Genomic DNA, 288,358 nt, shown 5'->3' with positions numbered 1-288,358 from the left:
TTGAAGTAATATGTGTAGCCTGTTACAGAATCACTCCTCATCCATATCTTTATCCCGCGCTTCACTGGCTTCATAGAAAGGTATTGTTTCAAGGCTGACATTCCTTTGAACTTTACCATAGACTCGTCAATGCTTTGTGCTGTACTTTCCAACCTCGCTTCCTGAAAAGTGTTTTTCAGACAAGCGACTATTGGCTCTACTTAGTAAAGCTTACCAGCTGTCTCTGGTTTCTCAGGGAAATTGAAGTACAGTTTAGGAAGTAACACTTTGCCCCTATCTCTGGAAATTGCTCTGTTTATAGCAACATTTCCCATTGAAGCATTGTGTGACCAATAGTCTGAAATTGAGGGCACTCTGTTGTACCACGTTACAAGCATAACACCAAGAACCAACCTAATTTCTCCAGGATCTGTGCTCTGAACTATTGTTTTCTTAATCATTTTTGATCTCTGGTTCGTACACTGAGAGATAAATACAAAAAGACTTGGAGGAAATATTTTCTCAAAGACGTCTAGTTCTGAAGCACTCCTATCCAATTTTGCTGATACAACTGGAATTACCATGTTTGGCATAGTCTTTCGAGGTCTGAACATTGCATCTACCTTTGACCACAACACTACATTGTTAGTTGAACCTCCGACGTACGGAACCTCATTGTTGTCTTGGTCACTGTCATCAGAATCACTCGTGTTAGAAGCACTGCTATCATGTGATTTAGAACTGCAAGAGAAGTCAGGATCATCAACACAGTCATCATTGTCTTCATCAAGCCACTGCAAGATACGTTTATCCATATCGGAAGCCATCCTAGGTTAAGTCCTGCATCAGTGTTACTGAAATAACAAAGAATATAAAAACTATTAGAGTGTGTTACCTTTATATTGAGAACTGGCGGGACAACGATGTCCCAAGAAAAAGAACTACTGGGACATAAACATCCCAAGTCACAATAACACTATTTCTGGTTTTTTCATACGATAAACTTTCACAGTCATGCGAATTATAAATCAATACAACATAAAAGGGTGTAGATAATACTTATACATGACACTCACGTTTTATTAGCTCTATTTCAACGATTTTCTTCAAGAAACGATGCAAATATCACCACGAACATGTGATTTATTCACAACTGTGCCGCCATGACAGTTTCACAAGTGCTACCAACAGTCCAGACACGAGGAGGGAAGTTTAAAAGACTGTAATGTGCAAATTCATTGTTAAATTGGGACGCCTTTTTCCCAACAGTCTACTTGGAGCTTCTTGTGGCACATATATGTCCCGTTAGGTTTGAAAGGGTTAATACATTGCTCATCGATCGCAGTTCATCGAAAGCGATGGGCTCATAATTTCTATATTACAAGAGTAAAAGTATTATTAGAAATGCTTTACTGAATGTGCAGTCTTTCCAGTTTCATATAATTTCTGGGAGCAGTGAGCATATTTGCGTAGGTATGTAATGCCTATTATACTCAACAGTTCGTCATATGATTTCTTGGTGAAAAAAATGCTGACTAAAGACATAGTTTTGTGGTCTCAGATCCCCTGCGAAAATCCTGGAACCATGCCCATGTGTTCGCTACGCCAGTTAAAATTACATTTAGGCCTCACACCGGACTATTACGTGCATTTTTCCGTTATAAGTATGATAAACTCTGAGCCTCTGGATCTCGGCAACGGATAACGAAATCGAAAAAGTTTTCATGTTTCCACCACAAAGCCAAAAATTGAAACGTTTGGTACCCGAAGTCGCGGTTTTTGGGGTGTATCTTGATAACCGTAACAGATTTTTGAAAACGGAAAATCGCTTTTCTAGATACTAAAAACTTTACAGGTAAAATTTGAACAATTGATTGTGGTTAGTTACTTAGATAATTGCTGCTCACGGTGCAAAAACAGCTTAAAACCAGGTTTTTGCGGTTTTCTGCAATAGTGTTTTAGGATCTCTGTAACGGATAATGAAATCGAAAAAAGTATCGAAGTTTCCCTGGAACATCATCTTAAGAAGAAATGGTAAAAATTTCGATGATCTGCCATGAATAGAAATTGTAGAAGCGACCTTCTGGTACCCAAAACTCGGGGGCTTTCTCATGAACTACCCATGAACGAATGACTCTTTTATAAGCCTCGTAAGCTCCACCCGAGACCACACCTAATGTAAAAGAACCAACCGATTTGCTCAATGCACGGACCGATGAAATGAATGTGCCGGTCGACTGTGTGACGATGCTAGTACATCTACATCTATATCTACATCTGCGTCTACATCTACATACATGCCCTACAACCCATTGTACCGTCTCCCGGAAAGCCTTCTTAAAAACCAAAAAACCGTAGTAAAATGTTACGATAACCGCAATTGAATTGTGTCAAAAACGAACAAACTATTAGTGTTTATGTATGTAAATGTGCTATCAATGATGAAATATTATTTTTAAACGATAAAAACTCTCTACCTTTACATGTTTTGTATATAAGAATATTAATAATAAAAATATTTCTGTGTAACAAACACTAACAACGACAAGGACTATGAGTATTTCATGTCATGGAATTTCCATATAATTGTGTGACAAAGACTTGGTGAATAAAATTATCGCTCTGTTCCCAGCTTGATCCTACTGGACGGTTTGTAAAAGGTTGCTTCTGAACGCACTATTTTGTTAGTTGTATGTAAGTGTTTTCAGAATATAAGTACAAAAAGCATTTGTCCTTGTAATCTCATTTCACAGCTCTCCCTCCGCATGAATATAATAAAGGGGAAATAATTAAGCATCGCTAGAATTCAAGTTTTATCATTGGCCATCTGCCATTCTTTTGTCGTAATGGCGCATTAGCAGCCATTACGTGAAATAAATCACATGATATTCGGACTTCGCTCACTGAAAAGTTTCAGACTTGCTTATGATTAAATTGCTGACTGGTGAAAATCTTGTTTTTACTGCCGTAAATATCATTCAAATCATAATTAACAGTACAGAATGTTAGTGTTCAACAAAGAATTTACGTAACATTAAGAATAATAATGCAGCTACGTAGGTGATTATTCAAACCACAATTAACAGTATAGAATGTTAGTGCTCAACAAAGAATTTACGTAACATTGAGAATAATAATGCAGCCACATAGGTGATTATATCGTTTCCCTTTCTGCGACAATATTTATTCATCGGGCATTAACTACGACAGTTTTAAACAAACCACGCGTCTTTCTGAGCTGCAGTAGATGTGTGTGTTGACAAAATAAGCAAATTGTTACAACCCAACCTAATACCTCTACTCGCAGAATTATTTGCCTCCCGTAGCAACATTGATGATTGTTAGCGTGCTAGTATATTTTAGCTGCTACTACGAGTGTGCGATATATACGCGACGTCACGACTAATAGATATTTTCATTCACGATTCCAAACATAACAAACCGATACATGAAAAAAAAAGGGGGGGGGGCGGAGAGATGGAAAGAGTAAGACGATATACCACATATGATGCATGGCGGAGGCTGCTTTGTGCAGCTGCTAGACATTCCCTTTCCAGCTCCATTTGCAAACGGAGTGAGGCAAATTCGACTGTGTGTGTCTCCGTGCGAGCCCTAATTTCTCTCCTCTTATCTTCGTGGTCCTTATGCAAAATGTTCGTTGGCGGCAGTAGAATCATTCTGAAAACAGCTTCAAACGCCGCTTCTCTAAATTTCCCCAAAAAGGAAGGTCATCTTTCCTCCAGGGATTCCCACTTAGTTCACGAAGCATCTCCGTTATACTTGCGTGTTGTTCGAACCTACCGGTAACAAACCTATCAGTCCGCCTCTCAATTGTTTCGATATCGTCCTTCAATCTGGATTGTTGGGAATCCTACACACTCGAGCAGCACTCAAAAATGGGCCGCACTAATGTTCTGCATGCGGTATCCTTTATAGATGAGCTGCATTTTCCTAAATTCTCCCAGTGAACCAAACCCTACCATTTGCCTTCCCTACTACAGCCATTACATGCTTGTTCCATTTCAAATCGCTTTGCAAATGTAAACTCTGTTATATTTAATAGACTTGACTGTGTCAAGCAGCACATCACTACTGCTCTGCTCGAATACTGCAGCATCGTTTCTCCTACTCATCTGCGTTAACTTATATCTACTCCTTTTTAGAGAAATTTTCCTTTCATCACACCAAATAGTAATTCCGTGTAAGTAATTTTGTATTCTTCTGCAGGCACTTAATAATGACATTTTCCCATACACTACAGTATCATTAGCAAACAGTTGCAGACAGCTGCCCATCTTATCCGTCAGATCAATGATGTATGTAGAGGACAAGGGGGGTCCTGTCGCAATCCTGGAGCACTCCTGATGTTACGCTTGCCCTAATGCCTTCCAGAACAACGTGCTGGGTTCTATTACTTACGAAATCCTCGAGCCACTCACTTATATGAGAACCTATTCCATACGCTCGGATCTTCGTTAAGAGTCATCAATGGGGTACTGTGTCAAACGCTTTCCCCTGTCGGAGGTTCGAGTCCTCCCTCGGTCATGGGGGTGTGCCTTGTCCTTAGCTTAAGTTAGTTTCAGGGTACAGGGTACTTATAAATGGTGGAAAAATCGAAATTTTTTTATTACTTTATTAAATTCTATAGTCTTTTCTGATTACATTTATATATACATTATAGGCCAGCAAAATCCAAAAATGACCTATATATACAAAATTTTAAAGTTATGGCCATGTATACCACCACACTCCCATTATTTCTATTACAGAAACTAGTATTATTCTGAAAAGACCTATGAACTTTCTGATTCCAGCGATTATACGTATGATACATTGTATATGTTGGTAACAATGCAAGTTTCTAGTGTCTGTAAATGATTATCTTTGCTAGTATTTACTTTTGTTTCGCTGAAGCAGTTTGTTCACGTGTTACTGAATGTTTGTTGCCCAAGTGCTACATATATTTGTGGAAGTACATATCCTTTAGTGTGCAATAAATGCGAACTATGCCACGCATCAAGAAATTCATTAAAGGGAAATTCCGTGGTAGCCAGTTAACAAACAAAGCAAGCCACACTGTTGAAAGTAACCTATGTATCAGTTCTTCAGTGAAGGAACTCCCTCATGGCACCCCTCCTGGTGATTCAAATTTTTGTGTTAACAATGACCCTGTTTGTAGTGGATTTGTTGTCGTTGATGTGGGCATCTTCTTTGACAAAGGAAGTGGCGAAATGTAAACAATGTGATGGTGTAGGCTGTCTGGAAATAACTGAACAACAAAGCAGCAGGAAGGGTTTAGCGTCAAAATTAGTTGTTCTGTGTAGATCCTGCATTAAATCTACCTCTAAAATGACATCGAACATTGTGTGTAATTCATATGATGTGAATTTGAAGTTAGTGTATGCAACGCGTGCAATAGGAAAAGGAAAAAAGGCTGCTCAAACGTTTTGTGGTTTGATGGACCTTCCTCCTCTTCCCAGTAGGTTCAGCAAGCACACAAACATATTTTTAGGTACCTTGACGGTTGTGTCTAAAGCATCTATGAAACGTGCAATAGAAGAAACTGTAAATATTAGTGGAACCCGGGACATTGCTGCTGCACTTGATGGGAAATAGAAACGTCGAGGACATTGTTCCTTGAATGGTGGCGTAAGTGCTACTTCTCTGGAGAATGGAAAAGTTGTTGATGTTGAGTGCTTATTTAAGTAATGCCACACCTGCCATGGTAACACTGAAGGACATGTTGAACATCAGTGTTCTAAGAATTATGATGGTTACAGTGGAGAGGTGTGGAGTATGATGGAGCTCTAAAAATATTTCATAGGTCGGTGCCCGTTTATATCGTTAGGTATACGAAGTACCTAGGCGATGGGGACTCTAAAGATTTCAATAAAATTAATTAGTTCAATGTTTATGGTGATACCTTGGTAACACAATGGGAGTGTTGTGGAAATGTGCAAAAGAGGATGGGCGCTAGATTGAGGAAGCTACGAAGAGCAATGAAAGGAAAGTTGCTGTCTGATGGAAAATCTCTCTCTGGCCGAGGCAGACTGACAGAAACTGAAACAGACCTTCTTCAGAGTTATTATGGACTGGACATAAGACGAACTGCACCTCTGAATGATGTTACAATAATGAGAAAAGCTATATGGGACACCTACTTTCATAAGTTGTCCACAGATGACCAGCCTGTTCACGGACTTTGCCCTAAAGGAGCAGATTCTTGGTGTGGTTACCAAAAATCAAAAGAAAGTGGTAAAATAATAAGCATTCTCTTCCTAAGCCTTTTATGAATAAATAAAGCCAATTTTTAGAGACCTTACTGACCCTGTTTTGATTAGTAAAAGTCTTCATGGGGGCACTCAGAATACAAATGAAAGTTTCAACCATTGCATATCGAAAAGATTACCCAAGGATGTTTTTGTAGGACTAAACACATTAAAAGTTGGTGCACTAGAGCCGGCCGATGTGGCCGAGCGGTTCTAGGCGCTTCAGTCTGGAACCGTGCGACCGCTACAGTGGCAGGTTAGAATCCTGCCTCGGGCATGGATGTGTGTGATGTCCTTAGGTTAGTTAGGTTTAATTAGTTCTAAGTTCTAGGGGACTGATGACCACAGATGTTAAGTCCCATAGTGCTCAGACCCATTTGAACCATTTGGTGCACTAGATGCGGTGATATGTTTTAACGGTGGATTGATAGAAAGGTTGGAAGTCCTGAGAAACTTAGGCATAAAATGTGGCTCTAATATGGAAGATCAATTGCTTGCGTGTGGCAGACAATGGGTGCACGAAGATGAAAGTTGTATTTTTCAGAATTGAGGTACAAATATTTCTTAAGGTTTATAAAACAGTATTCTAATTTTTTTTTCTGTAACTTGTAATAGTCCATACTTATGTAGTAGACTTAAGCTTTATTGCAGAATCAACTAAATTATAGAAAAAAATGCATGCAGAAGGGTTCATGGAAGGCGGTAGGACACAACGAGATGGGTCAGGTTGCACCATCTAGACCACCCCCCGAGAGGATCGATACCTCATCTGAATGGCATTGCAGGACAGATCTGCATCCTCCTCGCTGTCACAACAGTGGAACGGTGTGACAAATCACACGCTATCGGGGGTGCCAGTCTGTTGCCGTTTATTACTGAATGGGTTACATGCACATCGTCCACTTCTCTGCCTACCTTTGATGAATATACAGAAACATGCTAGACGGCAGTGATGTGTGGAACGACGTCGCTGAGGACAGGAATGGCATCAGGTAGTGTTTTTGGACGAATCCAGGTTCTGTTTGTTCGAAAATGTTGGCTGCATTTTGATTCACCACAGACATTCATGTAAGACAGACAGCACCAGCTCAGGCCTTATGGTGTAGGGTGGTGTTGGGTACAACCAAAAATCACAGGTGGTGCGTGTCCAGAGCACTATTACCAGTGTGACCTACGTGAATGATATACTGCAACCGGCATCCATATCCTTCTGTACAACACCCTATACGCCATATTCATCAAGACAGTGCCTTACCACTCGTGCCATCTTGGTGTTACAGGGAGTCAGCCTTTTGCCCTGGCCCGCCAGATCACCAGACCTGTCGAAAATGTGTGGGATGGAGAAACAATGGGTGCAGTGCTGTCGCCTAACGCCAACCACCACGGACGAACTTTGGAAACATGTGAATGCGGCAGGATTCCATTTGTGCGTTATACACATCGATGCCAGCACACATGGAACAAGTTATCAGAGCCCATGGTGGACCCTGTGCCCACTAGGTAACAGGACACATGCCGAACTGTGGTGACTGAAATGCTAATCGTTTCTGCAGAACATACTAATGTACGTCTCCTGTGAGTATGAACATTCTACCTCTAGTCGTTCAAGGTGTTCTGTTTTTTTCTAAACATGAGTGTATTTCTATGTCATTTGTGCGGGATTCTGTCCAAAGCTCATACAGTGACAGGCCTATGTCTGTATGATCCTTCTGCGTGAGTGATGTTTGTAAACGCGAAATTTTAAACTTTATCTTTCCTTCTGCCACTGTCCTCATTTGCCACACCAGACCGGTCGACGAGTGAGTGGACAGAAAAACCCTTTGACCAGCTTAGTGAATTTTACGTAGGACCAGAGTTTCCTCGGGTTCTCGGCAAGACTTTTTGTTAACTACATATATATGAATGATGGTAGAAGTATGCTAGTATCCAAAAATGAAAAGAGGACATTTTGCTTTATCATAGTGTCAGAAGGATTACTAAGCAAGTTACAGCTTAATCATAAGACATTTGGCATACAACAATGCCCGAAACATAACGTTACAAAAGTGCTGATAGCTAAGTTACACATTTGTAAACAAATAATACAACTGGGGAATTTCTACCCCAACAGTTCCACATGCTGCGCAGTGACATGGCATGTTCTCTATGAGATAGTTAAAAAGCACTCTTGGCAGTCGATGCCATTCCTCAGCAAGAGTGGGATCTAGGGATGGAATAGTCCTCGATGGACGCTGATGGGATGCATCGCAGCCTCCTAATTCATCCCAGTCATGATCTAGGATTCAGATCTGGGGACCTCGCTGCCAGTCCATCTGCTATATCTTCCTTCACCTTAAAGAAATTCATCCACCACAGAGTTAGATTTGGACAGATATTATCATCCATTAAGAAGAAATCTGGACAAGCCACACCTCTGCAAAGGAGATCACATGATAGCAGTACCTCATCTGTGTACCTTTGAGTGTTTACAGTATTCCTCCAAATACCTACGAAGATACCGCCATTCAACACGATGCCTCCCCACACCATGACGCCATCGCTGACAAACCAGTCTCTTCACACGATGTTCCTGGTTTTGTACTGGCTACCAGGTACTGTTCAGAGTAATGTGCGACGTGTAACATTTTGCCAACTGAAGCAGTATCCATCTGTGAAGAGCACATTTGATGTTGGCGACTCCACACTACACGGGCCCGTCTTTGTGCTGGAGAGAGTGGGATATATACGACCGGATGTCGGCAAACACCTCTGCTGTTCCAGCAACTTCTGATGCAGGTGCAAGCTCCGCAGCCAACCGTTTTGTTAGTGTGCTCCAATTTCGTCGGGCATTTCCTGCCAGATATCAGTCCTGCTGTGGGGTCGACCTCGTACTGGCCTACGAAGAACAGCTCTTGTGTCTAAAATGACACTTAGTGGCACATCTAAGGATTCTGACACTTCTGTCTTTGTCTGGCCTGCTTTCAGGCTTCCTAATATTCTAACGCGCAAAATAGGGCCCAAATGGCGCCTTTGTGGCATTACGCTGTCAACTTCACCAAGCGACTGCAGTCTGCTCACTATGAAGGGACAAACAAGACTGAGACAGGAGTGGTCTCATGTGTTTCCTTTTGGTTCCTCCATTCACAGCACGGAGTACGCCTTTGCTATACAGAGCAAACAATTAGGGTTCGTAGGTAAGTGTTTATGGTGTTGTGTGATTGTTCACATTTTCTCTTCTCATTTCCGTGATTATGCTTAACTTTTAGACATTAGTATACTTGCATACTTCACGTATCTATATTTTTGTAGATTCACGAATTTCTACTAATTATTGTGTGTTGAATTTCTGAATTCTTTTTTGAACTGAGAGTGCAACAATCTGCTTCCTCAGCATTTTTCTAAATTTGTTACTAAACCATGGTGGACCTTATATAAGAAAAGTTAAGACATCTGCTGCGATCGGGCACTGAAATAAACCAATAGCGACTAGTGAGAGTTTGTGCCATACTGGGCCTCGAATGCGGATTTTCCGCTTTATACTTATTTTTTTGTATCTTATATACTTATATATATATTTCATACACCTTATAATATATTGATAGATTTCTTTTCATTTGTTGAAGGAGTTTTCTTTTGTAACGTGTGATCGCTGATAGGTACTTCCCAATAGAAGTAGGAAAATTGGAAATTTCCAGTAAATTCCAATAGGACCAAACTGCTGAGGTCATCGGTCCCTAGGCTTACTCACTAGTTAATCTAACTTACGCTAAAGACAACACACTCACGGCCGTGCCCGAGGAACGACTCGAACTTCCGACGGGAGGAGCCGCGCGAACCGTGACAAGGCGCCTTGGACCGCTTGGCTACCCAACGTGTCGTAGTCTCACTGGAACTACTGCCGAGCTATGCTGTCTACTATTGGATGACACTCGTTGAGTAATTTATTGTGCAACAGCCTTCATTTCATTAAATTCAGAATCACTAATGCATGTTGTTGTTGTTGTGGTCTTCAGTCCTGAGACTGGTTTGATGCAGCTCTCCATGCTACTCTATCCTGTGCAAGCTTCTTCATCTCCCAGTACCTACTGCAACCTACATCCTTCTGAATCTGCTTAGTGTATTCATCTCTTGGTCTCCCTTTACGATTTTTACCCTCCACGCTGCCCTCCAATGCTAAATTTGTGATCCCTTGATGCCTCAAAACATGTCCTACCAACCGATCCCTTCTTCTAGTCAAGTTGTGCCACAAACTTCTCTTCTCCCCAATCCTATTCAATACCTCCTCATTAGTTACGTGATCTACCCACCTTATCTTCAGCATTCTTCTGTAGCACCACATTTCGAAAGCTTCTATTCCCTTCTTGTCCAAACTGGTTATCGTCCATGTTTCACTTCCATACATGGCTACACTCCATACAAATACTTTCAGAAACGACTTCCTGACACTTAAATCTATACTCGATGTTAACAAGTTTCTCTTCTTCAGAAACGATTTCCTTGCCATTGCCAGTCTACATTTTACATCCTCTCTACTTCGACCATCATCAGTTATTTTACTCCCTAAATAGCAAAACTCCTTTACTACTTTAAGTGTCTCATTTCCTAATCTAATCCCCTCAGCATCACCCGATTTAATTTGACTACATTCCATTATCCTCGTTTTGCTTTTGTTGATGTTCATCTTATATCCTCCTTTCAAGACACTGTCCATTCCGTTCAACTGCTCCTCCAAGTTCTTTGTGTCTCTGACAGAATTACAATGTCATCGGCGAACCTCAAAGTTTTTACTTCTTCTCCATGAATTTTAATACCTACTCCGAATTTTTCTTTTGTTTCCTTTACTGCTTGCTCAATATACAGATTGAATAACATCGGGGAGAGGCTACAACCCTGTCTCACTCCTTTCCCAACCACTGCTTCCCTTTCACGCCCCTCGACTCTTATAACTGCCATCTGGTTTCTGTACAAATTGTAAATAGCCTTTCGCTCCCTGTATTTTACCCCTGCCACCTTCAGAATTTGAAAGAGAGTATTCCAGTTAACGTTGTCAAAAGCTTTCTCTAAGTCTACAAATGCTAGAAACGTAGGTTTGCCTTTCCTTAATCTTTCTTCTAAGATAAGTCGTAAGGTTAGTATTGCCTCACGTGTTCCAACATTTCTACGGAATCCAAACTGATCTTCCCCGAGGACCGCTTCTACCAGTTTTTCCATTCGTCTGTAAAGAATTCGCGTTAGTATTTTGCAGCTGTGACTTATTAAACTGATAGTTCGGTAATTTTCACATCTGTCAACACCTGCTTTCTTTGGGATTGGAATTATTATATTCTTCTTGAAGTCTGTGGGTATTTCGCCTGTCTCATACATCTTGCTCACCAGACGGTAGAGTTTTGTCATGACTGGCTCTCCCAAGGCCATCAGTAGTTCTAATGGAATGTTGTCTACTCCCGGGGCCTTGTTTCGACTCAGGTCTTTCAGTGCTCTGTCAAACTCTTCACGCAGTATCTTATCTCCCATTGCATCTTCATCTACATCCTCTTACATTTCCATAATATTGTCCTCAAGTACATCGCCCTTGTATAAACCCTCTATATACTCCTTCCACCTTTCTGCCTTCCCTTCTTTGCTTAGAACTGGGTTGCCATCTGAGCTCTTGATATTCATACAAGTGGTTCTCTTCTCTCCAAAGGTCTCTTTAATTTTCCTGTAGTCAGTATCTATTTTACCCCTAGTGAGACAAACCTCTACATCCTTACATTTGACCTCTAGCCATCCCTGCTTAGCCATTTTGCACTTCATGTCGATCTCATTTTTGAGACGTTTGTATTCCTTTTTATCTGCTTCATTTACTGCATTTTTATATTTTCTCCTTTCATCAATTAAATTCAATATTTCTTCTGTTACCCAAGGATTTCTATTAGCCCTCGTCTTTTTACCTACTTGATCCACTGCTGCCTTCACTACTTCATTCCTCAGAGCTACCCATTCTTCTTCTACTGTATTTCTTTCCCCCATTCCTGTCAATTGTCCCCTTATGCTCTCCCTGAAACTCTGTACAACCTCTGGTTCTTTCAGTTTATCCAGGTCCCATCTCCTTAAATTCCCTCCTTTTTGCAGTTTCTTCAGTTTCAATCTGCAGGTAATAACCAATAGATTGTGGTCAGAATCCACATCTGCCCCTGGAAATGTCTTACAGTTTAAAACCTGGTTCCTAAATCTCTGTCTTACCATTATATAATCTATCTGATACCTTTTAGTATCTCCAGGATTCTTCCAGGTATACAACCTTCTTTTATGATTCTTGAACCAAGTGTTAGCTATGATTAAGTTATGCTCTGTGCAAAATTCTACAAGGCGGCTTCCTCTTTCATTTTTTCCCCCCAATCCATATTCACCTACTATGTTTCCTTCTCTCCCTTTTCCTACTGACGAATTCCAGTCGCCCATGACTATTAAATTTTCGTCTCCCTTCACTACCTGAATAATTTCTTTTATCTCGTCATACATTTCATCAATTTCTTCATCATCTGCAGAGCTAGTTGGCATATAAACTTGTACTACTGTAGTAGGCATGGGCTTTGTGTCTATCTTGGCCACAATAATGCGTTCACTATGCTGTTTGTAGTAGCTAACCCGCACTCCTATTTTTTTATTCATTATTAAACCTACTCCTGCATTACCCCTATTTGATTTTGTATTTATAACCCTGTAATCACCTGACCAAAAGTCTTGTTCCTCCTGCCACCGAACTTCACTAATTCCCACTATATCTAAATTTAACCTATCCATTTCCCTTTTTAAATTTTCTAACCTACCTGCCCGATTAAGGGATCTGACATTCCACGCTCCGATCCGTAGAAAGCCAGTTTTCTTTCTCCTGATAACGACGTCCTCTTGAGTAGTCCCCGCCCGGAGATCCGAATGGGGGACTATTTTACCTCCGGAATATTTTACCCAAGAGGACGCCATCATCATTTAATCATACAGTAAAGCTGCATGTCCTCGGGAAAAATTACGGCTGTAGTTTCCCCTTGCTTTCAGCCGTTCGCAGTACCAGCACAGCAAGGCCGTTTTGGTTAGTTGCAAGGCCAGATCAGTCAATCATCCAGACTGTTGCACCTGAAACTACTGAAAAGGCTGCTGCCCCTCTTCAGGAACCACATGTTTGTCTGGCCTCTCAACAGATACCCCTCCGTTGTGGTTGCACCTACGGTACGGCCATCTGTATCGCTGAGGCACGCAAGCCTCCCCACCAACGGCAAGGTCCATGGTTCATGGGGGGTGGGGGGGGGGGGCAGTAATGCATATAAGCGCCTTATTTGAGCATGCCCTGCCACGAACCTCAGCTAATCTTTAGGGCGCGAGTGTGTTGTCGTAGTTAATGAAGTTATGTCTTAAATTTTTATAGTCTGTAAACAGTGGCTCATGAAGGTGGTTTAATTAGAATTTTGTGCTTAGTGAGATGTAAAAGCATTGTACACTCCTGGAAATTGAAATAAGAACACCGTGAATTCATTGTCCCAGGAAGGGGAAACTTTACTGACACATTCCTGGGGTCAGATACATCACATGATCACACTGACAGAACCACAGGCACATAGACACTGGCAACAGAGCATGCACAATGTCGGCACTAGTACAGTGTATATCCACCTTTCGCAGCAATGCAGGCTGCTATTCTCCCATGGAGACGATCGTAGAGATGCTGGATGTAGTCTTGTGGAACGGCTTGCCATGCCATTTCCACCTGGCGCCTCAGTTGGACCAGCGTTCGTGCTGGACGTGCAGACCGCGTGAGACGACGCTTCATCCAGTCCCAAACATGCTCAATGGGGGACAGATCCGGAGATCTTGCTGGCCAGGGTAGTTGACTTACACCTTCTAGAGCACGTTGGGTGGCACGGGATACATGCGGACGTGCATTGTCCTGTTGGAACAGCAAGTTCCCTTGCCGGTCTAGGAATGGTAGAACGATGGGTTCGATGACGGTTTGGATGTACCGTGCACTATTCAGTGTCCCCTCGACGATCACCAGTGGTGTACGGCCAGTGTAGGAGATCGCTCCCCACACCATGATGCCGGGTGTGGTCCGTCAACTGCACATACGGTTCACGTCCACGCTGTCACGGCATGCTACCAGTGTTAAAGACTGCGATGGAGCTCCGTATGCCACGGCAAACTGGCTGACACTGACGGCGGCGGTGCACAAATGCTGCGCAGCTAGCGCCATTCGACGGCCAACACCGCGGTTCCTGGTGTGTCCGCTGTGCCGTGCGTGTGATCATTGCTTGTACAGCCCTCTCGCAGTGTCCGGAGCAAGTATGGTGGGTCTGACACACCGGTGTCAATGTGTTCTTTTTTCCATTTCCAGGAGTGTATTTCATAAACGAATGAACCCTGAAAATGAAAGTGAGAGATTCGAAAAATATCCTACCTGCGATGAAATATCACACAAGAGAATGAGCCACATTCAAATCTCTATTAAAATCTCATTAATTGTAATCATGGAGGATCTTCTTATCAGTATTTCTGATGTTGAAAATGGCATTGAAAATTAGACTGACAATTCCATAAAGGAGGAGTCAATTTCGATCGTAACTGCGTTCCGGCACCTCCCGGGAAATGTTTCTGCCGAATTGTCATATCTTCCAGAAGTAATTTCCCTTGATTGCACAAAATTCACGTTTAGCCAGTTGTAGCAATATGTGGCAATATGGTGAGACAACTGCAATTGTCATCTTCTCTTTAGAAAGTGTAACGCCAGACACTCGATTATGGAGTGCAGCTTAATTAGTTTGTGAATCGTTCTCCTTTGCATAGTATAGGCAAGCTGCTGTACAGCGGATCCAACGGAAGAGGGAAAAGGTCGTTCTTGTGAGTCGGTGCGACTCCCTTCATTCGCTTTCTCGAAGTATTGTTGACAAGTTGGCTTCGAAGTGTATTGCAATTGTAGAGGAATCAAGTTCCCCGTTGCAGCTTTATTAATGCAATCAACAATAGCTACACGCAGCACTTTGTGGCGCATTGTTTGGTTTCAAAGAACGCCACATACTGCACCGTGAGCACTGCGTTATGCCTCAGCGATCGATTTCAGAGTAACATTGTCGTCTGCATCATGAGAGGGAATCGAAGAGTATGTTACAGTATTTTATAGTGCTAGAAGGAAAAGTAACCTGCGCAAGGAAGGTTGGTGAGTTAGTTTAGTAAAGGTATTATCTTTCTTTAACAACAAGGGAGCGCTTCTGCCAAGTCCACACTTTCAGAAACGAATTGAGGCTAATCATGTAAACTTTAGTAAGCTACAACCGGAAACAACGATCATTTGAATTTATCTTGGCCAGCGTGCCATGGCGGGGGTCAGCCACTCCTGTTTTAAATAGTAAACAATTCGTCACAAGTCGTCGGCTGACCCCATTGCTAAGTAATTCGGACTTCGGGGTAGAAAGATGTGTACCTTTAACATGGGAAGGTGATAGACTAGCCAGATTTACATACTCTGAAGAGTTGTCCAGTAGCCCTTTTTCTTTTGTAGAAACATCCACTTGCTACATACATCATCTGTTATTCTCGGTTCAGTTTCGGGTGACGAAAGCTATTGTAAATTGTGGGTTTATAGGTTTAACAATATTGATCAGAATCACTCTGCAGTTGTCGACAATTATCTGACATCAGACTGTACACTGTATGGCTACCAGTATTTCTCTTCTCGAAACTACTCACAAGAAATTTAGTGTTTTCTGAGCCAAACCGGTTGATAAATATTATAAAATGTATAACTTCTTATTATTAGCAACTCGGGTACGATTTTTGGTCAATGAGAGCGCAATAAAGCTATCGACCACTGGTGTTAGGAAGAAACTTACTGAGTGTTCTCTTTCCTGCTACGAAAAAGGTTCTGTTAATTGTTCTTGCTTTGCCTGCAACTACAAACACAACTGGAAGATGCTTCAGTACTCTATGAAGAGTAAAACTGTTGCTGTGTTCTACAATGAGTGAAAACAGGTTAAATGTGAGTTGCATATAGTAAGAGATCACAGAAAAAAAGTGATTGATAAATATGATTTTGCTGACTTATTCACTGACAAGTTAGGCAACAGCCTTCTAACAGGATCAGGCGTAATATTACATTTTGTGTAGTTTTATCACAGATTTGATTTCTCATGGTTAGCTTTTTCGCATCGTGTCTTGTTAGGAAAATAGTTATCTTATTATTTCGAACTGTAACGTGTAAGTTTTCATTTGCTATGATTAAAACTGCATTTTTTGTGAATGTGAAGAGATGTATTTTTGTAAACAGACTTTTTAAAAGTGTATGAGCATTTCTAAATTTTTCAGGGAGGTTTATCAAAGGCTTTTCATTAAGAATTTTCACATTCAGTATCAATTTAATATTACTGATACATGAATAAAAGTATCTTTTCTATTATTTTACTGCGTTACTTCGTAACTTGTTGGTCGTTTTGTTGGATGTAATATGTCTGATTTAACGATATAATTTTAGATCATCAACTTCGAAAATTTTTCATATCCATAGTATTTTAAAAATACAAAAAGGTTTACTTCAGAGGTAGTCACGAAATCATGCTTAATTTTTCAAGTATCGAGATAATCTACCTAAAACAAATATCGAGTGATTAATCACTCGACATTATATATTATAATATGTTATTCTACAAGTAAAACTAAAGAAAAAAGTTCATACAAACATAGGTCCACAAATGTTTAGTTACCGAGTTATGGCTAATAAAAAATTTTGCGCGAAATTTAGCAACTTCGATAAGATGAAGCCATCACAAAACTGTATGAGGTTAAAGTAAAGCACGATTTCCATTTATTTTGTTGTTATTGATCCGATGAATCTAATAAAACATGTCCCAGACGTGTATCTGCACTTGCACAATGATTTGAGAACTTCAGCAGGTATAACATTTCCTGCCGACGTCAAATATTGCTTTCCTGCAGTTTTCAATTCTTTCCTCCGATTTTTCTCCCGTAATTTTTCGTTTCGCTTTCTTTTTCTGGATCAGTCCTGTGTATCACATTTCTTCCTTCCCCTTCCACTGAATTTTGTTGTTTCATTACCAGGCTTCTGTTGAATTATATCTATTTCTTCAATCCTTAAGATCTTTTAACTGTCTACCGTGTAGCTATATTCCCTCCGTCATTACTTTCATCACTACTTTCGTCATCATTTGGAACATATTCATCAGAATCTTCAAATACATCTTCATCAGAACTTGAAATCGCGTCTGCCAATACTGACGAACATGCATTTTCTTCTGTACTGGTACTGGGATGACCTTAAAGAAAATAACAATGAAATAAATTTAATAGGCGGTTGATAATATTTTAGATTGGCATTAAGTAGTGATACCAGTCAATTTATGGTCTTGTGTGGGAAAAATTAGGGATAAATGCTCCTGATACCAGTTTATTTTGGTAAACTTATCTTTAACGCAAAGTGACGACTTTAGTGGAGATATTTCAGGTGCAGTTTGTTCCTCAAGCTCTTCCTTGTCGCCTCTGTGAAACATGATGTTTGTGCTCACCAAGGCTGTCTAGACTCCTCACTAACAATGTGCCAAATGGTTACGGGAATTGTTAAAGAAGCAACTCTTATTGTTAATTATTCCTGCAAGATTTAAGTCCAATGTCACAGCACAGTTTCAGTTGTTGAAACTATCTGTCAGCAAAAAGGCCATTGTCAACATTGGCCCTTCTTAAAACAAAGGTAAAATAAGAGGGAGAGCCAATGTGCTGACTGGAAACTTGATACAACACTTTGGGGCTTACATCTTAAAACCCCAGTATCTCATCCTATGTGGCTTAGACATTGGCCGTTTTGGCATTATGAAGAGCACGTGAAACCAATGAAACCAATTTTGGCAGATATTGACATTGGCCCTTTTAGAACCAGGCCACAGGATTTTACATATCTGCTGCCGTGAAACACAGTAGTTTTCGATCACAAAGCCTGTTTCAACATTTGTCTGGTACCTCCTCTAGACTTGACGTTATTTCCTAATTTGTGTTGTTTACATCATAAATTTACAGAACGCCATTATTTGGTAAATTAAAGACTGGCAGCACACTGTGTTTTATCATTGTAACTCCTCACAGAACTTTATATTTACTACTGGAAAAAAATACAAATAGCCAATTACACAGAATCTTGGATTTGCAAATAACCTTGTTAATTTTTTTTTAAAGTTTGAAAAAAGTCGTGAAGAACTTAATTGCTACTGGTCTATACAAACAATTCTTTTTTTTATTTTTACAAGAAATTTGTATTCCTTCTTACTAGATTTTAGCTATGTTGAGTGGATGTAAACCTGATTGGAAATGCTACATAAGAGTATTACAGAGTACAATACAAATAATATAAATAAATCTATCTGTCACCACATAGCAAAACAATAGGGTATTTGAGCTTTAGAGCCTAGATTTGAATTGAATATTATGCTGAGGACTTCTTTCTTATTGGGCATTCCTTATCTGGACAAGATATGATAAAACAATTACCCCAAATATAATACCTCCGTATGTCCCCTCCAACCAACATACCACATTGCGGCACATGCTCACATAATGGCACACTACACAAGAAATTCCAAACAACAATGTGACGAAAGGCATATGAGTACAGCAAACACGCATGGGCTTCCTACGTCATCGTTGGTGTGCATGCGCAGCGATGCCTGTTTTCTGGTGCTCTCTGGCAACTGCTCAGAAGAAACTATTTCTAACAGGCCACAGGAAAATTTTGCGAGTGGTGGTTTAAGAAGCGTTGCTTTCAAAGTAAATTTACATTCACGGAAGACGAATTATGCTACGTCTGAGAATATGTGATGAATTTGTGTTTGATATATCGTAAAGGCTAAAACACGCAAAGTATATGGCTAGATCACGTAACTAATGAGGAGGTACTGAATAGCATTGGGGAGAAGAGGAATTTGTGGCACAACTTGACTAGAAGAAGGGATAGGTTGACGGGACATGTTCTGAGGCATCAAGGGATCACCAATTTGGTACTGGAGGGCAGAGTGGACGGTAAAAATCGTAGAGAGAGACCTAGAGATGAATACACTAAGCAGATTCAGAAGAATGTAGGTTGCAGTAGTTATTTGGAGATGAAGAAGCTTGCACAGAATAGCATTGATGATGCTATTGACTGACTGCATCACGTTTTCTGTGCTATGACTGACTGACAAAAGCACACTACAATCTCGATTTCAATGCTTCGGAAACGAAAGTGCCACGTTTTGTAGAATTCGTATTTATACTTTCGTAATACAAAGATATGCAGCATACATGTTACTGCGCATCAAAGATCTTTCCAAAAGCTTTGTTTTTTGCCGGGTTTATTTCCTAAAGTGCTGTGAAGATCTATGCTGGTGTATAAAACCTTTAGCATTCAAAGGATTGAAAAGTTTCCAAGGGAAAGTATATTGTCACATACTGTAACATGGGAAAATTGTATTTTCACCTGGGAAAAGTAGGATTAAACTGATTTTCACCCAGGAAAAGTGTATTTTCACCCGGGAAAATGTGTATTTTCATCCGAGAAAAAATGTATTTATAACCGAGAAATTGTGAAAACTAGCAGAATTTTTTCCCTTGCTCACGTACACACGCTGTTTTTATTGCTGGTGGGGGGAGGGGGTTGTGCGGTTGAAGAGATGCTTTCCGACGCCTAAAATTTTAGAAATTAAGCACTGCCATAAAATATATGATTATATTGAATCTATGGCTACCTGACAAAAAATATAATTCTGAGAACAATGTAGACATCATAAAGAGGATATTTTGATTGGACTGTAGGCCGATTAAAATTACTTGATAGTTGACACTTCACTGGTTATCAAAGTGTTCGACATCACATCCGAACTATTTGCCGTTGCCAAAGTGCTACTACAACTTGTCAAATCAAGTTTCTTTGTCGATGTGTTTGGATCTTGAATGATGGGTATGCAATTTTTATTTTGTGTTTTATCAACATGATAACCACACCACAAACAACTCGCATAAAGTACGATGCTAATGCTAATAAAATACAGATATATTTCATAGAGCACTAACAGAACACAGTGGACACTTCAGCACAAGACATGATTTCAGCTTCTCGAATAGAGTTACCATTACCACAGAGATCATCTTAAATTAGATAAGTTTGGCATGACATTGTATGAAACCAAATTTTTGAAGCTTGCAATTCATCATTACGATTGGGTCACCACACATACAAATATAATTACTTTAGGCCTATTACTAGATCTGCGTCGTTTACCGGTCACAACTTGGCAGACTCCATCAAGATTACATACATAAGTACGTGTTATCTGCATTTTTTTCGTATATATAAAGAAAAATAATCAGAAGATAAAACAGTATTATTTTGCCCATTCACTTTGGTCACTATTGAAGAATTCTCCATAGGAGTATAGTAGGTACGGTACTTTTTCGAGTCCTGTGCAATATTCCTTTTGAATGGTCCTGGTGGCAGGGACTGAACTTTTGTGGGCAGTGATTTGAACATTTTTAAAGCAACCATTGGAAAACTATGTTATGTTCCAGGCTGGTTGACACTATAACGGTGGAGCTACTGACGTTCCTAAAACGACGGAAAGGGGTCATTTTGACCCCACATAAAATATTTTCATATTTGACTTAAACAAGTATTTCTTTTAGTGTTTGTTAATCCATACTTTATTCCTAGTAATCACACCAATTATCTGCAGTTATAAATGATAATTACTAACGTATTTGAACAACAATGTATCATTCAAATTTATTGTTGCTACAGATAACAAGTTTCTTAAGTACAGATTTTAAATTATTAGCTATTCATACAACCTTCTAGATACATTTAGCGTATTTGGTCCATTTTACTCTCACATGTGTTTTGCAAACAGCTCTTTATTACTTTTCACTCAAGTCATTTGAAGCTGCTAGATACACTTAGCAAAGGTGATTTCTGTTTTACGTGCACGTTTTCCTCACACAGCTTTGTGGCACATCACACAGTTTTCGCTGGTCTTGATGCTTTTCAAGAGGCATCTCTCCTCATTCTAGGTGATTTGAGCCCCACATCCTCTTCCTTTGCCTGACCTTTTTTTTTTTTTTTTTTTTTTTTTTTTTTTTTTTTTTTTTTTTTTGCTGCCTTGAGTTCATTTGCCAGTTGAAGTATGAACTTCTTCCTTTCCATTTTCTTGTTCGTTAATATGTTATATACCTATACATTTATTGCCGCCATGTCCAGTATGTTGCAGAAGACATGCTTTGGCCATCTCCTGCATGAAACTTTGTTACATTGTAGAGCATTACGGTTTCAAGTTTTTTCTTTTGTTCCTTGCTTATTGCTACTTTAGCATGCAGTGTTCTCAGAAGAATGACATTTTTATTCTTCTTTCATTGGTATGTAGTTAAGATGCAGTCTGTGTTGCCACTATTATGCAGTATTGTGGTGGAGTGCATTTCAGCATTTGGCTTCCTTACTTCACCTGGGATTTAATGGAAGATCTTGTTCATTGTACCAACTAATGAAGTTTTCTTTTCTTTGGGTTTTTTAGCAAGCTGAAGAGACGTAAAGAAGTTGTCTGTGGTCACATTTCTTCTTTGATTTACAAATGGCTCCATGAGACGCAGAACAACTTACTCTCCAAATGGTGGTTTCTCTCTATGTGTGTCCTCTTTGCTGAGGTATGGGAAAGCATTACACATATACTTTGTCATTACATCAACAGCCAACCAGAATTTGAGACCATATTTGTCTGGTTTATTGGACATGAATTGAATACAACTGCATATTTCTTTGCTTGGTAACAGTTGCTCAACAGTGGTTATATTTCCTCCAGGGCGGTAAGCGGGAACACTGTTTTAAATGAACTTTCCCCAAATTTCAGATACAAAAACGAATTTGTTGGCTGCCAGGTGTTCAGCCCAGGTTGATTTTTCATCAAAACAGAGAAATCTGAGAAGCTCCAGAAATCTGTCCCTTGACATAATGTCCCTGATAAAAGCAGTCTCCCAAGAGTGCGACCAGAGATCATCCACAGACATACCATTTGTGTAAAATACACCGCAAACATACATGGTGGCTATCAGTTTCCCCAGTTCCTCAAGTGACACAGTCCAATCATTGTTTTTTAGTACTTTTCAAGCATATGATCCTGTTTATTTCTTCATGAGACAGCATTGCTTCATCAAAAATAAGACAGAAGGCACTGATGACAGAGCTGTCTATTTTTTGGCAAGCACAAGCAGTAGGACCTCCTCTCTCTTTCAGAACATACATAGCTGACCACCTTCCAGAAGATGAATAATTTCCAATCTCCCACATGGTTCCATCCCTTGCAATCATCTTTGTAGGCGCTTCCAGCTGTACCTGCTGTGGTCAAAGAGGTGATGATTCACGTATATCAGTATCTGAATCCTCTTCCACTAATCGTCCGTCGTTCACAATGTTTTCACTTTCACTTGTGTCAGGTACATAATCATCATCAAATTAGGAATTCTCTAAGATATGTAACACTTCTTCATCAGAAAGTCCACGCTGACAATACATGTTCGGGAACACGTTTCACGGAGGAAGACTGCCTGAGTCATACAACATAAGATATGGCAGACTGGAATGTACACATGCCAAATTGCAACAATGAGGAACAGCTGCTCTGTGTTACTGTTCACTGTTGCCACTGTATTGTATAATTTACTTATATTCAGAAGAGAAATTACAGTGGGGTCAAATTGACACCTTCCGCCATTCTATGTATACTGAATGAAATGTCAAAGAAAATTGAAATATCTTTAAATACTAAACATCTTCAGGAAGAGGAGAACAAATTTGAAAAAGTCATTTAATTTCGCTAATGAAGTAAATAAATTGGATATGGCAATGAATGAAAAACGTATGACAGGGGTCATTTTGACCCTTTCCTCCATGCTCGAGTTATCTCAGTGTTGTGGCAGTGTAGTGAAATGTTAACGTATAACCCTGACATGTGAAAGGTCATAGGTTTGGAACTGTCAGATATAGTGAAACTTTTTTTTTATTTCTCAATTTAATCTACAGAGTTCCGTCATCATTTTTATTCAGTTAATTGGTTTAGACTTTTTTTTATTTCTAATACTTTGCTGCATCATTTTCATCACTGTATTGACATTTTCATTTCCTGTCTGCCATACTTTAGTCGTGGGTCACGTAAAATCAACTGTCGACAGAACATCTTGCATTTCCAAAATATTTTATGGCAGCCACTTCCAACAATACTCCACATTACACATTATAACAGCATTTGTGAAGTGGCCAGTGGTGTTTCTACGTTACCTATAACTGAGCAGTAGCCGCCCCAGATGTGGTAACACTGTAGCAGTAAGTGACAGATGTCAACTATCAAGCAATTTTCATCAGACTATAGTTGTCATTATACCCATAGTTGGTTTACTATAAATTAATTAAAGAGGTGCTTTATAAATTCTGTGTCCTTTTTTGGCCATGTGTAATGCACGCTAGTCATCACAGTGCTTTCATGAGCCATCCATTCACCAATTTCAAAAAGGTTCACTAGTCTGCAAAAATGCATATCAATTTCAAATGGCACAAATAATCAATTGAGAAATCAAGTAATTTTGTTAAAATTATAAAATGCCAAACTAGGAGTGTGGGAGAACTCGTCAGTGAGGATCTTGCAGAGTTAGTACAAACTTGCGTATTTTGTTGTGCATTTTTTGACTGGCCTGTTCTTGGTCATTTATTGTGAGTGAACTCAAGTGATGAAACGTTGTAGAAACATTTTGAACATGGCTTAAAAATGCCACTTTTATTTTTTTCCAAATCAAAATTATTTTGATTTTGAAGTAAACTGTACACTTTTATGTTATACATTGTCCTACAGGTTGTGCATGCGCAGGGCCATTATGTAGTTTCCAAATAAGGTGACTTGAAAATCGATGATAAATTTTGTGGTAGTCGCGTTTAAATGAGCACCTTCAACGTGGGATTCAAAATGGCAGATTGTGGAGCTCATACTATACAGTGCTCTAGTCAGGGCCAGTGTGTCAGGGAGAGAGTGTTTCATCTGCTGGATCTGCATGATGTTTCCTTTTGTGACAGTAGTTGCTAATTTGAGTGCAAGACTCAAATGGCTATCTGTGACAGAACTTTAATTATCATGGGAGACTGTGGCTCTGCTTGATTCGCATTGTAGAAAACTGAACTCTTGTGTGAACATTAGACAGTTATTTGCTTCATCCATTCTATTTTAATGAGTTTTCATGTGCTGCTCATGTTCAAAAACTGTGTGGCGAGGAGAGTCACTTTTAGGTTTTAGGCCAGCTAAACTAACTTTGATAAGTGTGGTTGATGTTTAATAGAGAAAGAATTTGTGGAATTATGAAAGAATATATATATGGGCACAGCTAGTTCAAGAACATTTTTCCACACAAGTGACTTATGATTTGCTGCCCTATCTAAATAAAATAATTCACAGGCCCGTTGTGTTGCATGGTGAATAAAATATTAAGAAAGAACTGAATAGACTAAAATGAAATATATCCAACCATCCCGCCACTAACTGTGTCAAATGCTTTATTGAGGCCCAGGAAAACACTGGTTGGAAGAGTCTTTTTACTTTACTCAACATTCCTTGCTTAAATTCGCTACAGGGACCATATTATCAGTGATCCCTTCTCTGTGGTAACTGTGCTTGAAGAGTTTGGGCCTATTTGTAACCATAAAATACAACATATACTTGTAGCAACATTCGACTGCAAAAATCAATACAGATATATAAAATTAAATACAAAGAGCACTACATGTGTATAATGTCTTCGTCATTCTTCTTGTCATTCTTTATGTTGTGCTGTGCACTGACAGTGTTAATGTGTGCATTTCGTACTGTATAGTCAATGATGATAGTAAAGTGGTACATTTCATGGTATCAGTATAAGCATCTTAATCTTCCTACTCAATGACATGGATCTACCCACACTGGTGACCATATGTATGAATGCATACATTTATAAAAAGAGTGAAGATCAGAAATTATCAGTTTTATTTGTTGCAAAAACAAACATATGGCTGTATACAATTTTTACAGGAGGACATTACAACTTGAAATATAAATGCATACCTAAATACAGCCTCAGAAAACACACTGTGCTACGTTCGTGCCATGAGTACGGAAATCTTGGACCGACATAGATTATTGGGTCCTTTTGCCTGTATCGGTGGTGCTTGTAGTGGACTGGGTAGTGACACAAACAATATGGAACAATACAAGTATGAAGCTACAGATGAACGTGACTACAGCCCTCCTCCCATTTGTGTACAAGAATTTGTGGATTCAAAGTGGTACAGTTCTGTGTTATTTTCCATGGATCTTACAGACTTCCATCTGACAGAGGAAAGATATGTGCTTCTGCACTACTTTTTTGGGTTACGAGCTTGTTTCTGCCCCTTTGTGGAACCTGGGCAACTGGATCACACACAAAGATATCTGGGTAATCTACCATGTGACAACCAATTAAAGGGGTTATGCTTGAAGATACCCTCAAATCAATTCAGTGTCATACAGACACATTTCCAGCAATGTACTCACTGTGTAGTGAGTGGTAATTAAACTTGCACATTTCCTGCCGGAACAACCACAAACTTGGTCCACCATTGTAGACTTTGTGTTTTCAGCTCACAGCATTCTTGGTGATACAACAAAATATTTCATATTACTGCAAAACATGGGAGAGCATGCTTCTATCAGCAGAGATGTAATTCTGTCACTGCTGCCTGTTGCAAATTTGAAATAGATTAGGCAGCCTTGTTGCAAAGCTTATGCATATCATCTGAACAACAAATCTGCCAGGCAACTTTCTAACTTTCCACCTTAGTGGAAATGAAACTGAAACCAGACAATACATTACAGCCCGTATGGGTTAGTAAATTGCCTCCTGTTAATCATATGTCCTTGATATCAAATTAAAGACTCATGCAGGGACTTAAACTTCAAACTGGTGACTGTCTTTTCGCATTACATGATGGTTCTTGATACCTAGCAGCCACTGGCACTTCGCCATTTTACATTTCAATACTGTGTGCAGTAACAGAACAGGGCTGGATGTGCCTGAAGATTCACACTTCTCCCAACACAGGTCGATGCCTCCTAGCTACAGAGATGAAATGTGATCAGCTGACAGTAAGAGCCAGCCAGCACTGCACACTACTCAGGAGTCCAGCAACAGCTGATAGAGTGCGCATTGGTGCTGTTCCACATGCGTTGTGGCACACCAACATCAAAGTGCACCTCCCTGTGAGAGCCCCCAAATCCCACTCATGATATTCATTATGTGTCAGGTGTTACAAAATTGCAAAATTATGCTAAGACTCTAGGCACATGAATCAAACTAATTGGCTTCACGCATCTTACCACAGTGGCTGTTTCTAATGAATCTACATAACTGCTGACCAACATTTTCTAGATGACTCAGGTTCCAAGATAAGCAGAATCCTCAGCAAAGGTGTCAGTCTTCGTACTTCATGACCCTTGCCACAGCTCAATGCTGTGAATGGTTCAGTTATAACAATGTACGGTTCCACTGTCCACACTGTTGACTTAGGTGAGGGCAAAATGTTTCATGGCATCATACAATGTAAGCTTTCACGGCCGGTATTGTCTTCACATAAAACTTCCGGGCTGATAGGCCGTGGTCGAAGTATAAAACTCTCTCCTGACGTTTCGTCTCCGACTGCGGGAGACATCCTCGGAGGTAAAGCGGCGAACTGCGAAGAGAACTCGAGGAAGCGCTGATTATAAAGGCAGTACAGAGGGCACCACTGTCGATCACGTGGCGCCAGCTATGAGATTGTCTCTGGTAATGCCAACATTCTCGATTGAAAGTAATCGATCGTCACGCTTGCGGTGCAACGCTGACATCCAAATTTTATCCAGTTTAACACCTTCGTCTTTCCTGTTAAAATTATTACGATGTTTGTCAATCTCGATAGCCTCTCTATACATGCGTGCATAATAATGCGAGATTTTTTATATGACGCTCGTCTCGCCGAGTTTTATTTCATGATCACCTTCCTGGTAAACATGTTCCGCTACGGCCAATTTATCCGTATGACCCAGGTGGCAATTCCTCTTACGTTCAACAAGACGGGTGTTCACACTTCTCTTTGTGGTACCGATGTAAACCTGTCCACAACTACAAGGAATTTTATATACCCCCGATGTAGCCAAAGGGTGTCGTGCATCTTTTGCCGACCTTAAAAATTCTTTTATTTTCCTGGAGGGTCTGAAAATAGTTTCCGCCCCATACTTACCTAAAACTTTCCCAATGCGATCTGTGACCTTACTAATGAACGGAAGAAAAACTTTGCCCTTGGACGACTGTTGTTCGTCATTACTCCTGATTCTCTGCCTAGAGCGAAGTGCTCGTTCTATATCCTTGCTAGAATAGCCATTCTTCACGAAAGTTGACCGTAGATGTTCAATCTCATCTTTTAAATAAACAGGTTCACAAAGTTTGTACGCCCTGTCTACCAAAGTTTTCATTACACCTCTTTTTTGTCTAGGGTGGTGGTTTGAATCTTTGTGTAGATAACGATCAGTATGTGTGGGCTTTCTATACACCTTATGGCCCCACGTTCCGTCCCGTCGTTTAATCGCAGACACATCCAGGAAGTTCAATTGCCCATTCCTTTCCGTCTCCATAGTGAATTGGATTTTCGGATTAATGCTGTTTAAATGTGTCAAGAAGGCATCCAACTCCTCTGCTCCGTGTGTCCATACTACGAACGTGTCATCGACATAGCGATACCATCTGGCTGGTCTCTTACTGGCAGTCTGCAACGCCCGTTGTTCAAAAGTCTCCATAAATAAGTTAGCCACAGCAGGACTGAGAGGACTGCCCATAGCCACCCCGTCAATCTGTTCATAAAAGTTATTACGGTATTGTATTGAAAGTAGGTTGTGGTTGAGGCAGTGTCGGAATAATGCCACAATATCAGTAGCAAAAATATCTGCTATGCATAAGATAGCTTCATTTACCGGAATCATGGTAAATAAGGACACAACGTCAAAACTGACGAGGATATCATCCGGGCCCACGCTCGTTTCCTTTAACTTGTCAATAAAATGAGCTGAATTTTTAATATGACTGTCCATCCTACCAACATAAGGCTGCAGCATTGAGGCAAGGTGTCTAGCTAACTCGTGTGTTGGTCCGCCTATAGCGCTGACAATCGGCCTCAACGGAATCCCAGGTTTAAGAACTTTGGGTAAGCCATAAAGTCAAGGTGGGTACGCTTCTGTTTTACAAAGCAGCTTCTTATCGTCAGATCCAAATGAAGACGCTTTCACCAGTCGATTTGTCATTCTTAAAATCTTCATAGTCGGATCTTTCTGGAGTTTTTTGTAATTGGAGGGAACCAAAATATCATTGATTTTTCCATGATAGTCCTCACTGTTCAGTATGACGGTGGCATTACGCTTATCTGCATTAAGAACAATAATGTTTTTATCTCCATTTATATCCCTCAGCGCCTTCCTCTGAGCCTGCGACAAATTACTTTTAGGTGGCTTACATGTACGTAAAATCCTAGCCGTTTCCATCCTAATTACGTCAGCGAACTGCTGCAGAAGCCGACGGATACCGGTCTCAATATTTGCTACAGTATCCTCTGCAGGTACGTTTCAGGGCAGCACAGCAAAATTGCCTCCTTTCACTAGTACAGAAATTTCAACTTTTGACAAATCTTTATCAGACAGGTTAATAGCAGTTCGAGAATTGTCCTCAACTGAACCTCCCGAAATGTTGTTCTGTGAGTTATTTAACTTCTTCTTCTGCCTATTTGCTGATATTTCTCCACTATCTTCCATAGTTTTGAATGTTAGACCGTCACTCTTATTCCAATCACCACACTGCATAGTGTTACTAAGAAACAAGTGGAGATGAAAAAGCTTACTGCTGGTTACCGCCAGTGTTCGCCGCGTCTGATGAATCCTCTCACCTAGCATTGCAGACTCCATACGGTTGTAAATACGATGTGCCTGGGCCGAGCGAAACATCCTCTTCACCTTCAGAAATTTCGGAACCGTCGAAGTGTCCCTGCAGCGTAACAGGAAGGTGAGGGTACACAGTTGTTGTGCTTTCTTCTTGCGCATTCCTTCAAATGGTCGAACCGATGCTGACATATCCTCCCCGTAAAGGCGTTTGATCATACAATGTAAGCTTTCACGACCGGTATTTTCTTCACATAAAACTTCCGGGCAGATAGGCCGTGTTTCATGGCATTTTATGGCAGCAGACATTAAAGCCCTCTGTTAGGGGCAGACTTTGTGTCATTATCACCTGTGCTCTGATTTCAGATAGGGATTACTTTTCAATAAATTAATCAGGGATTGCTTTTACGGTACAGTCGCCATACCTACAATGCTGGTTATTCCATGTGAAGCAGAGTCCTTAATGCACATAGTACACAAACTTCAACAGTTGCATTCCTTGCTAAATGAACACCTGACTGCAACAAATCAGTGTTACCTGGTCATCAAAAAAGAACGTCTGTCGGTACAGAAAAAGAAATCTTTGTTACACGAGACTTTGCTTGATCAGCTGAGGCAAAATATCACCTACCATTGTTGAAGATCCCCTCAGTTAACAGTGTTAACCATTGATCATCTCACAATTCTGATCTCACAGGCAAATGCAAACCATGGGGAGCCTACAGAAGAGAGTACAAAACATCAAAGATAATCCCACAAATGGTAAGAAATACAAATACTTGGACATATTGCCGGCCGGAGTGGCCGTGCGGTTCTAGGCGCTACAGTCTGGAACCGAGCGACTGCTATGGTCGCAGGTTCGAATCCTGCCTCGGGCATGGATGTGTGTGATGTCCTTAGGTTAGTTAGGTTTAATTAGTTCTAATTATAGGCGACTGATGACCTCAGAAGTTAAGTCGCATAGTGCTCAGAGCCATTTGACTTGGACATATTGCTTACCTAAACTTTATTGATCTTGGACACAGTGGGTACTAAATGCAACAATAACATACACCATTTGTGCAGAGAAGCTGTACACACCATCCAAAATGGCATTGATAATCACCAACTCTTCTTCACAAGAACATTCTTCCGGGATTAACAGGGCACTGACAGGTCAGCAACATGCACTTAGTGACAGGAATTTCCACACGTTTTATTTTTGCATCTCAACTCCACATCCACCACAGCATTAAGGGAGATAGTATGCACAGGACAGATGTTACCAAAGCACCACGCATCTTTCACAAAGCATTGTGGCTAACCCCTGATAAATTACAGGTAGCAAAAAGTGTCATGGATGAATTACTAAAAAGAACATTGCATGTCCTTCAAACAGTGTATGGGCATCCCTAATACGTTTAGTCCCCAAGAAGGATGGTATGTTTTGAATGTGTGGAGATTACAGAGCTCTCAAAACATGGACTGTACCCAACATGTATCCAGTACTGAATATACAGGACTTCTCTCATTCATTGGCAGCTGCCTCAGTTTTTAGTGTAATACACTGCAAAGCAGAATTCTTCTACCTATGGCTAAAGAGGACATTCCAGAGATGGTTACAATTACAACCTTTGGGTTGTTCTAGTTTTTGTATGTGCTGTTTGGCCATGCAGGCCTGGCAGTACTTTTTTGCTTATATTCAGGGCAAGCTTCCATTCTGTTTCCCTTACCTGCATGAGATATCAATTTTTTCATCTTTGCCTCAACAACATGAGGAGCACCTCGAGATGGGGAGCCTCTTTCACATACTGACTAAATTTAGACTTTGTGGTGCACAAGAACCAATGTCAATTACATCTACATCTACATCCATACTCCGTAAGCCACGTGATGGTGTGTGGCAGAGGGTACTTTGAGTACCTCTATCGGTTCTCCCTTCTATTCCAGTCTCATATTGTTCATGGAAAGAAAGATTATCGGTATGCCTCTGTGTGGGCTCTAATTTCTCTGATTTTATCCTCATGGTCTCTTCGCGAGATATACGTAGGAGGGAGCAATATACTGCTTGACTCCTCGGTGAAGGTATGTTCTCAAAACTTCAACAAAAGCCCATAACGAACTACTGAGTGTCTCTCTTGCAGAGTCTTCCACTGGAGTTTATCTATCATCTCCATAATGCTTTTGCGATTACTAAATGATCCTGTAATGAAGCACGCTGCTCTCCGTTGGATCTTCTCTATCTCTTCTATCAACCCTATCTGGTACGGATCCCACACCGGTGAGCAGTATTCAAGCAGTGGGCGAACTAGTGTATTGTAACCTGCTTCCTTTGTTTTTGGATTGCATTTCCTTAGGATTCTTCCAGTGAATCTCAGTCTGGCATCTGCTTTACCGACGATCAACTTTACATGGTCATTCCATTTTAAATCACTCCTAATGCCTACTCCTAGATAATTTATGGAATTAACTGCTTCCAGTTGCTGACCTGCTATATTGTAGCTAAATGATAAAAGATCTTTTTTCTACTTATTCGCAGCACATTACACTTGTCTACATTGAGATTCAATTGCCATTCCCTGCACCATGTGTCAATTTGTTGCAGATCCTCCTGCATTTCAGTACAGCATTCCATTGTTACAACCTCTTGATATACTGTGGCATCATCCGCAAAAAGCTTCAGTGAACTTCCGATGTTATCCATAACGTCATTTATGTATATTGCGAATAGCAACAGTCCTACGACGCTCCCCTGCGGCACACCTGAAATCACTCTTACTTCGGAAGACTTCTCTCCATTGAGAATGACATGGTGCGTTCTGTTATCTAGGAACTCTTGAATCCAATCACATAATTGGTCTGATAGTCCATATGCTCTTACTTTGTTCATTGAACGACTGTGGGGAACTGTATCAAACGCCTTGTGGAAGTCAAGAAAAAAAGCATCTACCTGGGAACCTGTGTCTATGGCCCTGTGTGTCTCGTGGACAAATAGCACAAGCTGGGTTTCACACGAACGTCTTTTTTGGAACCCATGCTGGTTCCTACAGAGTAGATTTCTAGTCTCCAGAAAAGTCATTATACTCGAACATAATACGTGTTCCAAAATTTTACAACTGATCGACATTAGAGATATAGGTCTATAGTTCTGCACATCTGTTCGACGTCCCTTCTTGAAAACGGGATGACCTGTGCCCTTTTCCAATCCTTTGGAATGCTACGCTCTTGCCCGCATCTCGTGGTCGTGCGGTAGCGTTCTCGCTTCCCACGCCCGGGTTCCCGGGTTCGATTCCCGGCGGGGTCAGGGATTTTCTCTGCCTCGTGATGGCTGGGTGTTGTGTGATGTCCTTAGGTTAGTTAGGCTTAAGTAGTTCTAAGTTCTAGGGGACTGATGACCATAGCTGTTAAGTCCCATAGTGCTCAGAGCCATTTGAACCATTTTTGAGCTACGCTCTTCTAGAGACCTACGGCACACCGCTGCAAGAAGGGGAGCAAGTTCCTTCGCGTACTCTGTGTAAAATCTAACTGGTATCCCGTCAGGTCTAGCGGCCTTTCCTCTTTTGAGCGACTTTAATTGTTTTTCTATCCCTCTGTCATCTATTTCGATGTCTACCATGTTGTCATCTGTGTGACAGTCTAGAGAAGGAACTACAGTGCAGTCTTCCTCTGTGAAACAGCTTTGGAAAAAGACAATTAGTATTTCGGCCTTTAGTCTGTCATCCTCTGTTTCAGTGCCGTTTTGGTCACAGAGTGTCTGGAAATTTTGTTTTGATCCACCTACCGCTTTGACATAAGACCAGAATTTCTTAGGATTTTCTGCCAAGTCAATACATAGAACTTTACATTCTAATTCATTGAACGGCTCTCGCATAGCCCTCCTCACACAACATTTTGCTTCACGTAATTTTTGTTTCCCTGCAAGGCTTTGGCTATGTTTATGTTACACTAGCAGGCAGTGATACTTTTGGGACATTCTTTGTCACAGGCCAGGATCAGACCAAAAGAAGAGAGACCAAAACTAATAAAACTGATACCTAGGCCTACCACATTCCAGGAACTCAGGTTGTTGGGGATGACAAAATTTTACAGCGATGTATCCCACAAGCTTCTAGAATCCAGGTACCAATAACCTATGCTCTGACTGGCCACTTACTGTTTTTACTGACCATCATCCCTTAGTTCATTTAATACATAAACCAAATCGGAACAGTTTTCCCCATCATTTCAGATACGGGACACAATTTATGACCAACAACTAGCACATAAGCAGGGTGGAAAACATGGTCACCGATTACCTTTCACACATTCACATACTTAGTGAACTGATTGATTTCAGGGAATTACCTACAGAACAGAAACAAGACCAGAAATGAATGGCACTCTAGGAAGACGCCAGAACAAGTATGAAGTTGGAACACATTCAGATTCCAAACACTTAACTTCCACCTGTGATGTGATACCTCGCAGGGCAGGCCACACCTTTTGGTTCAGATAAAATTCTGCAGACCCATCTCTGAAAGTTTGCATAAACTGTCACACCCTGCTGCTTATACCACCACAAAACTAGTAACTGAGCACTTTGTCTGGATGGACATAGTTGGCCTGTTACCTGAATGAAATGGATTCTAATTAATTTTATCTGCATTTAACAGGATGACACAATAGGTGGAAGCTGTATCCTTAAGGGATGTGTCAGTCGAGTCTGTGGCATTTCCTTTTGTTAATATGTGGAATGCTCATTTCGTGTGGCTGTTGTCAGGAACAGCTGACCAGGGGCATCAGTTTGAATCACATCTCTTCACTGAACTGTGTACATTATATGGTGTGTAACCTTTTCACACTACAACATACCACCCACAAAACAATGGTTGGTGGAAATGTGGCACCACACCCTGATGGCTGCTTTGATGCGCATTATTTGCAATAGACCAAAGCATTACCATGGATTCTACTGGGAATCTGTACCACCTACAATGAAGATATGAAATCTTCCCTAGCTGAAATAATGTATGGTATACGTTTGACACTCCCATCAAACTTCCTCTTGCCATCCACCTACAGCAGCCCCATTGTTACTGTTACTGGCTGACAAGACCAGACAATGTATAGCTCACATCCATATGTCTTCCTCAAGCCCACAGTTTACAGTGGCTTTTCATCCATAAAGCATTGAGAGACTGAAAGAATGTGATGCTCAACGACAACACGATTCGAACAGCCCTTCAACAACACTATTCAGGCCTTCACAAGATACTCTCCTGCAGGGACCAAACATTCACTATCCTACTTCATGGCAAACTAACAGCATTTTTGTACAGTGCCACAAGCCAGTTTGGATACTGTGGGACCAGGAAGATTAGGAAAATTTGCCACCACTACCAGAGGATTCTACATCTGCATCCATTTCAACCAATGGGGTCATCATTCCATCAGTTCTTCTTTCTCAGAAAAATTAGATGATGTAACACCATCACTGAGTAATCTTCCTAGTCTCACTATGGCCGACCACTCCACCCCCCTCCTCCTTTTCCTGCAACATTATCTTCAGGATTAGTGACACCTTCACATTATCCTACCTCCTGTGCTCCACACTGGAGCATGAGCACGGCAGGAGTGAGATGGGGAGGGGGGGAGTGTCTGCGACTGCACCAACTGCCAATATCAATACAGACATATAAACTCAAATACTAAGAGCACTATAAATGTGTAATTTCGTTGACATATTGTGCCATGTACTTAAGGTGTAGATGTGTGTGTTCATATTGTATAATTATTTATGCTAATAAAGCAGTATATTCTGTGGTATCAGTTGAAGCACCTTATTCTGACCAAAGATGTATCCACACAGTTATGAGTCGATTCTCTGACTAAATGCAGCACAAAATATTTGGATAAAGCACTTAGAACAATACTGCGTGAATTATTTTTGCTACCACACTTCCTGACCACGTGAGTCTTTCAGTCTCTAGCTGGTAAATTGAAATCTGCTCCTAATACTATAGCATTTTCAGTAAATCCGCATATGGCTTTCTCCAAGTTTTCCCTGGAATGAAATGTCTGGCACTACAGCTCCTCAAACAGGAAGGTTTATAAACCTCCTGGTCAACCTTAAACACTTATCTACAGCTGCCAGCCGAAGTGGCCGTGCGGTTAAAGGCGCTGCAGTCTGGAACCGCAAGACTGCTACGGTCGCAGGTTCAAATCCTGCCTCGGGCATGGATGTTTGTGATGTCCTTAGGTTAGTTAGGTTTAACTAGTTCTAAGTTCTAGGGGACTAATGACCTCAGCAGTTGAGTCCCATAGTGCTCAGAGCCATTTGAACAATTTTTTGAACTTATCTACAGCTAGATTATTTCAAATTGGGAATCTGTGCTAATCTCTCTAGATATTATTGTATTATTTAGAGCAATGAACAGCCAGCTTTCCCTTCCAATATTATGTGGGTATTACTGCAGGGTGACAATTAATGAACTATATGAAAAAAAAAGAACCATAAATTAGTTACAAATGGTGGCGTGCACCACCTTATTCGCTACGGTCACAGGTTCGAATCCTGCCTCGGGCATGGATGTTTGTGATGTCCTTAGGTTAGTTAGGTTTAACTGGTTCTAAGTTCTAGGGGACTAATGACCTCAGCAGTTGAGTCCCATAGTGCTCAGAGCCATTTGAACCATTTGAACCACCTTATTCAACATGTAAGCATCACTACAGATATTCAAATTTAGGTTATGACATGTTTGATATTCCTGACATCCTTGGTGATGGTGTGGCACAGATGAATGGCGAAATTCTGCATGACCCGATGAAGTGTTGGGACACCAACGCTGTCAATGACCTCCTGAATGTCTGTTTCTAGCTCAGCAATGGTTTTGAGGTTCTTGCTGTACATCTTGTTTTTAACAAAGCTCCACAAAAAGGAGTTGCATGCATTCAGATCCGGTAAATATGGTGCCAGTGGAAGCTGATGCCAGTGGCCTCTGGGTACCCCAGAACTAGAGTACGGTCCCCAAAGTGCTCCTCCAGGACATCAAACACTCTCCTGCTTCTATGGGGTCGAGCTAAATCTTGCATGAACCACATCTTGTTGAAATCAGGGCCACTTTGGATAATGGGGATGAAATCATCTTCCAAAACCTTCATGTACTATTCAGTAGTCACCATGCCATCAACGAATATTGCACCTATTATTCTGTGACTGGACATTGCACACCACACAGTCACCCTTTGAGGGTGTAGAGACTTCTCTATCCAAATGCGGATTCTCAGTCCCCCGAATGTGCCAATTTTGTTTACTGATGAACCCATCCAAATGAAAGTGGGCTTTGTTGCTAAACCAAACTATGCATACTTACAGGGTGAAAAGTATTTAAATTGACAAACTCTGGGAGGTTGTAGGGGACATCAAAACAAATATTTTTCCCTAACATCATTTTTTCCTATGAAATGTATTTAAACCGATAGAGGAAGATTTCTCTGGCAGCAAATTAATTAAACCAACAAACACTTTTCCATTTTTTTATGACCAAGAGACAACACATTAACACAACCCAATTTGAATTACAATAGATTTTCAATAATGCCTCCACTGACACGTAAACAAAGGTTACACAGTCAGATCATGTTCTGTCTGGCACGGGCAAAAACCCCAGGAGTATCCTGAATTGTTCCTGCTGCTGCTACTACTATCTGGGCTACCAGATCCTCTTCTGATGCAACAGGAGTTGCGTAAATAAGGTTGTGCATCTCTCCCCACACAAAAAAGTCCAGAGGGACATATCTGGGGATCGAGCAGGCCATGATACAGGACCACCTCTGCCAATCCCTGTTTCTGGGAACCGTCAGTCCAGGAATCGACACACACAACTACTGAAATGTGCTGGGGCCCGTCATGTTGGAACCACATGCATTGTCTTGTAGGGAGCATGATGTCTTCCAGCAATTCTGGCAATGCTCTGGTGAGAAAATTGTAATAGTTCCTGCCATTTAATGGCCTAGGTAGCAGATACGGCCCAATTAAACAGTCTCCAACAACACCAACCCACACATTAATGAAAAACTGCCCTTGATGATCGCTAGTAACTGTGGTATATGGGTTATCCTCACTCTAAACATGTGAATTGTGCTTGTTGAAGACTCCATCACGTCCGAACATTGCTTCATCGGTAAACAACACAGAGAATGGAAATGTAGGATGCATTTCACACTGTTCCAGGTACCACTGCAAAAACTGTGCTCTGAGTGGATAATCAACTTGTTCCAGGTTGTAGACATGCTGTAAGTGAAATGGATGTAACAATTGCTCTCGAAGGACTGTTCTTACATTCGTCTGATTTGTCCCTATGTTACGTGCAATTGCACGAGTGCTGATTGAAGGATCCCACTCCACATGCTGAAAGACAGCTTCCTCAAATTGCAGCCTTCTTACCGTGCAACGGTACAGTGTTCCCGCTTATTCATCTTCTGGAAGGTGGTCAGCTGTGAATGTTCTGAAAGAGAGAGGAGGTCCCACTGCTTATGCTTGCCAACAAATAGCCAGCTCTGTCATCAGTGCCTTCTGTCTTATTTTTGGTGAAGCAATGCTGTCTCATGAAGAAATAAACAGAATCATATGCTCGAAAAGTACTAAAAAACATGATTGGACTGTGTGACTTGAGGAACTTGGGAAACTGATAGCCACCATGTATGTTTGCGGTGTATTGTACACAAATGGTATGTCTGTGGATGATCTCTGGTCGCACTCTTGGGAGACTGCTTTTATCAGGGACATTATGTCAAGGGACAGATTTCTGGAGCTTCTCAGATTTCTCTGTTTTGATGAAAAATCAACCTGGGCTGAACACCTGGCAGCCAACAAATTCGTTTTTGTATCTGAAATTTGGGGAAAGTTCATTTAAAACAGTGTTCCCGCTTACCGCCCTGGAGGAAATATAACCACTGTTGAGCAACTGTTACCAAGCAAAGAAATATGCAGTTGTACTCAATTCACATCCAATAACACCGACAAATATGGTCTCAAATTCTGGTTGGCTGTTGATGTAACGACAAAGTATGTGTGTAATGCTTTCCCATACCTCAGCAAAGAGGACACACATAGAGAGAAACCACCATTTGGAGAGTAAGTTGTTCTGCGTCTCACGGAGCCATTTGTAAATCAAAAAAGAAATGTGACCATAGACAACTTCTTTACGTCTCTTCAGCTTGCTAAAAAACCCAAAGAAAAGAAAACTTCATTAGTTGGTACAATGAACGAGATCTTCCATGAAATCCCTGATGAAGTAAGGAAGCCAAATGCTGAAATGCACTCCACCATAATACAGACGTTGGTACACATTATTTATTTATTTAGACATCCGTGGACATTTTAAAATGTTTGGATGTTGTCAGTTGCATACATTCATATATTTATACAGTTTGTTGTTACATGTAGTTAAACGTTGTGACATATAAGTTATTTACAATCATTTTTGCTCCTTATCAAAATCTTGTGAAACAAAAGCTATTTACAATGATTTTGTACTAAGGAATTCACTTATAGTGTAAAAGCAGTGTTCCTGAAAAACAATTTAAGATTTTTCCTAAAGCGGTACATGTTATCTGCTTCTTTTATTTTCTGCGGCAGGTTATTATACAGTTTTACACCTTCATACAAGAAGCTATTTTGAGTCTTATGTTTATTCTTCCTGTCTAGGTGAAGACAGTGACTTGTTCTTGTACTATAGTTATGAAAACTGCTATTTGTGCTATAATTTTCTATATTTTTCTTGATGTACACTATGGTTTGGAATATAAATTCACAAGGAACAGTTAGAATTTCTAACATTGTGAAAAGTTCTCAGCAGTGGGCCCGCTTACTGCTTTTTGTTATAATTCTTACTGCTCTCTTTTGCATTTTAAATACTGTTTGTAAATTTTGAGCACTGTTTCCCCAGAAAATAATACCATAACTGATTACTGAATGAACATAACTAAAGTATACAGTTCTCAAACATTCATTACTGCATGCGGATACAAGGACTCTAAGTGCATAACATGTTGTGGATATCTTTTTCAAGAGTTTCATAGCATGTTCATTCCACTTCATTTGGCTGTCAATGTGCAACCCTAAGAATTTTGTAATGGGTACATCATCTAGTTTTAAATTTAAGGGACTCCGTTTTCTGTTCATTCTAAAGCATATTGTATATGTTTTCTTTACGTTGAGAGTGACTTTGTTTTCCTGAGACCATTTGTGAACATCCCTGAGCACTTCAGTAGAATTTTCCAACATTTGTTCTGGTGTCTTACTGGTGATTACTATGTTGCTGTCATCCGCAAACAATATCTTCTCTCCATGGCTGATATGTTGCGGGAAGTCATTTATATACACCAGAAATAATACAGGGCCTAGTACACTTCCTTGAAGGGACCCCAATATTGATATATTGTGGATCAGATATATGTTTCTCAATGTACTGTGATCCACTGGAGACATGTGTGATCGCTACTGACTGTACTCTGTTTTCTAGATATGAACGAAACCATTTGAGAACCACTCCGCTTACTCCTAGTGCCTCTAATTTATGCGACAGCTTCTGGTGGTCAACTGTATCAAATGCCTTAGACAGGTCTAGGTAAAGGTCAGTTACATAGCTGTTCTCATCTAGTGCTTCTAAAACTGTTTTTGTGAATTGTGCTATGGCAGATTCTGTACCTCTACCAGGCCTGAAACGATGCTGGTCATTGCAGAGGAGGTTGAATTTACTTAGATAGCTCAAAAGCCTGTTTTTCATTATTGTTTCAATCACTTTGGAAAAGCATGACAATAGGGTTATTGGTCTGTAGTTCTCAACATTTTCTACGTCACCTTTCTTGTGAACTGGTAAAATTTTGGCAAGCTTCAGATAGTCAGGGAAGCAACCAGTTTTGAAGGATTCATTTATGATTTCTGTTAGTGGAGCTTTGATACCGTTTAAGCATTTTTTTCAGCACACACATTAGGATTTCATCTAAACCTGCTGAGTTTTTGTTCTTTAATTACCTTACAACATTGCATACTTCCTCCTCAGTAGTTGGAAGCAATACCATTGAGTTTGCTATATGCTTCTTTATCGGCTGATTAGCACCTTTCGGAAAAATTTTCTGTAACTTCGTTGCAATGCTGCTAAAGTAGGTATTCACATAATTTGCTAATTCTTTCAGGTTACTTTCTAAATTTTCCTTGTTCCTGATTTGTGTGTTTGTACCTCTCTGCTTCACAGTTCCTGTTTCTTGTTTCACTACAATGCATGTAGCTTTACTTTTATTATTGGCTAAATTTATTAACCTATCGTTGGCTGATTTTTTTGCAGTGTTGCGTACCATCCTGTAGATCCTTTTGTAGTTTTTGTAGTAGTGCAAAAAAATTGGATCACTATTGTCCTTTTTAATGGAGTTTAGGTATTTACAAGTTTGAGCACTTTTTCTAATTCCTTTAGTAATCCATTTATTGTTGGTGGGTGTTCCAATGGGAATTAATGCTTTGGGGAATGTTTCTTCAAATTTTAATTTAAACTCAGACATAAAATTGGAGAACTTGCTATTCACTTTAGTTTCTATGTATACTCCTTCCCAACTTTCATGTGCTAACTTTAAGGAAACTCTTGCAAAGCTGATGGAGAGTAGACGCTTTTATATACATGCACTTTTGATTCTTTTTTTACACAAGCTTTTACTTTTATAATCTGACATAGATGGTCAGACAGTCCCAGATTTTTGACAAGTACATCACAGTGTTCTCTGCCTACATCTGTAGCTACATGGCCAATGGTAGATGATGAATGTGTGGTTATTCTTGTTGCACAGTTGACTAGTGATGATAGACCAAAACTATGTAGGATATTCATAAATGTGTTACTGGTGTCATCTGTTTTATTTGTATTTATGTTAAAGTCCCCGCACAAAAGGATATTATGTTTCAGAGTCAACGCTAGTTCAAGGCTTTGTATAAGTTTTGAAAAGAATATCTCTAAATTACCACTGGGAGAACGATATACACTTAATATAGTTAGTTTCTTGGGCATGTTTATAGCAACTATCTCTATTGCTGACACTTCAAAGTCTTTGTCTACACTTAGCATGTTAATATCATTTCTGACTTTAAATTCAATGCCGTTCTTAATATAAATACATGATCCTCCACCTTTCATTGTGTTTCTGCAATAAGAACATGCTTGGACATATGAGGGTAAATTAATATATAAGATTTCACTTTCTTTACACCAGTGCTCTGTAATACAGATAACAGTGCTGTCTAAGATTTTTAACTCGACTTCCAGCTGTTGCACTTTATTTTTTACGCACTGAATATTTTGGTGGAGTACTGTTAGACATTTAATATTACTTATCTTGGTGGCTTCTTTTTCGTCATATCTGCAATTAAAAAATCCTTCAGATGGGAAGGAGGTGTCCTTTTCCGTCTACTTGCTGCCCCATCGATGGTTGTTTCCCTGTCTGCTGCTGCTCCTACTATTGCTGGGATTTCTGCTGTTACTGCTGTGTGTGATGCTGCTGTTGATGGTGATGCTGTTGTTGGCATTTTGGCTTCGATTATTGTTTGTACTGCTGCATTTTGTGTAACTGCTATTGGTTGTGTTTGTTCTGCTGCTTTTTTTGTTGCTGGTATCATCTGTGATGAGATGGCTTCTCCATTTTGAGTTGATACAATAATTGGCATGATGTTGTTTTTTGTGTACATCATCTCAGCCATCTCATTTATTCTAAAACCTGTGAACTTTCTCCCATAAATATTTAAATTCATACCATGCCTGGTGAAGTGTTTCTTTTCCAAGAACTTCACATCTAGGAAGTTTGTGTTTCTGTATGCTTTGCATATTTTGCGAAATTGCCTGTTGGCCTCAATAATTTTCTGGTTGACACATGATGTTTCTATTAGGTCATATCTATGTGGTATTCGAGTCACTATTACACTTTCATTTTTCACTGTATCTAGGGTTTTCCGGAGGTCACCGACGGCACTTTTTATTTCATTGCAATAAACATTGTTTGCACCACCAATTACAACTAAAACCCGATTTTCTTGTGTAGTATTATCACGCTGTATGTTCCTTATAACTTCGTTCATAGGGGCCCCAGGTTTTACGTAGCTGGTAGCTATAAGATTGTGTTCGTTTTGCATGATTTTTGCGAGATCGCGACCATGACTGTCTGAGTAAACAACTAACTTGGATTTCCTAAGATATGTATTTCTGCCATTACTGCCTTTTGAGGCAATGCTATTTCTATATTTTCATGTATCAGCAGCGTCTGTTAGATGGCAATCAATATCATATAAAGTCTTCCTTGTTTGCTTTTACACCGTCTAGAATAGCGAAATTGTTCTGTAGTTTTTTAGACCTAGGCCTACTGTAAGTACTTTCTGATTCACAGTTTTGTTTTCAAGAGGATTCCTCAAACTTACTTTAGATTTTCCAGAACTTCTACGTATTTTCTAGCTGCATTTATATCACAATAAAGCTCTTGTAACACATTTAGTTCAATTCCGGTACTACACATTTCCGTTGCTACTTGGAGACCGTTACACAGTTGACCACAATTGCACGAGATTTTATCAGAGTTTAATTTCACAAAACAACTTGAGTGGTACCATTAATGTGTCACTGAGCATGCTCTAATACCTTTTTACACTATAATATCACATGAACAACACTTTACTGATGATAATAACTCAAAATTTACGGAGCAATTTACCACAGTTCGTATATACGCCGCCATCTTGAATTTCTCTTGTTGATAAACCCGCTGTGCAGCTCATCCATTGTGGTGCGCTACATAGTACGCACCAACCATATCAGTGTACTCACTCCACATGTATCGCTCAATTAGTAAACAGAGACAATGCACTACTACACTGGTGGACAGCAGTTGCCTACAACTGAAGAGCGTAATATGCCCTCTAACACCTGAAGATTGTAATATGGCCTCTAACAACTGAAGAGCGTAATACGGCCTCCACAGGTTTACATAATCCTCATAGGAAAAAATGACATTAGGGAAAAATATTTGTTTTGATGTCCCCTACAGCCTCCCAGAGCTTGTCAGTTTAAATACTTTTCACTCTGTATGCTAATTCCCATCATGCCCTGCGGCCAACCATGCACTTTGAATGTCCCAATGCAAACTGTTCGGAAGTTATGATGATTTTATTTCATATAATTCAATAACTGTCACCCTGTACCTATTATAAACAAGTCTGTTTCTGGGACCTTCCAATGAATGCTCTTGCAGTTAACTTACACTAATAGATTAACATTTTATTTTTACAACTGGCTATGACAAATGCTACCTTCTCTATTTAATAAGGCTGATATTCTCTCCTCTGTGAAATCTGTATGTAATTTTTTTGGGTATATGTAGAAGTTTCTTAATACTAAAAGAACCTACATCCTCAATGCCATATATAGTCTGCTACCGGTACTCTACAACCTGATTTATGCATATAGTGCACTATTCTGGGAAACATTTGACAATATTCTGCATGATAGTAAAGGTTAAAAAATTCACATCATAACTCACCCAAGTTCTTCCCCCCCTTTTCCCCCATCCATTCACCTACCGGAAAAGATACTGAGTGGACAGTGGCCTCTTTTCTCATATGCTTGCTATTTCCCTGATGGGCTCTATGACCTGCCTAATGGAAGCTCCCAGTGACCAGAACACTCATCTTTAACCTTTCAAGGAGATTGGGCTCTGTCCTACAAGATGAGGAACCTGTCCCATTCCAGCTGAAATGTATGCTCTGAAATGTTCAATACTTCAACAGTTTCTAGTAAGGAGTAAGTGAACAGGCTTGAGGACAGTACCATTGTTAGTCCTCTGGCCAGAGATTCACGACCCTGCCACTGTTTGCTATTCACCTTAGGTACGTGTAGTGGCCAGGTCAATTGATTGGTAGACATTATGACATCAATGGCCCAGAGGAACTAAAACTTTCACCACAGATCCACATGCTCACAGCTGCAGCAGCCTGAAGTCTGCAGACAATGGCCTTCACAGCTTCTGTTTCCAGACAGTAGTCTGTTCCCCCTGTATGCCAGCATGATACAAAGTCCCTACCCACCTTTTTCTGTACTCAACTATACAAAAAGAAATATATTAATAATCCCAGAAGTCTCTAGATACTGTATTTGTACCGCTGCAACGTTGCTACAGGTATCACTCACTTGTTAAGGAATGGATTACTAATCTTACTTCCATGATCATAAAAAAAATTGCTCAAATAAAACAGAAAGATGTAGAAACACAAAAATCTCCAATCTTTATAGCAATGTACAAAAGGCAGGTATTGAGTCCTTAAAGGGTCAGTTCTTGTTCCAATTCCCTTCATTTTTTATATGAATGGCTTAGCAGAAAAGATAACTATCAAGGCTACAGTACTTTTTTTTCAGATATTACAAAGACCCTAATTAGATTGTGTGTTGAAGATAGACCTCAGTAAACAGCTGCAGTTGTAATACAAAATTTAACACAGTGGTTGAGAATAAAAAGCTTATAATAAATTCTGAAAATCAAATGACAGTCAGTTCCTAGCTGCAAAGAAACTCTATACAGGGCTGGTTCGAGAACATTTTTCCACAGAAACAGCTTTTAATTTGGCGCAGCCTCCCCCTTTTCATTGGTACACTACTTTCACCCATGTGTTTTGACTAGTAATTGTGACCACACCAAATACAAATCTTTTCAGGTATTCCACTCAGCCTGGCACCACAAGTGGCTACTACTAATTGTACATATTCTGTCGGAATCTTACAGTTGTGGTACCTCTGGCGTCCCTCCCAACTTGGTACTTCAAGTTTCAGCTTGTGTCGCTTGGACTTAAACCGGCTCTGACTGCAATCCGTAACACTAAGTTTTAGCTCTGATGAAAAATCTGTCTCCTTGAAGAGAGAAAATTTTAGGTACATATAATCTGAAAAACTTGAAATGTGAGATGCACCTTAATAATCTAAATACATTGTCATATGCTGTGAGAGTCCACATGCAATATACCACCTATGCATTGAGCACAATACACACTGGCAGTACTCAGACGCCACTAACGCACGGAATTATCTTTTGAGGAAATGCAATTATTAGCAAAAAACATTTGGACTGCAGAAAAACAGTCAGAGTAACATAACAGGCTGAGTTCAGAGACTCATGTACACTGATACTTAACAGACTCACATAATTTTCCCTGCTTGTTTTATGTGTACATGAAGCATTAATCTTCACAAAGATCTTCTTCCGGAAGAAAATATGAGAATAATTGTGATTACACCCTTATGATATTAGGAAAATGCATAACCTAGATGTCAGTACAGTAAATACAGAAATTGGCAAAGAATTAAAATTATTACCATTATGCTATATAATCACATGCTATCCCATTTGAAAAATGTACCAAATTTATATTTGTATAAAATGGAACTGGAACAGTACTTGCTTGATTACTGCTTCTGTTCTGCTCCTAAGTTTTTGGAACACCATAAAAGTTAGTATAATTGGCAACTCATTCTCAACTGTACTTACTGTTTTCAGTCATCTTATTTGTTTTTACACTATATCACAAATACGCAATATGTATTAAATTAATATTTCTAATCCTTAGTAGTATAATCTGTATTTACTGCCTCAAAACTGACTTGTCCTATACCATATGTGCAAACTATGTACTAAATTAATATTTACAGGACCAATGATGAAATACAAATACTGTTGTAATGGTTGCTAACTGAAACTGAGTCAGACAACTCTGGCGCTTCTCACCCTGATACTACACTGCAAAGCCATCTTATGCAGTAGTAACAGCCAAAAAACACACAAACACTTATAAGAATATTAATAAACACTACTCAGCACAAACACAGTTACTCTTCACTTCTTAATAGAAGCAGGTGAGAATATATACAGCTGCCTGCTGTCAGCTAGTCGCTGGTCTACAAGTGACAACTACTACACAATAGGATACAAACTTTACAAACCTTGTACGAACAGTCATTTCACAAAATATTATTTGACAAATATTCCACTTGTACTGACACAAGCTCTGATAAGTTGGATTTTGGAAACAATACTTTAAGGTTATGTAGGTTTTAGATGCTTATTCTGACTTTATGCTAGATCTGCACAAGGATAAAAAAAGTGTATTGGTTTGTGCTGGAACTGTGTATTTTATGTTACCATACTACTTCCAAACTTTGTGATTATTATGACATTTTCATTAATTATATTAATCAAGAGTATGGATTTGGCACATTAAGGGCTAACATCTCCGCATGAGAGTTATTACTCAACATGCCAAAGATCTCACAAGATGAAAGCTAATGTGCTAATAAAAATGCCCTGCTCTAAAGTAGGTTGGATGCTGAGAAGAAAAAGAAATATGTAATATAATATATTAATACATAATATTCAAATTTTATTGGAGGTAAAATATTAATATTACAATACATAGTGTGTTCACATTTTATTAGAGCAAAACATTACAAATACTCGCTTTTTTTAATATAGTTACATGTATCTTATTTTTCCTGCTTTTATTGTAGTGTGCTCATAACTTATGGCGTTTCAACATATGAGGAAAAAATATATTGAGCTTATGAACTCATGCATCATGTTTTAGTAGTCGACAGCCAGGACCAAAGCTTCAGTGTAGTTAAAAATATTCTCACTTCACACTCAATATCTGTATGCATAAGAAAATTACAAGATGTTTCATTTTAGAACACAGGCACCGATGCATCAAACCACTAGGCTGGGAAGATGTTTTCTTTTGTTGTTCAGTACTATTGAAAATAAAAGAATCCAAGAGGAGCTGTTGAAGCTTGATTCTGCTAAATAACAAAACATCAGAGACAATTGCAAAGTTTGGTCTACACACTTTAAGACAACTACAAATTCCATTAGGCTAGATAAATTAGTTGCTTTTTGTGGAGACAATACCATTACCAACTTTGGAGGGCTTCATCGATGTGGCCAGCTGAATGTGTTTCACCAAATTAAAGAAAAACTAGGAAAAAATGTAGAAGGAATTTTGTCAACATTGAAATAATCATAACGAAAATATGTGATTCTGTTTCAATGTACACAATAAAGACAGAGAAGCTGAAAGAGTTTTGCTTATATGTTGATGTCAATATCAGATTCTTGTCTTACTCAAAAACAAGATAGCTGTCATTAATGCCCATTTTTGAGAGAATTCTTAAGCCTTGCATTACATTAAAAACAATTTTTTATGATGAAGACAGGTCACCTAAAATACTTTCATATAATTTTAGTAGTCTGATAAGTGAAATTTCCTTCATGTTTCTAGAGCCAAACTACCCTCTGTTTGAGAAAAATATAAAACGTGTGGAGAAGAATAAAGTCTTGATAATTGAAAGAAGAAATATATTAATCGACACTCATAGAAGTCTAAATGAAAGGAAAACTGCCACATTTATTGATTTGTAAGCTAAGATTTTATTTATTTATTCATTTATTTATTTAGTGCCCATATTATCACATTCATGATGTTGGACTTGTCACAGTAGAGAACAGTATAAAATATTACGTATTTACATCATGCACAACACATCTTTATAACAAAAACATTATTCTGCTTATGTACATACAGATAGAAGAAAAGCTTGCAAAACGCCTTGGTTGATTTTATTAAAACTATTAAATACCAGTACTTAAGTTAACTAGGCATAGTAACATACAGCACAAAAGCTAGGTGCATAATTACATAGATACATGGATGAAAGAAGTTTGGTTTTATCTAGGTATGGTTGATAATTATGAATTTTTGTGTAGAGAATTTTGAAGTAGATCTACAGATTTGAGCAAAATTCCAGGTATTCGTTAATGCTGTAGAAGCTGTTGTTTATTAGTAGATTTTTTAGTTCTTTTTTGAATGTATTACTGTTTGGTATTTTTTGTATGCTATCTGGCAATGCACTGTACAGAATTTTTGGTTTGTAATCAGCACTGTCCTGATATATTGATTTTCTGTGCACATCTCTATGATAGTCATCCCTGTTCCTTGTTTGATAATGGTGGATCTCACTATTCAAGGGTGAAACTTGATGATTTTTAATGAAGCATATGCTTTCAAATATAAATATAGATGGTAAAGTCATGAGTTTTAATTCCTTAAAGATACGTCTTCATGGTGCTCTGTAAGCAACATCACTTATTAATCTTAAAGCTCTCTTTTGAAGCTTAAAGACTCGTTTGCAAAAGAGGTATTTCCCCAGAAAACTATTCCATACTTCAGTAGACTATGCATGTATGCGTAATAAGCACTTAACACTGTTTCAGTATTGCTGCAATCTTAAAGCACTCTTAATATGTAACAGTGCTTGCTTAATTTTTTGTTAAGCATTTCTACATGTTTTTCCCATCTTAGATCCTCATCCACCCATAATCCTAAAAATTTTATGTGATTTTTTTTGCTGAATTTGGCTATTTGATAATGTGAATTTTACATTGGTCCTATTTTTGTTCCTTATATGGTTGAAATTCATCCATACAGTTTTCTTGTCATTAAAAACTAGAAAGTTATCTTTAAACCATTTTTCTGCCACTACTGCTGTTTTGTCGACTTTTTGCTGCATCTCATAATGAAGCTAGTATCATCAGCAAATAATATGGTATCAGCTGTTGAAAACTGTTGGGTTAGGTCATTAATAAAAATCAAGAATAACAATGGTCCCAATACCAAGCCATGGGGCACCCCATAATTAACTTTTTTTTTATATTCAGAATGTTACACATTTCCATCCTGAGTAATTTGTACTCTTTGTTTCCTTTCAATTAAATATGACTTGAACCACTCGTAGGAAATACCATGGACACCATGATTATACAGTTTTAAGAGTAGTAGATTATGATTTATAAGATCAAATGATTTGGAAAGGTCCAAAAACAACCCACAGATCAGTTCCTTGTCCTCAATAGCTTTGTAAACAAGTTTTATGAAACTGAAGAGAGCTGTTTGTGTATATTTGCCTTTTCTGAAACCATTCTGTCCATTTACAAGAATTTTGTTTTTGTTTAGGAAGTCTATCAATCTGTCATACATTATTCTTTCAATTATTTTCGAAAATACAGATAATAATGATAGAGGTCTGAAATTTTTAATGTCAACCTTGTCACCACTTTTATAAACTGGTATTACTGTTGACTGCTTAATTTTACTTGCAAACACACCAGTTTCAAAGGCGTCACTGTTTATGTCCACATGTTGAGAGACAACATTATCAGTACTATATTTAATAATTTTGTCAGGGATACCATTAAATCTGCAGGTGATGAATTTGAACAAATTAAAGAATGAGAACCCAACCAAGAAATAATTTGATTTCAAAATTTGAGGAAGAGACAATGGCTTCTGTACCATAGCATTTAATTACTTAGGGAAAAATGGCCTATTTCTTTTATAAATATCAAGTACTTGATTGGATGCTCCTGTCTGAAACCCTTAACATAATCTCCCCCACACTCAATACAAGTCTTCCAGCGCTTACAAAGTGCATAAATTCCTATAGAAAAAAATTCTTTTGGTAGTCCGCACAACCACTCATGCACCGCGTGGTGTACCTCTTCATCAGAATGGAACTTTCTTCCTCCCATTGCCTCTTTGAGTGGCCCAAACATATGGAAATCACTTGTGGCAAGGTCTGCTGAGTATGGTGGTTGAGGAAGACACTCAAAATGCAGATCTGTGATTGTTGCAACTGTTGTACGGGCAGTGTGGGGCCTTGCATTGACATGTTGCAAAAGGACATCTGCTGACAGCAGTCCACATCGCTTTGATTTGATTGCAGGCCGCAGATGATTTTTTAGGAGATCTGTGTATGATGCACTGGTGACAGTGGTCCCTCTAGGCATGTAATGCTCCAAAATGATGCCTTTTTTGTCCCAAAAGAGAGTCAGCATAACCTTCGCTGCTGATGGTTCTGTTTGAAACTTCTTTGGTTTTGGTGATGAGGAATGGCACCATTCCTTGCTTCCTCCCTTCATTTCTGGTTGGTGGAAGTGAACCCAGGTTTCGTCCCCAGTAACGATTTTTACAAGGAAGCCATCACCTTCTCGTTCAAAGTGCCGAAGAAGTTCTTCACAAGCATCAACACATCGTTCTCTCATTTCAGGAGTCAGCTGACGTGGCACCCATCTTGCAGACACTTTGTGAAACTGGAGCACATCATGCACAATGTGGTGTGCTGACCCATGACTAATCTGTAAACATGCTGCAATGTCATTCAATGTCACCTGGCGGTTTTCTTTCACTATGGTTTCAACTGCAGCAATGTTCTGTGGAGTCACAACTTGTTGTGCTTGACCTGGACAAGGGACATCTTCCACTGAAGTCACACCATTTGCAAACTTCGTACTACATTTGTAGACTTGCTGCGGTGACAAACATGCATCCCCGTACTGAACCTTCATTCATCAGTGAATTTAAATAGGTTTCACACCTGCACCACGCAAAAACCGAATAACATAACGCTGTTCCTCCCTGGTGCAAGTCGCAAGTGGGGCGGCCATCTTTATACTGATACTGTGACAGTATGTGTGCATCTGCACTATGCAGCCATCTACAGGCCATTCTGCTTACTGTTTGTAGCACACTTACCAACTTACAGGATAATGGCGTGAAATTTTCATTTGTTATTACAAATTTAAGGTTTAAATTTGACTCACCCTCGTACAAGCTGAATTGCACTGAGTTTTATAAATATGTGAAAGGGAAAGAAGACTTCCAGAAAATGATGAAATCTTCTGAAAAGTATGGTGTACCAACTACTTCTGCCACAACAAGTTCCATGTAATTGTGTTCTAAACAAAAAGAAATTATACTAAATAAATTCTTACTTCATTTCTACACTGCCATTGTAGAGTGTCCCTACGAGTTCCGTGCTAGATATGGCAACCCTAACTCCTCTTCCTTCCCCTTCAACCCTTCTGTTAGGAGAAGGAGGCACTGGCTACGAAAGCTTGCATATGTAATACCTTTCATATGTGTGTTCTCCTGCTGCTGCTTGGTGAGTAAATTTTTCATCCATCCTATTAGATCATGTTTTCAAAAATTGATTACTTCTGTTAACAGTGTATTTATTGTAACATTTATTTATTGTAACATTTATTTCTAAATGACCTCTTGCCTTGTTCATTTAAAATAGTCTTACTTGCATTTCAATACTGGGAGCATTATTTTTTGGGTTTGTTATCCATCTACACTATGTGAATAAAAGTATCCGGACACCCCCAGAAACAGACATTTTTCATATTAGGTGCACTGTGCTGCCACCTACTGCCAAGTACTCCTTATCAGTGATCCCAGTAGTCATTAAACATCGTGAGAGAGCAGAATGGGGCACTCTGCGGAACTCACGAACTTCAAACGTGGTCAGGTGATAGGGTGTCACTTGTGACATACATCTGTGTGTGAGATTTCCACACTCCTAAACATCTCTAGGTCCACTGTTTCTGATGTGATAGTGAAGTGGAAACGTGAAGGGCCACATACAGCACAAAAGTGTACAGGCTGACCTCATCTGTTGGCTGAAAGAGACCGCCGACTGCAAGTACTATGACAGGCGGGAGGTGAGAAAACTTGGATTTCGTGGTCTAGCGGCTGCTCATAGCTGGTAAATGCCAAATAACACCTCGCTTGGTGTAAGGAGTATAAACATTGAATGATTGAACAGTGGAAAAATATTGTGTGGAGTGACAAATCATGGTACATAATGTGGCGATCCTGGCGATCCGATGGCAAGGTGTGAGTATGGCGAAATCCCGGTGAACATCATCTGCCAGCGTGTGTAGTGCCAACAGTAAAATTCGGAGGCAGTGGTGTTAAGTTGTGGTTGCATTTTTCTTGGAGGGGGCTTGCAGGCCTACATTGATGTTTTAAGCACCTTGTTGCTTCCCACTGTTGAAAAGCAATTTGGGAATGGCAATTGCATCTTTCAACACGATCAATCACCTGTTCATAATGCATGGCCTGTGGTGGAGTGGTTACACTAAAATAACATACCTGTAATGGACTTGCTCGTACAGAGCCCTGACCTGAATCCTATAGAGCACCTTTGGGATGTTTTGGAACACTGACTTCATGCCAGGCATCACCGACCGACACCAGTACCTCTCCTCAGTGCAGCACTCCATGAAGAATGGGCTGCCATTCCCCAAGAAACCTTCCAGCACCTGTTTGAACATATGCCTGTGAGAGTGGAAGCTGTCATCAGGGCTAAGAGTGGGCCAACACTATATTGAATTCCAGCATTACCGATGGAGGTCACCACGAACTTGTAAGTCATTTTCAGCCAGGTGACTGGGTGCTTTTGATCACATAGTGCATCTGTCTGGTTGTTAAAAACCCTTTTTCTCAGGAACGGAGAGATGTATCAAGTTGAAATTTATGTCAGATACTGATTATGAAGTCTATGGTCCCTTGGCAATATAAAAAAATTGAAGCTTCTTAATCAGTGCAATCAAAAGATACCACCATCTGTGCCACATATTTTAATAGTAGCAAACTCACTCATCGAAACCAATAGTGTACTACCAGTTAGCCTAGAATTTGGGAGAAAGGAGGGTTTCACAGCACAACAAAAGGAAAAAAATCCAAAAACTGTAAATCTATAATAATATCAGACCAAAAATTTTTTTGTCATTTCTTATCTGACTGTCTGTTCATCTGTCTGTTATGATCCCTTTTTCTGATTAATGAGTTGACATATCAAGTTGAAATTCACATCAAACATGAAAGCCTATGGGGTAAAAAGGAAAAGCTAAATCAATGTAGTTAAAAGATATGGCCATTTATGTCACATTTTTTTTATACACACTCTCACTTTGAAACCTATAGGGTACTACCAGTTGACCTACAATCATGAAATTTGGCAAAAAGGAAGTGTTCACAGTGCAACAAAAGGAAAAAACGATCTGAAAATTGTAAATTTGTAATTATATCATAGTTTTTTGTATCTAACTGCTTATCTGTCATCTGTATGTTAAGATATTAAGACCACTTTTTCTCAGAAATGGGTAGACATATCAGGTTGAAATTTATGTCACATACCAATGTCTATAGGCCCTTGATGGTGTAATAAATGTAAGCTTCTAAATCAGTGAAACCAAAACCTATGACCATTTAGGTCACACATTTTGATCCTCAAAAATTCACTCATCGAAACTTACAGGTTACTAGTATCATGAAATTTGGTAAAAAGTGAGGTCTCACAATTCAAGTAAAGGAAAAAATCCAAAAACTGTTAATTTGTAATCATATCACACACAAACAAATTCCTTTCATCACTTATTATTCAATGTCAAACTTTAAATTGAAACAGTCAGTAGTTTTCCATTCAAGCTGACTGGATTGCATTGTAAAAGTCAAATGTTAGACCAGGAATGACTTTATTGTTTATATGACATCATGTGGAATTTATCCATAATCAGATGTCCAGGAGTGATTATGTCATATAGATAGTCTGAGCCATATCTACGTGCAGTAATTGCTCCTGGATATCTTATGATGGATAAATTCCATAATGCATCGTATGCGCAATAAAGCCATTCCTTGCCTAATTTTGGACTTTTGCCATTGTGATCCAGTCAGCTGGAATGCAAAGCTGCTGATTATTGTAACAATGGGTGCCTGCCTCCTGTAGGAGTTTATGTTACACTTATGTTACTGGAATTAAAACATTCTTGAAACACTTAAGATCTCTGGGACTGATATCTTGCCAGTATCAACGCTGATAAAACATACATAATTAAGTTTGTTTGGAATTCTCAGTGCACAAGTCCTGCTCGCACCCTGAAAATTTTTTTCAAAATGTGTTTTATGTGTGAGTGTACTGCGGTCAAAAATTGGTTATGAAATGGTAGTATCATCATACATAAATTCATTTCTTAATGCAAGTTTAGTAGATTAAATAGTCATCTGCAAAGAGCTTGAGATGAAAAACAATATTGTCCCTCAAGTGATTAATTCTGCTGTTATGTTTGAGTTTATATGATGTGAAATGGTTATAAGTTTCATTTCTTATTATTTCAATATCAAAAGAACTTTATGAAATTTGGTGACTTTGTCTGAAAATGCAAGGACACTATGTGGTTAAAAAAGTCCCTTTCCAGCCCAGTGATGCCATATGGCATCATCATATTTAACTTTTTCCCAAGGCCAAACTATTTGTCCAAAGATTATAAACAAGTGTGCAGGGCTTTCTAAAGTTCATTGTTCTTAGGTTGGCTACCGTGAATTCGCTAAAACAGAGAGCACCAGGCTACAGTGCCTTGACGAAAGTATTGTTGCATGGTGTCTACAGTACAGTGCACCCAGCTGGACTTCCAAAATAGTATATCAAGGTAAAGGAAGCAAACTAATATAAAAGTTGCACTAATAAATTATGGTTGACAGTGTATATTAACTAGTAAACACTTTGAAAATAATGCTAGTTACGGTAATTTTCTGCTTGGAAGTCACAAACGTGTGATTCCATTTGGCATCATTGGGCATTTGTTATGTTACAAAATGTAGTACATGCAATAACTTCGACTTAAGTTTACCATAATGTGTAACTCTAATATTTTAAAGTTTCTTTTGAAGTTTTATTATACTATCTAATATTAGTATGTTAAAATTTTTATTGATATAATTTACCAGTTTTTTTGCTGCTTTAGTAAAAAATTCCTGGTTTGTTTACCAGATGATTCGCAATCATAAATCATTATCAGAAGAAGAAATATTGTTGCTTCTCAAAGGTGATTTATCTGATTTGGACCTTGATATGTCTGATGTGGAGGAAGAGGTTGAAAATGCTCAGCATCAGGACTCTACTACAGTGGATATACAGTTTCTTCAAGGAATGGACCTTGATATGGTTGAAATTCTGGACCGTCAAGACAATGATGAAGATGATGTTCCCTTAGCTTCAAGATTACTTGCTGAGCCAAACCTTGTACCAAGTCATTCAGCTCAGAAAATTCAGTGTGATACACACCGGGGTCTTCGGTGGAGAATGAAGGACATTGAAGAAGTGGACACATCATGTAATGCAGTTTTTTCTGACCCTCCAGGAGATGAACTGACACCTCTGCAGTATTTAAAAATAATCTGTAGTGATGACATTATCCAGAACCTAGTCGAGCAATCTAATCTATACTGCACACAGAAAACATGTGCATCTTTAGATACAAATGTTCGTGAAATAAAAAAGTATATAGGGATAAACATCCTAGCAGGTGTTGTGAAAATGCCTAGTTACAGAATGTACTGGGCAGAGGCTACAAGATTTTCTCCAATAGCTGACTCAATGCCTAGAAATAGGTTTGATAAGCTAAGAAATTATTTACATGTGAATGACAACACTAAAATGAAACAAAGAGAGGACCCTGATTATGACAGGCTGTTCAAGGTGAGACGATTTGTTGACAAAATCAAACAAGGTTTTTCAATTATTGAACCTGAGGAATATCATTCAGTGGATGAATTAATCATTCCTTTCAAAGGTCATTCATCCCTGAAACAGTATGTAAAAAGCAAACCACACAAGTGGGGTATAAAAGTTTTTGCCCGTGCTGGTTCTAGTGGAATTGTGTACGATTTTGAAATATACCGAGGGAAAGGAACTGTGCATAATGATACTGGTCTTGGTATAAGTGGTGATATTGTGATAAGGCTTCTGGAAGGACTGCCAAAATATACAGACAATTGGTTCACCTCTTACAATCGTATTTCTGCCCTGAAAAACTATGGCATTTTGGCTGTTGGAACTGTTAGACCCACAAGACCTCAAGGCTGCAATCTAAAAGCAGACAGTGAGCTGAAAAAGCAGGGACAAGACTCATACGATTATCGAACTGAAACAGAAAGGAACATCATAGCGCTGAAGTGGTATGATAACAAGTCTGTCGTTCTTGCACCATCATACAAAGGAGTAAGTCCAGTAGAACCAGTGAAATGTTGGTCAGTGGGAGAATGAAAATATATTGATGTTCCAAGGCCAGACATTGATAGAGAATATAACCATTCGATGGGAGGAGTTGATCTGCATGACATGCTGGTTGCTTTGTATAGGAGTAATATTGGTGTGAAGAGATTTTATCTAAGGATCGTATTCCACCTCCTTGATATGTGTGTTGTGAATGCGTGGCTCCTATACCGCCGACATTGCAGACAAAGAGGAATTACCAAACACATGTCTCTGTTGATTTTTCGGTCTGATGTAGCTCATGGACTACTAAAAGCAGGAGACATTTTGGTAAGAAGACGAGGACAGCCATCAGATGACAGTCCATCACCTACAGTTGTGAAGAAATGAGCCCCATTGGTTCCCAGCCCAGTTGATGATGTAAGGTATGACAACTTTGGACACTGGCCACAGCATGTAGAAAACAAACAGAGATATAAATTGTGCATTACAGCATATTCTCGAACGAAATGCATCAAATGTAATAAAACTCTTTGCTTTACCAAAGACAGGAACTGTTTCTTAAATTTTCATGTAAAGTAACAATCATACTGTAAAAAAACATAAAATTGTCCTGAAATGCAAGTTGCATCATTGTATGTACTAATTTTTCTTTAATAAACTGCATCAAATTGTGTAATTAAAATATTCATTCAAGTTACATTACCAAGCACTGTGATATCCCAACCACCTGACTGAAGGAAACAAATCCTGCCCAATGATGCCATATGGAGTCATCCCAAATTTAACAAAAAAATAACAAAATTTCTTATATATTATTCCAATCATTATGTAGGGAAATACGCAAAAAAATATTTTTTCCCACAAGTAAATAAAAGTTGGGTTGGAAAGGGTTAAAATATTTTAAGTTATCTGGTCATAAACCTTAAGAGTTACATATGTAATATTCAGGTGAGTGTGACCCGACATTAATGTGACTGTAAAGTCAAATACTTTCTGATTGTCTCATATTTAATAGTAGTAATGACTTTCATTGTTCATACTTACTCCTAACATTTAACAAGTCAACAAAAGTGCTACATTTACAACAATGGACTTGTTATTACACTTTTCAAGTGTTCGAATCATCCATTGTTTCTGCTTAGTTTGTGTTCTCTGTGGTTCGTAATAAGTCAGAATTGTGACATCGTGCCAATTACATCACTGACTGATGCTGAGTTGGAAGAATTAGTAAACAGCTCAACAGACAAAGGATCACTTTCTGAGTTCAAAGATAATGTCAGCAATGCATCTGAAAGCGAGTGTTCTGGTGACATTGACGACAGACCACAGTCAATTCAAAGTAGTCTACAGACCTCTGTTCCTAAAAACTAGAATGGCATAGCTCTTCATTGTACTTCATAAATGACACTATCGTGTTCAGTTATATTCCTAAGAGAAATAAGGATGTTGTACTAATGAGCACTCCCCACCATGGTGAAGAAATAAGTAACAGGGCTGATAAGAAGCCAAAAATGATTTTCGATTATAATTCAACCAAAGGGACTATAGATACACTTATCAGCTAACAGATACATATACATGCAAATGAAAAACCAGTAGATGGCCCATGATAGTTTTCTACAATGTGCTTGATGTTGCTGCTTATAATACATATATCTTGTGGACTTCGATTGACCATAACAGGAATGCAAGAAAATTGACTAGAAGGAGAATATTTTTGGAGGAACTTGGAAAGTCACTGGTTACAGGGCATTTTCCAAGAACAGATGAGTCTTTGAGAACGTCAGGAGCACCCAAGACCTTGCAGGAGTTGCAGTTGTGACTAAATCAGTAACAACAAGAAACTCTACTAAACATGCATGCTGTAAGTTCTGCCCTTCAAGCAATTATAATAAAACAAACATATTGTGTGGAAAGTTTAATAAACATGTGTGCAAAACATACATCACCTAATTGTGGCCAAACTGCAGTAAGAAGAAAAGAAAGTGATATGTGCAGATGGACAGATGGTTGTTGAGAATGACTTTTTGGTGAAAATGTCTGTTGTTCCTAATACACCCAGTATGAATATTAAAATAACAAATTTTCATTACTGAAGTTCTGTGTATTATTATTATCATTATTATTATTACTATTATTATTTTTGCTATGTTCATTAACAACATACTGTAACATAACAACAATGTTGAGAAAAATATGTGTGAGTTGAAGTTTTTTCAGAATTTTTTTATGTTGGGTCATATCAACCTGAAAAGCACATTTGTATAGTAAAAGTGAACAGAACAGTAGGATTAATGTACTGGGTGTCCCAAATCTTTGTAGCCAAAGTTATACACTTGGCAGAGTATTCTAAGCCAAGTAGTTTCAATGGAAGTAGTTATTTATTTTTCTATTGGCATAAACACTTTACGTCATATAGGAACACCTTAAGCACATAGCAACTGTTCAGAGTAGGACAACAGTTCAATCCTGTGTCTGGCCATCCTGATTTAGGTTTTCCGTGATTCCCAAAATTGCTCCAGGCAAATGCCGGGATGGTTCCTTTGAAAGGGCATGGCCAACTTCCTTCCCCATCCTTCCCTAATCCAATGAGACCAATGACCTCGCTGTTTGGTCTCCTCCCCCAAAAAACCCAACCCGACACCCGCCAGTCTAATAAAGCATTGGTAGGAGTGTAATCGGTGATCCACCAGTACTCTCCATACCGTACTCTTCACAGTGTGCAGTTTGAGCGACATTGACAGGTGCTCATGTATCAATCTTTGCTCTCACTATCTAACTGTAAAAAAGAAATTGGTGAAAACAGAGCATTGTGTTAAAATAAAAACAAAAAATCTCTTAGAAGTAGCTAACACATTTTACAACTGTTTCAGGAGTGGCACAAAATATGATATACTCAAAGGTAAATAAGAATAGCTATAGTTATTTGTATCTGGGAGGACTATGGTCCAAGTTACTGACTGGCCATCCAGATTTAGTTCTTGCTTTTCATTGTTTGTCTAAATTTTTTAAGGAAGTAAGGACACACCCGCTTTCCCTCCCTGCCCTGACCCAATCTGAACTTTTATACACTAATGATCATTAAAGTTGCAACACTGTGAAGACGGCATTCAACAGTTGTCATTGGTATGAAGCCTTACTAAATCCTTGGTTTTGCAAATGATTAGCATTTAAGCACAACTGCACAATGTAAATATGCATAAGGCCATATACATTCTGTACATAATGAAAGATTATGCCATGAGTTTCTCATTCAGAAATTGCATTTGAATGATGGCTATTTGTAAAAAGGTCGTATTATACCACATGTAAGAACATCTATCAGGATGTGTTAGAATTGACCACAGCAGGATCGTTGTCTGTTGAGACTGTGATTTATCATTTAATGATATTGCTCCTCACATTAGTTGGGAAGTCACAGCTGTCATGTATAGAGGTATACTGGAGAAAGTGTCCCACAAATATCTGCACATAAGTATATATATTTACAGTAGTTGGACACATATACATGACATGAGATACAAATGCAGACTGAATGAATTAACATGGCGGTTCGGATGAGCAATCTAAAGTCAAAGATTATGTTGTTCATGGTCAATATGACCTATCGATGCTACAAATCAATGGGTTCAGTAGGACCGTACTCATTGTCTTGCAGGATCTCAATGCCACTCCCACGACCTCCCTCCCATCCATAACTAGTAACTGAGAGGGCATACATATTAGTTGCTCAGGCATGTGGGTTTACACAGCAGCATTATGTACCCTGAACATGGAATGGGCTTGTTTGCATCAAGAAAAGTATCCTTACAGGTGCAATAACAATGTCTGGAGCGCCATGGCACACTACAGCAACCATTGTTGCAGCTTCCCTTTACATGGCAGCAGAGAAAAGTGTGCCAACAGTGATGTTCCCAACAACAACACTGAACACAGGAGTGGCACCCCATGATCTGTTCAGACATCACCCTTTTTTTCTGGCATATTAAGGCCGGTAGGTGTGTACTATCTTTGAGTCCTCTGTGGCATTATCTTCCAACAAGATAACATAAGATCACATTTTTCACATGCTGTCCTGACTTATCTCTACGTAGAGAATGTTTGACTATAGCCCTAGCCAGCATACTCCCCAGATATCTCACCTACAGTGCTGTCATTATTTTTTTCACATTACTGTGGAAAATGGCAGCTCAGCCACAGTAACTGGAGAAGCCATAAGCAGCTGGCATGTTTTCAAGCATTGGACATCTGTTGCAGCAACAGGGCTCTTTAACTATTATGAGGTGAGCCAGGCCAAGCATAGCAGTCCTGATGATGCAGTGGAAAGACAGAGCTTCTGCAGGAAACAGGCTGGGTGGTTTCTACACTGTCAAGCATCAAGCACTAGGGCACTATATGCCTTCTTGAGGGGCCTGGGTTCTGACAGGTACCCCAAAAGGCCTGTACACTGCTGTCAGGTTGCTTGTGGAGTTTGAAGAGATTGACATAGTCATTGGGGTTTGTGATAAGCAAGGGATGTTTTCCACTAATGTAAGATGTTACAGATGTGGACAGTCGGAGCACATCCAGAGGCAATGTCAACTGTCACAATGGGGTAAATTTGGTGAGACTGTAGAAGCAATGGAAAAAAAGGCAACAGGTGAAGTAGACAGGTGGTAAATGCAAAAGAGAATGTAAGATCCACTGAGTGGCAGTCCTGTTAAATTTTGATGCTGCAGATATGTGTTCAGAGGCATAATGTCCAGTAATAGTTATTGCTGGATACAGGGGTGCTTGTGTCATTGGTGAACCTGGACCTCCAGGTTCAGAAGCAGTTGAACCAATTGTTCTATTAACTGTGTGGGGTGGGAGACAGTGATGTGAAGTCATTAGGTTCAGTGATATTATATTTCCAATTTGGGGTAGAATAGTTTAAGAAATGTGTGGAAGTAGTACCTCATCTAAGTGATAATAACTGTATGATCCTAGGGTTAGACTTTCTCTCAGAACATCATGCCAAAATTGACTTTAGCGAAGTAAGATGGAACTTAGTAGGACATCATTCCAGCTATGGGAGATTGTGTTGCTAGGCTCATCTACCTTAAGGGGCAAACCAGATAAAATGCAAACAAAAATATGAAGGCTTCATTCACAGATATTGTGCCAGAAGGTACTGTGAAGTGCTTTGGATGAATGTAGAATCAGAGTTGCCTGTTGATATGTTGTGTAAAATAGAGCCACTAGAGAGAACAATGTATTGGACTCATCACTTTGTTTTGTGAGAAGAAGCATTGTACACATACAAGAGAGAGATAGCAGGAAAGCAGCGTCCATGATTTTAGCCACTTTTGGCATCAACAAGGTAAAGCTAACAAAGGGACTGTTGGAACTGAATTTTTATGTTAGAAGGTAGAGCATCTGAAGTGAACAGAAAGGGTGGAGATGGAAAAATTGTTATTAGAGTCCAAGGACTTATTTTATCGCCAAGGCCCATTGCTAGTGATAAACATAATGCATCATCAGATTTAACATAACATCAAATTTTGACAGGAAAATAAGCAGAAGTATATGAAAAACCATATTGCATACCTCGAAATTTATGACCAATTTCATTAACCACCAACTATTCGAAGGGGATTCTGCCATCATGGCCATGCCCAAAAAGCCAGCAGAGGGTTCAAAAAATGTGGATTCTGTTGTGACTATTGACAACTTAATAATAAAATGATAACAGATGCATATCCAATACCCAAAATCTCGGAGACCATTGATAACTTGGGACAGTGCTCTATACTGTTGACTTAAGGAGTCAGTAGTTTCAGGAAAGCCACCAAAGACAGAATTTCCCATCTCTTGTGGTCATTTTCATTACTGGAGGAAGCCATTTGGATGCATGGCCAACGTTTCAGCACTTGTGGGATAGAGTACTAAGTGGGTCAAACCTCAGCAATTTATGGTGTAACTTGATAGTATAATTGTTTTTAAAGGGATGTGGCTCAATGGTTAAATGCCAGACTACAACTCGAAAGGTCTTGGGTTCAATTTCCAAACAATCCTACAATAATTATCTGTCACTTATCACTTCTTTCATCTCTGACAATGTTTGTTGACGTGAGAAATGCTGAGTCTCACCATGGTTCAGAATCCACATTAAACTATAGTCCCCCTATAACTAGCTGGGTAAGTCAGTTCAAAGGTCAGAAGAAGGCAAGAGCATACCATGTCCAACAGGACCACACCTAGTTAAGCATTGTTGTGTTCCAAACCATCTACAAACTGATGACTGCTTTATTTGTGAGGGAGCATACACATTGGTTAAAAGAAGTATCTAAAATGGTACACACCACACAACTTATGTTAAGCTCCGAGAAGTGTCATTTTGTGTTGCAGAATATTGATTTTACTTGCAGCATATAATTAATAGAGAAGGTGTGAAGATGGATCCAAGGTTTAAGAAGTACAGAATTTTCCAGTTCCTAAGACAGATAAGGAGTTCAATCATTTTTGAGATTGACCACTTATTATAGAAAATTTGTAAATGTACATAATTAATAACAGCAATTCAGTGTATTGGTTTTATTGTATTTATAGGTAAAATCTGTTTGAAGTGACACAGAGTCTAGTACTCTCTATATCTGTAACAGAAGACCAAGTCACACCAACCCTCCATCTGGCTGACATTTGATGCTATCTATGAACTATTCAGTAAATAAGAGGAACAACATACCTGTCATGACATTTAAATAAAGAGAAAAAATACTACAAAGATAAAAACATTTAAATCAGATCAATCCTAATAATGCCTCCTTATGTCTTATAAATAAATTTTTAAAAAAGGTTTTACCCATCTGATGTTACATATGTGTTTAAAGAATAAAGCAACATACTCATAAGGAGTGAACCTGGAAATTTTCTTGTATTTTCTGTTTACTGCCAAATGTGAAATAAGTCAGACAGCAATGTAAAGAATTTTATTTATGTTTCATTTTATGTAATTCTCGTGCATATTTGAATTTTTTGTTTTACTTTCCTTTAAATGTTATATACGTAGTTCATATAGAGGGTGCAATACAACCAATCGATGTGTTATCCACACAGCCTACCTTCTTTATTCAGTAGTATTCAAAGAAATGTGACTGACACCCAAACAACAGGGAATTAACATGCATCGAGATTAGAAAATAGTGGTATATAATCCAATATATAAGCCATAGATGTTATGGCATGAGTTGTAACTGTTTATTGTATCACTTGATCATGCAATTCTTGTATTTTTAGCATTTGTAATGGCTAGGCACTAGATGAAATCTGGATTTGCATAATAAAAACGGAAAAAAAGACGACTGATTTCTGCACTCTATAATTTATAAATTTCTAAAGGGGTTCGCAGAAGTTGCATGGCCACAAAACTGCTGGAAAAACGCAAGAAATTTGAGTAAGCAAGAGAGTGTCAAGCATAATATAAGGGATTAAGAAAAGCTTTGATGTCAAGCACACTGTTGACATTTCCAGTCTATCAGAATGAGTTTGTGCCATCATGTGACACTTCCAGTTAGGCACTGGAGTGTATTGTAAGTTAGGTGGTAGATGGTGAAGAACATAATACTTCATGGCAATTGAACAAAGCAGAAAACATCTATTCCATGACTGAAAAACATATGCTCCGTTTAATATATATATATATATATATATATATCTGTTTACTTTGATAACATAGGATTAATAAGTGGATCACAGTATGGCTTTAGGAAAAACCTGTCAACCATTTATGCCATAGACAATGTTGTTAAATACATCCATCAAGTATTTGAAGATAAATGCTTTGCCCAAGTGACTTTTTGTGACCTAAGCAAAGCCTTTGACTGTGTAGAACATACACTACTACTCGAAAAAATGGACTTTTACGGTGTTAAAGGTAACAGCCTTAAGCTATTAAGATCATATTTACAAAACCGTAAGCAAGCCATCTGTGTTGGGAAAGAAATGTCCAGTATAGAACAAGTTGAGGTAGGTGTTCCGCAGGGATCCGCGCTGGGGCCTTTCCTTTTCCTAATAATGATAAATGACCTGCCATCATTTATCAAATCCAGAACAGTACTCTATGCTGATGATACAACATTTCTGAACAGCAGTAATGATCTTAATAGCCTTAAAACATGTGTTACAGAGACAATTGAGCAAGCTTCACTCTGGTTTAAAGCAAATGGGTTCTTGCTTAATGAAAGCAAAACCCAGCAGATGGTATTTAGTTTAAAAGACAAGTTTCCATCAGATGATCCTAGTTGTGTTAAATTTTTGGGGGTATATTTGGATGATAAACTTTCTTGGAATCCACATATTAAGTATATTAGCGGTAAATTGTCTAGGGTAATCTATTTGTTAAGGCGATTAATGCACTGTGTACCTAAAAATTATGTTAGAGTATCTTACTACTCATTTTTCCAAAGCATCATATCCTATGGCATTATTTTATGGGGAAACTCCACTTGTGTGCATGATATACTATTGCTGCAAAAGAAAGCTATTAGGATAATTACAGGCTCACCATACAAGGCTCATTGTAAACCTTTGTTTACTCACCAAAAATCATGACAGTAATAAACCTATATATTTATTATGTTTTAATCTACACAAAAAAGAACTTACCTAAAGTAAAACGCAGGGCAAATATACATTGTTACAGCACTAGGACAAACAGCTCTATCTATACGCCCTACCACAGACTGTCAAAATCAGTTAACAGTTATGAACTTATGGGCCACAAATTATTTAACAAACTTCCACAAGGTATACAAAATTTACCAGAGCAACAATACAAACAAACACTTTATGACTGGTTAGTTGTAAACCCATTCTACAATGTAAAGGATTTCATGACCTGTGATATTAAACTGTAAAGTTCTTAACAATTCTGTCCTATTATAGCATGTACTGTACTGTATTGTATTATATGTATGACTTTGTCTATTGCTGTAATGGCTTAAAGACAATAAAATTATTATTATTATTATTATTATATTTATTTACTTATTTAACCTAATCAGATTATATATGTCTTGGTTTTGTAGAATCTGGCAACCTACGACCCCATCTATGACTTCTGTCAATATCACTCAGAGCCACCTGCATGCCTACCTTTTCTTGGGTAAGGTTTATCACTAGTTCATCCATGTTCTCTCTGCTGCTCTCTGGAATGCTGAACAGTCTGAGATTATTGTGTCTCTGATATTGTTCGAGCTCGTCTGACTTCTCAATCAATTTCTGTTCAAACAGTCGTGCTCTCTCCGCACTTGCATTTAACAATACGTCCAGTGCACAGATCTTGCTTGCGTTCACCTCCAGAGTTTTCTGTATTTTGTCAGTCACTGCTGCAGTGACAGCATCAGTGGTGGTTTGAACAACAAGCCCGAGCATCTCCTTAGCCTGGAGCACTCACCTCAGCCTTCACGAATGCAGTGATGTCAGCGATACCGGGCAGAGTGGCCGCAACTCCCCGTGTAGACTCCATCCCTGCGCTGTCACCGGCCTGGCCATTGGCTGCACTGTGCGTTGTTCAGCGATTTTCCATTTTAAGTGTGATTCCGTGTAATTGGTACTCAGTATGTGATGTAAAATACGACACTTGGAACTAGATATACGACTTTAGTATATGTAGACTAGACTAACTGCTTAAAAACACCTCCAGATTTCATGTAAACTTGTGAGTCAAGATAATGCACGTCACTCACTCACCACCAATTGGTTGTCTACATATATGGAATTATGTATCTTTGATGCTCCTTGTGCGGAAAGAATTTCAGGGTGGTAGCTGATCAGGCAACTCCAAAATGGTTATATCTGTTGAACAACCCATCAAACAGACTCATGATGTAGGTGTTAAGACTGAGCTAGTTTGATTATGAAGTTGTGCATAACCCAGAAAAGAAGTTGCAGTCGTGGATGGTTTGAGCTGGGCAGGCACCGGGTCATGGCCTTATGGAGTAGCAGACAGCACAAGCTGTACAAGACATAGCCACAGTTCAGCTGGTGTTGCAGCCTGTTATGTTGGTTAACTATGTTGTGGCCATGTATGGTAGCACGGGTAAGCTCAAGGAATATGTTTTCAAGGAAACACAGAATCACATGACCTCTGGCTGTAGTGCTGATGGAAGACTAGGTGGGAAGATGTAGACTGGTATGTAAAACATTGTGGACAGTGAGCAGACATGAACCATAAGCAAGTACCATTACAAAGGTTACGAGTTGTGACTAAACCTTTTGAAATGAAGGGGATGGATACCCTAGAACTATTTAATCAGACTCCAGCATGAAACTAATTTATTTTAACAATTATTGAGCACTTCTGGTGGTATGTGGAAATGAACAACTTTCAAAATCGACAAGCGGCTGCGTTGGCCTAGGTCATGGTCAGCAATTGGTTGCTCAAGTCCAGTGTACAGGAAGTGGTAATCACAGACCAATGGACAAATTTCATGGTGGACTTTATGAAACAACTCAGTCATTTGCTATAGGTTCAGAAATTAAGAACTAGTCTGCTGCACCTGCATCTAGTAGAAAATAATGTGTGCAACATACAGTTGGTAGGCTGTTGGGTTATTATGTAAACTCTCACCATAATGATTGGAATATGTACTTGTCATTTGTCATAGCAGAATACAGTTTGAAGGTTCACACTAGTGCTGGGCTATTCCCTTATGACACAGTGTAGAGGAGAAAAGTGCCTTTGTGGTTTGATATAGTCAAACAAAAATTGGGAAGGAGAGGGAGTCAGTTAGAAACTTTGTCAAGATACTAAGAGGAGTATGGAAACATGTGCAGGGGTCAATCATCAAGGTTCCCATGTTACTGTGCACCAAAGATAGAGGTGAAGGGAATCTTAGCCATGGCAATGCTTCTCCCAAAGGTGGAGTGAGAGTGCTGTGGTATCAGCAGTTGGAAAACAGAGTGCTCTTTACCAAGCCAGAGGATGTGGTTCTCACCAGTCACTGGTGGACACTGGGACTAATTTTTAATGCATGGGAGATTAGAAATGAGGTGAACAGGTTGGGGTATGTATTTTTAGGGTTTTGAAGAGAAATGGCGAGCAAAGGTGTATTCAGTAAATTATGTAGGTAGTACAATATATTGCATATGTCCTACAAATAGTTAAGGGGGCAGATGCAGCAGGAAATATATCTGTTATCATGTACTTTGCAGCGGTGCAGGAGGGGTTGGTTAGATGCTGGGGTGGACTGGGGATGACAACAATATCCAAGAGCTGAATGTACCATGAAGAGAGTGAAAGAAATGGGTAAAAGTAACAAGGCAGTTATAGAATAGCAGACCATGCAGTTGTCAATTTTGGAACAAGAGGTATTAAACAATTAAACAATATGTGCATGTTATGGGAGCCGATACAGAGGTAAGGACTTAATGGAGTATGTGAAGACAGTGATTGACACTGTGAACCAAAATCTAGAGATTACACAGACCCGAGTGGATGCATTGGATGCAAGAGTAACAGTTGCGACGCTGTTATAATCGTTAGCCAACAGCATATTGGATGCACAAGTAGTGATGACAAGTTTAGAAGAAGTCATTCACCATGCGGTATCTGGACAACTAAATCTAGCACCGTTGGCTTACAGAAGGTGCAGGAGGAGTTACCACCAGAATTGACATTCATCACAGCAACAGTTAGGATGGACCAAGCATGACTACATGTTCTGATTTGATTCCCAACTGATAATTGTCACACATGATTTAGGTGTTTCACCATTCACACTTACCCATTAAGGTGGGGAACATTATCAGAAGGAATGGATTACAATATGCCCGACCTGAGGATCCAGACTGGCACAGTCACATGTGAGGTTCAGTTAAAAATTGTTATGTACATGAACATTCCACCATGAGTAATAATATGAGATATGCTTTCCAGTTTTTAAGATGTTACAAAACACTGTCGATTAAGGCAAGGACCTCCTGACTGATCCTGAGGTGTTAAACCACACATGGGAAGTTGGCGTGACTAGTGAGAGGTGATGTTAGCAGCTATATATTGTGTTAAATAATTTCATGAGGAACTAGTTGACTGTTAATTAATGGTGTGGTGTCACCGCCGGACACCACACTTGCTAAGTGGTAGCCTTTAAATCGGCCGCGATCCATTAGTATACGTCGGACCCGCGTGTTGCCACTGTCAGTGATTGCAGACCGAGCGCCACCACACGGCAGGTCTAGAGAGACTTACTAGCACTCGCCCTAGTTGTACAGCCAACGTTCATAGCAGTGGTTCACTGACAAATTACGCTCTCATTTGCCGAGACGATAGTTAGCATAGCCTTCAGCTACGTCATTTGCTACGACCTAGCAAGGCGCCATTTCCAATTTATATTGAGCTTCTTATTACTGTACCGACAGACCGATGTTCTACAGTTATGGATTAAAGTTAAGTATTACATCAACTACGTACTTTATTTGACTACGAAGGCTTTCCCGGCGTAATAATTTATAAAACTCTTCTCGGGTATGCAGCCGGATCATGACGTCTTCAAGACACAATATTTCTGCGGTCCAACTGGCCGCCATCATCAGGTGAGAGCGCTGGTGCACAATCTCGCCGGAACTGACTTCCCAGCGCAAGCGGCAGCCCATATATAGGCCGCAGAAGGCCCACAACGCGTGCGCGAAAAGGTGCCGTAGCTGCCCTCTAGTGCAGTAAACATGCCGCGCCGCCGGTGGTGGAAAGAGGCGAAATCGAGATATCGCTGTCAAAAATAAAATAAAATTAAAAAATTCTATTCCGACGATTGAGACGCAGACCATTGTTTTTTAATGTCGGATAACACCGGGTCCCAAGTCTTACTTAAAAGATAGCCCTTGTCTCTATTAATAAGATTGTCAGATAAACGAATCTCTATTGATTCTTTTAAAATACAGTCCCAATATCGAGATGCAGGGGCAACCATTTGTGTCGCATCATATTGCATTCTGTGTCCCTGGGTGAGACAGTGCTCCGCCACTGCGGATTTCTCGGGTTGAAGCAGCCGTGTGTGCCGCTGATGCTCAACACATCGGTCCTGAATGGTCCGGATCGTCTGACCAATGTAAGCCTTCCCACAGTGGCAAGGGATCTTGTATACACCGGGCTTCCTCAAACCCAAGTCATCCTTAACAGAGCCAAGAAACGCTCTAAGCTTGGCCGGCGGACGAAAAATACTTTTGATGTGATATCTTTTCAGAATTCTTCCTATCTTCGAGGAAATGCTCCCAGCAAAAGGCAGAAAAGCCACCGATTTGCAGGTATCTTCTGGTGGTTCAGGCGATGGTCCAAACTGGAAAGCACGACGGATCTGTTTATCTGTATAGCCATTCTGCTTGAACACAACCTTAAGGTGGTCCAATTCTTGTGTCAAGCTTTCTCCATCTGAAATGGCATAAGCTCTTCTCGCCAACGTTCGCAGGACCCCTGTATGCTGGAACGATGGATGACAGCTAGAAGCATGCAGGTAACGGTCCGTGTGCGTAGAGGCTCTTGACCGCCTCCTAGATCATTTTAATTCCCTGCATCCTAGCATCAAGTTTACCATGGAGGTGGAAAGTGATGGAAAGCTTCCGTTTCTGGATGTTCTGGTGTACAGAAAGGATGATGGGACACTGGGACACAGTGTTTATCGAAAGCCTACGCACACGGACCGTTACCTGCATGCTTCTAGCTGTCATCCATCGTTCCAGCGTACAGGGGTCCTGCGAACGTTGGCGAGAAGAGCTTATGCCATTTCAGATGGAGAAAGCTTGACACAAGAATTGGACCACCTTAAGGTTGTGTTCAAGCAGAATGGCTATACAGATAAACAGATCTGTCGTGCTTTCCAGTTTGGACCATCGCCTGAACCACCAGAAGATACCTGCAAATCGGTGGCTTTTCTGCCTTTTGCTGGGAGCATTTCCTCGAAGATAGGAAGAATTCTAAAAAGATATCACATCAAAAGTATTTTTCGTCCGCCGGCCAAGCTTAGAGCGTTTCTTGGCTCTGTTAAGGATGACTTGGGTTTGAGGAAGCCCGGTGTATACAAGATCCCTTGCCACTGTGGGAAGGCTTACATTGGTCAGACGATCCGGACCATTCAGGACCGATGTGTTGAGCATCAGCGGCACACACGGCTGCTTCAACCCGAGAAATCCGCAGTGGCGGAGCACTGTCTCACCCAGGGACACAGAATGCGATATGATGCGACACAAATGGCTGCCCCTGCATCTCGATATTGGGACTGTATTTTAAAAGAATCAATAGAGATTCGTTTATCTGACAATCTTATTAATAGAGACAAGGGCTATCTTTTAAGTAAGACTTGGGACCCGGTGTTATCCGACATTAAAAAACAACGGTCTGCGTCTCAATCGTCGGAATAGAATTTTTTAATTTTCTTTTATTTTTGACAGCGATATCTCGATTTCGCCTCTTTCCACCACCGGCGGCGCGGCATGTTTACTGCACTAGAGGGCAGCTACGGCACCTTTTCGCGCACGCGTTGTGGGCCTTCTGCGGCCTATATATGGGCTGCCGCTTGCGCTGGGAAGTCAGTTCCGGCGAGATTGTGCACCAGCGCTCTCACCTGATGATGGCGGCCAGTTGGACCGCAGAAATATTGTGTCTTGAAGACGTCATGATCCGGCTGCATACCCGAGAAGAGTTTTATAAATTATTACGCCGGGAAAGCCTTCGTAGTCACATCAGAAGCCTCTACGGGGGGAGATGGTGGAACTCGTGAAGAAGTTTGATAAACTTCGTAAGAAGAAGGGCAAGTTGCTGAGTGCCCTCGCCTTTTTGCTGAGATGCTGCGATGGAAGAGTGATACCTAAGTTTGCCAGATTTGTGCATTTTATTGATACAAAAACGGCCAACAACATCAAGAAGCGTGCCAGTTTCGCCTTAGTCAAGGAGCGTATTCGCTTCACTCGAAGACAACTGGATCTCATATCCAAGGATTTACTTTTCGTGCACTTGGAGTTATCGTCGCTGCTGTTGGAAGCATCCTGGGAATGGGTGGATAGTTCTTCTTGGGCACTATCAGATTGGACGCATAGGAGCTCCGTCAGGAAACAGTCTTCTAAGTTTCAACGGCTTTGTTCTCAACCTATGATATCTGATGACGACACCCGTCGACGGACAGTGATTAACCTCACGAGTAAAGAACTGGACGACGCTACACTGTCAGTGTTGGAGAAAGGCCTGAATTTTGCCCCTACACCGAGGAATGTGCCTATCACCGAATTCATCTGTGCAGTCGAACAAGCAGTGTCCAACCTTTCGGAGGGCCAAGCTGAAGAGATTAGGCAAGAGGTCTCACATACATTGCGGCGGGCGCCGCCTCCACGGAGTAACATCTCCTCTCTCGAAAGGGCAGCCGTCCGATCCATTAGAGAAGACGAGGATCTGATAGTTCTACCAGCCGACAAAGGCAACGCAACGGTTCTTCTGTCACGTGATGACTATCTGGGAAAGATGGATCTCTTACTTGAGGACTCAGCATACAGAACATTGCAGGACGACCCAACTGAACGGATAAAACGGAAGACGCTTTCACTGTTGAAGAAGAGTTCTTTACCTGACGACGTTCTCTAAAAACTTCGTCCTGGTGCTGCCGTGCCACCGAGACTATACGGCCTACCCAAGATTCATAAGAAAGGGGTCCCGCTTCGTCCGATCGTGAGTAACTTGGGTGCTCCTACCTACAATCTAGCCAAGTATTTAGCATCTGTTCTTGGCCCTCACGTCGGTAAATGCGAACATCACATTCCCAATTCTATGGTGTTTATTCAGAGATTGAAGTCCTTGTCTCTTAGTCCCTGCGATTTGCTTGTGAGCTTTGATGTCGTGTCGCTTTTTACCCGGGTTCCTCTGGAAGAATCCTTGCAATTAATTGGTGAGAAACTGGATGAGGACACAACCAGGCTTTGTCGCCACTTGCTGACGTCAACGTACTTTTTATTCAATGACAAATATTTTGAACAGACTGACGGAGTGGCTATGGGGAGCCCACTGTCCCCAATAGTCGCCAACCTTTTTATGGAAGATTTGGAGGACATGGCGCTGAAGACGGCGTCCTTAAAACCAACCTGTTTTTGGAGGTACGTTGACGACACGTTTATGGTGTGGCCTCATGGGAGAGAGGCTCTTGACCGCCTCCTAGATCATTTTAATTCCCTGCATCCTAGCATCAAGTTTACCATGGAGGTGGAAAGTGATGGAAAGCTTCCGTTTCTGGATGTTCTGGTGTACAGAAAGGATGATGGGACACTGGGACACAGTGTTTATCGAAAGCCTACGCACACGGACCGTTACCTGCATGCTTCTAGCTGTCATCCATCGTTCCAGCGTACAGGGGTCCTGCGAACGTTGGCGAGAAGAGCTTATGCCATTTCAGATGGAGAAAGCTTGACACAAGAATTGGACCACCTTAAGGTTGTGTTCAAGCAGAATGGCTATACAGATAAACAGATCTGTCGTGCTTTCCAGTTTGGACCATCGCCTGAACCACCAGAAGATACCTGCAAATCGGTGGCTTTTCTGCCTTTTGCTGGGAGCATTTCCTCGAAGATAGGAAGAATTCTAAAAAGATATCACATCAAAAGTATTTTTCGTCCGCCGGCCAAGCTTAGAGCGTTTCTTGGCTCTGTTAAGGATGACTTGGGTTTGAGGAAGCCCGGTGTATACAAGATCCCTTGCCACTGTGGGAAGGCTTACATTGGTCAGACGATCCGGACCATTCAGGACCGATGTGTTGAGCATCAGCGGCACACACGGCTGCTTCAACCCGAGAAATCCGCAGTGGCGGAGCACTGTCTCACCCAGGGACACAGAATGCAATATGATGCGACACAAATGGTTTGCCCTGCATCTCGATATTGGGACTGTATTTTAAAAGAATCAATAGAGATTCGTTTATCTGACAATCTTATTAATAGAGACAAGGGCTATCTTTTAAGTAAGACTTGGGACCCGGTGTTATCCGACATTAAAAAACAACGGTCTGCGTCTCAATCGTCGGAATAGAATTTTTTAATTTTCTTTTATTTTTGACAGCGATATCTCGATTTCGCCTCTTTCCACCACCGGCGGCGCGGCATGTTTACTGCACTAGAGGGCAGCTACGGCACCTTTTCGCGCATGCGTTGTGGGCCTTCTGCGGCCTATATATGGGCTGCCGCTTGCGCTGGGAAGTCAGTTCCGGCGAGATTGTGCACCAGCGCTCTCACCTGATGATGGCGGCCAGTTGGACCGCAGAAATATTGTGTCTTGAAGACGTCATGATCTGGCTGCATACCCGAGAAGAGTTTTATAACATACTTTATTTGCTACTAAAAATTCCCTTAACTGTTCCAGACCTCACGCCAGTCTGCGTGTAATCAAACGCGTGCATTTCGGCCTCCTCTAGCAACACGGTGTTGGCTCTTCTGCCAACACTACAAGTGGAAATGGAAGATTTGACATGTTAGCTGTAAGTGGACATTTCAGAAAAGTTATACTGTGTAGATGAATGAGCAGCCAAATGGCTACAGCTGTAGGTTAATTTCACACTCTCCCAAATTTGTGGTTGAAGTTGCCAAGCACTTAGAAAGAAAACCCTAAATACTGTACATTGTTGTCCGTATATGCTGAGTATTTTCTTTTGAGTATTTTTAGAGTCCTCAGGTCGGGTCTCCAGAGGGTGAGAGGTATTCTGGTGCTGTCACTATTTTTTGGGCATTACTGTGGAAAAAGGCAGCTCAGCCACAGCAAGCCATAAGCAGCTGGTGGGCACCAAGGTGTCGGTAGACCTGTTGCAAAACAGGGCTGTTTACACATTGTGAGGCAAGCCAGGTTGAGCACTGCAATTCTGAAGACATAGTGGAAAAACAGGGCTTTTGCAGGATAGGCCAGGTTGTTTCTATGCCACTGAGCCATGGGTTTGTTGTTCTGTACGTGTCTAGAAGCAATACATAGAAACCACAAATGAGCCTCTAAACAGTATAAATACTTTTCCAACAGAGGTATTCACAGTCCTGTAACAAGAGAGTTACAGTGAGTAGCGGAGTGTTGTGGGTTAGCAAGCAGCCACCACCAGTTTGGGCCTATGCCACTGCTGGACTATCTTCTGGCAATAAGTCCTCCCCCCTGCACTTAGCATCTTTCTATTAGTTAGCTGCCTCCAGATTCTCTCCAGCAGCAGCCAGATTCCTGCCCTGGAGGACAGCAGATTGTGACTAGGATGATACAGCCGCTCACCCTCCGTAGTTGGTGCAATGCATCCTGGCACCACATGCCTCCACCCATGGAGACTGTCATCCCCTCCAAAAATTCTGGCCACACTGTGCCTAACTCGGACATGTGCCACTGAGTTGATCAGCATTCTTGGGCACCAACATCCCGGCCGGCCTCCTGGCTAACATATGGCCACAGCAGCACACCACATGTCATCCACAGAGTGCGCTAAGGGAAGCATCACCACTGCATCGCAGTATTGAGTGTAATAGCATGAATTTAATAAGATGTTTGACTTTTTAATACTATTTTCATGAGCTATCAATGGCCTGCATCCTCATCGTCACTAACTGCCACAACCTAACTGTGTGCAACAGTGGCCATCAACCCGTGGTCATTACACGTACACTGAAAACATCTAGTCATGTCACACCACTAGCCACTATGATTGATGAACTCTGCACAGATTTGAAGCTGCATGAAATGATGTACCTCTATCTGTCACATAAACTCAGTTTGACATATTGTCTGTCAAGGTTAGAGCCAACGTTTCTGGTACAGGTAGCAGCTATGTGTTTTACATTTTGCACCCTGTACACCCCCAAATGAATATACTGTGCACAAACAATAACTCAAATTTTATTACTTGCTATTATTTCGTGTTGTAATTTTAATGACTAATGGTGTATCTTATTTTTGGAGATGTAAATTATGAGTCTTGTATATGTAACTTTTTTCTGGGACCTTTGTGATGTTTGGGACTGGTGAGCAGTTATTAATGTTTCTCCTATTTCTTTTCTTGTAAAGGGGTCTGACGGTAGAATTTTTCAGTCTGAATGGAAATATCCCCTATGATAGAGATGTGTTGTGTGTGAGGTGTGATCAAAATATAACGAGAATTTTGTTCTTCTTAAGAAATTTTTATTTATTCAACATCAACTTTGTCCCCTTCAAAGTAACCCCCCTCAGGAATAAAAGATTTGTGCCACTGCTTTTTCCAATTTTGGAAGCACTTCTGGAACTCACTTTTCATAATGGTGTTCAGCTCCTTCAGCGATTCTGATTTTATCTCATTCTTTCTCTTCAACTTCATGAACAGAAATAAACTGCACATCCAGTGAATAATGTGGCTGAGACTACATAACAGTTTTGTGTTTTGTTAAAAAGTCTTGAACAAGCATTGAGGTGTGAGTGGGAGCATTGCTGTGATGGAATACCCATGAGTAGTTTTTCCACAATTCTGGTTGTTTTTGTCAGATTTCTTCAGACAGACAGCACATAACTTCCAGGTAGTATTCCTTATTGATCATACAACCATAAGGCTAGAGCTCATGATGCAATATCCCATTGTAATCAAAGAATACAATGAGAAGAACTTTCACATGTGACCGAACTTTTCAAATTTTCTTCAATGTTGGCTCTTCAGGCAATTTCCAATGGGACAATTGAGACTTGGTTTCAATGTAATACTCATATACCCATGTTTTGTCACCTCTTATAGTCTTGTTTAGAAGTTCTGGATCATTGTTGGCTACATTCATCAATTACTGAGTGATGTCTACTAGACATTAGATTTAATTGAAATTCAACAATTTCAGAACAAAACTTGCTACTACCTGTTTCAAAGCTAAAACATCCAAAAAAATTCCTTATGTGTGTGGATGGATATATGTGTGTGTGTGTGTGTGTGTGTGTGTGTGTGTGTGTGCGAGTGTATACCTGTCCTTTCTTCCCCCTAAGGTAAGTCTTTCTGCTCCCATGATTGGAATGACTCCTTACCCTCTCCCTTAAAACCCACATCCTTTCGTCTTTCCCTCTCCTTAGCTCTTTCCTGATGAAGCAACCTTGGGTTCCGAAAGCTTGAAATTTGTGTGTGTTTTTTATTCTGTCTATCTCCCAGCGCTTTCCTGTTGGGTAAGTCACAGCATCTTTGTTATATATATATATATATATAATATATATATATATATATATATATATACAAACACACACGCAAATATCAAGCTTTCGCAACCCACGGTTGCTTCATCAGGAAAGAGGGAAGGAGAGGGAAAGACGAAAGGATGTGGGTTTTGTGGGAGAGGGTAAGGAGTCATTCCAGTCCCGGGAGCGGAAAGACTTACCTTAGGGGGTAAATGTCTGCTTGTGTCTGTATATGTGCGGATGGATATGTGTGTGTGTGCGCGAGTGTATACCTGTCCTTTTTTCCTCCTAAGGTAAGTCTTTCTGCTCCCGGGATTGGAATGACTCCTTACCCTCTCCCTTAAAACCCACATCCTTTCGTCTTTCCCTCTCCTTCCCTCTTTCCTGATGAAGCAACCGTTGGTTGCGAAAGTTTGAATTTTCTGTGTGTGTTTGTGTTTGTTTGTGTGTCCGTCTAATCTAATCTAATCTAACTGATTTTTCAGTTTCTTAACTATTGCTCATATAGCTTTAATTTTGCTATGTGAATTATTAATTTCTTTCACTACATAGACATTTTCAATTTTTTAATTACTTTCCTTAAGATACAAGGATATTTCTTGTAATAAGAAATCAGTAAATTTTCTCTAATAACAATGCATTCTGGCACAATGAAACAGACTGCTAAAATATTAAGCTTTTGGACAAAGTCCTTCTTCCGAAATTGAAAACATTTATACAATCACATAAACGCAACTACAAACACATGCTGGAAACAATCAGGATTATCCATTGTGTAGTCTTTTTTCGCTGTTTTTCCTAATCACTTTAAATAATTTTCATTTCTTCATGTATGATGGTTTCATTACTTTTTTAATCCAAATATTTTTTTATGTCTTGAGGGAATACTGCACTGATAAACAGCTTCAGTGGCGGTAACCCGAAACCCTGGGCAGAAACTCTCTGACAGACATTCTAGCTTGGCTTTGTTTTGTTTGGTTGCGTGTCTTATGTATGGCCTGTGTGATAATAAAAGTGTTCTACATTGCATCTGGGTTGAGTGATTATTCGTTACTGTCATCAAAAATGGTTCAAATGGCTCTGAGCACTATGGGACTTAACATCTGAGGTCATCAGTCCCCTAGAACTTAGAACTACTTAAACCTAACTAACCTAATGACATCACACACATCCATGCCCAAGGCAGAATTCGAACCTGCGACCGTTGGGGTTGCGCGGTTCCAGACTGTAGCGCCTAGAACTGCTCCGGCCGGCTACTGTCATCACCTATACCCTGTAGAACTACACTAGTGACCCCAGTGACTGTGTTCATATATAATTTCATCAGTTCCAACTATTGTGAAACTACCATTTTGCCGTTGTGCCCCCATTGTGCCAAGCAATTTACATATGTGGACAATTTTTTCATGCTATGACATTGGATGCCATGGATAACAACATGTATGCAGCCCTTGTGATAAAACTTGACAGTGACACTCTCTCAGACGGTTCTACATTAGCGTGCAACACCACCAAGCAATGGAGTGTAACAAACAATTCACTCTGTTAGTGCACTCGGGACCCGACTCCTCTCACAGACCAAGCTACATCCGAGGCCCAGCAATCCAAACAGTTGGATACAGGCCTACTCACTTTCAAAGAGATATCAATAGCATCACATGTGAATTTGATTGCGCTGAACCTCATAAACTCAGCTGCATTGACTCCCGCATCATCTGCTGTGCATCATGTCAACCTGCGCATGATGGACAGTACTTGCTCAACTGTTGTTCCATTAAGAATATTGTGTTGCCAGCCTACCAACTACAGAACACACCTCAAACTAACACCATTGCAGCCAGACCATCCACCATTGTGGTTCACCACAGTGGATGGGATCTTTGGCATTAAGTGACATCATGAGTGGTGGTATAAAATTTGTCATCCTGCTAAGCCACTTGGGTAAACATGTGAACACAATAAGTGATATCATCCCCTCCTTCCCCCCCCCCCTGCCCCTCCCCCCTCCATCAGACATCAACTATGAGACACTGAAAGCTGCACTATCCTGCTGCCTCACCCTCTCACGAGAGGAACAAATCTGTCATGTCATTTACAACAAAGTTTTAAGTGACAGGACTCTGTAATTATAGCATCACCTCCACTATCAGATAGACCTTTACCTTGTGACTGACTATATGTTCTGGACTCTGTGAGTTGTGAAGTTCCCCCCACCCCCCACAAGTCCAACTAGCCATGGTCAACAATGAGCATGAATCTTTGGATGTATGCCTTCTACTCACTGATTGGATATACTCTATCATACAACACAGACAGTGCTTCAGTAATGTCAGAAGCAATGGCGGTGAGCATGACTCACAACTTTGGCAGCAGTACAAATGACAGTCAGTCAACCTCAAACCAAACTTCCCCCAATCGATTTCTGCCAGCTTTGTTATCACCACACCCAGGCAGCGTGATAACTTTCATGAATCATTAACAAAACTACACCTCCCCACCATTCACACTGAACCCACACCTACACAGAATATGGACAATTGCATCATGCTCACACCTGCAGAACATGCCGCTGACCTTGTTGTGCCCATGCAGAATAGCTTTTGTTGGTATTGTACAACATATACTGATTCCACTCACAGCTCCCATGCTCCATCCGATTTCTGAAACTACATGCACAGCTCATTGGAGGTGTGCTGGATCATGTAGGATATTTAAGTCACCTCGACTCCTATAACGGCAATTGCAGACTGCATCTGCTCCATTTCCTCCACTATAATAGACTTTTCATATGTGACCACATCAGCGGTCAGCTATACCTTGTTGACACTGGCTCAGAGGTCAGCACTTCACTGTCCTGCTTGCCAGGCTACACATCATCCCACACACTCATTCAGCTCCATGCAGCATATGATTCAACAATCCAAGTCTATGAATCACAAGTCTGCACACTAGCCCCTGGCCTCAACAAAGAATTCACTTGGACACCAGAGAAAGTCTGCACCGATAGCTGGTTCTGCTATATTCAGCAACTCTTGTTTCAATACATATGGAATGCTAGACACAATTTCCAAGATGCCTGGTCTTTCCACTCAGTCCTGGACCCATCTAACGGCATGCTAATCACACTAGGCTTCTCATGTACTTGGCCATGCCCCCTCAATGGTTCACCACAGTGGCACAACTCACTCTGTGCCACTTCCATAATTTCATGCAGATATACCCAATGGTTATTGGCTTCTCCCGCCATGGGCTTCTCCAGGAATTCCTCCAAACCATTGACCATATTCATCACATCAAAACTTGCACTTACAACAGGAAAGCGTCATCATTCGACAGAAGTAACAACATTTCAAATGTGAACTCCATGCAACACGACAGATTTTCAGCAGGCTACATCAATCACACCTGTTCTTTGCCTCCACCTTGGAGACAGCTATACGAATACCCCAGTACACTACAGACCACGTTGGCTACAACCATTAGGGTCGCCAATGTAGGAGTGGACAAATGCTTACCAGCAGGGATAGTTCACACCCTCCAATAGTTCCTAGGCATCACCCATAAAATTGGTCTAAAAATACTGATCTTACAGGTTTTGCTGTGAGTACAGCATCCTCAACACACTCATCATTACGGATAGCTATCTGGTACCAAATATCCCAGACTTCACCCATTATTTTGTGAACACCTCTGTTTTTAGTGTTATTGACTGCAATTTGGCTTACCTACAAATACCTGTGTGTCCAGATGACATTCACAAAATTGCCATCATCATATCTTTTGGTTTGGTTGAATTTATGCCATCTCATAGGGACTTAAAAATGCAACACAATCATGGCAACTGTTCACTGGTGGTTTACTCCTCAAATTGCCATTTTGTTATTTTAATTTTCTCACAGAGGAGGAATCTGACAATAACCATCTCAAACAAGTTTTTAACACCCTCTTTCACAATGGAGTCATAATCATAATCAACAAAGAGAAATGTCGACTTCAACTCAAAGAAGTCACCTTCTCAGATATATTATCAATGCATCGGACGTTTTTCCCACCCCATGATGTGTAGAGACCATCCAACAACTACCTCCACCACAAGACTATCAAGAACTATGTCATTTCTTAGTCATAAGAAATTTCTACAGAAGACACCTTTCGCAGACAGCCTCCATGCAAGTGCCATTAACATAAGCTCTCACTGGCAAAAATATCACCACCAAATGGAAACTTACATGGATGAGCAAGATGCAGCCCACTTTTGAAAGCATTAAGGACTGCCTTACCAAGGCCATCACCTAGGCACACACCCTCCCTGATGCACAGCTCATCATAATGGCAGACAGGAGTGACATTACTGTCGGAGCTGTGCTAGAAAAGTGATGGGAGGTGTGTAGCAGCCACTTTGTATCTTCTCACACAAGTTCACATTATAATAAAGCATGTGGTCTGCATATGACAGGGAGTTACCGGCACCCTACGAAGCAGTATGCTATGTCCGATAGGGTGTACAAGGATGCTCTCTGATTATCTATACTGATCATTCACTTGCCAATTCTATTCAGAATCCACCCAAGGACCCCTGCTGCTGATAATTTCAGCATTTAGACTACATTTCCCAGTTTACCATGGACATCTGCCACCTCAGAGACACAGAGAACATTGTGGCAGATTATTTCTCATGCATCAGCATCACTGGTGGCCAACTGGAATGCCATTCAAAAACTCTGTAACAGACGGGCTGGCTGAAGGCTTTGTTGTATTTGGTTCCTTGTTTTATGTATGCTCTGCGTGATAATAAAAGTGCTCTACATTGTATCTGGGTTAGAGATTATTCACCACCATCATTGTCTATACCCAGTCTTATTAGAGCCCTACTTCACTGTTTTCTAGTGAAAACAGCTCTTAATGTAGGTTTGGAACTGACATTTGCCACATAACTCACAACCCCCCAGACAGGCAGCAGATGATTATTTTATGGTATGGTGGCATAAAAGGAAATCTCATTAGAAGAATAACACATTAGCATCCAATACCTGAAGCAACACCCCCCCCCCCCCCCCCCCCCATGAACCATGGACCTTGCCATTGGTGGGGAGGCTTGCGTGCCTCAGCAATACAGATAGCCGTACCGTAGGTACAACCACAACGGAGGGGTATCTGTTGAGAGGCCAGACCAGCGTGTGGTTCCTGAAGAGGGGCAGCGGCCTTTTCAGTAGTTGCAAGGGCAACAGTCTTCCGACAAAACTCTACCATCTGGTGAGCAAGATGTATGAAACAGGCGAAATACCCTCAGACTTCAAGAAGAATATAATAATTCCAATCCCAAAGAAAGCAGGTGTTGACAGATGTGAGAATTACCGAACAATCAGTTTAATAAGCCACAGCTGCAAAATACTAACACGAATTCTTTACAGACCAATGGAAAAACTAGTAGAAGCCGACCTCGGGGAAGATCAGTTCGGATTCCGTAGAAATACTGGAACACGTGAGGCAATACTGACCTTACGACTTATCTTAGAAGAAAGATTAAGGAAAGGCAAACCTACGTTTCTAGCATTTGTAGACTTAGAGAAAGCTTTTGACAATGTTGACTGGAATACTCTCTTTCAAATTCTAAAGGTGGCAGGGGTAAAATACAGGGAGCGAAAGACTATTTACAATTTGTACAGAAACCAGATGGCAGTTATAAGAGTCGAGGGACATGAAAGCGAAGCAGTGGTTGGGAAGGGAGTAAGACAGGGTTGTAGCCTCTCCCCGATGTTTTTCAATCTGTATATTGAGCAAGCAGTAAAGGAAACAAAAGAAAAATTCGGAGTAGGTATTAAAATCCATGGAGAAGAAATAAAAACTTTGAGGTTCGCCGATGACATTGTAATTCTGTCAGAGACAGCAAACGACTTGGAAGAGCAGTTGAACAGAATGGATGGTGTCTTGAAGGGAGGATATAAGATGAACATCAACAAAAGCAAAACGAGGATAATGGAATGTAGTCGAATTAAGTCGGGTGATGTTGAGGGTATTAGATTAGGAAATGAGACACTTAAAGTAGTAAAGGAGTTTTGCTATTTGGGGAGCAAAGTAACTGATGATGGTTGAAGTAGAGAGGATATAAAATGTAGACTGGCAATGGCAAGGAAAGCGTTTCTGAAGAAGAGAAATTTGTTAACATCGAGTATAGATTTAAGTGTCAGGAAGTCATTTCTGAAAGTATTTGTATGGAGTGTAGCCATGTATGGAAGTGAAACATGGATGGTAAATAGTTTTGACAAGAAGATAATAGAAGCTTTCGAAATGTGGTGCTACAGAAGAATGCTGAAGATTAGATGGGTAGATCACATAACTAATGAGGAGGTACTGAATAGGATTGGGGAGAAGAGGAGTTTGTGGCACAACTTGACCAGAAGAAGGGATCGGTTGGTAGGACATGTTCTGAGGCATCAAGGGATCACCAATTTAGTATTGGAGGGCAGCGTGGAGGGTAAAAATCGTAGGGGGAGACCAAGAGATGAATACACTAAGCAGATTCAGAAGGATGTAGGTTGCAGTAGGTACTGGGAGATGAAGAAGCTTGCACAGGATAGAGTAGCATGGAGAGCTGCATCAAACCAGTCTCAGGACTGAAGACCACAACAAAAACAACCTGAAGCAAAACCGCAGTTTTGAAAGACCACTACATAAATTGTCAGTTCCCAACACTGAAAGATATTTGTTTCTGTATTTCTCTAATACTTCATTATATGGTCTTCTTCCTCCATGGATGTCTGAATTAAAAGGAAAATTTGTCTTATTCAAAAGAGATATATTTATTTTCTGTTAAATGAGAATTTCAATGTTTCTAGTGAAACATGACAGACATAAAATTAATATCTGTATTATAAAACATTAAACAATTAATATTTCATTAATACTGTTATGCTATGAATTTAGTATAGATGTACCACAGAATCAAACCAGCAAATAGGCTATTTGTCAGCAGGGCAAGATAATACATCCTGAAACAAATAACAAGACATTAGAATCCCACAAAAGCAGCTTTATGACAGTGAAAAAATCAAGCAAGGCAATATTTGAAGTGTCAGGCCAAACATGGGTTGTTACTTTGCTGTTTCAGTCATAATGCTTCCCCATCAAGATCTCATCAGTGAATCAAAGAAATGACAACAATTTACAGAAATACAGAAAGAAAAGGCTTCTTCTAATAAGACATCAACAAGACAGTTATACAGGCCTTCAGCATTGGCAACTAAAGAACTAATATTGAAATTATCAGTAGACACACAAGTCATTTTTGTCTGTCTCCATCACTTGCTTATTAACTACAACAACAGACATAAATTTACGGATATTATATCTATACATATTATTAAGTTAAAGTCCCTCACTGTGTTATTCTGTCAGGGACTACTGTAGGGACTTTGATATAGTTTTCATTAGTAGATAGACTGATTAATGAGGAATGTTTGTGTATATAATTATCATTATGCCAGATAGGTTGTCTGGTCATGGATAATTAGTGCTACCCTTGTGAAACTGAGGCAGCTCATTTCTTTCAAACTATAATAACTAATAATTTTTTTTCAATCCATCTGTAGACAATATAGATTGTATGGATGTTGTCAACAAATACATATATATGATACAGACACAAGGGTATATAAAAGTACAATTGCATTTCCTAAATATAAACTACAATTATTTGTCTTACTGTGTTTCATGATTATACATCATGTACCACTCTGTTATTGAACATACCAAAGAAAGCCCCTAGTTACAGTACTTAATCAGTCATATTGTTAACATGCCAACAAATACATCATCAACAATGTCAATAAATACATATATATATGGTACAGACACAAGTGTATATAAAAGTACAATTGCATTACCTAAATATAAACTTCAGTTATTTGCCTCACTGTGTTTCATGATTATACCTGATGTACCACTCTGGTATTGAACATACCAAAGAAAACCCCTAGTTACAGTACTTAATCAGTCACATTGTCGACAAAATTTACTTACTTTCCAAGTAATCTTTGACAGAATAAAAACACTTTTTAACAATTAACTTTTTAGGCTATGTCTGAAGGCATGTATTTCACTTCTATCTTTTATATTCTGTGGAAGTTCGTTGAATAGTTTAAGTCCATTGTATAGTACACTATCCTGTGTTTTCATTTTGTTTTTTCTGCTCAGATGTAGGTGGTGACTTGATCTGGTTTCATGTTCGTGTAGGGAACTGTTCGTTGGATACTGATTGATGTTTTTCTTTATGTGAATCACTGTTTGAAAAATGTATTCACAGGGAACAGTCAAGATTCCCATAGATTTAAACAAATCAGTGCAGTGCATTCTCTTGTTACTACTTGTCATAATTCGGATGGCTCTTTTTTGTAGTTTGAAGATTATTGCATATTCTGAGGATTTGTTCCCCAAAAGATTATTCCTTAACAAATTATTGACTGCACATATGCAAAGTATGTTGCTCTTGTGGATGAGTTACTACACACTGATTTTATTATTCTAAGGGCATAGCTGATGCTATTCACTTTCCAAGGGCATTAATATGTTCAGTCCATTTTAGTTGAGTGTCAGTATGCATCCCCAGAAATTTTGTTTTTCAGACACATTCTATGTTTTCATCTTTCACTTTTATAGAGTTACCATTGGATTTTTTATTGCTGTGGAAGCTGATACTATTGTTTTTGTTTACATTTAAAGTAAGAACTGTTATATATCCAGTTGCACAATTGCTTAAATGTTTCTTCAGCTTTATTGTTTAGTATGTTTTGTGATGCATCAGTGAGTAGGATGTTACTGTCGTCGGCAAACAGTACCATTCCACCAAGTTTATACAATATATCGTTGATATATATCAGAAAGAGTATCGGACCAAGCACTCTTCCTTGAGGGACTCCAATGTTAATATACTCTGGATTGGAGAAGTATTTTATAGTGTGATTGTTGTTAGTTTGAGAGATTTCTACCCGTTGCACCCTGTTTTTCAGGTATAAGTGAAACCATCTGTTTGCTACTCCTCTTATGCGTCCAGTTTGTTTAGCAGGATTGTGTGGTCAACTGTATCAAAAACTTTGGTGAAGTCTAGGAAGATGCCTGTTACCTGGTTCCCTTTATCTAGTTCTTCAAGAACGATGTTTGTAAATTGAGCTATAGCTGTCTGTGTGCTTTTGTTAGGCCTGAAACCAAACTGCTATTTGTGCAGAAGATTATACTTTGTTAGATATCCCATTAGTCTGTTTTTCATTGTGGTTTCTATTACTTTTGAAAAGGATGACAGTAAAGATATAGGTCTGTAGTTTTCTATATTTTCTGGGTCGCCTTTCTTAAGTATGGGAAAACCTTTGCATATTTTAGTGCCTCTTGGAAGTCACCTGTGATGAATGGTTCATTTAAGATGTGTGCTAAAGGCTCTTTGAGACTTTCTATACTGTTCTTAAGCAGGCACATAGGCACTTCATCTATACCTGTTGTGGTTTTATTTTTCAGCTTCTGAACAATGCTGGTTATTTCTTCTGTGGTGGTGGGTTGCAGTATCATTATGTTTGGAACATAATTTAGTGATTGTACATGCTGTTTTCTGTCAAATTTTTGTTGTGGTTTGGTGGCTATATTGCTGAGATATTGATTGGAAAAGTTTACTACTCTTTTAGGCTCTTGTAATATAATACCATTGTGACGTAAGAGGATGTTTTCCTGTTTAGCTTTTATTCTATTTGTCTCCTGTTTGGTGACATTCCAGGCTGCTTTAGTCTTGTTTTCTGCTTTATCTATAATTTTATCATTATAAGACTTCTTTGCTGTTAGTAGCACTTTTCTATATATTCTTTTATAGGTGCAGTGGTATTCTTCAGATGCGTGATCATTTGGGCTTTTTGTCTGGCCATTAGATGTGTATATTCAGGATGTGAAATGTGCAGTATTGCTGATAGACACATATGAAACTAACAGTAATGCACTTACTTTTATATGTGTGTGTAGGCAGTACTAAGCATTTCATCTCTTAGAACACACACACACACACACACACACACACACACACACACACACACACACACAGAGAGAGAGAGAGAGAGAGAGAGAGAGAGAGAGAGACGTTAACAGTATCTACAATGAAAAGGAAAGTCATTTCAGTATTGAATACATATATCATTTGATCAAAAGCTTCAAGTGTCATTTTACAGAATGGAATTCAGTAATGCTGGTACAGAATGTATCTAATTAGAATATCAAAAATGTACACTGTACTTCTCTCACATATATTTTTTTCATTTTATGCTACTGTTTCTGCTATATTTGTCATTACTCAATAAATATTTTTATTAACGCTATTCTTATTTTATATTTTAAAGTCAATTTATTATGAGTTAATGTGTTTATAATCAGCAGTTTATCAGAGATAAATGTAGTAGAACCCGTTAAGTTCCAGTCTTGTTCATCATTCTGTTTACAATGACATTGTGGCACATGATATTCTGTACAAGAGTAAATTGTTCAAAATATAAGAGTACTAATTTCCTTTTGAAAATCTATGTTAATTTATCTAAGCCTTATGTATGAATTATGTACCAGACAATGCCTAAGAATTCTAGGGATTTTATTTACTTGCATTGTCTGACCTTGCTATGTGGTCCAATTAATTTGCAATTTTGGGTACTGGCTATGTGTCTTTTATTATTGACCTCTTTGTTATGATATACATCTTTCTAACCAAAATCTACTTGTTTTGATTTTGTAAACTACTACTGATAGAACCATTTAGTCCTATGTTTCATAATTAGATCATATGAGAATATATTTCAACATATGAAAAACAAAAATGAACCTGCAGGTGTATATTATTCTGTCATATCCTTGCATGTGATTAAATGTAAATTATTCTCTCATTTTCCTATGTATTCTATTTGTTTGTATATCCAGTCATCAAAATTAAGGACAAACTAGTATAGTATAAAAATTACATCTGAAAGGAAAGGCCATTTGAAAATAAGATCTTTGTTTTGTTCGCCAAGGGACTTCAGTGATGGGATTTTTAACTTGGTATACAAAGAATGCAAGAAATTGTTTCACAATGTAGGAAGTTCTGGCTGAAAATTACGAATCTTAGAAATAAAGAAGATGACTCACCAAAAGGCAGAAGTCCTGTATCATCGATAGGCAAACAAACAAAAGGTACAGAGCTTGGCTATCTTTCAGAATGCACTCCATTTTTCTAGCTGTAGGAAAAACATGCACACTGACCTACACACACTTATTCACATCTACACACCTGGCTCCCGACATTGTGCTCACTTGACTGTCAGCTCCTTACTGGCCAACAGTGAGTGTACTGGGGTGAGCTGGGTGGTGGGATGGTTTGCGGGATGCAGATTCGTAGGAGGCAGAGGGGTGGTGGTGGGGGGGGGGGGGGGGAGCATCTAGTGGCTCATGGGGGTGGGGAGCTAGCTAAGGGTGCAGCCATCCCTTCCACACCAAACAATCCCTCCCATACAGCCTGGCTACCCGTGGTAGATGCATCTGCAGTGATGAGAACTCCCTCACACATTATGCTGAAGGCCCCACAAAGGCCTTCACAGAGAGGCAGTACCCTTTGGACCTAATTCACAAACAGATTTCCTGTGCCATATCCTCACACACACCTGATACATGCATCCCAATAAGAAGTGCCTCCCATGTCACCTAATACCACTCCATACTGGAACTACTGAACCACATCCTTCATCAGGACTACCATTACTTATCATCATGCCCTGAAATGAGGGACATCATACCCAAGATACTTCCAACCCCTCCCAAAGTGGTGTTCCACTGCCCACTCAACCTTCACAGCATCCTAGTCCATCCCTATAGCACTCCCACCCCCAACCCCTGCCACAGGGATCATACCAATGTGGATGACCCAGATGGAAGACCTGCCCAATCCACCCACCTAGCACCACCTATTCCAGTCTGTTACAGGCTTATCTTACCTCATCAGAGGCCGGGCCGCCTGTAAAAGCAGCCATGTTGTATACCATTCTGCCGCAACCACTGAACAGCATTTTACATTGGTATGACAACTAATGAGCTGTCATCTAGAATGAATGGGCACTGCCAAGCCATTGCCAAAAACAAGGTGGACCACCCACTGGCGCAACATACAGGAAAGCACAACATGTGAGATTTGAATGGCTGGTTTACAACCCATGCCATCTAGATCCCCCCTACCACCACCAGCTTTCCTGAGGTGCACGAATGGGAGCTATCATTATAGCACATCCTTCATTCCTGTAACATTCCTGGCCTAAACTTAAGGTAACTCACTGCCACCCCCCCCCCCCCCCCAACCAAGATAGAGAGAGAATATATGTGTGTGTGTGTGCATGCATGTGTGTGTGTGTGTGTGTGTGTGTGTGTGTGTGTGCACATGTGTACACCATCAGCTTTTGTGTGCTGCTCTCACACTCCCTAATCTGTGAAATTACGTTGCCAGCCGTCTGCCACTTGCCCCCTCTACCTAGCTCACAGATGGCTCCCCACTCTCCCACGAGCTGTTAGACTCTTCTCCAAAATTCCTCCCAGCTCTCTCTTTCCCTCACTCCACCCCCACCCCACCTTACCCCCGTACACTAACTGTGGGTCAAGCTGGCAGTTGACAGAGCACAATGAAGGGAGCCAGGGCTGTGCAGTTGAGTGTGTGTGTGTGTGTTTTTACCTACAGCTAGAAAAAGAAAGTTGCATTTTGAAAGCTAGTCAAGCTCTGTGCCTTTTGTTCATGTGCCTATCAATGACGCAGTGCTTCTGCCTTTCAGTGAGTCCATTTCCTTTATTCCTAAAGAATTCAATAAGTTGTTTTTATTTTTTTATAAAATGTATAATAATTTTTCTGTATTATATTAAATAGAAATTGCCAACTAATGCTAATGGTAGTGACTGCCATCTTTTATGCCCATGGCTCCTATAGAATGACAGCAAAATTCCTAGTTTACCTTTGTAACTAGTTATGATTAGAAATCTGCCCTCAGCACGCTTCTCCATCTAGTTGTTCTGTGTATGTGCTCCTCTGACCTAACAATAAGATGAAATGCAAATTGCGTGAGCATTCAGGTATACTAGGTCTCACAATTAGTGGTTTTGCCAACAATTTGGGCTTTGGTCCATTCTCTTAGCAACTCCTGTAAGTGGCTCTGACGGCAACATGGAGATACCACACCTGTCTGAGATCGACCCTTAGTTACAGCCCTCACCACTGATGGCACCATGATCTGCAACCTGTCATTATAAGCAGCTTTCTGGGAAGAAAGCACTCCGAACCCCCTGCCCCACTCTTTTAGTACACGTCACCTAGTGGGACTCTGTGATCATTGACTGACTATAACCGTGCACCCACAGCTTGAGTGAGCATTCATTCTGTGGAACTTTCACTTGGTGGCTGCTATGAGTTGACTACATTCTCTTTGACTGCAGGCTATGCATGGACTCTATTTTTTCTGGCTTCCTTCTGTTTGTGTAACTCTTTAACTTACATGTGGTTTGTATTAACTGTACAGATCTACTGTGTGACTGTATTTCACCCACTAAATTGTGCTCAAACAGCAGACTTCAGTAGTGGGGATGCATATTTTCGAGCTTGCAGATCTTAGATATGTGAGGCAATATGGACCCAGAATTTATGAACCAGTGCCTTCTACAACAACAGGACCAACAACACCTTAATTGACAACTGCTGGAACAACAGCAATATCAGTTGGCCTTATTACAGTAGCAAATAACAGCATTCTCTATAAGGAACAAGACGCCTTGGCAATTTTGCCATTTTCTTTATTTCTTGATGGCATTGACAGTTGGGAAACATACTTACAGCACCTCAACCATCTATTTCACTGCTTGAAAAGTAACTGGTTCATTTTAAAAAATGATCACTTTTTTCCTTCATGGTCTTTGCATATTGTGTTGGTGTTGCTCCATAAGTATTCCCCCATGACAAATACTGAAGTTTATCTTTTGCTGAACTTCATAAAATGTTGTTGGATCACTACACTTGTCAACCCTGAATAATGTACAGTAAATTGGAATTTTACTGGTCTTGTAAGTGGCAGTCCGAATCCTGTAAGAGCTGGGTCACTGACCTTTGAAGTCTTAGTTGTCAATGCACTTTTGTGGCCTCAAGAAACAGTCGCAGTTATATCCTGACTCCATGATTCTGGACTTTCCCCTCCAATACCTCCAATACTCAGCTTAAAAGGAAGTACACACATGGGGCTTACGACATTTACACCCTTCCCTAAATAAAGTAATTACAGTAGCTCAGGCTTTTGAATTCACACTGGAAACCAACAGCCAAAAGGAGCATAAGTCAGCAGTGTCCACCATCATCACTGTTGCAGCAGTAAACTCTTCCCATAAGCACAACAGGAAGTCCAGTGTGCACTCAGGCTGTGCTGTGCCATGTCAGTATCCTTCTGCTCAGCACACCAGACTACAGGTACACAAACAGGGCAGTGAAACTTCAAGAATTTCTGAATATTCTCACTTTAATAGTTCAACCTCTGAGAATTTTCTGAGTTCTCCAATTAAATGAAACTTCAGTCAGCATCATTTACCCTCTTGTTCTTAGTGTTTCCACTGGCACCCTCACTCCCACTGCCCACATTGGTCAGCTGCCTGGTTTTCATGTAGAATTGAGGGTTACATTAATAGAGTGTGCCAGTTGCCCACCACAAGGCAAAATAGGCTTGATGCAGGGCTTGTTCTATCATTTCCTTATTTGATGGCTCTCATCAATGTATGTGCTGTGACTTGCTGATCATTCAAAGTGCCGCCACGCAATTACGTGCGTCCTCTACATGCGGCGCTGTCTGCCAGCCGTGCAGCAGCCACGCCACCTAAGCGGCCAGCCAGCCAGTGGCCGCTAGACTTGGACTTAGTACTGATTTGAATGTTACCATGTTCACAAGTCTTGCTTTGTCAACTTGCTCTGTGACGTACATGTGTTGTGTCATTTTTGAAATATATGTGTTCAACTTGACGTTATAACAACTGGCGACGAGGATGGGATTTTTCCTTTTCATCGTTGACCCACAGGTTTCCATGGCTACTTTAGAGCAACTATTGCCAGGTCTCATTGAACAGCAAATGCTTCTCACATCAGTGATTCGCGATTTCGTTGTGGCATCCAATGCGGGCTGTTTCTCATCATTGTCTATATACCCTTTTCCTCCTTACGACGAGACGGCAGAAGACTGGTCTGATTACGAAAAACGTCTTTGACAGCACTTCTTGGCATTTCATGTCGCGGATGAACAAACATGTAAGTCTCTGTTCCTTTCATGAATTTCACCTCAAATGTATCGATTATTGTCGCAATTGGCTCCTTTGAAAGATCCTGTGTCTTTGTCCTTTGCTGAAATGTGCTCACTTCTGTCCATATATTTGCATAAGCAAACGCATGTGGTAGCCTCTCGTGTTGCCTTTTATCATTGTCAAAAACAACCGAATCAATCCTATCATGCTTGGGCTGCTGAGCTTCACGGCCTCAGACGAAAGTGTCAGTTTGTTACTGATATTCACAAAGAATCCTACGCAGGTTCCATGGTACGGCATGCTATTATCCAGTCGGTGCCCAACAAAGAAGTGAGGCAACATGCCCTTCAGTTGGCAAATCCGACTCTAGATGAAGTCCTATCTATCGCGCAGTCTTTTGAAATTTCTCACGCCACTGGAGTGCAAATAGTGGCATGGGGTGACGTCGGGGACATACAACTTCTGTGCGCTGTTGACGATGTGTGCCGCGTGTCCCCGCCGGACGACGTGGCCGCAGTATGCTACCACATGCAGCCTTGGCCTAACTGTAAACAACCCTCTCAGAAACTGCAGCAAAACCCCCGGCAACTTCCTTCATGTCCGCAATGTTTTACGAAACATTCACGTGAGGATTGTCCCCAACGTTGGGCCATGTGTCACAATTGCAAAAAGAAGGGTCATGTGTCTTCCATTTGCAAATCCAACCGCATACATGATGTTCATGACCGTGCCGCTGATTCTACTTCTGTGTTGTCTGTCAATTGCACTTCTTCACTTTCAGGGAAGTTATTCCTCACAGTCCAAATCCTTGGTCAGGATGTTCGCATGCAGGTGGATACTGGTTCTGCAGTCATTATCATTAATTCTCAGATGTATCTTCAGTTGGGTACTCCGCTCCTATCACCTGTCACTCGGCAATTATGGATGTACAATAAACAGAAGTTTTCTCTCTTGGGACAATTTAATGCTGTTATCTTACAAATCTGTCATTCGCACTTTTCCCATATTTGTGGTCGACCAGAGTAACACAGAAAATCTTTTTGGTTTCGATGCCTTTCACGTTTGTGGGTTCTCCATAGATGACTCTGTCAATATTGCCTCTGATGCCATTCCTTATGCTCAATTGGATTCCTTGTCGACAACATTTTTGTCCCTTTTTTCTCCTCGGTTAGGCCATGCAAATGACTTTGAAGCTGATATCATGCTCAAACCCACTGCTCGGCCTAAGTTTTTTCGGGCTCGGCCCATTCCTGTGGCCCTTCGTGATCAGGTAAAACGGGAGCTGGATCATCTCACTATTTCAGGGGTCTTACTTCCTGTCACTTCCAGTGAGTGGTTCTCTCCTGTCCTCGTCGTTGCTAAGCCCAATGGTGATATTCATCTCTGTGGCGATATTAAAGCCACTGTAAATGTGCAATGCCTCATCGACACTTACCCTATGCCCCGACCTGAAGAATTATTCACTAAACTTGCGGGAGGCCAGTATTTTTCTAAAATTGACCTGTCTGAAGCTTATCATCAACTTCCTCTCAACGCTGCTTCCCAGCAGTTTCTGGTCCTTAACACGCCTTTCGGCCTCTATCAATACCAACGATTGCCATTCGGGGTTGCCAGTGCCCCTGCTCTCTTTCAGCGATTCTTGGAACAATTATTGTTCCCTGTCCCTGGGTGTATCAATTACATGGACGACATTGTTGTCACTGGCTCCACCACTGCAGAACATCTTCAGAATCTCCACACACTTTTTCATGTCTTACAGACTGCCGGTCTTAAGTGTAATCTTCAGAAATCACAATTTTTTCAGGCATCTATTACGTACTTGGGGTTTCAACTCTCTCAGGATTGTATTCGTCCACTTCAGAAAACTGTCGCTGCGATCGATGCCCTTCCTCGCCCTACATCTGTTAAGGAACTGCAGACCTTCTTGGGGAAAATATCATACTATCACAGGTTTTTACCGTCTGCTGCTTCGGTGGCTCAGCCGTTGCATCGCCTGTTGCATAAAAATGTGGCTTTTCACTGGTCCGCGTCATGCAATGCGGCTTTCCAGAAATTGAAGACTATGCTGAAACAGGCCCCATGCCTGGCTGCTTATTGACCTGGCCAACATCTCATTCTTGCCATGGACGACTCTCAATATGGGGTTGGTGGAGCCCTTGTGAACCGTTTTTCTGACGGTTCTGAATAACCCATTGCTTATGCCTCCAAAACGCTCACGGATGCCCAACAAAAATATTCTCAAATTGAAAAGGAAGCTTTGGCCATTATTTATGCTCTTCATAAGTTTGGTGTTTTTATTTATGGATCCAAATTTCATCTTGTTAAGGACCACAAACCACTTGTTCCCTTATTTCATCCATCAACGTCGCTTCCCGACAAGGCTGCACACCGCCTCCAGTGTTGGGCTCTGTACTTGTCTCGTTTCAATTGAGATTCATTTCTGGCCGACAGCTCAACATGCAAATGCTAACGCACTGTCTCGCCTTCCCATGGGTCCTGATCTGGCATTCAATAGGGACGAACTTTTGTTTTTGCACCTGGATGTTGCCGAGCAGTGGGTCATGGACGGGTTCCCCATCAGCGGGGACCGGCTGGTGGCTGCTACGGGTTCTGATCCTACCCTCTCCCGGGTTTTACGCTGTATTCAGAAGGGTTGGCCAGATCGACTGTCCGCTAAGTCTTCTGATCCATTGCAGAACTACTACGCTTTGCGCTACCACCTCACGGCTAGGTATGGTGTTATCCTCCTTTCCACCGACAATGCTTCACCACGTGTTGTGGTACCTGCGTCTTTGCGTGCGTTGATCTTGCACCTCCTTCACCAAGGGCACTGGGGTGTCTCTCGCACAAAATCTCTGGCACGCCGTCATGTGTACTGGCCTGGCATCGACTCTAAAATCGCACACATGGTCGCTGCCTGTGACCCTTGTGCGTCACAGGCTGCCACCCTGAAGTCGTCTTTGTCACCATGGCCTTCGCCTGAGAAGCCCTGAGAGCTCTAGCTCGCATTTTCTCTTTGGAAGGCCTTCCCTCTACTCTTGTCACTGATAATGGTCCACAATTTGCCTCTTCCAAATTTGCGGATTTTTGTGCTTGTCACGGCGTCATGCATGTCACGGCCCCTCCGTTCCATCCATAGTCCAACAGTGAGGCTGAATGACTGGTCGACACATTGAAGGCTCAGATGAGGAAACTCCTGACTTCTTCTGCTGCTGATGATGCACTTCTCCAATTTCTGGCTTCTTACCGTTTCACCTCCATGGGTGACCACAGCCCAGCTGAGCTCTTACATGGCCGACAGCCCCGCACACTACTTCATCTTCTGCGGCCTTCCACCTCACGGCTGCGGGTGCCTTTGCTTGGCCGGTTCACTGCCGGCGACCTTGTATGGGTATGGGGCTATGGCAAGCAGCCAAAATGGAGTCCTGGCTGCATCTTACGACACCGTGGCCAATGCCTGTATGAAATCCAGATGGACTTGGGTGTTGCAGTTCATCATTCGGACCAGCTTTGGCCTCGTGTGCCGGCATTGCTGTTCCGAATGCCGCTACACAACCTTCGGCTCTACCTGATGCTCGGGATCTTGGCATCTCTCATTACTCACAATGCAGCCCTCTCACAATCATCTTGGTGCCAGCACAAGAACCGACGCCACCAGGTAACGTGCCCATGCAGGAACCAGATGACCATCATCTGTCGGAGCAACTCCACTCGCCTCCTTCTCCTACGGATGCCGACACATCACCCATGTCTCCTGTCATAACAACCGGACTTGCCACAATGGGCAGATTGGTGCACGGGGCCCCAGCAGATTCAACCCCTATTTCTCCTTTCATCTCAGCCTGTTATCATCGGGGACACTTCCGTCCATATGGGAAGCCTCCTCCTCGAGACTTTACGGCCAGTCAAACAACACCTATGGGCGTTAGACATCTACAGTCCACCTCCATCAAGACCAGTGCAAAAATTTCAAAGGGGGGAAAAGTGTTGTGATTCGCTGATCATTCAAAGTGCCGCTGCGCAGTTACATGTGTCCTCTACATGCGGTGCTGTCTGCCAGCCATGCAGCAGCCGCGCCACCTAAGTGGCCAGCCAGCCAGCGGCCGCTAGGCTTGGACTTAGTACTGATTTGAATGTTACTGTGTTCACATGTCTTGCTTTGTCAACTTTCTCTGTGACGTACATGTGTTGTGTCGTTTTTGAAATATATGTGTTCAACTTGACCTTATAACAGTATGCTAAATCAAGTAGTGCACTCCACTGAAACATAATCATCCAGAAATGGGTAAGCATGTCAAATTGTTATTGACCCTACAAGTGAATGGGTTTGAGGTCCCTTTTGAGGTGAGTTCAGTAACATCCTCTTCTATCAGAAATAGCACTACCTATGTTGCGTTAGGTTCCTCTCTGCTACAACCATTTCGTAGGAAAGTAACCACTTCTCATGCCCATTACATACTGGTGAAAGGTGTTTTTACTGCAGAAGTATCTTATAAAAACATTTCAAGGTTACTTTATTCTTAGTAGTTACTTTTGGTAATGCAGAAAATATGTCTGCGTTACACGAATTCAAACATTTGGTTTCTCCATTTCAGGAAATATGTGTTTGGAGTCCACAGAGACTCCATTTCATGGCACTGAAGAATTAACTGCCTCACATTATGATCTGCCCACTCCTGGCTTGTATCAGGCTACAGATGTAGCAGTAGAAATTCATTTAAAACAGCATCTGTGACACTTCTTGGGGTCACACCCGACTTTAATTGGATACGTACAATGACCTCAGTGTGATTACTCTTGTCTCCTTTATCTAATGGGCCCCTCCTGTCATAATAGTAAAGAAACCAGATGACTCTCTCCAACTATGTGGAGATTTTAAGGGTTTTAATGTACCCAGGTCACATATACTTTTCCGATGCTACATGGTGACTGTTGTATTAAGGCTGATTTGTCAGACATGTACCTGCAGTCACCATTACACCTGTAATCTTGGAACCTGTTGGTGCTCAACATCTAACACCTCCTTTGTTGTCTACCAGTACAACAGGTTGCCCTTCTGTATTTTCAGTGTCCCAGCTGTATTTCCCCCCACCCCCCCCACCCCCACCTCCTCCTCTCTCAATTGACCGATGCAGGTCTCAAATGTAACTTCCAGAGGTGTAAAATTTTCAACAGTCCATTGGATACCTTAGATTTATAATCAGCAAGCAGGGCATTCATCCCATCAAGCAATGCATCTGTGCCATTGACAACATGTCCAGGCCCAAGTATCTAAAGGAACTGCAAAACTTTATGGGAAAAATTAGCTATTATGTCTGTTTAATTACCCATGTTACAAAAGTACCCTACCCACTCAATACTTTGTGGAAAAAAAGCATTACATTCAAGTGGTCACCAGAAGGTGACACAGCTTTTCTAATGCTTAAACGAGCCCTCCTGTTGGTGCTGTGACTCATCTTGTTTTCACCAGCAAAGTCTTGTCTTCTTACCATGAATGTCTCACAGCTCGAAGTGAATGCCGTGCTGACACACAAGGAAGACGATCGCTCGGAACATCCTATAGCATTCATTTCTGAGACACTCAACCCTGCCCTACACAACAACTCTCAGACTGAAAACAGGCACTGGCTATTGTTTACATGCTAAAGAAATTTCATAACTATCTGTATGGCATCAGATTACAGCTCAAGGACCACAAACCATTGATTGTATTGGTTGAAGTGCATTCTAAACTACTCTTGACGCTATGTTGGTCACAGCTCAGATGAGAGTGGGGTCTACTTTTCATACAGTTACCAAATGGATTAAGGAAAGGTGGCCTCACTGTGTATTCATATGACATAGTCAACTTAATTTTTTTTTTTTTTTGACTTAAAGAACAAGCTCTCCATTCATGGCATCGAGACCACAGTCTGGTCTTGCACCAAGTGCAAATGGCAAATATTTGCTATCAAGGACCTTCCAAAGGCTGTCGTCTCTGACAGTGGTCCCTGCTTCGCCTAGTCCCTGTTCTCCCATTTCCATGAGCAGCAAGGGATACAACACATCTGTCAGAGATTGACCCTTACTTACAGCCCTCACCACCGGTGGTACCATGATATGTAAGCTGTCCCCACAAGCGGTTCTCTGGGAAGAAACTGTGCCCCCGGACTGAATGTCACATCATCTGATGAGACCACGTGACCGCTGACTGCCTATAACCATGTGCCTACAGCTCAGAGCATTCACTCCCTGATGTGCTCACTATGTGGAGCTTTCACTTTTTTGGGTGCTATCAATTGACTACATTAGCTCTGACTGCAGACTATGCATGGACTCCATTTTTGATTGACTCCTTTTTTTGTGTAACTTCAAACTTCTGTGTGTTTATATTAACTGTGTACATCAAGTGTGTCCATGTTTTTCACTCAGTAAATTGTGCTTATAATTGCAGACTTCAACAGTGACACTTATCTGAAATTTGAGTGTCCTTTTCTTAATACTTTTGATGAAGAAATTTGTACCAAACTATTTCTGAGTACACGCCATGGAAACCTCTAAACTGAAAGGTAATCTGACTTTTAATTAGTGAACGTGCAATTTGGAACAGCTGAAGCTAGTGAGTGTTTAAAATTAATTGTCTTCTTTGTTAAAGTGTCAGATTTATTTTTCATTTACTTGGTGAGATTAAGCTGGCCTAAGCATGAACAGCATTAAACAGTAAAATTACAGTTTATTATTAATAAGGTCTACAGATTCAGTTTCTGTTATTTGTCAGTCTCTTTTCAATATCTGCCTAAACTTGTTCCACATTCCTGAAGGTTCTTGTTCTTGGTGGGATTTATGGATCACAATGAATTAATTAATGAACTGTTACTATATCACTAAGAGAGCCAAAAATTTGAAATTTCACTAAGTAATAACACCAGAAGCTGCTCTATAAGATTTCCCAATAAATTTATATACAATAGAAAAATGGAAAAGCTCCTATCCAAGCACCCCAAATAGAGCAGTAGTCTATCTTTTATTAATCATATTTATCTTCTTTTTATCTTCTTCTACTGTTATTCACTCTACTATAGTCATAAAGGCTTGTGGCAGCTATTTTTCTAATTTTATATCTGCTGTCGCTTTCATCAGCTAATAATAGGTCTGTAGCTTTTACTGTATGTAAGTTATTGTGTCTTTCAAATTCTAAAGGTGGCAGGGGTAAAATACAGGGAGCGAAAGGCTATTTACAATTTGTACAGAAACCAGATGGCAGTTATAAGAGTCGAGGGAGCAGTGGTTGGGAAGGGAGTGAGACAGGGTTGTAGTCTCTCCCCGATGTTATTCAATCTGTATATTGAGCAAGCAGTAAAGGAACCAAAAAAAAAATTTGGAGTAGGTATTAAAATCCATGGAGAAGAAATAAAAACTTTGAGGTTCGCCGATGACATTGTAATTCTGTCAGAGACAGCAAACGACTTGGAAGAGCAGTTGAACAGAATGGATGGTGTCTTGAAGGGAGGATATAAGATGAACATCAACAAAAGCAAAACGAGGATAATGAAATGTAGTCGAATTAAGTCAGGTGATGTTGAGGGTATTAGATTAGGAAATGAGACACTTAAAGTAGTAAAGGAGTTTTGCTATTTGGGGAGCAAAATAACTGATGATGGTCAAAGTAGAGAGGATATAAAATGTAGACTGGCAATGGCAAGGAAAGCGTTTCTGAAGAAGAGAAATTTGTTAACATCGAGTATAGATTTAAGTGTCAGGAAGTCATTTCTGAAAGTATTTGTATGGAGTGTAGCCATGTATGGAAGTGAAACATGGACGGTAAATAGTTTTGACAAGAAGATAATAGAAGCTTTCGAAATGTGGTGCTACAGAAGAATGCTGAAGATTAGATGGGTAGATCACATAACTAATGAGGAGGTACGGAATAGGATTGGGGAGAAGAGGAGTTTGTGGCACAACTTGACCAGAAGAAGGGATCGGTTGGTAGGACATGTTCTGAGGCATCAAGGGATCACCAATTTAGTATTGGAGGGCAGCGTGGAGGGTAAAAATCTTAGGGGGAGACCAAGAGATGAATACACTAAGCAGATTCAGAAGGATGTAGGTTGCAGTAGGTACTGGGAGATGAAGAAGCTTGCACAGGATAGAGTAGCATGGAGAGCTGCATCAAACCAGTCTCAGGACTGAAGACCACAACAACAACAACAAGTTATTGTGTACTTCTCAATCCTTAGTAGGTCATACAAAAGACATGTGTTGTTGTGGTGTATGAATATTCCTGCTTCATGGGATAAACTAACGTTGCTGTGTTTACCTTTGTCATGTTAGTGTAATTAGCTAAGTGTAAAATCTGTGCATTTTGCACATTAATTTATGTAAATAAGCCAATGTATGGTATTTCCATTATGTAAAATTGATATCACTCATTGTCTCAAGAATGAGTTGTCACCCTGCAGCAAAGTGTTCAGAGATATGAAACTTCCAGTTAGATGGAAAACTCTGTGCCAGACTGGTGCTCAAACCCAGGACCTTTGGCTTTCGTGGTCAAGCTCTCTACCAAGCATGAGTCATGATTCGTCCTCAACAGCTTTATTTCCATCAGTACCTCATGTCCTACCTTCCCAGCTTCACAGAAGTTCTCCTGGCAAACTTGTGGAACTAGCACTTATGTAAGAAAGAATATGGCAGAAACATGGCTTAACCATGGACTGAGGGATTGTCTTTAGAATGAATTTTCACTCTTCAGTGGATTATAGGAATTGTTTCCCACATTCAAACTGTCTTGGTCTTTACTGACTGGGATATTATGCCACTGGCTTAGTTATACACTTTCAAATTGTAAAATTGACACAGTGTATCTCACAAAATAAGCATCACATGAAAAAACTACAAGGAACGAAACTTGTCTAGCTTGAAGGGGGAGACCAGATGGTGCTATGGTTGGCCCGCTAGATGGCGCTGCCATAGGTCAAACGGATATCAACTGCGTTTTTTAAAATAGGAACCCCCATTTTTATTACATCTTCATGCAGTACATAAGGAAATATGAATGTTTTAGTTGGAACACTTTTTTTCACTTTGTGATAGGTGGTGCTGTAATAGTCCCAAACATGTGGCTCACAATTTCAGATGAACAGTTGGTAACAGGTAGGTTTTTTAAATTAAAATACAGAACGTAGGTACGTTCGTTATTTCGGTTGTTCAATGTGATACATGTACCTTTGTGAACTTATCATTTCCGAGAACGTGTGATTACCTGTAAATACCACATTAATGCAATAAATGCTCAAAATGATGTCCATCAACCTCAATGCATTTGGCAATACATGTAATGACATTCCTCTCAACAGCAAGTAGTTCGCCTGACGCATGTTGTCAGGCATTGTCAGTGGATCACGATAGCAAATATCCTTCAACTTTCCCCACAGAAAGAAATCCGGGGATGCCAGATCCGGTGAACATGTGGGCCATGGTATGGTGCTTCGATGACCAATCCAGCTGTCATGAAATATGCTGTTCAATACCGCTTCAACCGCACGTGAGCTATGTGCCGGACATCCATCATGTTGGAAGTACATCACCATTCTGTCATACAGTGAAACATCTTGTAGTAACATCGGTAGAACATTACGTAGGAAATCAGCATACATTGCACCATTTAGATTGCCATTGATAAAATGGGGGCCATTTATCCTTCCTCCCATAATGCCGCACCATACATTAACTTGCCAAGGTCACGGATGATCCACTTGTCACAGCCATCGTGGATTTTCCGTTGCCCAATAGTGCATATGATATCAGTTTATGTTACTGCTGTTGGTGAATGGCGCTTCATTTCTAAATAGAACGCATGTAAAAAATCTGTCATCATCCCATAATTTCTCTTGTGCCCAGTGGCACTGGTGCATAGAAATATGGTATGGGTGTAATCAATCTTGATGTAGCATTCTGAACACCGACGTTTTTGAGATTCCCGGTTCTCGCGTAATTTGTCTGCTACTGATGTGCAGATTAGCAGCAACAGCAGCTAAAACACCTACTTGGGCATCATCATTTGTTGCAGGTCGTGGTTGCCTTTCATATGTGGCTGGACACTTCCTGTTTCCTTAAATAACGCAACTATCCGGCAAATGGTCCAGACACTTGGATGATGTCGTCCAGGATACCGAGCAGCATACATAGCATATGCCTGTTGGGCATTTTGATCACAATAACCATACATCAACACAATATCAACCTTTTCTGGAATTGGTAAATGGTCCATTTTAACATGGGTAATGTATCACAAAGCAAATACCGTCTGCACTGGTGGAATGTTACATGATACCATGTACTTATCATTTGTAACTATTACAGTGCCATCTATTACGAAGCGAAAAAAGTGGTCCAACTAAAACATTCATATTTCTTTACGTACTACACGAATATGTAATAAAAATGAGGGTTCCTATTTTAAAAATACGCAGTTGATATCCGTTTGACCTATGGCAGTGCCATCTAGCGGGCCAACCATAGCGCCATTTGGTTTTCCCCTTCAAGCTAGACAAGTTTCGTTCTTTGCAGTTTTTTTGTTTGATGCTTATTTCATGAGATATTTGGCCCGGTCACTATCAATGGACCACCCTGTATATGCTGGTCTGCTACAAAAGCACAGGCACCAACTGATACAGCTATAACGTCATTGTAGATGAATCATACAGAATGTTGACGTCCAGAGCCCTGTGCCAGAGAAATGGGCCACAGTCTCTGCATACGTGTAGCCACGGGTGGCCACAACTCTTGGCCCTATGCACATTCAGGCAGAGTGTTGGTGTCCAGTTTAAGCATCCTGACTTGAAATTGCCGTCTGTGTTGACTCATTGGACTTGTTGGTCTGTGGCTAATGATGCGTTTGTGCCACCAATGCTGATTCCCATGCCTTGATAAGTTGAAATCCCATTTCTCTAGATCATTACTTATATGTATTTTGACTACTTCTTTAATGACCGAGCCCCAATACATGGAGGTCAATGAAGGCTCTTCATCCCTCTGTTGTTGATTCTATGTCCTGTGTCAAGACAGTGTTCAGCATCAGCAGATTTTCTTGGCTGACCTACTCTTGTGTGACTTTTATGTTCAATGCATCTATCTTTAACAGTGCAACATGCCTAGCCACTGTATGATTTCAAACACTATCATGGGACTTTATATATCCCTGGTCTCCTTAGACCTAGGTTGTTTTCAACAAAACCCAGCATCTTTTGCACTCCTGCAGGAGGGTGGAAGACACATTTTATCTCATGTTTCTTGAACAACCTACTGATGTTAAAGCACACACCAACAGTGTAAGATAAAAACTATCCTCATGGAGTTCTCCGTTTCATCTGGCTGTTCTTGAGGTTTAAGGCATGCTGGTTGAAATGCATTTACAATCTGCTTATCAGAGTAACCATTTGGTACAACATAAAGCAAAGATGTGTAAGCTCTGGCGCATTTCAAGTTGTCTGCACTAATCCTCAAGAACAGCCAACAGAAATGGAGAACTCCAAAGGATGGTTTTTCTAACTTGTGTTTGTAGTGTTTCCTTTAAGAACAGTAAGCTGTTCAAAAAACATGAAATAAAATGTGCCCTCCATCTTCCAGTGCAAATGCAAATGATACTGGATTCTGTTAAGCACAACCTAGGTCTAATGAGATCAGGGATATATAAAATCCCTTGCCAGTGTGGGAAATCATACACTGGCCAGTCTTGTTGCACTGTTAAAGATAGATGCACTGAATGTGGACATCACACCAGACTAGATCAACCAGAAAAGTTTGCTGTTGCTGCACACTATTTTGACAAGGGACATAGCATGGACTACAGAGACATGGGATTTCAACTTAGCAAAGCATGGGGACAACCACTGGTGGTGGCCACAGACCAACAAATCCATTGTTGCAACTCAGGTGGAGATTCGGAATCAGGACACTGAAACTGGGCATCAACACTCTGTTTGTGTGCTTACAGGACCACAATTTGTGCCTCCACCCATCTTATGTTGCAGATGTGAAGACCATGGCCCGTATTTGAATATCAACATCCTCTGTGGTTCATCTACGATGACAATGCAGCCCCATCCCTTGGTGCCTGCACTTTTCTTGTGAGCTGGTGCATATATTGAGGAGCCAGAGCAGCAAAACATCTACATCTACATAGATGCTCCACAAGCCACCATTCGGTGCATGGCAAATGGTACCCTGTACCATTACTAGTCATTTCCTTTTCTGTTACATTCACAAATAGAGCGAGGGAAAAATGACCGTCTATATGCCTTCGTATAAGCGCTAATTTCTTGTATCTTATCTTCGTGATCCTTATGCTCAATGTATGTGGGTAGTAGTAGAATTGTTTGGCACTCAGATTCAAATGTCAATTCTCTAAATTTTCTCAGTAGTGTTTCTTGAAAAGAACGTCACCTTCCCTCCAGGGATTCCCATTTGAGTTGCCAAACCATCTCCGTAACATTTACATATTGTTCAAATCTACTGTTAACAAATCTAACAGCCTTAGCCCAAATTGAGTTGATGCCTTCCTTCAATCTGACCTGGTACAGATTCCAAACACTCAAGCAGTACTCAAGAATAGGTTGTGCCAGTGTCCTATATGCAGTCTCCTTTACAGGTGAACCACTCTTTTTAAAATTCTCCCAATAAATGGAAGGCCACAGTTCTAATATGCTCATCGATCTTACATCGCTTTCCAATGTTACGCCCAGATATTTAAATGACTTGACTGTGTCATGCAGGGCACTAGTAATACTGTATCTGAACATTACAGGTTTGATCTTCCTACTCATCTGCATTAACTTATATTTGTGCACCTTTACAGATAGCTGCCATTCGTCAGCCCAACTAGAAATTTTGTTCAAGTCATCTTGTATCTTCCTACAACTACTCAATTTCAACACCTTATCATACACCACAGTATCATCAGCAAACAACCACAGATTGCTGCCCATCCTGCCCACCAAATCATTTATCTATATAGAGAACAACAGTGGTTGTATCACACTTTCCTGGGGCACTCCTGACAATACTCTTGTCTCTGATGAACATTCGCCATTGGGGACAACATACTGGGTTCTATTACTTAAGAAGTCTTTGAGTCACCCACATATCTGTGAATGTATTCCCTGTTTTTGTACCTTCGTCAACAGTCTGCAATGGGGCACCATATCAAATGCTTTCTGGAAATCTAGAAATATGGAATCTGCCTGTTGCCTTTCACCCATAGTTGTCAGTATATCATGTGAGAAAAGGGCAAGCTGGGTTTCACATGAGTGATGCTTCCTAAAAACATGCTGATTCATGGACATAAGCTTCTCTATCTCAAGAAAGTTTAATATATTCAACCTGAAAATATGTTCAAAGATTCTGCAGCAAACCAAAATTAGGAATATTGGTCTGTAATTTTGAGGGTCTGTTCTTATATACTGGAGCCACATGCACTTTTTCCAGTTACTTGGGACTCTGTGCTTGGTGAGAGATTCATGATAATTGCAGGAACTGAATTGGGATTCCGTCGGGACCTGATGATTTATTTGCGTTCACATCTTTCAGTTGTTTCTCTATGCCAATGCTTATTACTTATGTCATCCATATAGAAGCCAGTCTGATGGTCAAATGATGGTATGTTTGCACAATTCTCTTGTGTGGATGATTTCTTGAATGTGAAATTTAAAAATTCAGCTTCAACTGCCACACAAGACTGGCCAACAAGGGACTGAATGGAAGCCTGTACATCTGAAGATGATGAGCAGCTTCTTGTTGAAATATTGTGGAGCTTTCAAACATTATATAACATGATGCCCATAAATCATTGAAGCAGTTATTATGCCAGAAAAGTCTCAAACAGCACAATTATCTACATGTTTTCTTCTTCACACTTTCCTTCATTATGGAAAACAATTCATTGATTAACCCTGTAGTGTGTGTACCAGTGTGCTGCTGTTGCTACACTACTGGCCATTAAAATTGCTACACCAAGAAGAAATGCAGATGATAAACGAGTATTCATGGGAAAAATGTATTATACTATAACTGACATGTGATTACATTTTCACGCAGTTTGGGTGCATAGATCCTGAGAAATCAGTACCCAGAACAACCACCTCTGGCCATAATAATGGCCTTGATAAGCCTGGGCATTGAGTCAAACAGAGCTCGGATGGCGTGTACAGGTACAGCTGCCTATGCAGCTTAAACACGATACCACAGTTCATCAAGAGTAGTGACTGGCGCATTGTGACGAGCCAGTTGCTTGGCCGCCATTGACCAGACGTTTTCAATTGGTGAGAGATTTGGAGAATGTGCTGGCCAGGGCAGCAATCGAATATTTTCTGTATCCAGAAAGGCTCGTACAGGACCTGCAAATTGTGGTTGTGCATTATCCTGCTAAAATGTAGGGTTTTGCAGGGATCGAATGAAGGGTAGAGCCATGGTTCGTAATATATCTGAAATGTAACGTCCACGTCATTGCGAACAAGAGGTGACAGAGACATGTAACCAATGGCACCCCACACCATCATGCTGGGTGATACGCCAGTATAGAGATGATGAATACACGCTTCTAATGTGCATTCACCGCGATGTCGCCAAACACGGATGCTACCATCATGATGCTGTAAACAGAACCTGGATGCATCCAAACAAATGACGTTTTGCCATTCATGCTCCCAGGTTCATCATTGAGTACACCATCACAGGCACTCCTGTCTGTGATGCAGCATCAAGGGTAACCGCAGCCATGGTCTCCGAGCTGATAGATGTGGCTGCACGATCTGTAACAGCCATGTGGATAAGATGCCTGTCATCTTGACTGCTAGTGATATGAGGCCGTTGGGATCCAGCACGGCGTTCCGTATTACCCTCCTGAACCACCGATTCCATATTCTGCTAACAGTCATTGGATCTCAACCAACGCGAGCAGCAATGACGTGATACGATAAATCACAATCACGATAGGCTACAATATGACCTTTATCCGAGTCGGGAATGTGATGGTACGCATTCCTCCTCCTTACAGGAGGCATCACAGCAATGTTTCACCAGGCAACGCTGGTCAACTGCTGTTTGTGTATGAGAAATCAGTTGGAAACTTTCCTAACGTCAGCACATTGTAGGTTTCACCACCAGCGCCAACCTTGTGTGAATGCTCTGAAAAGCTAATCATTTGGATATCACAGCATCTTCTTCCTGTTGGTTAAATTTCACGTCTGTAGCACGTCATCTTCATCGTGTAGCAATTTTAATGGCCAGTAGTGTACATAGCATTATTTTTAACCACATTTTCATTCTTACTTTTGTTTCTCTTTTGACGTGTGTCGAAGAGGTCTAAGTTATAAATATGAAGTCCCACTTACCTTTTCAGGTGTCTTCTTTCACTTTCAAGAGAATCCTCACTTCTTTTCAACAAATACTTCCGGGCCCCGACCATGCCATTACGAAAAAATTTCATGTGATCTATTTCATCCGTGTGATAAGAGAATGTCTGAATATCTGAACCACACAGATATTTTTCCAGCTCCAATGCTTTTTCATTCGAGAATTTCCATTGATTAAGCATAAAATGGCTGAGTGCTGTATTGGCAAGGTATATGCGTCGAGCTATCTTCAGAAGTCTGTTTGAACATAAAATAATTTTCATTCACATTATTATGCTTATGACTTGAAATAAACTTTTTATCATAATAAATTTTTTTTCTGTCCATTTGCTCATCATACAAATTTGTTTCATATTGTCTAATCAGCTCAATATAACTAAATTCACCATCAAGCAATATCATAATCAGAGAAAACTCAATTTTTAAATTTTAATTAGAATTGCAAAAAGCATGATGCTGATGATGGGCCAATAATTTTTCAATTATAGTGAGAAATTATAATTTACAAACCAACAGCTGCTTTAAGCTGCCTTACAGTGTTCCAATGTAGACAGTGCACATCACTGGTGATTTTCACTCTTAAAAGTTTCAGAGTTGTACAACTTGCAAGTGCAAATAGTTTACACTTATGATTTGTACCACCAACAGTTTTCACTTACGATTTCTGCTGGCAACACTGACAAGTTACTTTGCATCAATATGTTTAATGTCATTTGAAGATGGCCAGTGGCCAAAAAAGTCAGTAAGTTGATAAAATACTTGTGGTCCTGACAAACATATAATTGTAAGCACATATATGACAACTGCATCTCATTTGCATTCATGCAATACATTAGATTCCCATTCAAGTGAATTTATTTATGCAACAGCATGTCCCTTTTCTATTTTATCATCCTTTGGTTGTACAGTTAATACAATTACTCGCAACTGCTTCTTTGTATTTATGTGCATAACTAGCTTAGTATTTGACACTGCCGGGGTATGTATTTATTCCAATCTTTTATTAGTAGATCTATTCCTTCCCCCTCTGTATGTTTAGCTTCTCCTCCCCCCTCTCTCTGTCCATCTACACCTCTCCACTCTTTCTGTCCACTTGCTCCTTGCCCCTTCTCTCTGCCCATATGCTCTTCTGCTCCTCTCTGTGACCACGTCCTCTTACTCTTCTCTCTGTTCATCTCCTCCTCTTCCCTTCCTCTGTTCATTTACTCATCCTCCTCTCTGTCCCTCTCCGCTTCCACCTCTCCCTGTCCATCTCCTCCAAACTCTCCCTATGCCCATCTTCTCCTCCCCCTCTCTGTCCATCTCCTCCTCTTTCCTTTCTCTGTCCATTTCTCCCTCTCCCTTTCTCTGTCCACTTCCTCCTCCCCTCCCTATATGTGTCCATCTACTCCTTCCCCCTCTCTGTTCACCGATCTCCTCTCCCCCCTTCTCTCTCCACATTATCACCCTTACCCTAATAGGAGGTTGCTGGTTCTTACACCACAGTATTTCTTTGCAGATAGTAAGAAACATTGTACCAAGTTTTGCAGAAATCGATCCAGGGGTTTAGGAGGAGTTTTTTGCCCATGTCTTTGTCTGCATACGCACCTGGCACATATATTTATCATATATTTAACACATTTCATGCATATCTGTATCTCTAGCAAATTTTGCCCTACAGTTTTGTTTGTACCCAGCTCAGTCGTGGTGAACTATGTGTTGTACAGTGATACAATTTTGCACGTACACCTAGTGGTATATGTGGATAGCATCTGCAAAATTTGTTGCACATAGAATACGTAGTTAAGAAGTAATAAATTAAAATAGCTTGGAAGATGTGACAGTGTTTTACGCATCTCCATGTTTATGATGTCATCTCTCCTGAACTATGTTCTGTACAATGATACAATTTTGTAAGTCCATTCAGCAGCTTATGTGGATTCTGTCTGTGAAATGTATCACAAATACAGTAAGTAGTAAAGAAGTAATAAATTAGTGAATTAAAATGTTATTCCTGCTGCAGCATTAGTAAGTGATAAACTTTTTTCCTTTCATCATTTTGCGGGGGTTATCAGCAAGAAAAAGTTTTCTAAAGGTTTAAAATTTTGTGTAAAGTTTCTTGCAAGTCACTAAGTGCTCTTATTATCAAATACTGGATGAATAAAGTGTGGGTATTTGCCCATCATGTGCTACACTTCTTCAGCAATTCTTTCCAAACAGTAAGTGATATTTGTATCAAGCTTGGTTGAAATTGGTCCAGTAGTTTAGGAGGAGATGTGGAACACATATAGATACATTTTTGTAATACGTGTGTGTGTTAGGTATAGTGAATACAAAATACGTTTCTTTAAGATTCATGTTGTGCTTCCTTCATGATGTACATGGCTCTCTTCATCATCATCATCCAGATGGGTCACATGACCATTCAACCTATCAAGCCATATAGGCTCCATACTTGTCATACATCATCCTGCCTCTGAATTTATATAACACTCCAGATATGGGTATGATTGTTGCTGTGTGGGCGATCAGCCACCGCCAAAAATTTATGGATGACAGAATCCATCAAATGGCTTAGGATTACAAGGACATTGGAACTGCTACTAGGTAGCAGTCATGGGAGGAGTATAGGCCAGCATCTATATGAAAAATTAGGTGCAGAGGACCAAGCCACAAGTTTCATGAAACCAAGCATTAGTGTTAGCCAGGTAACAGAAAAATTATGAAAAATGTGTATGGATTTCAACAAAGATGATCAGGTATTGACATGAGAGATGGAATCAACATGACTAAAAATGAATAAATTCAGTGCTAATGGTGACCTGGATAAAATAAGAGCAGCTACTGAGTGCATGGATTTGGTTTTTCTGGAGGTTCTGTGCCACCAAGACCAGCCCTGAATTAAGTCTGTTGCAAAGTGATAAAACATGGAGCTGAGAGGACCCATTCAGATAGATGCAAAGTCTCATACTGGTACTTAGGGAAAAACTATTCACTGTACAAAAGAAAGTAGTTACAATTCTGTGTGGACTTAACACATGTGTCTTGCAGGTATCTCTTTAAGCAGTTGTGAATATTAACCACTGCCTCACAGAACACTTATTCACTTAAAAAATTTGGTATCAACAACCCATCTAAGTTTGAGAGTAAAAGTGGGTGGGATATCATGTTGCCAAGGTTGTTTCAAGAACATAGCAGAAGTTTTGCTGGGAAACCCTAATACATCCTCCATACATTCCCAATCACTCCCCATGCAATTTCCATATTTTTGGAGCCCTGAAGAAAGACTGTTCAAGACTGTCAGTTTGCTTTGGATGAAGAAGTTCCATAGGCAACCGCAAACATTTTTCCATGAAGGCAATGACTAGTTTGTCTCACAGTCATACAAATGTACTAAGAGATATGGTGATTACTTTTGAAATAATAAAGAGTTTACTTCCTTTTTTATATCTGTCTCATTTTCATTTGACTGCCCCATAGAGATTACAGAGGTTTCTCCTCAGCAACTCCTTCCATACCATTGAAGAAGTCTTGAGCAGCAATAATCAGTTTTTAAAAATACTTGTAAATGACTAACATGCAGCCATATAACTTTTTTAAACTTTTTATTTGATTTTATATAAATGTTCTATGTTTGTTCTATTGACACATTCCATATCATAACAGTTATCATGAATTTGATCAATGGAGCAAGTACCTAAGTATAACTGTAGTTAGCAGAATGAGATTTTCTCTCTGCAGTGGAGTGTGTGCTGATATAACACTTCCTGGCAGATTAAAACTGTGTGCCGGACCGAGACTCAAACTCAGGACCTTTGCCTTTCGCGACCAAGTGCTCTACCATCTAAGCTACCCAAGCACGACTCACACCCCATCCTCACAGCCCTACTTCTGCCAGTACCTCGCCTCCTACCTTCCAAACCTTACAGAAACTGTTCTGCAAATCTTTCAGAACTAGCATTCTTGAAAGAAAGGATATTGTGGAGACCAGGCTTAACCACAGCCTGGGGGATGTTTCACAGGAGAGCTTCTGTAAAGTTTGGATGGTAGGAGACGAGGTACTGGCAAAAGTATGGCTGTGAGGATGGGGCATGAGTCATGCCTGGGTAGCTCAGATGGTAGAGCACTTGCCCATGAAAGACAAAGGTCCTGAGTTCGAGTCTCAGTCTGGTACACAGTTTTAATCTGCCAGTAAGTTTCATAACTGTAGTTATTGACAATGAAGATGATATGATTTTTTATTTCAGTGTAATGTAAGAATTTCAGTATACAGTAAAATATATACTTAAATGTTATTTGCAAAAAGATTTGCCTTTGCATAATCTTTAAACTAATGCCTAACAGATGGTAGGAATTATTAGAGATATAGCTGCCTCTGAAATATAGATTAATTATGCGTGGCATTGTCAAGCATCAGGAAAAAATGGCATTCCATGGGTTGGAGTGTGGAATGTTAGATCCCTTAACTAGGTAGGCAGGTCAGATAATTTAGTAAAGGAAATGGATACATTGAAGTTAGATATAATGGGAATTAGTGAAGTTCAGTGGCAAGAAAAATAGGACTTGTGGTCTGGTCTTTATATATTTATCAATGCAAAATCAAACAAAGGTAATATGGGAGTAGGTCTAATAATGAATAAGAAAACAGGAATCCATACAAGCTACTAAAAACTAGTGAATGCATCATCATATCCAAGATGGACATGAAGCCAACAGCCACCACATTAGTACAATTTATTGCAAACTAGGTCCGCAAATAATGAAGAGAGTGAAAGAATATATGATAAAACAAAGGAAATTATTCAGATAGTTAAGGAAGATGAAAATTTAATGGTGGTAGGTGACAGGAACTCAGCAGCAAGAAAAAGGAGAGAAGGAAAACTAGTGGGAGAACATGGACTGGGTAAAGGAATGAAAGAAGTCAACTGGTATAATTTTGTACACTGCATAGTTTAATCATCACTAACACTTGATTTAAGAATCATAAAAGAAGGCTGTATATGTGGAAGAGATACGGTGACACTGGAAGATTTCAAATTGTATATTTCCAGGTGCAGATGTTGGCTCTAACAACAATAAAGCTGCAAAATTGGAGGAAGGTGGGAAATAAAGGAGATGAGACCTTAATAAATTGAAGGAACCAGAGGGTATTGAGTTCCAGAGGGAGCATTAGGCAACATTTGATTGAAATGGGGGAAAGGAATAAAATAGAAGACAAATGTGAGATGAAATGGAACAGGCGGCACAGGATCACATAGGCTAAAAACATACTTAACAGAAATATCTAGTTAAAATAGGAGGTATTGAATTTAATTGGCAAAAGGAAAAATATAAAAATGCAACAAATGAAATAGATGAAAAAGAATACTTGTATAGGTGTCTAAAAAATGAGATTGACAGAAAGTGCAAAATGGGTAAGCAGGAACGGCAAGAGGACAAATGCAAGGTTGTAGAAGCATGCATATTTAGGGGAAACATAGATGACACACATGGGAAAATTAAACAGACCTTCAGAGAAAAGAGAAACAGCTGTATGAATATCAGGAGCTCAGTTGGATAGCATGGAAAGCCAGTGCTAGGTAAAGAAGGGATAGCTGAAAGGTAGCAGGAATATATAAAGCATGTATGAAAGGGAACCAAACTCGAGGACAGTATTACGGAAAGAGTTGAGGAAGTGGGTGAAGTTGAGTGGGGTATTTGATACTGCATGAAGAATATGTCAGAGCACTGAAAGACCACTGGAGTAGATGACATTCCCCAGAGAATTAGTGAGATCATTGGGAAAGCCAGCCACGACAAAATTATTCCACCAGGTTTGCAAGTTGTATGGTACAGTGAAAGTAGTCACTCTACTCATGGCTGTTAAAAATATTTATTGCAATTTCAGTGGAGGCTTACAATAAATTACAGAATATAAGAAACATTCAAGAAACCAAATCACAAGTTTTGAATCCTGCTATGATGTAAAAATAAAATTATGTTTTGAATTTGACTGGCGAAGTGAAGCTAATATGGAATCACAACAAGTTATTTGCCAAAAACTATAGTGGAACAAATGATTCCTCAATTTTTGCTAAATAAGATTGTGATTTGAAAGTCAGAAGTCAGTTACTAACAAGGGAAACTCCCCATTGCACCCCCCTCAGATTTAGTTATAAGTTGGCACAGTGGATAGGCCTTGAAAAACTGAACACAGATCAATCGAGAAAACAGGAAGAAGTTGTGTGGAACTATGAAAAAAATAAGCAAAATATACAATCTGAGTAGCCCATGCGCAAGATAGGCAACATCAAGGAGAGTCTGAGCTTAGGAGTACTGTGGTCCCGTGGTTAGCGTGAGCAGCTGTGGAACGAGAGATCCTTGGTTCAAGTCTTCTCTCGGGTGAAAAGTTTAATTTTTTATTTTCAGACAATTATTATCTGTCGTCCGTCAGTCCAATGTGAGGTAACTGCGCCATAGTATGGGGACGCTACACCTAAACAAACATTGAAACGCACGACGTCAGTCAACTACAGCGCACAGAAGAGAGAGTATTCCCGCTAACGAGGCTCCCTGGCTTGCAGTTGACTGTTTGCTACTTTGGACAAGAGTGCATTAAATACGTGAGATGTATTCCATGGGCAGTATGAATCCAGCAAATATAGTGGACAGACGGGCATATAATAATTGTCTGAAAATAAAAAATTAAACTTTTCACTCGAGAGAAGACTTGAACCAAGGACCTCTCATTTTGCAGCTGCTCATGCTAACCACAGGACCATGGAGCTCCTGAACTCACGCTATCCTTGATGTTGCCTATCGTGCGCATGGACTACTCAGTTTGTATATTTTGCTTATTTTTTTTCATAGTTCCACACAGCTTCTTCCTGTTTTCTCGATTGATCTGTGTTCATTTGGTTCAAATGGTTCAAATGGCTCTGAGCACTATGGGACTTAACATCTATGGTCATCAGTCCCCTACAACTTAGAACTACTTAAATCTAACTAATCTAAGGACAGCACACAACACCCAGTCATCACGAGGCAGAGAAAATCCCTGACCCCGCCGGGAATCGAACCCGGGAACCCGGGCGTGGGAAGCGAGAACGCTACCGCACGACCAGTGTTCATTTGTTCAAGGCCTATCCACTGTGCCAACTTATAACTAAATCTGAGGGGGGGGGTGTGATGGGGAGGTTCCCTTGTAAGAGATGATAGAAAAAAAGCAAAAAAAAAAGCAGATAACATTTCCTTATGTGAACAAAAATCTTAAGTGCTAATATCCCTATCTTTTGTAATGAGCTGTTTTTAAATGGACAGTGTAAGCCGAATGGTATATGTGTTTCATTAAGACCACTGATGTTATTATATTTCAATAAAACGAAATATATTTGGTGGCAAAAATATGCATTTCCTTGGAGTCACAGGATGGATTTAAAATACCTTCACTGATTTGAGAAGTAACCTCAGAAAAAGCAAGCCTCTTGAAAGAAATGTATAAGGCAGGAAGAATTTTGTAAGCCAACACTGTCTGTAGGTGGCCCCCAATAAAATGTTGATTCTGCTATGTTCATTATGGTTGGTTATTATTTTACACATATTGTGTGATTTTCCTTTTGATAAATCTCTGAGTACAGAGCATACAAACCATCAGTGACTGACACAATTTTCTTCTTCTTATTGTCCATACTTTCTAAGACATAAACTACTTTTGAAGTGCCAAAATGTACTAAAACAAATTAAATGTATATAAATGCACCACACTGTACAACATGCTTGTAGTGAGACAGTCACAATTCCTGAAACCCATAGCTCATGGTCTCTGGCTTGCTGAGTAGCACCACAGTCCTGGGCCCATGGATAAACCACGAAAATCCACTGCATTATGCCATACACAAACAGACCCAGCCTGGGATAGATTGGTGAGACTATATCCAATGGACAGGGCCTGCACGTTAGTGGGAACCGAATGGCTTCATATCAGCAGGCCCAACCCATTACAGATACCCACAGAAATGGCCTTCGTCTTTTGCCCATCGAGGAAATCCACTCATATGGCCAGCTATTCATGAGCCACAGACATCATGTTGATGAAATGAGACCATGGTGATCAATTCATGCAACCGATAACTCATTAAAACACTCTGAGAATCAATAATAATGAGGATAGGTAGCAACTCACCCTAAAGATGGTTGTTGAGCCACAGAAAGGCATGTGGAAAAGACAGTCACACTCACAACTAAATTTTCAGCCATAGCTTTTGTCAGAAAATGAGAGTACACATACATTCAGACTATCACTCAGATACTACTCTTGCACAAATGACCACTGCCTCTGACCGCTGTGTCTACAGTCTCTGAGAATTAGATCCAAACAAACCACTCCTCATGCCTCCCAGCTTCTCATCGGGAGCTGCTATGCCAGTGGCAAAAATTGGTGGCAGCACTGACTGCAAACTGAGGGGAATGGTACCAATGGGAGAAGCAGTAGGAATGAGGGAGTAGGGAACCAGTGCACATACTCAGCTGCACCCAACCAGCAACAATGTTTGACATATCAGTAAACAAACAATTTTATCTACTGAGACAAAAAATTAGATTTTTCCAGTGTTTTTCAAATTTCCTTGATATTTCCCTGATTTCCCTCATGTGTCTGAAATTCCCTGATTTCCAGAACCTGTGGCAACCCTGCATTATTATTATATACTGCCTAGCTTTGGGAGTGAAAGGAAACAAAGAAGGGGAAAATATAGTGTTAAGGTGTTAACATGGAACGTTCAATACCTTATTATCATTATTATTTATGTTACTTTTTGGCTAAATACCTACTCTGTGCTATCTAAGTAATTCTGTAGTGTTCAGAATGTTTGCCATAACATGTACTTCTTAATTAAGTTTGTTTTAGCAATTTCTTTAATCTCCTTTGGTAATTTATTGTACAGTTTTATTCTGTGGTAGGAAATGCTGTTTTGAGATTTATGTTTACTCTTTCTTGGTTAATGTAAATTCAGTCTAAATTTTGTTCCATAGTCATGAACAGAGCTGTTTCTGCAGTAATTATCAATGTTATTTTTTACATTTACAACTGATGGGCAAATTTACTTAGATGGTGTACTAAAAAATCCCCAGTGTTTTGAACATATCTTTACAATGTGCTTATCTACCATTTTTGCTTATTATTCTTATTGTATTTTCCCATAGTTTGAAAAGTGTGGTCAAATTTTCTCAGTGACTATAATATTGCTGTCATCAGCAAAGAGAAGGACCAAAACTAGTGGTGAAGTCATTTATGTATTTCAGGGACAGTACTGGGTTAAAATGATACCCCAAGGTACAACTATAACAAAACTTTTGGCTCTTTTACTAAAACTTTGGACTTACATGGAGTATATGCTACCTCTACTGGTGATATGCTATCTGCTAGGCATGATCGGAGCCAGTCATTAGGTATCCCTCTTATTAGTAATGCTGTTGCATTCAGGGATGAGTAAGTGGTGTGATAGACCAATGGAAACACTGTTGAAAGTAAAAAATGAATATATTTAATTCCAGTACATGGCATGGCATGTCTCAGTAAGGCAAATATGCCTCACTCTGTTGTCCCTGGCTGACGCTGACATGAGTGGTTCCTTTTGCTCTGAATGCTTTGTAGGCACCCTGCAATTCTGACATAAGACCACGGCAAGCTGGCAGCTTCTAGAGGCTGTGACATAAATGGTGTCACACTTCCATCCACAGCACAGAGCCCTGGGGGCCTTTCAGCTCTGCACGCAGGTTTACCGCAGCGGCACATGGAGACAGCGTGCATGAGCTTTGACACGCTGCCCTCTGGTAGGAAGCGGACAGGAGCTCAGTGATGGCAGCAGTGGGCACAGAGGGCAGGTTGGCAGGGCTGTTGTACCACGTTCCAAGAGGAAAATTAGTGCCAACAGCAGCAGGCACAGCCTGGTTTCAAACCCACGGCTGCTGCTAGCAATACCCAGTTGTCTCACAGCCTGGCAAGAGCATTAGCATAGTGCTAGTGCTGCTGGACTCCAGTGATGAGACAATGTCTTCTGCTTCAAAATCTAGACATATTCATATTGCTCCAAGGTGCATTTGTTCTGCTAAAACCTGGCCTCTAGTCACTTTGCCTATAAAAAGGGAAACAAGGGACTTGCACTTGTGTGGTGGCATTGACCCACCTGCTACAGTGATTACAGCTGTGCGGTGCAATGTTCCGATGAGTGCAGCTAGCCTTGTTTCACAATCACCTTACATGTATGTTATTCTGACCCAAATATCATCACACTTGTGGTTACAAGCCTGTGGCTGTTAATTTAAGACTCCATAGTGGCCTTATCAATACTTCTCATTATTTTAGCTAAAAGCTGTGTAGCAGCATTACACTGATCTCCTCCACAAAGAAGACTTGGCCCATTGGATCTTATTTCAATCATGTTTCCTGCTAAAATTACTTCCCCCTTAATCTATAGATAAATACAATTATTATTAGACCAGTTATTCCTATTTACAACATAGTTGCCATATTAATCCTGAACCTAACTATATATTCTCCAGCCCTCGCTTGAGGAATTTGGTGCACAGGAACTTGAATTGGATAAGGTCTTTGAAAGACTCATTGTCTCAGCTATGTAAAGGCTAAGCCAAGCAAAATCAAAATCACTATGCCACTAAGAATTGGGATACTCAAGGTCATGGTTACTTGACGTCTGCCATACCTATGTTGCCTTACATGCTGCAACAACTTTTCTTCGTGATTTGCCCCGCTTATGTAGCTATCCTCTGACTCAATGATGGTCCACACTGCCTTTAAAAGTGTTATTAAGGAAGATAAGGTTCTGTCTGAACAACTCCAGAGGTTTGTCTGGCTAGTACAGCTGTGGCTGTGTTACACTCAGGAGAGTAACTGCCATTGTAAGGGCTCGTAAATGAAACATATATCCTTTAACACCACATTTAGTCCCACTGATCAACAACCCGCTACCTTCTAACTTTAAGTGTCATGTTGTCATGTGTTTTGCCTGCTCACAGCAATTAATAACACTACCATGTTGTCGTATACTGAATATATCCAATGAATCCCATTTTCTGAAAATATGATTTTGATTCTATCACCTCTTTCTGACATGGAGGTCCATCATCTCCACATCTGAACAACTGCATGATACATGCATTTCCACCCATTGCAACTTCACACAATGGGCATGGGTGACCATCCTGCTCTGGCACTGCTGGTGCTCACCCTCGGTGATTACCACGTTACGATCCCCACCTTCTGACGCTAGCAACACCCCCTATTCTTTCACTTGCACAAACTTTCCCACTGTTGCTAATTTTGCTGCATGGGTGTGCACCATGTAACATTTCAATAATTCATGCTTGCTCCCTTCCGGTATCCTTATTTTTATGTATAAACATCCATTATACATTGTCACTTCCGCAGTTGCACTATGGTTGTAGGATAACAATTTCTGGCTACCTAGTTCTGCTACTATCTGTAATTCTCATGATAATTCCCCTTGTACCACCCTCAACCCCCTCAAATACTGCTCCAGTAACAGCAAGACCAGACATAAGTGTCAGTGAAGTGCCTGATGGCCTTCCTCCAGCAAGCTTGTCAGATTTACTGTTGCATCCCAAATACTACCCATAGAGATTACAATAATGTTGTCAGCATTATCCTCACAACCAGTAGCTGGATCAGTGCTTGTACAGTTTCCAAATCTCAGTTCAGAGCACTAGGTGATGTTATGGCATAATCCACAACTTCCCTGGTAAGTTTCTGAAATGTACATGTGTTGTTCAACACACCACTCTCCAGACTCATGGTCTGCATGTAATGCCACTACATTGTTGGTCTATTTGCCTCCACTAACCCCTTCATGGCTTCCGCAATTTCATTAAATTTTTTCCCATCACTTGCATCTGCTGTCCCAAATATGATCTTCAAAATTCTACACCCCCCCCCCCCCACACACACACACACATCTGTCCATCTCTCTTTTACCTTACTGGGTTCATGCGATGTGCCGATTACCACTTGCATCTGCTCTTTTAACTTCTAATCATACATGTGCTGTGAATAGCTTCCTGTGTTTCTTGGAAAAATCTCTAAGCAGCCTGTTATTATTTGCTAACTGTTGCACCCCTGAAAACAGCTTTTCAAGTCTCCTTACCTCATTCCATAACTCCCAAACATTAAACACTAAACTCATTGACCATCTGTGACTGGATAACACTGTGCCTTGTTGTCTGGAAAATACAACTCCACTATCCAGGTGACGGTCTTGCAGCGCCCTCACTCTGCCTCTAGCAAAGAGGTATAGTACTGCCAAAACTATCATTCTTCTCATCTGGCCCTTCTCCATGCGGAAACATGAGGGCAGGGACCATTGTCACCTACCCTCTCCCAGAAGGCTGCTGTCTCTGACAGCACATCTCTGTACACTACAGATAAATCCTATCCTGACAAAACATACAATCTTAACTAAAATAACATTAACAACCCATACTATACATGAGAGAAAAAAAATACCTAAAAATACAAAAGCACAATACATATTGACTATTTCCTTGGCCTCAGTACATATCAAGCATAAGGTATCTAGACCTCCTCCTCCTGTTGTTTATTCCTTCATTTCTTCTTCTCTATCTCTTTCCTCACTCTCATTCCCATCTCTTATGGAATCACTTCTGGTACAACCTTGAATAGTTGTAGATGCCCAACATGCACAAATGTTATACTTATTGACAACTGCAACTTACATTTACTGGTGAAGTGGTCACAATCACATGGTATTGGCCCTGGTACTGTGTTACAGGCTTCTTTGTTTTCTCCTTCAAAGTATATGGACTTGATAACACCACCCATTATGCTACTATGTACTGTTGTAACTTTCTCACCAGCTTCACTTTGTCTTCTTGCTTCTCCAGTGACTTTGTATTCACTCACTGAATCTTTCTCCATGCTTCCCTCACGAACTCACCATTCCTGCCTCCTTTCTGTCCTGTCATGTAGAATGATGATAGTATCTTTTTCCTATACACCCCTTCAAATTGTGAGAACCCTGTTCTAATGTTTACCTTGGAGTTAGATAAACTCACTACAGAGGATAAATGTGTGGCCTAATCTGAATGGTGTGCATTCGCATAATAACCAAGCATCTTTCCAACTGTCCGATGAACTTATCTTTCTATTAGCCTGAGGATGAAGTTAACTCATTCTTAATTTTTTGACTCTTGATAACAAACAAAACCCTTTCACAGGTCTGACATTAAGTTTGTCTTCTGGTCCATAATTACTGTCCCCAGCATTCCAAACTTCAGTATGCACCTACTCACCAATGACTGAGCAACTACGACAGCCAGTTGGTCCAGCATCAGCAACATCTCTATGTAATGATGAAAATGGTACATTATGGTCTGCACAAAATCATTATATCGGTGCTCGTGCTTGTGCTGTCATATGGACCATGACCAGAGCTGCAGTCAAGCAGGTTACATTGGTGTTCAACTGTACTAACATGACCACTCCAATGAAACTAAATTGTTCCATCACCTCTGACGACTTCTCCGACAGTACCTGCCTTCAATTCAAATCTGCTTGCTGTGCACACTCTACACAATTTCTAACATACTGATCAACATAATTCTTCCTTCCCTTCAACCAGTATTTTTCTGCCACTCTTTGACTCATTGACCTGCATCCTCCATGGCTCTACAACAAATCATCATGCATTTCGTGTAGTACTTCTTCCTGTGACACAACCACCCTCGTTCCGAACTTAGTCTCTCTACACAACATTCCTTCACACATATTGACATGCTGCTGCTTGCCATATCATTTACATTCCTTGTCACCACACTGTGCAGCCTACCATTCCTCAAGGTGCTGACTTAGAGCTTGTGCTATCAGTATCTACCTGCTCATCCCAAGTGCATTTCTTCATTTGTTCCCTGGTTTGTGGATTACTTCATATTCAAATGCATCAAGTTTTAATGTCCACCTCATCATTCTACTGGCTGAGTCCTTTGAACATAGTAACCACTTCAAAGCAGCATCTTTCAACTTCCTACCATGCAGGTAACACCAGAAGTTTGTTAACTCTGTACACTAAGCTAACTCTCTCTCTCTGTCTCCATTGTAGAGTAATTCCTTTCCACTCCATTCAGCTACCTCAATGCAAAAGTGACAGGATGCTCCTGGCTGTAGATTTCCTGACTTAAAACATGCCTAAGATCATGATTTGACACATCAAGTGGTAATATGAATTCCTTCTGAAAGTCTAGAAACACAAAAAACCAGACTTAACATTAACTTCTATTTCAATTTGACTAGCACTTCTTGGCATTTTCTTCGACCACACAAACTTAATATACTTTTTCAATTACTGAAAAGTGGTTGCGCTATATCTGCAAATCCCCTCACAATCTTTCTATAATGATTTGTGAGACCCAGAAAAGATTGCAAATCCTTGGTTGTTCCTGGTACCAGAAAATCTTGCACTGCTTGTATTAATCTAGGCTCAGCCCTCACACCATCCTTATTAATGATATAGCCTAAATAATTGACTTCTTTCAGCTCAAAATGATATTTTCCAGTACTTGAGCACTGAATGAGCTGCTTGTAACCTCTTGAACACTTCCCTCAGTCTTTGCCTATGCTCCTGGATTTTCTTTGAAAGGACTATTATGTCACTGATATACACCATACACTGGCATGGCTTTAATACTTTAAGCACCCCATCCAGTAACTTTTGGAATGTTGCCGGTGTGTTTCTTTAACCCAAAATACATCCTTCTATATTGATAGTGCCCCAAAGGTGTTGAAAATCCCATTTTCAGTCTACCCTGTGGAGCAACTTCTAAGTGATGGTAATGACTCTTCCAGTTTATTGTTAAGTACTGGCATTACCCTACATTATCTACTGTTTCTGCACTATTTGCAATTGGGTAGGCATATGTCATAGTCATACTGTTCAAATCACAGTAATTGTAACAAAAGTGATACTGTTTCAAGCCATCCATAGTCTTCTTCACCATGATTACAATTCCTACAACCCCCCCCCCCCCCCATGAGCTACTACTTTTGTCTGTTATCCCAACTGTTGCAGTGATCATGTTACTCTGTATAGCCTCCAACACACTGGTCTTTGTTCCCTGTCTGAATCCTGTGCTATGTTAGCGGTGAAAAAAAAAAAGGGCAATCTTTCACATCTGGAATCTCTATTGTGACCAACAATGTTACTTTCAGTGACTTAACTTCCTAAGCAAGAAAGTTGTCTACATTGACAGGTGCTGTCTTGCCTCCATTCCTCTCTTGTATGCATATAATTCTATGTTTCACCAAACAACACACAGTATCTAACTTTTACGTCAGGCTCCACATTCACCTGTAGTGACTTTCCATGCCACTTGACAGAGAGTCATGTGAATTAAGCCTTAATGTCATTTCTCACAGTTTAACTGGATTGTGTTGTACATTAGATGCTCCTCATGACAGATTAACATTGACAACAGCTTCCCCTAACTGGAATGTTATCCCGCTAAACTCCACTACACATCATCAAAAGTCGATTGTGGCATGACGTTGATGCAAAAAGCCTAATGCTAGGATCATGCTGTAGTCCTCTCTTACATGTAGCACCATTTCCATACATTGCCTAAATTAGATTATCTGAAATGAGAAATTCATTATTACTGACCCCAGTGCTCATACACAACTTGTAGCATGTTGGGTTCCAAAGCTTCCTACCTACCAACTCTCTTGAGACTGCTGACACATGCACTCCTGTGTCCAACAACTCTTTATACTCCCTACCATTTATTGTACCAATTATGGCATATTCCACTTATCCATTTGTTTTCACTGAAATTCTTTTCACTGGGTACTCCTGTAGGCAGCTCTAAGTTTAATGTATATTTCCTACTGTACAAACCACCTTTTCCATTACTGCTATATCCCTATCAATGACCTCCACTACCCCCTACTTCTGTCTCAATGAATTGTTGGTAGCCTGAGCTCACTGAACTGTTGGTAACCCACGCTGTCCCCATCATTCCTTTGTGGCTGGTAGTATTGTCTTTGCATAAGCCCTCAATTGTGTCTGATCCCTTACCCCTGTTGACCTACTGATTTCCTCATACTCCAATGCTAATCTAACCCATGCATGTAGATCTTTGGGAATCCCACTGCACACCCTCCTCAACATTTCTGGTGCTAAACCTCTAGTTGCTCAGCCTCCTGCCATACCATTTTGCTCACCTCCTCACTCTGAGACAATTCATAAGTGTGAACATGTTGTTGTTTTTGTTGTGGTCATCAGTCCAGAGACTGGTTTGATGCAGCTCTCCATGCTACTCTATCCTGTGCAAGCTGCTTCATCTCCCAGTACCTACTGCAACCTACATCCTTCTGAATCTGCTTAGTGTATTCATCTCTTGGTCTCCCTCTACGATTTTTACCCTCCACACTGTCCTCCAATACTAAACTGGTGATCCCTTGATGCCTCAGAACATGTCCTACCAACCAAGCCCTTCTTCTGGTCAAGCTGTGCCACAAATTTCTCTTCTCACCAATTCTATTCAGTACCTCCTCATCAGTTATGTGATCTACCCATCTAATCTTCAGCATTCTTCTGTAGCACTACATTTTGAAAGCTTCTATTCTCTTCTTGTCTAAACTATTTGTTGTCCATATTTCACTTGCATACATGGCTACACTCCATACAAATACTTTCAGAAAAGACTTCCTGACATGTAAATCTATACTCAATGATAACAAATCTCTCTTCTTCAGAAATGCTTTCCATGCCATAGCCAGTCTACATTTTATATCCTCTCTACTTCAACCATCATCAGTTATTTGCTCCCCAAAGAGCAAAACTCATCTACAACTGTGAATGTCTCATTTCCTAATTTAATTCCCTCAGCATCACCCAGCTTAATTCGACTACATTCCATTATCCTCATTTTGCTTTTGTTGATGTTCATCTTATATCCTCCTTTCAAGACACTGTCCATTCCATTCAACTGCTCCTTTGCTGTCTCTGACAGAATTACAATGTCATTGGCAAGCCTCAAAGATTTTATTTCTTCTCCATGGATTTTGATTCCTACTTCAAATTTTTCTTTTGTTTCCTTTACTGCTTGCTCAATTTAAAGATTGAATAACATTGGGGATAGGCCACAACCCTGTCTCACTTCCTTCCCAACCACTGCTTCCCTTTCATACCCCTCAACTCTTATAACTGCCATGTGGTTTCTGTACAAATTATAACTACCCTTTTGCTCCCTGTATTTGACCCCTGCCACCTTCAGAATTTGGAAGAGAGTATTCCAGTCAACATTGTCAAAAGCTTTCTCTAAGCCTTCAAATGCTAGAAATGTAGGTTTTCCTTTCCTTAATCTATCTTCTAATGTAAGTTGTAGAGTCAGTGTTGCCTCACGTGTTCGAACATTTCTATAGAATCCAAACTGATCTTCCCTGAGGTCAGCTTCTACCAGTTTTTCCATTCATCTGTAAAGTATTTGTGTTAGTATTTTGCAGCTGTTACTTTTTAAACTGATAGTTCGGTAATTTTCACATCTGTCAACACCTACTTTCTTTGGGATTGGAATTAATATATTCTTCTTGAAGTCTGAGGGTATTCATCCTGCCTGATACATCTTGCTCACCAGATGGTAGTGTTTTGTTGGGGCTGGCTCTCCCAAGGCTATCAGTAGTTCTAATGGAATGTTGTCTCCTCCTGGGGCCCTGTTTCACGTAGATCTTTCAGTGCTCTGTCAAACTCGTCACACAGTATTGTATCTCCCATTTCATCTTCATCTATGTCCTCTTCCATTTCCATAATATTGTCTTCAAGTACATCATTCTTGTATAGACCCTCTATATACTCCTTCCACCTTTGTGCTTTCCCTTCTTTGCTTAGAGCTGGGTTTCTATCTGAGCTCTTGATATTCATACAAGTGGTACTCTTTCCTCCAAAGGTCTCTTTAATTTTCCTGTAGGCAGTAACCTATCTTATCCCAAGTGATATATGCCTCTACATCCTTACATTTGTCCTCTAGCCATCCCAGCTTAGCCATTTTGCACTTCCTGTCAATCTCATTTTTGAGACATTTGTATTCCTTTTTGCCTGTTTCATTTACTGCATTTTTATATTTTCTCCTTTCATCAATTAAATTCAATATTTCTGTTACCCAAGGATTTATACTAGCCCTCATCTTTTTACCTACTTGATCCTTTGCTGCCTTCACTATTTCATCTCTCAATGTTACCCATTCTTCTTCTACTGTATTTCTTTCCCCCATCTCCTTAAATTCCCAACTTTTTACAGTTTCTTCAGTTTTAATCTACAGCTCATAACCAATAGATTACGGTCAGACTTCACATCTGCCCCTGTAAATGTCTTGCAATTTAAAACCTGGTTCCTAAATATCTGTGTTATCATTATATAATCTATCTGAAACCTTCCAGTGTCTCCAGGCCTCCTCCATGTATACAACCTTCTTTCATGATTCTTGAACCAAGTGTTAGCTATCATTAAGTGTGAACATACAACTTACTAATTCTGTGTGCAAAGTCCTCTGCTATATCATTAAGCCTTTTAGACACCCTGTGTGCTGTTTTGTTTCCTATATCTCTGCTCCAATCCCTGTCTCAGATGGTCAAAGGTTTCTGCATTGTGTAACACTTCTGTACACCATATGAACAACTTCAGCTCTCCCATTAAACACACCCTAGCAATTTGCTATAACTGTTTATCTGACCAACTCATTTCACCTGTTGACTTGAGATGCTCATCAAACACTAACACATCCTCAGACAACATACCAGAAAAGGGAGAAACAAGGTTGACAACAGCCAGATCCACTCCTGAAGTCTGTGACTTCAACAATTCTATCTCCTCGTCTTTCACTGCCATTATTCAGCTGCCTTTAATTGAGCTAACTGATTCACTAATGACTCTATAGCCTCATCTTTGGTGACACCCAGTGTGTCATATTTCACCATTGTCTCATTGCTACTCATTTTTATGAGTAGCGAGTTAAAAAAAAACCACAAAAACAGTAACTCAACAGTAACATAGATAGAACACTCTGCAGCTGCTTGTATTATCAACCTACTTCTTATGCCTTATGATGAGCCACATGGACTCTCCACATTGTCTAGCTGTGCGCCCAAAATGATTATATGTCAAACAAATCACTGCTACAGATTCAGCACAAGGGGCAGGATGTGAAGGTAAATTATGCTGAGTACAACATATAGGCACCAACCATTCATCTCTAGCATTACCACTGAGTTGCAACATATCCACTGGTACCTCAGGTCTTACAAAGGTAACCCTTGTATAATCATGCCCCATAAATTTTCATGGCTGGCACCACACAAGAGCAACAATGTCTCACTCACCCTAAACAATGATAGTGCACAATGTCACTTGGACATTGTGCTGTGGGAGAAGGAATGTTTGCTGTGGATTCTGGCGACATCTGCACCCCTGATATCACTCTGTAGAATGGTGTTGCACTCAGGTGGTGGGGCGAGTGAGTGGGTGGTTGTGACAGGCCAGCAGGCCCAATGGAAACACTGTTAACAGCAAAGAATGCCTTTATTTAATTTCTACGCATGATGTGCCACAACTCAATGAGGCAAACATGCCTCATTCTATTTTCCTCAGCCAGTGCTAATGTATCGATGGTGGCTTCTACCCTGGATGCCATATAGGCTGCCTGTGATGCTGCAAGAAGGCCGGTTGCAGGCCAGTGGCCCCTGGAGGCCACAGCTGTAATGTCAGCAACGTTCTACTTCCCACAGCAGCATAGAGCCTTGGTGGGCCCTTGGCTCTGCTTGCATTTAGCGCTATAGCACACAGAGACAGCTGCGGGTGGGCTTCAACTTGCTGCCCTCTGACAGGAGTCAGAGGGTGTCTGGTGCTGAGGTACTAATTCCGACAAGGAACTCAGTACTGGTGGCAGCAGGCATGGATAGCACATTGATAGGGCTGTGGCATCAAGTCCCCTGATGAACTTCACACTAGTGGCAGCAGGCACAGCCTGGTCTTGAACCCATGCTACTGCTAGCCATGCCCAGCCATCATGCTGCTTGGCATGACCCTTGGCATGATGGTGCTGCTGCTGGACTCAGATGATGAGGAAATGGCCTCTGCCTCAAAATCTAGACATATTTATATCACTCCTAGAAGCATTTGTTTTGCTAAATCTGTGCCTCTAGTCACAACGCCCGTAACAAGAGACTTGCCCTGGTGTGGTGACATCACCCCACCTGCTACAATCATTACTGCTGTGTGGTGCAGGTTTCTGGTGAGCATGACTAGCCTCATCTCTCAATCCCCTTATGTGTGTATTAGCTGCCACACTTGCGGCTACAGGCCTGTGGCTGTTAATGCAACGCTTCATGGTAGCTTTCTCACTACTTCTCATTATTTTAGCTAAAAGCCTGGCAGCAGCATTATATTAGCTTTTCTAGTAGAATGTCGTGGACAACAGTATCAAAAGCCTCAGGAAGATATAAAAATATGCCTGTGATACATTTGTCTTTCTCAAGATCATAAAGTAACACTTTTGTGAATTCTACGACTGATTCTGTACTTCTGCACCTTCGAAACCAAACTGTGAATCAATTAAAAGGTTTATATTTATTGAAGTACCTAATAACTGATTCTGTTATTTTTGAAAATAGTGATAGCAGGTAAATCGGCCAGTAATTTTCTATGTCTTCTCCATTACTTTTTGTTAGGAGAGGTATAACTCTTGCCTGCTTTAAATACTTTGGAAATTTCCCTGATGTGAAGACTTCAATTTATTATGTCTGTTATGTTTCTATACTCTCTATCCATTGTTTCAGTACACATCATTTAAGCCTACTAACTTTTTATTTTTTAGTTTTTGTACAAAATTACTGCCTCCATGCTGTGTGGTTGGTAGCAACATCATTGTACTTAGTGTATAATTATTTACAGGTGTTATATTTGGTTTTGGAAATTTTTTCTGAAACTTCTCTGCAATACTTGAACAGCATTCATTCACATAGTTTGCTCGTTGGTGTGGATCATTCATTACTTTATCCCTCTCTTTTATCAGTATATTATTATGCCTGTGTTTGTGTCTCCCTGTTTTCCCTTCTTTTTTTTTTTTTTTTTTTTTTTTTTTTTTTTTTTTTTTTTTTTTTTTTTTTTTAAAATCCCTGTCCCTGACTGATTTGCTTTTATTCGCTGTGTTGTATATTATTTTCTCATTAAATGACTTTTTGCACCAATCAGCATGTGCCTATAAATCTTTTTATGTACATAATATAAATTCAAAGACTGGCTCATTATAACTCTTTTTGATGGAACTGAGATATTTAAGGTTTTGGCAGCACTTCTTAATAGCTGCTGTTTTCCATTTGTTTCTGTGAAACATTGATACTGATGTTGATACTTTCGGAAATGTCTTTTCAAAATTCAGTCTAAATAGTGTAGAGAATTTAAAGAATCCACTTTTACGCTGGTTTCTCTATACACTTCATCCCAGATTTGGTAGTTCTTTTGAAAAATTTTGATTTCTGACAGATATCTTTTGTAAGCTTGCAGTTTCAGGAATTTTTTCATACCTAATTTTCTGTTATTATTTGGCAGAAATGGTCTGATAGTCCAAGATGTTTTACAGCTACATCACGCTTTTCCATGTCAGTACTGTCTATATTTGTGGCCACATGGTCAACTGCTGATGCAATTATTGTGTTGACCAACAGGGACATTCCAAAACTGTGAAGAATATTTATGAGGATGCTACTAGTTTCATTTATGATATTTGTGTTTTATGTCTGCATGCAAAAGGATATTGAATTTTGTACTTGAGATTTTATCTATTAACTCCAGTTAATTTATTGAAAAAGTGTTCTCACTACCAGTGGGAGACTGATGCACAAACAAAAGGATTAATTTCTTGATTTATCAAGATATGTTAATTCAATAGCTGATATTTTGAAGTGTTTGTCTTTACTTAGTGTACAAGACATGAGCTTAGTGTACTAAGGTGATGTCATATACACAAACTACTGTGCTGTTCAAAGTTTGGAACTCAATTTCAAATTGTTGTATTTTATTTTTTATTGATTGCATGTTTTGCTGAAGGATTGTTAAGTCAGTGAAATGGTCCATGTTGCTTTTTCCATTTGTTTCTTTTTATTTACAACATGTAGTATGTGTATCATGTGATGTATTATAATCTATCTTGTGAGTGACTGTTTCAGACATTTTTCACTGGCTTTATCCTAAAAGAAGAGCTACTTCTCCTACCTTGACAACAGCCATTTGACCATTAATGGCCTGAGACCCACCTGCTATACTTTCATAAATCCATTGTACCAGTCTTTTCTTCCCAGTCCCATTTATGTCTAGGCCAAGCCTGATAAAACATCTTCTATTGATAGTCCTGACAAGCACCAGAGCAAGATCCACAAAGTTGCCTGCCATCAGTCCTCTCTCTAACCCCACATTAATCGGCCACACAGCTCCATTAAGGCATGGCCAGTCATGATGCTGGAACAGCCGAAGAAAGTGTCCATTGGTGGCACCAGTCAGGGAAGCTATCTTATCCATCTCATATGATCCATCCCTGTCCAAACAGTTTTTCACCCCACTCACTAACACTACATGGTTTCCTTTTGTAAAATCCTCACATAAAGACTCTTAAGTCCTCTACCACTTTGCCCTGCACTTGGTTTGAAAATGCCGGTGGCCTGGTACACTGCCCCTAAACGTTTCTGTAACTGGGGGCCTACACCTTACCCATGGCCACTGCTTAGCAGCAGCATTTTCTTCTTCCTAACACTTTGTACATTCTTAGTCTTGAAAGTGTTGGGTGAAGTGTGTTGCCTATTTCCTGCTCCACTTAACTCTGGCAGTAATAGATGTCTGTTTTTACCATTGATAGCAAAACTATCAGATTGCATTCTCTTTTTCCCTGTCTTCCTAGCAATAGACAGTTCCCAATCACCCCCCCCCCCCCTCCCCTCCATCTCTGTTGATCCTTATCAATTCATTCCTTGCTTCCCCAAACTGAGCCTGAAGGGCAAAGACTTTCCTTTCCTGTCCCTCAATAAATATGATCCTACTGCGTACCCTGCAGTTCCATTTCCACAAGAGAGCCTCTTCTGTTTGCCCAATGTTCTCCCCACTACATCTCCCCAGTGAAAATATTTCTACAAGACTGGCAACAAATCCTCCTCTTCACCACCCTCTGACATCTCCCACATTTCCCACTCATGGTCAAAAGAAGAAGTAAGTTTAACTTTAAAGCAATCATCAAGTTTGCCAATGACACAAGATTTATTCAAGATTTTTAACACCCACCACAACAGGACCATGGAATGGTTCCATTCAAAAGTAATCACCACACATGTTATGAGATTTGTCCAACTGGGAGATGAGACACACAATTCTTGTTTCATAGAACGTGGTTGCCTGCTAATGGATCCATAACTACACCCACTCTTGCACTTCATCTGAATGACACCATGTCCACACATATCTTTCTTCAGGTCACTAAAGATGTTAAAATCACAAGATCAAAGATGTATGGAGGATGTTGCAGTGTTTCCCAACCAAACTGCCAAAGTGTACCTCCATCCAATTGGCAGTGTGGGGGTGGGCACTATCATGCAACAGCATTCATGGGCATTTTTACTTTATGGCATGATGCAAATTTCTGCGGACTATCTTCATAGCACTGTGCATTGATTGTGGTTTCACACTCAAGAATCTTGATGAGCAGAAGGCCCTGCAGTTGAAAAGAAGGTCTCCGTAACCTTCCCAGGACTTGTGAACAGCTTCGGATCTCTTTGGTGTCTGAGATGTGAGATGTTTCCACTGTTGGTTTTGCTGTTTGCTCTTGGGCTTTTGGAATGCTGTCAGATGGAATCATCTAGTTACATAACAATGCCCATGCTCACACTAACTATTGGGCAAAGGCTACACTACAGTCCAGATCTTTCTTTGGCAAGCTGAAGACATGTGTGGACATCGGTTTCAGTCAGATGAAGTGAGGTTGGGGATTCGTCAGTGGCTGAATGCATTCTACGAAACAAGAATTGATTGTCTTGTCTCTCAGTGGGTTAAGTGTCTTATTGCATGTAGTGATTAATGTTCAATGGAATGATTCAATGGTCCCAGTGTGGCACGTGTTAAGTTACAAATATAAGTAAAACTGACACTAAAAGTTTTTTTTTTTTTTTTTTTTTTTTTTTTTTTTTAGAGATATATCAGTAATGATAATAGAATGAATCAGTAGTTTCTTTGTTTTTAGAGAATTTGCTTTACCAAAACTGTTTGGTTAGGTTTTTAAATGCTTTGTAACTCTGAAAATTTAGGCCTAGATTGTGTTTATTTAATTAGTAGAGGATACAAAATGGGTTGACAAATACAATTTAGAAACATCTAATTACACTTTTAGGGGAAGAATTGATCTACTGACGCTATTAGCTGCCTTGATCTAATGAAATGTATACTATTAAGAAAACTTAAATATGGTTTTCAGTGTTCATGTCATGCAAGATTCTGGCATACTTCAACACAGCCAGTACTTCAAGTCACACAATTTGTTTTTTAAAAGAGTGCAATTGAAGCAGACATTACAGCAAACATACAAAACAAAACAAATTTAAATTTACCACTATTTATTCTTAAACAGAGAAGTACTTTTTATGGAGGAAAGTAGTTGTGTGTCTCATTCAGATGCCATCTTGGATATACTAGTGTCTTGGATATTCTAATATCTTGGATATAATAGTTTCTGTGAACTGCAGGGATGGGAAATTGCTGACCAACACACCCTTGCCCACTGTTACCATCCTTTACTTAACCTCTGTTAACATCACAATGTCCCTTTCTTAAAATTTTCTCTCACTACTTCTTACTTTTTTACCTTCACCTTTCCCTCCCTCTTTCTTCTCTGTCTCCCGTACCCATCTCTCCCTCTCTGGTTTTCCCTCACGTCTTCCTCCAGTTTCCCCTAGTTCCTAATTTCAATGCTCTCTTCTCTTTCTCTTAATCCACCTTTACTTCTCATTTTATTCTTCTGTTACTCTTGTGTACTATCCTTGACCTACTCTTTCTCTGCCAGCTGCCTCCCATCATCCCCACAACATATGGGTTACTCTCAAACTGATGTCTGAGTAACCTGCCTTGCCTCTGTAACCCTATTTCCTCCCTGAGGATGAAGCTAACAGTTCTAAAAGCCAGGACAGTTTCTCTATTTTTATATGAATCTTTCAGCAGCACTAAAACTTCATCTCCTGAAAGTGAGTACTTGCCATTCCAACCTGTCATAATTTTATAATTTTCACAAGTGAGTTTTCCTTTTGATAAAACTAGATGAAAAAGCACTCAGTGTCAAAAAATACCTTAGTTATAGGACATAGGGGTAGGCTAGACTATATCTGTTCCAGCTGTGGAGGACAATATTACGGAAATGGATAGATTGCTACTCACCATAATCTATGTCCGCCCCGATAGCTGAGTGGTCTGCATGACGGAGTGCCATCCTATGGGTCTGGGTTCGATTCCCAGCTGGGTTGGGGATTTTTCTCTGCTCAGGGACTGGGTGTTGTGTTATCTTAATCATCATTTCATCCCCATCCGGCACACAGATCGTCTAATGTACCGTCGAATGTAATAAGACCTGCACCAACGTGGCCGGACCTGCCCCATGAGGGGCCTCATGGCCAATGATGCCAAACGCTCATTTCCATTTTACCATAATCTACGCTTTTCATAGTATTGTTGTTATTCTACTCTGGAATTTCCATTGTTTTGACTTTGCCTGCTGTGCAAGGCTTTTATATGGTTCTTTCTGAGGTGTGAGTGCCAGATGTTTCAGTCAACAAGCTTATATGTTGAGGGGCCATCAACATCACTCACTATGAGTGGATTTGGCTAGTCACAGAAACCTACAGTACTAGCCCCATAGTGAATCACCTTGTTGAGGCAGTTGAGCCAACATTATACATCCAGTGGCAGCTCCTCATGGTTTTTTGGGTGTATAGGTTCTTGTCTGACCCATGTTTACCAGTATTCCACCTTCCCTCTGAATTGCTTTTGTACCCATGGGCCACAAAGCTTTTTGGTATCTTCAGAATACAAGACATTGTGGCACTTGTTGTGGACCAGATATACTAATCCCTATTGTTGCCCCTGTGGAGGTAGTATATTCTGTTATTATTGTAGAATTACTGGAGTACCAGAAGAAGACTGGCCAGATCGTATTTACCAATCGATTTCACAAGAACTCCACAATTATTTTACCTTATACACCAGTGAATCTAAACAATGGTACAAGCTTAGGTAGATTTCCTGTGGTTCTCTTCATCATGTTCTCAAGATCCACTTGCCAAACAAAGTCACTATTTGTGATGCAGAGATACGTATGATATTTAAGACACAAGAGTGTAATAGATGTATTTCAGCTTCAAAATTCCTTATTTGCTTGAAATTACTGTGCATGTTTCCAATCACCCAATGCATGTAGTCAACAGAGCAACCAGACTATTTCATTCAGAATACCTTTATCAACTTACAACTTCAAAGGCAGATGGTGAAATTCTGATGGGTACCAGGACATGTTGGGATTTGGGGAAACAAAGTGGAAGATGCAACAGCCAAGTGTGTCTGCGTGCTACCTACTGTTGCAGAGTTTAAAGTACCCCTATGTGCAGTTACCTCACTATTGAGGCACAACATCATACTTCATGTGGAGCAATTGAGTGTGAATGAATGGCAACACATTGTGACTGATGTAGTCTGTAACCTGGCAGTGTTGTGGCTCACTCCAGCCACAAAGGTAAAATCCAAGGCAGTTTGGAAGGTAACCTCCATTTGGCTGTAAATAAAAAGCTTGCATAGAAAAATAATTCTACATCTCAAAACTACAGCATACAAGTGTATGTTGTAATGGCTTGCTTAATTTTCTTTGAAGTTTCACCGTAGACATCTGAAGTGATAATCCTACCATGCTCCATAAATTCAACCACCAAAACTTCCTTGGCATCCCAAAAAAACATAGCCATAGCCTCCTCTCTATGTCATGAATATTTATTCTATCACTTTAAAAAAAATTGGATCCACTGCTGCACAACACTTCCACTCATAATATTCTGACCATATACAATACACAGTCGATAATGCAGGTCAGCTGCTGAAATTTTTTGCACTGAAAGAATTCTTATTACTGCCTGCACTTCATATTTTGTGGAGGTTTTATTACAGTGGTCATGTCTTGAGGTTACAGCAAGTGACCACATGAAAGAACAAGATTCATACTTTCACAATTGGACTCTTAATGTGTCAGAGAACATGCAGATGTGACAATGGCCACATTCCACAAACACATACTAGTGACACACTAGAACAATGGTTACTTTCTGAACTGCCCTTGTAAATCCCTTCTCAGTATCCTCTAGATTGAGCATTGCCCTGAGACACATGAATTGCTCCTTCAACCAATGTGCAGTGCCTATGACATATGACTATTTGTGTGGCACATTTTAGAAGAGTGAGCCCAGTCTGTATATGGGAGAGCAGTTTGTAATTTAGCTGCTGAATTTGCCCATTACTTTAGGTGATAACAAAGATTGTATCACACACCTAATACATTAAATTTGAAGTTCTCATCTCATTCTCAAGTTTATGGGATAACAGTGTAATTTTTTTGCTATGTTTTGTATTACTAATGAGTAAACACATAGTTCTTAGTTTGAATATATCTATTTTTAATTATTACATTTTTTTAACTTCTCGTAGATCTATTTCACTATTCTATTGCTTCCAGTAGTATAATTATCATTTAATTCATCTGCAGCACTATATCACTCAACCATGTAAGTCTGTTATGACTGTGCTGTCTTATGCCCCTAATATTAATAACATCATTATCCATTATTACTGTGACTGGTGGGTGATTCCCTGAATATTTATCTAGTGGGTGATAATTTATATGTAAGTATGAAAGGAAGACTGTGGTTTAACATCTTCTGCATGACAGTGGCATTGCAAACAGATTACAAGCTCAGATCAGACAAGGGAAAGGAAATAAATCAGTCCATGAATCAATGTAGTACCAAACAGCTGAAAATGGAGCTCACAGGATTTCATCAGAAGAAACAAATCTGGCATTCTGAGGGTCAGAGCATGCAGGTTTGCACAGTATAAATTTGTGTGGAGAACTGCATCAGATCAGTCTTTGGACTGAAGAGAAGAACAACAATGAAAGTCATAAAGCTTCTATAACTTCTAGTCTACTCTGATTTGTGTTGCAATTGTTGACACTGCTTGTCACACACTAAGTAACAGTCTAATAGTAACAATACACTAATAATTATAGCATTTAAAATGTGGTTAATGGCACAAATAAACTATTAATGTCTCTATTAACTTACATTGGTTTTTTCCCAGCTATCCTCAGTAGCAGGTCAAAGAATACTGCAGGTACTATATGGAACAACATAGCTGCTATGAAATATATAAACCAGTTATCTGTAATAATTCCAGATGGATACCATAGACAGTATCCCAGAGGATAATCCCAAATTAGACTTTGTCCTATATCCGCAACCTCCTTCAAGGTTAATGCTTGGTGTTTATGACTTGAACATTGATATATACTGACTTCCTTCGGTGAACTGCAAAATAATATATTAAGCATTATATAGCACATTATATTAACAGATTACTGAAAACATTGTTCAAATAAGAGTATATTTTATACCGAACACTTTCTGTATTTTTTATACTTTCTGTGTTCAACAAATTCTCATAGTGCATAAAATCAAACATAAACAATATTGTTGGAGAAAAAGCTGAGTAGCACCATGGTGTAGTGGTTACGATACTAAACTCTTGGAGTTCAAAACTCACCTGGACTGTACACTTTTAATATCTATATTTGGTTTGAGTACATTCTAGAAGTATCCAAAAATGTCAAGAATCATTGTACTGGAATGCTCTGTAGCTGTTTAAATACTGTATTTGTTCTAGTCGGAGGCAGTTCGATCTGCACTCTTGTATGTGCAAGTGCTGAATAAACCTTCATTAAATGAAATTAGTGTTTGTCATTCATCTAATTACGCCTTCATCTATGTGACATTACTCTGGTTGAGGCGCCGGGTATCAGAACTTGTGATAGCACACATTATCCACGACACAGTGGCTCCCATCAAGCGACGACAGAGCCGCCATTTATGTGGCGAGAAACCCGAGTTTGAGCCATATTTAACAGATCACAATCTATTGCAGACAGAAGAAGAAGAGAACATTATCATGACAGTAACTGTGTGCCACCACATGAGACATCCATTTGTGTTCTCTGGTGATGATGGCCAAGATCCAAACAAGTGGCTGAAGATATATGAGCGTATATCCAAATTTAACAAATGGGATGACACCATGTGTTTGGCTAACGTATTCTCAACTTAGAGGGCACTGCCAAGCAATTGTATGAGAACAACGAGGAAAAGTTCACAAGCTCGGAAGTATTTCAGGTGGAACTGCGCAAGTATTTCGGCGACGCACAACGACAGAAATGCAAGGCTGAAGATAAATTAAAGTTCAGGGCACAGCATCTAGGAGAAACTACAGCATCCTACATTCAAGACATCTTGGAGATGCGTAAAATAGTGGATCCTAGAATGAAGGAGGAAGATAGGGTTGCACATCTCATGAAGGATGTTGCTGAGGACATGTATCAAGCCCTACTCCTGAAGGAGGTTTCACAGCAGACGACTTCATAAAATGGTGCCAGTACAGTGACACAATGCATCAAAAAAGAATTACATGCAAGAAGTTTGAATGGCTTCCAAATGTCATATCGATGTCTGTGATGGTGGAAGGAACTGATTTCACAAGTGTTCTTCATCAGATAGTGAGAGAGGAAGTTCAGAAGGTACTTGGATTGCACAGCGAGCAAAAAACCAAGACGTTTCAAGAGGTCATAAGGGAGGAAGTGGAACAGACATTGAACCCAATCTCTCATCTTTCATTTCTCTTTAAAATGGTGAAAAAGTCGAGACCCACGTATAATTAGATTACTACAATGCTGCATAAAGAACCTATTTGTGCACCAAGGAAGACTGACATCTGGAGGACCCAGGATAACCAACCAGTATGTTTCCACTGCAGATGAGAAAGGCAGCAGATATTTGATGACACCTGTGCCAGAATACAGCAGACCGATCTTAGTCAATGCCAACTCCGGGACAACAAAGATGAACAAGGAGGCGAGGGGACGATGTAGGTCACCATTGCCACAAGCTAGCCACTGGAGAGGACGCTCCCTAACACACCAATCAGGGTCATCATATTACAAGAGTGTAGTCAAAACATCATTCTCAGATGAAACTTTTTGAAAGCTTCTCAGGCAATTATAGATTGTGGTCGCTCGAAGTTTATGCTAGACGAGATGAGATACTGTGTTACAGGAAGATGCGCATCTGAGTGTGTGGAGACTATGTGTGCTGGATGAAGTGATCATTCCTGCAGTCAGTGCTAGAAAGGTACCTGTCACAAGTCATGCCATGCATCAACCCATGGATCTTGTAGTGGAATGTAAGAGAAGCATACCATTGAAGAATAACTTGGTCATCCCAGCCTCTGTCGTCTTGTTTAAGAATGGATTCGGTGAATTGTGAATACTTAACTGTCACCGAGAACCATAGATCGCTCCAAGATGCATGTGCATTGCAAATGCTGAGCCATTAATTGAAGAACAGCTGAGCATCATAGAAACCTCCCATGCTGAGTCTGTGGGCGAAATTAGCGCTACCACTACGAGACAAGATCTTCTAGCTCAACTATCACTAGATCTCACTAAGGAACAACAGAAGAAGCTACTTGCCATTCTTCAAGAGTTCTCTGAATACTTCAATCCACAGGTGAAGAGCAAATTAGACAAATCGATGGTGAAGCACTAGATTAGCACTGGAGATCATCAACCAACAGCCAGAGAACATACCATGCGTCAGCAATGGAACGTTGAATAATTGATGATGAGGTAGAGAAAATGATGAATGACATCATTTAGCCTTCTAAGAGCCCAAGGTCCTTGTCAGGAAGAAGGATGGCAGTTGACACTTTTGTGTTGATTACAGGAAGCTTAATAACTAAAAAAGACGTTTAGCCTCTTCCACGAATTGACGATACACTAGATTGTCTGAAGGGGACTAAGTTTTTCTCAACCATGGACATGTACTCAGGATACTGGCAAATTGAAGTGGATGAGGCTGATCATGAGGAAACTGTATTCATCACCTCTGAGGGCCTGTTTAAGGTAATGCCGTTTGGTTTGTGTAATGCAACAGCAGCTTTTGAACGGATGATGGATAATCTTCTAAGACACCTGAAGTGGATGATGTGTCTCTGTTATTTAGATGACATTACAGTGTTCTCAGAGACATTTGATGAACATATAAAAATACTGAGGGCCATTCTTAAGTGTCTAAGTGTCTCCAACAAGACGGACTGAAACTTAATCCAAGAAAGTGTCTCTTTGGAGCAAAGGAAATCAAAATACTTGGACACCTCATGTCAAACAAAGGTGTGCGGTCAGATCCAGAAAAGGTGAAATCTATAACGGAGTTTCCTATTCCTAAAATTATTAGAGATGTGGGAAGCTTCCTCAGATTATGTTCTTATTAATGTCATTTTATCAAAGACTTTTGTATCAAAGCCAAGCCATTCCAAGAGTTGTTAAAATCCAATGCTAAATTTATCTGGGGTGGAGCTAAACAAGATTCTTTTGATGTGCTGTGAAAAGCTCTGATGACTGACCCTGTACTTGGTCTGTATGATGAGAGAGCACCTACAGAACTACACACAGATGCCAGCGGGTATGTGATCGGTGCTGTTCTGGTGCAAATTTCAGATGGAAAAGAGAAGGTTATAGCCTATGCTTCTAGGACACCTACAAAAGCCGAGAGAAACTACTCAATTACAGAAAGAGAATGACTTGCTGCAATCTGGGCCATGTGCAAATTTCGACAGTATTTTTATGGAAGACCATTCACAGTTGTGACAGGCCATCATTCACTTTTTTGATTGACAAGTCTTAAGGATCCAACAGGCGACTCACCAGGTGGGCAATATGTGGTGTCACCGCCAGACACCACACTTGCTAGGTGGTAGCCTTTAAATCGGCCGCGATCCATTAGTATACGTCGGACCCGCGTGTCGCCACTGTCAGTAATTGCAGACCGAGCGCCACCACACGGCAGGTCTAGAGAGACGTCCTGGCACTCGCCCCAGTTGTACAGCCAACTTTGCCTGAGATGGATCACTGACAAATACGCTCTCATTTGCCGAGACGATAGTTAGCATAGCCTTCAGCTACTTTTGCTACGACCTAGCAAGGCGCCGTATTCAATTGATATTGAGATTCTATTAATGTATCATCAAGAGCGATGTTCTACAAATGTGGATTAAAGTTAAGTATTCCAGAAGCTACATACTTTTCTTTATAGCATTCATTACGTATCCTGTTTCAGACCTCACGCCAGCCTGCGTGAGTTTAAGCGCGTGCCTTTCGGCTTCCTCTCATTGTGTCTAGGCTGTCTTGTCTAGACACAACACAATACATCTTCAAGAGTATGACATTACCATAGTATACAAAAGTGGAAGAAAACACCAAGATGCCGACTGTCTCTCAAGAAACCCTGTGCAAGACCATCAAGACTTTGATGAAGATAGTGACTGTCTCGCTGCACTCCAGGATCTATCTGCTGAGCAGAAGAAGGATGCCAAGATGTCTCAAATAATGCTTGCCTTAAATTGGTCAGAGGATGTGTAAGGACAATTTAAGGCAGTTAATGGATTACTTTGCAAGAAAAAAGATCCATTTGGAAAGAGGGGGCTACCAGTGATTCCTAAACACATGCGCTTAGATGTTCTACAGAAATTCCATGACAACCTGAGGCCGGACATTTAGGATTTATTAAGACATATGATAGAATCCGCAAGAGATTTCTGGCCAGGTTTATTTAGGAGTGTCTGTCACTATGTGTCGCACTGTCGAGAGTGCCAGAGGAGAAAGGCAGTTCCTCAGAAACCACCTAGCCAACTCATACCAATTCCACCAGCCAAAACGCCTTTCCAGCATGTTGGGATTGACCTGATCAGATGATTTCCAACATCTGCTAGTGGCAATAGACGAATTATTGTTTGCACTGATTATCTGACATGCTATGCCATTACAAAAGCCATGAAAACAGCCAAAGCATTCGAGGTAGCCAAATTCTTCGTGGAAGATATTGTATTAAAACACAGTGCCACAAGGTTGTTAATTACGGATTGAGGGAAAGTTTTTCAATTGAATCTTGTGAAAGAGATAAATCATCAATGCAACATTACTCATCACATGATGACTGCCTACCATCTGCAAACTAATGGGCTTACTGAACTCCTTAATAAGACCTTGGCCAACATGCTATCAATGTTCATCAATGTAGAGCAGAGCAACTGGGATGAGGTGCTACCTTTCATGACGTATGCCTACAACACCACCAAACAAGACACCACAGGATTTACGCCATTTTTCCTGGTGCATGGGTGTGAAGCAATTACGATGATGGACACTGTGTTTCCATCACATCCTGATGACGTGGACAACAACTACATCAGCCAGGTGTTAACCAGAGCTGAGGAAGCTCAGCGGATAGCTCGACTCTGTACACTGCAGGCTCAAGAAAACGATCGCCGAAGGTATGATGTGATCTTCACTCCTGTTCAGAAGGTTGGTCTCTCTGAGAAGCTCCTCAGGCGCTACTTTGGACCTTATAAGTTTGTAAGACAGTTGTCTGATGTTACTTATGAAGTTGAAGATTTCGACCCCAACACAAGACGAAAAAATATCAGAGATACGGTCCATGTCCTTCAAATGAAGCCCTATAAGGATACTGCAACACAGGGTAAATTCGAAGCTCCAGCAACAGGCAACAAGTGGGAAGGTGACAAAGAGTGTAGCGGCAAAAGAAGTTCTAAGAAGATCACCACCAGGGCGAGAATCAGTCATCTGGAGTCGAAGTATAAATGACCAATGACTCATTCCTGGACTAGGAGGATGTAACCTCGAGCTTCTGTTCTCTTAAGGAGGGAGCAATGTCTCAGAAGAAGCCAAGCAGTGCAGTTGCCATAGTGTAGTGGTTATGATACTTGATTGTTGCATGGACGGTTGTGAGTTCAAAACTCACATAGACTGTACAATTTTAATTTCTATATTTGGTTCAAGTGCATTCTAGAAGAATCCACAAATGTCAAGAATCATTGTGCTGGAATGTTCTGTAGTTATATATATATATATATATATATATATATATATATATATATATATATATATATACTGTATGTGTTCTGGCCGGAGGCTGTTTGATCTACACTGTTTTATGTGCAAGTGCTGAATAAACCTTCATTAAGTGAAGTTAGTGTTTGTTGTTCATCTAATTACACTTTCTTCTAGGTGACAATGTATGAACTGTATTATATACAGAATACAGCATCAATGAAAAATCTCACAATTCAACTCGGAGTAGTAATAACCCTCCACTTCTCAAAAGGAATTGAAGTTTTCAGTGACATAAGCAAAATAAGTATGCGCTGTGAAAGTTTTTGAATCAGAAATTTCTTTTCTGGGAGGGAGGGAGAGGGAGAGTGGGGGGGGGGGGGGGAGTTAGAGAGAGAGAGAGAGAGTAAAAGGAAGAAAACTACAGCTGTTGGGATATTTTAAGGTCAAAGACAAATGAGTGCATAGAGCAATGAGACTGTAAGAAATACATATTACGGAATGGTAATTGATGAGACAGACATACATATGATTGGAGACACAAGCGATTACCTGGAGACACATTGAAATAAAGGGAGTAAATCTTAGATTAAATAGCAGTCATTAAGAAAATACACATATGGTGTCTGAAAAGTTCCCGCACCCCTCTTGACTTCATACATTTAGGGTGTTTGTGTGTGTGTGTGTGTGTGTGTGTGTGTGTGTGTGCATGTGCATGCTTGCATGCATGCACGTGCACTTGTGCCATGTACAAATGTCCAAAAGACAGAGAAAAAAAAATGACAGAGGTAATGAGAAAGCATTTAGAGATTGCTTTGACAAAGCCCCACCTTATGAAGCACCCCTACTTGATTGGGAGGCAAATACTCTTGTTTCAGGTAGTGTCAATGACAAACCACATAGTGGATGTAACAGAACATGAGAGCAAATGTGCACAGCTTTCCATCAACAGATGAAGCCAGCACAAGGCCCATAGCAAATTGTAGAACAGGCCCTTGGGTTGCTTTAGGCCTCAAAGTTTAGGATATAAAATAGAACAGCACTTGAAAAAAAAGTAGTCTGTCCTCAGCAGCGAAAGACAGTGGTCATGTGTGCGTGAGTTGCATTTGCGTGCGTCCTTGTGTGTATGTAATCTAATGCAGAAGAAGCCCTTTTGGCTGAAATCTTACTTGTTTAGTAGTCTTTTTGTTATGCCTGCCTTTGACTCAGTAGCTCCACTATATAGTGAGTATCAATCTATCATTTTCATATTACTGTATTAACTCATTTTAATATGTTTTAATTTTGAAACAGAACATTCTCCACTGCTGTTGGTGATCATTAAAGACAAGTTAATGCTTAAGTCTATTTCTACATTTGGGAAGCATGATGCTGATGGATTTTCCATTAAAACTATATAAAACTGCAGTTCCAGGGGCTTGTGCTTTCTGCTGTCAATAGCAGCAGCCACATCTGCTTTGAACATCTCAGCAAACTGCATCAATTCATCAACTAGGCTTTCTTCCAAATCATCTGGGTAAGCACTAACAATAAGAATTGAGTTCTTTTCAAGATTTCTTCTGCTTTTAAAGATTTAAATCACCAAAGTATTCGAAATACACTAGTCACATGATAGTATGATTCCATGCATTTAGCTAATGGAGACAGCACAGTCTCAGCTATGACAATAAATGCTTGAATTTCAAAATGTCATCTAGGCATTTAAATTTCTCCTGTTTCATCAAGTGTAGTAGAGCCACTGAAATTGTCCTACTTTATATTATGCTTGTTTCATCTTTAAGTCTGTTGTTTATATTCTTCACAGCCAGTCAACATTTTGGTTTTTGCTTCAACATATCAAAATATGGATCCCATTGCTTGGAAGTACCCATATAAAGGGTGTATCCCATGTTAAGGTTTTGATCAGATGACTATAGCAAAATGCTAGTCACTTGCAAGTGCTTTAGGATTTCATTCCAAGTGATAGTCATTATTAGTCATTATTACTGTATTCAGAAGGAAATGAATGATAATGTTTTACTATCAGATCAAACACCAATAACTGATAGTTACATAGTGATATGAATTGCAAATATCTGACTCTATTAATATTTTCTACTGTTGTTAAACAGTAGTATTGTATCCAATCCATCTATCCAACTGTGAAAGATGCAACATCATGAAAGATACACAGCAACCATGAAACTACAACTTGTTATACAACAATAGTCCACCAACAAGAAAGCAACCTTCACTCTATACAGCTTGTATAAAAAGTACTATAAGAAAAGTACATACAATGTAGAAGGAATGAATTATTGTAATAAAAGACTTACAAAAATAACTTTATGCAGATGGTTGTGGGATCTCTGCTGTTGAGTATAAAATATTGAATCAAAAAACCTTCAGCCATCTAAATTTCCAGTTGTCATTTTATTTGAGCAACCAGTTTCAGCACTGCATTAAGCAGTCTTCAGATCCCTGTGTAATGATAACAACGATAACTGTGTGACATACATAATAAAAGGGATATGTAAGTATTATGTACTGTGGTAACATATAACAACACCAAACTGTACGGTGAATAACATCAAAGTTAAAGATAATTTAAGGAATATTTTCATTTAACCAACTATCATGAAGGTACCAACTGATGTATTACACATTTTATAGTATACCCTGATATGTTTTCTGATCATTTTTCTGGTCATACATCATACTCTTCTTTGTCTTACCCTACTTATGGACTAAGTGTCATATAGAGGTACGTGGCTTTGGTTGTTCTGATTGAACTGAATGCTTTTCTTATTTGCTGCATATGTAATGCAGTATTCTACTTTAGATTTACTTTATAGTCTCTGCCTACCAGAAGACTTCTTACTTCATGATAATGTTGGTTATGACCTTTTCCATATATTTCAATACTTCCTGCTTAGTGGGAATTTGTTACAGTATATTACATTAAATTCACAGTTTTATTCATTAAAATATTTTTACTACACAAGCTGCAACTTATGAATCTTTGATCGATAGACTGCATTGTTGTAACTTTATATTCTTGTTTTATTAGTTGATGGCTGACTCACTGAAGAGGTCAACACCAGAACTCAATCAGGCTGGATGAAGTGGCGAACAACAACCGGAGTCACTTGCGATTGCAGGATGAAAGATAATTTAAAATAAAAAATCTAGTGCACTGTCATCCGACCAATTACCTTGTATGGTTGTGAGTGCTGGCCGACTACAGTTGAGACAGAATGCCATCTAAGTGTAATGGAAATGAAGATGCTAAGGTGGACAATGGGCCTCACTAAGTTAGATCACATTTCTAATGACAGCATTAGGCAACAGTTTGGTGTTGCACTGATCCAAGACAAGACACATGAGAGTCGTCTTTGATGGTTTGGGCATGTTTTACAGGCTGGTGATGACTCTATTGCCAAGGCCGGTTACACACTTGAAGTCATCGGCGATAGACCCAAAAGATGACCTAAGCAATGTTGGGCTGATACAGTTCATAAAGACATTAAATACATGAACATCCACCCAGATGCAGCCCATTATAGAGTGAAATGGAGACAATGGACCCATGTTGCGGACCCTGCTGGCATGCGGGACAAATGCTGAAGCAATAGAATAAGCAGAGAATACAGTACATTGTGATACAGATGATTATCACAGGGTTGACCTATAGTAAGTTGTTTAATGTTTTATTAGAATATGACAATATATAAATAAATATTTTACCTACAGTTTGCACACATCAGTATGTAACTGTGATTGTTTTGCCCCAGATGTTTCACAGGAATTGACATTAGCATTACACCATTATAATCGATGTGTAACATGCAATATTGACCTCCATTTAGTAGGTTCTTTTTTATGATTATATGTCGTATATATTATCTTTAACTTTGATGTTACTCCCCGTACAGTTTGGTTTGATGTTACTCCCTCTACAATTTGTTATTGTTATATGTTACTACATATTACCACTAAATGTAACATTTACACTGTTATGTTGTTATCATTGTTGACTTTACATTGGGACTGAAGATATCATAATGTAGCTCTGAAATTGGTTGCTCAAATAAAATAATAACTGGTAATTTAGATGGCTGAAGGTGTTTTGATTCAATATTTTACAAAAGTAATTAGGGTATCCATTTACTTTCTTATTGATAATCAGTAGTATCCTTTTCTAACTGACTGGTTACTATGACTAGCTCGGACAACATTGCTATGTTTTCAGCTTATGACACACAGTGTATAGTGTGGCCAGCACTCACTTAAAGCAATGAGCTAAAATATTATTTCTCATTACAGACTTTGACACCATCATCTTTCCTTTTGAACATTGGGTAGAATACCATTCGTGTACCCAGGTGCAGGGCCCACTAATGTGCTGGCCAGTAGCATTTGCTAACTCTTGCTACATGACTAATCCAGAACTGCTGCTGTTACTCAACTAAACAGTCTTCAACAAAATTCATTCACAAAAGAGCAGGTGCATTTCTTTAACTGCAGCCAGCAATGCATTAAAACATTTAAAAAGTTTTTAGTGAACGATTTCAGACCAATGTCTGTGCATGAATAATAGCCTAAACCACAGAACTGTGAATTGCAGCCTGTTGTGCTTCGTTGTCACAATTTCCAAATTCCATGTCTCGTTTAATAGTGTTATTTTATGATAAGTGTGCAATATATCATAGCTAACTGAGAAAGAACATAGGTTTTTGATCTAAGGAAAATTCTCATTACCTACAAGGGTTTGAACAGAACTCACCTCATAATATAATATAGGCTGCGATGATATTACAAGACTTTTCCAGAGAATTATTTTAAGAGAATGTGAATTGATATATTTATTTGGACATATTACAAACTACTTGAAGACAATGGAGTCATGGATGATGCGTGGTTACAACAGTACAAAGCTCCAACACTTTTTGCTATTCACGTGCATGAGTTTCTTTGATTAACAATTTGAATGTCATAGGACTGGGTTTGATTCAGCAAAGTCTCCAGCCTCATTGACTTGGTCAGCAAAAAGCCCAGTAGCATTGCTACATGACTAATGAAAAAATGTGCAACAGTGTTGAGGAAGTCTTCTGAAGCATAATTCATGAGACGGTCTACCAGATGTTACGAAGTATATGTAAATGCATAGAACTCTGTGTAAGGCATGATGGTGCTCATTCATATCTGCTGACTAGATAATTTTTATATGTAAGTGCTTCATTATCTAATACGCTGTATTGATATAGGAGTAACAGTAATTCTTGGACGATCTGTAGACTGAAGAGACAGAAAATATGGAACAGTGATAATGAGGAGATGATCCAAACAGCAAGTAAACTAAGAAATAAATGTAACAACAAGAACCACAGTAAACAAGTAAATGTTTTTATGGATCACAATTATATCTTGGTCTTTGAAGAATACATGAATTGGAGAGGGAGAAAGTCCTTGTCATCCTTTTAATAGATAAAATACAAATTTTTATTTCAATTATTTAACAGAATCTAAGAAATTATTAAGAGGATAGAAGAAAGTAGTTGGAAGAAATGTAGGGAAAAACGAGAATTTGAATAAGAATTTGTTAGTGAATAACCTAGAATGTATGTTTGTTATGTTTGATAGATTAAAAAGTCAGTCAGGTGTGAGTAAGACTTGCACTCTGAGGTTCTGTACAAACTTAATTATGTATATAGACAGTTCATCTGTCCAAGCAATAAAGAATCTTGATGATTTTTGCCTGTTATTGACATTGATATCAGTTCCAGGAATTCCAAGACTTTCAAGAATGTTTTAGGTTGAAGTTGGTTAACAAACAATGAAAGAATATTTTTTCGTGTATAATTACAAATTAACAATTTTCTAACTTTGTGCTGTATAACCTTGCTTCTTCTGAATTTCATAATTCTAGGTCAATGGAAAGTATCCTGCAGATTATGATGAGTGAGTCTGAGAGTATCAAAATATGTGAGATCAATGACCATATCTTTTGATTGGATTGACTTAGAAGATTCAATTTTTTGCATCACCAAGGAAGCATAGATCTTATTATATAACAAATTTCAACTTGATAATTCTACCAATTTCTGAGAAAAGGGATTTTTAATAGTCAGACAGACAAACCAACAGACAGCAGAGTTATCCTATAAGGGTTCCATTTTTACCAACTGAGGTATGGAATCCCAAAAACTAATAGTAATTATGTAACAAGAATAATGAGCCTGGTGTAGTGTTCTGAGAAATATTTCATGAGTGACAGCAAGGATAAATAAATAATTGATAGTGTACCTGGTGAGCAGTTCCATTGATCACACTGAAAAATATGTTATGAAATAAAATTATACAGGCAGTTGGTTTGGCTATTGACATACTCAAGTAGCATACATTAAAATTTTGAATACCCAGGTGCATAAGACAAAATATTGCCTAAAACAAGATATATTTCACTGTGATGTCCATTCCATGGTAGTTGTTTGAATCATTCTTAATGGTGCCTACAAAATTTGGAGCACATTCTACACCATATATTTGACTTTCATAATTCATTTCATTGCTTTTATCCTCCAGCTGTTTTTTTGTGTTATTCTATACTTGTATCTCTTTCTCTTTATTGCCTACATTCACCTTACACATCTTCCTGGAACTCTGTTCAATTACTGTGGAGCTTCATAGTTCTCTAACTAGTAACACGTCACCATGGGCATGTGATCTGAATGGATAAGTATTCAGCACAGTAGCATCAGGTGTACATCAGTGGTTCTCATATCTAAGACAAGCAGTAGAGATTTTGTAGAAGTAGAACAAAGGTGAACTGCTTTTGTCTCTACAGCATAATTAGGTATCAAGTCAGTCAATTGTAAGACACCTCTTCAGACAAGGAAAAATATTTCAAGGAATAAATCTCATTCAGGTTCTATCAATGACTGATTAAGTCAGCTTCCTACTATTATGACAGACCTGTTGTGCCTTTTGGCCCACTCCATTCCATTAGTGTCCTTAAGCAATTAAGGAGTCCTCTCCCTTTCATTTCATTGACACTGCAAAAGAAGCATCTTTTAACCACTTTATTTCTGTTCAAGTACAACTAATGGGATGCAAGATAAAATAGTTTTGATGTCAGATGTGGTGCTGTTCTTAGCAACATTTCTGACATCATGTATCACTATAGGGAACATGGGAGTAGAGAGTAGGAAGAAAATCCATTCAACCTTTCCAACACAAATACTGTAAGAAGGAGAAGGAGAAGGAAGCCCAGCAGAATCTGTCAAAAACAGACAGGTTACATAAATAAGAAGGAAGCATGCCCAAAAGCCCAAAAGAATCTGTTTGAACCAGCCACATTACAGGAAGAGTAAACGAGACCATCCAAAATCATCAGAACTTGTAACAAGATGTGCAAATTAAGCCAATGTCACTGTACTACAATACGAAGAATAATGCAGGCAGATCATATCAGTTTTATTTACTAAGTTCTGTTTCGACTACGTACCATGAGTCTTGCCAGTAGCCACGTGGTATAAGTGCTAGGGATTAAGGACGCCCATACCTGGGGGCTACACACCCCCACTCGCTCAAGGAAAGAAAAAAGTGTAGTGTAGTCAGGTGTTTTTCTTTCAAGAAAATCATTTAAAAGTAGTATTATGCAAATTTTTAACAGGGTCAGAACTGGAAATTTATAATGCCTAACTAAAGGTCGCCATTTGTCTTCCAAAATATTAAAAATAGTGCATACCCCAAGGTCTAGTCCCCATGCCCCACAAACTATCATACGGGCATCTTTGCTATGAATACACTAGTGTTAATTAGTAAGTCTTTAAATGGAAATAAGCTAGAACTGAAGGAATTCAACAAAAATATGAAAGCAGCTGTCAGTTTTGTTTGGAAGGGAGATAAAGCTTTAGTATCTTAATAGTAAGATTAAAAATAACTGGGGTGCAAGGACAAAATGAACAATATCTGACAACACCAATACACTTGGTCTAGTGTGGGAAATTCTGGAGTACAACTATCCAGATAAAATAATGATTGATTTCTATGACTGCCAGATGCTCTGAGACAGGCAGAATTTTGGGAATCAATAGCTTCATGCAGTAATCATATCAATGAGCTATCAAAATTGTTTGGAATGAGAGTGATTGAAGCAGCACAACTAAGAGGTGCATTAGACTTAGTATATGCCACAGGACAGGTATGTTTCATATAAGGTTTAATAAATGATAGGATGCAGTCTATTGTCAGGAGTCAAGGAGAAGAAATAACATGAGTGATTCAGTAGAAGCCACATTACAAGAAGAAAGTTCATTACTGTTGATAAAAGAAAGGGATAAGTTCCCTACAGCAGCCTGTAAAGAAGTAGACCATAGGCAAAGCAGGGAATTGAAGTGATACACTTGTGAGGGCAAATGGTTTCAGACTTGATGCTATCATGATGAAAAACAGGACATATAGATGCCAAATGTATGAAGATAGTTATCTATGAATGCTGTCACAATATGCAAGATTGTAAGACACCTAAATGTTACAGATGGAATCAGTATTGATGTATCAGGTCAAAGGGTAGAGAGATGAGATTAGTGAACCCAAAGGGAAATGATGAAAGTGGAACATAATGCCATCACATGTCACCACAGTAAAATGGAAGATTAGAGTCCAAAACTGCACAGTGAGAAAAGAAATAATTATGGCTGAGTGTTGTGATGTCAGGAAATATGTAAAATTATTACTTGATAGACAAGCACACGAAACCTCTTACAGGAGGAGCAGCTTCTGAATAAAAATTCATTATCAAATATATTTGGAGACTGAAAGGAGTCATGCAAGTTGCAATGGACATATTGGGATCTACAAAACTACATTCGCTCATGGTGGGAATGGTACCAGTAGAAAGGAAGAGGATAGGACATTCCCTTTAAACAGGTTGAGATTTTTTGAAGAAGCAAAATGATATGATAAAAGAAAGTTCAGAACTCAAGGTCAGAAAATTTCCTGTGAACAGTACATGAGAAAAAGCCATTGATTTTCCAAGAACTCATAGTCAGGTGTCACAAACAAAAACCTGTAAAAGTATGAGGTGAATCCCACACAAACTGTGCAAGAAGAAAATGAGTGGATGTCACAAATGGGGAACAAATAATCTGCTTGTTATGGACAAACAGAGATTGAGGTTTGAAACTAATACAAGTCATGAGGTAAATAATGTAGGCATGTTGTAAAAGGATGAGTTATCAAAACAAGATTGGATATTACAATAAGATGGAGGAAAGAACAAATTCTAATTGTGAAACAGGAGAGCATTTCCTCATTTGATATGGAAGCTGGAGGTAATGAAAGACATTTATGCAGCAGACTCAATGCTATACATAAAACAAGAAAAATGTGTGATAAACCTGCTACATACAAATGAGTTCAAGTGTGACTTATATTCAGTAAAAGTAATGGCAGAACCAAACATCAGTGTGCTACTTCTGGAACACAGGGAGGTGTGGCTGACAGATATCTAATCTATCTCATGGATTAACAATGAGGGCTGGTGAGACAGCCAGTCAGGATATGGTTTTTAGGCAGTTTCCCACTTCCCTCTGGTTTGTCCTGGGCTGGTACCCTCATCCCACCTTGGCTATATGCAATGTAAACATTTGTGAAAACACATTTCTAATTGCACATGAAATTTACTTGAGGCAATATTATGAGAAGGAGAGTTGCTACTCACCACATAGCGGAGATGCTGAGTTTCATGTGATGAGTAGCAACTTTCCTTTCATAATATTGTTACATTCCATCCTGGATTTTCCATTGTTTGAAATTTACTTGAGACACAGATTGATGGGGGTACACAGATTCCTTTCCAGGGAATGACGTGAATAGAATACTGCTGACCATAGATATTTAGTCTTTTTAAACCCATAATCATCACCAAGGCAGAAGAGTTAGTGAGAGTACTGCCTGATAGGATAATCCAGGCAGGACTAAACCAAATGGAAACATATAGGAATGGCACAGTTCATGTAAGGGAAGCTGGATGTACAAGACATTTAAGAGGAGAGGAAAAGTATGAGTTAGATATGCTCTGTAGTCAATATTGTGATATGTTTTACCTAATGGGTGACAAATTGTCATATACTGAAACAATGATGCCAGCACTTCAAGTATTACAAGAGCATACATGGAATGTCATAAATGTCCCTACATAATTCATGAACCACAGAAGAAAGTTTTATAAGAATGGGTAGAAAAAATTTTGGAAGACACTGTTGAAAGTCAAAGACCATTGTATGTGCCCTAGAAAGGGTATGCCAGCAGGCAAATAAAATATAGATTCATGACAGAGTACCAGAAGATGAATGTCATTTCGATTGGAGAGGCTTTCCCCATTCCTAATGTCAGTGAAATATTGGACCAGTGGGGAGGAGAGAAATATATTTAGCTATTGGATACAACTACATATTTGGAAAATGAAAAACCGGGTGAACTTCCTTTACTTAGAATACATGAGAATGCCCACAGAACTAAAAAATTCACCAAGTACTTTCCAGAAGTTAATGGATGCTGCTTTGTCAGCATTACAATGAAAAAAGTTTCTAGTATATTTGAATAATATTATTTGCTATGGAAGCACACTAAAAGAGCATAATGAAGAGTTGAAAGAAGTTTTTGAGAGGCTGATAGGCTGATGAAGCACTCACAGAAGATCCAGCCATATGAGTGTGAACTTCCTAGGATCAGAGTGATATTTTGGAGTACAAAAGAACAATAAGGGGGAAGAGCCTGATAAAAGATATGTGGAAAAAGTGATGAACTTTCCAGTCTGCAGGACAACAAAAGAGAGGGTGTCTTGCATTCACAGGATGCTATTGATAGTTCATTCCCAAATTTAGCAGATTGTCAATACGCCACACAATTTACTAAAGGCAGAACTACCATACAAGTGAGCAAACAAGCAGCAAGTAGCATTCAAAGAGTTAAGAGAAAAATTGGTTAATCCTACCAACACTGAATTATCTCAATTTTGAGAAACTGTCTATAGCAATCACTGATGCAAGTGGAAAAACAGTAGGAGTGGTACTGTCACAAGCAAACAATGGTTAAGATTTGCCAATGGCATATACCTCAAGGTCACTCAATAAGACAGAGAAGAATTATTCTGCAACCATGTTATAATAATTAGCAATAGCGGGGGCTACAAATCAGATTAGGCCATATATGTATGGAAGAATTTCATCATAGTGACCAATCAGAAACTGCTGGCATCGATGTTCAGAGTTATAGAACCATTTTTCACAATTGTTGAAGAGGAGGTTGAAGCATGAAGTATACTTGTGCTATGTGGTGCACAGGGTGGGAAAATTAAATGCATTAAACAAAACACATTCCAGTGAAACACAACTACATGTAAGACTCATAACCCAATAAGACAAAATGGAGGAAGATAATGAAGAAATTAATGCAGAGGGAAAATACAAAATATGATAGAAATGCATGATTATCCATTAAAAGGATATCAAGGGATTCACAGATTATTAGACCACATAAATATGACTAAAACATGGAATGGACTGAAGAGAGATGTTAAGGAGTACTTTTGAATGTGTGATGCATGACACAGGAATAAGTTCACACAGGGCAAAATGAAAATACCATTAGTGATTAAAGTTGTGTGTGAAACAATCTTTGGAAATGCAGTATGGGTATAGTTGGTCCATTAAGTGGAACAGAGACAAGGAATAGATACATACTAACATTCAATTAAGGACCAAGTAAGGTTGCATGGTGATTAGCACAATGGGCTCTCATTCAGGATGGCCATTCAAATCCCTTTCTGGCCATCATGGTTTAGGTTTTGAGTGTTTTTCCTAAACTGCTCCAGGCAAACGCCAAGATGGTTCCTTTACAAAGGGCACAGCTTATTTCCTTCCTCATCCTTTCTTAATCTGCGTTGTGCTCCATCTCTAATGACGGCAATCTTCCTTGCTTCCTACCTTGAGTAAGTTTACTGTAGTGACTCCAAAAGAGCACCAAGATGCTGAGACAGTAACAAAAAATTGTGGAAGAGGCTATATTGCAGCTTAGAATTCTGTTAGTACTATAAAATGAGGAGGGATTTAATTTTATTAGCAAAGTACTCACAGACGTGTGCAAAATGCTGTGAATCAAGGAGGTATAAACAACAGCATTCCACCCCCGAAATAACAGACCATTAGAGAGAATTCATATGACACTAGTGGAGTACATATGACATTTTATAAGTAAGGAGCATAGTAGCAGAGATCTATGGGTACCATTCAAACAGTTGCGTTCAACATGATTCCACAAAATAGTACAGGATACACTCCATTTGAACTAACATTTGAAAGAACAGCTAATATTCTGGTAATACTACTGTGAGGAACAAGAATTGTTCAGTACAATTGCAAGGTATAAGTGTATCAACTTACAATGCGGATGCAAGAAACCCTCCAAGTGGTGTGCAAGAAATTAGGAAAGCAAAAGAAACCAGTACAGCTCAGTATGGCAGAATGCTTAATCCCAAATAACAACAGCATTCCACCCACAAAATAACAGTCCATTAGAGAGAATGCATATGACGCTAGTGGAGTACATATGACATTTTCTAAGTAAGGAGCATAGTAACTGAGATCTATGCGTACCATTCACACAGTTGTGTTTGACATGATTCCACAAAATAGTACAGGTTACACTCCATTTGAACTAACATTTGAAAGAACAGCTAATATTCTGGTAATACTACTGTGAGAAACAAGAACTGTTCAGTACAATTACCAGGTATAAGGGTATCAACTTACAATGTAGATGCAAGAAACCCTCCAAGTGGTGTGCAAGAAATTAGGAAAGCAAAAGAAACCAGTACAGCTCAGTATGGCAGAGTGCAGAATCCCAAATAATTAGAGATATAATACAAAGTTTTGCTAGACAATTTAACAGTGACAAGAGGTCAATTGAAGAAGTCAGACACAATTTAGAGAACTGTGTGGCAGAACTGCCAGAAAATATTAATATCTTTGCTTTTTTGTACTTCATTTTACTTACTTTGGTTGTTGACTGGTTGGTATGAAACATTTGTCATGACTGTTACCGTAGTTGTCGAAAACTATTTCTTTGTGTTTTGATTTATCTTGTGCCAATTAAAATATTACATAGTGAAAGTAAATGGTGTTTTCTGTGTTTTAAGTATAACATTCGCCATAACTGTATGAAGTAATAGTGATAGATTTACTGAATGTAATGATCAAAACTGACAGGAACAAGATAACGAAGGTGCCTGTGAATATATTGAAGACCTATCTTTAATGTATTATACTTACAAAGTCTGTCCCAGCAGAAATGAGTAGACCATAGTCATTTTAATTTACAGATGAGAATGTTTCATTGTATGCCGATATGTTGTGCTGTGGTGTAATGAAGGTACAAGGAATCATGGATAACATTGTGAAGATTCAGGAAATAGAGGTACCTCCAGGAATATGTTACCACCATCACGATGAGGTGGAGATTACAAACCAACACAAAATACTGTAACATACATGAATTTGAAAACTATGATAGAGAAATTTTATAAGATAATCAGAGTGGAAAATTAGGTAGCTCAACAGTGCCAAGAGAAATTAAGTAAGTTAGACATTAACAATAATGAAAATTCCTGGATGGAACATACAGAAAATTAAGGAAAAGCAACCACTGACCTATAGTGGATCAATGTTTGCAGCACAGAAACAATGAACAGAAAACATCATTTACACTAGCTTTTGAGCACTAGCACCTTTTCTAGCACTAGTACTCACATTCGTGTACACACAACCATGCAGAAATTGAAACACACTTACCCATGACCACAGCAAGACTAATTATTGATACTCGATTACTGAGAGCAGTTGCCTGAGCTGATAGTTGTGAGGAGGAGATGGGAAAGGACTGGTGTAAGGGACAGTGGGAAAGAGGCAGCTCTTTAGACAGACAGTTTCATGGCTGCACAACATGATGAAAAAATGCAGCAGTTACAAATAAAAGAGATACAGGAAGAGGGAAGGAAGAACTGAGCGGGGGCAAAAATGGAGAGGCCATTTGGATACTCTCTTCTAACACATGATTCTCTGAACTTGCATTTTAAATTGACTCATGTTCTCAGCAACATTTGACAAAGTTAAGGACTTAACTGGGTACCTTTTATTGATGTACTGATTTCCCACCTGGTCCCAGATATAGCTGAGTGTTCACAATGTTTGTTGCACAAGGGAACTAATGTGATGTCCCAAGACTATTGCAGGGAACATATTTCCTGTGGGCACCGGTCTTTTCCCTACTGTCTTCTGTCCACACCACTCCTTATCTGTCCAGATCACGCACTGCCATCTCCCACCAATCTTCCTCCCCCACCACGCACCCCCCTGTGTGAGCATTCTCCCACTCCTTCTCCTCTCATCTCTCTTCTGCCCCCCTTACAACACCTCTCCCTTCTCTTACCTCTCACTTTCTCTCTCTTCATCTCCACATTTATCTTCTTTTCCCCTTTTTCCCTTTTTATCCTCTCTGTTCCCCCCTATCCCTCTCGCTGTTCTCCCCTCTCCCTCTCCCTACATCTCTCCTTGCATTCTTCCCTATCCCCTTCCCACATCCATCAGCTAAGGCACCTGTTATCACCAATCAAGCATCAATAATTAGTCTTGCTGTGGCCACAGGAGTGTGCATTTTGGTGTCTGTGCTGTTGCGTGTGCATGAATGTGTGTGCTATTGCTAGAAAAAGAATTAGTGCTTGAAAGCTAGTGTAAATGCTATTTTCCATTATATGTTTCTGTGTCCTATGCATCAATCCACTACAGCTGAGTGGCTGCCTTTCCTTAATTTTACATAAGGTAGATTTTAGTAGAACTGAATGCAATCTTACATTAAGCAACAAAGTGAAGTAAAATCTAAAGAAACTGGAACACACAGAAGATTTGGTTCAGCAGTTGACAAAACAAGAGTTGCAAAAACTCTGTACGAGAAATCAGAAAGAGACTGATCATAACCCTGGACAAGACTAATATAGGCAAAGGAGGTCAGGTCATAAAACTGCTTATACTCTCCAAAAAAGAAGAAGCTGTAGTACGAACCACACTGTCAGGGTTGAATCAAACTGCAGATTTAGTTGCAACTAACAAATAGTTATTATGAAACAGAATTCTAAAATTAGCAAAATTCACAAGCTACTTATTAAAATATGGATGACAGTTTAAAAAGGCTTGCTGCATTCATAATGATTGCTGAACAAATTATTGTTCAACAAAGTAGGTACTGAACATGAACTGTGAGTCAGTGACATAGTGCATACCCAAAAGGGTATTTTGGCACCACATGTAATAAATTAATAAATCTGGGGCAAATAGTTAAGTATTTAAGATTTATTTGTCACAAAGTGGAGCCACTGAGTCACAGACCGGCAGCTTCATTTGCTGGGAGGGGTATGGGAGGAAAGAGAGAGAAGTATAGAAGAGGAAAGAATCTGTAAGTGTGTTGGTGGGGTGGAAGGTTTGTGTGTGTGTGTGTGTGTGTGTGTGTGTGTGTGTGTGTGTGTATTCTGTTACAGGAACAGGGAGCACAATATAGGCAGATGGTGGACAGAGACAGGTCTTCCATCCTGAACTTCCAGCTTTAAGATTGAATCAGTATGATATCACGAATGTGGGATTCTCAGTAGCTGTTTCAGAGGTTGGCGGCTACTTGCTTCTGAAGATAATGGACCTACATATATTTGTGTCTGGTAATGTTGTCAGTTATGTTATTAGTGCCTTGCTAACTGAGAATACAAAACTTAATATGTATAAGATGCTAAGGTGAATAATTAAAAGGGAAAATACACACATATACAGTCAGGAAAAGAGTATTTACTTACAAATACCAGTTAGAAATTGTATGCTAAACTTTCAGCATGCTAATTATCATGTAACAAAAATGATAAAGAAAGCAGATTGTATAAATAAACATTTGTAATGTGTCCTTGTATGTGAATGAGAAGTGCACAGATAAATTATTATAAGTAAAACATTTCCCATAGATTGTACATAGTTCTGAATGAGGGACACATGACAGTTGCACATGCTGAGAATCTGTCCCAGGCCATCAGTTTAAATGAGTTTGGATTATTAGCATTTGTCACAGATAAGTGTTTGGAAGATACCGATAAACTTGTACTTGAATAGCAGAATGAATTACACTAAGAAAAAAATATACAGCACTACCCAATAACCATGTGTGTAAATATAAGTTTACTGATAATAGTTGTAATTTATTACTGTTGTTTGTATTGTCTGTGCTGCAAGAAAGTATACAACACTCTTTCCAGTTAGTTTGGAGGAGAAAAATGTTTCCACTCATTTTATGTAAAGACTACCATGGTAAATACCACAGATACAACAAAGTTACCTTTAGGACAATGAGAGAGATCTGAGGACCTAGAAATATACAAAGAGAATCCTCAGGGAGATAAAAATGAAGTATATGTAAAAAATAGATCTGGAGAGATACCTTTGTGTTCAAAAAGTTCCACAGCCTTGTGAGCCACAAGGGAAAGATTGCCAGATGCAAGACACAATGCCTGTAGAAACAGGAAAAGTTCCAGAAGCCTTGTGGTAGCTCATGGGTGGCATCAGAGAGAATTCAGTCTGGAGACAAGAGTCATAAGTGAGTAGCCATCCTAGAAGCTGCCATCAGGAGAATGACAGTCAGAGAGTTATGAAGTGACAGTGGTTGAAGTCATGAGAGAGTGAATTTATGCTGAGGCAATCTGTAAGAAACCAGTAATATATGGCGAAGGAGTCTGTGGTCTGGTTGGATAAGTATTCAGCAAAGTAGTATTGGGTTATAACAGAGATTGTAGTGTGCACATATAATAATGGACATCAGTAGTTCTCATTTCTATAACAAGTAGCAGAAATTTGACAGAATTAGAATAAAGCTGAACTTCCTTTGTGTCAGCTACATAATTAGGTAAAAAGCCAGCCAACTGTAAGATACCACTCCTAGTAAGGCAAAAGCTTGAAGAAATAAGTCCCAGTCAGATTCTGTCAATAACTAATTAAACCTGAGGAACTTCCTACCTTTACAATGGGTCTGTTGTGCCTGGAAATCCACCCCATTCCACTACCTGTTCTTAAGCAATCAAGAATTTTTATCCCTCTCACTTCATTTACATTGCAAAAGGAGTTCCCACAACCATTTCATTATCACTTAAGTCCTGTACACAACTAACAGGGACTCAACAAGCATGCTGCATGCTGGAAAGGGCTGATAAAAATGACAACAATAATGGGTAACAAATGTAATAGCTATGGAAGTCACAAATTCTGCAAAGTCCTTCATAGTTCACAGTTTCTGCCTCTCTTTCCTAATCATAAACTAGTTTTACAAACTTTTCATTCACCATTTTCTGTCTCTCAACCATGCCACCTCAAATACCATTAACATTTCCTTCTTGCTTCCATGTTTCTCATTGTCTCCCTTTCATATACTTTCTATCGTTCAAACACATTTATTTTTCTAACATTTATAGTACAGATATTATGAAAAGGAAATTTGCTACTCACCATATAGCGCAGATGCCGAGTCACAAATAGGCACAATGAAAAGACTGTCACAAATAAAGCTTTCGGCCATAAAGGCCTTCATCAACAATAGACACACACACACACACACACACACACACACACAGGCACGCATGCGCTAACGCCTGGACTGCAGTCTCAGGCAACTGAAACCACACTGGAAGCTGCAGCACCAGTACATGATGGAAGTGGCGACTGGGTGGGCCTAAGGAGGAGCCTGGGGTGGTGAGGGGGAGCAATAATATGATGGGGGTGGTGGACAGGGAAGTGCTTGCAGGTTAGATACGGGGGACAGGTGAGGAGGGGGGGGGGGGGAAGGAGGACAGGGAAGGGGCTGGATGGGTGAGGACAGTGACTACCGAAGGCTGAGGCCAGGAGGGTTACAGGAACAGAGGATGTATTCCAGGCAGAATTCCCACTTTCACAGTTCAAAAAAGCTGGTGTTGGTGGGAAGGATCCATAAGGCACAGGCTGTGAAGCAGTCATTGAAATGATGAAGGATGTCATGTTTGGCAGCATGTTCAGCAAAAGAGTGGTCCACTTGTTTCTTGGCCACAGTTTGTGGGTGGCCATCCATGTGGACAGACAGCTTGTTGGTCACCATGCCCATATAGAATGCAGCATAGTGGTTGCAGCTTAGCTTGTAGATCACATGACTAGTTTCACAGGTAGCCCTGCCTTTGAGGGGATAGGTAATATTCATGACTGGACTGGAGTAGGTGGTGTTGGGAGGCTGTATGGGACAGGTCTTGCATGTTACAGGGGTATGAGGCATGAGGTAATGGGTTGGGAGCATGGGTTGTGTTAGGGTGGACGAGTATATTGTGTAAGTTCGGTGGATGGCGGAATATCACTGTGGGAGGGGTTGGAAGTATAGTGGGCAGGACATTTCTAATTTCAGATATGACAAAACTACATCCTCACCCACTATTACTTCTCCTTTGAGGGCATTACCTACGAACAAATTCAGGGTACAGCTATAGACACCTGCATGCCAACATCCTATGCCAACATATTCATGGGCCAACTAGAGGAATGCTTCCTGGAAACCCTCGAACCTAGACCCCTCACCTGGTTCAGATTCACTGATGACATCTTTGTGATCTGGATTGAGGGTGACACCCTATCTACATTCCTCCAATACCTAAACAACTTCTCCCCCATTTGCTTCACCTGGTCCTACTCAACCTAAAAAGCCACCTTCTTAAGTGTTGACCTCCACCTCAAAGATGGCTACATCAGTACCTCCTTCCATATCAAACCTACTAACCACCAGCAATACCTCCATTTCAACAGCTGCCACCAGTTTCATTCCAAGAAGTCCCTTCCGTAAAGCCTAGCCACCTGTGGTTGTTGCATCTGCAGTGACCAGCGGTCCCTCTTGAAATATACCAAGAGTCTCATTGAGGCCTGGACAAACTGTAATTATCCTCTTAACCCTGTAAAAAAACAAATCTCCTGTGCCTTATCTTTCCAGTCTCCAACCACCTTCCAAAGTACCACCGTCTGGCCATAGAGGAGCATTCCCCTTATAACTCGGTACCACCTAGGACTGGAGCAACTGAATTACATTCTCCACCAGGGTTTCGACTACCTTTTGTTGTGCCCTGAAGTTAAAAATGTCCTATCCACTATCCTTCCCACCCCTTCCACAATGGTATTCTGCCGTCCGTCGACCTACACAATATACTCATCCACCCTTACACAATCTCTCCTCCCAACTCCTTACCTCATGGCTCATAACACTGTAACAGACCTAGATGCAAGATCTGTCCCATATTTCCCTCAACCACCACCTACTCCAGTCTGATCACAAACATTACGTATCCCATCAACGGGAGGGCTACGTGTGAAGCCAGTCATGTGATCTGCAAGGTAAGCTGCAAACACTGTGCTGCATTCTATGTGGGCATAACAACCAGCAAGCTGTCTGTCCATATGAATGGCCACCGGCAAACTGTGGCCAAGAAACAAGTGAACCACCCTGTTGCTGAACACGCTGCCAAACATGGCATCCTTCATTTCAATGCCTGCTTCACAACCTGTGCCATATGGCTCCTCCCCACCGGCATCAGCTTTTTGAACTGTGCAGGTTGGAACATTATCTGCAATACATCCTACATTCCTGCAACCCTCCTGGCCTCAACCTTCATTAGTCACTGTCCTCACCTATCCAGCCCCTGCCCTGTTCCAATTTCAGCACTACACAGCCATCTTTCCACCATCACACTCAGTCTTTTTACTTCTCTCCTTTTCCATGACCATGTCTATTGTTGATGAAGGACCTTATGGACGAAAGCTTTATTTGTGACAGTCCTTTTTGTTGTGCCTATCTGCAACAGCATCTCCACTATATGGTGAGCAGCAGGCAGCTTTCCGTTTCATAATATTGTTACATTCCACCCTGGATTTTCCATTGTTTGATTATCATACAGCTATCTACTTCTTTCAACTCTTCCTTTGTTTATTGCTAAATTTTATTCACAGACTAGATGTTTTACATTACTTATTTGTCTGATTGTATTTCAATCCCATCTGTAGCATTAAACTGTTTGCAGTCAGTTTGCGAACTTCTCCTTCCTTAACATTCTGGTGGAATATTTCAGTGTTTCTCTATTGAAGCATTAAATGATAAATGTATAAAAGCAAAATCTTGTGAAGCAGTTTTTTTAATTATTTCAGACCTTTCCGTTCCTTTTTTCCATGCTGCAAGTATTGTAGCATTGACAGCAATGTCTACCGGCATGTAGTCAGCCACACAACTCCTACGTGAATAGCTGACATGTACAACACCCATTGATGCAGCGATTAAAAGACCAACTGGACCATTGAATGTATCTCCCCATCCTGGAAATGGTTCTTCAGCTGTTGAAATCACTGGAAAAAAATACTTTCACTTAGGAACAAAGATACATATTATAATTGTATAAAATTTTATAACATTATTAGATTTTTAGAAATACAATCTTAAATATACTACAAAATAAAATTTGGTATGACGCACATACTGAACACTCTCTTAAAACTTTCAGAAATAGATATTCCATGAAGCTGGAAGATGCAGCATTATGAAAAGGGCTTGGTCAGAAGCTTTTTGTTGAAAGAATTATGTAATGAGTGTGTATGCAGTGAAATATTTCTCTATTTTCATTAACTAGTTTTTGAACATTCCCAGGCTCATCTTCAGGTGTAACATGCAGAAGTTTACATTTACTTCTACATCTACATACACATCCCAAAAGCCACAGTATGGCGCACAGCAGAGCATACCTTGTACCATTACTAGTCATTTGCTCTCTTATTCCACACGCAGAGAGAACAAGGGAAAAATAACACTCTATATGCCTCTGTATGACCCCTAATTTCTCTTATCGTATCTACATGGTCGTTATGTACAATGTATGTTGGTGACAGTAGGATCATTCTGCAGTCAGCTTCAAGTGCAGGTTCTCTAAATTTCCTCAATAGTGTTTTGGGAAAAGAACATTGTCTTCCGTCCAAGTATTCCCAATTGAGTTCACAAATCATCTCTGTAGCACTGACCCATTGATAGAACCTACTGTTGAAAAATCTGGTAACCTTGATTTCTTTCTTTAATCCATTCCAGTGGGAATCCCAAATACTCAAGCACTACTCAAGAATGGGTCACACTAATGTTCTGTATGTGGGCTCTTTTATAGGTGAGCCCTACTTTCCTAAAATTCTCCCCATAAACCGAAGTCAACCATTTTCCTTCCCTATTACTGTATACATGTGTTTGTTTCATTTCAAATCACTTTGAAAGGTTATGCCTAGAGTGGCTGGCACAAAAGAAGAGTTCTCAACGTCACGGCCGCTGCCTGTTGCCAGCAGGGGCTGTGTGCTGTGATTTGACCATCTCTCAGCTTTGTTGCCATGTAGGTACCATTAGCTGTTCAGTAAGTCAGAGCAGCAGAAAGCTCAGTGTCACCATGCTATATCAAATCTGTGTCATTGGCAGAATCTCCAGACATGAATGAGTGTTCTGATTTTCCAAGAAAGGGATACAAATGTGAACGGAAATCGATTAACTTTGTTGATTTTAACAAAGAGCTCATGGGTAGAACTGTACTTGGATATTATGATAGAGGAGAGTATCCAACGGCTAAAAACATACAGGCTGACCTCCATGAAAAAATTAATTACTTGGGCTCAAAGGCCTCTGTTCTTCATCTTCTCTGCTCCCTTGGTTCCCAATTCAAGAAGTGTAATGATGGACGGAAGTTCTTAATGTAACACCAAGACTTGCAGCAGCAAGAGCTAAGTTTTTGTGTGCAATGCACTTCTTGTGTGCTAAAGACACCAGGCCTGTAGTGTATTTTGATGAAACTTGGTTTTCACAGAACCACACCAATAAGTATATATGGCACAACTCCAAAGGAAATGGCAGTTTGAAAGTGCCTACTGGTAGAAGTGGCCGATTAATTATCGCCCACGCTGGTTCATTAACCACAGGCTTCATACCAGGCCAAACTTGGTTTTCGTAATGGGAAAGTTCTTGCCAATCAGATTACCATTCAGAAATGAATGGAGAAGTTTTTAAGAATTGGTTTATTCGACTGTTGTCTGCGCTGGAAGAAGGGTCAATTATCATGATGGATAATGCCAGCTACCACTCCATTCAGATAGAAAAGCTGCCACGTTCAAATTGGCACAAGGCAGATATTATGAAGTGGTTAAAGAGAAAGAATGTTTCATTTTCAGTCGATGAAACGAAGGCTGAACTCCTGTCTTAGGAAGAAATCATAGGCGCCAAAAAGACTTATGAATTACATCAACTATCAAATGAAACGGGGCTCCAAGTGGTACGTCTACCACCGTATCACTGCCAGTACAATCCCATTGAATTGATATGGGCCCAAGTAAAGTTAGAAGTAGAGAAAAGAAATACTACTTTCAAACTTGCTGATGTCGAGAAGCTAACATGTTACTCAGCAGGACTGGGAGAGGCGTGTAAAACACACAGAAGCATCGCATGAAACTGGTTTCTTGAACCAGGATTTGAGAGACACCATAGTAGAATCTGTGATGATACACCTGGCTGAAACAAGCTACAGTGAATCTGAAGACATGGAACCAGAAGACCCTAAGTAAGAAGCTGACTTGTTTTAAATGTTTGTCTGTTCATTTCAGTTATATAGGACATAATGCGAATGTTTATCCCTTACAGTAAATGTCTGATAAATTTATCACAAGTGGTAGCGATTAGTTCACTCAACAGTAACTGTCAATTAAAATAAGATTGCCAATTCTGCATTAATTGATAACAGTGTTTCCTAAAAACCTATATTGAATGTCTTTACATTCGGATTTAATCTTACTTCATTGCGTTTACTTGTACACTCGAAATATAACTCCTTTTTTTCATAGAAGGATTTACTGGCTGTTTCATTGTAAGGGTAATGCAGTTCATAAAATGACAAAACATTGTGATGCTTCTGTATCGAGTGTATGGTTCAAATGGTTCTGAGCACTATGGGACTTAACATCTGTGGTCATCAGTCCCCTAGAACTTAGAACTACTTAAACCTAACTAACCTAAGGACATCACACACATCCATGCCCGAGGCAGGATTCGAACCTGCGACCATAGCAGTCGCGCGGTTCCGGACTGCATGCCTAGAACCGCTAGAGCACCGCGGCCGGCTATCGAGTGTATATATAAACAGTGCAGTAACATCAGAACATTCCAAGCACCTATTCTGATTCCCCAAGAAGAGCATAGAAGTCCATGAACTTTGATGACTTTTACAAAAAGCTAGAACACAGAATTGTATTACTTTAGTATGACAGAGGATAGTATCCAATGGATAGAGAAATACAGCGTAATTTCCATGATAAAACTGATTATTCTGGCCAGTCACTTCTATGCACTATCTCCTCTGTCCACTTGGTTCTTAATTCAGAAACTGTAATGATGGACTAAATTTGTAACACAAGACAGGGACATTGCAGTAGTAAGAATGATGTTTTTGTGTACCAAGCACATATTGCATACTGAGAATAATAGGCTTACAGCAAATTTAGATAAAACTTTCAAACAAATATTTTGCTCAACTTCAGTGAAAATATTGGCCTCAAAGTAACTACAACTACTGCTGCGTAGTGTATATTGTCATTTTGAGTGATGGATGCAATGACAAAGGATATGTATTAGCAGCCAGTAAAATGTTTTTGGGAAGTAGGGAATATTCTCGGTCATATTAAAGCAAGCTGTCTGAACAAAACTCTTGGCAACAGCCTACAGTGACTCGCATGCTGCTGCGCAAGGAATATTGCAGAAGCAATTTGCCTCTGTACGTGATATGATACAATAATGATGTCTGAAATGTTACCAAAAATAATTTTGTAGTTTTCTTAACAATTTTCTCACGGGAAGTTTCTTTGCAGTCCTACAGAACAAAAATTAATCAGCAACAACATTTTTCACTACATAGTCAGCAGTTTCACACCTCTTATAATATTTTATTTTTTTATCTCAGAATACTTTTATGTTTCTGAAATAAAAGGTGTAGCATATGGATCTGTAAACTTTGAGGATGTTCATTTTTTTTCAGTCCAATTACATTGGTGATTCTGCTACTACCATATGTTGAAGTAAAAAATTATTTACCTCCAATATTCCTTGTAACGTTAGTTTTATTTTCCCCCCCTTAGCAGCTAGTGAGAATTTTCTTTTGAAAATTACTCCATCAATTCTAGAGTAAAAAAAGAGTTGCCCAATGTTTTTTTTAAATTTTTATGAACATTTGAAGTTACAGCTATAAAAAAAACTGGCAATGCTGTAAGGCAGTGAGATGACTTTGAAGCCCTATTTTTGTGCTGGCCACTATAGTATTTAATTGATGTGGCTCTGTCAAGTAGCACATCACCAATGTTTGTATTCAGTCATTACAGGATTGTTTTTCCTACTCATCTGCATTAACTTATATTTTTCTACATTCAGAGCAAGCTGCCATTTATCACATCAACTATAAATTTTGTCTAAGTAATCTTGTATCCTCCAACAGTCACTCAATGATGACATCTTCCAGTACACCACAGCATCATCAGCAAACAACCACAGATTGCTGCCTCACCCAGTCTGTTCATGTTTTTACTGTTTCACTGTGAAGCATCTTCCAATGTCCAGCATCATGTTACAAGTATGAATATATATATACATCTTAATATAATAGAGGGAAACATTCCACGTGGGAAAAATATATCTAAAAACAAAGATGATGTGACTTACCAAACGAAAGTGCTGGCAGGTCGATAGACACACAAACATACACACAAAATTCAAGCTTTCGCAACAAACTGTTGCCTCATCAGGAAAGAGGGAAGGAGAGGGAAAGACGAAAGGATGTGGGTTTTAAGGGAGAGGGTAAGGAGTCATTCCAATCCCGGGAGCGGAAAGATTTACCTTAGGGGGAAAAAAGGACGGGTATACACTCGCACACACAGACATATCCATCCACACATATACAGACACAAGCAGACATATTTAAAGACAAAGAGTTTGGGCAGAGATGTCAGTCGAGGCAGAAGTGCAGAGGCAAAGATGTTGTTGAATGACAGGTGAGGTATGAGTGGCGGCAACTTGAAATTAGCGGAGATTGAGGCCTGGTGGGTAACGGGAAGAGAGGATATATTGAAGAGTAAGTTCCCATCTCCGGAGTTCGGATAGGTTGGTGTTGGTGGGAAGTATCCAGATAACCCGGACGGTGTAACACTGTGCCAAGACGTGCTGCCCGTGCACCAAGGCATGTTTAGCCACAGGGTGATCCTCATTACCAACAAACACTGTCTGCCTGTGTCCATTCATGCGAATGGACAGTTTGTTGCTGGTCATTCCCATGTAGAAGGCTTCACAGTGTAGGCATGTCAGTGTGCGAATCACGTGGGTGCTTTCACATGTGGCTCTGCCTTTGATCGTGTACACCTTCCGGGTTACAGGACTGGAGTAGGTGGTGGTGGGAGGGTGCATGGGACAGGTTTTACACCGGGGGCGGTTACAAGGATAGGAGCCAGAGGGTAGGGAAGGTGGTTTGGGGATTTCATAGGGATGAACTAACAGGTTACGAAGGTTAGGTGGATGGCGGAAAGACACTCTTGGTGGAGTGGGGAGGATTTCATGAAGGATGGATCTCATTTCAGGGCAGGATTTGAGGAAGTCGTATCCCTGCTGCAGAGCCACATTCAGAGTCTGGTCCAGTCCCGGAAAGTATCCTGTCACAAGTGGGGAACTTTTGTGGTTCTTCTGTGGGAGATTCTGGGTTTGAGGGGATGAGGAAGTGGCTCTGGTTATTTGCTTCTGTACCAGGTCGGGAGGGTAGTTACGGGATGCAAAAGCTGTTGTCAGGTTGTTGGTGTAATGGTTCAGGGATTCCGGAATGGAGCAGATGCGTTTGCCACGAAGACCTAGGCTGTAGGGAAGGGACTGTTTGATGTGGAATGGGTGGCAGCTGTCATAATGGAGGTACTGTTGCTTGTTGGTGGGTCTGATGTGGACGGACATGTGAAGCTGGCCATTGGACAGATGGAGGTCAACTCAAGGAAAGTGGCATGGGATTTGGAGTAGGACCAGGTGAATCTGATGGAACCAAAGGAGTTGAGGTTGGAGAGGAAATTCTGAAGTTCTTCTTCACTGTGAGTCCAGATCATGAAGATGTCATCAATAAATCTGTACCAAACTTTGGGTTGGCAGGCCTGGATAACCAAGAAGGCTTCCTCTAGGCGACCCAATAATAGTTTGGCATACGAGGGGGCCATCCTGGTACCCATGGCTGTTCCTTTTAATTGTTGGTATGTCTGGCCCTCAAAAGTGAAGAAGTTGTGGGTCAGGATGAAGCTGGCTAAGGTAATGAGGAAAGAGGTTTTAGGTAGGGTGGCAGGTGATCGGTGTGAAAGGAAATGCTCCATCGCAGCGAGGCCCTGGAGGTGCGGAATATTTGTGTATAAGGAAGTGGCATCAATGGTTACAACGATGGTTTCCGGGGGTAACAGATTGGGTAAGGATTCCAGACGTTCGAGAAAGTGGTTGGTGTCTTTGATGAAGGATGGGAGACCGCATGTAATGGGTTGAAGGTGTTGATCTACGTAGGCGGAGATACGTTCTGTGGGGGCTTGGTAACCAGCTACAATGGGGCGGCCGGGATGATTGGGTTTGTGAATTTTAGGAAGAAGGTAGAAGGTAGGGGTGCGGGGTGTCGGTGGGGTCAGGAGGTTGATGGAGTCAGGTGAAAGGTTTCGCAGGGGGCCTAAGGTTCTGAGGATTCCTTGAAGCTCCGCCTGGACATCGGGAATGGGATTACCTTGGCAAACTTTGTATGTGGTGTTGTCTGAAAGCTGACGCAGTCCCTCAGCCACATACTCCCGACGATCAAGTACCATGGTCGTGGAACCCTTGTCCGCCGGAAGAATGACGATGGATCGGTCAGCCTCCAGATCACGGATTGCCTGGGCTTCAGCAGTGGTGATGTTGGGAGTAGGATTAAGGTTTTTTAAGAAGGATTGAGATGCAAGGCTGGAAGTCAGAAATTCCTGGAAGGTTTGGAGAGGGTGACAGCCTAGGTCTTCATGGCAAACGCATCTGCTCCATTCCGGAATCCCTGAACCATTACACCAACAACCTGACAACAGCTTTTGCATCCCGTAACTACCCTCCCGACCTGGTACAGAAGCAAATAACCAGAGCCACTTCCTCATCCCCTCAAACCCAGAACCCCCCACAGAAGAACCACAAAAGTGCCCCACTTGTGACAGGATACTTTCCGGGACTGGACCAGACTCTGAATGTGGTTCTCCAGCATGGATACGACTTCCTCAAATCCTGCCCTGAAATGAGATCCATCCTTCATGAAATCCTCCCCACTCCACCAAGAGTGTCTTTCCGCCGTCCACCTAACCTTCGTAACCTGTTAGTTCATCCCTATGAAATCCCCAAACCACCTTCCCTACCCTCTGGCTCCTATCCTTGTAACCGCCCCCGGTGTAAAACCTGTCCCATGCACCCTCCCACCATCACCTACTCCAGTCCTGTAACCTGGAAGGTGTACACGATCAAAGGCAGAGCCACGTGTGAAAGCACCCACGTGATTTACCAACTGACCTGCCTACACTGTGATGCATTCTATGTGGGAATGACCAGCAACAAACTGTCCATTCGCATGAATGGACACAGGCAGACAGTGTTTGTTGGTAATGAGGATCACCCTGTGGCTAAACATGCCTTGGTGCACGGCCAGCACATCTTGGCACAGTGTTACACCGTCCGGGTTATCTGGATACTTCCCACCAACACCAACCTATCAGAACTCCGGAGATGGGAACTTGCTCTTCAATATATCCTCTCTTCCCGTTACCCACCAGGCCTCAATCTCCGCTAATTTCAAGTTGCCGCCACTCATACCTCACCTGTCATTCAACAACATCTTTGCCTCTGCACTTCTGCCTCGACTGACATCTCTGCCCAAACTCTTTGTCTTTAAATATGTCTGCTTGTGTCTGTATATGTGTGGATCGATATGTGTGTGTGTGCAAGTGTATACCCATCCTTTTTTCCCCTAAGGTAAGTCTTTCTGCTCCCGGGATTGGAATGACTCCTTACCCTCTCCCTTAAAACCCACATCCTTTTGTCTTTCCCTCTCCTTCCCTCTTTCCTGATGAGGCAAAAGTTTGTTGCGAAAGCTTGAATTTTGTGTGTATGTTTGTGTTTGTTTGTGTGTCTATCGACCTGCCAGCGCTTTTGTTTGGTAAGTCACATCATCTTTGTTTTTATTAATAGAGGGAAACATTCCACGTGGGAAAAATATATCTAAAAACAAAGATGATGTGACTTACCAAACGAAAGCGCTGGCACGTCGATAGACACACAAACAAACACAAACATACACACAAAATTCAAGCTTACGCAACAAACTGTTGCCTCATCAGGAAAGAGGGAAGGAGAGGGAAAGACAAAAGGATGTGGGTTTTAAGGGAGAGGGTAAGGAGTCATTCCAATCCCGGGAGCGGAAAGACTTACCTTAGGGGGAAAAAAGGACGGGTATACACTCGCACACACACACATATCCATCCACACATATACAGACACTGCATATGTGTGGATGGATATGTGTGTGTGTGCGAGTGTATACCCGTCCTTTTTTCCCCCTAAGGTAAGTCTTTCCACTCCCGGGATTGGAATGACTCCTTACCCTCTCCCTTAAAACCCACATCCTTTCGTCTTTCCCTCTCCTTCCCTCTTTCCTGATGAGGCAACAGTTTGTTGCGAAAGCTTGAATTTTGTGTGTATGTTTGAAAAAAAGAAATATTTTGTAAATGACTAGTCATAGTTACTTTTAGATTAGGTATTTTAAAAAAGACTGAACTTCTGAAATAATGTGTGAACATGTGAACCCACTGCTGCTTCTGAGCACACCTAGTTGCAGTTTTAGACAACAAATTGTCATTAGTCTCATTTCTTTGTGGCCATTAGTCACCAAGCCATAACCTTTGAGATAAACATGTACACCTGCTGTTTGTCAGATTAGTAACAATCAGTAAACCCCCAATTTTTTAAAGAATCAAACTTCCTTTTGAAACACTGAATGAATGTAATCTGGGTAATTTTTGCACCATTTTAAGCAAAAGCTAGTGCTCAATGTTTATGACCTATATGTTATACAATGACATAAGTTTGCAGGCACATTCAATTGTGTATGTAGGTACTGTCTGCAAAGTGTTTTGCAAATAGAGTTAGTAGTAAAGAAATAATAAATTAAAATATCTTGCTTGATGCTGAAGTTTTACTGCATGAATAGTGAAAACATAGTGACCAGTAAAATTTTTACTTTCATCATTCTGTAAGCCAGTGAGAAAAAGTTTTGTAGAAGTTTGAGATTATGTGTAGAGTTTGCTGGAAGTCGTTAAGCAATCTTATTCTCAAAATCTGGATGAGTAAAGTCTCGGTATTTTTGCAGTATCACTTATACTGCTTCAAGAGAAACACACAGTTTTGAACTTTAATACTTGTCTTATTTTGTGAAATTTCTAACATAAGATTATATCTCTTAATGACAGAATTTTAAATTTGGTCAATAATGACCCAAAACATTGAAAATGAAATCTTTGTTGTTCCTGGAAGTTGTTATGCAGATAACCTGATAATGGTCCTGGTTTCTGAGTTCTGGAACAATTTCTTAGTAATATAGGTGTAACAATGAAAGAACTTGAAGAAAAATTTGTGTGTTTGTATGTATGTGTGAAATTTTGCTATAAACTTTACAACATTTTTAGATAAACGTTTTGATTACATATTGAAGCAGACATGGAGGACAGCATGAGTTGCATGCGGTGCAGTGATTGGTTTAAGAGTGTCAGCCTGTGAAGGTCTCAGGCCTGGACAACCTTCCGCATTAACAGAAGAGGACCATATTGAGAAAATTCTTGCTGTGATTTGGGGAAATTGTTGTTCCACTGTTTGAGAAACTGCTGACTAACTAGGCATCAGTATAGGATCATGCCTTCAAATTTTTAATGACAATCTTGTGATCCATCATGTTAATTTACAATTCCTGTTGCATTTCTTGACTGAAAATAAGCAACAGACCATGCTGAAATAAGTCAAGAACTGCTTGCCAGTGTAAATGGCAGTTAAAACTTCCCTAAGAACATCATAACAGGAGATGAGATGTGGGTTTATAGCTATGATGTTGAAATAATGGTGCAGCTGTTGCAGTGGGATTGACCCATCAAAAACATCATGCACGAGTCAGTCAGAAATCGAGGAGGTGATGGCTGTGTTTTTTGACTGACAAGGCATTTTCCATCAGGAATTTGAACTGCCTGTTGCATGGTTAACAAGGAGATCTATCAGGTAATTTTAGCATGTTTGCGGGATTCAGGAAGAGGCCCGTATCATCCAAAAGCAGGTTGGATGTCACACCAGAACAGTGCATCAGTTCACGTGTCATGTGTCATCACTTTTATAATTGTAGCTGTGTATAGCTCCCCATTGGGAATATTTCAACTACACTCCTGGAAATTGAAATAAGAACACCGTGAATTCATTGTCCCAGGAAGGGGAAACTTTATTGACACATTCCTGGGGTCAGATACATCACATGATCACACTGACAGAACCACAGGCACATAGACACAGGCAACAGAGCATGCACAATGTCGGCACTAGTACGGTGTATAGCCACCTTTCGCAGCAATGCATGCTGCTATTCTCCCATGGAGATGATCGTAGAGATGCTGGATGTAGTCCTGTGGAACGGCTTGCCATGCCATTTCCACCTGGCGCCTCAGTTGGACCAGCGTTCGTGCTGGACGTGCAGACCGCGTGGGACGACACTTCATCCAGTCCCAAACATGCTCAATGGGGGACAGATCCGGAGATCTTGCTGGCCAGGGTAGTTGACTTACACCTTCTAGAGCACGTTGCGTGGCACGGGATACATGCGGACGTGCATTGTCCTGTTGGAACAGCAAGTTCCCTTGCCGGTCTAGGAATGGTAGAACGATGGGTTCGATGACGGTTTGGATGTACCGTGCACTATTCAGTGTCCCCTCGACGATCACCAGTGGTGTACGGCCAGTGTAGGAGATCGCTCCGCACACCATGATGCCGGGTGTTGGCCCTGTGTGCCTCGGTCGTATGCAGTCCTGATTGTAGTGCTCACCTGCACGGCGCCAAACATGCATACGACCATCATTGGCACCAAGGCACAAGCGACTCTCATCGCTGAAGACGACACGTCTCCATTCGTCCCTCCATTCACGCCTGTCGCGACACCACTGGAGGCGGGCTGCACGATGTTGGGGCATGAGCGGAAGACGGCCTAACGGTGTGCGGGACCGTAGCCCAGCTTCATGGAGACGGTTGCGAATGGTCCTCGCCGATACCCCAGGAGCAACAGTGTCCATAATTTGCTGGGAAGTGGCGGTGCGGTCCCCTACGGCACTGCGTAGGATCCTACGGTCTTGGCGTGCATCCGTGCGTCGCTGCGGTCCGGTCCCAGGTCGACGGGCACGTGCACCTTGCGCCGACCACTGGCGACAACATCGATGTACTGTGGAAACCTCACGCCCCACGTGTTGAGCAATTCGGCGGTACGTCCATCCGGCCTCCCGCATGCCCACTATACGCCCTCGCTCAAAGTCCGTCAACTGCACATACGGTTCACGTCCACGCTGTCGCGGCATGCTACCAGTGTTAAAGACTGCGATGGAGCTCCGTATGCCACGGCAAACTGGCTGACACTGACGACGGCGGTGCACAAATGCTGCGCAGCTAGCGCCATTCGACGGCCAACACCGCGGTTCCTGGTGTGTCCGCTGTGCCGTGCGTGTGATCATTGCTTGTACAGCCCTCTCGCAGTGTCCGGAGCAAGTATGGTGGGTCTGACACACCGGTGTCAATGTGTTCTTTTTTCCATTTCCAGGAGTGTATTTTTGAAAAACTTAGATTCTTTGTTGTTCGATCTCTCAGACAGAGGGAAGCAAATTATTGTTTGTGGGGATTACAGTGTAGATTTTCTGAAAGAGTCCAATAGAAATCTTGACCTTGAAATATTACTTGGTTCTCTCAATTTGATGTCAGTTACTGATTTTCCTACTCAGGTGGTACAGGAAAGCAGCACACTGACAGATAATGTTTTTACAAACCAAGACAAATTCAATCAAACAAAAACTTTTTCTGTTAAGAATGGTCTGTCTCATTGTGATGTATGGTTAGTTACAATATATGACATAGCTCCATACACTAATGCAAAACAGTCCTCCAAAATAGTACACTTAGTTAACAATTTAACAATTGCAAATTTTAGGAAAAGCTTGTAACAATTAGACTGTGTGGAGGTGTACAGGGAACTAGATGCTAAATTAAAATTTAACCTGTTTCATTATACCTTTATGAGTATATTTGAAAACAGTGAAACATAATTATAAGGCACTCTCTAAAAACCCATGGCTTACTAAAGGGTTAAAAATATCTTGTAAACTAAAACGGGAAATGTTATCTTATAGCTACAAGGAGTAATGATCCAGAAACAGTCAACCATTGTGAAAATTACTGCTCTGTGTTAAGAAAAGTTATTAAAAATCCCAGGAGTATGTGCAATTAGTCTGAGATTAACATCTCTGATAATAAAATTAAAACCATTTTGAATATTGTTCAAAAGGAAACAGGGCAACTGAGAGCACAGGAAGACTGTGTTTATAACAAACTCAATGAAAAGTTTGATACCAAAAGGTCAGAAGTAGAAAATATTTTTAATAATATTTTTTGAGTGTTGTAGAGAAAGCAGCATCCAGTTAATCATTAGAAAATGCAATGCTGTGTATGGAAGAGGCAATACCTAAGCAACTTGATAAAACTGAAATTCAACGCACCTCTCCTACTGAAATTAGGAAAATAATAAATTCACTCAAAAATAAAAGGTCGCATGGAATTGATGGCATTTCCAACAGAGTACTAAAAGCTTTTTCCCAATGGATAAGAAGGATTCTCAGCCACATATGTAATAGCTGTTTGAAACAGTGCATCTTTACAGACAGACCAAAATGTGCTTTTGTTAAACCATTGCATAAAAAAGGTCATAGGTCTGATGCTACCAACTACCACCCAGTCTCACTTCTGATTGCTTTATCCAAAATTCTTTAAAAGTAAAGTATTCAAGACTAGCTTCAAATACTGGGTGGTTAAAATTAAACTTTCCCTATTTAACTCATTATAACATGGAAACTAGTTACCATACTGTACTAGTACCAAATGTGGTAGCATTAATGTCCAGAGTATGGGTGCATGATATCCATGTGTCACAGCACCACCATCCAGTTCCAACTATGGCCACCATGTGCCATGTTCAGTCATCATGATTCATGGTCTCACACACCTGACCAGTCGCAGTACACTTTTGATACTTGGACAAAAGGAGCAGGCCATTATGGGTGAAGCTCTATTATCAAAACACCAGTAATGCTGCAGTTGCGCTTCGAGGATATTGCCAGCTAAAAGGGTTATGGGAGGGCCCTCTTTCTCCACTTGCTGTGCAGAACATGATGAAGAAGTTCAGATGAACTGGGCGTCACTCTGGCAAGAGGCTGGCTACTGGTTACACCACAGGTGGTTGATGAAATCGTTGCTGCTATGCCAGACAACACTGCAAATAATTCCACTGTACCAAAGTTGCTTCAATCCATTCTCAAATAGTATCTGTACAAGATCCATGTTGTACAGCAGCTCATACCACAGGACAAACAACGAAGTGTTGACTTCGCTCTCCACTTTCTCGCAAGGATTGAAGTTGAACAGCCTATGGACAGACAAAGCTCATTTTTCTCTGACATGTGAGGTGAATACACAGGTGCTACTATTCAATTGATGAATTTATGAACAATGTGAACCGCCAATGCACCTGTGTGTCTCTCCCCACTTGTTGCCTTTTTGGGGCCTTTTTTCCCCCACCTCCCTGCCTCACCTCACAACCTCCTGATGCTGCGCCTGTTGGCAGTCAGGTCCCTGCACATTCCACCAGACACCATTTGTCTCTTTCTCCACCCATATACTACTATCTCTTCCCCTTCTCTGCCCCCTCCAAAATAACTGTTTGCATCCCACGTGATGTTGCATTTTGGCCTAAGATGCTGCTGTTGGCAGTCTTGTGTACATGAGGTGTGCTAGCTGGTGTGTGTGTGTGTTTTACTGATGAAGGGTGTGGCAAAAGCTTTATGTGAGAGTCTTTGAAAAGTTTTCAGAATCACCAAGAGAGGTCAGCGCTAGTGCAACGAGTTGTTCACTTGATATTCATTGGACTGTTGCCTGTAAACACTTGCCATGTCAATGCTCTTGGAAGATAGCTATATCTGTGACATGGCTCTGTTGTTGTTCCAGTGTAGTGATTTGCAAAGATGGAAAAAAAAATCGAAATTCGAGCAGTAATTAAGTACTTTTTGAAGAAAGGTATGAAAACAAAGGACATTCATGCTGATTTCCAGAATACGCTGGGGGACTCTGCTCCTTCATATTCAACTGTTGCCAAGTGGACAAATGAATTTAAATTTGATCAAGAAAGCTTAGATGATGATCTGCACAATGGTCAGCCAAAATGTGCCACTACTCCAGAAATCATTGCAAAAGTGCACAAAATGGTCATGGAGGATCGCCGATTGAAAGTGCGTGAATTGGCTCATGGTTGCCAGATGTCATCAGTAAGGGTATATCACATTTTAATTGAAGAATTAGAAATGAAAAAATTATCTGCAAGATGGGTGCTGCAACTCTTGACTCTAGATCTAAAATGCATGAGAATGGGCATATCGGAACAATGTTTGGCCCATTTTAGGAGAAACAAACAAGATTTCTTGCACTGGTTTGTGACCACACATGAAACTTGGGTGCACTATGTACCTCAGAGACAAAACACCAGTCAAAGCAGTGGAAACATGCAGATTTTCCATTACCAAAGAAGGCTACAATAATTCATTCGTCAGGAAGGTCCTGGCATAAGATTTCTGGGACGCGAAGGGGATTCTGTTTGTAGATTATCTCCCCACTGGGCAAACAATTACTACATAATACTGTGCTAACTTCCTGGACAAATTGCAAGAAAAGATACGTGAAAAAAGGACAGGTTTAGCAAGGAAGAAAGTCACCTTCCATCAAGACAATGTGCGCCCACACACATGTGCCATTACCATGGAAAAATTACATGAATTATTGCCACACCTGCCTTATTAACCTGATGGTCAGACTTCCATCTCTTCCCAAAACTGAAAATTTTTCTTTGTAGTTCAAGATTAACTTCAAATGAAGAATTGGTAGCCAGAGTTGATAACTATTTTGCAGGCCTGGAGGAAATTCATTTTCGAGATGGGATCAAGGCACTTGAGCATTGTTGGACCAAGTGCATTAAAATACAAGGAGACTACATTGAAAAATAAAAAAAGTTTCAGTGATGGAAGTAATTTTTTTCTATTCTGTTCCAAGAACTTTTCAAATCACCTTCATAATTGTGCCTGTCTGCAACTTGACATGTCTTCTTTACGATAAGTAGCAATCTGTCTTTTCCTACAAAGTATTGGATAGTGTTGAAACCAAGAGTGAAAATATGGTTATACACTCCTGGAAATTGAAATAAGAACACCGTGAATTCATTGTCCCAGGAAGGGGAAACTTTATTGACACATTCCTGGGGTCAGATACATCACATGATCACACTGACAGAACCACAGGCACATAGACACAGGCAACAGAGCATGCACAATGTCGGCACTAGTACAGTGTATATCCACCTTTCGCAGCAATGCAGGCTGCTATTCTCCCATGGAGACGATCATAGAGATGCTGGATGTAGTCCTGTGGAACGGCTTGCCATGCCATTTCCATCTGGCGCCTCAGTTGGACCAGCGTTCGTGCTGGACGTGCAGACCGCGTGAGACGACGCTTCATCCAGTCCCAAACATGCTCAATGGGGGACAGATCCGGAGATCTTGCTGGCCAGGGTAGTTGACTTACACCTTCTAGAGCACGTTGGGTGGCACAGGATACATGCGGACGTGCATTGTCCTGTTGGAACAGCAAGTTCCCTTGCCGGACTAGGAATGGTAGAACGATGGGTTCGATGACGGTTTGGATGTACCGTGCACTATTCAGTGTCCCCTCGATGATCACCAGTGGTGTACGGTCAGTGTAGGAGATCGCTCCGCACACCATGATGCCAGGTGTTGGCCCTGTGTGTCTCGGTCGTATGCAGTCCTGATTGTGGCGCTCACCTGCACGGCGCCAAACACGCATACGACCATCATTGGCACCAAGGCAGAAGCGACTCTCATCGCTGAAGACGACACGTCTCCATTCGTCCCTCCATTCACGCCTGTCGCGACACCACTGGAGGCGGGCTGCACGATGTTGGGGCGTGAGCGGAAGACGGCCTAACGGTGTGCGGGACCGTAGCCCAGCTTCATGGAGACGGTTGCGAATGGTCCTCGCCGATACCCCAGGAGCAACAGTGTCCCTAATTTGCTGGGAAGTGGCGGTGCGGTCCCCTACGGCACTGCGTAGGATCCTACGGTCTTGGCGTGCATCCGTGCGTCGCTGCGGTCCGGTCCCAGGTCGACGGGCACGTGCACCTTCCGCCGACCACTGGCGACAACATCGATGCACTGTGGAGACCTCATGCCCCACGTGTTGAGCAATTCGGCGGTACGTCCACCCGGCCTCCCGCATGCCCACTATACGCCCTCGCTCAAAGTCCGTCAACTGCACATACGGTTCACGTCCACGCTGTCGCGGCATGCTACCAGTGTTAAAGACTGCGATGGAGCTCCGTATGCCACGGCAAACTGGCTGACACTGACAGTGGCAGTGCACAAATGCTGCGCAGGTAGCGCCATTTGACGGCCAACACCGCGGTTCCTGGTGTGTCCGCTGTGCCGTGCGTGTGATCATTGCTTGTACAGCCCTCTCGCAGTGTCCGGAGCAAGTATGGTGGGTCTGACACACCGGTGTCAATGTGTTCTTTTTTCCATTTCCAGGAGTGTAGTAATACTTATAATGTAAATAATGGTCTTGATGGAGAAGAAGAGACACTTTTAATTAAGTTAATGGAAATAATAAAAATTGAATGCCTTGAATACGAAGTCAAATGAGGCCTGTAATTTGGTTACTGAAAGTATTCAGAACGAAGCTGTCAGTGAATTGTTTAATTATATTTTTCTTTGTATAGCTTGGATAGATGTTGGAGATGGACAATTTGATGAGGAAATGTGAAAAAATTGTAAGGTCCATGTAAAAGAGTTTATCCTGAGTGGTGGAGGAAAGAGAGTATGAAATTTATCAATTATGTAAGAAATATGGGAATAAACAAGAATTTAACTGTATTTCCAAGTAATTTATGGAATGACAATAATAATATTACTGACAGTAATGATCTGGTTAAAGGAAACAGTGAAACTTTTGTAGTCAACAATGAAATCAATAAAAAACATGAAAAACAGTTAGTGCAAGTTAATGTAAGGAATACTGGAATGAACTAGGTGAGTGCAGTAAAAGCAAAGATGGCCAGAGCAAAGTGGTTTGATGCTAAATTGCCAGTAGCTGCCATGGACAAATTATTAGAGTTATAATTATGCTCAATTAAAAAGTGCATCGGTAACAGAAAGAATTTTTTAAGTTGATAATAAAGCAAACAGTTTGCAAAACATAATGTTAAATTTAAGTGTGTGAAAAATAATTGCTTCAATAAATGTAACAGGCAGTGATTTTGTGTTTACTGAGGATCAGATCTTCAGCCAGTTTATTGTATTTTTTGTGTTGGTCTGGCTGATGTATTGTTGGTACCAGTGACATTACACCCAAGCTGCAAAAAGAGATAGTAGAACAAGAGCACTGTTTCATAGTGAACACTTTAGTTGGTAGGGGGCTCATTGCTCTTTAATGAGCACACTATTTGGTGCACAGTGCTTCCCTGATTTGTGTCATTCTATTCTTCCTCTCTAGTATCACTCCATTCCCTGACTATCCTACCATTGGTTTATAAGAAGAAACAGATATTAGTCCACTTATCCACAGATGAAAATAAAAAAATGTGCGCCAATAAATAAAGTTTTTGTTTGCCTTTAGAGTAAAAGTTTTGTATGTTAACACATACTGACAGAAGAGAATAGTAACTGTACCATGTCAGTTAATGTTTAAAAGCAAACGTCTTGTGTCCTATCTTGGGTCTCTGTAAAGATGAAATTGTTATTTTACTAATAATTGAATTTATTTCAGCTAAAAATGCAGTTTAAAATAAGTGGTAAGCCAGAGCACAAAAAATATTAATTTTCAGAAGAGATTGAGAAACTATAAGTATGAAATTTAATGGCCATTTTAATAGCAGTGGAGGAAGAAGATCTTTAAAAAGTATGAGTTGGTACTAGTTGTGTAAGTGTATGAAATTCAAAAAAATCATTGGCTTGATGTAAAATGTAATTAATTCAATATTATTTATGCCAAGATTTGAAAGTCATATAAAGTCATGAGTTTCATCACTTGTATGAAAGTTCTTCTTTACAATAAGTGTGTGCCATATGATAGCCCTTTCCAGCCAAGCTAAAGAATATTGCAGTAAGTGTAAATAATGTTACCTACAATAAAGTTAATTAAGAACACAGTGTTTCATGAAATTTCCCTTCAGATATGAGGAAGTGTTTATTTAAAGAGTTTTGTCTGTTAAGTAATGTAAAGTAATGTTTCGCCAGTAATGTGGTTTTTTGGTGTTGACTGTCATTCTGTAGAATTATTTTTTGTGAATAACAAAGCAGAGATTTTTATGTTTAATTTATGAGCTAATAAAGTAATGTTGTAAATGGAGTGATAACATATTAATGAACTGGTAAGTAATGTAAAGTAATGTTTCGCCAGTAATGTGGTTTTTTGGTGTTTAGTGTCATTCTGTAGAGTTATTTTTTGTGTATAATAAAGCAAAGATTTTTATGTTTAATTTATGAGCTAATAAAGTAATGTTGTAAATGGAGTGATAACATATTAATGAACTGATAAGAAATGATGTATATGGATTGAAGAAGTAATGGAATATTGTGAAGTAGATGTGAAGCATTGACAGCTAGGGAGCCTGTCTTTGTGGTGGCTTCTTTTGTTAATACACTGCTACAGTCCAGCAGGTTTTTAAGTAAAGAAATAAGTACAACAACACACACTGAAAAAAGTGAAAGTGTATTGATGTACGTGATAGTATTGTTTCATTGTAATGACACATCTCCCACTAGAACAACAGATTCCAGTGAAAGCCTAATAGATAACATCTTCTCAAATGTGGTCACACATGAAGTTGCCCTTACAAATGTGAATATAGGATTATCAGATCATAAAACACTAACCTTTAATCTCACTGCAACTTCCAAGGAGGAGGAAAATAAAAAGGAGTACAAACAATTTTTCTCTACTGAAGATTGTAATCAGTTCAGAAATAATTTAAAAAATGCAGTTTGGTCAGAGGTCTTGGCACAAACAAACACAAATGATGCTTACAATACATTTGCTTCCACTTTTATGACATACTTTGAAATGTGTTTCCCAAAAAAGCTTTTGAGTTATAGATCATCTGGATCTAAAGGGACCTGGATTACACCCAGAATTAAAAAGTCAAATGAAACCATGAAATTACTAAGTCACGATCAGCAGTTTGTTGAGTATATGACGACATACAAAAAGACTTACTGCAAAGTAATAGCAAAAGCAAAATTATTAAGTAATGATAGATTAATAAGGCAGGCTAGTAACAAGTCCAGAATAATGTGGAAAATGGTAAAAAAAGACACTAGGGTTCAAAATAGAGAACAGGAAATCAATCTTAAAAATAATGAAAATATCCCCATAGGAAAAGATGGCATGGCAAACTACGTAAACAATTATTTTGTAAATATTCCTCTTACTTTAAGTAGCAAATTTAAGCAACAAACAACAGTGACGGCTCCAGTGGTAAATACCAGCATGATGGCAATCCCAACAGATGAGCATGAAGTTCTAAAAGTCATTAAATGCTTGAAATCCAAAATGTCCTCTGGATTGGATGATGTACGTGTATCAATAATTAAGAAAATTGCTCCATGTGTTGTTAAACCTATAGTGCACATAGCAAACTTGTCCCTTAGTGAAGGGATATTTCCGGATAAACTTAAAATCTCTAAAGTGAAACCTCTATACAAATATGGTGACAGACATAAAATAGAAAATTACCGACCTATATCTCTCCTCCCAGCCTTCTCCAAAATACTTGAGGAATTAATGAAAATCAGGGTTACAAACTGTCTAGAAAAACATAAACTAATAAATAACAGTCAATATGGTTTTCGACTCTCCCCATGAACCATGGACCTTGCCATTGGTGAGGAGGCTTGTGAGCCTCAACGATACAGATAGCCGTACTGTAGGTGCAACGGAGGGGTATCTGTTGAGAGGCCAGACAAACATTTGGTTCCTGAAGAGGGGCAGCAGCCTTTTCAGTAGTTACAGGGGCAACAGTCTGGATGATTGACTGATCTGGCCTCGTAACGCTAACCGAAACGGCCTTGCTGTTGTGGTACTGTGAACAGCTGAAAGCAAGGGGAAACTACAGCCATAATTTTTCCCGAGAGCATGCAGCTTTACTGCATGATTAAATGATGATGGTGACCTCTTTGGTAAAATATTCTGGAGGTAAAATAGTCCCCCATTTGGATCTCCGGGCGGGGACTACTCAAGAGAACGTCGTTATCAGGAGAAAGAAAACTGGCGTTCTACGGATTGGAGCGTGGAATGTCAGATCCCTTAATTGGGCAGGTAGGTTAGAAAATTTAAAAAGGGAAATGGATAGGTTAAAGTTAGATATAGTGGGAATTAGTGAAGTTCGGTGGCAGGAGGAACAAGACTTTTGGTCTGGTGAATACAGGGTTATAAATACAAAATCAAATAGGGGTAACACAGGAGTGGGTTTAATAATGAATTAAAAAAATAGGAGTGCGAGTAAGCTACTATAAACAGCATAGTGAATGCATTATTGTGGACAAGACAGACATGGAGCCCACACCTACTACAGTAGTACAAGTTATATGCCAACTAGCTCTGCACATGATGAAGAAATTGGTGAAATGTATGATGAGATAAAAGGAATTATTCAGGTAGTGAAGGGAGACAAAAATTTAATAGTCATGGGTGACTGGAATTCGAGAGTAGGAAAAGGGAGAGAAGGAAATGTAGTCGGTGAATATGGATTAGGGCTAAGAAATGAAAGAGGAAGCCGCCTGGTAGAAGTTTGCACAGAGCATAACTTAATCATAGCTAACACTTGGTTCAAGAATCATGAAAGAAGGTTGTATACATGGAAGAACCCTGGAGATACGAAAAGGTTTCAGATAGATTATATAATGGTAAGACAGAGATTTAGGAACCAGGTTTTAAATTGTATGACATTTCCAGGGGCAGATGTGGATCTGACCACAATCTATTGGTTATGAACTGTAGATTAAAACTGAAGAAACTGCAAAAAGGTGGGAATTTAAGGAGATGGGACCTGGATAAACTTAAAGAACCAGAGGTTGTACAGAGTTTCAGGGAGAGCATAAGGGAACAATTGACAGGAATGGGGGAAAGAAATACAGTAGAAGAAGAATGGATAGCTCTGAGGGATGAAGTAGTGAAGGTATCAGATGATCAAGTAGGTAAAAAGACGAGGTCTAATAGAAATCCTTGGGTAACAGAAGAAATATTGAATTTAATTGATGAAAGGAGAAAATACAAAAAATGCAGTAAATGAAGCAGGCAAAAAGGAATACAAACGTCTCAAAAATGAGAGTGACAGGAAGTGCAAAATGGCTAAGCAGGGATGGCTAGAGGACAAATGTAAGGATGTAGAGGCTTATCTCATGAGGGGTAAGATAGATACTGCCTACCGGAAAATTAAAGAGACCTTTGGAGAAAAGAGAACCACTTGCATGACTATCAATAGCTCAGATGGAAACCCAGTTCTAAGCAAAGAAGGGAAAGCAGAAAGGTGGAAGGAGTATATAGAGGGTCTATACAAGGGTGATGTACTTGAGGACAATATTATGGAAATGGAAGAGGATGTAGAAGAAGATGAAATGGGAGATATGATACTGCATGAAGAGTTTGACAGAGCACTGAAAGACCTAAGTTGAAACCAGGCCCCGGGAGTAGACAACATTCCATTAGAACTACTGACAGCCTTGGAAGAGCCAGCCCTGACAAAACTCTACCATCTGGTGAGCAAGATGTATGAGACAGGCGAAATTCCCTCAGACTTCTAGAAGAATATAATAATTCCAATCCCAAAGAAAGCAGGTGTTGGGAGATGTGAAAGTTACCGAACTATCAGTTTAATAAGTCACAGCTGCATAATACCAACGAGAATTCTTTACAGGCGAATGGAAAAACTGGTAGAAGCCGACCTCGGGGAAGATCAGTTTGGATTCCATAGAAATGTTGGAACACGTGACGCAATCCTTACCCTATTAAGGAAAGGCAAATCTATGTTTCTAGCATTTGTAGACTTAGAGATAGCTTTTGACAGTGTTGACTGGAATATTCTGTCTCAAATTCTGAAGGTGGCAGTGGTAAAATATAGGGAGTGAAAGGCTATTTACAATTTTTACAGAAACCAGTTGGCAGTTATAAGAGTCGAGGGACATGAAAGGGAAGCAGCGGTTGGGAAGGGAGTGTGACAGGGTTGTAGCCTCTCCCCGATGCTATTCAGTCTGTATATTGAGCAAGCAGTAAAGGAAGCAAAAGAAAAGTTTGGAGTAGGCATTAAAATCCATGGGGAAGAAATAAAAACTTTGAGGTTCGCCAATGACATTGTAATTCTGTCAGAGACAGCAAAGAACTTGAAAGAGCAGTTGAATGGAATGGACAGTGTCTTGAAAGGTGGGTATAAGATGAACATCAACAAAAGCAAAACGAGGATAATGGAATGTAGTCGAATTAAATCGGGTGATGCTGAGGGAATTAGATTAGGAAATGAGACACTTAAAGTAGTAAAGGAGTTTTGCTATTTAGCGAGCAAAATAACTGATGATCATCAAAGTAGAGAGGACATAAAAGGTAGTCTGGCAATGGCAAGGAAAGCGTTTCTGAAGAAGAGAAATTTGTTAACATTGAGTATAGACTCAAGTGTCAGGAAGTTGTTTCTGAAAGTATTTGTATGGAGTGTAGCCATGTATGGAAGTGAAACATGGATGGTAAATAGTTCAGACAAGAAGAGAATAAAAGCTTTTTAAATGTGGTGCTACAGAAGAATGCTGAAGATTAGATGGGTAGATCACATAACTAATGAGGAGGTATTGAACAGAATTGGGAAGAAGAGGAGTTTGTGGCACAACTTGACTAGAAGAAGGGATCGGTTGGTAGCACATGTTCTTAGGCATCAATGGATCACCAATTTAGTACTGGAGGGCAGCGTGGAGGGTAAAAACTGTAGAGGGAGACCAAGAGATGAATACACTAAGCATATTCAGAAGGATTTAGGCAGCAGTAGGTACTGGGATATGAAGAAGCCTGCACAGGATAGAGTAGCATGGAGAGCTGCATCAAACCAGTCTCAGGACTGAAGACCACAACAACAACAACATGGTTCAAATGGTTCAAATGGCTCTGAGCACTATGGGACTTAACATCTATGGTCATCAGTCCCCTAGAACTTAGAACTACTTAAACCTAACTAGCCTAAGGACAGTACACAACATCCAGTCATCACGAGGCAGAGAAAATCCCTGACCCCGCCGGGAATTGAACCCGAGAAACCAGGCGTGTGAAGCGAGAACGCTACCGCACGACCACGAGCTGCGGACAACAACAACATGGTTTTCGAGCAGAGCACAGTACAGAAACAGCCACATTGGACTACACAACAGAAATAGTAAGTAATTTGGAGTCAAATAAACAGGTTGTTGGAATTAATCTAGATTTATCCAAAGCCTTCGATACTGTGAACCATGTAATATTACTAGGGAAACTTGAAGCAATAGGCAATAGGGGTACTGTTCAAAATGGTTTGAATCTTATCTGCAAAACAGGTCACAAGTTGTTGAGCTGAGGTGATTCAACAATCTTCAACTTTTAAACTCACATCTGAACCAAAACAAATTGAAATAGGTGTTCCACAGGGCAGCATTCTGGGCCCATTGTTATTTCTAATTTATATCAATGATAAAAAGGTTCTAGAAAGCTCAGCCAAAATGCTACTTTTTGCAGATGACACGAGTATCATAATTAGTGATATAAAAGAATCATTGTGTACTACAGCAGAAAAAATGCTCTCAAACATACAGTCATGATTTTATTCAAATAAGCTGAAATTAAATACAAAGAAAACAAACTTTATACAGTATGGAAGCAAGTATCAAGGGGAAAATATGTGCCTTATGCTGGATAGCAAACAAATAGAAAAAGTGTGCACCACAAAGTTTCTGGGAATGCAAATTGACCAAGATTTAAACTGGAATGAACACAGTGTATATCTTACTTAGAAACTTAGCTCAGCATGTTTTGCCTTAAGAATAATATCCAAGGTATGTAGCAAGGAATGTATTAGAGCAGTGTACTTTAGTTATTTCCAATCGGTTGTGAGCTATGGCATAAGTTTTTGGGGAAAAACCAGGTCAAGACTAGATGAGATTTTTATTACGCAAAAAAGAGCTATTCGTACCATGACACACAGCCCACCACGAACTCACTGTAGACCCTTATTCAGACAACTATAGATACTGACAATACCATCAATATATATTTTTAAATGTCTGGAAATGATCAGTAAAATTAACTGCGATCTCAAAACCAACTCAAGCTACCATGATCACAATACAAGGCATTGTAAAGACTTTCACATTCCCTATGTAGCAAAAACTAGAAGTCAGAAACATGTTAGCCACTTTGGAATAAAGCTTTTAAATGCACTTCCATCTTAAATTAAAGAATTGAAAGGCAAAAATAATTTCAAGCATGAAGTAAAAAAATACTTGATGGAAAAATGCTACTACAGTGTAAATGAATACCAGTCTCAGACTGTGGATTGAAACCTGTACTTACTTTTTTTAAATTTAAACTAATTTAATTATGTTTTCAACTTCATAATTAAGGTGCTTATGAAAAATCTGGTAAATATCCGTAATACGTTTTGTGCATAAGGTGTAGTTCATGATCTATAATTGTTTATCATGAGCACGTACTCTGTTTTTGTGCAATAAGTTCTTGTACACTACTTATGTACTATGTGTATGTAATTTGTTTTGCTGATTGTATATGTTTGTCCATGTGCATGTGTTGTTATGTGTTACGTGTAATCAAATGACAAATCCTATATCACATGTGTGATCTATTGGATGCTAAATAAATAAATGAAGCAGCTTGTTGACAATCTACTTAAAAGTATGGCATTGCAACCAGGAACAGTCTGGTACTCTACATAAAAATGATTGTAGCAACAAAAATCTCTTAAGAAATTGTTTGAAAAAGCTAACTGAAATATTAATTTGTGTGATGACTTACTGAATATATGCTGCTGTAAGTTCATTCCATTCCCATAATGTTTACCTCCTTTGGAATGTGATTGTTCTTCTAATATAAATTTTAAAAAACACTGATAATTTCACTAATATAATTCGAATTTCAAGAAATTTAATTGATCATATTTCAGATGGGACGAATCAAGTAAATAAAACAGCTTCCTTTCGCTTTCTATTCCTATACATGTTCTAGTTTAAATTTTCTTTTTGTATTAAATTACAATTCATGTACATTTGTTATGAATAACAAATGTGCAAATAACGAGAAAACATTTTTATTACAGGTGCAAATAAAAGGATTGCTAGTGCACTAATGTAGAACATTTGTTTGCTTTTTCATGTTTACACATGCTGAGCACACCTTATCCATGGTTACAAGTGAAAATATAAAAGAGGACTCACAGAATGGGTCTACACTAGGCAGTGAGAGTGGTTTTTTGTAAAGAGGCTGCTAGTGGTTAGTAATAAATTTTATTAATACAGTGAAAAATTGGTGAAGCAGTGCAACAAAGCTATGGAGTATAGAGCAATATAATAAATATATTGTGAAATATTGTAATATCATAAAATGTAATTTATTTATCTCTTTTGAATTTTTGTAAAAACAGATGTTATTAAGTGGACAAGGAAGGTTGTTAGGTAACATTTGCTTTAAATATTTAAGTTGAAATTTAAATTATTATGATAATGTTGTTTTCTTTATGTAACAAACTTATAGGCCACTGAGTTACCCAGTCAACTATTTGTCCACAACTGTCTGTCTCATTCAGTTTGGGGAGGGGGGGGGGGGGGGGGAGGTGATGAATGTAGCAAGTTGGGAACTAATTCAACTATTATGTTTTCTTCTTCCAGAATCCATGAAAGACTACAATTCTTTTGTTTTACATTCTATATATAGTGTAGGTGGACACATATGTGACATGTACAGGAAGGTGTCAAGCTGTTATTTATCAAATTTAAATTTATCACTCAATTATTTAGATTTGTGTTCCTAATAACAATGATGCAAATGGTTTTACTAGAACCCAGAGTAATTAAAAATCATGGATAAGTAAGTTACAGTGATGTCATCCAGTAAAATAAACATTTTGAGCTAAACAGCAGCAAAGGAGGTATACAGGGTTTGTCCAGAAAGTAATACAATGCTTTTTTTAATTTACTAATTGCATAGACCCAACAACTTAAAATTCTTTGTAGTATGACCCTTCTGCATCATGCATCATAAACTTTCTGGAACTCCTCAATCAGGATGATCTTCAGGGAAGCCACTGAAGTAACTTGTGTGTTGTCGAACTCAAGACACTTTCCTTTGAGGTCCCTTTTAGCTGAGGCAACAAAACAAAGTCCGCTGGGGCCATGTTGGGATTGTAGTGTAGCTGCAGCACCACTGTCACATCCATCCATGTCACATAGGCTGTGACAACAAAGAAGGTGTGAGCTGGCACATTGTCATGGTGCAGTTTCCACAAAGAGCAGAAGACCTTTTGGATGCAGGCAACCATGTAATTCAATCTTTGGAGCACTTCCTTCTAAAACTGAGCACTGATGATCTTTGCTTATGCGAGCCTCCCTCTGGTGAGGTGGCAACGTTGTGTGCCATTCTACACTGTGCCTCTGAAAGACCCATGACTCCTCCCCATTGAACACATTGTGCAAGAAATGGGATCATCTTCACAAAGGTGCCATAGTTCATATTTCCCTTTGGTGTTGATCAAAACTCTGGTCAGAAGTTTTGCATAAACCTTCTGCATGGTCAAGTCTTCTAATCTCATGAACAAACATTTGCAGTAAGTCCAATAATCCTGATATCAAGCCAACATTCATTTGAAGGGCTGAATTCAGTAACTGGTGCACACAAATCACATGGTCATTCATTTGTAATCTTGACTGTTGTCCTTGTGTGCCTTGTTGGTGACCTCCACCTGACCTTCTCTAAACATCTTGCGCCACCTGTTCAACTGCGCCACCTGTTCCCCATGCGTTCCAAAAGTTTTCAGCAGCATCTTGCTGAGCTTCACAAAAAAAATTATTCATAGCATTGCTCTAAAGTTTTCTCCATTGTAAGTTCAATGCAACCACTAATAGAGGTTCATGCAAAAAGCCATCCTAACACTTGAAGAGCATGGAGGAAATTGAGTAACCTACCACCGGAAAGATAAGAGTACCCATCAGTCTGACTGCTCTGCAAGTTATAGTCACATCACAAAAAGATATGACACATTACTCTCAGGACATCCCTGTAGTTACCATTCATTTCAATTCAGACAGTCCCAACTTTCTGAGAACATATTTTAAAGTATCTGAAATTAATCAACTTATGAAATAATTGACAGTAAACATTTGGATCCTCAAAATTTCAGTTGCCTCTTTTGTCTTGATGCTTGCAAGATTCTGAGCTTCAATGACATAATGTTATTACTGTATTTTCTCTCTCATTATTAAATTCAGTCAGTAGCTAAGATTTTGAATAATTTAGGTTCACAAACAATTTATTTCAAGATTGATGCCATAGTCATTAGTATGGGATTTAGATGAAACATGAATAATAATGTTCCAGATATTTTTGTGAATTACTAACCTCAAATATTTTTCATAAACCAAATAGTAGCAAAATCTCAGAGTCCATGCAGAATAGAAAATCTAACCTAGCTGCTTCTCAAAACATTAAGTAGTTTCAGAAATAACATCATATCCTTTTGCATGTCTTTAAACAGTCAGCCTTCCACCAAAATCACCACTCTGCTACTAGCAAGTAACTGAGTAACACCTCCAGTCAGGTCACATTAGAGTATGTGACAGGCAAGCGATTGGATAACATAATCAGGCCAATTTGACTGAAAGTCTGTGACCAACCAGCACACATGCAAGCCCTCTAAGTCAAATCATGTATTTAATGGCAGTCTGCTGCCAGTATTCATACTCACCATCAGTATGTCAATATCCCTCAAACAGTATTTACTGAACAGTGTTACTAATTCTGTTGACCATACTACAGATTATGCCATGCACTACTGCTTTCATGTTCTGTCACTTTATATTACACCTCTGTGAAATTCTACAAGGACCATGACTCTGATTAATGGTTAGGAGAGTTCTTTTCCAAATGTATGTGTTACGGCATAAAGTCAAGCACCAGCATGCCAGTTGGGAACAACAAAGCAGAAAAGGCTGGGAGAAGGGGTCTGCCAATTGCACGCTGACCAACCTCCCTTCCAGGATGACAACATGACAGCAGCGGCCCCTAGGTGAGGAGGTCATAAGCACTGCGCCCAACTGGTGGCAGCCCTCTTGGCTAGCAGCTTCAATGTTAGGCTTTTCGATAGCAGCATCATCGTTAGCAACTTCGTTAGCTAGCTCTATGTAGCACAGACTTGTATTTGTCTATGCTGGAGAAGACTGATTACTTTGTATGTCACCCTCTTCTTGTGACACATCTAGAAAAGTTAAGTATTGTAATTTTCTTGTTGTAATAGAACTTGTTAATACAAGTTGTTTGTTTGTTTGTCTCGTGAACTGAGTAGGCAGGATTCATAGACACATCAATATTGGCGACAAGATGAACGAACACCAACATGAAAACCTGTTCATGTTTTTCACCCAGAGGCAATAGCTGCCACAGATTTGTCATGGGATTTTGTGTTTTGCTGGTGGATTAATTCTACCTTGTCTTTTCTTTGCAGGAGTTTTTTTACATGTTTGAACAGTGTTTCTTATAGTGTTTTTTCTATTAATTGTTTTCAGGTGGGCGTTGCAAAAATTTTCTTTGCTTGTGTGTTTGTTTTTATTGCTTGCATTGTCTGGTTTATTCCATTTGCCTATTCCAATACTAGCAACCCATCTCTCCCAACCCCTGCTCAGGCACCTCAGCTGCAAGCAATAGATGGAATGCAGCTAAGACAAATGTTTCTGTTTCAGGCCAGCAGACTGCAACCTTTCTGAACAGTACAACAGCTACTGATGAACCAAACAACTAACACAGTGCCACATGCATAAACTGTGGCTCCTATTGCCATACCACCTTTTCGCCATTTTAACGAAAAAGAAGAGGAATGGCTCAAGTGGTTGCAACAGTATGAAGCTCACATCATTGCTCACAAAGTATCAGGTACTGTGAAACTACATTGCTTTTTGTCATTGGTAGGAAGTGCCGTCTTTTGCCTCATTCAGAAATTGTTCCCTAACACCACTCTGAGAGAACTTTCCTATGATTAGGTTATAGGCTGTCTACCTATCATGACCAAGTGAATGTGTTGGCAGCTAGGTACCCATTCTTTCGTTGCAAGGAAACATCAGAACAAACTTATCCTGAGTGGTAACGGATTTGCAGGGTATGACTAAGAAATTCAAATTCAGATGTGCTTGTGGTGCTTTATATTCAGAAGTTATGTTGCGTGATGTGATCGTGTACAATGTAACTGATGTCAACCTTCGAGAACAGATTTTGAAACAGTGAGAGCCAACATTTCAGCACATAGTGCAAGTTCTAGGTCAGTATGATTCATGTGCCATAGCGCCTGATAAATTTGAGCAGCCACCAATTTGTCTGGTTGAGTCATCCCTTGCTCACAACCGGCCCAATAGGCAGCAACAGCACGCATGTGCCAAGCTTCATAAATAGTTCTCTAACTGGGCAGCTACATCAGTAAATAGAATAAAGTCATGCCCTCGGTGTTATTCACTGCACAAATGCCTAGATTTCCCGTCCAGACAAGCACAGTGTTACGCTTGTGGCAAGAAAGGTCACATACAAACAGTATGTTTGCAATGGAACAAAGATAAGACTTCTCCCCAATCACAAAAATCTAGTCAAAAGGCCCATGTAATCAATGCAGTGTATTCAAAGCCTACTGCAGGGCTATACTGGACAAGACATTCTCATTCTTGGAAAATGTGCTTTGCCTGTGACATTCACTGAACTACAGTCATGTGTATGTGAGAACGTATTTGGCCTTAATTTGTTTGATTTGTTTGGCTTTCAAATTCAGGACAATGTGTTGTCAGTGACTGCATTCAATGCCAAAGACAGTGTAGCTATCTTGCTGAAAGCATTCCCTGAACTATTTTCTGACGGTTTAGGCAGTGCTAACAATTTTGTTGCATGTATTACTATGGAAGACAATGCTTAGCCAAAATTTTGCTGGGGCAGAACTGTTACTGTTGCATTACAGGATAAAGCTGCTGCTGAACTTAAAGAATTGCAAGATAGCAGGTATTGCACCCATACAAGCTAGTCAGTGGGCAGGTCCACTCGTTTTGCTCGCTAAACCTTCAGGTCACACTCACCTCTGTGTTGACTTTAAGTCTACAGTCAATCAACAAACTATGATTGATACTTGTCTATTTGCCATGCCCAGAGGATCTCATGGACAGATCAGGCACTGTTTGCTACTTTTGAAAAACTGATTTGCATGACGCATATCTTCAAATACCACTAGATGAAGAATCTCAAACCGTGTGTGTTGTGAGCACTCATTTGGGCTTGTTGGAATATTTGCATTTGCCTTTTGGTAGTGCTTCTGCACTCACCATTTTCCAATGGTATTTGGAACAGCTGAATGCTAAAATACCAAACTGTTCAAACTATTTGGACGATATTGTCATAGCAGTCATACACCTGAAGAACACATTGCAAATTTGTGTGCTTTGTTTCGTGTGTTAGCTGATACAGAACTAAAGTGTAGACTGGACAAGAATGATTTTTTTAAACCTGAGTTGCAGTATCTTGGTCATGTTATAAACAGTCAAGGTGTACATCCTCTTCAGTCAAATTTGTTAGCCATACGTGACCTGCCAGTTACTCGCAATATCACAGAATTGTAGTCAGTCTTAGGGAAAATGAACTATTATATTCGGTTCATACCAAGTGCCACACAAATTGCAGCTTCATTTCATCACATACATCACAAGAATGTGCCCTTTGTTTAGACAGATGAGTGCCAAGAAGCTTTTCAAAACCTTAAAGATGCATTGCTCAGTGATCGATGCTTGGTTCACTTTGATCCTGACAAACCAGTTGTGCTGCAAGTTGACACTTCTCGTTAGGGAATTGGTGCAGTGCTTTCACATGGATTTGGTGATAGAGACGGGCCTATTACTTTTGCATCAAAAGTGTTGTCCAAAGCTCAGTGTAGCTATTCACAAATAAAGAAAAGGCATTGGCTATTGTGTATGGTGTCACCAAATTCCACCACTATTTGTATGGCAGAAAATTCTACTTTGTAACAGATCACAAGCCATTGCATGCCTTGTTTCATCTGATGAAACCGGTTCCTGTATGAACTGCCCAAAAATTGCAAAGATGGGCTTTGTTGTTGTCTCAATACCAGTACGAGATTGTGTATCATCCACCAGCTCAACATGGTAATTCAGACACATTTCCATGTCTCTCGATTGGCCCTGATACAGACTTTGATGCTTCTGCTGCATCTTGTTGTCACATTGACGCTCAGGATTCTGTGTTGCTTCAATCTTTTCCTCTGAACTATACAAAATTGCACAGGCCACAGAAGCTGCTTCAGATTTGAACATTTTGCTAAAATATATTTGCACATCTTGGCCTCACTCATTACATAGCATCGTGGACTCTGTCATGTGACAATACTTTGCACATCGGCATAGCCTTGCTATGCACCAAGGTGTGATTCTTGTTCAAAATGACAGTCGTATGTGTTGATCCCAAAGCTTTGAAAAAAGAAGTGTTGCAGTTACTTTGCCAAGAATACCGGTGGATTGTTTGTACAAAACAGTCAGCACGTCGACACTGTACTTGACAGGGTATGGAAACCAAAACAGGGCAGATGACATTATGGTGTCATGCATGTGTGGAAAATCAGTCTGCTCTGCCACAAAAATTCTCTGCTTGGCCTAAGTTGTAATCACCGTGGCAATGTGTGCACATAGACTTTGTGGGTCCTTTTTTCAACATTCGTTGGTTGATTGTGTTAGACTCTTATAGCAAGTTTCTGTTTGCTGTGCCAATGAATTCAACGACACCACATACCACAGTCTAGGTGTTGTCCTCTATTTTTAGCCTCAAAGGTTTGCCTGAAGTCATAGTATCAGACAATGGCACTAAGTTCACGTCAAATGAATTCAAAACATTGTGTAAATGCAATGGCATACAGCATCTAACTAGTGCATCATTCCATCTAGTCAAATGGCAAAGCAGAACATTTTGTCAGAATCTTCCGGCAGCAGATGGCCAAACTTTGCACTGCACACACCAGTGATCAAGCAATGGAACTGTTTCTTGCCTCCTATTGTTCACATCCATGATATGGACCATTGTCACAGGAACTGCTCCATGGCCGCTGCCATCAGACACTGCTCCACCTGCTCCACCCTCCTCAGAATCTGGCACTGAAGGTTATGCCACATGATATTGTGTTTTTCAGGGTTTTTAGGGGCAGCAGACAATGGTCACAAGGTGAGATCCTTCGTCGACTTGGCGCATGCGAATATCTCATTTCAGGCCCAGACAGCAGTGCTGATATCACAATCAAATTCGCCACTGTCATGTGCACAGTGATCCTTCTGTATCTCCTCCCCCAGGTTCACGGATCCTGAGGATAGTGTAGCCACAGCAGCCACTGCCAGAGGTTGTCATCCCAACACTGTGGGATGACCCCATTGAGATGGAGCCTTCGCCTCCTCCACCTCCTCTCATCCTACTGTCCATGTTGCCATGCCCGACACCTTCTACATCTTGTTATGGGCCTCAGGAGGTGAATGGAAACACTTCTGGGTGTTTCTCGTGTGACGTTTCCACCAGAAGGAAGGTCGAATGGCAGGGTATGACCAAAAGTCTGACGCTGCAGCCACAGCTTCTGGTCCATCAGACCGTCCATGCTCCTGCCTCCCCTCCTGTTGTTGTGCTCCATATATGGCGATGGTCCATCAATTTTGATTAGGGGGGGGGGGGGTGGGTGGGGGAGGAATGTGATGGTATTAAGTCAAGCACTGGCATGCCTGTTGGGAACAACAAAGGAGAGAATGCTGTGAGAAGGGGTCAGCCAATAGCATGCTGACGGACCTCCCTTCCAGGACTTCAATGCGACAGAAGTGGCTCCTAGGTGAAGAGCACAAAAGCACCATGCTCGACTGGTGGCAGCCCTCTTGGATAGCAGCTTCAGTGTTAAGCACTTTGATAGTAGTGTCAGCGTTAGTGACTTTATTACCAAGCTCTACATAGCACAGACTTGTATTTGTCTATTCTGAAGAAGACTGGTTTTGTATGTCACACTTTGCTTGTGACACATCTAGCAAATTTAAGTATTGTAATTTTCTTGTTGTAATAAAACTCATTAATAGGAGTTGTTTGTTTGTTTGTTTGTCTGTCAAATATAGTAGTCAGGATTCCTAGACCGAACAGTATGAGTGAAGGAAAGGATGTGTGTCTCTTTATGTGTACAAACTGTGATTTGTAAAACTGGAACTGGCCACCACAACGTTGTAGTGCAAATAAAGTGAGATGAACCACTTAAAATTTATCTGCTGGGAGATTCAAAATGAAATAACAGGTTTCAATTGTCTGTTGCCAACAAACTATGAAGGCTAGAAATAGATTGCAAATGTCAGTGTATAGGGGAAGGTTCAAAGTTTCATGAAACTATATGACACAATAAACATAAGCACTGTGTGTTGCTTGAGAAACATCAAAACAGTAGTCCATTTCATTACACACATGAATCAACTGGTCCTTCTTTATTGATTTGACAGCTTCAACAATTCAGTTTCTCAGATCTTGAAATGTAGCTGCCACAGGTGGGATAAATACTCTGTCTTTTATGTACCACCACAGAAAAAAATCACAAAATGTGAGATCTGGTGACCTAGGAGGCCAAAAGAAATGTACAAAATCTTCTTGCAAACCTTTTGTGACCCTGTGTTGTGCAATGGTGTAGTTAAGGAATGTGGTAGCCCTGTGCCTGCTATACGGACGTCTGAGTCACAGCTCTCGTACAAGATAAGTAATTTAAGTAGTAATAAACTGTTTTTAACATTTTAAACTAATTTATTACGTTAATTATAATGCTCTTGAAGCGTACAATTTAAGGTTTTTGTCTTACTCGCTTATTTTCACAGTAATCACGTAAAGTTTGTTTTGTTTACATATCGTGGCCAGGCCGAACTTTTGAGCTTTCAGATTAAACTTCATACCGCAATTTTAAGTGCATTTACTGATAGTTTAGTGTGCTAAATACGTTTGCTGCCCCTTTATATCTGTAGAGTATCATCATCTCTTAAGTAATTTCCAGTAAAAAACTTCTGAACCACTGTTTACATAGTCGCGAGTAGGCCTAATTTTTGTCTTTCTGTCACTAAAATCGTTTTGTACCATGAGTGTAAAGTCCCTGACGTGCCATAGAATTGTTAGCTCCAGAGTCTGGTGTGATGGATGTAGTAACTTTTTTCATTAGGGCGATTGTAGTGGCATGGGAATTGGGAAAATGAGTGAGACTCATCAGTGGCTCTGTAGGCTATCCAGTAGAGATAGAAAGATTGTGGAACAGGAGGGGAAAATTGCTGCCCTTCAGGCTGAGTTAGATGAGGCTAGGTGAGAACTGGGCAAGTTAAGGGGGGTGAAGGGTAAACAGGGGTGGGAAGTGGCAACAGGCATAAGGAACAGGCCAAGAAATTCTTCTGACAGCTTTGTTATTAATGTACAAAATAGGTTTGACCTGTTGCCTCAGTCAGAAACTGATGAGCCTCTCACAGAAGTAGATGTAGACAGGGCTCAACAAGCTTTCAGCAGCAAATTGAATAAGAATGTAGGGAAGTCGGCAAAGAGAAAGAAAGTCTTGTTGCTAGGTAGTTCGCATGCTAGGGGTGTGGGCCAACGTTTACAGGATGAATTAGGGTCAGAATACCAGTTCACAAGTTTTTTCAAACCTAGTGCTGGACTGGGGAAGGTTACAGAGGATTTAGGTTCACTATGTGGAGGCTTTACTAAGGAAGATACCGTGGTTATTGTGGGTGGGCCGGGCAACAGTATTGACAGAGATCCGGGGTACAGCATAGAGTGTGACCGGGCAAAGATTGCATCAACATCGAGTCATACCAGTGTTGGGTTTGTGTCGGTTCTGGAGCGCCACGACCGACCTCATTTGAGCTCTTCTGTCAGGAGAGTTAATTTGGAGTTGGAACGGCTACTTGGACCTGGTGCAGGGTCACACATTGGTGTGGTTCCTGTTGATTCACTCTGTAGGTGGGACTATACCAGTCATGGTCTACACCTCAACAAGAAAGGGAAGGGTAAACTGGCTGGGCTGATAGCAGGAAATTTAAAGGGGGGAGGAACTACATCTCATGGTGGGAACTCTTTTTCAGTGTAAGATCAGTGTCCAGTGGGAAACTCAGCTAGGCAAGTACTAAAGATGTTAAAAAAGTTCAAGATACTTACAAAAGTAAAGTGAAAAATAATGTTAGTATATTTCATCAAAATATTGGGGGATTGAAGAATAAAACTGATGAACTTCTGCTTTGTTTAGAAGATATAGAAACTGAGAATGTAATAGATGTACTATGCCTGTCTGAGCATCACATTGTCACTGATATGCAAAAGGTTAGCATCAATGGATACAAATTAGCTGCACATTTAAGTAGAGATAATATGATGAGAGGAGGAGTTGCCATATATGTGAAAAGCTTCCACAGTGTAAAAAATTTAGAAACTAAAAAATTTTGTGTAGAGCAACATATGGAAGCATGTGCCACTGAACTTAAACTAAATGATGGCACTTCCATAATTGTAACAGTGTATAGGTCCCCCTCAGGGAATTTCCAGCTACTTCTAGAAAACTTGGATGCTTTGTTGTGCTATCTGTCAGACAGGGGGAAGGAAATTATCATTTGTGGGGATTTCAATGTTGATTCCCTGAAAGAGGGTAATAGGAAGAATGACCTTGTAGTATTACTCAGTTCTTTCAATTTGAGCTCCATCATTGATTTTCCGACTCGGATAACAAAGAACAGCAGTACATTGATAAATAACTTAACAGACTTTCAAAGCAGTGTGTTCAATTAACAATATAAATATTGCAAACTTTAGGGAAAGCCTACAGCAGCTAGACTGGGATGAAGTGTATAAGGAACCCAATGCAAACTTGAAATATAACTTATTTCACTACACATTTTTAAGGGTATTTGAAAATTGTTTTCCCAAGAAAATAGTTAAACATAATTCCAAGAAAACATATAAAAAAGCCTTGGTTAACTAAAGGAATAAGAATATCTTGCAACCATAAAAGAGAACTATATCTAACAGCAAGAGGGAGTACTGACCCCAAAATTGTTCAATATTATAAAAACTATTGTGTGGTACTAAGAAAAGTTATTAAAAAGTCCAGAAGCATGTGTATCATGTCTGAGATCAGTAACTCTGATAAAAAAATTAAAGCAATTTGGAATATTATTGAAAGGGAAACAGGGCAACCAAGAGCACAGTAAGGCTTTAGCGCCATAAAACTGAATGACAAGTGTACTAACAAACAATCAGAAATTGAAAATATTTTCAATAATCATTTTTTAAATGTTGTGGAGAAAATAGGATCTAGATCTTCACTAGAAGAGGCAATGCTACTAATAGAAGAGGCCATACCTGTGCAGTTTGAAACAATTGTAATTCCACCAACCTCTCCCTCTGAAATCAGTAAAATAATAAACTCACTGAAAAGTAAAAGCTCTTACGGAATTGATGGCATTTCCAGCAAGGTACTTAAAGCTTGTTCCCCGCAGATAAGTAGGAGTCTCAGCCATTTATGTAATAGTTCTTTGGAGCAGGGTGTTTTCCCCGATAGACTGAAATATGCCATTGTAAAACCATTGCATAAAAAGGGGGATACGTCGGATGTCAACAACTACCGCCCGATCTCTCTTCTGACAGCTCTATCAAAAATTTTTGAGAAAGTAATGTATTCAAGAGTAGCCTCCCATATTTGTAAAAATAAAGTACTAACAAAATGTCAGTTTGGTTTTCAGAAAGGCTTTTCAACATAAAATGCTATATATGCTTTCACTGATCAAATATTAAATGCTCTGAATAACCGGACATCACCCATAGGTATTTTTTGTAATCTCTCAAAGGCCTTTGATTGTGTAAATCATGGAATTCTTTTAGATAAGCTAAATCGTTATGGTTTGAGTGGGGCAGTGCACAAATGGTTTAATTCATACTTAACTGGAAGAATGCAGAAAGTTGAAATAAGTGGTTCATGTAATGTTAAAACAACAGCTGATTCCTGAAAATGGGGGGCTATCAAGTACGGGGTCCCACAGGGTTCGGTCTTAGGTCCTTTACTGTTCTTGATATACATTAATGACTTACCATTCCACATTGATGAAGATGCGAAGTTGGTTCTTTTTGCTGATGATTCAAGTATAGTAATAACATCCAAAAACCAAGAACTAAGTGATGTAATTGTAAATGATGTTTTTCACAAAATTATTAAGTGGTTCTCAGCAAACGGACTCTCTTTAAATTTTGATAAAACACAGTATGTACAGTTCCGTACAGTAAATGGCACAACTCCAGTAATAAATACAGACTTTGAACAGAAGTCTGTAGCTAAGGTAGAATTTTCAAAATTTTTAGGTGTGTCCATTGATGAGAGGTTAAACTGGAAGCAAAACATCGATGGTCTGCTGAAACGTCTGAGTTCAGCTACGTATGCTATTAGGGTTAGTGCAAATTTTGGTGGTAAGAATCTGAGTAAATTAGCTTACTATTCTTACTTTCATTGACTGCTTTCGTATGGCATCATATTCTGGGGTAATTCATCGTTGAGTAGAAAAGTATTCATTGCTCAAAAACGTGTAATCAGAATAATTGCTGGAACCCACCCACGGTCATCCTGCAGACATCTATTTAAGGATCTAGGGATCCTCACAGTAACCTCACAGTATATATATTCACTTATGAAATTTGTTGTTAATAATCCAACCCAGTTCAAAAGTAATAGCAGTGTGCATAGCTATAACACAAGGAGAAAGGATGATCTTCACTATGCAGGGTTAAATCTGACTTTGGCACAGAAAGGGGTAAATTATGCTGCCACAAAAGTCTTTGGTAACCTAACAAACAGCATCAAAAGCCTGACAGATAGCCAACTAACATTTAAAAATAAATTAAAAGAATTTCTAGATGACAACTCCTTCTACTCATTGGCTGAATTTTTAGATATAAATTAAGGGGAAAAAAAACAACAACAACTTAAACATTAGTGTCATGCAATATTTTGTGTAATGTAACATCTTGTACAGACATCTTTTATTAACCTGACACGTTCTACATCATTACGAAGTGTCGTATTCATGATCTATGGAACAAGTATTAATCTAATCTAATCTAATCTTACATAATGACACACCTCAAGGTGAGAGTGAAGGTGACAGAATGAAGTCATTGGAATCTTCATTAAGTCAAGGAAATAATCAATTTTGCAGTGTGTCCAGATATGACACTTCTGCCACAGTTTCCTCCACCAAAAAGAAAAGTCCATATAATTTATGAACAGAAATGGCACAAAATACATTTGATTTCAGTAAGTCTCTTTGATTGTATATGACAATGCCAGGATATTTTTATCCCCAAATTCTTACATTATGTCAGTCTGTTTGATCAGAGAGCTGAAATATCAATTCATTTGAAAAGATGAGCCATTCAAAAAAAGTGTCCTCTGCCATACCCTGGAGAATTGAAATGTAAAATTCTTACCTTCTGTTATAGACAACAGCATACAATTGTTGTGGTAACTGCAACTTGTAAGGTCTCATATGCAGGAATTGTTTCAGATCAGAACACACCACACAATTTTCTGAGGAAGTTGATGTTTCTGGCCTGCCCACCTTGTGAACTTCCTAGAGTTCCATTGAATGCATCTTGCATATGCTCAATATTTTCATCAGACAGATGTGGCCAACTAGTGCTATTCCCTATGTGTATGCAAACAACCAGCTTCCAAGAAATCTGTTTGCCAGTCATTAATCTGCTCATGTGGAGGTGGATTCATGCTAAATTGATGGTGGAATGCAAAATGCACTTGACCAATGGATTGCCTTTGCACAAATTCCAACACGCAAAATGAGTTCTCTTGTGGTGTGGTTGCCATGTTGCTACAAGCAAACGACAGCACATCTGTGTCAATCATTGAGCCTTCCTCTATGCAGTGACATGCACAATGTGTTTCTATCATTTATAGTTTGCCTGTAATAAACACTTGAAAATTGTTCGTTCTTTTTGAATCACCTGGTGTTATGTGGTCTACATCATTTGAAACTACCCTTTATAGTACCAGTTTCCAGAACATCTTTTCAGTATATCAACAAACGAGACTTCAAGACATGAAAAAACCAAAAGAAACATCAGTTCAGGTAAGGGGAATGTTGCAAAGTCCCAGTCCAGATTACCTCAGGAGATACATTTGAGACAATGGCTGAAAATTTCCATAAGTGACTGCCACTGGCAAATACTAAAAGGCCTTCAACCACCACAGGGTTGAGAAGGGAAACTGGGATTATTGTTCCAGCAACAAAGAACTTTACATTTGCCCCTTCTTCATGCGGGAGCTGGATTCAACATAGGCTGTGGTTTGTGGCAAGTTATCTGCTCATGGTGAGGTGCATTATACCATACTGTGGTACCACACATGGAATGTAAAAAAATGGTTCTTGCCCTGTTGAATAGTATACAAGAGAATTCTCGTATTCATGGAAGGGGGCCGTACTACTATATCTTTTAAAACCAGCAAGGAACAGTATATTCCCAAGTCAATATCATGGTGTAGCCCTCATGAGCTAAATAGGAAAAAAGTTGAACAAATGGTGAAGAACTGTCTTGCCTGTGATCTTGAATTCAGATAACTTCTTAATCACTTCCAGTTTTTGTTCTTAAGATATTGTGCAACTACCAGTAACCAAGCCCTGTTTGAGGTGACAATACAAAGGATCTCCCCATGCAAGAAAACACTTTCTATACCTGTAGTAGGTCTAATCCATGAGTGGTCTTTATATTTTTGCTGTTTTAAATTTCCTACAGTTATTGACCTGAAACACCAGCAGACATACTGTGATACTCACAGCCATTATACAAGACATCAAGTCAACTATTCTTGGAATCTATATTGGAAAAGTTAATTTCATTCCCCACAGATTACCATGTGGGAACTTATGCTAGAAACATTTGTAGGTGATACAGGGTGATGGTTCTGTGTATGGCCTTTGCTGCTCCTTCTCCTTTTTTATACTCCCTCAATCATTGGAAAAAATTATCTGTCCAAAGGATCATAGAGAATCCATTAATACCTGTGGGCTAGCTGAATTACAATTCACTTGTTTATCAATATCATTCAGTCATCATTTTCCATAAGTCCCATCAAAAAGTAGAATCTTCAGAGATATGGAACAGTATATTTTAACAGCAGAGAAGCAACCCTGAGAAACTTGATCTGTGTGTTTCATTGACAATAAACTGTCATTATACAGCTTAACACTATTTGTGCTTACACCAGCTACATGTGACCAAGTAAATTTAGCAAGAAACCTGTACAATATACCTTTAATTGTTATATCTACTCAATGTGCTAATAGAAACTCCTGGGTGGAACACAAATAATGCATGAGTGAAGACAACCATTCATTGTATAGTATGTGTATTGATCAATGATTAGCCACATAAACTGAAGTATATCTCAGTTTCTAAATTTAAGTTCTTCTTCAGAGCCTACAGGCTTGTATAGCTTTCATTTAGTGGTCACTCATTTCAGTCCTTTCATTACCAACAAGTTCCTGTAAATTTCTTTTGTGCCCCTGAAAGCTTCAACATATTACTAATAATTCTAAGGGCTTTGTGATATGAGCTGCAATTGTATTTGATATGGTGTTATTGAAGTCTTTGATCACTGTCTTTCTGTTAACCAAACATCTTGTACTTAATATCTGTCAACTTGCATTTTCATACCTTGGTCCTATTTATAGCGCAGCTGACATGGTATCTTGAGAAGCTTCATAATATTGTATCTATATCATGCAAGATGTCTGCTATCAGTGGAAAAATTCATCTAGATGGATATGAGCTAGTATAATATTATTGTAGAATCAGTGGTAGTAAAGAAAATGGCTACATACAAAATAAATTACTATCAAGACAACTCATAGGCTGGTGTATGTAATACTCAACAAATCTTTAAATTCTGTGTCACACTTAGGGATCTGGACAGACAGCAGCTATCACAGTGTGGCTGTACTGGCCACCAGAAACCAATATTTCCATTTTTGTTGAGCACTCTTAGAGTAATTATAAGAATATATAGAAGAAATCTGAGAGTCAACAGACTGTGAGTCCTTATCAGAAATAATATCTGATAAAATGGCTAGTGTTTGTGTAACTGATTTGAATTTATACAGTGGAAAATCTAGGACAGAATGGCAACATAAATTATGACAGATTATTACTCACCACACAGAGGAGGCATTGAGCAGCAGACAAGCAGATTTAGAAGTAGACTTTTGGATTAGCTATTGGACAATGTCCTTCATCAGATGCAGAAAACACATACATACCTACACACACACACACACACAGCCACTTTCATCTCTTGGTGGAGATTAAAGTGATTTTTTAAAATGGGAATGCTAATATTTGATTTAAGATTCAGAAAAGAGCACCAAATTTTATGTATCAAGTGACGCATTGTCTAAGGTCATGCCAAGGTTCAATGAAGGTCAAATAAACAAATATATTTTCAGTTCTTGTAGTGATTTACTCAGAATAGAGGAGCTATGCACCGAAATACAATGTTAGATACAAAACACGTTAACTGAAACTTAAAATTCAGATCAGACATCACCATGAAACTGAACTCAACCTTTGAATCACCTTTGATACTTACCTTTAAGATCAGGGTTATAGGTAATGGTACATGATCGCTCATCCCACTTCCAGTTTGTATCTAACATTGTATTTTGCTGTATCCCTCCTCCTTTCCAAGTTAATCTCTACTAGAACTAAAAATATATTTCCTTTTTTACTCTTCATTGAATCTTGCCATTACCTTGAACAATGTATCACTTTCTACACAAAATCTGTTGCTCTGTTAAAATCTTAAATTAAATATTACGGTACCCATTTTAAAAATCACTATAACCTCCAAATCACCTTGAAAATCACATTAAAGGTAATGGCCATTAGTAGGAATGCTTGAACCTCTTTGCCACCTACAACTTTTATCTAAAATGTTTTGCTGTATCTCATCTCTGTTATGGATTAAAATAGTCTACCTTGCATATCTGATGAAGAACCTTATCCAGCATTTAATCATACTTTAAATGTGCCTGTCCATTGATCAATATTTTCTCTATATGGTGACTAATAATTTATCCTAATTCATGTTGTTGATTATAATTTAGGTATTCTGTGAAGAACACTGCTTGTGGTTTCCAGTTATATACATTAACAGCATCACCATAACACTAACAGTTCATAATGACTGAACTATCATGATTTTCCAGGTACTAACATTTCAGAACTTACAGATAGTTGGTCGAATTATGACTGAAGGCACTTTGTCACTGTGATCATTTACTAAATGCTCTGCCAGGCCTTTGGAGAATGTGTAAGTATTTGGATATGTTCCCAGAATCCTAGAAGTGAAAAAGAAAATCAGTTTTAGACTTAGCTATAGGTTAATTCAGAATTTGACCAATGGTAGATATAAGTTGCCTTCTCACTTCGGGGTGAGTATCCTTAATGTGAGATCTTCTGTATTCTCAGCTATGCTTATCATTTCTCGCCAGTCAGCAGGAGCTGGATACAGCTTCTCTTCAACAACTGTTTCATGCAGATTGCAATAAGCTGTCGAGACGTGAACAAAGACCTAGAAATACTTAAATACATCACATATGAAAATTCCAAATATGTAAATTAAATAAGTAGTAACATGATTTGAACATTGTCAATGATTTTAGAATTTGTTATAATATTAAGTGATTATTTCAAGATAATATGTGAGAAAGAGGTCTTATCTTCTTACTAATCAGGAAGGCAATAACAACAGAGATTCCAGACACATGGACAGAAAAAAATAGAGATTAAATATTGAGTTTTCAAGATTTTGAGTGTATTTCGTACTTTAGGATAGAACACAAACAGGTACTTATCAAACTATATATGTTACAACCGGAGATGGCTTGTAGGTATACATTTTGAGTGTTCACAAATTTTTAAATTCAGATAAATATGAGAGTGCAAAATTAATACCATCTGCTGTATAACAGTTATGTTCATCAACACAACTTCAGCCACTATCAATAATAATAATATAATAATAATAATAATATGCATAACTGTTCAATGCTTTAAAGTTGCCATTGTGTGAATAGACATGCTGCTTCATCTGAATGTATAGAGCCATACATAATTAACACACAAAATCAGTTACCATAAACTGTGGTTACGTTGGCCCAATTTTTGCCTGTGTTTTTATATGTGGCAAGAAACCAAATGACAGTGCCAGAGAGAGGATTCCAAATACATTTTTCTAGTACTGTCAAAAACGTTTGCCTGCAAATATGGAAGTGTTGTATCTTTCATCAATTGACTAATTAATTTTCAAGTTATATGTTACACTGTGGTCACTATCTGCAAAGAAACTATGTCATATGTAAAGACACTGAATGGTATGGATATGAGTCTTCTTATGAAAATTAATGAAGCTCTGTTACTTAAAAATAGCTACATTTTGTTAGTCATGTTAGACTGATAATTCTTATCAAATCTTCCCAAGAAAAATGTTGTTTATCTTTTGTTTTGGCCATTTGCAGTAAGACTTTGTCTTCCCATAAAGTTTGCATTAGCACCCTCATCACTCATCTCAGTCCCATTTCAGGGACACATGAACACTATCACATTCTAGCACCCCCTTGTCTTCATTTTGGGATATCTTTGGCATGGGCTAATGTAACCTCATATTTTGAAAAAGTATGCACCATTTTACAGAAACATTAAATACATTACCTAAATTGAATTTCACACAAATGACAATTTCTCATCTTAGTACCAGTCAGGCAGCAGTAGCCGACCGAGACAGACGCAGCAACAGGGAAGTAAACGCTTTTGTGTCATTTACGAGTTCCTAACCAGGAGCGAATTTTATTGTATCATCTGTGTGCTTTAATAGTTTAATTTCTTGAGTTTCTGCATGTAAATTTATCATCTAATAGCCACAGATCTTGTGTTTTCATATTGCGTCAGAAAGTAAAACGATTTTGTGACATATTAAAAGTTCCTAATCAGGGGCAAATTATTTAGTTTCACTTGAGTGTTTATGGAATATCATCTGGATTTGCAATTTCCTGTCAGACATGTCACAGTACATTGTAACTGATGGGAAGTCATTGAGTAAAACAGAAGTGATTTCAGGCATTGCCCAAGGTAGTGTTATAGGCCCTTTGCTGTTCCTTATCTATATAAACAATTTGGGAGGCAATCTGAGGAGCCGTCTTCAGTTGTTTGCAGATGACGCTGTCAATTATCAACTAATAAATACACCAGAAGATCAAAACAAACTGCAAAACGATTTAGAAAAAATATCTGAATGGTGCGAAAAGTGGCAGTTGACCCTAAATAATGAAAAGTGTGAGGTCATCCACATGAGTGCAAACTTGTTAAGCTTTGGTTACATGATAAATCAGTCTAATCTAAAAGCCATAAATTCAACTAAATGCCTAGGTATTACAATTATGAACAACTTAAATTGGAAAGAACATATAGAAAATGTTGCGGGGAAGGCTAACCAAAGGCTGCATTTTATTGCCAGGACACTTATATAATGTAACAGACCTATTAAGGAGACTGCCTACACTATGCTTGTCCGTCCTCTTTTAGAATACTGCTTCACGGTGTGGGATCCTTACCAGATAGGACTGATGGAGTACATTGAAAAAGTTCAAAGAAAGGCAGTACATTTTCTATTATTGCGAAATATGGGAGAGAGTGTCACAGAAATGATACAGGATTTGGGCTGGAAATCATTAAAAGAAAGGTGTTTTGTGATGAAATCATCTCATGAAATTCCAATCACCATCTTTCTCTTTCTCCTCTGAATGCATAAATACTTTGTTGACACCGACCTACATAGGGAGGAATGATCACCACGATAAAATAAGGGAAATCAGAACTTGTACAGAAAGATATAAGTGTTCATTCTTTTCACACGCTATACGAAATTGGAATAATAGAGAATTGTGAAGGTGGTTTGATGAACCCTCTGCAAGGCACTTAAATGTGATTTGTAGAGTATCCACATAGATGTAGATGTACTTAATACTGATAGAATACAAAATTGTACTCACCATATTTTTAGTTTAACTGATGTAAATCCTCCCGGCAGAAGTTACTGGGGTGTAACAGCTGTTAAAATATTTACAATGAACATCAAGTACAGTGCTGCCAACACAATATTGCTACATCGAATTCACAACCTTCTAGATCATACTGCCTTGTTTACTCCATGGTAATGATATAATGGGCCAAAAGTACATGTTGAGGGCCAATGTAATCTCAGCTTATGGTACTGACATTTAGTAATACAACCTTACTTTAACAGACTGGAGGAGAGATGAAAGTTACAAATCATAAAAGAAAGAAATGCATATGCAAAAATCCAGTCTAAACTTCAGGCCAGAAGAGGTGAAACAAATCAGGGAGGAGATGTAACCACTTATGACCTACTCACAATATGTCACCATAATAAAATGCTCCTATCTCAGCAACTCAGGATTGCGCTATGGTTCTGTTTTATGTGGTGTCATCCCATAAATCTAACCTTTCCATTCTAATAATTAATCATAGCTGAAAGTTTCAGACAGTCACAAGGGAAAACTTGTATGATTAATGACCTCATATCTAATATTATACATGATTCGGTTTTTTATTTATTCACATAAGAGATTTTCAATTTTTATTTTCTGGTTCATTTGTTATCAAATATTTGATGATTACTGAATTAATATTCTCCTGGTTCTTGCTCTAACAATTTTTTCACTAACTGGAATAATCTGTGTTTCAATGTTTGTTATATTTGAAACCTGTCACAGTAGTTTCTGAATTGAATTTGTTACATTAGTACAGTGTTTTTACATGTCTTTCAACTGACCTTCAGATTCTTCATCTCCATGGCAAGATTAATAGTCTCACGGGTGCCCCTTACATTTAATATTGTTGCATAGGCAAGACTATCATCAAAACGTACACTTGCTGCACCATGAAAAACAACATTGACTTCCCGTACCAGCAAATCATGATCTTCATCACTGAGCCCAAGCCCAAGCTCTGTTACATCACCTTTCACTGGTTTCAGTTTTTCAATAGCTTCTGGTCTTTGCTTTTTCACAACATCAAAGAGCTGAAATGATTAAAGTCATAGATATTAAAACTTCAAAATTACACACACTAATTTTCTATTAAATGTATCTGCAAGTCTGATAGATAAAATAAGAAACAAGACAGAATGGTTAATCAGATGCTTGCTCATGATTATACCAAATTTCCAGTAATGAGAAAATTACTGATTTTCATAATTGAGCTGCTCGGGGGAACAAAATGGTAAGCGCCAAAATCACAGTTTCGAGATACAGCGCATCTAAAGTTTCAATTGATCTGCAAATCTGAATAATTTTTTTTTTGAACAGTCCCTTTATTCTGTAGTGATTCTAACATCTATCTTCTTCTGACATAAATGAAACTTAGAACTGACTAAAACAAATGAAATATACAAAAATTATTACATTACCATACACCATTAACAACACATAGTGATAGAACATTACATATTAAATTTTACAGTAAGTCTTCAACACTTTACTGAAACTGCAAAATCATTCATCACTCTCATTACTAATGTCTTTTTCATCTAAAACTGTTGGCTTTAGTGACACGATAAATCCATGGTGGACAGGAGGTATGTAATTTAGGAGTGACAGCACGTCAGCAAATTTCTTCTTTTCAATAAGCATTGGCCCATTGTATTTAAGTCGAAGCATAGGAACTGTTCCTCGTCTTCCACGTTTCCTGAAGCTTATTTCATGCCAAATGTCATGACAAAATGTCTTGCTGATGAATAAAGATGATGGATATTCGGAGGTCACCTTCCACTTACATACTTTCCTTAGGTTGACATCTCGACCATCAACTGTCTTCTTTCTGAAGACAAACGCTTCTTTAGATTATCGTATTTCATAGAAATACTCTCTTTTCATATTATATACTAGCAATGGATTCTTCTTAGCCAACTTCTTGATGATCTTACACCACTGATCTGGACTGTACACATCTTGTACTTGTCGGCGAACGTAATTTTCAATTGTCGCGAAATCTCTATCAGATGGCAACATTGTGTGCCTGCTCACGGGGAAGTGGTGTTTAATCACACGAAATCTACCAGTTGAAATTAGATATTTCCAAAACAGTACCATGTTCCAGTTCTTATTTTCGCCACAGCAGCACCTTTTCCGAGACGACCTCTTTGTCTGTTCCTGAATGGTTTCTGCAGGAGCGATACACTGTTCGTTGTTTTGGGCAATATGATCTGATTCGCTATTAACCTGTATAACAACGAAAACTACTATTAGTTACCATTATTATTATTACATGTAACAATATAAATGAGAAATGTGCATTCATACACCACTTAGCCAAAAAAATGTAGCCATTCAAAAATAACCTCAAAATTAACGTACTTCAGGAACATAATGGTATGTACATGCACTTACCATTATGTTCGTGAGACGTACTAAAGACAGTATATTTACAAAATAACATACCTCTGAGTCATCTGAATCATTAGGAATGTATTCTGGATCCCTCTCGAAGATATTAGTATCACTGGAAGTATATTTCTCGTCTTCTGCCATGTTCACTGTTGCCATAATCTCAGAGATGTTTTTACTTGCCGCCATTCTCTCTGTCACTTACCATTATGTTTCCGCAACAGACAGACAGTGGCGCTTACCATTAAGCTCAGCCCTGACACATGTTGAGTGAATTTGGAACTACTAGTAAGTTTACTGCATTGTGCATCCCACAGGTGGTGTTATTAGCCATCTATCGCAAAATACACGGTGATGGCGCTTACCATTGTGTTCCCCCGAGCAGCTCAATTTATTTCACATATGAAATTTACAATATAATGAAGTAACCAAAGAGACTTCTAATTAATAATGATCTTAATTAAACATTCCCCATATAGTTTGTAGGCCACAAGTAATTCTACTCCTGAACTTAAATACCAGTACTGTTGACCACTCATATTTGTATATATGACACCATGATTTCATATTTCTTCATCCCATTATTTAGGCTATACTTCAGCCAAGATTTTCCATACCAGTATCTGGAAAGAGTTACCACTTATTGGAAGAAACTAGACATACATATTTGCTGCTGGAAAAGTAAGGAAAGATGTGGATGATATGTGACCAGTCAAGGACTATATAATTAAGTCATGCAGAGCACTTTCATTCTTAAATTTAACATCATAGACATATTTTGTTTGTCTCATTGTTGTTAGCCAAATGTAAGTAGTGCTATTTACTAAACTCTGTTTGACTTCTTAGAAATAGTGGCAGATGGCAGTTCAACTTCAGATTGAGTTGTAATCTAAACTTGAGCATCCCAAATATTGATGAACATATCTTTCATAATAAAGTAATAAAATTTTCATCTACATGAAAGAACAGATACCTAACATTCATGCATTATGTTTTAGCTAAAATAGACTTTTTGTGATTTTATATGAAATGTCTGGCCGAATTTTAGCATTTTAAAGTTCAGTGTTTCAGTCAAATGCTGTTCAAGTGGCAAATTATTTTACTTATGCATTACAAGTTTCAACTGAGTAGTATCATTCATTTACACATTCTTTGTCATCAATGTCATCCATGTGCATTACACGCATTGGTTGTTGTTCATCGCAAGTAAAGTACTTGTAATACAATATCTATTCAGTTTCTGTTCCATTCCTCCTGCAAGATCTGAATAAGTATAGTTGCTTAATAAAAATAATGTAACCATAAATTGCTATAAATTTAAAAGTGCTTATATCTGTTGAGCTTAATCGAAGCATTCAGATTAAATATGTGTGGTCTGTGTGAGCTGTGATCATTAGTATGTCTTTCTTTTACATGTAAGTGTCTTTGCTTTGCTCATACCAAGTGAGCCATGTGTATTATGTCTGTTTGATGAACATCCTGTAGCACTGAGTGCAGTAGAATATCTAAGTTTCTTTTAACATGACATGGTTTGATAAAGTGTTCAGTAATTTGCCTACCAGTGTTCTCCGTAGAAGTAGATAATAAGCAGAAACTACATGCAACAGAACTCTTGACAGGTATCCAGATAACTTTCAATTAAAATGGTTAAAAGATCAGGAATAACATGTCATTATTTGAAGTCCAGGAAATACTGTTGTTTTACTCAAAACAGAAGGTGACAAATTATTTTATGAATGTGTCGAAGCTGAAAGGGTACAGCAATTATGGAGATTGGTCATCTGCAATCAAGAACATGCTTATTCTCAAAGGACTGGCAAAATGTGTCTCAGAAGTAGTTGAAACAGGAGATGCCAAGGCTCAAGTGAAAATAATTCTTGCTATTGAACCATGTTTCCATAAGAATGCAAAAGGAGCAGAAGTGACAGTTGATTTGGTAGAAACTGCAAAAAGCAAATACATTTTAAAGGTAAATGCTCTAACAGTGAGAGAAAAGATGTCAGATAAAATATAACCTGAAATGTCTTCAGGGCAACAAGTTTAAGTGGTTCTTATAATAGCAGTGACTGATATGTTGATTTGGGTGCTAGTGTGCATCTCACAGCAAATAAAAATTGGATGAAGATTACAGTGAACAATGTTAGCATGCATAAAATTGTGGCAGCAAATCAGATTGATTCTAGTGTTGTACTCTGAGGCAATTTATTTTACAACAGCAGTTGGGAGGACCTTCTATGATATTATAGTGAAAAATGCTGTGTGTGCTGCGTAACTAACAACAGATTTACTATCTGTGTGACTGACTGAACAAGAACTCAGTTGAATTTGGTAGTGATCACTGTAATATTTTTAATAAGAATCAGGAAATAGTTGTAGCTGTAGGTCTTATTAATGATGTTTATAAGCTGAACACTGACAGGAGAAGAAATTTTTTTAGGAATGGTTACTACGTCCATTTGGCATAGAACTTTGGTCATTTAAATGCTAAGGATCTTATAATGATGAAAAATGGTGCAGTTGAAAGAATGATGTGTGAAGATGTTAAGATTAACATTAGTCAACAAAATTGTGTGGTTTGTAATGAAGACAAGCAAGGAAACAAGACAGCCTTTTCCACATCAAGGCACTTAAGCTCTTAAGCTACTTAAAGTTCAACAAGCAGATCTTTGTGGACCACGGTAAGTAATAAGGTGGTGTAAAGTATTTTCTCGTTTTTGACAATGGTCAAAAATCGATTCATGTAGTTCCTGAAGACAGAGGATGAGACTCATGAAAAACACAAAAAAAAGAAAAAGAAATCAGCAAGAAAAGGAAACCAAAACAGTGAGAACAAATAATGGCAAAGAATTCTGTTGTGCGAGATTTAACAGTTTGCTAAAAAAGCCTGGGATGACATCAGCTAACTAATAGTTACATACCAGAACAAAATGCTTCAGCAGAAAGGTCAATGGGTTTAAGTTTAGGAAAGAAAACACTCAATGAACTGAGGAGTGGTAAGAAACCAAGCATCAGTCATCTCAGGATAATTGGAAGCAAGGTCATAATGCATATTCCCAAAGTTAAGAGTACAAAATGGGATAAAAAGGCAAAGGAAATTACCTGAGTGTGATAATGCTATACTACAAAATGTTATAGGCTTGTAGTTGGGCATCACCCAAAACAGATGTCAGTTAATCAGCTAATTGGCTGGAACATGTCAACAGGGTTCGTGCACTGACTGCCAGGAGCGCTGTGAGATGCTTTCTCCTTGCTGCACCACATGATCCACGAATTTAATAATTTGCTTTTACTTTTAAGGCTCCACGAATTTAATAATTTGCTTTGACTTTTACAGTACTCTTGTTACTGTTACAATTTCCTCACTTAGTTACCAAAAAACTGGTAATATCCATGGCACTGGAAATGTTTCATGTTTTACCTGCTGTTATGTGAGCTAAAAATAGCTTCTTGTCTAAATAAAGTGTTGGACAGAATTATATTCTCACTGTGAACAAGAACATGATAATGAGATCGCAAGTACAACACACCCAGCTTGCGACAGTGGTGACCCCAACGTGATAGCAGCTAGAGAGAGGATAAACCAGCAGCACAAATGGCTAGCAGTGAACTTCAAGAATTGGAAATTGGTGCGGGGATGGATCCTCCAACCATATCAAGACTGGCTACCCCCATTTTGGCCCCACAACCTAGCAGTGTGGTTTGCGCAGGTGGAAGTGAGATTCCTCTGCACTGGAGTGACTGCCAACTCCACTAAGTTCACACTGCTGGTCAGTCAGCTGGACCACTGCTACACAGCTGAGGTTCAAGATATCATAGCTTCACCTCCAAATACGGAACCATTAGTGAAATTAAAGACTGAATTAATTCGAGGAGTGTCTGCTTCACAGGAAAAATGAGTGCGTCAGGTTCTCACACAAAAGGATGTCAGTGACAGAAGACCATTGCAGTACCTCCATCATTTAAGAAGCAAGGTTGACGCATGCACGGTGCCTGATTCATTACTATGCACATTGTGGAGCAGCCGTCTGCTGGCACAGGTGAAAGCCATATAGCATTGCAAATGGACATGTCACAAGATGCCTTTTTTTTGTGGACCTGGCATATTGAATTCAAGATGCCATGTTACCCACCTCCTGCCCTGAAGTTACGACAGCATGTAAGAGGACCTCAGCGGTAACGCGAGCTGATTACAACAGTCTCATGAGTAAGGTCAACACGCTGAGTAAGCAGATGGGTGAAATACTCTCCAACAGGTAAACTAGAGTACAATCCCACAGATGATCTAGAAGTTGTTCCTCGACAAATTCCGCCACTGCTGAAGATTCCACCCAGGCAGATGTGTTGGTACCACAGGAAATTCGGAGATCAGGTGCACAACTGTACTTTGCCATGTACCTTTCTCAGCTGTAAGTGACAGGCAGAAGTAGTCACTCTGGACTGTTGGTCGCCATCCTTGCATCTCTTTATGACAGATCGCAATACATGGTGCAAGTTTTTGGTGGACACAGGTTCCAACTTAAGTATTTTACCATGGACCCAGTTACACAAGTATCAGCCAGCCAACTCATTTTGCCTTTCCATGGCTAATAACTCAACCATTGTGACATATGGAATGCAGCACATCGAGTTGGACCTGGGATTATGTTGCACCTTGAAGTGGAATTTCACCATGGTGAACATAACCGAGCCTATAATTGGAGCCAATTTCTTAGCACATTATTGACTGCTGCCAGACATCGCCAATGCCTGCCTAATAGACAACATCATCTGCTGATGGATTCTGACATAGCAGGGCAGTATACTTGAAACATTGTAATTACGCATTATGCGGAAAAAAGGTGTTTAGCGTATTAGATTGCACAAAGGCATATACACAGATTCCTGCTGCCGAAAGAGACATTCCAAAAATGGCCATTATAACGCCATTTGGTCTGTTTGAAAGCCTGTTTATGACGTCCAGATTGAGAAATGCTGTGCAGACATGGCAAAGATTTATAGATTCTGTTTTGCAAAGCTTGCAGTATTGTTTTGCATATCTTGATGATATGCTGAGCAGACATGGCAAAGATTTATAGATTCTGTTTTGCAAAGCTTGCAGTGTTGTTTTGCTTATCTTGATGATACACTCATCTTTTCAGCAACCCATAAGAACACAAACAGCACCTACTTCAGGTATTTAAACACACTGATGAATACAGAGTAGTGTTGAACACCTCAAAGTGTCTTTTTGGCTGACAGAGATTACTTTTGTAGGCCACTGGATTTCATCAAATCGACCAGTCATTATCAGAGAAAGTAGAGGCTATATTGAATATTCCACAGCCAGAAACTGCTAAAGAACTACAATGATACTTGGGAGTCCTTAATTTCTACCGACGTCACCTACTTCATGTGGCAGAATTCCAAGAGCCTCTTACCGCAGCTTTAGCTGGTCCTGAGGTTAAAGGCAAAACTTTGGTATTGTGGGCAGAGTTGATGAAAAACACATTCGAAGCAGCCAAAAAAAGTATAGCAGATGCAGTCCTTCTTGCACATCCAGCTTTGGAAGCACCTCTTGCACTGGTAGTAGATGCTAGCAAGATGGCAATCAGTGCTGTCTTGCAACAATATGTAGACATATCCTGGCAGCGTCTCACATTCCTTTCATGAAAGCTATTTCCTGTGCAGCAATAATGGAGTGCATACGATCGCAAATTGTTGGCTGTTTGTGAATCCATTAAATATTTCTGTACACAGCTGGAAGCTAGAGTTTTTGTCATTTTTACAGACCATAAACCCCTCACCTATGCCTTTTGGCAAAATAATGACAAATGTTCTCCAAGACAATATAACCAACATGAGTTCATCACACAATTCACTACTGATGTACGGCATATAATGGGAATTGACAGTGTCATTGCAGACGGTCTATCCTGGGTGGGCAGCATCAGCATCACAAAGACTGTAATTTTACTCATCTAGCCCAAGCATAGGAGTCTGACCTAAAACTTTGAGATTGTTTACAAGATGCATATTTTCAGTTTCAGCCAATCAACATTCCAGGTATAAACGTAAAGCTGTATTGTGACTTTTCAACTGGGAAAATGGTGCTACGCAAGCAAGCCTTCAAAAGTTTACATAATTTATGCCACTCCAGCATGAAGGCAACAATTACACTAATAGCTTGCCATTTTGTGTGGCCTGGAATAAAAAAAGACTGTCGCACATGGGCTCACGTAGGCGTACAGTGCCAGCACAGCAAGATTTCTCGCCATGTCTCTGCACCGGTGGGCAAATTTCCAGACAGAACAGCATGGTTTGCCCATATTCATATTGATGTAGTAGGTCTGCTGCCCCCTTCAGAAGCACAATGTTACCTATTGACAGTAGTAGACTGATTCACACACTGGCAAGAAGCTATTCCGGTAGATAACATTTCTACTGAGATGCTAGCCATTGCATTTGTGTCACACTGGATTGCCCATTTTGGTTGTCTGCTTCATATTACCACAGAATCTGACCTATTTGCCCAACTAAGTAAATTTCATGGTGCATTGCATCACACAACAACAAGTTACCATCCTGCGAGTAATGGCATGATTGAACACTGGCACCCATCTCTTAAGGCCATCTTAATGTGCCATGAATCACAATGGACCTCAGCATTACCACTGGTTTTGCTCAGCCTACGTAACATTTATAAACTGGATCTAGATGCCTCACCAGCAGAACTTGTATATGAAGAAGTCCTACAGCTTCCCAGTGAGTTTGTCTACCCACATGTGATTTCGTTGGATGATGTTAATGCACCAGTATTTGTCATCCACCTCAGAAAAAGGCTGATGCAGATCTGACTGCAAGAAGCATCATGCCATGGTACATCACAAGCATTCATACCCCGGGAGCTACGATCCTGTACATATTTAATGTTGCTAGTAGAGGGCATCAAACTGACACTCACACCACCATATAATGTCCCACATCATGTTGTCAGTAGAAGTGACAAAACATTTGATATCATCATCAATGGCAAGATGAATACTGAGTCCATCGATATAGTGCAACCAGACTCTTCACATTAACATCTGCAATGCAATCAGGCAAAACCTCCGCCCACCACCCAGCACCATCACCAGCTCCAATTGAATGGAAAATGCATTCCAGATGACAGATATACTTCCTGGCATGCATCAGGGACGTCACTTCTGGCAGGTCTTGTCATGGGGGAAGCCTCGTCAGAGAGGTCCACCGCATGAGCCACTAGGGAAGTGATTCCAGTGGTAGTTTCCCGTTGTCTTCCACTGATGATGATGAAATGATAATGAGGACAACACAACGCCCAGTCCTTGAGCAGGGAAAATCTCTGACCCAGCTGGGAATTGAACCAAGACCCCTTGGCATGACAGACTGCTGCACTGACCACTCAGCTATCGGGGCAGACTTAGTTGCCAAAATACTGGTTATATTTGTGGCACTGGAAATGTTTCGTAATGTTTTTCCTGCTGTTATGTAAGCTAAAAATAACTTCTTGCCTAAATGAAGTGTTGGACAGTAATATACATCATGCCTATCTTATTCTTGCTGCAAACAAGAATACGATAACGAGATCGCAAGTACAACACACCCAGCTTGCGACAGGCTTTATGGAAAATTGGAAATTTTTAAATTTTTGGTAAGGGCTTATGGGACCAAACTGCTGAGGTCATCAGTCCCTAAGCTTACACACTACTTAATCTAACTTAAACTAATTTACACTAAGGATGGCACACACACCCATGTCCAAGGAACAACTCGAACCTCTGACGGGGAAAGCCATGCGGAGCGGACCATGGCAGGCCACCTCAGGCTTTATGATACAGAAGCACATGATGTAGTGATAAGCTGAGATGTGACTGCAATGGAAAATGTTAATCATGTAGGAAATGAAATAAAGACTCATCAAGAAATCATGTGTTGAGTAGGGGAAGATAAAGAAAAAGAAAAAGCTGAGCCTATACTGCATGATACTTCAGAAAACTCATTAAGATCAGAGAAAAAAACAGATGATCAAAAACTTGTTTCACAAGAAGATGAAGTGAAGAAGATTAGAAGTTCACAGTGGCAAAGCCAATCAAACAGAAGATTTGATGATTATGAGACCCACTTTTCTGCTGGAACTTCAATTCAAATGGAGGGCCCAACAACCATGCAGGAGCGCATTTTGAGACTTGAAACAAAAGGTTGGAAACATAATATGGATGAAAAAATACAAGCTTTTGAAGACCACAATGCTTGGGTAGTGGTTAATCTTCCAGAAAGTGCTAGTGTTGTGCTGTGGAAATAGGTATTCAAGAAAAAAGTCAACAGAGAAGGGAAATGGAGCATTGTGCTGGGTGAGTGGCAGGGGGTTCACTTGGAAAGCTGGAATTGATAATTATTAAATCTTTTCTTCTGTGGTAAGGCATTCTATACTTAAATTTTTAATGGTTTTATCTGTTGAATTAGATTCAAATATCACACATCTTGATAATACAGTCTCTTTAAATGACACTCTCAAAGAGGAAATTTTTCTAGGGAAACTTGAAAGTTTTAATCTTTGAAATGATAAAGGAAATGTTTTGACATTAAAGAGGGTTATGTATGGGTTACAAAAACCACCAGAATTTGGAATCAAAGAGTAAATGATGTTTTAAACTGTTTATGTTAAAGAAGGTCTAGACTCGAATCTTGGTTGCTTTTGCTTTGTTCTGATGATAGCTTAATAAACTGATAATATCTATATTTTTTTCAAATGAGCAATATCAGGAAAAGATAGATTGCTATTTACCTTAAAGATGACATGCTGAGTTGCAGACAGGCACAAAGGAAAGACACACATTAGACATTGGCCAAAGCCTTTGTCAGCTCACACACACACACACACATACACACAAGCAAGTACATCTCACAAACACATGGCAGCCATCTCTGGTAGCTGGTCTGTAATGCAGCTGTCATGTAGAACAGAAGCAGCAATCTGGAGGGAGTGTGGAAGGGGAAGGGTGGTGACTGGAGGGGGGGAGGAGGGGAAGGAACAGAAGAATGCTGTCTGCCACAGTGTACATGGTCTAGATTGCCAACAGGCACAGCACCAAGAGGCTGTGTGGGAAGAAGGAGAGGAGAAGGGAAGGGGAAAGACAGAGAGGTACATTGGCAGAGAGTGGCACATAAAGAGGGTAGAAGACAAGATTGAGGAAGAAAACAACAGTACAGAAGTGGTGGAAACTGTTGGGTGGAAGATGGGGGACAGTTGGTTACCATAGATGAGCCTGGGATAGTTTTAGAAGGGGAGAATGTGTTGTGAGGATAACTTCCATCTGTGCAGTTAAGAAAAGTTGGTGGTGATGGGGAGGATCCAGATGGCTTTGGCATGAAGCACTCATTGAAATCAAGAATTTTATGTTCAGATGCATGTTGTGTCCCAACGTGGTCTACTTTGCTCTTGGTCACAGTTTGGCAGTGGTCGTTCATCTTTGCAGACAGTTCGTTTGTAATAATACCATTATAAAAAGCTGTCCAATGATCGCAGAGATGGTATATGACAGTGTTTCCTAGTCAGAGTCCCTGCTGTGGGTCTTAATTGGCATCTGCTCAGCTCACAAAGATGACCTGAATGCCTCCTTCACTAATGTCCTTTCTGGCGAGCCTCTAATGCTACATGCAGAGTTCGTTCAGGACACTGAACTCCCATCTTGGTACAAGCTTTCAGCTGTAGATGAGCTCATGTGTTCTCACTTCACTACTATATTCACACCAATCCTGTGTGCTGACATCCTGTTGCAAGTGTTCACACACAGCGATCTGGAACATTATAAGTTCATCATGCTACATGATGACACAGTCCAGGAAGCCCTCCAGCCTCCATACTCCAGTCAGCATAGGGTACTTAGCCATGTAAATAATGCAACAAACAACCTTCTCAGTGGGAAATGTCAAACAGTTTCTATTAACAATGTTAAACCAGCTTGGACACTGGACAAGTACCCTCCTCCAACGACAGATTCACCTCAGGAACCGACTCATGATGAGGGTCTCGCTGCAAGCAATGGTGACTCTATCCAGTCCTCCACCCTTCCCAGTGCACCACATGATACAGTTCCCCTGTGTCCTTATGACATTCGTCTCCAAGTGCAATCATCTTCACAATCAATGTCTCTGATTTCAGTCTCATAGACCTCACTAAACTCAGACATATATTACACTGAATTTAATATATTGTTCATTCCATTCAACTATTCATCCAGATCCTTTTCCATCTCTGATAAGATTACAATGTCACTGGCGAACTTCAAATTTTTATTTCTTCACCCTGTACTTCAATTCCTTCTCCAAATTTTTCTTTGGTTTCCTTTAATGCTTTCTCAGTGTTCAGGTTGAACAACATTGAAGATAGTCTACAAATCTCTCTTATATCCTTTTCAACCATATCTTCCCTTTCATGCCCCTCAACTGTTATAGCTGACGTCTGGTTTCTGTTCAAGTTGTAAATAACATTTTGGTCCATGCATTTTAGCACTGTACCTTTACAGCTTCAAAGAGTGTTTTCCAGTCATAATGGTCAAAAGCTTTCTCTAAGTCTACAAATGCGATGAATGTATGTTTGCCTTTCCTTATCCTATCTTGTAATACAGTAGAGTCACTACTGCCTTGCGTGTTCCTACGTTTCTCCAGAGTCCAAACTGATTTTCTCAGAGGTCAACTTCTAACAGTTTTTCCATCCTTCTGTAAAGAATTCATGTTAGTATTTTGCAAACAATAACTTATTAAACTGGTACTTTGGTAAAATTCATACCTATCAGCATCTGGTTTCTTTGGAATTCCAATTATTAGATTACACTTGAAGTCTGAGGGTATTATTCCTGTCTCATACATCTTGCACACCAGAAGGAATAGTTTTGCGATGGCTGGCTCTGGCAAGGTTATCAATAGTACTGACATAATGTCACCTACTCCAGGGGCTTTGTTTCAACTTAGACCTCACAGCTCTCTGTCAAATTCTTCTCACAGTATCATATTTCCTGTCTCATCTTCATCCATGTTCACTTCCTGTTCTGTAATATTACCTTGAAGTTCATTTACCTTGTATAGCCCCTCTATATACTCCTTTCAACTTCCAGTTTTCCCTTCTTTGCTTAGTACTGGTTTTCCATCTGTGCTCTTGATATTCATACAGATGCTTCTCTTATCCCCAAAGACCTATTCAGTTTTCCTGTAGGTGGTCTCTCTCTCTCCCCTAGTTACATATGCTTCTATACCCATACATTTGCCCTCTAGCTATTTCTGCTTAACCATTTTGCACTTCCACTCAATCTCACCTTTTAGATGTTTGTGTTCCCTTCCACCTGGTTCATTTGCAGGATTTTATATTTTCTTCTTTCATTAATTACATTCAATGTCACCTGTAACATTTAAGTATTTCTGCTGGGTTTTCTCCTGTTTTCCTTTACTCTGTTTCAGTCAGCCCTCTGAAACTGTCACACCTTCTGTTTCTTTCATCTTATCTTGGTAGCATCTCCTTAATTGCCTACCTTTTTGCAATTTCTTCAGTTTTAATGTACAGTTCATGACTAATAAATAGCTTTTCTTTTTATTTCTATGACTGCTCTTAATTTCATTTGTGATGAGCTCATCAACTTCACAATTTATTTAAGCTTGTTCGTATCTATCAAGCAAGATGGTATTCATGGCAATTTTCACATCAAAAGTCAGTTCAGTAATGCAACACTTTTTTTCTCATCCAATTTCATTTGAAAAAATGCAGAATTTGTTGTGAAACATTATGAAATATTCCACTTCGGCCCCTATGGTTTCATGAAGTTCTGATAGGTGTCAGCACTCAAAAAGGTGTCTGAAACAGACATGTGTTCCAAGCAGAAAGCTGTCATTTTATTTTGCCACAAAACCAGAAGATCATAGATATTCACAGGCATTTGCAGAAAATCTTTGGAGACCTGTCAGTGAACAAATGCATGGTGAATCATTGGGCAAGGCATCTGTCATCATTGCAACAAGGTTGCACAAACCTGTCTGATCTCCTGCGTGCCAGCCACCCACACACACCTGTGACTCCTGCAGTGTTGAAACATGCAGACACTCTCATTCAAGGTGACTGACAGATCACAGACATCTCGCTGGTCAAATGGACATCTCTGTTAGTAATACCGACGCCCTCATCTGCCAGTTGGGGTACTCAGAGGAGTGAGCCCACTGGTTTCTCGCTGCCTAACAGAAGACCCATAAAGAGCAGTGAAGGAGCATCTGTACAGAATTGCTTGCATGTTGCAAGGCTGACTATGACAAATTTTTGTCAAACATTGCCACAGGTGATGAAACATGGATTCATCACTCTGAACTGGAAAAAAAACAGCAAATCCATGGGGTGGTACCACATCACCTCACTTCTGAAGAAAAAGTTCAGAGCTGCACACTCAGATGGTGTCAGTTATCTGGTACTCTGAAAGGGTAATTTTGCGTGATGTCCTCCCTCAAAGTGCAACAATCAACTCTCAAGTGTATTGGGCTACCCTCAGGAAATTGAAGAAACAACTTCAGTGTGTTTGTTGCCACGAAAAATGCAAACAAACCTCTCCTTCTCCATTACAATGCAAGACTTCAGACGTGTATGTGCACCCAAGAGGAACTCACAAAACTTCACTGGACTGTTCTTCCTCAGCCACCCCACATCCTGAATCTCACACCTTCTGACTTCCGTCCGTTTGGCCCAATGAACAATACTGTCCACAGGATGCAATATGTGAATGATGATAGGTTTTTGATGCATCAAGACATTGGCTCCAGCATCAACCAGGAGAGTGATAACATGCAAGCATACAGGCCTTCTCAGAATGTGATGAAGCAAGCTGAGATAATTTTAATTCCCCTCTTGTTTTTCTATCTGCCTCCTTAGATTTGTTTTTTCACTTTTAACTGTTTACCATTAGCATAAGTGAATATAATATGCATTTTCATAAAAGAGAAAGATTGGCCTCAGTTTTAAAGAATATAACACCAGATCTAATTTTATGTTTATTTTTGTGTATGTAATTGATTTTATAATTTATTTTGGCTATTACTAGTTAGTATCTTTCATTATAGGGTGAAATTAGTAATTGTTTCATAACTTTAATTCTATTATTGACATATAAACAAATATAAATTCTGCACTAATTATAAATGTTTGGAAGACAAAATGCTACTAATCCTAAAGTATCTATTTGGTTATTTTCAAAAACATTGTTAGCAAAACCAGCTCTTCATTAATTCCAAAGTAATTAACAGTTTTGTCAAAAGTATTGCTTGCATAACTATATTTGTTAATTTCAGCATTTAAACAAATAACTTGGCCTAACCCTTGTAGTAGAAGAAACTGTTAAAAAGAACCAATGTTTCAATGTATTCAGTTAATTTAATGAGTTAAGTTTTTATTGTAATTTCTGTAAATTAAAATTCGAACGATATGTACTTTCAGCACCTATTATTGTGACGATATATAAGGGCCCAATTTTTGGCCAAGAGACAGTCATTCCATGGCCAAGTGTCAGACAAGGAGCCATTGTTGGTTAGAATAACAACAATGCTTTAACTTAACTGTGAAACAGTGTTACACAATCAGGCTGTATGTTAAAACAACAACAATGTCTGCTCCATATGTACCTTTCTATTCTTCAAGAACTGTGAACTTGGTAGTTAGGTTTTACTGCTCTTAGGTTTTCAACAGGAAACTATTGTAGCAGTGTGTGGAGGTTTGCATGCAAACCTAATGAGGCTTATTGAAAGTTAAACAATAGTGCACTGGCCAAATAGCTGTGTTTTATTGGGGGGTTGTGAACAGTGAAATTAAAGTACTGTGAAACGTAACTGTGCATCTATTGGCTACATTATTTACCATAGTCAGCATCCAAATTACAAACCCCATTTTTCAGCCAGTGTAGCAATGCAGTACGTTGACACCGAAGACAATCAATGAAGGAGTGAAGCAGGTGGAACCGCTACAAGTAAGGTGGCATAAGACCATCAAATTTAATGGAGATCATGCTGAAAAGTACGGTTTTGTAGTCAAGAGAATGGGGGAATAATAAGGTATATTGGAAACCTGAAAAAAACCAACCTGCTTTCAGAAAAAAAAAATGTGTTGCATTACTTATTGAACACTCCTCGTATAATCCCTGTGGTAGGTGAACTTTCATACTATATAGCTAATTTGTTTAAAAAATTCTGAAAATGACATATTGATCTGATTTAACTTGTAAAACAGAACAAACTTCCTAAATGTGCAACTAATGACTGAATTTTATTTATTTATTTATTTGTCCATGCAAATATCTTTTTCAGTATATATATCATACACAGGATATTGGACAGAAAACCTTTTATCTATTGGTTTTACAAAAATCAAACATATATCATTTAATTTTTTATAACAAATTGGATCTATACAGTTAATAGTTACAAATTTTATTAAATACTGTATATTTATAACTTATTTTTGCAATTAAAGATACAAATTACCCTTTTTCTTTCATAAATACTGTGAGATTGCATAGTAGCAGTTTTTCAGAATGTAGGCTGTCATGAACTTTTTAAAGCATGTAGTTGTAGTAGTAGTAGTTCAGGAAGAGATTCTATATGCCTTGGTAATCTATTGTATAGTTTTGTTCTTGCATGATATACACCTTTTTCACATATTGTGGTGTTACAATGACTAACACGCATGTCACTGTCTGATCTGGTACTGTAATCATGGATATTTTTGTTTGTGGAAAAAGGTTTTCTTTTCTCAGTACAATTTTTTGACGTGCGTGACTCCTTCCACTATATAAATGCAGGGAAGAGGTAAGATCTTTAGATCTTTAAAGAAAGGTTTGCATGGTTTTCTACTGCTTGCTTGTTTCATTATTCTAATAACTGCCTTTTGTTTCCTAAAAACTGTTTTGGCCTGGTGTAGATTTCCCCAGAAAATGATACTGTACTTCAGTATTGAATGTACACGAACAAAGTATACAGCCCTAACTATTTCTGCACTAGTATTGTTGAAAAGAATTCTTAATATGTAGCTCATTTCTGCTAATTCTGAATTTAGGGATGTGATATGAGAGCTCCATTTAAGATTTTTCTGGATATGTATCCCAAGAAATTTAATTTCAGTGACAGCACTAATGTTTTGGTTATCTATACATATTACTGGTTGTGCTGCATTTTTATTTTGATCAGTGTGGAAATTCACAAGTGTTGTTTTTTGGGGATTAACTATTAGCCTGTTTCTGGTAAACCATGCAGAAATTTTTTTTGTAATAACTTTTATTTACTTATTTATTTATTATCATCCCTGTGATCACATTTGTGATATAAGATTTGTCAGGAAACATTTCAACAACTATATAATAACTTACAAAAATTTTTTCTATGCTGAATTCATATGAATCTATCTTATGTTTAATACAGTATACAACTAATAAGTGTTTTTATAACATAATTTCTTATGTGCTTGACAGACTTATTCCTTGTTGTTGTGATTTCATTTGTCACATTTATGATATCATATATTCTTATACAGTTGAGCAGAGTTATTCACTTATACTGTAGTGACATTTGTTAAGCATGTGGTGCTTAATCTTCTTATGTGCTTGACAGACATATTCATAGATGTAATTTCACTTATCACATTAATTTTGCAGATGCAGTAAGATTTTCTTCTCCATTTCCTTCAATCAATAGACTGGTGCAATGTGCACACAGTACTGGTTCAGAATCCATAACACGTAATCGAAAATCATTAATGAATACCAAAAAAAGGAAGTGATCTAAAATAGAGCCCTGTGTGACACCATGACTTAGTCCACATGATTCTGAAAGCTGTACCCTGAGTTCATTTCCTTCCATGTACTTAATTTCAGTTACATGAGAGTGATATTCCAAATATGAATTAATGCACTGATTTGGGACACTTCTTACACTATACCATTCAAACTTTCTCTGGAGCACAGAATGATTAATCACACCAAAAGCTTTTATTAGGTCCAAGAATAAATGTAAGATTCTTCTGTGGTTGTCCACTGCATTTAAGAGATGGTTTATCAGGTTTCTGCTGCATTTAAGAGATGGTTTATCAGGTTGAAAGTGGCTGTTTCAGTTGATCACTGTGGTCTTCATCCATGTTGACATCCATAAATAATATTTTTGTTGAAAGGAACACTTTTTCAAGAATTTTTGAAAACACTAACAGTAGTGACACAAGCCTATAGTTACCCATACATTGCTGATCACCTTTTTTGTATAGGGGTATTACTTTTGCTATTTTCAGTTGCTGTGAAAAGACACCTCATAACAAGGATGAGTTGCATATGTCTAATAAAGGAGAGAGTTTGTGTCCTGCTATTATTTTCATAATATATTCTGGAATATCATCAATACAGCTGAATAATTACTCTTCAGTGAATTAATGGTATTTAGGAGTTCTGTTGGGCCTATTTGACTGAGGAACATGGATATATTATTTATTTCAATGGATGAAAGTTTTTTCAATGTTGTATTAGGTGAATTGACGGTTTTTTCTTCACTAATTTTCCAGCAACAGTTGCATAATAACAACTGAAGCTGTTTGCAATTGCCCTAGGGTCAGTGACATTCTTGCCATCGTGTGATATCACAAAATTTTTGTGAGTTGTCTTCCTCCTTGGATGATCCTGCACAGCTTTCCACATGGATTTAGTTTTGTTGGATGACTTCATAATATATCTGTAATTTCCCTTAATTTTTGTCTCTTTTATGACACATTTCAAACCTTTCTTGTATTTTTTGAAATAACTAAGAAATTCTCGACTGCTGTCAGTTTTTGATTGCAGAAAAAAGTTCCTGCTTCCTTTTACGAGATACTCTAATGACTGATAATATCCAGTTTTTGAATCTGTCTGTGCTTCTGGAAATCAATTTCCTTTGTGGAAAAGCCATGTCAAAGTTATGCTTGAATATGTTCAAAAAATTTTCCATCTTTCCATTGGTAATAGAGGTATCACATACTTCTCTCCAAGACCGGTCACTGATTAGATACTGATTGTAAGTCTTTTATGGATAATATTTTGTACACTTGACGAAATGTGATTTGCAGGTATGGTTAGTAATTGCGAAAGGTGGTCACTATAGCCGGTATCAAAGTTTTCTGGTGTACACTTGTCCATTTTTACACATACCAGATCAAGGAGAATGATACTAGTTTTTGTTACATGTATCAGAGAGTTAACAGTCAGACATAGGTTGTAGGCTTTTATAACATTTAAGAACTTTTCCCTCTGAGGGCTATGGCTCAGAAAGTCAGTATTAAAATCTCCACACAGTACCATTGTTTTCCCAGTTGTCTTGAGTTTGACTAAAGCAAGGTCCAGTTTTCTTCTTTTTCTTAACCACTTATATTGTTTTTTTAACCACTTATATTGCTAAGAGGAGATCTACACACACACATAAAATAATTTGTTTTTTGCAGACATTAACTCAACAGAGATTTCAAAGTCTCTTTCAGAAACTAGTGTGCATACAGGGGCTGTATTCTTATAATCTACATCTTCTTTTACATAAATACAAGATCCCTCATGTTTTGATTCCAGTCCAAAAAACCAATTTGCAAGGTTAAAATGCAATATTTTTAAGTATTGCAAATACTCATTTTCAACCAATGTTCAGAAAAACATAAAACTGAAACATCTTTCCATTCACTGTTGAGGAGTATATTTATTTCATCAACTTTGTTTGTTAATGACCATACATTCTGGTGTACAATCTTTAGTCTGTATTTGCAATTTAGGTCTGCATCACATCTTTTTGTGATACAGTCTACTTCCCAAAAAATGTCTTCCACCCTTTTTATAAGTATTGCATCTCTCTTTATGACTCATTTGTCCAAAGTACTTTGAAATGCTTCTATACTATGTCTCTTGTGACTCAAATGTGCTAACAACAGATTTCTTCAACCAAAAATTGTTTCCCACTGTGATTTAACTGAAGGCCATGGCTGATATGCACGGATCTGTCTAACATGCTTACGTTTATTGAGTTCACATACAGAAATTTTTTTGCATACTGTATGGGAACTATCACTTGTTATTGGTGCCCCCTAGTTCCAGATGGGAAACTAACGGCTGCTGTAGAGAAATTTCATGGTGTGGCTTAGAGTGGTGATTTATACATGTTGCCAACTGTGCAGTGTACACTGCCTTTGTTGTCTGCTTTGTTGCCTGCTATGTCATTCGCATAGCTATGCTGTTGCTGTCAGAGTGTAGTAGCTGTGTTTTGACTGTACTCTTTTACTGATAGAGCCAGTAGAAAGACAGACACTTATAGTAATGACTAATTGTATGCTTTAACCCATTTCTCAAAATATTTGAATGCAGTTTCAGTTCATAAAAAGAGACTAATAGTTGGAAGTGTATGGTCTAAAAATGGATTTGTTAGGCAGACAAAGCTAAAGTTCTGGGCCAAATCAACCCAGGGAGATTACCATGGGCATATGAATTCTGCTAATTTCAAAAAATGGTTTGAAGAACTTTACTCCCAAATCTTCCTCCACACTCTATAATAATCATGGACAATGCACCTTATCACAGCAGACAACTCAACAAACCACCCACTAAATATGATAGGAAATTATCTACGATACAGTAGCTGCAGAATAGAAAAATCCAATGTGATGGGACTATGACAAAGGAGGCTCTGTACCCCCAGATTCAGGAGAATAGGGTGGCAGCAAAGTCGTATGCAGTTGCCATACTGGCAACAAGAGAGGACCACAAAGTAATTCACTTGCCGCCATGCAATTGTGATTTGAATGCCATTGAGCTAGCATGGGCAAAAATAAAAAGACTCTTTCAGGATTGCAACATTACAGATGAAATGTCATCTGAAAATCTGTTGACTCTTGCAAGTGCTTGTTTTCAGGCTGTTACTGAGGAAGACTGGAAAGGTTACTGCAAAAAGGTACAACAGCTTCAGCAGGAGTACTGGAGGCATGATGGTGTGATGGAAAAAGCCATTGACAACCTCACTGTTGACATCAGCACTTCAGATACAAGTGACGATTTGGAGAAAATGATTACATGTGAAAGTGAAACTGTTAGTGCATCGGAATTATCAGAAGCTTCAACAAAGTTGGCCTGTTTCATTCTTGTTTTATTATAAAATTGTGCTAATTGTTATTATAGCTTTGCCGAAATGTGTGGCATCCAAAATTTTAAAAATAAACAGTAAGTTATCTTTCGTACCTAGTGTCATAAATTTTACCTACTTCTAATTCTGCATTTATTTTGATACGGTTACTGATAATGTAGGACGTTAATGTCTTTATTTAATTTTTTTTGAATAAGTGTACAAGATCCCTAATAATAGTTTACAAATTAAGTTCTGGGTTGAAAATCTGGCATTCTTGCGTTGCACCCACATAAAACATATGCTTATTATGAACTTCTTTGTTAAATATTCACTTGTAGTTGCACTTATTTGATTTTGTTACTTTCTCAGACAGTGGATCTGGTCTGATATGCCCTTGTTTCTTTGCAGCTAGCTTTCCCTGGTAATGTTGTTTTCTGTAAGCACTTAATCCAGGCTCAACAGATTTCATGTTGGCAGTCCACGGGAAAGCTGATTCCTGGCAGTAGACAACCAACTCCAAACACAAACCATCATTTGTGGAAATGATTAAATTCAAGCAGTACTATCTATCAATGAATTCACTTGACTAGAATACAAATGATGTGCAGAGAGCCATAAAGACGAAAAGCACACTGTCTCAAACCTCCCCCCTCATATTTAAGTGAATGTCAGAGAAACCAGTGAGACAGCTTTTCATGAATGTTCAGATATATGTACAATGTGGTCCTACAGTACAAATAAACCTGACCCACCATAAGATCAACAGATACAAAAGCACAAATAAATGTTACAGTCTCACAATAGACAGTGATGTGCTTTCTTGTTGTCACCACCTCAAATGGATTACTCTATTATAAAATCTAAAACTTAATGTACTATACCTCATTCAGAATCCCACAAAATAGGTTTTTTTTTCTACCAGTGTAACTGTAACATACACTGATGTGCGATCTAATTTTACTATAGAGTGAACTTGCATATTTGTGTAGTATGCTACAGCCTAGCGGGATTTATGGCGAACATAGATAAAAGTCTGCTGCGATGTGCTACCACATGGTGGCATTGACATAATTTGTAGCTGAATGGTAAGGGCTAGCTGTGAATGCTGTGGACTTTGCACATTGTTTATCAAATCCATATGTATTTGGCCCATAAGGCAACTACATCACGCCAGTTGTGCATGCGAAGAAGCTCCTTAAAGCATGCACAAGTGAATGTGTGCTTGCGACGCTGATGCCAAGTTTCACTGAGTCAAGAGGAGCAATATGTAGCATGGTGTGGTATACTTAGTGCTGTGTATTTCAGATTACTGCATCTACATTATGTTTAACTGCGTTCAAAGAAAAATAACCAATAAATCTACAAGCTGTCAAAAGTTATGATGTTTATGTGCTATTGTGCCACTACACAGCAGCTGCCACTGGCAAATCATTTGCACCTGCACAAATTATGACACGGTCTTTAGAGTCAAGGGTTTCACGCGATTTCACCACTGTTTTTGTCATTTCTTCAATGCCTTCTCCTGGCTTGACATGGGCCTGGACATTCCCGTTAGTTTGTGTATCTGCCACCTTTTCTGCTGTCTGTGATTATCAGCAAAAATTAAGACTTTTTGTCCTTTTTTGCACACCAGAGGCCATTCAACTGATTTTTTAATCATATTTCATGGTTTATGATGCAACATGTGCGAAAAATTTACAGTGCATGGCTGTTGTTGTTTGTAATTTTTATCTGGACTCATATGTTTCTGCATAACATTGTTTGTAGAATCATGTTTGTCATTATAGCTTTTTAATGCATGTACTTTTATATTTCCAAGTTTTGTGCTGGTTTCCACTGTGGTTCTTGCTTTGTTTACATCACTGGTATCCGATATTTCTTTCTGCTAGAGTCGATGCTCTGGTTGTGGAGTTTTACAGCCAAGATTCTGCAGCTGTTTCTCCAATAAGGCTACAGCCTTTTAAAGCTCATTGATTTCACTGTTTTTTGTAGTTAAAAATGAGAAAAAATTAGTCACAATGTTTACATATGGATGTCACTGAATTTACATTTGCCACAGTTTTTTTTTTTTTCTTTTCTTTTTTTTTCACTAGATTTTGAACTTGTAATGACTTTGTTTGCTTTATCATCACAGCAGTAACATTTTCCAGGTCGAATCACAATATTTTTTAATCATACCAACTTTATCATCACAGCAGTAACATTTTCCAGGTCGAATCACAATATTTTTTTCCCCCATTGCATACATAAAGACTCATTCTTTTTTACGTTCTTCTCAAATTTTTGCATACCATTTTTCACCATCATCTTTTGTACGGAACATATACTACAGTTGCTAAGAAAATAACAGCTATACATAAAATTATAAAAATGTACTACCTAGTCAGGTTAAAAACGTGTTGCACATGTAGAAACATTTAGGTCAAAATCCTTGAAGCCAGCCAACATGTTTTCTGTAACAAACAGTGCCTTTTACAAAATCTGATTCCTAAATATGTCAGTATATATGAAAATTAAGGAAAACTCTTTGTGCATCTATGAAGCAAAGTGTGACTCACTTGATTAATAATGAAACATGTGATATATACAGTAAGAAAGATTCTCTTAACACTCAAGTTTAGCTGTCACACTTGCCACACAATTGGATATTATTTTAAAATCCATTCATGTGAGGTAACTGTGGAGTGAGATCTGATCATCAGCAACACCACAAAAAAGCCAAAAAACTCATTGTTATAAAAATAAACCAACTTAAAATGTCCTTAATTTTTATTTCTATGAGAGGATCATTACCAAAACCAACAAAATCTCTGTCACTGCACAACCTAATATTTTAAGTAGATGTCTTAAACATAACATAAAAACCTCTCTGGATTAGCTCAATGTTACTGAACTGATTGTTGATGAGAAAACTGCCGTGAATACCAGTTTGCTTGATAAATGTGAACAAGCTGAAATAAGTTCCAAAGTCGATGAGCTTGTTACAAACAAAATTAATAAGAGCAGTCACAGAAATAAAAAGAAAAATAATTCTAGATTGACATTTTCACTCTGCGGCAGAGTGTGCACTGATGTGAAACTTCCTGGCAATTATGCGTCGGACCGAGACTTGAACTCAGGAACTTTGTCTTTTGCAGGCAAGTGCTCTACCAACTGAGCTACCCAAGCATGACTTGTGACCTATCCTCACAGCTTCAGTTCTGCCAGTACCTCATCTCCCACTTTCCAAACTTCACATAAGCTCTTCTGCAAACCTTGCAGAACTAGCACTCCTGGAACAAAGGCTATTGTGGGGACATGGCTTAGTCACAGCCTAGGGGATGTTTCCAGAATAAGATTTTCACTCTTCAGCAGAGTGTGTGCTGATACAAAACGCCCTGGCAGATTAAAACTGTGTGCCAGAACAAGACTAGAACTCAGGATCTTTGCATTTTGCGGGCAAGTGCTCTACCGACTGAGCTACCCAAACATGACTCGTGACCTGCCCTCCATTTTAATCCGCCAGGAATTTGCAAAAATAATTATCTTTTTACAATGATGTGTGCCAGTAAGAAGCTAAAGAAGATAACTACCACAACAAAGCACTATCTGTTGAGAGGCAGACAAATACGTGGTTCCTGAAGAGGGACTGCAGTAGTTGTAGGGGCAACAGTCTGGATGCCTGACTGATCTGGTTTTGTAACTTCAGCCAAAAATGTCTTGCTGTGCTGATACTGCTGAAAGCAATGGGAAACTACAGCTGTTATTTTCCCCTCCGCCACACATCGTCAGGTGGCTTGTGGAGTATGGATGTAGATGTAGACATACGGGACTTGAGAGTTTCAGAGGAAGCATTAGGTAGTGATTGATTGGAACAGGGGAAATAAATGCAGGAGAAATGAATGAGAAACTTTTAGAGATGAAATAGTGATAGCAACAAAGTATCAATAGTTAAATTATGACTGCATCCTCTTGGGTACAATTTCTCAGAGGTAAAGTAGTCCCCCACTTGGATCTTCAAATGGGAGATGTCATCATAATGAAATGTAAAACTGGTGTTCTATAGATCAGTGTGTGGAATGTTAGATCCCTTAATCGGGTAGGTAAGTATCTCTTACTCAAGCAGATAGGTTAGAAACTTTGAAAAGAGAAATGGGTGGGATAAAGTTGGATATACTGCAGATTAGTGATGTTTGATGGCAGGATAAATGGGACTTCTGGCCAGGTGTGTACAGGGTTATAAATACAAAATCAAATAGAGCTAATGCAAGAGTAGGTCTAGTAATGAATAAGAAAACAGGAATTTGGGAAAGCTACTATGAGCACCATAGTGAATGCATTATCATAGCCAAGATAAAAGCCAACATCCATCACAGTAGTACAAGTATATATGTGAACTAGCTCGACAGATGATGAAGGGATCGGAAAAAAATATAAGATGAGATAAAAGAAATTATTCACATACTTAAGGAAGAGGAAATTTTAATTCTGAAAGGGGACTGGAATTCAATAGTAAGCTGAGGTAGAAAAGGAAAAATAGCAGGTGAATGTGGCCTGAGGGGAATGAATGGAAGAGAAACCACCTGGTAGAATTTCGCAAAGAACATAATTTAATCTTTGCTAATACCTGGTTTAAGGATCGTGAAAGAATGTTTTATACATGTAAGGTACGTGGAGACACCAGTAGATTTCAGATTGATTATATAATGGTAAGAGACATTTCAGAGCCACATTTTTAACTATAAGATATTTCTATGGGCAAATGGAGAATCTGACCACTATTTATTGGTTATGAACTGTAGATTAAAACTCAAGAAGTTGCAAAAAGGTAGGAAATTAAAGAGATGGTATCAAGATAAGACGAAAGAACCAGAGGACTTGAGAGTTTCAGAGGAAGCATTAGGTAGTGATTGATTGGAACAGGGGAAATAAATGCAGGAGAAATGAATGAGAAACTTTTAGAGATGAAATAGTGATAGCAACAAAGTATCAATTAGTTACAAAGACGGTTTCCAATAGAAACACTTCAATACCAAAGGTAATATTGAATGTGTTTGATGAAAGGAGAAAATATAAAAATGATGCAGATGAAGCAGGTGAAAGGGAAAATGGTTAAGCAGAAAAAGGTCGAGGGCAAATGTAAGGATATAATAGTATATATAACTAATAGAGAGAGAGAGATACCACAGACAGGAAAATTGAAGCAGTCTTTAGAGATAAGAGAAGCCGCTGTAAGAATATCAAGAGCTCAGATGGAAAACCAGTACTAAGCAAAGAAGAGAAAAATGAAAGGTAGAAGGAGTATATAGAGGGGACATACATAGGAAATCAACTTGAAGGTTATATTACAAGAAACAGTGACGTAAGCTGATATGCCGTTTTGTTGCCTGAAAAGATGGGTGTATTACATACCACGTAATTTTATGTTGTTGTTGTTGTTGTTGTTTTTGTTGTGGTCTTCAGTCCTGAGACTGGTTTGATTCAGCTCTCCATGCTACTCTATCCTGTGCAGGCTTCTTCATCTCCCAGTACCTACTGCAACCTACATCCTTCTGAATCTGTTTAGTGTATTCATCTCTTGGTCTCCCTCTACAATTTTTACCCTCCATGCTGCCCTCCAATACTAAATTGGTGATCCCTTGATGCCTCAGAACATGTCCTACCAACCGATCCCTTCTTCTAGTTAAGTTGTGCCACAAACTTCTCTTCTCCCCAATCGTATTCAATACCTCCTCATTAGTTATATGATCTACCCATCTAATCTTCAGCATTCTTCTGTAGCACCACATTTTGAAAGCTTCTATTCTCTTCTTGTCCAAACTAGTTATCATCCATGTTTCACTTCCGTACATGGCTACTCTCCATACAAATACTTTCAGAAACGACTTCCTGACACTTAAATCAATACTCGATGTTAACAAATTTCTCTTCTTCAGAAATGCTTTCCTTTCCATTGCCAGTCTACATTTGATATCCTCTCTACTTCGACCATCATCAGTTATTTTGCTCCCCAAATAGCAAAACTCCTTTACTACTTTAAGTGTGTCATTACCTAATCTAATACCCTCAGCATCTCCCGACTTAATTCGACTACATTCCATTATCCTCGTTTTGCTTTTGTTGATGTTCATCTTATATCCTCCTTTCAAGACGCTATCCATTCTGTTCAACTGCTCTTCCAGGTCCTTTGCTGTCTCTGGCAGAATTACAATGTCATCGGCGAACCTCAAAGTTTTTATTTCTTCTCCATGGATTTTAATACCTACTCCAAATTTTTCTTTTGTTTCCTTCACTGCTTGCTCAATATACAGATTGAATAACATTTAGGACAGGCTACAACCCTGTCTCACTCCCTTCCCAACCACTGCTTCCCTTTCATGCCCCTCGAGTCTTATAATTGCCATCTGGTTTCTGTACAAATTGTAAATAGCCTTTCGCTCCCTGTATTTTACCCCTGCCACCTTCAGAATTTGAAAGAGGGTATTCCAGTCAACATTATCAAAAGCTAGAAATGTAGGTTTGCCTTTCCTTAATCTAGCTTCTAAGATAAGTCGTAGGGTCGGTATTGCCTCACGTGTTCCAATATTTCTACAGAATCCAAACTGATCTTCCCCGAGGTCAGCATCTACCAGTTCTTCCATTCGTCTGTAGAGAATACGCGTTAGTATTTTGCATCTGTGACTTATTAAACTGATAGTTCGGTAATTTTCATATCTGTCACCACCTGCTTTCTTTGGGATTTGAATTATTATATTCTTCTTGAAGTCTGAGGATATTTCGCTTGTTTCATACATCTTGCTCACCAGATGGTAGAGTTTTCTCAGGACTGGCTCTCCCAAGGCCGTCAGTAGCTCTAATGGAATGTTGTCTACTCCCGGGGCCTTATTTCGACTCAGGTCTTTCAATGCTCTGTCAAACTCTTCACGCAGTATCATATCTCCCATATCATCTTCATCTATATCCTCTTCCATTTCCATAATATTGTCCTCAAGTACCTTGCCCTTGTATAGGCGCTCTATATCCTCCCTCCACCTTTCTCCTTTCCCTTCTTTGCTTAGAACTGGGTTTCCATCTGAGCTCTTGATATTCATACAAGTGGTTCTCTTTTCTCCAAATGTCTCTTTAATTTTCCTGTAGTCAGTATCTATCTGACCCCTCATGAGATAAGCCTCTACATCCTTACATTTGTCCTCTAGCCATCCCTGCTTAGCCATTTTGCACTTCCTGTCGATCTCGTTTTTGAGACGTTTATACTCCTTTTTGCCTGCTTCATTTACTGCATTTTTATATTTTCTCCTTCATCAGTTAAACTCAGTATTTCTTCTGTTACCCAAGGATTTCTACTAGACCTCGTCTTTTTACCTACTAGGTCCTCTGCTGCCTTCACTACTTCATCTCTCAAAGCTACCCATTCTTCTGCTACTGTATTTCTTTCCCCCATTCCTGTCAATTGTTTCCTTATGCTCTCCTTGAAACTCTGTACAGCCTCTGGTTCTTTCAGCTTATCCAGGTCCCATCTCCTTAAATTCCCACCTTTTTGCAGTTTCTTCAGTTTTAATCTACGGTTCATAACCAATAGACTGTGATGAGCATCCACATCTGCCCCTGGAAATGTCTTACAATTTAAAACCTGGTTCCTAAATCTCTGTCTTACCATTATGTAATCTATCTGAAACCTGTCAGTATCTCCAGGCTTCTTCCATGCATACAACCTTCTTTTATGATTCTTGAACCAAGTGTTAGCTATGATTAAGTTGTGCTCTGTGCAGAATTCTATCAGGCGGCTTCCTCTTTCATTTCTTAGCCATATTCACCTACTACATTTCCTTCTCTCCCTTTTCCTACTACCGAATTCCAGTCACCCATGACTATTAAATTTTTGTCTCCCTTCACTATCTGAATAATTTCCCTTATTTCATCATACATTTCTTAAATTTCTTCATCATCTGCAGAGCTAGTTGGCATATAAACTTGTACTACTGTAGTAGGCGTGGGCTTCGTATCTATCTTGGCCACAATAATGCATTCACTATGCTGGTTGTAGTAGCTTACCCGCACTCCTATTTTGTTATTCATTATTAAACCCACTCCTGCATTACCCCTATTTGATTTTGTATTTATAACCCTGTATTCACCTGACCAGAAATCTTGTTCCTCCTGCCACCGAACTTCACTAATTCCCACTATATGTAACTTTAACCTATCCATTTCCCTTTTTAAATTTTCTAACCTACCTGCCCGATTAAGGGATCTGACATTCCACGCTCCAATCCGTAGAACGCCAGTTTTCTTTCTCCTGATAACGACGTCCTCCTGAGTAGTGCCCGCCCGGAGATCCAAATGGGGGACTATTTTACCTCTGGAATATTTTACCCGAGAGGACGCCATCATCATTTAATCATACAGTAAAGCTGCATGCCCTCGGGAAAAATTACGGCCGTAGTTTCCCCTTGCTTTCAGCCGTTCGCAGTACCAGCACAGCAAGGCTGTTTTGGTTGGTGTTACAAGGCCAGATCAGTCAATCATCCAGACTGTTTCCCCGGCAACTACTGAAAAGGCTGCTGCCCCTCTTTAGGAACCACATGTTTGTCTGGCCTCTCAACAGATACCCCTCCATTGTGGTTGCACCTACGGTACGGCTATCTGTATCGCTGAGGCACGCAAGCTTCCCCACCAATGGCAAGGTCCATGGTTCTTGGGGAATTTTATGTAATTTATGGAATTATAAAACACATTTTAATTAGCGGTCATGGATGCTGAATAGAATACAAAAAGAACCGGAATGAACAACTCTATACTGAACTTACTATGAGCAGTTGGCAGTGGAACTGCGATGAACGACCACACAAAGAAGGACGAGTCCAGCCAAGCAAGACCGAGACATATGTGAATGGGACCGAGGGTTGAGCAAGACTGGCCTATGTGCTGTCACGGGAATGAGACTGACCATTTCCCATTCCCGGGAACTATAAGTAGAAAGCCATGACCAAGATCGATGGGAATGGGTCTGAGGCTGGAACGAGATCAGCCAATGTGCAGTTGCAGGAACGAGACCAATCGTTTCCCATTTCTGGTAACTATAAGTAGGAAGCCATGAATGAAGTGAACTATGAAAGACTGTTCCTTAGAATTCATTTGTTGCTCATTCTGTTCATCTTGATGAACTGTTTCTTTGGACCTGTTAGTTCGCGAATGACCCATCTTTACTACTCACTCCAACCTCTTGGGCAGTCTCCTGCATGGTCAAACGATGATCTGCCATCACCAAATTTTGCACCCTCATAACAACAGCTGCACTCCAAGCAGTTTGGGGCCTGCCAGAACCCTGGTCACTCTCTGCTGATATGTGACCATTTCTGAATCGGTTGAACCACTCCTTAATTTGTGTTACACCCATTGCATCATTTCCAAACACCTGCTGAATCTTATGTATTGTTTTGCTTTGAGGATTACCAAGCTTTTGACAAAATTTGATGCAATATCTTTGCTCAAACGTTCAGCCATATTGAGAGAATCGGTAATCCGACAAACACATTGTGTAGCATCTCAATCAGTGACCAATAGGCAGCGACTGAAGCTCTGGAAGGTGGGGACAAAATTCACACATGCACATAAATGTCTCTTCCTTTACTGTGTACAGTGGCATTGCACTATTGTGTCTATTTTGCATGGGAAAATCAAAGGTCAGATACTTTTTATACAGACCGCGTAGAAAAGGATAGCCAATGCTGAGGCAATTAGGTTAGGAAATGAGACACTAAAAGTTGTAGATGAGTTTTACTATTTGGAAGGTAAAATAACTGATAGTGGCCAAATTAGAGAGGATATAAAATGTAGACTTGCAAAGGTATGAAAAGCATTTCTGAAGATGAGAAATTTATTAACATCGAATCTACATGGTCCACTTAATTAAGGTGACCACCACCTATGTTGGACATCAATGTGCAATAACCACTCACATTTGGCAGGTGGCAGCATTAGTAGTGGAGCATATATAAAGCATGTCAGGAGATACAGGAAATAGTGCAGTCATTGTTGTAATGTGGAAACAGAACAATTTATCTGACTTCCAGCAGTGTATGATCATTGGCTTTTGGGCCAAGCATAGAAGCATTGCCAAAATGTTTTGTTTGTAATCTGTCTGCATGCTGCCATGATTAAAGAATATCATGCATGGCAATATTACACTATCCAAAACTGGCACTGAGGCAACCAAGATGTACCATGGGCCAGAGATGGCAGGGATGAACAACAGCTGTGCAGATGTGTACACACAAATAGACATGTAACTGTTGTCCAAGATTACTGTTTTTTTATGCTCAAAAAAAAAATTTAATATTTTTCAAGCTGGTAATATTAAACTTATTGTTATTGAACTAGTGTGTGTGATGTCTCTGTTTGTATGTCTGTGAAGGAAACTATCTTGATTGGCATCGACTACTCCCACAGCATACATAATTTCATACACATAGACAAGTTAATCTCATGGTGGAGAAGCAGCTGCCGACTCCAACGGCTGCCTGTAAAATTTTTGAAATGTAAGAGAAAGAAACCTTTTATAGGATCTTCTTGAATTGGATCACTGCCATTCCATTTGGTCATTCAACGATTGTCTGCGAGTGAAATGAGTTCTTTTTAGCAGAGAAAACTTTCTCTATTCTTTTGACTGTGTTATTGAAGCAGGTTCTACAGCAAACATTGACCATCAAGTGTTCGAAGTCCTATACAAGCTTATAGTACATAATAGTTCATCAGAGAATCCCTTGATCAAAATTAAATATGTGCAATTACCTTTGAAATGCAACAGACTGCATTATGAACATTACTAAACTCCGCATTAACATTACATATCGCTTGTGAATCTCAAAAACACAAATTATCTGATATGGTGGCTACCAATGACTGTCTCATTGCACACACTTCCTACACATCCTCTCATTATCCTGTCTCATAACAAAGACCCATCACATTCCAATTTTCTAACTTTTCTTCACTTGCCGTGGAACAATTCTAAGTCACGGAATAAATATTTTGCTTGCACAGACGAAACGCTCCACCTCGCATTATATCTTCACTTTAAACCAATAATAACAGGTTGGTCATTGAACTGATCAGTCTCTTCCACCATCTAATACTGGTCAAGAGATGTTATACAAGTGACCAGTGAGATGAACCAAGGGGATACCAACAGTCTCTCCTCAATGACTATTCAACGAACATTGCTGCGTATGTTCCTTCACAGCAACTGCCTGTCCATGCATCCATGCTGAGTGCTGTTCATCAATGACAAAGGCTGGAATTTGCTTGTCAATACCACTGCTGCACATCCACTGACAGGCAACAGACGGCCTTTTCACATAAATTATATTTTATGTTCCAAAAGACAGATGGCTGTTGTTGAGTATGATGTGAAAGCAAACTCCCTGCATATGTTATTGTCTGTGGAATTTTTTTGTATTAAGCCCTGGGTGATCTCATTATTATGGAAGGCACAATGGATGCAACCAACTTTGGGGACCATGTCCACCTCTACAAGCAATTTATTCTTCCTTGGCTCAATGACATCTACCAGCAGGATAGTGCTGCATGTTACAATACTCGCATGCGTGTTTTGAAGAGCACCAGGATGAGTTTACTAGAGTCCACTGGCCACTAAACTCTCTGGATTTAAACCCAATTGAGAGTCTGTGGGAACACCTTGATTGAGCTGTTTGCACTACGGTTCCTCAGCCAAGAAACCTAGTGCATCATGGCTCCACATCTCTTTCAGTACCCTTTTGAACCTCACTGACTCTCCCTGCACATGTCATAGTAGTCCACACTCCAAAAGGTGATTACTCAGGCTTTCAACAGGTGTTCACATTAATGTGACTGGACAGTGTAGATTAAAGTGTTAGGAAGTCTATTCTAAGGGTATTTGTCTGGAGTGTAGCCTTGTGCGGAAGTGAACTGTGGATGATAAGCAGTTCAGACAAGGAGAGGGTAGAATATTATGAAATGAGTGCTATAGAAGAATGATGAAGATTAGGTGGGTGGATCACATAACTAATGAGGAGGTACTAAATATTGGGGAGAAAAGATATTTGTGACAACCTGATTAGAAGAAGGGATTGGTTGATAGGACACATTCCGAGTCATCAAGGGGCCACCAATTTAGTACTGAAGGGAAGCATAGGTATAAATACTGCACATGGAGATGAAGAGATGAATCCTGTATGTGGGGTCAAACTTATATAGGTTGCAGTAGGTATTCGGAGGCGAAGAGGCTTGCCCAGGATAGAGTAGCATTGAGAGCTGCATCAGACCAGTCTTCAGACTGTAGACCACATCATTCCAGTAAATGAAATGATTCATATTATTGAAGACAATTTCACTAAGCACAAGAAATTGAATTGAAATGAAATTAAAGATTTTATAATGTTTTTGGGACTTGTTCTAGAGTACAATTACTTCAGTTTCAATGATCAGCTGTGTTAACAAGTTGAAGGCCTTGCTATGGGAAACTACCTAGCTGGATTTCTAGCTGACATGTTCATTAATCATTTTGAAATACTTCTTTTTTAATTCTTGTCCCATTCTAGCTAATAGTATTTCTTTCTATAGATAGTATGTTGATGCTACTATCATTGTACTAAACAATGACGTGGATGACATGGTACTGCTTAGTGAACCATTGAATTGCTTCCATCCTAAAATTAAATTTACATATGAAACTTTGATATTTACAGCAAATCCACCACAACAGATAACATCATTCAAGCTTCTTCTCACCACCCCCTTAAGCACAAATCAGTATTCTTTCACACTATGATCGACCATATGATTTAGGTCCCCCTAATGACTACTGCTATTGCTACTGAACATAGTAACTTAAATTATATAGCAGTCAAAAACTGATATGAAGCAAACTTTGTACAAAAACGTTTTTAAGTCATCAGTCTGCTGATTGGTTTGATGTGGTCTGCCATGAATTCCTCTCATGTGCTGAGCTCTTCATCTCACTGTAGCACTTGCAACATGCATCCTCAATTATTTGCTGGATGTATTCCAATCTCTGTCTTCCTCTACAAATTCTGCCTTCTACAGCTCCCTCTAGTACCATGGAAGTTATTCCCTGATGTCATAACAGATGCCCTATCACCCTGTCCCTTCTCCTTATCAGTGTTTTGAACATTTTTCTTTCCTCTCTGATTCTGCCAGAAGCTCGTCGTTAATTACATTATCAATCCACTTATATTTCAACATTCATCTGTAGTACCACGTCTCAGATTCTTTGATTCTCTTCTCTTCTGGTTTTTCCACAGTCCATGTTTCACTACCATACAATGCGGTGCTCTAAATGTGCATTCTTAGAAATTTCTTCCACAAATTAAGGCCTATATTTGGTACTAGTAGGCTTCTCTTAGCCAGGAATGCTCTTTTTGCCAGTGCTAGTCTGCTTTAGGTGTCCTCCTTGCTCCATTCGTCATTGGTTATTTTGCTGCCTAGGTAGTAGAATTCCTTAACTGCATCTACTTTACAACCATCAGTCCACACTGTTCTCATTTCTTCTACTCCTCATTACTTTCATCTTTCTTTTACTTACTTTCAATCCATATTCTGTACTCATTAGACTGTTCATTCCATTTAACAGACCATGTAATTCTTCTTCACTTTCACTCAGGTTAGCAATATCATCAGCAAGATGTATCATTGATATCCTTTCACGTTGACTTTCAATCCCACTCCTGAACCTTTCTTTTATTTCCATCAAATCTTCTTAGATGTGCACACTGAAAAGTAGGGGCAAAAGACTACATCCCTGTCTTACATTCTTTTTGATCTGAGCACTTCATTCTTGGTAATCCACTCTTATTTCTTCCTCTTGGCTCTTGTATATATTGTATATTATCCATCTCTCCCAGTAGCTTACCCCTAGTTTTGTCAGGATTTTTCATTGTTGAATGTTTTTTTCCAGGTCAACAAATCGTATGAACATTTCTTGATTTTTGTTTAGTCTTGCTTCCATTATCAATCACATTAGAATTGCCCCCCTAGTCTCCTGGCCTTTCCTAACACTGAAATTAATCATTATCTGACGCATCCTCAATTTTCATTTCCAGTCTTCTGTATATTATACTTGTCTGCATCTCAGATGCATGAGCTGTTAAGATGATTGTTTGATAATTCTTGCAGCTGTCAGATCTTGCCGTCTTCAGAATTGTGTGATGATATTTTTCCTAAGGTCGGGATGGTATGTTTCTGACTCATACATTCTACACACAAACGTGAATAGTCATTTTGTTGAGACTTCCCCCCAGTGATTTTAGAAATTCTGATGGGAAGTTATCTATCCCTTCTGTCTTATTTGATACCAAGTTCCGCAAAGCTCTCTTAAATTCTGATTCTAACACTGGATCCCCTATCTCTTCTAAATCATCTCCTGTTCTTCTTCTATCATATGAGACAAATCTTCTCCCTCATAGAGGCCTTCAATCTGTGCTTTCCACCTATCCACTATCTCCTCTGCATTTAACAGTGGAATTCCCATTGCACTCTTAATGTTACCACTATTGCTTTTAATTTCACTGAAGGTTGCTTTGACTTTCCTAAATGCTGTGTCAGTCCTTTCAAAAATCATTTCCTTTTTATTTCTTCAAATTTTTCATCCAGCCATTTTGTCTTAATTCCCTGCATTTTCTGATTATTTTATTCTTCAGCGACTTGTATTTCTGTATTCCTGGATTTCCCTGAACTTTTTTCTACTTCCTTCATTCATCTATCAGCTGAATTATTTCTGCTGTTACCTTTGGTTTCTTCACAATTACCATATTTGCAATTATGTTTTCCTTTCCAACTTCTGTGATCATTCTTTTTAGAGATTTCCATTCTTCTTCAACTATACTGTCTACTGAGATATTCCTAATTACTGTATCTGTGGCCTTAGAGAAGAGCTTCACGTGTATCGTATCATTCTTTAGTAGATGTCATTGTGCCAAGGAAGAATAAATTGCTTGTAGAAGTGGACATGGTCCCCAAGGATGATTGCATCTGTTGTGCCTTCCAGAATAATGAGATCACCCAGGGAACACCACAAAAAAATTCCCCTGACATAACATATGCAGTGTGTTTGCTTTCAGACAGACAGACATTGCACATCATACACACCAACAGCCATCTGTCTGTTGGAGCATAAAATATAATTCATCTGAAAGGGCCACCTGTGGCCTGTCAGTGGATTTGCAGCAGTGGTACTGACAGGTAAATTCCAGCCTTTGTCACTGATGAGCAGCAGTCAGCATGGGTGCATCGACAGGCACCTGCTGTGAAGGAACATTCGCAACAATGTTCATTGAATAGTAATTGAGGAGACACTGTTAGTATCCCCTTGGTTCATCTGATTTGTCACTTGCACAACAGTTGTATGTCTATTCACCTGTACACATCTCCACAGTTGTCGTTCACCCCTGCCATCCCTGGCCCATAATACACCTTGGTTACCTCAGTGCCAGTTTTGGATAGTGTCATATTGTCATGCACGGTATGCTTTAATCATGGCAGGATGCAGACAGATTACAAACAAAACATTTTGGCAATGCTTCCATGCTTGGCGCAAAAGCCAATGGTTATGCACCTTTGGAAGTCAGGTAAATTGTTCCATTTCCACATTAAAACAATGACTGCACTATTTCCTGTATCCCCTGACATGCTTCATGTATGCTCCACTACTAGTGCTGCCACCAGCCAAATGTGAGTGATTATTGCACATTGATGTCCAACATAGGTGGTGGTCACATTAATTGAGTGGACCATGTATATTTGATGTTAATAAATTTCTCCTCCTCAGAAATGCTTTGCTAAATTTTATATTTTGTCTACTTTGGCCATTATCAGTTATTTTACCTTCCAAATAACAAAACTCATGTACAGCTTTTAGTGTCTCATTTCCTAACCTAATTCCCTCACCTATTGATTCTTTCTGACTAATCTCTCAAATTTCAGCTTAATCATCATCACTACCACATTCTGATCTGAATCTGTATCTGCTCCTGGGTATGCTTTAAAATCCAATATATGATTTTGGAATCTCTGTCTGACCATGATGTAATCTAACAGAAATCTTCCCATATCATCCAGCCTTTTCCAAGTATGCCCCCTCCTCTTGTGATTCTGGAACAGAGCATTCACTACTACTAGCTGAAATTTATTACAGAACTTGATTAGCCTTTCTCCTCTCTCATTCCTTGTCCCAAGCCCATATTCTACTGCAAACTTTTCTTCTACTTCTTCCACTACAACTGCATCCAGTTGCCCATGACTATTAGAATTTCATCTCCCTTTAAATACTGTATTACCCTTTCAATATCCTCATATACTTTCTCTATCTCTTCATCTCCAGCTTGTGACATTGGCATGTATTCCTGAACTTTCGTTGTCGTTGTTGGTTTGCTGTCAATTGTCATAAGAATAACCCTGTCAGTAAACTGTTTACAGTAACACACTCTCTGCCCTACCTTCCTATTCATAATGAATACCTCTCCCATTATGCCATTTTCTGCTGTTGTTGATATTAACCTGTACTCATCTGACCAGATGTCCTTGTCTTCTTTCCCTTTCACTTCCTGAGCCTTACTATATCTAGATTGAGCCTTAGCATTTCCCTTTTCATATTTTCTGGCTTCCCTACCATGTTCAAGCTTCTAACATTCCACACCCCAACTCATAAAACATTATCCTTTTGTTGGTTATTCAGTCTTTTTCTCATGGTCACCTCACCCATGGCAATCCCCTCCCACAGGTCTGAATGGGGATTTATTCTGGAATCTTTAGCCCATGGAGACACTTTTTTTCAATTACAGCCACATGTCTTGTGGATATATGTTATGTGTCTTTAATGCAATGGTTTCCACTGCCTTCTACATCCTCAAGCCATTGATCATTGCTGATTGCTGATTCTTCCACCTTTAGGGGCAGTTTCCCACCCCTAGAACAAGAGAGTACCGTGAACCTCTCTCTGCTCCTCCGCCCTCTTTGATATGGCCATTGGCAGAATGAGAGTGACTTCTTATGCCAGAAGTCTTCAGCCACCAGTTTCATTATTAATCAAAATTTAAGGGATGACAGGTTTTGAACCTGGGGCCAAGGATGTTTTGATTACTAATCAAAGATACTGTCCCTAGACCACTAATGCATTCCTTTCTAGAAACGTAACCAATAATAAGAATATAAATTCATGTATACTCAGTGAACATGAGTTTACTCTTAAGAAATATATTGCAATTACATTTCTAGGTGATATGTCATATTGTATAACTAATTTGCTTAAAAAATATGACATCATTGGGCCATTTATCACCGATAATGTCACCAAGCAGCTCTTTATACATAATGAAAATCCTACAACCCACAAATTTTTCACATCTTGGCTATATAAAATTCAATGAATATATGTCTAAGTTTTATATAGGACATGTGTAAGACAGACAGGGAGGACATTTAAGACCAACTTTCAAGAGCACTTGTTCAATGAAGAGGGTGAAAATTCATGTAAGTCGACCTCTGCAGAACATCTCAAAAGCGAGAAACACACTTCCTCCTCCTGTTGTCCTTAATGTGGAAATTTTACATATGGTTGACAAGGGTTATAAACTGAATATCTAAGAAGAGTTTGAAGTATATAAGCATTCCTTCCAAAAAAACCCAAAGATTTATTCAACTATCAGCTTGCATTGAAAAATAGACACAGTTTCCATTGTATTTTATGTCTCATACAATCATGAAAATCAGCCCATTTCTTTTATATGTTAATGTCAGCAATATCTTATGTGGGACTAGGTGCCATGTATTTCCTATGCATAACATATAACTTCCATTATATTCCTGTGGGTTGCCACACACTGTACTCAATGAAGATGTGAGAAGACACCACTTTAGATGCAGAACCGACTTTATTGTTGAAGGAACAGAACATGTAAACAAAAGTATTTGCAAAAGTTAACACATGAGATCAGGGACTGACATCAAAGATCACAGCTCACCACAGGAGTAGTTTGTTTGGTTATTGACAGCTTCCACAGTGCCCCTCCCGTCCATTACTCCAGCAGTGCTGAGCACGAGGGAGACAAAGTACACATTGGACTGGTGGGAAGGTGCTTAGAGGTGTCAGATAGTCAAATAGCATTGAAGGAACCAACACATGTGGTTGTGTAAGCACCAATGCCATGGCAAGTTCCTAAGGAAGGCATGGCTAGACGATTTCTTGGAGACTGGGTAAAGTTGGAGATGTGGATGTCAACTACCTCTTCATCTCACAGTAGCAACTGTAACCGACATCCACAATTATTTGCTGGGTGTATTCCAATCTCTGCTTTCCCATACAGTTTTTACCTTCTACAGCTCTCTCCTGTACCGTGGAAGTTATTCCCTGATGTCTTGACAGATATCCTACCATCCTGTGCCTGCCTCTCATTAGCATTTTCCATATATTCCTTCCCTCACTGATTCCCTAGAGAACAACCTCATTCCTTATCTTATCAGTCCACTTAACTCTCAACATTTTTCTGTAACACCACATCTCAAATACTTTGCTTCTCTTCTCTGGTTTTCCAATAATCCATGTTTCACTACCATACAATGCTGTGCTCAAAATGCACATTCTCAGACTTTTTTTTCCTCAAATTAAGGCCTATGTTTTATACTAATGGAGTACTCCTTGCTCCGACCATCATGAGTTAATTGTTGCCTAGGTAGCAGAATTTCTGGACTTCATCTGCTTCATGATCACCAATCCTGATGTTAAATTTCCTACTGTTCTCATTCCTGCAACTTCTCATTACTTTCATCTTCCTCTTTGATTTACTTTCAGTCCATATTCTTTACTCATTAGACTGTTCATTTCATTCAGCAGATCATTTTTCTTCACTTTCACTGGGGATAGCAGTGTCATCACCGAATCTTATCATTGATATCCTTTAATCGTGAATTTTAATTTCACTCTTGAACCTTTCTTTTATTTACATAATGACTTTTTTATTTACAGATTGAACAGTAGGGGTGAATGACTACATTCCTGTCTTACACTCTTTTTAATCTGAGCACTTCATTCTTTGTCTCCCACTCTTATTATTCCCACTTGGTTCTTGTACACATTGTATATTACCTGTCTTTCCCTACAACGTACCCCTATTTTTATCAGGATTTTGAACATCTCACACCATTTTACATCGTCAAACACTTTTTCCAGGTCAACAAATCCTATGAACGAGTCTTGATTTTTCTTTAGTCTTGCTTCCATTATCAACCACAACATCAGAATTGCTCTCTGGTGCCTTTACCTTTCCTAAAGCTAAACTGACCATTATCTAACACATCCTCAATTTTCTTTTCCATTCTTCTGTATATTATTCTTGTCAGCAACTTTGATTGATGAGCCGTCAAGCTGACTGTGTGATATTTCTCCCACTTGTCAGCTCTTGCAGTCTTTGGAAGAGTGTGTAAACAAAACATTCCATGATGAGACAGGTTGTAGCCTTGATGGCTGGATGCATGCAGTTGTGGATAGCTGTGAAACCTGTCCAACAGAGGGGTGCTGGAACGAAGTGCAAAGGTTATCCACAGACATGACACTTAGTATCAGATGTGAAGAACCAGAAAGGCAGTTGGAAACTGAGGTCAGTCTTGAGTTAGGGTCCTGTTGAAGATTCTGAAGTTCAGCATCATCCACTTGGAGATGAGCCAGCTCATCCAAGTCCAGTGGAGAAGTGACAGAGTTCACTCATGACAGGTAATCTGCAACCACATTGTCTGCCACTCTGGAGTGCCAAATGTCAGTGATATATTGGCTGATGAAGTCCATGTGGTGGAATCTCCTTGGAGGAAGGTCATGTGGTTCAGTGTCATCATGGAAATATCATACGGACTTGTATATTACAAGTAATTCACAGTCAAAAGCTGACCACTTGCATTGAGCAGAAATGAATTTGTTTCTAGCAAAGCTGAAGGGGTTTAGTTTTATCACCAACATTCTGTTGTGGAACTGTGCCAATCAAAATATCACTAACATCAGCTGTGACAGATGTGCGAGCATCCTGTAGGGGGTGCATAAGCATGATAGCATTCAAAAATTCAGTCTTAATTGCACCAAATGCTTGAATCATTTCAGCTGATCACTGTACCTTCCATGTCAGTTGGGCCTGGGGAGATGTGGCATGAGGCAAATGTCTATGATTAAAATTGATCATGCCAACAAGAAAAGGCACAAATTGCTGCAGGTCATATATAACAGAAGGTCATGGATAAATATGACACAGTGATGCTATGACCAAGGAAGCTGGCACCTGTACAGCTGAAATATGATTTATTGTGGCTAATTCTGACCCTATTATCAGGAAGTGCAGTCAGAATCTAGGTTAGGTCTGATCATGTTCCTTGGCAGAGTGGGAGGAGATCAGGATATTGTTGAGTCAGATGTTACAATAAGGTAGGTTAAATAAAATGGAGTCAATGAACCTTTGTCAAGTCCAAGCCATATTTTTCTGGTTGTAAGACATGAATTAGTATTCAGATAATTCAAATGGTATAATAATTGCTGTTTTGGGGCTGTTGTCTTTGAACATAGGAATATGGCAGGGGCAGTATGCTTTGCAACTACCAAGAACACTAAACATTCACGCTCCATTAAGCAGTTGAGCAAAGTCTTGTATGTGAGGGGTGGGATAACAGTCCATAATACTATGAGCATTAAGTTTCTAATAATCAGCATACTCTCTGAATGGTGTACAATGCCCACACTTAAAAGCTCGTTAATGACTGCTTTATCATGACATATTTTTTTAGTGGTGAGGCATCATGCTATGTAAAGCATGGGAGGACCTTCTGTGATCATTATCCTGTAACAAGTACTATTAGTACGTTAGTGATAGCACTTAGTTGTATAACTTGAGTGTGCTAGAAAAGAACACAATTACCATCTTGCAAAGAGTTAGTGCAAGAAGACAAAACACTTGGAGGAGGGATGTCACTGATCTTAGCTTGTGGAGGCGGGGGTGTAGTGGTTGTGGATGGTACAGTGGTAATATGTGTCAGTCTCAGTGCACTGAGTAGTGAGCTCAGACACAGTGTTGGTGAGGCAAGCTGTCAGCATTGCATACTTGGATAGGGCTAGGAGAAGCTGATCAGATCTCAAGGAAGATGTACTAGCAGAAGGACCAAAAAAGCCTAGGATGTGAGTGTTTATCACATGATGGATCAGGGATGCTGTCTCTATGTCTGGAGAAAGAATGAATTTCTATGGAAAGTCAGTACTAAGAACAGGGGCAGCAATGTCCACAATGTGGAATATCCAAAAGAACTGCATCTGCAGTGAAAGCTGGACCCAGAGTTCCACTGCACCTGTGAACATTTGTGTGTGAGCTGTTAAGGAAAGAACAGGGTTCATGGTAATTAACTGAGTGGAGCACAGTACAATGGTATGATTCTGGTGTATGCTCCAGTGTCCATGAGAAAGTTCATGTTATTGTACTGTTTGAGACATAGAGCTGTCCACATGTTACCGTATTCAATGACTGTTGTCTGAAAAGTACCCTGCAGGAGTGTAATGAGCCACAGCATCAAAACCGACCTGTGCATGGAGTTTGGGTCAGCACAGGAAGGGCGGCATTTTTTGTCACATTGCCAAAGGTGACACGGAACCAGCAGAATGGGTACTACAGTTGGAAGGTAAGGCAGTAGACCCCTGCACCATCTGTTGTGCTGCGTGTCATTCGCTTGGCCATCTGGATGGTGAGTTGACAGGACGCATTGATGCATCTCTACCACCCAAATACATCAGCAGAGGAGGGGATGTGGAGCCACTGTGACCAACTTTCTAATCCACTGCAGCATTTGTAGTTGAGAGTGGTTGCTTTTGTCTGATAATTTTGTAGGCCTGGTATGCCATCTTAAGCTTGCTCTCCAAATGGTTGGCGGAGTAGGAGAGGAGCTGCAGTTGGAGTTCATGTGAAACCTTGATGAGTCATAATATCCACAGTGCAATGTCAGGCATGACTGCATGTCACACCTGCACCTACAGGTGCCTCCACAGCTATGAAACTGATCTTGTGCTGAGGTGTTCTGCACAGAATATGTTGTGTGCAGCTTCTGATGGTGGACGCCGAAGGTGTTCGATGATTCTTGCCTTTTTCATAGAATTTGTGGGCTGTGCTGGTGGGCTCAGTTGTAGGATAAGAGCAATGTGATCACATAGGTTACTAACTAAGCAAATAAACCAAGCATCATCGTACAGTATTCCATGCAAGTCTAGCAGGTTATCCATCAGGGCAAACCAAATCTTCAGATTTTCATTCTGTAGTTTAGGCAGGTAAGGAAATCTTTCTGCGAGAATGTGTTGTGCAACCAATGGTTGAATCGCCATATGCTGCGGAGGAGGTGGTGATGTAGGTGGCTGCACTGATATCTCCTTGGTAGATGTTGCAAAATCTAGCCTAATGGTGACATCTGAGGTGGGAGGAGAATGTGACACATCACCAGGAAGTCACAGTAGGAGGGCATGGGGGTAGGGAGACATTTCCATATGTGTTGCAAGATGTAGCACATGCAGATGAGAAAACTACCAGTGCGGATGGAACAATAATGATTGTCGAAGGACAAGGCGGTAGGTTGGAAGACCTAATGCTACCTCGGAACATGAATCTGTAATAACTGTCTTCCATATGTTGTGGATAAGATGAAATGGGTGTGGTAGATGCATCAGGACATAAGATTGTGGTGTGAATTCTTGTTTCAATATGCAAAGGCCATAATCTGGGATGGCACACAGAACATGGTGGCCATCGTATGCTGCTGTTTGGAGCAGAGCTATAGTATGCAGATAACATCTTTGTGGCACAGATGTGGTTAGGTTTGTTGCTTAAAGGCCAGTGTGACATGTAGATCCATAACCATCTGAAGCTGGTGCTCACAATTTTGATGTTTGTTCATTCGTTTTGTTTTTGGGGCACAAAAACAACTAGGGTCATACATGCCCACATCAGAAGTGTAGAACACTAAGAGAAAGAGAGGAATTAAAAATGACTATACATTAATCCTAATCAGCAGAAGAGAAGACAGTTAAAACAGGGATGTGAAGAAATGGCTATAAAATACGCCATAGAGAAACAAAGGTCATGAACTAAAAATTAAATGGCCATCACTATATTGGCACAATGAATAAGAAGTAAAAAGCGGTTGACAGCCCATGCATCATTCACTAAAATGGCCAATTACTCAGACAACAAACACAAACAAGAACGTAAGTGGTTTTAACCACTTTTAAGGGCATTCCATCAGGAAATGGTGGACCATCAAAGGTTGAGTGCAGTGAGTACAAAGTGGTGGGGGAGCACCACTTAACAAATAGCAATGGCTAAAAAGACAGTGCCCAATATGCAACTGAGCTAAAATGATATCCTCACTGCGAGAGGGCTGAGAGGAGGTCGTCCAAGCCACTGGGAGAGACTTAGTAACCTGGAGGTTGATCTCATGAAGGGAGGACCAATGGTGGTGTCAAAGTGACACCACCTGCTGACAGACAGCAATACAGAGATCATCAGAGAGAATGTAAGAACAAGCAGGCTGAGGTATGAGGATTGGAGCCATGGCAGCAGCATTAACGGCCTAATTTCCTGTCAGACCAACATGATCAGGAACCCACATAAACATCACAGTGGCTCCACCAAGAGTGAGCAAGTGACCCCTTTCCTGGACCTGTTGGACTAAGGGACAGAAGATGTACAGCACACAGAGGCTTTAAAGGCCACTGAGAGAGTCGGAGCAGATGACATGATTGAAAAGCCTGTGACACTGGATGTACTGTGTAGCCTGATACAGCATGAAGAGCTCTGCTGTTTTCTATGTTGCCTGTGCTTTGCATTCAAAGTCCGATACAAAGCACTGCAAGGTAGGTGATCTATCATCTGTTGGCCAGTAATGAGTAATGGTAAGACAAGAAATGAAATAAAAAATTCACAAATGAAAACAAGTTTGGAGTCACCCCTGTAGGTTGAAACAATCTGTACTCGATGGAGATATGAGAAGACACTACTGTAAAGACAGAAGTGACTTTTTTGTTGAAGAGACACAACATATAAGCAGGAGCTCATGAGAAAGTTAACATGTGGGAACAGAGATACTTGCCACATACCTGAGTTTTACTTTCTATAGGCTTTAATACCTGTTAGTTCCTGCTAGCGTAACAACTTGACAATGTTCATATATATGTGATTCATTTTACGTAAATTGACAATCAGCATGTAATTATTGAGAACAACCCCCCCCCCCATCCCCACCCCCTCCCCAACTTCCCACATGTACTTTTTTGGACATATCATGGCATAATTCTTCTGTGAAAAAGATCATGACAGTTGATTAACCTATATTAAGCAAGTTTGATAATACATTTCTTATACTTTACATACATACAGGACAAAGTTCTACTGACTTATAATATCCCAAATTTTGTAGGCTTCTGAAGATGACAGATTATTCTGTTGAACTAGTCAAGGGGAGGCAAATTTTGTAATTGTGCAACTAATGACTGAAATTTTTCTGAAACTGGCATAAATATTTATCAGGAAAAAGTGGAAAAAAGTATCAATATAGTCTAAGTGGGGAAATAACTGCCATAACTGCCATAACTATAAGATGTGATGTTTGGATGACTTAAGGTAGGCTGTATCATAGTTACCACAGGAATCCTTGAAGTTGAGGATTGTTACGTCCTTGTGATCTTTGGGTCAAAGTAGACAGATAGAAAATGAGAGTTGGGACATAATTAGGTTTCTAAGTTAGAACAACAAAAGTTGAAATTGTCTATCTTACAAAAAACATGGCTAGGAAAAAGTGACAAGGTGGAAGTACAAATAAAAATGTACAACTTTTATCCAATATAATTTGTGGAACAGTATGATTGTGATGAATATAGGTTTTCAGAAATAACTGCGACCAGTCATCTTTTGTGATGGATCGGTTTTCATTACACCATGATTGGTCTCAAGAATACCATGAAAAATAACATGACAATGTTGTGGATACTAAAACTACAGAAAAAAATCATTCAAAATATGTGCACTGCAAATCATAAAGAACCATGTCATCCATTATTTAGAAATCTTAAAATATTAACTCTGTCATCCCTTTACTTATATGGGATTATTATATTTTTGTACGCCATACATGAATTATTTGAGGGTAAACCATTTTGTCCATTCACATGATACTAGAAACAAGGAAAATTTCATGCTCACCACCCACTATCTCAGACTGTATGCCCAGGTATCTCAGTACATGAGAATGAAAGTTTGTAATAAATTAAAAGGGAAGAAGTTAATGCAGATGAATTTAGGCCAACTTAAAAGAAAGCTATATGAGTCACTGACACTGAAATGTTGTTACTTAGTGGATGATTTCATGCAGGACAAACTGGAAATTTGAGCTGGATACAATGTGTTACATATTCCAAAAAATACCCTTAAAGTGTTATTATTTATTTTAGTGCTGTTATTTATTAGTGTAAAGTCATTGCAACTGTATTATAAATTCTTGTCATGTCTCCTGTATGCAAACCAAATTGATTGCAAATGTACATAATGAGATGAATAAAACACAATTCCATAACAGTAGATTGCTACTCACCATATAGAGGAGATTTTGAGTCGCAGACAGGCACAACAAAAAGACTGCTATACATTTGAGGTTTCAGCCCAAAGGTCTTCTTCTAAAGTAAGAAAACACACACCCATTTACACAAGCACAACTCACAGACACATGACCACTATATCTGGCTGCCGAGGCCTGACTGCATACAACAACTGCACCTGATGGGAGAAGCTATCTGTGGATGGTGGGGGTAATGAGGAGTTTGGGGGTGGGCAGGGGGATGAATAGCAGGGTAAGGGTGATGAAAGGTGTGGTGCTGCTTATGGAAGCATGCAGTGATGTGGTTGGGACAAAGTAGTGCTCCTCTGTGTTGTTGGGTGGTTTGAGGGAGAGGGGATGGAGAGTGAAAAAGGAGAGAAAGTAGAGGAGAAAAAGACTAGTGCATGCATTGGTGGAATAGAAGGTTGTGTAGTGCTGGAGTGGGAAGGGGATAGCATTGGGGTGAAGCACAGGGACTACTGAAGGTTGAGGCCGTGGTGGTTACGGGAACATAGAATATATTGCAGGAAGGGTTTTCACCTGAGTAATTCAGAAAAACTAGTGTTGACAGGAGGGATCCAGATGCACACACTGTGATGCAGTCATTGAAGTGAATCATGTTGCGTTGGGCAGCATGTTATGCAACTGGGTGGTCCAGTTGTCTCCTTGGTCACAGTTTGTTGGTGGCCATTCTTGGGGACAGAAAACTTGTTGATTATTATGACCATATAGAAATCAGCACAGTGGTTGCAGCTTATTTTGTAGTTCACATAACTGCTTTCACTGTGACAGGACTGTAGTAGGTAGTGGTGGTGGTGGGAGGATGTATGGGACAGGTATTGTATCTAGGTCTGCTGCAGACACTGAGCCATGAGGTAAGAAACTGGAAGCAGAGATGTGGTAGGGATAGGCAATGATACTGCATAGTTTCAGTAGGTGGTGGAATACCTGTAAGGGAGGAAAGGGAAGTATAGTGGGTAGGATATTCTTCATTTCAGGGCACAAATGAGGGTTAGTAGAAACCCTGACAGACAATGTGATGCAGTTGCTCTGGTGCTGAGGGGTACTGAGTCATGAGAGGTGTCCTCCTTTTCAGCTGGATGTTGGTTGCATTGGTGGTACAAGGTGACTGGAGGGACAAGGCATGGGATATCTGTTGCTGTATGATGTTGGGAGGGTATTTCTGGTGTGTGAAGGTGTCAGTGAGACCCTTGGTATATTTGGAGAGGTACTGCTTGTCACTACACTTATGACAGCCATAGATGGTTAGGCTGTGTGGAATGGGCTTATTGGTATGGAATGGGTGGCAGCTGTTGATACAGAGATATCCCTGGTGGTTTGTAGGTTTGATATGGATGGAGGAACTAGTGTAGCCATCCTTGAGGTGCAGATCAACATCAAGGAAGGTGACTTGTTGGGTTGAGGAGGCCCAAGTGAAGCAAATGGCGGAGAAGGTGCTGCAGTTATGGAGAAATGTGGATGGGTTGTCCTCACCCTCAGTCCAGATCATGATATCATCAGATGAATCTGAGTGAGGTGATGTGTTTGGGATTCTGGATGTTTAGAAAGGATTCCTCTAGATGATTCATTAATGGTTGGCATAGGATGGCACCAAGCAGGTGCCTGTTGCTGTACCATGGATTTGTTTGTAGGTAATGCCTTCAAAAAGAAATTATGGGTGGTAACAAACAGAACACTGTGTGTTGAAGGAATAGGAAATGTGGAGAGTCAATGGAGGAAGTAGTTGGTGTCCTTTATACAAGAGGGTATGTTACAGGTAATAGGCTGAAGGTGTTAGTCCATGAGAGCAAAGATTCTCTCAGGAGGAGTGGGCAGGGGAGGAAGCTCAATAACTGGCCACAACTGGGTGTCCTGGGTTGTTGGGTTTATGGACCTTAGAAAGCATGTACAAGGTTGGAATGTGGGGAATGGTAGAGGTGAGGAAAGAGGTAGACTCTGGGGAAAGGTTCTGGGATGGGTGTAAGGATTTGAGGAGAGACTTGAAATCCTGTCAAATTTCTGAAAAGATGGCTACATCAGTACCTCTGCCCACATCAAACTTACCAGCCATCAGAAATACCTCCACATTGACAGCCACCAACCTTTACATACCAAGAAGTCCATTCCACACAGCCTAGCCAGCTGTGGCTGTTGCATTTGTAATGATGAACAGTCCCTAACTAATATATCAGAGGTCTCATTGAGGGCTTCACCAAAAATTACCCTCACAACCTAGTGCTACAAAAACAGATCTCCTGTGCCTCATCTCTCCAGTCACCCACCACCTTCCACATGCCCACCATACCACCAAAAAGGAGCAGAAAAATCTTCAAATGTGTGTGAATTCCTAAGGGACCAAACTACTGAGGTTATCAGTCCCTAGACTTACACACTACCTAAACTAACTTATGCTAAGAACAACACAAACAAACCAATGCCTGGTGGAGGACTCAAGCCTCCTGTGGGAATGTATGTGCAATCTGTGACATGGCGTTTCAAACTGTGTGGCCACTTCGCACGGCATGCAAAGAAGCACTCCTCTCATGGCTCTGTACCATCCAGGTGAGGAGCAACTGAATCACACTGTCCGCCAAGGTTTCAACTAACCTCTCATCATGCCCTGTAATGAAGAATTTCCTACCAACTACCTTTCTCACTCCTTTCACAGAAGTAGTTCACTTCCCACCAAGCCTCCACTATATCTTTGTGCATCCCTGCTCAGACAAATTCCAGGATGGTTCCTTTGAAAGGATACAGCAAATTTCCTTCCCAACCCTTGACAAAATCCAAGCTTGTACTCCATATCTAACGACCTTGATACCAACAGGACGTTAAACTAATCTTCCTTCCTTTTTTCCATCCCTACTCCACCCCTGCTTCCAACCCCTTGTCTCATAGTTCAATCTCTGCAATAGACCTAGATGCGAGACCTGCCCTAACACTCACCCACCACCACCACCACCACCACCTACTTCACTCCACAGACATCACCTGTCTCATCAAAGGCAGGGCTAGCTGTGAAAGCAGTCATGTGAACTGTAAGCTAAACTGCAACCACTGTGCTGCTTTCTATGTGGGTATGACAACCTACAAATAATCTGTCCATGTGAATTGCCACAAACAAAGTGTGTCCAAAGAGCAAAGAGACAGCTTTACTACCCAGTTGCTGAACATACTGCTTCATTTCAAGACTGCTTCACAGCCTATACCATATGGATTCTTCATACCAACATCAGATTTTCTGAATTGCTTGGGTAGGAACTCTCCCTGCAATATATCCATCTTCCTGTAACCATTATGGCCTCAAACTCCATTAGTCCCGGTCCTTTACCTACCTATCCCCTTCCCTGCTCCCACTTCAGCCTATGCAACTTTCTATTCCACCAATGCATGCACTAGTCATTTCTCCTGCTCTACAACTTTCCTTTTTGCCTTCCCTCCCTCTTCAGATCACCATATTGCACCTAGCAGCCCTACCTTGTCCTCACCACATCTCTGCATACTTGCACAAATAGGGCTATGTGTTATGCTATCCCTACCCTGCTATCTCTCCCTCCTCCCACACCAGTCACCTCCTTACCCCCACTGTCCACAGATTCCTTCTCCCATCAGGTGCTTCAGGTGCTGTTGCTCTACATTGTTAGGCCTCAGCAGCTATGAACAGTGGTCATACACGTGTCAATTGTGATTGTATGAATGTGTGTGTGTGTGTGTTTTCTGCTGTAGAAGAAGGCCTTTTGGCTGAAAGTTCAAATCTATAGCAGTATCCTCTAAACAGTGAGTAGCAAACTACCCTATTCATAATACAGTGGTTATTCCATCTTGGATTTTACATTGTTTGGTCTCAATTTGCTTAGCAGCTCACTATCAGGTTGTGACACTTTTAATTTGTTTGTTTTTCTTAAAAATTATCAAGCAATATTGTTAGTAAGGAAAGTTCTGGTTAAATGTAAATAATTTAGCAATAATGGAGACCACTCAGTGAATAGTGGAAGCACTGAGTTCAACTCTTACTGTCTTGCACTTGAAGTGGATGTTTGTGAGATTTGGTTACCTATCTGATGATACCATACTCAGTTTCATCCTTCTTGTTTTGGCCAGATTGGTTATATACAAGCTCCATATTTGAAACATTACTGTTAAATCCAATTTTTTTTTTAACAATAGAGTAAAATTATATGGAACCTTAAAGGAATCAGAAATTATGGCCCAATCATTTTAACTAAAAAGTGTTAATCATTTACATGAAGAAGAAGAAGAATTTGTGTATTCTATCAGTGTATACATGAAGCAAACTTAAGATTCACATATTAAAAGCCAACAAAAATTCACTACTTGAAACAGAAAAAACATTACTGAGGACTTACTTATTAGTAAACTATCTTCTATTATGTAAAATTAATTTGTACCTCAAACACCACTTTTAAAATTCTGAGACATATGATAACTGCCACTGGTCAAACGTTTTCTGGAAGACCTGTTCTTTGAGGGTGTTTATCACTGCCAGTGACGCTTCTTGAATCCTCTCTATAGTGTCGAACTGATGGCCTTTCAACTTTAGTTTCAATTTTGGGAATAGCGCAAAGTCGAAAGGTGCCACATCTGGAGTACAGTGGGTGGCATACATCTGCTATGTTGTTTTTTGCCGAAAAGGTCCTGGTGAGCAAGGATGTGTGACAAGGCATGTCGTTGTGATGCAGCAGCCAGTTCTCTTGATGCCAAAGTATGGGCTGTCGTCGCCGCACATTTTCATGAAGCCATCACAAAACGTCACAGTAGTACACGGAATTCACTGTTTGGTTGGGTGGGATGAATTCTTTGTGCACAATTCCCTTGGTATCACAGAAAATGATCATCATGCTCTTCACTTTGCTCTTCACCTGCCTCACTTTTTTGGATCCCGGAGAGCCCGGGCTCTTCCACTGGGACTATTGTTGCTTTGTCTCTGGGTTATAACTGTAAATACAGCTCTCATTGTTGGTGATACCCTGTCACAAGAAGGTTGGATCATCAGATGTGGTCTGACTAAGGTCCATGCACACTTCAACATGCTGTGCCTTCTGATCATAAAATCTCCACACACCAAACACAGAGTATTACGGAAATCACTGTGAACGTGCAACATGTCCTCCAAGCTGAATGCCACTCTGCACACTGACTCATCAGATATACAGCTCTCGCCACCTAGAAGTGCGAAGATATACTATTCCTACTTTCCAGATGGCAGCACCAGTCCCGAAAATTTTGGACTCTACCTCATATATATTCTGTATGTATGTATTTTAAAGCTATTTATTTTCTTTGTATTATAGCAATAGATACTACACAACTGATAAATCATCAATGGCTGAGTGAATAAATAAATACACAAATTAACGTACCTCAAATCTTGTAAATGGGCTGATTGGTAGTCAGCCCTCAACAAAGGTCACAGAGAACTCAGAACTACAACAATAACAGGGATTCGCAGATGGGAAAGGCAGACTCCCACCTACAGTAGATTGATGCCTGGTGCACAGTAACACATAATAGAAAACAGTATTCACACTAGCTTTCAAGCACTACCTCCTTTTCTAGCAATAGTACACACATTCGCACACATAACAATGTGGACACCAAAACACACATTCCTATGGCAGTGGCATGACTGATTATTGATACTTGATTATTAAAAGCAGTTGAGTGAGCTGATGGAGACAGGGAAGTGGTAAAGAAGCTTTTTTTTGTACCCTAAGTACTCTTTTCATCTTGTTGTGTAGCCTCAAAGTCATCTGTCCAAAGTCATGCGTCTTTCTGGCTACCCCTTCCATGCATCCTTCCCTCACCATCTCTATCAGCTGAGGCAACTGTTTTCAATAATCAATAACTAGTCTTGCTGTAGCCACAGGAATGTGTGTTTGGGCATCTGTGTGATTACGCATGTGAATGTGTGTGCTATTGGTAGGAAAACAGCTAGTGCTCAAAAGCTGTTTTCTATTATGTGTTACTGTGATCCAGGCATGGAACCACAATAAAAATCAATACTAGGTTTTGTAGACCACAAACTTCTGTTAAATACCCCATGATCCCAATGTAATATCATACTTGTGTGTGTGTGTGTGTGTGTGTGTGTGTGTGTGTGTGTGTGTGAGAGAGAGAGAGAGAGAGAGAGAGAGACAGAGAGAGAGAATACAAGTGTGAATTTTGTGAAGGTCCTATAGCACCTTGACCAGCTCTGAGTTAACACTGCTATAAGCTGTGGGAACACAGCTGAGCAGGCTGCTGCTGACTGAAAAAAAAATCCCATATCAATGCAGTGCCTATTTCTACACCTGAATAACAGAGGGAAAGATAGGTTGGCTGAGCTTATTGTAAAAAATATACAGGGGGGGGGGGGGGGGGGGCACCATCACACAAAGCAAGAGTCCTGTAGTTATTGGTGTCAGAGAAGTACCTGTTTAGATTAGAATCAGGATTCGGGCACCCCAGTATGAAAGAGGACAAATTAACAGAAAAGCCCCACAGAATGACTGATAAAGCAGAAAAGTAAGATTAGAGTTTTCCATCAGAATATTAGAGGACTAAGTAATAAGTAGAAATGCTTATTGTCTATTTGGAAAATTTAGAGGGTTCTGAAAACATAAACAACCTGTGCCTATCTGAGCACATCATCACAACAGAGTAAGAAAAATTAAATACAAAAGATTACACACTAGCATCTTACTAATGTAGAACTAACATGCAAAAAGGAGCAGTTGTTACATAAGATAGGACACAAGTTAAAAAACACCGAGGAAAGCAGATTTTGTAGTGACCACCATATAGAAGTGTATGCTTGTGAATTAATAATCCACTTTTAATTGTAACTGTATATAGAGACCACTAGAAAATATTGAACTGCTTATGAGGAATTTGGATTCCTTAATATATGCTATCTAGCAGACAGTAGCAAACAGCTAAGAATCTGTGGTGACTCCAATGTATATTTTCTAAAGGATACTGCAATGTGATGTCAATACTTTCCAGCACTGGTGGATAAGGAAGGTAGGACACTAACTGATAATGTTTTCTTTGATGAAGCTCAAAGCAAGAAAATAACTTGTATTATTAAAGGGACCAGTGGCTTCTCAGATAGCATAATAAATCAAACAATAGAGATCAAAATACTGGACAACACCCTCAATAAAGATGGTGAATTGTAGATGAGTATGCCCTGAGATCCTGTAATGGAGGAGTTGAAGCAGGCACAGTGGTAATGCTGCCAAAACTTTACAAACTTTACAAAACTTTGGTTGGTTGGTTTGGGGGATTAAAGGGACCAGACTGCGACAGTCATCGGTCCCTTTACAAAACTTTACTAACTCTGAGCAACAGAGACATCACTGGTGACATGATGCTAACATTCACACAACAGTCAACCACTTGACAATGGTAGAGGAGATCTCTGCTGAAAGTCTGTAGGCAGTTAACCACTTGACGTGGCTTGAAACCTGAAAATATTTTATTGATTATGAAAATAACTTTATATCAAGTAACATAAACTCTCTCTTTTCATGAGACACAGTTAGTTAGGATAAATTAGATTGATATTACTCATTGAAAATCAGTTAGAATAATTAATGACTCCAGAACAAACGTTTTTAGGAATAGTTTACAAGAGATGACCTGGGATGAAATTTGTAATGAATCAAATAATGGCATGAAATTTAAGCTATTCCATGATAAATTCATATCAGTATTTTAAAATAGCTTCTTGCATAAGCTAATCAGAAAGAACATTAAATGGCTATGTAAAAAAAAACATGGATCACTAGAGAGATTAAGGTATCTTGTGAAAGGAAACAGGAAATGTATCTGTTGGCAAGAACAAGTATAGATATTGTAGCAGTTGCAAACTACAAAAACTACTCAAAATTACAATGAAAAGTTTTAAAAAATTAAGGAAAAAGTGCTTTATGTCAGAAGCCAGTAATTCTGACAACCAATTGAAGGCTATGTGGAATGTAGTGAACAAAGAAAAGTGTAACTAGCCACAGAACACTATAACATAACTATTGAATTAGATGGGAACGCTATAAATTTTTCACAGGTAGAAAATATGTTAAATAATCACTTTTTTAAATATGGCAGAAAGTATAGGAACATGACAGTCAAGAGAAAAATTACAACAGTACACTGAAAAAGCAGCTCACATAAAATTCAAATTATACAAGATGTGCACCCCCCCCCCCCCCCCACCACCACCCTCCAGCACCCGTGAACCATGGACCTTGCCATTGGTGGGGAGGTTTGTGTGCCTCAGCAATACAGATAGCTGTACCATAGATGTAACCACAATGGAGGGGTATGTTTTTGAGAGGCCAGACAAATGTGTGGTTCCTTAAGATGGGCAGCAGCCTTTTCAGTAGTTGCAGGGGCAACAATCTGGAGGACTGACCAATCTGGCCTTGTAACATTAACCAAACTGGTGTTGCTGTGCTGGTACTGCGAACAGCTGAAAGCAAGGGGAAACTACAGCCGTAATTTTTCCTGAGGGCATACAGCTTTACTGTATGTTTAAATGATGATGGCATCCTCTTGGGTAAAATATTCCAGAGGTAAAATAGTCCCCCATTCGGATCTCCGGTTAGGGGCTACTCGCGAGGACATTGTTATCAGGAGAAAGAAAACTGGCATGCTGCATATCGGAGTGTGGAACGTCAGATCCCTTAATCAGGCAGATAGGTTAGACAATTTAAAAAGGAAAATGGATAGGTTAAAGTTAGATATAGTGGGAATTAGTGAAGTTTGGTAGCAGGAGGAGCGAGACTTCAGTCAGGGGAATACAGGGTTATAAATACAAAATCAAACAGGGGTAATGCAACAGTAGGTTCAATGAATAAAAAGTGGGTAAGCTACTGTGAACAGCGTAGTGAATGCATTATTGTAGCCAAGATAGACATGAGGTAGTTAAGGGAGCTGAAAATTTAATAGTCATGGGGAACTGGAATTCAATAGTAGGAAAAGGAGGAGAAAGAAAGGTAGTAGGTGAATATGGAATGGGGGTAAGGAATGAAAGAGGAAGCTGCCTGGTAGAATTTTGCACAGAGCATAACTTAATCATTGCTAACACTTGGTCCAAGAATCATGAAAGAAGGTTGTATACATGGAAGAGGCCTGGAGGCACTGGAAGGATTCAGATAGATTATATAATGGTAAGGCAGAGATTTAGGGACCAGGTTTTAAATTGTAAGACATTTCCAGGGGCAGATGTGGACTCTGACCACAATATATTGGTTATAAACTGTAGATTAAACCGACGAAACTGCATGAAGGTGGGAATTTAAGGAGATGGGGCCTGGATAAACTGAAAGAACCAGAGGCTGTAGAGAGTTTCACAGAGAGCATTAGGGAATGATTGACAAGAAAAAGTGAAAGAAATATAGTAGAAGAAAATGGGTAGCTTTGAGAGATGAAATAGTAAAGGCAGCAGAGGATCAAGTACATAAAAAGACAAGGGCTAGTAGAAATCCTTGGGTAACAGGAGAAATATTGCATTTAATTGATGACAGGAGAAAATATAAAAATACAGTAAATCAAGCAGGCAAGAAGGAATACAAACATCTCAAAAATGGGATCGACAGGAAGTGCAAAATGGCTAACCAGGGTTGGCTAAAGGACAAATGTAAGGATGTAGAGGCTTATCTCACTAGGGGTAAGATAGTTACTGCCTAAAGGGATTTAAAGAGACCTTTAGAGAAAAGAGAACCACTTGTACGAATATCCAGAGCTCAGATGGAAACCGAGTCCTAAGCAAAGAAGGGAAGGTAAAAAGGAGGAAGGAGTATGTAGAGGGTCTATACAGGGGTGATGTACTTGAGGACAATATTATGGAAATTGAAGAGGATACAGATGAAGATGAAATGGGATGTATGACACTGTGTGAAGAGTTTGATAGAGCATAGAAAGACCTAAGGCAAAACAAAGCCCCGGGGGTACACAATATTCGATTAGAACTACTGATAGCCTTGGGAGAGCCAGCCTTGACAAAACTCATCCATCTAGTGAGCAAGATGTATGAGACAGGCGAAATATCCTCAGATTCAAGAAGAATATAATGATTCCAATCCCAAAGAAAGGAGATGTTGACAGATGTGAAAATTACCGAACAATCAGTTCAATAAGTCACAGCTGAAAAATACTAACACAAATTCTTTACAGATGAATGGGAAAACTGGTAGAAGCTGACCTCAGGAAAGATCAATTTGGATTCCATAGAAATGTTGAAACACATGAGGCAACACCGCCTCTATGACTTACATTAGAAGATAGATTAAGTAAAGGCAAACCTACATTTCTTGCAATTGTAGACTTAGAGAAAGCTTTTGACAATGTTAACTGGAATACTCTCTTTCAAATTCCGAAGGTAGCAGGGGCTAAAATACAGGGAGCAAAAGGCTATTTACAATTTGTACAGAGACCAGACGGCAGTTATAAGAGTTGAGGGGCATGAAAGGGAAGCAGTTGGTGGGAAGGGAGTGAGACATGGTTGTAGCCCATCCCTGATGTTATCCAATCTGTGTATTGAGCAAGCAGTAAAGTATCCAAAAGGAAAGTTTGGAGTAGGAATTAAAATCCATGGAGAACAAATAAAAACTTTGAGTTTTGCCAATGTCATTGTAATTCTGTCAGAGACAGCAAAGGACCTGGAAGAGCAGTTGAACCGAATGGACAGTGTCTTGAAAGAAGGATATGAGATGAACATCAATAAAAGCAAAACAAGGATAACAGACCATAGTCAAATGAGGTCAGGTGATTTTGAGGGAATTAGATTAGAAAATAAGGCACTTAAAGTAGTAGATGAGCTTTGATATTTGGGGAGCACAATGACTCATGATGGTCAAAGTAGAGAGGAAATAAAATGTAGACTGCCTATGGCGAGGAAAGTATTTCTGAAGAAGAGAAATTTGTTTACATCCAGTATAGATTTAAGTGTCAGGAAGTTTTTTCTGAAAGTATTTGTATGGAGTGTAGCCATGTATGGAAGTGAAACATGGACAATCTATAGTTTAGACAAGAAGGGAATAGAAGCTTTCAAAATGTGGTGCTACAGAAGGATGATGAAGTTTAGATGGGTAGCTCACATAACTGATGAGGATGTACTGAATAGAACTGGGGAGAAGAGGTATTTGTGGCACAACTTGACTAGAAGAAGGGCTCGATTGGTAGGATATGTTCTGAGGCATCAACGGATCACCAATTTAGTACTGGAGGGCAGTGTGGAGGGTAAAAAACATAGAGGGAGAACAAGAGATGAATACACTAAGGATATTCAGAAGGATGTAGGTTGCAATAGGTACTGGGAGATGAAGAAGCTTGCAGAGAATAGAGTAGCATGAATAGCTGCATCAAACCAGTCTCTGGACTGAAGACCACAACAACAACAACAACAACAACAACAACATTCAGGATGTGCAAATATTTTTAAATGTGGTACCATAATAGGTACAAACATCAGTGTGTTGGTCATTCTTTTCTCTGTGTCAGTCTTCCCACAAGCATGTCACAAAATTTACGCTGTGATGTTTTCTGCATGTTCGTATCTTGGTATAAATGGCTCATTAGGGAAATGGCTTGTCTCATACCTGTCAGACAGGAAAAAGAAAGTTGCAGTGGATAGTCAAAATGGAGACCCATTTTTTTTTCAGAAGGGCGCACCATCACATGTGGAGTGCCCCAAGGCTCAGTTCTGGGTCCCTTACTTTTTATTATCTTTTTAAATGATCTGCCTCTCTGTACAAAATATTGTAAATTCACCATTTTTGCTGGTGACACTACTACTACTTATTGATAATTCAGTAGATAAACTTGAGGAAATAGCAAATAAGGTTTTAAGTGAAACAGTGAATTGGTTTAACATTAATGACCTTTCTTTAAATTAAACTAAAACAAACCATGTTCAGTTCCATACAACATTCAAAGATGAAGAAATAGTAGTAAAAATAGGTGAGCAGGTTATAACCAGGGTGGATACCTCAAAATACCTAGGCCTGCATATTGACAGCATGCTGAACTGGTCAAACCACATCCTGGATCTATGCAAAAGATTGCGTTCAACAACTTACGCGTTACAAGTTGTTTCTTCTTATTGAAGTATGGAAACCATGAAGTCAGCCTATTATGGTTATTTTCACGCCATTGTGGCATATGGAATTATATTTTGGGGAAACCAGTCACTGGTTAAAAAAGTACTGTGTGCACCAAAAAGAGCCATAAGGATCATGTGTGCAATCCATCCCAGAACCACATGTAGGAATCTTTTTAAGAAACTTTGAATCCTTACATCCAGTGTTCAGTATATATATATTCTCTTTGATGTGCTTCATAAGGAAAGAAAAATCATTTTTAAACTGAATAATGAGTTCATATTCATAAGATGAGATGAAAACATGATATCCACTATGAACAGGCAAACCTAAGTATGATACAGAAAGGAGTACATTTCACTGGCTGTAAGATTTTTAATGCCCTCCCTTCAAGAATTAAGTGTTTGGTAGCAGATGAGGTCTTGTTTAAAAATACTTTAAGGCAGTTCTTATTACAATGATTATTTTATATCATAGAAGAGTTCCAGAACTACAGTGTTTAGCATTTCTTGTATTACTAACTGCAAATATATGCCCATATCTACGTTTGTAATCCTGTCTATTCTTTATTGTAAACACATACTTTGCAATAATTATTTTCTGTAACACTTATTATTTTGTAATATTTATTTATCGCTCAAAATTGATTTTCTGTAGTAGAATCTAAGTTACAGTTTACTGTTTTGTTTTTATGTGCTATCACAGATTTCAGACACATTCCGTACCCTGTGATATTGTCACAACATTGATCACAAAAACAATAAATAAATACCCATTACACTTTGTATATTGTCTCACAAATAAAAACTTATCTGGATTTGATGTTGTTTCCACCAGATTACTAAAATGTTTCCCATGTCATAAGCCCTTAAATATGTAATGCATCACTGACTCAAGGTATTTTTCCAGAGAGACTGAAATATGCCATCGTTAAACCCTTCTATCAGAAGTTCATCAAAATTTTTGAGAAGGAGGTGGGTACTAGAATAGTATCCCACATAAGCAACAATAATATCATCAGTAGACCTCTCTACTGAGAATGCCATTTTCATGTTCACTTATCACATTTTAGAAACCTGAAATGACAAGATAGCACTGGTTGGTAATTTCTGTGCCATATCTAAGGCATTTAACCATGTGAACCATAATATTCTTATAGATACACTGCAGTTTTATGGGGTTGATAGTGTAAAAGTCATATCTAATCAAAAGAATGCAGAAAGGAGAAATCATATATAGGGTTTCACAAGGTTCAGTCTTAGGTCAACTACTGTTACTCGTATTTATATGAACAATCTTCTGTCTAATATGCAACAAGCAGAATTAGTTCTTTTGTGGATGACACTAGTATTGTAATCAACCCAAGCCTACATATAGAAACACAAGAAATGGTAAATGATGTTATTAAAATTATCATTGATGGTTTTTGGTGAATGGTATCACTCTTGATTTTAGAAAGAAATAACATATTCACTTCTACACATCTAGAGGTACTGAAGTAAGTACTATAAGTGGAACACATGGTGAGGAAATACTAAATAGGATGGAAACTTCAAAACTTCTAGGTTTCCATATTGATGAGAATTTAAACTGGAAAAGCAGATTCTGTAGCTGCTAAAACAATTTAGTTTGCTCACATTTGCACTCAGAGACACTACAAATCTTGGGAAGAGAAAAATCAGTAAGCTGACATATTTTGCATATTTTCATTCAATAATGTGATATAGAATAATGTTTTGGGGTAACTCATTTTTAAAAAAGAAAGATCTCATTCATAAAAACTTGCTGTAAGAATAATATGTGGTGCTCACCATCAATCAACTTGTAGACATCTGTTTATTGAGTTAGGCATTTTGACTACTGCTTCACAGTAGGTTTATTCCCTCATTAAGTTTCTTATAAATAATCAACAGATTGATTGATTGATTGACTGATTTTTATTTGGTCCCATTTGATTACATTTTGCACAATGTGTGTACTTGTAATATAGGAAAAGTCAACTTAAACCTATTTTCTTGCAGTATTTAACCTATTTATTACAATTCAATACATCTAAGAGGCAATACTTATAATAATGTTGCACGCATTTTCATCCCTTTTCTAGGTCCTGAAAATTATTTGAATACTACATTATACTCATATTTACATTTTTTTCTCAGTATTCATGTTCTCAAGTTATTTACATATCATAATATGTTCTATTAGTTACAGTACCCCTATAACAGTAATACTAGCATTTTTCATTCATACATATTCTCTTCTACACTATAAAATTCTTTTTCCATTAAATAATACTTTAAAACATTTTGGAATGTCTTTTCGCTAACATTGTCCTACAAACTCTTTGGAAGGCGTTTTATGAGTTTGACACCTGAGTATCAAGGACCTTTTCATCAACTCTCAGTCACTGTTGTATACTTCTCAGCTGGCCTTCATTTTATGTTTCATATGTATGAATGGCTGCATTTCTTTCTAGTACTGCAGTTCCTTTTGTTAATGATATTATTATTTTATAAATGTATAGAGATGAAAATGTCAGTATTTTTAGACTATGGAAAACAGTTCTGCATGAATCTCTTTGTTTCTTGTTCAAGATGGTCCTAACAGCTTTTTTTTTTGCAATGTAAATATTCCTTTTGTAATTTTGCTGCTGGAATTTTCTCAAATAGTAATTCCATATTGTAGGTGTGGCACAAATGGAGCATGGTACACTGCATATAGAAGCTCCTTGTTGGCATAATGTGCAAGCTGTATCATAATGAATATTGCAGTGCTTAATTTACAGTAAATATTATTTATATGTTGACTCCACTGAGGCTTATTGTCAACTGTAATCCCCAAAAGTTTAATAGTGGTAGCTTGTTCCAGTCTTGTTTCATTTATGGATATATCTATGTGGTCTTGCTTTTCTCTATTTGTGGACACCATGAACATTTTCTTTTTTAGATTTAAAATTACATAATTTTGTATAAGCCACTGTAATGTGTTATTTATTGACATAAATTCACTTCTTTCCAGTGTTTCAGATTTTTTTCTGCATTCATTAATGTCATGTCATTTGCATATAGTATATTTTTATCTTTCTCATTGACATCAATATTGTTTACAAATAGGTTGATCAGAAGTGGGTCAAGTACAGATCCTTGAGGCACTCCGTTCTTAATATTTCTGACTTCAGATATGCATTGAGTTTCCGTTTCCACAAACTGCTTGCTGTTGCTGATGTATGATTTTATACAATTGGCTGCATGTCTGTGAATACCACAGCTTTCAAGTTTTTTTAATAAGTGTAGTACTGGTGATTGTGTCAAATGCTGTAGACAAATCCAGAAACATAGCAGACACAGACATTCTTTTGTCTAAATCATCGATAATGGATTCTGTGAGGCTTGAGATGGCAGTTTCTGTAGATTTCCCTTTTTGGAAACTGTGTTGTACTGGAATCAGAAAAAAAATTTTTTTTCTCCAGGAATGTGGTAAACCTACTATGCATGAATATCTTTAGTATTTTTGAGAAATCAGAGATTAAAGACACTGGTCTGTAGTTATTTGGATCATTTTTGTCTCCTTTCTTAAATATTCGTTCTACTTTGTTTACTTTTAATTTTTCTGGGAATACTCCTTCTCTAAATTAGCAGCCTGCAATATCCAAAAGAGGTCTGATTATTTCTTCATTCACATGTTTTATTATATAATTTTATACTTCACCATCTCCCTCAGACTTATTCGGTTTTAATTTCTGGATTATTTTTATGAGTTCTGTTTTTGTAACTGGTTCCAGGAACATTGAGTGGGATGGTTGGTCAAGTGTTTTTTTTAACATGCTTTGACCATTGATGATTTGTTTCCCCTTTTAAATTTTGTACAGCATCTATAAAATTGTTGTTTAGTATATTAGCAATTTTTGCTCCATCTGTAACTATGTTGTCATCAGTTCGCATTGACTTAATAAAATTGCTGTTTTTTTACACTTTTTTGGCTATATCTTCCACTATTGATTATATACCATGTTGTTTTACTTTTTGATTTGAATTTGGTATGGCTCTCTTTATTGAAATGGCTTTGCTTCTCTTACTAATTCTTCTGATACTGTTAAATGTCTCCATATTCCCTGCTTGTCTGAGTTCCTTCACTCTAGTCCTGAGTTCAGTTAGTTCTTTCATAATCCGTTTCTTACTGTGACCCTGCTTTTTCTGAGAGGCTACTCTGGCGAAGACTACATGAAAGTGATGCAATAGTGTGTTAAGAAATGCTTGATACTTCTCATTTGTACCTTGTGCTTGCATTGTTTTGACCCATTCTTCTTTCCTTAGTGTTGTTTTGTACGTTGATAATCCTGACTTCTCTCTTATCTCACATTTCTTCTGTTTTTGAGTTCCTATTTATGTTGATGTGAATTATTGATCCATGATGGTTAGAGATTGCTGTCTGTAGAACTTTTGCTTCACATTTACTATTTAAAATATTTGTGGTTATGTTGTCAATGATGCTCTGACTTTGATCAGTCACTCTAATAGGTACAGCTATAATTGTTTTCATGTTACACTGTAATAATGTCCCTTTCAATTTCTGTTTAGGTTTTGATTCTTCATCCATATCTATGTTATAGTCTCCACATATTACATCATCTTTCATTTTCATCTTGTGTAATAATTTTCCTAGTTTTTTTCAGAAATGTTGTAATATTACCATTTGGTGACCTGTATACACAGATAATTCTGAGCTCTTCACTCATTACACTAGTAATTTCAAAATCTTTTTCAATGTAAGCTGGAAGGTTTACATATTTACAGTATTCAGTATCTTGTAGACTTCCAGTTTTGTTCATATATATGGCAACACTTCCACCTTTATGTTTTGATCTACAGAAATAATTAATCAAATCATAGTCTCTTATTATTACACTGCTCACTGATACACAATATATCTGGTTCTTTTTCATTCAGGACCACTCTCACTTCAAGTGTTTTGTTGCCCAAGCACTGAATATTTTGGCACAAGATTTTATTTATTTATTTATTTTTAATGAGACCCGGGTTGCTGAATTTCTGTTGTAGTTGGAGCTGGCTATGTGACTATGCTGTATTCATTATTATTTATCTTGCCCTTCTTCTCTTTCATTGGCTGTGGAATAAAAAATCCTGTTCAAAAGGAACAATGGTGTACATAATTCCCATGCCAGAAGAAAAAATGACATTCATCACTCCTAATTAGGGCTGTCTTTAGCACAGAAAGGGGTGCACACAATGCCCCAACCAAAATTTCTGACAAACAGCAAAGTGAAATTTGAAAACAAATTGAAGCTCTTTCTGTTCCATAGAAGAATTTATATTATTGTGATGTGTAAAAGATGGTGAGTAGGAATTACTAACTTGTATATGTACACTCTGTATTCCACAACAGTATGATTAACTTTATGCTGCAAATGATCCATGTAACTTGAAAGTAACTCATTAACATAACATCAGACATAATGGAAAAAACTGAGACTGACCTACAAAGAGAAAGAAGGGAGGAAGGAAAGATAAGAAGAAACAAAGAGATAAACAAAAATGAGATGAATTATGTAAGTTTCTGTATTAGCTTGCTTACTACAAGTTCCTTTTGACCTGACCTACAAAGTGAAAAAAGGGAGGAAGGAAAGATATGAAGAAACAGAAAGATAAATGCAAATGAGAGGAATTATGTGAGTTTCTCTTTCAGCTTGCTCACTACAAGTTTCTTTTGACCTGTTGAATGTAACTTATCTTTCTATGCTCTGCAGTTTCTAACTTCCTGCCCTTTCTATTACTTTTATACTTTTCATTCTTATTTTTAAATGAAGAGATTGTCTAAGATATTTCAATTAATGTCAGCCTTATTGTGAGTTGCAATATCTGGACAATTATCCACTTCAAATAATTTACCTGAATCAGTTAGTTTCCTCATTAGAAAATAAAATTAAATGCATATATTATGACATCAAGAATTTTTTATCCTGTTGCCAGTGCAGCAATTATTGTAATATGCATTTGTTATGAGAAATATGTATGACACAATACTGTAGTTTCTGCATTATGTATTTAATTCATAAATCTGGAAAGTACCACTCAAATAACTTACTGTACTAACCACTGATGAAGTAACTGCAGTGCTTAAACTAATAGGTTGCCAAATGACAGCCAGTACAAATAATTTTACTTATGTTTAAAATATTTTATTAGATATATACTAATATGATGTCATCATCCTTGAATCAACTATGAGGATTTCCAGAAAATAAGAAAACTATTCAAGAACTCAGCACTAAAACATTGAAATTAATGTCTTTTATTACACCAAAATAAAAATTATAGTATGATGAGTATCTTCATAAAATATTTCCAAAACTCACAAATGACAAATTTGCACATTAAAATGTCAGTGTGAAAGAAAAAATTTTTTTTATACTTACAGGTATTGCAGTAAGATCCTTGATACGTTCATATGGATTTTTTCTTTTTTCTCTCACTAGTACATACACATTTCCAATGTCAGGGCAAGATCGCAATAATTTTTCTATGAGGACTTTCCCCATAAAACCAGTAGCTCCAGTTACAAATACTGATTTTCCTTTAAAGAACCCTGAAACATATCTTTTCTCTTCTTCACACTGGTGTGACTCACAGTTTGTCATTTTTTTTCAAAATTAAATTATTTTCTTCTTTTTGGAGAAAAAGTCTACTGAGAGATATATGTTCAAATTATGACATACGCTACCACCACAGAAAACAAGTGCACTTGACTTCCCTGGTAATAAGCTGCAGAATGACAGAGAACAAATACAGGAAGTACGCATTGTCCTAGCTTACTGTCGCAATGAATATGCTAATTACTTCCACATGGTCAGTTCAGTATCAGCAAGTCACACTCTCATTAATATTCAATAATTTGAAAACAATGGACCTATCAGTATTACATTTTAGAAGAGAGATGCAGTTTCACTAACAGTGGTTAATGCAGTTCACTCATTTTTATGTAGTAATATATATTTATGTGCAACATGAACTTCATCCAAAAACTTTCCTTCAGAGTAGTTCATAAAAAAAAAGGATTGCACATTTATAAAAGACAACCATCTGACATACAGTTATATAATTTATCACAGACAGTTATTTAGTCCTTTCTAAATAGAATGTCCCTTTTCATGCATAAAACTCTTCTTTAATTTAGCTTTAAATAAATATTCACTGGCTATTTGATGTCTTATCTGTTTGGTGAGAGAGGTAAAAATTTCTGTTTCATACCATTTGGCATCTCTTTACACCACTGTCAGGTTCTTAAGTTCATAATGCAGTTTTTCCTTCCCTCTTTTTTCATATCTGTGACAGTTTCTATTACAGCGATGTAGAGCTGTGTCCTTGATTACAAAACATGTAAATGAATATATGTATTGGGGTCCAGTAGTTATTATTTGAAACTTTTTGAAAAGTTTACAGCATGAAGCTCTGTGAGGTATTCTACACATAATTCTATTAGTATTTTTTGGGGCCTCACAATTTTCTTTGCCAATCTGACTTCCCCCTGAAGATAATTCCATAACATAAAAAGGAGTGAAAACAGCCAAAGTGTGTGGACACTTTGTGGTCTTTAAGTCTCTAGTGGAAGATATCATTTTGATAGCATATGTAGCTGAGCTCACTCTTATTAGGTTCTGTTGGATATGAGAGTATCAGTTCATTTTATTTTCAGTATGCACTCCAAGGAATTTAGATACACCCATTCTTTCAGTGTCTTCACATCAAGTTTATATACATCTGTAGTTGCAAAATGACAGTATTCTTGTATGGCCCCTTGCCTACTAATGTTACATGAAGGCATTAACCTAGGATATTACTTTAATAATGTACATTATTATGGAAGCAGACCTTTGTTTACAAATCTCATGCAGTACGCCACAATGTATCTCTATATCACAGTGATGTTGTTGTTGTGTTCTTCAGGCTGAAGACTGGCATGATGCAGCACTCCATGATATTCTATCTTGTGCAATCCTCTTCATCTCCAAATAACTACTGACAGCTATATTCGTTTGAATTTGCTTATTGTATGCATCTCTTGGTCTTCCTTTACAATTCTTAACCACCACACCTTCCCTCCAACACTACATTTGTTATCCCTTAATGCCTCGGAATGTGTCCTATCAACTAATCCCTTGTTTCAGTCAAGTTATACCACAAATTGCTTTTTCCCCCCATTCAGTTTGGTACCTCCTTATTAGCTACATGGTCTATCCATCTACTCCTCAGCATTCTTCTGCAGCAGCACATTTTAAAAGCTTCTATTCCCTTCTTGTCTGAACTGTTTATCATCCAAGTTTCACTTCCTTAGAAGGATACACTCCAAAATATTGAAGAAGGTTATCCAGAAATCTAAACACCTGCATTATGAGAAGAAGATAAATACATCCAGCAATAAAATAAAAACAATATAGGATATAGTTAAGTCAGAGACAGGTAGGACCAGAAATGAGGAGGAACAAATAGCTCTAATAATAAATGAAACCCTGGTAACAAACGCATGTTGTGTTGCAAACCATTTAAACAAATATTTTGTCTCTGTTCCTGATAACATGGGGTTGTCAGGTTCATTAAATAATGCAAGGGAATATCTGAGACCAGTGCAAACAAGCAGTCTCAGTAAAATGCAATTGACAGTTACTTCACCCAAAGAAATAGAATCCATCATAAAGTCCTTGAAATCAAAGCATTCTAGTGGTTATGATAACATATCAACAAAGTTAATAAAAGAGTGTTCATGCGAGCTTAGTCATATCTTAAGTTATTTGTGTAATCAATCACTTGTCACAGGAACATTCCTGGACTGGCTTAAATATGCTGAAGTTATACCTCCCCACAAGGAAAGGGACAAAGAAATGCTGTCAAATTAATGACTGATCTCACTTTTGCCAGCTTTTTCAAAAATCTTTGAAAAGTTATGTTCAAGCAGCCACTTAAGCACCTTAGTGAAAATAACATACTGTCAAAGTCACAGTTTAGGTTTCTTCAGGGTTCTGATATTGAGAAAGCTATTTACACTTACAGCAAAAATGTCCTTAATTAATTGGATAACAAATTAGAAGCAAATGGCATATTCTGTGACCTGTCAAAAGCGTTTGACTGTGTGAATCACAGCATTCTGTTTTAAGTAAATTAAAATATTATGGTGTCACTGGTAGTGCTGCAAAGAGGTTTCAGTTGTATCTTACTAATAGAAAACAAAGGGTGTCATTACATAACACTTTAGCGGTAGGCAATCAGACATCATTTTACTGGGAAGAAATTACATCTGTTGTTCCCCAAGGTTCCATACTAGGTCCACTACTGTTTCTTGTGTATATTAATGACCTGACATCGGTTACATTACCAGATGCCAAGTTCATCTTATTTGTAGATTATACAAATATTGCAATAAATAGTAAATCAAATATAAATTTAGAAAGGGCAGCTAATCAAATTTTTACTGACATTAATAAGTGGTTCATAGCCAATTCACTGTAATTAAACTTTGAAAAGACCCACTATATGCAGTTCAGAACTTCCAAGAGATTTCCTTCTGGTGTGTGTATAAAATACAATGACATGGGAAAAGGAGAAGTTGAGAGTGTAAAATTCTAGGGGTTTCAACTTCATAATAAATTCAGTTGGGAGCAACATACTAACGAACTGCTAAAACGCCTAAACAAGTCTGTGTTTGCAATGCGAATGATGTCAAACACAGGAGGTATAAATATAAAAAAAACTGGCATATTTTGCTTATTTTCACTCCATTATGTCATATGGTATGATATTTTGGGGAAACTACACAAACAGAGAAAAAAGTTTTAGAGTACAGAAGCGTATAATAAGAGTAATGAGTAGTGTAAATGCAAGAACATCATGTCGAAACCTATTCAAAGAATTGGGCATATTAACCACAGCTTCTCAGTATATTTATTCCTTAATGAAGTTTGTTGTAAATAATACATCTCTTTTTCCAGTTAACTGCTTAGTACACAGTATCAATACTAGGAATGAGAACAATATACATAAAGATTTAAAATCACTTACTCTTGCCCAGAAAGGAGTCCAGTATTCAGCAACACATATTTTCAATAAGTTACCAGCAACCATTAAGAGTTTAGTTTCAGACAAGGCACAATTTAAACATACTTTTAAAAAAAATTGGTGGCCAGCTCTTTCTATTCCATCCACGTGTTTCTCAACAAGTGCAGTAGACCATTTTAATGAAAATTTATTATACTTTAATTTTTGACAATACTTGGTTGTAACAGCCAAGTAACTACCTACTGTGTGAATGATGGATGTATGGAAAGCAGATGTAAGTCTTAAGTCTGTCAATAGTGAAAGTTTAATTTTAAATCTTGTACATGATCTGACTATTCGTAACTGAGGATCACTGAAATGAATAATTTACCTTAATTTTTGACGATACTTGGTTGTAATAGCTAAGTAACTAGCTACTGTGTGAATTATGGGTTTAGTGAAAGCAAATGTAAGTTTAATTTTAATTCATGAACATAATTTTACTGTTTATTGACTGAGGATCATTAAAATTAATAAAACTCAAGTTTTTCTAATTACATTTTTGTAATGTGTTTATATGGCATGTTCCACACCCAGGAGGATTCCCTCTTTTATGGGTCTATGGAATGAATAATGAATAATTAATCTAATCTAATCTAATATAATTACATAAACACCTTTAGAAAATATTTCCTAACATTTTAACTCTTATTTGATGTTAATACATTTCTCTCTTCAGAAACACTTTAATTTGATGTTAATAAATTTCTCCTCTTTGAAAACACTTTTCTTGCCATTGCCAGTCTATACTTTATATCCTCTCTACCTTAGCCATCATCAGCTATTTTACTGCCAAAACAAGAAAACTCATAGACCTATTTTAGTGTCTTATTTCCTAATCTAATTCAACTATATTCTGCTACCCCTGTATCACTTTTCTTGATGTTCATCTTATATCCTCCTTTCAAGACACTGTCAATTTTGTTCAGCTGTCCTTCCAAGTCATTTTCTGTCTCTGATAGGATTACAATGTCACTGGCAAACTTCAGAGTTTTTATTTCTTCTCTCTGAACTTCAGTTTCTTCTCCAAAATTTTCTTTGGTTTCCTTTACTGCTTGCTCAATATAAAGACTGAATAACATCAGGGATAGGCTGCAACCCTGTCTCACTCCCTTCTCAACCACTTCTTCCCTTTCATGCCCCTTGAATCTTATGACTGTCTCTGGTTTCTGTACATATTTTAAATACATATTTTAAATAGCCTTTTGTTCTTGTATTTTACCCTTGCCACTTTTAGAATATCAATATTCAAGTCAAAATTGGCAACAAATGCTAAAAAATGTAGGTTTGCCTTTCCTTTAACTGCCTTATAATAGAAGTCATAGAGTCACTATTGCCAAAGTTGTTCCCACATTTCTCCAGAATCCAAGCAGATCTTCCCCAAGGTCAGCTTCTACCAGTTTTTCCATTCTTCTGTAAAGAAATCATTTAGTATTTAGCAACCATGACTTATTAAACTGACAGTACAGTAACATTCACAGCTGTCAGCACCTGCTTTCCTTGGAACTGGAAATCCTATCAATAACACTATAGTTTTATATAGTTATCCCAGAATCAAAATTCCAAGCCCTCTGTTATACATTAATCCAATTCCTTCACTGAAAAAAATTATTTACCTTTACCCACTTTGTTATTATGATTTGTTTTCAAATTTATTCACAGGCAATGGGTGGTCACTTTTGGTTAGTTTGTTAAAATTTGAGAGACCAAGATATTTAAACAACGGAAAGTCCATGTTGGAATATTAATGGAATATTAACAGTATTATGAAAGGGATAGATAATTAATCACTGTAAAGATGTATTGTAGGTAGGTTGCCTGTCTCAGATTTGTGCATAACTACAAGGACAGGGAACAGCAGAGGACACAGTGCAGCTTGTGGCAGTCATGCCAAGCAGTGATGGCAGACAACATAAGGCCATCCACTCAGAAGTCTGGAGACTAAGAGATGTCAGCTGTGGCTGAAGTCTGGATTACAAGGAGGAGAGCTGACTGTGGTCTGGTCTCCAGAACACTATGACAACCTCACATGTGACCCACCTCCTGCTCTTGCTATTAGCTAACTGATGGTGTGAACTCACCACCAAATTCACAAGAAGGCTGAAGGTATCTTTCGTCATCTGACTTAAATAGACAGAACTGTCTCATTTCTGACAAGCAGTCAGCTTGGGACATCTGCAGTTGGCAGAAGTTGTACTGGGTGAAAACTTGTAAAGACTTGGCTGGGATCTTTGAAACGGAATTTTTAAACTAAATCTCTAAATATTCCTCAATCGCTGGCATGTTGCACATATTTCCCCTTCTGTGAGAAATGGTGGTCAAGTTTGATAAAAGGGCACAAAATACTTTTGCAGAAAGCAGATTGCTCAGACAGGGAGATTAAAACTAGGCAGGGATCCATTGCATAGTTTTGACAGTGCATGTAGTTAAATTTTCAAATTTTGTTAATTAATTAAATAACATGGTGTGTCAAATGTCCAGTTTTTGAGAAGAAATAAAATGCCTTCTGAAATAATGGAAATCATCATTGTCAAACTTGTCTGATCTTAAAATAGGTGAAGCTAAAACCATGCCAGAGATCTTCACAAAAATGGAATGAATTATTACAGGTTGTGTTAAATCAAAAAAGATTTATATTATTAATTTGTTGCAGTACTAAACTCAGTGCCATAAAGAGTAGATACTGGTTTAACTGAATCAGTATTGATATTTCAATGTTTTACAGGTGCCACTGGTAATATGTAGTTGTTTGTGTTGCCTGCCAAACATTGATCTCCTTGTTGCATAGTGGAACCAGTGCCAAAAACATAATGTATGTCAGCAACATGACAAAATACTTAGTTCTATGAAAATCAGTGCATTTGTGTGACAAACATAATGAATCAACATAATGCAAAATATTAACCCCTGACTTGGAGCCGGCCGCGGTGGTCGAGCGGTTCTAGGCACTTCAGTCCGGAACCACGCGACTGCTACGTTTGCAGGTTTGAATCCTGCCTTGGGCATGGATGTGTGTGATGTCCTTAGGTTAGTTAGGTGTAATTAGTTCTAATTTCTAGGGGACTAATGACCTCAGATGTTAAGTCCCATAGTGCTCCGAACCATTTGAACCATTTTTGACTTGGATTACAGCTGGATTAAGTACATTTGAAAAAGTGTAATAAAAAAATTTCCTGCATTCTCCCTTATTAATTAAAAATATCAGCTGTCAATAAAGCAGTTAAAATATGTTTTCTCAACTACCTGCATCATACTGTTAAATGACATAAGGATTGGAGATTCAGTGGAGTTGGTCCAACGGCAAATTCACAGTTTCTAATATTAAAGTGCTTAATAATTTCCATATTTTGGGCAATTGCTACAGATGAGATTCTACAGGATTTTAAATGCTTTGAAAACGAGATAATCTTCCCAGTATATGGACTATACAAAGTTCACATAATTTAGATGTTAACCCTGTTGGTGTTTACATTTATAATGGGTGCCTTAAAACTATAAAAGTTGGAGGATAACATTTTACGTAATACACCCCAGTGCATGGGACAACCCAAAATGTTTTCCACTCAAACATTACTGGGAGGTGTATGTACAGGTTATGCAAAGTTACATTAAGATCTGCCTGTTACATAAAGTAAATATAAAAGATATACCTGTCAACTTAAAAACGTATTAAATTGTCTCATGGGGTACAGTCCTACCAAATGTGCCATATTGAAATACTTATGAATGTATAGCGAAGAGTACACAATTACAATAGGCAGACTGAGCCATGTCGAAATACAGAAGTATAAAATCTTTTCTTATATTACACAGCACATTCCCATTAAGAATCACAGAATAATTCCTCATTAATGGATACAAAGTTTGAATGTGACCAAGTTGTGGTCAGCATGGTTATAGGTTTGCACAACAGTAACATATGTGGACATCTATAAATTTCACATGGTTAGGTGACACTTAATCAATATTTTCATAAGTTTCTAAGTTCAATGTAGGTTTTGTTCCAAAAATGAACAGCATAGAGACAGAAGTGATGATGCTTTGTGCAGGAGCTGACCATCATTTTGCAGGACAATATTGAAGCACGTACAGTGTAAGCTGTTACTGATTGTTTGACTGATGTGACTGCTAAGTGCTATACCACCTACTGCACTCCCCTGACTCAAGCCCTCATAAGTTCAACTTGATTTCTAACCTGAAGGAAACATTTAACAGCATTCATTTCAAAACTGCTACAAATTCGTTGGGCCATAGACTATGCCGCTCAAACCGTCAACACAACTGGCACTGTTAAAAGTATCCTACAACTTCCACATCACTGGCAATGAGTTATACACAATCCTGGTGACTACTTTGAAGGTCAGTAAAACTTTGAAACATGTACCTATTTTGTACAAGCTATAAATAAATAGTTCCCACAATTAAAGTTCCAACCCTCATATTACTGAGATCTGACTGGATATTTATGCAGCTTCTTTCAGACAGTACTTCATTGTAGAACTGTATCATCTGTAAAAAGTCTGATGTTACTATTAATATTGTCTGCAAGGTCATTAATATACAACATGAACAGCAAGGATCCCAACACACTCTCCTGGGGTATACCAAAGTTACTTCTACACCTGGTGATGACTCTCCATCCAAGATAACAGGCTGCATCCTCCCTAACAAAATTTCGTCAAACCAGTCACAAATTTGACTTTATACTCCGCATGATGTACTTTTGACAAGAAGTGGCACTGAGTCAAATACTTCTCAGAAATCAAGAAATACTGCATCTACTTTATTGCCTTTAACCAAAACTTTCAATATATCATGTGAGAAGAGTGCAAGTTGAGTTTCACATGTTGGCATTGAGGAGGTCATTTTGTTCAAGATACCTCATTATGTTTGAGCTCAGAATAGGGTCTTGTGAAAGGAAAAGGGAAATGTATCTTTTGGCAAGAACAAGTAGAGTTGATTCAGTAGGCTCTGAGCTCTACGAGACTTGAACATCTGAGGTCATCAGTCCCCTAGAACTTAGAACTACTTAAAACTAACTAACCAAACAACATCCATGCCCGAGGCAGGATTCGAACCTGCGACAGTAGCAGTCGCGCAGTTCCGGACTGAAGCGCCTAGAACCGCTCAGCCACAGTGAACAAGTAGAGACCCCACAGTAGTTGAGCACTAAGAAAACTACTCAAAATTACTAAAAAAGTTATTAAAAAATCAAGAAACATGCACATAATGTCAGAAATCAGTAATTCTGATAACAGATTTAAGGCCATAAGCAATCACTATTGAACTGAATGGAAGGGTTATAAATTACAATCCACAGGTAGAAAATGTATTTAATAATCATTTCTTAAACATAGAAGAAAGCATAGGGACCAACAGTTCAAGGGAAAGATCAGAGCAATATGCTGAAGAAGTAACTCTAATAAAATTACATCATATGAATGTACCACTATCTTCTACTTCTGAAATTAAGAGGGTCATACATTCTCTCACGAATAAAAGCTCTTCTGGTTTTGAAGGTGTTTCCAATAAAGTACTAAATATTTGTTCCCATATAATAAGTCTGGTATTGTCTGAAATATGAAATGCATCACTAACTCACGGCATTTTTCCAGAGGGACTAAAATATGCCATTGTTAAATCCCTCTTTAAGAAAGATGGTAACAGAGATGTCAGTAACTACTGACCTATTTCACTGCTGATATCATTTTCCAAAATTTTTGAGAAGGTGAAGTATTGCAGAGTAGTACCTCACCTTGGTGACAATAATATCCTCAGCAAATCACAGTTTGAGTTTCAGAAGGCTTTCTCTACTGAGAATGTCATTTACATGTTCACACACCAGATATTACAAGCATTAAATAACAAAATAGCTCTGGTAGGCATTTTATGTTACCTATCCAAGGCATTTGGTTGTGTGAATCATAGTATACTCCTAGATAAAATGAAGTTTTATGGGATTGATGGTATAGCCAACCAATGGATCATGTCATATATGACCAAAATAATGCAGAAAATTATGATTAGTAGTAATTCAGCCAACAGAATTCAGGGACATAATTCTGACTGGGGAGAAATAACGAATGTGGTTCCCCAAGGCTTAATCTTAGGTCGACTACTGTTTCTCATATGTGTAAATGATCTACCGTCTAATGTACAACAAGCAGAATTAGTTCTTTTTGCAGATGACACCAGTATTGTAATCACTCCCAGTAAACATACAGAAATGGGAAAAAGTTGACTGGTTTTCTGTTAATGGTCTGACCCTGAATTTCACAAAGACACATCAGATTCAGTTTTACACCTCTAGGGGTAATGCACCAATGATAAGTGTAACACATGGTGAGAAAATAATACATACAGTGGAAACTTCAAAACTCTTAGGTATCCTTACTGATTCGAATTTACAGTGGAAAAAAACACATTTTGGAACTCCTAAAAAACATAGTTCAGCCACATTTGCACTCAGAATCATAGTAAATTTTGTGGAGAGAGACAACAGTAAGTTAACACATTTTTCTTATTTTCTTTCAGTTACATCATATGGAATAATGTTCTGGGGTAACTCATCTTTAAGAAAGAAGGTCTTCATTGCCCAAAAATGTGCTGTAAGAATAATATGTAGTGCTCATCTGTGATCATCTTGTAGACATCTGTTTAAGGAGTTGGGCATTCTGACCTCACAGTATATTTATTCGTTCATGAAGTTTGTTGTAAATAATCCACTATGGTTCCAAAGGAACAATGAGGTACATAATTACAATACTAGAAGGAAAAATGACATTCATTACTCAACATTTATTTTATTCATTTATTTATTTAGCACCCGCATTATCACATTCATGATATTGGACTCGTCAAAGTACAGAACAATATAAAATATTATATATTTACATCATGTACAAAATCTTATCATTGGCATCAACACATCTTTATAACAAGAACATTATTCTGCTTACGTACATACAGATAGAAGAAAAGCTTGCTAAATCCCTTGGTTGATTTTACTAAAACTATTAAATACCAGTATTTTAGTTAACTTGGCATAGTAACATACAGCAAAAACCCTAGGTGCATAATTACATACATACATGGATGAAAGAAGTTTGGTTTTATCTAGGTATGGTTGATGATTATGAATTTTTGTTTAGAGAGTTATGAAGTAGATCTAAAGATTTGAGCAACATTCCACATATTCGTTAATGCTGTAGAAGCTGTTGTTTATTAGTAGATTTTTAGTTCTTTTTTGAATGTATTACTGTTTAGTATTTTTTTATGTTATCTGGCAATGCACTGTACAGAATTTTTGGTTTGTAAACAGCAGTGTCCTGATATATTGATTTTCTGTGCACATCCCTATGATAGTCATCCCTGTTCCTTGTTTGATAATGGTGGATCTCACTATTCAAAGGTGAAACTTGATGGTTTTTAATGAAGCACATGCTTTCAAATATAAATATAGATGGTAATCTCATGATTTTTAATTCCTTAAAGATACCTCTAGATGGTACTCTGTAAGCAATTTCACTTATTAATCTTAAAGCTTTCTTTTGGAGATTAAAAGACTGCTTTGCAAAAGAAGTATTTCCCCAGGACACTTTTCCATACTTCAGTAGACTATGCATGTTTCGGTATTGCAGCTATCTTTAAGCGCTCTTAATATGTAAAAGTACTTTCTTAATTCCTTGATAAGTATTTGTACATGTTTTTCCCATTTTATGTGATTCTTTTGGTCAATATGGCTATTCGATAATGTTAATTTTACATTGGTCCTATTTTTGTTCCTTATATGGTTGAAGTTCATCCATTCAGTTTTCCTGTCATTGGGACAACTAGACAGTTATCTTTAACCATTTTTCTGCCACTTCTGCTGTTTTGTTGACTTTTTGCTGCATCTCATAATCATGCTTCTCTTTTATAATGAAAATGGTATCATCAGCAAATAATATGATATCAGCTATTGAAAGCTGTTTATTTATTTATTTATTTATTTATCTTACAGCTCGAAACATGTATTTAACATGCATGGGCAATGTTATAATAATTACATTCAGATTATTGATACACAATATAAATAGATTACATGCTACTAAGTAAAATGTCATTTAAGTATATTTAATATAGCATTCCTGAGGTCAAATCATGTCAGCACCATACTGTATGGGCACTTCAATACAAGCCATTTTTTAACTCGTTTTTAAAAATTCTACCAGAAAGCTGTTTCAGGTTGTTTGGCAGAGAATTATAAAATATTGCTCCCTTAATGAATGGGGTATTTGTTGTTAGATTCAATCGTCTGCTCACCATATGAAAGTCTGATTTTTGCCTTGTATTGTAATCATGGATTTCCATATTCCTGTTTGTCACTTTTTTGTCTTTTTTCACTAATAATATTGATTGAAACATATATACTGCATAGATAGTCATAATATTAAACTTAATAAACAGGTTTTTACATGAAGTTCTGGGTCTTACTTTTGCCATAGTTCTTATTACTCTTTTCTGCAATACAAATATCCTTTTTATATGGTATTGGCTACACCCACCCCACAATACAATTCCATAAGATAGATGGGGATACACCAACCCAAAATACGCTATTTTTATTGCTTCGATATCTAAATAGATGGGGATATCTAAATAGATGGGGATACACCAACCCAAAATACGCTATTTTTATTGCTTCGATATCTAAATATTGAACTAATCTCCTTAGTAAATACAGACTAGATGTTATTTTACCACAGACATGATCTATTTGCTGATTCCACGAAAGTCTGTCATCTATATATATCCCCAGAAATTTACATTCTGAACAGGTATTTTCCTGAATGTCCTCATTTACAACAGTATTTTTATTTGAACTACTTGTCTTAAAATAAATTAAATTAGTTTTGTTAATATTGACCCTCAGGTTTTCTTTTTCAAAATGTGTTTGGGCTTTTTCAACAAAATTCTGTACCACTGAATTTAGGTCATCATTACTACGTGCCCAGCAAACCCCAGAGGTGTCATCAGCATACATAGTAATACGATGACTGGTGTCTAATACTTTTGGGAAATCATTCACGTAGCAAATAAACAAGAAGGGGCCCAAGATAGAGCCTTGTGGCACACCGAAATTTATGTTCCTTATCTTTGATCTTCTTTTTGCAATTACCTCTCCATTATCATACACAACTTCTGTGCATTGTTGTCTATCTTTAAGGTAAGATTCTATTAAAAGCAACAGTTTCCCACTGACACCATTATAAGCAAGTTTACTTAAAAGAGCGCCATGATGGACTCTGTCAAACGCTTTGGAAAGATCTAAAAACCCTCCTGCCGTTTCGTAACCCTCATTTATTTTCTCCATCAGACAGTGTACAAACTGTACTGCTGCAGATATGGTGCTCCGACCACTTCTAAATCCGTGTTGGAAATCTCCTATTAAGTTATTCATATTATAGTGCTCAATTAGGATTTCTACCATTATTTTTTCAATTAATTTACCAAACACTGACGTTAAGGCAACTGGTCTGTAGTTCTGTGGTTGTTTTCTTTCCCCTTTTTTATATAAAGGTTTAACTAAAGCAAGTTTCAGTTTCTTCGGAAACACACCTTCTTCAAGTACACAATTTATTAGATGGACTAACGGTCTGGCTAACTCACCCTTGCATTTTTTCAGTAGAAAAGGAGAGAATTCATCCCATCCAGCTGATCTTTTATTTTTTAGGTTGTCAATTAGCTCTGTTACGTCCTTGATGGTTACTGTAGGTAGCATACAAGAGTCCCTTTCCTTTTCCTTATCATATTTAAAAGGCCTCTCCTGTTTCATGCAAGTATCATTTTCAATAGCATCTATAAAGTAATCATTAAATATATTGCTAACTATATAAGGATCAGAAAAATTATCAATATGTATACTTAACTCTATATTATTAATTTTAGTTTTTGAATCAGTGTTCCTCATATCATTAACTACTGCCCAGCACGACTTTGAGACACAGTCAGAATTTCGGATCTGTTTACTAATATGTTCTACTTTCCTTCTCCTTACTTCCTTGCGATACTCATATTTATATTTTTTATAATCCTCTTTATATGCATCAAGACTGGTTTCTCTGTGTAGCTTATACATATACTCCATTCCTTCTTTGAGTCTTTTCGTTTTTTCATCAAGTTTTACACGTTTGACTACTGGAGGTTTATTTTTATTTACATTCATCTTCTTTGCCTGGATAGTAATATCAATATGTCTAGTTAAAATTTTTACAAATACTTCCCATTTGCTGTCAACTCCCCTTTCTCTATAAACTGATTCCCAAGATTCTTGACCCAAAGTATCCTTTAGCAAGGTGATGTTGTATTCAGAAAATAATCTTCTATTCTCAAATTTTTTGTTTTGGTTAAGTTTATTAAGACAAACAATCACTAATAATTGTCCTAGATGATCAGATATGTGCCCGTTTACAGTCTGTGCCAAAACAACATTTTCATAATTGGTCATCACATGATCTATGGGACTGCTGCTTGACTCAGTTATTCTAGTGGGCACATGACCAAGTAGATCTTTAATATCATAGGATCTTATGTAGTCTTGTAAATCTTTGCATTCCTGGCTGTTGCTTAGTGTGTTTATATTAAAGTCTCCTAACATTACAATATTTACTGTATTGCCACCCTTGCTTAGCTTCCCCAATACACTATCCAGTGCTTCCAGGAAAACCTCGAGATTACCAGAAAGGGCTCGATATATACCTAGCACAATAAGTGGGACGGATACAATCATTAACTTAATTATCATTGCTTCAAAGTCTTTCTCGATACAATAATCCTTAACCCATGATACTTTTTCTACAGAACTTATTAGGTTACATTTCCTTACGTAAGTAGCAACACCCCCTCCTTTATGTTCTGTTCTACAAAAAAACGATGTAAGATTATACTCCTGTAACTTATAATACTGAATATTATGGTTAGCTTTTTGATGCTCTGTAACCACGATTACATGTGGAGCTAGATCTGTAACTAAGGCCTCAAATACATCGATTTTGTTACCCAAGCCCTCAACATTATAATGTAAAAATGATACATTAGTACAATCATGAGAGGATATATCCTTCTCAAGGTTAACATTATCACACAAATTGATAGTTTCTAAATTGGGAACACTGAGGGACTTTTTTATCGTAAAAAATCAACAGTCTTGACACTGCAGTGAGGAATTATTTCGGTTTGCTTGCTCTGCAGGCATATATAATTATCACTTCCATCTTTCGTGTGTATGACATCTGTTGAGGTAGGTCATGAATAAAAATCAAGAATAACAATGGTCACAATGCTGAGCCCTGGTGCACCCCATAATTAACTTTTTTATATTCAGAATGGTACACATTTCCATCCTGAGTAATTTGTACTCTTTGTTTCCTTTCAGTTAAATGTGACTTGAACCACTTGTGGCACCGATGAAATCGGCACCAACATCGATATGCATTCATCTTTGGACTCTAAGCACTATCTTTGGCTCTTCTGCCATGTTCAGTTCAGTTCTTTGTGATCCTTGTATGTGTTAAGGTTAATAAATGAACTATTGCTAAATGGGTGTGATTACTGGTGCAACCAACCCGGTAATCCTCCTCACTGGTGACCCTGAGTTGTAACGTATTCCGTTTTCACCATTTTACTGTGTCTGCGACCTCCACGTTGGTTATTTTTACATGTATTACATCGACACAGCATTCGAACAATGACTTTGGCC

General features: G+C 39.3%; 2 protein-coding genes across 2 annotated transcripts; one reads left to right on the top strand and one right to left on the bottom strand.

Annotated features, from left to right (window-relative positions):
* The first annotated feature begins 54,924 nt into the window (after nucleotides 1–54,924).
* Nucleotides 54,925–56,199, top strand: LOC126204135 (piggyBac transposable element-derived protein 2-like). Its single transcript, XM_049938548.1, has one exon. The coding sequence runs from the start codon at nucleotides 54,925–54,927 to the stop codon at nucleotides 56,197–56,199; it is 1,275 nt and encodes a 424-aa protein (XP_049794505.1).
* Nucleotides 56,200–83,152: 26,953 nt separating this feature from the next.
* LOC126203379 (putative fatty acyl-CoA reductase CG5065) lies at nucleotides 83,153–273,268 on the bottom strand. The gene is made up of 8 exons (XM_049937676.1): nucleotides 272,949–273,268; nucleotides 208,040–208,288; nucleotides 204,615–204,760; nucleotides 204,418–204,527; nucleotides 161,525–161,717; nucleotides 135,365–135,607; nucleotides 106,942–107,199; nucleotides 83,153–83,268 (listed from the first exon to the last, which is right to left on the bottom strand). Exons 1-8 carry the CDS (start codon nucleotides 273,168–273,170, stop codon nucleotides 83,187–83,189), a joined length of 1,503 nt encoding a protein of 500 aa, XP_049793633.1. The 5' UTR covers nucleotides 273,171–273,268; the 3' UTR covers nucleotides 83,153–83,186.
* Between the last annotated feature and the right edge of the window lie 15,090 nt (nucleotides 273,269–288,358).

This window comes from Schistocerca nitens, chromosome 9 (assembly GCF_023898315.1).
Source record: "Schistocerca nitens isolate TAMUIC-IGC-003100 chromosome 9, iqSchNite1.1, whole genome shotgun sequence".
Taxonomy (NCBI): domain Eukaryota; kingdom Metazoa; phylum Arthropoda; class Insecta; order Orthoptera; family Acrididae; genus Schistocerca; species Schistocerca nitens.
This window is presented reverse-complemented; position numbering and strand designations above follow the sequence as displayed.

Bases quoted from the DNA above. Each gene is read 5' to 3' on its own strand.
- LOC126204135 (XM_049938548.1), top strand. From the start codon at position 54,925: ATGATTCGCAATCATAAATCATTATCAGAAGAAGAAATATTGTTGCTT.
- LOC126203379 (XM_049937676.1), bottom strand. From the start codon at position 273,170: ATGACAAACTGTGAGTCACACCAGTGTGAAGAAGAGAAAAGATATGTT. The intron at 107,200-135,364 runs GTAAGTTAATAG...ATGTTCAAACAG, and splicing joins ATAGCTGGGAAAAAACCAAT to ACTTCTGAAGATAGCTCGAC. The intron at 83,269-106,941 runs GTAAGTGGGACT...TATTTGTTTCAG, and splicing joins GAAAGAAGACACCTGAAAAG to GATGTATTATCTTGCCCTGC.